The sequence below is a fragment of the Ursus americanus genome, chromosome 8 (genome assembly GCF_024610735.1).
Source record: "Ursus americanus isolate L20-20 chromosome 8, mUrsAme1.1.p, whole genome shotgun sequence".
NCBI lineage: Eukaryota > Metazoa > Chordata > Mammalia > Carnivora > Ursidae > Ursus > Ursus americanus.
Window position 1 is genome coordinate 53,364,225 of NC_142134.1, and position 248,891 is coordinate 53,613,115.

General features: G+C 45.7%; 1 protein-coding gene across 6 annotated transcripts; it reads right to left on the reverse strand.

Moving 5' to 3' along the window:
- Positions 1–17,514: 17,514 nt before the first annotated feature.
- Positions 17,515–240,965, reverse strand: TBC1D1 (TBC1 domain family member 1). Of its 6 annotated transcripts, XM_045816358.2 has the most exons (22): positions 240,320–240,964; positions 230,405–230,912; positions 133,718–134,236; positions 131,690–131,779; positions 128,335–128,439; positions 127,687–127,819; positions 122,064–122,155; positions 115,352–115,462; positions 108,763–108,891; positions 106,804–106,890; positions 103,382–103,662; positions 101,363–101,524; positions 100,437–100,556; positions 99,298–99,437; positions 63,416–63,601; positions 57,039–57,200; positions 50,821–50,979; positions 37,018–37,262; positions 36,331–36,490; positions 28,623–28,792; positions 21,704–21,877; positions 17,515–18,028 (listed from the first exon to the last, which is right to left on the reverse strand). In XM_045816358.2, the coding sequence occupies exons 2-22, from the start codon at positions 230,819–230,821 to the stop codon at positions 17,825–17,827; spliced, it is 3,846 nt and encodes a 1,281-aa protein (XP_045672314.2). In that variant the 5' UTR covers positions 230,822–230,912; positions 240,320–240,964; the 3' UTR covers positions 17,515–17,824. The 6 variants fall into 6 exon arrangements, with proteins under 6 accessions (XP_045672314.2, XP_045672315.2, XP_087720338.1 ...); XM_045816359.2 differs by lacking the exon at positions 115,352–115,462 and having other exon boundaries at positions 240,320–240,965; XM_087864212.1 differs by lacking the exon at positions 57,039–57,200 and having other exon boundaries at positions 240,320–240,965.
- Between the last annotated feature and the right edge of the window lie 7,926 nt (positions 240,966–248,891).

A 248,891-nucleotide genomic window follows, 5' to 3' on the forward strand; every position in this document is an offset into this window, starting at 1 on the left:
TTGAATCTTATCTTCTTTTTTTTTTTTTTTTAAAGATTTTATTTATTTATTTGACAGAGAGAGAGACAGCCAGCGAGAGAGCGAACACGAGCAGGGGGAGTAGGAGAGGAAGAAGCAGGCTCCCAGTGGAGGAGCCTCATGTGGTGCTCGATCCCAGGACTCTGGGATCACGCCCTGAGCCAAAGGCAGACGCTTAACGACTGAGCCACCCAGGTGCCCCTGAATCTTATCTTCTTACTCTTGTTCAATAGATGCTGGAATTGACCCTGTGAAAACAAACAAACAAACCAACAAACAAAAACCGGACTCTTCACTATAGAGAACCAACTGGTGGTTGCCGGAGGGGAGGCGGGTGAGGGGATGGATGAAATAGGTGAAGGGGATTAAAGAATACACTTCTCATAATGAGCCCTGAGTAAGGTATAGAATTGTTGAATTAATATTGTACACCTGAAACTAATATAACACTGTAAGCTAATTATACTTGAATAACAAAATAATCAAATCAATAATACGTTTTCATCCCAATTTGCCATGGCAGAGCTACTTCTGAAGTGATACAAATGATTCAATATTATTTAATGATGACATCATATTCACATTTACGCCCAAATTCCAATGACTCTGCGCGCCCCTTGCCAAACGGAAGGACCTGAGCTTCCCTTTGAAATCTTCCCGTTATTTCCAGGCACTTGGGAAGAGCTCTCCATTGGCTTTTCTGACAGTAAGTCATCATTGCTGGAGTCCACCAAACAGACCCTTAAAGAAACCTCCCACTGCTGACGGTGCCAAGACTGTCCCCCCAACTCTGTGTCACAGCTTGTCATATGGCGGCTGAGGCCTAGGCCCAAAGTCCCACAAAGTCTTTCATGAAGGTATTTCCTGTGGACGATGGTCCTCACCCATCTCCGTGGAGAAAACTCAAACCTGGTTCCTAGGAGGGTGGAGGACAAAGGCCATAACAGTCCTTCCTTGTCTTTATCCCTTTTCTGCCTGTGGGGCCCCCTGCACGCCCCAGGTCCGTCTCTCCCCCTTCAGTCACACAAGCCCCAGGCACACGCACAGACACCCAAAGAACTCCCTTCACTAACCACATCAAAGCCTCAGCCCGCGCCTGCCCAGATGCATGCACGCACGCACATTAATGCGTGTATGGAAAAGGAACCAAAAGGTCACCCGTCAAGGAGTTTTAGTAATGACAGTGATCTCCGGAGGGTGAGTGTTTGGGTGTTTCTCATTTTTGTCTGCTGACATACCCACTTGCTTTGCTTTCTTGTCATTGTTTTATCTTGTAATGCTTTTTTAAAATTACGTATTAATATACATTTTACATTTTATTATCTAATGCCTTCATTTTAAAAAATCACTTACGATATTAACATTTGGCCGATAACTGGAAACCCTCCAGTTTTTTCTTGGTCTTCCTATAAGTTGCTTTCGAGCCTTCAGGAACTGTTCTTTGAGCATTATCTGGCTCTGTCTCAACCTAATACGGAAGCTGGTGAGAGCATCCGGGAGCCCTCACCGTGTGCCAGGCTCCGTGCCCAGCGCTTTCCATGCATTGATCCAGGCCACCCTCCCAGGACCTCTGGGCGGGCCCTGGAGTCCCCATCGCACTGAGGAGGACACCGCCCTTGAGAGCCGGTACAAACTACAGGGCAGTACAGGATGGATGCGAGATGCACGGCGCAGAGACCCACATTCTCCAGGAGACACGAGGCCTAGAACCTCCCAGGCGTATCGGTTCAGGGTCCCAGTTTGGGGGCTTCCCTCTCCCTCTCTCAGGGAAACCTTCCTCTTACCCCCCATTCCTGCACCCTGGGAGAAACCGAGAAGGGCTGGGTCCTCCGTGGAACCTCGCCCAGCCGCACCCACAGGCTCTCGCAGAAAGTCAGCGCAACTGCGCCAGCCCACTTCAGAGCCCCGCGGCCCGACCCCGCCCGCCCCACCCAACCTCGCGTTAGAGCCCAAGCCCACAGGCCAGGGAACCCGCCGGCTGCCTTGGGATGGGCAGAGGAAAAACCCGCCGCGGCCTCCTCACTGGCGTTCGAAACAGGGAGAGGCTTCCAAGGGCAGAAATGAATTAAATAAGCCTTTTTCCCCTGCAGGGTGGAGTACCAGCTCCAGGTCTCCACCCAAGTCACACCCTAGCTGCGGCTATTTATAAGATCAAAATGCCAGCTGGAACCTGCCAGGGGGAAACTGAAAACAGAAGGCTGGAGCAAAGGCAGAGGCCCCACGAGCCCCCTCCGCCCTCTGCAGGGAGCAGAGCCCAGCGGAGCAGCTGGGGAAAGGCAGGGGGAGCCGGGGCCTCCGTGGACCCTCTCACCCCACCCAAGCGGCAGGGCCCCAGCCAGCAGGGGACTTGGAGTGTGGGCTGTTGGATGCTTTGCCTGCATTCCACAGCCTGGGGCACAGGGCTAGGTGTTGGGCAGAGACTCCGGGCTGTACCTGTCGGGTCAGGAGCCACCCGCAGAGCCCAGGAAAGCTGGCCTGGGCCGGCAGCCAGCGGCAGGGTGGGCCGGCAGGCCGCTGGGGTGGGGCCCAGGTCCCCGCAGAGGCTGGAGCTAGGTAGGGCATGGTGGGGGCTCAGAGGGCAGAAGCAGGGACGTGGGGGGCAAGGCCTGGGTTCTTCTTCTCTTACCTGGTGTAACCTCACGGCTGTTATTAACCTTGTTTGTGAAACGCAGGTGGTAATTAAACCAACTGCATAGGCTTTTGAGAACACTGCGCAGACAGTACGGGCTTAGGAGAGTTGCTCAGCACTGAAACAGCAGCTGTTCCTCTGGGACTTTTTGCCCAGGTGCAAAAATGCCTCTGTGCCGGCCACGGTCTGGACCAGAGACTTGCAGGGCAAACGCAGGTCTCTCTCATCCCGGAGGGCTGAAGGGCTTGGAGTCAGCTCACATCGCGGCGTCCCAGGTCCCTGGGCCACCGCACACAGAAAGGAGGCCTGAGCTCCGAGCCCTCTGACACACGCACCTGACAAAATCCAAGTGGTGCCCTGCGGTCCCAGCCCGACTGCTGTGCTGGGGAGCTAAAACGGCTTCCCCACCCAAAAAAGCCCTCCTCTCCTTCTCTGGTGAAATCTTCTCCTCCACTCTTCCCTTCAGGAACTTTCCTGACCCTGAGAGCCCACTGGAGCACCTTCCCGAGTTTCTAGAGGAGCCTCGCCCTGTGTAATGCAGACCATGCAGGTCATTTTCAGTTTCCTAGTAGCCACACGAATCAGAGTAAAAAGAAACAAACGGTGAAGTTAATTTGAATATATTTTATTTAACCCAATGTATCAAAAATAGTATCATTTCAAAATGTAATCAACAGAAATATTATTAACGAGACACTGCCGAGTATCCCAAATCTGCTGGGAATTTAAACTTCTAGAATCTCCATTCCCCCTAGCTACATTTCAAGTGCTCGGTCTGTGCAGGGGACTGGTGGCGCCTGGATTGGCCAGCATGGTCCTAGAGCATTGGCTGGATTTGCCACGGAACGGTCTGGGGGTGGTCTCCAGCCGAATCTTCCATGGTGTCGGGAGAGGAGCAGGTGCTACTGCTACTGTGGGGCTGGAGCTGGGGACAGGACGTCCAGACTCCAAGCATCACACTTCTCTTCTGTATTCTCTTCCCGGGGCCCCTGACGATGTGGGGGTTCGTGTCAGGGTATGGATGGGTCATGGGCACTATGAACAGAACATAAAAAGTCAATGGCCCCCCAGAGATTTGGAGGCCGCTGGGTCACTGAGACTTCTGCTATCAGAGGACACGGTTTCTACACGTCTCTCCAAGTTCACAGCTGGAGTGAGGGCTTTCAGTGGAGACCAGGCTATCACGGTTGGGTAATAAAGGGATCTGATGGCGGAAGAAGCTGAAAGAAAAGAGAATGAAGGGGGAGAATCCTCGAACCACCGGCTGTCAGAACATTGGCAGCCTTTTCACACAGCCTCGGAAACTGGAGAAGTTTCTTTGGTTTCCAAAGTGTCTGCAACATTGTTAGGTTTGTGGCCTTCGAAGGAAGTCTCGGTGTGTCTCTGCATAGGAGAAACAGTTTCCAAACACATCACATGAAAAATACTTTCTTTCGGGGCTCTGAGGGCCTGAGCTCACTGAGGGCTGATCCCACCAGTGAACATGGAGGGAGGCTTTCCCTGACTGGGAAGCTGCCGCCGCAACAGCCACACTCACCCCCACTGAACCACAGGATTATGATCCCTGCCTTGTGCAGAAAATGCTAGGACTTTTAGAAGACTCTGGAAGGGGCCAAGATGGGATTTTGTGGCTGGTGCCTGCTAGTCCTGAAGCCACAGAGGTGATGACCCACAGGCTCACACAGTTCCCTACCTGCCACAGGCCTTCCCAAACCTTGGGTTGGCCTGGCCTTCTGACGCATTTGCTCCTATCTCTTGACTGTCCGTCATGCAGACTGCCAAGCTAGTTACTGAGAGGATCTGGGGTCTGGGGAGTAAGAAAAATCACCACCTACGCTCCAAGGAAAGTTATGGGGGCAGTCTGAACCCAATGACCTCTTCTGGCCAACCTGGCTTCCGTGTAGCCCAGCCCTTACAGAGGCACGGTTACCCCAGAACTGAGCCAGTGGGCAAAGGCGGGGGGTGTTGCTCCCTTGATTTTGTCTGGGATACTCCTCTGCCCATCCAAAAAAAACCCCACATGGACACCTTGTCCCAGAAAATATAACTTCCCAGAGAAATTGCTACAGCAGACTCCCTTGAAAAATAATTTGCTTGCTTCTTATCACCATAAAATCTCAAAAATTAACATGCTGAGGAAACGGGGTTCTTCCGATAACTGGCCTCTTCTGATTAACAGGAAACTTCTTTTATTTTAACCAGTGATGCTGAAAATCTGTCTCATGGACCAGTGCCTGGTCTGTTTTTAATCACACAGGACTCTGCTGGGCTGCGGGGCACTGGGAATCCAGATGGCATGGGCCGTCGATGCGGAGCACATAAGCCACCGAGTCAAAGCTGGTTCCAGGCCTGCTGCTGGCGTTTTGTTTCTGTTTGGTTTTAACCAGACCCTTTCGATGAACTCATTTTGTTGCCGTGGGTCCCCTTTCCCTAAGCCCAAAGCATAAGAATTCCATCTGAGGGCTCGAGTGAACTGGACTCCGCTTGAGAAGGGGCTCTCGGTGGAGCGAGATGTCTGGCTCCCATCTAGTGCCTGACCATATTTTGACTATGGGATGACTTTAGCATTCACTTGGCAAGGGCACTTCCATTTGGCTCCTCATGAAGTCACAGAAATTCTAGTTATTTCTGTAGTTGTGCTATTGCCTGGTTTATTTATAAGAACCATCCATCGGGGCTGAGCTGTTCTGTGTCTGGAGGCGCTTATATTATCACAGTTATGAAATGTTTATTTTCTTAGATCAGCTTAAGCTGATACAGCACTTTTGAGCCATTAAGAATCTTGTAAATCAAGATAGTTTAGATAGGGGATGATTTTTCCGATGGGGGCTACATCAGCTGGATCAATGCCTTTCCCTTGATTGGGCTTTTACATTAAATGGGTGTGACTCTCACATGTTCCTTTGAGAAACAGTGTTGCCTAGTTAGGAAGATCTGCTGCCAGCCCACTTTGTTTCTTCTGGCTCACACCCCAGCTGGGAAGCGTAGCTTCCAGGACCTGGGGAGCTGAGGCCGCCCCAGCGAGGCAGAAGAACCCGTGATGAATATTTCAGGGCCACTATTTGCAAAAACATCGAGGACAAGAAGCCCAAAGGAAATATTCCAAATTAATGAGGGTTGCATGGGCTCGTGAATTTAAAACCGAAACACAAATCTATTTGAAGAGCAATCTGGCCGTGCCTAACAAACATGGAAGATTTCACTTGTGCAGCAAAGATTGGAGAGTCTCTTCTGGGCGAGGAGCCGTTCCAGAATTTAACAGTGAAGAAGACCGGCCTTGCCCTCGCAGACCTTGCTTTCCTGTGTCAGGGGCAAATGGAGATACGCAGCACGCTGTTGACAGTACTGAGTGACACGGGCAGGGGAAGGAGAGGGGACAGGGGAAGCAGAGGAAGGGGAGAAGGACCACAGGGGCGGATGGGGTGGGGTGGGGGCTCCCTGCTGGGGTGGTCGGGTCAGCCACTCTGAGGAGGAACATTCAAGCTGAGAGCAGAATGAAGTGAGCCCAAGCCAAGTGCCTGGGCGAGGAGCTTCCAAAGCAGAGGGAATAGCACACGCAGATGCCCGGGAGTGTGCTGGCAGCAGCGAGCCGGGCGTGTCTAAGGAACAGCAAGTGAGGGGGAGAGGTGGGAAGGGAGATGCGACGGAGCAGGGGTGGTGGGCAGATCGCCGCAGAGCGCCTTTCGGCAAACTGTCCTCAGCAGCCATCCTCTCTCCTTCCTTTTAGTAGTAAAATCCCCTGCTGTCTCTTTGGGGACCACGGTGCTAGAAATCACATCTTCCAGCCGCTGGTGCAGCTGGGTGTGGCTCCCCTGTCGGGTTCTTGCCAACCGCCATGAGTGGAAACGATTTCTGCTACTTCTGCTACTTCTTGGTTCGGTGCTCACAGGGTGGGCAGTGTTGGCTCTCGTCACTGCCTTCTGGTGCTACTCAAGAGCGGCGCCAGGGAGCCCACCTGGTCCACGAGGACAAGGGGAAGTCCCCTCTCCCCCGCCCAGGGAAGGTCCCAGGCAGAGGTTCGGGAAGCGTGGTCCTGGACCCGCAACATCAGCATCACCTGGAAACTTGTAGAAATGCAAATTGTGGGGCCCCACTCCAGACCTACTGAATTAGAAACTTCGGGGGTGGGGCCCAGCAATCTGTGTTCTAATAAACCTCCAGGGGATTCTGGTGCAGCCAGGTTTCAAAACCACTCTAGGATAAGAGCAGCGTTTCTCGGCACCAGCCGTGTTGGCTCCGGGTCCAGAACTCTTTTGGGGCGGCTGTTTTCAGCAGCGTCTCTGCCCTCTACCCACTGGAAGACAGGGGCACACACCCCGCCTGTCCCCCAGTTTTTTATAACCTAAAAGGCTTACACACACACACACACACACACACACACACAGATGTTTCCTGTGAGATGCATATCCATTTTTGGAAGAAGAGCTGATAAACTAGTGAGAGTGATTACCTTTGGGTTGTAGCACGTGGGTAGAGGGGGCTTTGGAGAACGCAGCTTTTACTTTGCATGTTTGTGCAGTGTGTTTTTACCACGTGTGTGTAACACAACAATCATGTGGGAAAATGTCTTAGAAAGACCCCATATTGGAAAAGTGGACACTAGGTCTCTAGTATAGTTCCAGGGTGGGAGGTTTTTCTACTTCACCACCAACTCGCAGACAACACCTGGGGGCCTGCAATTCAACTCAATTTGTTCATGTCTACCTGGAGACAGTGTCAGATCCCACAGGTGATGGGCTCAGACAAGACTGTCCCCCACCTGCTACATCCCACTTCAGATGCTAGTCACAAGTCCAGGTTGTCACCGTGCTTCTGACTAACCGGCTACAGATCAAAGTCCTCATGACCCCTTCCTTGGAGTCCGTTAATTTTGCTAGAGCCATTCACAGAACCCAGGAAACCAGTTTAAGTCTGCTTACTACTGGTTTATTATAAAAGGCTATATATAACCCAGGATCAGTGAGGTGGAGAGATGGATAAGGTAGGGGAGAAGGTGTGGCGTTCCCATGCTCTCTCTAGGCATGGACTCTTCCAGAATCTCCACATGTTCGTCAACCCAGGAGCTCTCTGAAGCCTGTCCTTTTGGTTTTTTTACAGAGGCTTCCTTTCATAGACATGACTGATGAAATCATTGGCCATTGGTGACTGATTCAACGTGGGGAGGAGGCTTCTTCCGTCCTAGGAGGCCAGGGGGTAGGACCTAAAGTTCTAGCCCTCTAATCATGTGGTTGGCTCCACGGGCAACCAGCCTCCAGTTCGATGCGCTTTCAAAAAGTCACCTCCTCAGCCTCACAAATGATACCTTTATTGCTCCCATCGCAGGGACTTACAATGGTTTTAGGAGCTCTGGGCCAGGAACCAGGATAAAAACCCATATGTGTGTTTCTTATTATAAATCACAATATCACATCTACTACAGGACTTAACACATGCTAATGTGTGTTTAATCTCCAAGAGGAGCAACATCCAAAATGGTGTGCCCCCAGAACATTCTGGGACGCTGCTTCCTGGAGCCCTCCAAGTCCAGGACACAGTGATAAGTGGCGAAGTCTGGCCACAGCCACAGAAAAATCTGTTCTGGGCATTTTGTTGGAATGAGACTTGTCCTCCCCCATTCAGTTGAGAAATGTGCCTTGAGATAGACGGTTCTTTCAGGCAACTTTTGACTGGCTCCAAACAATTCCCTCTCCAGAGAAAAGCACCACGGGTAGTCTGCGCCCCCAGGCCTGCACCTGCCCTTGTGGATGAGCTACCTGCAAGGTCCCCAGGAGCTGGAGGAGGGGAAGTTTCTGGGCTCCACTGCCCAGGGCGTATGTTCACCCTCTGCACCCCCATTCCCACATGGCCTGGATAGCGGTGTGTCGGCCAGTGTTCCCTGCAACAGGGCCAGCTGTCTGCTTTGCAGGGTCCCTCCCGCTTTTTTTTTTTTTTTTTTTTTTTTGCCTTCTTCTGTTTCCTCCAATGTGTTGAGGCAGATTTTTCTTGTCCCCCTCACCTGCCCCTTTCCAGAGAATGGGAAGGAATGAGGGAGGGGGGTTTAAAATTTAAATCCTGGTGATCATTCATTCTTAATCTTCTTTACTATTTATCCAAAAGCTCCTCAGGCACACCGCACACCTAGCGACCTACCGAAAATACTGGGAGTTAACCAAGCCCACCCTCCAACCCTTGCTACGCAACCACAACGGCCATCACTCCACCGCTGGATCAAATCCCGACTTGTCTTTCCCCATCAAGAGTTCCGCCTCCTCTACCGGGCTCATCACAGTGTCTGGCGTCCAGCGACTGCTGTTCTTTTAGTGATTATATCATCATATCCTACAGTCAACATTTCTCACTATTTAATAGTCTCCGGAATTAGATTTTTGATGAACAGATTTACACCGTGAATGAGGTCCAAAGAGGGAAGCCAGGGGCACAGCCCACAAAGTATGAAAGGTCTTCATAGCAACAGGAGAGTGAGAATGAAAAATCATTAATAAAAAGATAAAGATAAAAGGTCACCAATAAAAGAGACTCTCTCCATAGTGTTGTTGCTAACACAGGTGTCTCCCACTCGGTATTTGGCCTTCGGGATTTCTCACCCCGACCCCCGACCCCCCATCCCGCACAACACAAGTGGTTCTCAAACTTCAGCAGGCACCAGAATTCCCCAGGAGACTTTTAAAGAAGATTGCCAACTCCACCCTCTACAGTTTCTGAATCAGTAGATTGGAGTACAGCCAGCAAATTCACATTTTTAACAAGTTCTCAGATGACGCTGATGCTATTGGTCTGGGGATTATACCCTGGGACTCACTGTCTGACACATGAATTTGAGCCCAACATTTGAAAGTGCATTTTGCTCACATCAGGTCATGGGTCCGGCTTGTCAACATCAATCACAGTCTGTCACACCATTCATTTCATTTGCTCTGTGGTCTCCATGCATCTGAGGGGTGCACACCCTAGGTCCTTCTGCAGGTCACTGATACAAATGCAGAAGGGGCTGGCTGAGGACAAAGTCCAGGTCAGATGATTAAACCCCTAGCTTGTAGGCTCCCTTCAAGCCATATCATTATAGCAGGGGTTCTCAGTTTGGGCCAAACTTTAAAATCAGAGGGGAGCTGAAAAAAACAAAAACTCAGCAAAACACACGCCCAGGCCCCACCCCAGGGAGCCTGAGTTTATCAGCCCAGACTACCCACAGGCACCGGTACTTGAAAACAAAGATCTCTCTAGGTGATTCCAAAGCATTACTGGGTGAGAACTACCATCTCAAGGTCTTCCTGGTTTCATCTGTTGAATCAGCCCCACTGAACTGTCCTCTGTCCATTAACTTTAACTTATTTAAACTTTAATAAATTAAATAAGCTTTAACTTACTTAAATTATTGATCTATGTGATTATAAGCGTTGCTGATATCAAGGTATGTGTTCCTATAGCTGTCCATCTTTTTGGTCATCCCACTTTCAAAAACGTAAAATTATATTGGCCTAGTAGGACATGGTCTTAGGGAATCATACTAGTTTGAGAGATCATCTTTTACCTCTGATTACAATCTGCTGAGGAGTTTTGCCTGGGGCCAATGTCAAGCCCACAGAATTGGATAATTCTTCCTTTAGACCATCATAATGTAATGATAGCTAACATTTACTGCTTACTGTTGTCTCAGTGATGGTGCTCAGTGCTCTTTATAAATATTCAAATAATCCTACGGAACGGCTATTCCAATTTCTGTTTTACGGACAGGGAGCCATGGCTGGATCCAGCTGACCCCAGCGCCCATGCTCTTCCCCACTAGATGTTGCTTCTATTTATATCTGCCGGGCTCCATCTTGTTCCTCAAATGCTTTACGGCGACTTTCAAAGATATTAAAAATACGAGAAAGCATGAAATCACTGTAGTAAGTAAGACCAGCAAGGGTCAAAATGAGTCATGGGTCAGAACAAAATGCTTGCGCATTTGCTAACTGAAGAGTCACCGATTTGGCTTTGAGTGTTCTAGAAATGTCAGTGCGATGTTCAATTGCACCGCTGACACTGGATTAATTAAACACAAACATTGTTCAAGAGAAGTACCCGAGAAGCCCTGGGGCTTCTTCAGGAAGACACCTGAAGAAGATTCCAGCAATGTCTGCAAGAATATTCTCATGATCCACGCAGACAGGAGCCTCGCAGGTCTCAATGACCCATCGTTTACACCATCCACTTCCTCCCTTATTTAATTAAAAAAAATTGGGAATTTTGGCTAGCTTTATAACTCTTCAAAGATTTCTATATTCCCGTTTCCAGGACCTCTTCCACCATTCTCAGCTCATTCCAAGAGAATATTCACAGCAATTGAGCGATTCTTTGCTCACGTTTCCTCAGTACCCCAGAATGGGATGTGAGCGGTCGGGATTTACTTGCTGAGAGTTTCACAGTCTGTTGACTCAGTTTCCCTGTTGGACTCAGACCATGAAGTCACACCTCACCTAAGGAACATCTCCTCCCTGCTAGTTTCCCCCTCCTGATTGTCCCAGTATGGAATTGATAGGGCCGGGTGCACAGTCTGAGAGCTGCAGTGAGACCAGCACAGACCGAAACAACCACGTCACTCCCTGTCCACTGCCCATCACGATGTCATTTCACCTAATCATTCCTCCCTGTAGCTCGACGAAAAGTCGAGAACAGCAGATTCCATTGGGTCAGTTGAAATAGTCAGTGGATGAGACAAATATTTTATCATTTACAGGACTATACAGTAATAGGAGTTTTATCTTGAAAAATATTGGCCTTTCCTTGCCATCTGAAAAAGACATAGTGTTAAAAGTGCATTGGGATTTTTTTTTTAAGATTTTATTTATTTATTTGAGAGAGAGCACGAGCAGGGGGAGGGGCAGAGGGAGAGGAACAAGCAGACTCCCCACTCAGTGGGGCTCGATCCCAGGACCCTGGGATCAAGATCTGAGCTGAAGTGAGACACTTAACCAACTAAGCCACCTAGGCGCCCCTGCATTGGGAGTTTTATTTTATTTTTTTTAAAGATTTTATTTATTTGACAGAGATAGAGACAGCCAGCGAGAGAGGGAACACAAGCAGGGGGAGTGGGAGAGGAAGAAGCAGGCTCACAGCGGAGGAGCCTGATGTGGGGCTCGATCCCATAACGCCAGGATCACGCCCTGAGCCGAAGGCAGACGCTCAACCGCTGTGCCACCCAGGCGCCCCTGCATTGGGAGTTTTAAAGAGAGGTCTCTTGGTACAAGATTGAAGGTTAGCACAGAATTATGCATCATTTGGAAAGTACTCTTCCAACATCAAGCTGCCCAGAACACTCACCCAGCTCCTCCTCAGCGGCTCCCTTTTTTATCCTTGGACTCTCACCTTGAATACCAGCTCCTCAGCTGAACCTTCTCTGACCACTCTGCGCAGGGAGCCCCCACCCCGATTGCTTTGTTTGTTTCAATTATCTATCTCCCCAGCTAAACAAAAGCTCAATGATGGCAGACACTTACCTTGTAGTGCCAGGACCTCGATCAGGGATTGGTTCTGAAGAGGGGGCACCGCCACCATTTGATGGAAAGAGTGAAAGCAGGCAGGCAAGCAAGCGGGGTGTCAGAGGCTGCAGAGTTGGGGCCTGAGACGCGGGCCGGTCCGAGGCTTCATTATGGGAAGACAGCAGGTGATAGTGATCTTAGGAATGATCACAGAAGCAGCTGGAGGAAAGAGAAGGATCCTGAGTGAAAAAGTTCACTTTGTCCTTTTTAATAACCCAGCCATTTAGATGATTTGAGCATATGAAATTGGAGTAAAGTGACCTGCCATGTACCTCAAAAGGAGGAAAACGGTTCATGCCATGCTTGGTAGAAAGCACAGGAAGGCCTGAGGTGGGCAGAAATTTGATGTCATTAGACACCCCCCTCCCCTCCCACCTCAAGCAAGCTTGCCTCTACTTCCCTAATGTGCTCCTTCACCATCTGCAGATTCCTCAAGATGGGACCCAGGATGTCACCCTGCAGGCGGCTGACAGCCACAGCCAGAGTCTAACAGTAACCAGTCAGCTTTCCCTACAGTTGGAAGAAATGAGAAACGCAGAGTTTTAGAAAGAAGAAATGCCTAGAAGAGCAGGAAGAAGGTACTCCAAATTGATGGACATAGATCTGCATATGTAATAAGGCAAAAACCACGGCAGGACATGGCCCAAAGGCTGAGGAAAAGCAGTTGAATCCGACCGGGATTAACACTGTGACGATGATGGTCCCCCTCCCCTGTCAGAGAGTCCGGGCTATCTCCATGGTTCTGAGCGAAGGGCACTGCAGCAATAAAGAGCGGTGAATCACAGGGGCTATTTTTAACATGCGAGCCATCCAGTTCCTCTCGGCTCTCCTACAGGCCCTCTGGCCCCCGGGGACGGCCGCAGGGAACGGGGGAAGGGAGGGCAGGGAGACCGTGAGTCTACTGCAGGCACACGGGCAGGTGAGCGGGCAGACGCATCTTCCCACCCTAGAACCTACTCCACCCCTGCCCCTTACTGAGCAGAGGGCTCCAACGGGGGGAGCCCAAGACAAGACTGCAGAGAAGTCCTGTGGAAAGAGCTTTTCCGAAAAGGATGTTTGGAAGTGTTGCTGTGCTTAGGTCATCTCTTGGCCAAAAAACATGTAAACGTTGCTCAAACAGTCTTAGAGATGCTTTTATAACTTGCTCAAAACTTTCCAAATGAGGAGTTTGAGTGCTTTAAAGTCCTTGGTTAAAAAAAAAAACAAAACGTAAAACTGTAACATGTTTCGATTAGTTTGCATTAGTCAGCCATCAGAGAAGATGGAAATTTACTAGCTGGATTTCAACACACACCTGTGCATAATTGGGGAATAAAAGTGAATTAATGGCCAGCAGTGCCCTTCCCCTCTTTAGAATGTGGAAGCCATCTCTTTCCAGCATCAAAACCAACAAGCTAGGCTGAACTTGGGAACTGACATCTGAATTATTGTATCACAGTCTTAAAACTATATTTAAAATGATCAGGGGTTCATTGTTCTCCTTAGAAACACTGGAGGGGCTCCTGGATGGCTCAGTCGGTTAAGCATCTGACTTCAGCTCTGATCATGATCTCAGGGTCCTGGGATCCCACTGCATGTCGGGGCTCACACTCAGCGGGTGGGGAGGGGGTGTCTGCCCCTCCTCCCATCTCATGTGCACACTCTAGTACTCTTTCTCAAATAAATAAAATCTTAAAAAACAAAAAACAAAACACTGGAGATCAACATTTTAATCATTAATGTTTTTTTAAACTATTTCGTTTCAGCTTGTTTAGATTTTCTATTTTATGATAAAACTTACTCAAAGCGTTTTAATATGCATACAGTGGTGTCAAACTGCTAATAAGGGTTTACCACCAAAATGGTTATTCAGTTCAGAGATATAAAGGCACAGACTATGAAGCCTGGATACCACAAACATTCTTCCTCGTCTTCTGTTATCAGTGTCAAACTATCCAAAGAACAGCTGCTGTCGTTGCTCCAGAGTGCTTCCAGCTCCCTGATCATTCTCATCTTTTCCAAAGATGGCAGCAAAAAACTTGGCATAAGTGGGAAGTTTCGCTTCTATAAAACCAAAGGCAATTCTGTATTGTTTTAAAAACATTACAATGCAAGGGTTTTCAAAGTCTCAGGGTAAAAAAGAAATGAGTATCGGGAGCAAACACTGTGCCTAATTTAGGATTCCCTTGCCTCCACGTCCAGAGGTAGGAGTGAGCTGAAGAGCGCCCCCCTCCCTTGGCTTTAACTCAAGGTCTCTGAAGACCTTACATCTCCAGACAGGGTCCGATCTGGGCTCCTTATTAATACAGATCATCCTTGTGAAAATGAAGCAGACCTTCGTTGCTCTGAATCTTGCTTGAAGTCACCAGAAACGATTCCTACAAATCACTGGAATTAAAGGTGGGTGGTGTGGACTCTTGGGCAGTCGGGAGATTGGGGATCTCACTCCGATCCTGCAGCTAACCATTAGGTGGTCCTGAACCTCTCATCATCTCACTGTTCTCTTTCAAATGAGGTGAGAAGTGGTTTTCTAGTAGGAAGTAGGAGGTTCCCTCCGGCTTTCCCAGTCCAAGATTATTTTGAGCCCTTCCAAAACCTTAAAGTAGTATCCATGTAAAGACAATGTGGCCTGTAAATTATTTTTACCACATAGATCTTAATGTGCAGAACATTTGGTGACACTTGTGACAGAAGCGAGCAGGTGAAGGGGGCGGCGGTCCTGGAAGCCAGCAGACTCTGGTCTCCAATACTGCACCAGTGACTTTTAAAGTCAAAATCAATCTATGAATCTGAACGCTACAGATCACTAACCATAGATACTTGGATGGAGGATCTTTATAAAGCGCCCATATGTGCATGCTCTTGTTCAAATCAGACAGGTTCCAAAATCAATTACAGTAGTTGGTACTATGCCAACTTGGTTAAGCCAGCACTACCTTTCCCAGAGTCCCCTTCCCCGGTGGTTCTAAGTTAGACATGGCTCGAAGACATGCTTGTGTGAGATCTGGAAGGCAAAAGTGAAGCAAGGCCCATTTTTCTCTGAAGGTCATGGTAGTCCAAAGTGACAGAGGTGCCTGGCAGGCTCAGCTTTTCCTCCTCCTCCTCTGCTCCACCTCTTCTTCCCAAGCGTTGACCTTCGTGTTCACCTGGAGTGGCCCCTGGCCCACCACTGGACACTGGGCTACAGATGCACAGAGGTGGCCAGGATATGGCAGAACAGCTTCCCACGGAGCTCCCTGCCTGCCACCTTGCCCAGCCCCACTCTGGCCCCTGAGTATGTCCTGCTTCTCCGATGGACTGACTGGTGACTCCTCTTGACTCAAGTACCTTCCTCCGCACTCTCCTTTCTCCAGCTCCTTCCACAGCCCTGTTTGGTCCAATTCCTGTAACAATCCTGTATCCCACAGCGCTTGGAGCAACTCTTCTCCCCTGATTCACCAACCAAACACAAACACAAACAATGACACAGTTATGCCATCCATATGTAACTCCCAAGAGGGGCCCAGGACTGGGAGTTATTACATAGCACTGAGCTCTATTATACAGAACGCATACATAATACACATTTAAAAATATATGTATACGTAACTGTGTGCTTCCTGAGGGCTCATAACGTCCTAAGAGACCATAAATGGTATCAAAAGAAAGACAACCTTCAAGTGCACACATGTGTGCAGGTGCATACAGTTGGTGTTGGAGAAAAACAGAACATGACATTTACTTGGTTTAAGAAAGTGCGTCTGCAAATCCTCACACAGTAACGTGAATTGGCTCTCTGGATGTTTCTTTCCCTAAGTCCTACACAGGCTGAGCCTCTGTCTGACCTGTACCCACGGGCTTGTGCGACCTCCCCGAGCTGGCTGGCTCCTGCACCTGACGTGGCTGGTCTCATTAGTGGTACGACTCACCCCCTGCAGAGGTGCTGAGACGTGACTAGCACTCGGGTAACAATACCGGAAACACAAGGTGCCAATACCTCCAATGACTTCACTGCTGGTTGGGTAATATTCACACCTTGACCGATTGGTGTTCATGAGGCATTCCCGTATCTCGGCTGCAAAGCAAAAATCCAAAGTTTATAAGTAAAACAGACACCATAAAAGTGTGGGCACGGATTTATTGCTGTCTCGTTTCTTATTTAATGCAGAGTCCATGTTTTTTGAGTCTTGGTAATAAGATATCCAAAATTCAACATTATTAAACATTCAAACAGTAAAATAGGTGGAAAGAAGCCCTCAAATGTTAACTCCTCTATCTGGTGGAATAGCTCGGGATAGAGGCTACTGGGCTGCTCATCTTGATTTGGGAGGAGCACTCCTATCCCCTGACACAGGGCACAGGAGAGTCCCAAATGTCAGCCAACTGTGAGGCACCAGGGAGAGCGTGTATGACCCTTGGAAATGTCTGAGGAGACCTGGGACGACTTCCAGTATGAAAATCCTTCCTTTCACCTCAGGCTGAAAGAGATGCCTACTGCCGAGAGGGTCACAAGAAGGCCCTGTGGACCAGGGGGAACTACGATGACAAAGGCCAGAGTGACCCTGCTGTCAGAAAGGGCCTTCGGAGCTTCTCTCTCAGCCGACAGCGCATTCGGAGAGCGCTCGTGCAGAGGCCTCACCGGGGGACCCGATGAAGCCACACCGGCCGTGAGGGCTTTCACTTGTTGAAGGCCCAGGGTTCTCATCCTCCTGAGGGAGGGGTCACCGTGTTGAGTTATAGTCAAAGCACACTTCCCGGCTCTGAAAAACTGTGCTCAGCCGCCATCTATCTGATGGGCTTTTTTCAAAGTCCCAGCATCTCTGGCGCCCATGACGACCCTGAAGCGCCCGGCTACTTCTGCAGCGAACGCGGTTCCCGAGGGCGGACACTCAAAGGGACGCACAGCTGCCCTGCGTCCCACAAGAGCAAAAACAAATACCCGGCTCTAACAGGGCGATGAAAACCCACAAAGAAAGAAACACCTCAGAGTCTACAGATGCAGGTCGCTCATTAGCAACACTTGGTTTGAGCCTCAAAACTGGTGATTTACCCATAAAACATTTACCTACAATGACTTTGATTGATACTTAAGGACCAAGTAAAAAAAATGAAAACTATTTTTTTTTAAAGACAAACTTCAGTAAATACCCAAGAGAGGGCTAAATTCAAGATGTCCTAATGGTTGTCTGGGGCTTCCATAGCCAGAACGGACAGGGGCCAGCTGCATCGCCTGCTGGGGACCAGAGGGTGTGGTCCCACAAACCCACGGCAGAAGAGCGATGGAGCCACATCTGGGCCGGAGGACTCCTCTTGAGCCCTCCCGGCCCTTGCACTTCCACAGGACTAACTGTCCTTTGCAAGCACAGTGATGCTGAAAAAGGAAACAACAAGGAAACATGAAGGTGCATTTATTCACGTCCATGCCACCTAAACCTACTGGGTACAGTAACCAGGACTGAAAGGGGACGGATTGCAACCTAAGCAACAAAAACACTGGGACCTCCGTCCCCATGACTTGCACGTTCTAGTTCAGAACAGTCTGCATGCTGGAGCCAGCGGCCTCCCTGAGAAGCACGCGTCATGCCTCATTCTCTTCCTCCGGCATCGTCTGTCCCTCTCAGTTAAGGCCTGGACAGTGCTAGGACGGGGCACGGAGGGTCCCCTGGAGCCGTGCTCTGGCGAGGAGCTGTTTCCTGGGCTGTCAGTCGCCTGTGGGCCCAGGCCCCGTGAGGTCAGGCTCCGGCCCACCTGGCGCTGCCGTCGTCTGCCTCCGGAGCTCCTGCACCGTCTGCAGCAGGGCGGACCGCTCCAGCTCCCAGGCAAGGCTGGCCTGCTTCAGCTTGCTTTCACTGGTCAGAAGCTTCTCAACGGTGGCCTCCAGGCTCTGGATCCTACCATTTGCCACCTGGAGAATAAGAGAAGAGAATGTGAGCAGCCCAGTGAGAACACGGAAGGATGGGTGGGGGAAATGCACTCTACACTCCACTGTCCAGCCTTGGAGACACTTCTCAGCCCTGTTCTGGGGAAACAACCCTATGCGTTTGGATCAGTGCTTCCAGTCACACAGGAAGACTACATTTCCCAGGGTCCCTTGCAGGGAGGCTGGGCCATGCTGAGCCTCTGGCATCTTCTTTCCTGCTGCGGCTACTCTGAGATGGTTGGTGGCTTCACAGTGCAAAGGGAGCTGACCCCCGTCACCGACGACAGGGAAGACAGCTCTGATACGGGCAAGGAGGTGGAGCTTCAGGGACAAAGCCACTGCTGCTGGGCCACGGCACTAAGATGCGGAGCTTGATTTATTACTGCAGCACAGCCTGTCCTATTCGTACAATACACATGCTCATACGCACAGACCGATTTCAGACCAAAAGGCAAATGGTTCCCATGGGGAGGCCCCAGGAGTAGCCGCCCTCTACTCCAAAATCCTTTCTAGTTTCCCTACCATAAGCAGGTATCTCCACATGCGGAGCGCTCAGATGGCCCAGCATCTGTGCAGAGGTCCACGCGCACCGTCTCACTGACGGGTCACCCCCACCGCCACCGAGATAAGCGGTGTCCTCCGTCCGCCCAGTCTGCTTCCTCCGCACCTAGCACCCAACGTCAGGTACGAGAACTTCCAGGGGCTTCTCTCTAGCAACTGCCCCTCCCATTCTCATCTACCAGGGCTGGCTTCTCAGGCAACCAGTGGCTCTAGTGAGGCTGAGGGGTTTCCTGAGAAAACCACAGAAAGTCCAACCTTTAGAGGTTGCTGTCCCCAAGGCTTTCCTGGCCTGTTCCTCAGCTCACAGCGACATACGGCAGCACTCAGGTCACTGGGTCAGTGAGCTGCTGTTCCTTCTCGCTAATCCAGTCCAGCTCTGCACACGGTCCCGTTTAGTTGGGGTGGGGAAAATGGTACATGTATTTTTTTTCTCTCTCTCATTTTCAAAACAAGGGAAACAGGTTTTTGAACAAGACAACACTTGTGCCAGGCAGACACCTCACGACTCAAAGTCTAGCTCTGGCTGTGCGGCTGGAACACTCAAAATAGAAGGAAGAAAGGACTGAGCTTCCAAGTCTGTCTGCGTACCAGGCGGGGGGGGGGGGGGATGTCATGCTGAGTGCTCTGTGGTCCTCACACCCCTACCCATGGTCGAGGTCTGAGACAGGTCCACCGCCCCCCCCCCCGAAAGGGCTGCTCGTTCTCAAGGCCCACGGAATCCCCGTGCACCACCCAGCTTCGTGGTGAGCGGCTCTGCATGACTGTCACTCTCCTCAATGAGACCGAAGCGCTTTCATGGAAAAATGCACGTCTCATCCTGTACATGGGTCTGGCCTCCCCCCTCACCTAGTTCACGGGCACTTGATGACTCACAGTGGCTTATCACAAAAAAATGTATGTCCCTTATTATTTGGCACCATTTGGCAGGTGTACGCAATCATCTTGTATGTGCTGTTGGACAAAACAGGTGCAACGCTTTGCTCTCAGCTGCTAGGTAACATTAGGTGTTTAACAAGAAAATAAATGGGACCTTGGTCTGTCTGACAACGAACAGGAACAGAACAAAGCTAGAAAACAGGTCAATTTTGATACTTTGGGAAAAACCAAAGATCTGTGGTCAAAAACTATTATATTTAACACCTATCTTTGGACTCTGAAAACTGTCAAAAAAAAAAAAAAAGGAAAGGAGGTGTGAGTTTTACAGAACATATATAGTCTGGCTGCAAGACAGTGAACCCATGTGACTCACAGAGGGAAATGGGAAAACGATCTTTAAGCACCCACAAACTGACACAACGTAATCCTCATCCCAAGTCTTGGACAGCAGCAGTGTCTTCTGAATCTCAGTGGCCCCTGACACCCGGCAAGGCAAGGGCTCCAAACACTGGTGGGCATGCACAGCTGCAGTCTTGAATGGTCCCTCCACAAGAGCCCAGCCGCTGGGTGAAACAGAGACCATTCCAAGGAGGTCTGTCAGGACCAATTACCGCCTGGTGCCTTTCTTGAGGAATTTCGAGATCTGAGCAGCTTTTCACAGCTTTTCTTGTCACAAAAGGGGTAGAGCATCACAGAAGTACCATGAAATTACGTGCACCCTTTACCACTAAAAAATCACACGGGCATTAGCCCAATAAACGGGATCTTCTATTTCCGCACTGCCTATCTTCCTGAGCCAAATGTTCCAAATGCAAGTCCGAGCTTTGTCAGAAATGTTCCTATCAGGTTCTATTTCAGAGCCCTAATTTGTTTGGAAGTCACTTAAAATTACCACCTCCACAACCGACTGTTACAGAGCAGATAAGGCTCTTTTTCCCCGTGAGCCTCCCCTTCGGGGAGAGCCGAGACATCCTGGAGACACTGTACACAAGCATATTTTTAGTTAGGACATCTCAGTCGTAGGGGGAAAAAAGAAGCTAAATTTCAGAATGTGCCTGGTGGTTAGGACTGGGCAGGGAAAGCATTTTTCTTTGTTCCTCTACAGTAAATAGCCACTAGGTCTCCTGGGATAAATCCCTGCTGGGAGGAATGCATTTTGGACAAGGGCTGATTTATTAAGCTCTCAAATGCTGGCCTTTCTCATATCACTGCCAAGCTTGTGTCTGCAAAGTGGCAACTTTCTATGGAGAAAACTAAGAGGCTTAGGTCAGGATGGAAGGCTTATTCTAAGGACAGCCCAGGAACACCATAAAATACATACTTTGGGGACAAATATGTATTTGTCTTTGCAGCACCTCAAAAAATTTTTTAAATCCCCCCAAAACAATTCCTTAACATTAATAGCATTACCACCCACTCATAGCATTAAAAAAGCAGACTGTATCATTACCTTATTCTATGTGATGTGTAAAGGAGCTGTGCTAAGCAGTTAGGGACTGTGTGTCATACAGACAAGGGAATCAGGACAGGGCAGGTCAGCAGTCTGCCCAGCGTGACAGTGTAGGTGGAGACAACATGGGACCTGGCAAGAGCTGGGTTTCTGCACTACATCCCCAGGCTTACCCCATCTCACCCTTCCGTATGCATGGTCTGTTTGCCTTTCTACCCACATGTCCTCATCCACATTTATCCACGTTAAAATGGAAGCTTCTAGAGGGGAGAACTATGTCCCTCATTAACCAAACTTCTGTATTTGCAGTAAGGACTCACAAATCGTGACCATATGCTCTGGTTTATTTCGTTAGGTAGATCTCTGTGTTACTCCCCTCCCCTAACATCCCTCCATGGACCTAGCTGGTTTTGCTCACAGAAGCCCAAGCCTTTGATTCTCTGGTTATGACTCAAAGCACAATTGTGGGCATTCAGTGAATAGCCCCTCGGCATCCTGGACCCCAGTTCATCGCTGGGTCTCTCTCCTAAAAGGGTTAAGTGCAGAAACAGCCTCTCAGAAAGTTCCAGGACTGTCTGACCTCAGCAAAGGATAATCTTCTGCTCCTTAATAAAAAGGACCAATTCTCCTGGGATACCTTTGATCCCAACTATAAACAGACAGGGGGAGAGAGGTCCTGCGGTCATGGGAAAGCCCGCCTGCTGCTGCTTTGGTGCGCTAATGATCTACCACACGCTCAGGGCTCAGGACGCGGCTTTATAAATATGCGCTACCTGCAGTTGTTCAAGGAGGTCAAGGTTCTGTTTGCGCAAGCTGCTGTTGGTCTTCTCCAATTTGTCCATTCTTTGGTTGTCACTGAGAGGAGAGGAATCGATAAGTTCTTCTTGAAGCACGTGGTACTCGACTTCATAGGCTTGTAATTGTTTAGCGATATCCATCTCAAACACCTGTTATATACAGAAAAGTCATCAGGCGCTGAAAATGAGAAAAATCACACATACGCATGCACGACCATGTCAACAAGCATCCCTTCAGCACCTACTCTGGGCCTGGTACTGTCAGTGATAAGTAAGGACAACTCCCTGCATTGAAAAGGTAAACAATTCTACTTGGGAAGAGAGAACAAAAGAAGCATTGAGACATAAACCCAAGGTAACAAGAGGTATGAGTCTCTGATAACTCATTTTCCAAAAGCCCAAACCTTACTTTCTTTTTTTTTTTTTTAAGATTTTATTTATTTGACAGAGAGAGAGACAGCCAGCGAGAGAGGGAACACAAGCAGGGGGAGTGGGAGAGGAAGAAGCAGGCTCCGAGCGGAGGAGCCTGATGTGGGGCTCGATCCCATAACGCCGGGATCACGCCCAGAGCAGAAGGCAGATGCTTAACAACTGAACCACCCAGGTGCCCCCTAAACCTTACTTTTTAAACAGCTCTTCATAAAAACTTATTTTTAGTTCTTATTTCAGTACAGATTTCCTTTTTCTCTGAAAATTCTATTATGTTAGACACATCAGCCATGGGTCAAAGAGAGAGGAAAACAAAACAAAACAAAACAAAAGAATCATAGCCCCATTTGCCCAGTCACCGAGTCAAAGTTTAATTATAGTTCACTTGGGTTTTTAGAGTTACAAGAACAGCTAAGTAATGGAACTGTTTACTAAAAAACCCTCCTTTGCACATAAGATATGCAGAAATGAGCCAAAACCCAAATGCCTCCCACACAGATGAGTGAACATGAAACAATGCCTTCCTGCCCATAATAGTAACAGTGATCAAAAAACCACCCGTGTGAAAAACAGCCCCAAAGCGCGCAAGTGAGTTGTTCGTGTTTGTACTTTCTCTGAGTGAGCTGTATGGGAGCTGCGCTGAGGAGCGGCCGCAGCCTCTCTCCCCAGCTGTTTCCGTGGGATCGCCCCGCGGGCTGTGGCTCTGAGCACAGGAGTGAAGTCCCGGGGTGGCTCTGTGTGTGGGTCTGAGCATTCAAGCTGGCTCCATAGAAACAAGGCCAGCATCACAGAACACACATTTGGAGGACGAAGCTAGACCTAACAAGAGCACAAAGGAACTCTTCACTGCCTTTCCTTAAGAGAGAAATTCCAACGTAGTGAAAATCAATGAAAAACTCATCCCCCCCCCACAGGGCGCCCTATTAGCATTCAAACATGGATGAATCCTATCTTCCCTGAAATCGATATTCAAAAACCATGTTTACTTTCTCACCATTCCCAACAATCTTCTCTGCCTGGAGATTAATTTTTCAGCTTCCTGCTTTTCATTTTAATTCAATGGACAAGACCAATTAGGCACAAAAGTCATTCTATGCTGAAAAACTAACACACATTGTATTCATGGTGTGTGTGCGCCTGTAAAGTTTGCTGTATTGATAGGCAATTCTCTGTTGTCCCCCAGAGTGACAGTGAGGTCAGCAGGGATTACCATCTCTATACTACAGTCAAGAAAATGGACTCACCCCTCAAAGCGGGGCTCCCCTGGCGATGCCCTGAATGACAGTGAGCAGTTACTTGACTTCTCCCGGCCTTGGTTCCTGGCCCCTGACACGGGGGTGAGGGCACCCACCTCCAGCCTCGCTGTGGGAATTATGGGAGGCAAGTCATGGGAGCTGCCAGCACAGGCCTGGCAAGGTGAGCAGGTGCTCACTTAGCTAAGGAAGCTGCTTCGTGCGCTTGTCATGAAACCCTCACATTCAACCTTGTGCTGCAGCCCAGTTACAAAGGACGCCACGTCACGGAACCTCTGACTAGCTCAAACACAGCAAAACCCGCGAACATTAAAACCGAGACTGCCGTGGCACTGGTGCAGAATTATAAATACGAGGCACAGTAAATGCACACTTTTTTCTTCCATGAGATTTATTTTTAAATGAGCTACTAATCTAGAAAACCTGGGCACAAAACCTGTGGCCTTTAATACAGATTCATGACCTGCTGAGGTTAATGGCTCTCAGCTGGGCCCAAAGCTGTATACTCTTTCAGGACTCCATTAATTCCCAGGAACCATCCTGGGTCATAATCATCGCTGCTTAATTGCATCATTATCTCCTGGCTGCTGAAATATTGAGAGCCCTGGATTTTGCAGTTATGCCCTAGAATTGATCCCAAAGCATGGCAGTATGTGGCTGGTGGAGAAAGGAGAGCCCAGGTCCTCAAACAAGGCTTTTTCGAGTTGCTAGATATTCTTCTTGACCATAATTACAAATGGCTTCATTGTTCTACCTACTCGATGTGTTATAACCACATTAATCCATTCATCGAGTGCTGGATATCTAGTTACTTGTAAAGTTTCTGTAGTTATAAATGACAACTCTAAACACCCTTGTACATATGGCTTTTCCCATAATTTGGATTATTTCCTAAGGATACATTCCAAGAAACGGGATTACTGAGTCAAAGGGTATGAATATTCTACTGGTGTATGATACACATTGCCAAGTTGCCTCCCAAATGGAAATGATCAATGCACAACGCCATTAACAACGACACCCCAAGGTGCCAGCTACAGTCTATCCCTGGCACTGGGTACCGGCCTTAATAGGTTTCGTTTTGTTAATCTAGTAGGTAGAGCATTGTATGTTATTTAAATTATGCATGAAGCTCAATATTTTCCCAGATATTTGTTTACTAGACGGACCTCCTCTTTAGTGAATTGTCTGTTTATGTTCTTGGCTCCTTTGCTATTGGAGACCCAGAGAGCTCCTCTTTGCAGTCTGTGGACACTCTGTATAATGAAGCCATTAACCCTGACGTCTGCAGAACTGGCCGCTTACTTTCCACCTTCCCAGCCTCCAGGCCCTGGCCACCCCCCCTCGGTCTGCCCGCCTCAGTGGCATCGCAAGGGCCGGAGAGTGGAGCAGGGTGTCCGGGGATCGGCCAAGAGGGGCTACAATGCCTGTAGTGAATTTAAAAATAAGAAACCCAACTAAAAACTGGCCTGTTTTTTATTATCACCACATGCAAGCAATTCTAAACAATACCAGTGGTAAAATATTCCTCCTCACTGTACCCCACCCTTTCTGTACAGCACTGCTGGCCTTTGAAAAAAGTCCTTGTTTTCAGCAGTGCCAACTGCCCAAGCCACAGGGCTCCTCCCTGCGCAGAAGAGGCCGTCTCAAAACTGTGACTTTGAGGAGCGCCTTCTGAACAAAGGAACCTTGTTAAGATTCTGGTTTCTATCCTACAAGCTCAACTAGAACAGGGAATTGTCTAGTGTGTTCAATGAAGCTGCCCATGGCAGAGCTTTTCAAGTGTCCCAGTGTGTGTGAATCCCCTGGGGATCTCGTTAAAATGCAGATTCTGACTCAGCAGGTCTGGGGTGAGGCCCCAGATTCTGCATTTCTGACAAGCTCCTACAGGGTACAATGACAGGTGCGGGTTCGGGGCCACACTTTGAACGCCCAGAGGATGTTGAAAACAGGCTCTTTGCTCTGTCTCCCAAAGACCCCCTCCAACTCTGTTTTTCTTCCTTAGACTGAAATGAGCCGACAGAGGCAGACAGCTCTCACCGTGACAAGCATACAAACCTGACCTCCTTCTCTTCGTTTCTGTTTATTCCCAGGGTTTCCCCCTTCTTGGGTCAGAAGATTTTTATGGCTCATATTCAACTGACAGTTAAGCCAAACTGAGGAACTGCCACAGACACTGCAGAGACCCTTCTCCTCCTGCCCTGGACTCTGGCAACTCTGGACCCGCCCCGCTGCGGCCGCTCCTGGCCTGCCCATCCTGAGCCAAAGCCTCAGCGCCCTATCCCTAGCTACCCTCCCCCCCAATGCTGGATGCAGGCTCTGTCCCCACTGCTCGAGCTGAGGCCACCTACAGAAAAGGCATCGAATGAAATGGAGCTGTAACTATCACAGAGGACCATCCGGACTCTGCCCGTCTACATACAAGACAATATGCTCTGTCGGGTGCAGTGAATGTGTCTGTCACCCGCACCCTGTGGACCTCCAAGATTGGAACCTGGGGGCCCTCTCAGGCTGCCAAAGAGTCACACTGTACCTCAGGCCTCATCTCCGAGTGGAACTTGAAAACAGAGCACCCTCTAGGTGGGGAGGGGGCAGTGAGCCTGACAGATATCAGGTTCCAGATGGAAAGCATGGGAGGGCAAGAGGGCAGAGAGCTGGGCTCCCAATCTTTTGGTAGGATGAAAACCTGGGCTCCAAAATGTAGATTTTGCATTCCCTACACTGCTGCTCCCGAGCCACAACCACCCTTTCCTTCAAAGTTCAATGCAGAGGCATCTAGAATTTCTCTCAATTCTCACTCCCATGTCTGTGATCAGGAATCAGCAGAGTACGGCCAGTGGACGGAATCTGTTCCACTACATGTTTTTACAAAGTTTTATTGCAACATGACTTCATTCATGTACATATTATCTGGTTACCTTTGTGCTGCAAAGGCAGAGCGGAGTGACTACAACAGAGACCTTCTGGCCTCAAAGCCTGAACTATCTGGCCCACTGCAGAAAACGTGTGCTGACCCCTGTTCTTAGCTCATTCCTTGGGCCCAGTTGAACTCAACTCTCCCCATTCCCAGTCAGTAGCGCTCATTCCACCAGCCTGGCTCCCATATGCCCTTGCACGAGCACCATTGTGACTCTTACCACGCTTGTAATTACTGGATTCCATGTGCGTTTTCTGTACAGGATGGCCTCTGGTGTCAGAGACACATCACATTCTTGGCTTGGCCACTGCACACAGGGCGTTGGGCATGTTACTCTCTCCATGCCCAGTTTCCCCACCTATAAAGTGGGGATTGTCCTACACATCCCAGGATTGTTTAAGGAGTCAGTGGGATAAAGGATCCCAAGTTCAAGACAGTTGCCTGAAACAAATCAGGTCGCGTACGCACGCACGCACACACACACACACACACCCCACCCCTCTTCTCTCCCCATGCCATGTCTATTTCTATTCTTCCAACATTTAAAGAGAACCTGATACTCTGAATAAGTATTCTTTACAGAAAAGGGAAGAGAAAATGGGATTCTTTTCTCAGGCTCATGTCCAGGAGGTAAACTGAATGTCAGCTGCGACAGCCTGCTGCAGAGCCGGGGGCCAGGGCGAGGCACTCACCAGGCACAGACTTTAGGTAAAGGCTGTCTGTGTTTGCCCAGTGGCCATAAAGTAGGATTATATGCAGTGAGAGCTCTGAAAGGGAATCAGTGCACATAAATGCCAAAACTTAAGGAATCAAAAGGGCAGAGAATTCAGTATGAACATACAGGTAAAATACAGAAAAATCCCTGTAGTTAAACGATACCCAGAGGCATGTGGTGGTATTGAGAAGCTGCCACGTCACGTCAAGACAAGAGACGCGCCACCACTCCCCTCGGCAGCAGGGTGACCATGGGCCAGTGAGTGCCTCTTCGCACCCTCCGGGCTGCTCCTCGTGGGTTAAAACCACCTCTCCTCTCAGGAATGCGTCATGATGAGATGAGATCATGTGCATATGTAGATTCACACAGAGCCTGGCAGAAAGCAGGGCCTGAACAAGCCAAAGCTATTCACATTGAGAGAAACGTGCCAGGGAAGCAAAATACAGAGATGCATCAATTCACTAAAAATGAAAAGTGCAGAGTGGAAAAGCAGCGCCCTTCCGAAGCACAGGCGTAGGAAATGTGCGGAGATCCAGATTCACCCAGGCTCACACCGGCTCCCCTTCCCCAGGCCACACCTGCTTCCTTGTCCGTGCTCCACACTGAAGGAGGCACAGCGAATACAACCAGAAACACCACAGCTGGGTGCATTCCGCCGGAATCAGATTCCCCTTGGACTGTCAGAAGTCCTCAGAATAAGGATTTGTTTACAAAATAGCTTCGTTTCACTACTTGTTTTTACCTAACTGCTCTATGTTTTCATTGCATTGGGAGCAGGTGAGGTAAACTCTAGGCTTAGGAGGGGCCTGAGTGCTGGCCCCGATGGAGAAATCCCTTCCAGAACATTCTCAGTCATCCAGCCTCTGGACACTTGAGTGCTGATCCACCCTCTGCTAAATAGCTCAGTCCTTCAGAGTCAGCACACGTTACTAGAAGATTCTTCTTTATACAGAGGCAAAATCTGCTCCCACCCCTAAACCGGACCATTGAACAATTGATCTAGTTGTGATTCTGGCTCAATTCACCCCCACCCCTAACATTTGGGAGAAATGGTTCCACTGGCTACAGGAACCAGAGGAAGCCACAGATGTGGAACTGAATGCTATTTAAAAAAAACATTGTGGAAGGAACCTCTAGAATATATACTATCTATCCCGATTTTGCTATCAAAGGGTTATTTTTAGAAAATTCCAAATAATACCATGCAGCAGCAAAAAAAACCCCACAGCACTCCTACTGTTAAGAGCCTACACTGAATAGCACATGTGTTTCAGAAGAACAAACAACTAGGGGTGAAGCCTCTTAATTAGAAGCAACTACTGATAACCCGTGGTTATCACCCCTGACCACTGCCCCCTTGTGTGCACGTGGCACAGCCCCATCACATTCCAGACACACTCGCACTCGGACTCGCACTCGGTCACAGAACACATGTTCCGCCATGTGCTTCCTACCTGCTGGGCAACACACGAGATGCTGCTCACGATACCAAGTGGTAGGAGAGAGGTCCCAATCAAAAGAAAATTAAGCTCTCCAAATTCAGGATGGCGTAAGCCTTTGGAAGGTCGGACTGAGTCATACCTGACTGATGGTCTTTTCCATCTGCACCAAGCCCAGGTTGGGAAGGGTGTTTTTTATAAAGTCAACTATGGTTTCTAGGTTTTCATGTTGCAGAATCAAGGGCTTATGGCTTCCCAACAGACTTAATGCCACTTTAAATATGACCTCTGATCCCTGAAGAAAGATCATATCTGGGAAAACAGAGAAATGCAGAAAGTTAAACCAGGCCAGTTTCTGATGAAATAACATCGTGTTTTCTTGTCCACACATCAGAGCAGGATGGTGGGAAACATAAGACCAAATTGCAAACTTTATTTCCTTTTTAAGTGCCTGATATTTCAGATAAGGTTGTCAAGACAATATTGCAAATAATAAAAGAAATATAGATAAACGTACTAAGATTTTGTCACAGGTTCAGATAAATCTTTTTTGTTATTGTTCTAAAAATATATTAAACTCAAACATCCTTCAAAAGCTAGAAGAAAACTTTTTATTAAACTATTTTTCTAGAAATGCTCTGGGGTTTTAAAGGAATTACTAAAACACATTGTTATGAGTAAAACTGAAAGACTTAGATACAGAGTATCAGAAATTAAGATAGAGTAAAAAAAAAAAAATGCACTTCTTCCCCCTGTTTTGAAATAAGGAATTGAACTAAAAGATCTCTAAAATCTATACAATGTCTGCAGAGTTGCAAAAGTACATTACTAAATACTTTCCAGTATGCTGGATTTTAGCTTAACAATGGAGTAAAAACCATCTTCCTTCAGAGAAATTCAAAGAACTCTGTCAGAGTTATTTTCCAGTTCTTGCCATAGTTTTTTCTTAGAACAGTTGGCCAATGTTAGCAATCCCTACACTGACTGGACGTGGTGAGAGGGAGGGCAAATGGCCCGGGCAACAGGATGAGCAGCCGGCCTCGCCCTGACTCCCCCTTCCTCACAGAGCTGAAGCCACCTGAGAAAGAGTTAAACTGTCCTGGGGCCAAAGCACACTCCTAGCAACTAACTGTTGGATGACTAAATTCAGGAAAGTAACCTAACAACTGGAATTAAAAATACAAGAGAAAAATATAATGTTAAAGACGAGGGCATAAATCTAATCAGAGGCAACTGTCAACATGGTGGGTGAGGGCTGCAGGATAATGAGAGAGACAAAGACGTGTTCATCAAGTCCTGGAAGACAAAAACAGGTGAGAGGAAGAACCCCCCAGCATTGGGCTTCTCTGGGGGGTTTAGCAGGACGAGGCAGAAGGGCCTTTAAGAAACAGGAAAGGCTGGAAGCTGCTGACACAGGGAAGGGGCAGGGGAAGGGATCCGCGTCGGAGTGGTTTGTGGACAGTGAACAGGGCAGGGGCACCAGCCGGCTGGGTCAGGCCTCGGGGTGCCCTGTGACCTTCCCCAAGGCCTCAGCCACACCAGCAGATCCGGTGCCAGGGTGGGTGTCACCCGTCTCTGTCACAGAGCTCAGGGCCACACTGCTTGCACAAACATCACAACTGCTCACGGTTCGGACGACCCTGGGAAGCTGGAAAGGCCCCAGGAAGCTGGAGGAATGAGGGCAGCCTCCTTAGGTGTGGTTACAGAGGCTGGGAAGATAAATTAGAGAACTGGTCGTTATCTTTGAAATCTGAGCTTCTTAGGGGAAGTACTATGTGTATCAAGTCAGCCCTATGTAAGAATATTCTTGTGAAATGTATGCTTTATGAAATACATAGTCTAACCCAAGTAATTCATCACTACAGAAAATAAAGATCTCAAACAGCACCATAACTAAGATGTTTTTAAAAAGAAATATTTCCCAAAACAAATTTGAAGCTTCTGTGGTTTGGACAGCAAGGCTTCCTTTCAATAGGTCAACATTTACAGCTGAACAAATATTGATGGCATCTATCAGAATTAAGTACCAAGCATTCTGTGCAAGGGTCCTGGGGCAGGACTGCATGACTGGCCCAGCTGCCACAGCTCAGTGTCTTTAGTCTGAGAGACATGTAACTAGAAACTAGACAGAGTGCCGCATCTAAGCCAAGTAAGAGAAATAATTATCGGGAAGTTTTATGAGCACAATCAAACATGCAATCCATATCAGCAATCTCTTAAGGCAGACAACAGGTCTTCCATGTTTTATTCCATTAGGATTTTGGTGGTTTTGTTGTTATTGCTGTTGTTGTTTTAGAGAGGGGGCATGGGGAGGGAGAGAGAATCTTACTTAAGCAGGCTCCACACCCAGCATGGAGCCAGACATGGGCTCGATCTCACAACCCTGTGATCATGACCTGAGTTGAAATCAAGAGTCAAACACTTAATGGACTGAGCCACCCAGGCGCCCCAGGATCTTGGTTTTTATAACACATCTGCTTAGTGGAGTGCTCCCTAGCATTCTAAACTGACTTTTCTGGGCTGTTTGAAGGAAAAATAAAAAATGGGAGAGGTGGTGGGGTTTCTTTGTTTTGTTGTTACACTCTTTGAAAATATAGCCCTGGATATACTTGTCTTGTTGGGTCTGTCTGTATTTACTATAATACAAATGTTCTTTCCTAATGCTATTCCCAGCACCTTAAGAGCACTTACCTGTCTATCTGCTAAGTTTCTCTCATTAAGTCAGCAAGCATTCACTGAGCATCTAACATATGCCAGGCTTTGTACTAGGCACTGAGATCAAGCCCTGAACGAAAGCACAAAGAGCAAATTGCAGACACACCAAAAGCTGTTGGTTTGGTAGAGTTACACCAGGTGTTATGAGAACAAAAGGGATGAGAAAAGTCTAAGGAAAGGCGGCTGCTGAACCCAATCTTGAAGAATCAATAGAAATCTGCGAAGTCAGGAGTCAGGAAGGAAGGAAGGAGGAAAAGAAGGTGCAAATGCCCAGAGGTGTGAGAGCAGCACACCATGTCCGGGAGCTTGAAGAGCATGGTAAGGCAAGAGCTCCGGCTCTGTGGGGCATAGGGTGGGGCCAGATCACCAGGGGCTTTCTGTCCAGACATCAGCATTCTAACTACCCAGAACATGGGAGGGGTCACCCAAGGCTTTCTGTTCCCTTTTTTCTGAGTAGGTCAGGACATGGGTAAGGAGGTGATGTTAACGAGATCCAATGTGAGTCTGATCTTTGCCAAGGCTATTTAGCTTTAGACAGAGAAAAGCCGCCACTGAGGAGACCACCCTGAGTCCCACCCCGGGGGCCTGCTGCCAGCCGCAAGATGCTTGCCTAGCGCTGCTGGAGGCCCGCTGCTCCAGGTGCCCACCCTTCTGAAGACAAGCCGGCCGGCTGTCCACACGAGTCAGGCTGGGGAAGCTCAGCCCCAGAAGCTCGTCAGCCTGGGGAGGCCTCGAATAAGGAGCTCATTTGGGTGTACGATGAAGGAATGTGTCTGAAGAGTTAAAGGAAGGGTAGCCCCCGCAACCCTCCTGCCCACCAAGGTTTTGCTTGGAGGCAGGGACTACTAAATTTATCTGACTAGCCTTGGGGAGGCAGTATCTATAACCCTTAACAATTACTACCTTTTTCTCCTTCTGGAAATTTTAGAACTTAACTTTTAAGGAATACTAAAGAAAAACATTACCTATAAACCCACTCCTCCAACCCAATTATTTTCATTTTTGTCCATCTTCCAATCCTTATACATTTACATTCTGGAAATGAAAAAAAAAAAAAAAGCCTCTTTGGAAAAGTGAGTTCATCGCCTGCATGTAAAAATCAGCACATGAGAAAGCGAACTGCGGGCGCCTCCCCAGTGGCCCCAGGGAAGCCGTGCCCCCCACACTGCAGCCAACGTCCCTCCCCTCCTGCTTCAAGCCACCCAGATATAGGCAAAGGGCTTTATCAGGCAGGAAGTAAAGGGAAGCTGAAATTTGGCTGACTGGGCCACTTTTGCAAATTATTTGCTGAGAACAATGCAAATAACTACTTTCCTTTGAGGACGCTTCAGCAGCACTGTTGTTCTGTTATTGTGTTAACCTATGGGAACTCTGTTTGAAACACCCCATGACCTAAAGGTGCAGTTTTCGCAGGGCGGGGGGGGGGGGGGGCATCTACGCAAAGCCCAGGGCCAGTAAAGCAAACTTACCCTGCATCCTCTTTTCCAGCCACCTTTGTCATTGTCAAGGGCAAGCCCTCTCCTAAGTCTCCTGGGAGGCTGGGGTGCTCCAGGTGTGCGAGCCCCACCTTCCTACTGGGACCAGGTGGGAGGAACATGAAGGATGATGGCAGGTCTGCAGCAGGACTACGGCACAAACAGAGCTTGCACAAACTCACTTCCCTACTGCTGGTCACATTCCCCGGGGGAGCCTTTTTTCCTGGCCATTTAAACCATCCTGTTTTCCTAAGTCTATTTTAGTCCTAAAGCCTCTCTGAATCCTTCCCTGTATTACAGGTGGTTTCTGTGTTTTCTGCCAAACCCTTCCTTTCCACCCCCCACCTCCTACTGCATCGACTTGGCAGCACACCCTCCAGCAAACATCAGGAGCCTCAGACCACAGCTGCCTCCTCCATCGGGAGCAAGCCGGGTCCTATTTTTCAGATTCCACCCCCCCGCCCAAAGGTAGGTGTGATCTGAAGGTGAACACAGCAAGCACCTCTCCTGGGACCCCTCTCCACCCGGACTAGACACCTACAGGAGGAAGCTATTTCAACTCCATGACACCCAGGCAGAAGGGCTGACATTCAGGAAGTGGGATCACCACGGGAGGGGTAAGGCACGCACATCGCTGCTGGTGCTCCTCCGAGGAGCACGTACTTACTGCGAAGTGACCTGTTAATTAATATGAGCTATGCCGTCTGCAGGCTGAGAACCCCGCACGTAGGTATGAAACGGTGAACAGCTGACAAAGGTCCATTTGTGTTTGGGGTTTATTCAGGCCCACAGGCTTACAATGAAATGGGCTTCAGGCCAAAATAGACTACAGGGTATGAATGGCAGGTTTGGGGATTTAAAACTAAGCTATCCACCATCACGGAGCTAAACAAACACGGTTCAAGTCACCAATGCTAAATACAGAAGTGGTTTTTAAAAACCTGTCCATGGAACCTACTAATAAAACGGTTTGGTTTTAAGTACTGGTAGATGGAATAGATTGTCCAAAAACAATCAAAACCAAAACCAACAGTTTTTGCAAAATGACATCACACGCAGTGCCGCCCTGAGTTCCCACTTCCTGCCTACACTCTGAGGAGCCGTAGCCAGCCGGACTCGGACCATGCAGTATAGCAGGGCTCTGTGGGACCCAGGAGTCACACGCACGGGCATCTTTACTCATAATGCAGGAGAGCCTCCGAGACTCACACTGATTATGTAATAGAAATACCCTGCTCTTGGGGCGCCTGGGTGGCACAGCGGTTGGGCGTCTGCCTTCTGCTCGGGGCGTGGTCCCGGCATTGTGGGATCGAGCCCCACATCAGGCTCCTCCGCTATGAGCCTGCTTCTTCCTCTCCCACTCCCCCTGCTTGTGTTCCCTCTCTCGCTGGCTGTCTCTATCTCTGTCAAATAAATAAATAAAATCTTTAAAAAAAAAAAAAAAAGAAAAAGAAATACCCTGCTCTTGCCGGCTTTAGCTCTTCATTTATGAAGTCGTCAGAATGTGCTTAGAGCTGCGAATGTGCTCGAACAACAGGAGGGCTGTCATCTCCAAGGCAGACTTAGTTTGTTGTTCGTGCCTCTTACTTAATGCAAGGAGAGACTCTTTCCCAGACGTCTGCGGCCCTGGCGTCCCCAGAGCTACCTGCAGGGCAGCCCCTGAAGGCCAGGCAGTGATCCCTCAGTGCTGACCCTCCCGTTGGAGTCCCCTTTGCAGAATTTTTTCTCACAAGTGCTGTAATTCGATGCTTGAGCTGTTTCCAAACCATGAACACCAACCCCCGCTTCCCCTCCCACCTCTTTCGATCTTCACTCCTATTACACTGTTTTGAAAAATACAGTAAAAAGTCAGGAGAAAAAGTGGACTAATGATTTTCTTTTCAATTTCCAGAGTAAGAAAACTAGAAACACACACACATTTTTGGCAAGAAAAGACTTCAGCCTACAGCTAGAGATCTTATGATTTTGGTGACTCTTTTGTTAGTAAACTAAGACAATTTTCAGGTTTTTTTTTTTTTTTGAGGCTTTTATAATTATCTTCTTTTTACTTATTTTTATTTTTTTTGTTTAAAGATTTTATTTACTTATTTGAGAGACAGAGAGAGCACAGGCAGGGGGAGGGGCAGAGGAAGTGGGGGAAGTAGACTCCCCACTGAACAGGCTCCACCCCAGGACGCTGGGATCAGGACCTGAGCTCTGAAGGCAGACGCTTAACCAACTGAGCCACCCAGGTGCCCCAATTATCTTCTTTTTAAACTATGGTATAAAACCTTCATGAAATCTCTCACTAATGATTTATTTAACCAGGAGAGATTTTTTTGGTATCTCTTTTTTTCCAATTTTTTTTTTTTAAGGGACAAAAATTAAGGATCAGTTTGGGGAGGGAGTTATGCAAAAGGGGGTGGGGGTAGTGAATATTTTAAGAACACAGATTCTTCTAGTAAAGCCCAATGGGCCATTCTTTAGAAGTTGTTATGGGTAGGAGTAAGAATAAAAATATAGTACTCTGGGGGAAAGAGGTGCGAAGACCAAGTCGGTGCCCACCTACGTTAAAAAGCAAATTTCAGGATTTCTAGAATACAGATCTACAAAGCTGTCTTTCCCAAGCATGCCAAAGGAGTCCTCTCTCAATGGCTCTGGACACAACTCCCCTGCTTTGAGATGTTCTCTAATTCCAGAAGCAAATCTAAAAAAGTATGAGAAGATTAGACTTTTAAACTTTCAGGTGACTGAACATCAGTAACATTTTAAAAACACTTGATGGGTGATGATTACCAATTTTTTAATAACCTCCACAGTAAAAAAAAAAAATTTTTTTTAAAAACCTGAGTTGTCAAAATGATTCTTTCACTCTGAAGTAGGGAAAACCCACTGTGCAAGAACTGCCCGTGCTCACAGCGTCACTCGGCCCCTCGAGCGCAGCGCACGTGCTGAGCCCTGCCATCTCAAGGCCACTCTGAGACTCTGCATGTGAATACCCGCTTAACTCTGACAGAGACGATCTTCTCAAAAAGTAAATCAAGAAAGTAGGAGATGGTATGACATGTGAGCCACCTACGGTCACAGTGGGGCACCCACGTGGAAGGGGCTGAGGCGTCGGGGAAGATGAGGCTGGGGCCTGTGAGGGTGGACCAGTGAGTCATCAGCACGGGGGTGGAGGGGAGGGTCCTTCCAGAGTGAGCTGGCAGAGGAAACGAAGAGCCAAGGGCAGGGGAAGAAGAGAAACGGGAGGAGGAGATGTGAAGGGAACTGAGAAAGAACAGAAGCCTAGAAGTCGTCAGTTGAAGTTTTAAGGGGCCATCAATGCACAGAGTCTCAGGTCAGAGAGGTTGAGGAAGACGGTTCATGAGAGACACATGCCTGGAATACATGCACGGGCCCCTGGCCAAGTCGTTAAAGACGTCTGCTCTGGACAAGAGACAAGTGGGTCTAAACCCCACCAGATGACGGCGTCCAGGGAAGCCCACTGAGTACCAGACGCGAAGCCGGTCTTGAAGTTCGCAAAGCCCAATGCCAACTAGACTCTGAATGTCAAACAACACCCTGTTCTTGTCGAAGACATAGGTAGAAAAGTAAGGAGGCTCACCAGGGAACGAGAATACACGTTTCCCACCTGAGAGGAGAAAGCTGGTTCGGGCAAACAGAGGGACACACACTTACCAAAGACTCTGGCTACAAATCCCAGGGGGAACTGTGAGGCAAACACGGTGAGAAACCAGGGGGCGGCATAGAGGCTGGGGCCGATCTCGTGCTCCTCGAGGTGATTGTAGAGGTCTCTGTGGTAATCGTGAAGAAGCCTCGAGAGCTGGTACATCTGGATCTGTGGGGACAGACGGACACACACACATGCTATTTCATTAACTAAAAGCCATTTCATTAACTAAAAAATTTTGACCCATGTAACACTTCCCACAGATACTGTCAGGTTCTGTGTTCTCCCCAGTAGCTTTAATATAGGTGCACCTGCCTTCGAAGAGAGTGGAATTTTCAAGTTAATCTAGTATTGTAACACACGACTCTTTTGGGGCTTTTGGCCTTGATGATTCTTCTTGATCCAAAAAAGGCAGACAGGCCTGGGCTGAAGCCCCAAGTCGGCCACTTGCTAGCCAGGTAACCAGTTAAGGTGAGCCTTCCCATCTATAAACTGAGCTGATTAATAGTGTCTTCCTGAGGCGGTACGTGCAATATGAAACACTCGGCGTCATGCCCAGCCCAAAGTTAAGTGCTCAGCAAGGACAGCTACTCCAGCGTTAACTGATGGTGGGGAAGTTCCTTAGAGAGACCTGGAAAGGGATCATAAACATTTTTGGCATTTGTCTCTAGCAAATACATTGGAACGCTCTCTACCTGTAAAATAATCATGTCCGGCCGATACTGTTTCCGCAGTCCCATTTCAAACATCAGAAACTTGAGCATGTTAAATGCCTCTTCCTCACCCATGTGAAGCAGCAAAATGCCTGCTACAAAGCTGAGACCTTGGCAGTATCCTACTTCCTGGTCTAGAAGCGAGTAGGCCTTCAGAATGTTGTAAAGTGAGAGCTGCCCCGCTCCCAGCTGGGCAGAGAAGTACGGATGTGTTGGAAAGGTTCGCCCTGCAAAAACAACACACGTTAGATGTGACTAAAAACAGAAAGCCTATTGAACCAGAAGTCCGACGTGCTTCAGGTGCAGGAACAGATCTTTGGAAGCTGGATCATAAACCAGCTCTGTAAACAAGGGGCACGTGGCTGTTCTTAGAATAAGGCGGGCAATTAAAAAAATCAGCAATTATTGATGCTTTTTTGGTGGGGGTTCAGGTGAGAGAAATCAGGACTACCCTCCGTCCTGTAGGTATCTGGATTTCAAGCTCCAGCAAAAAGAAAACTGTTGATCCTCTAAACTTAAGCCTAACTCTCAAGAGGAGCAGACAGCTGTGGCTCTTCACGGGCAGGCAGCCCTGGCCTCATGGCCCTACGGACATTCGCCATCAGCTCTTCCCAGCCTGCTCAGGTTCTGCCTGCAAATGCTTCACACCACGTGTGTATTTCTGTACTTTTAAACCACAAGCAGGGCTTTCAAACAGCCTGAGAAGCAGCGGGTGTTTTCTTTTACACAAAACAGTTACCTTCCAGAAAGAAGTTTAAAAAAAAAATTAAAAACCCTCAACATCCTGATTATTTTCACAAAAAGCTGATGTTCAGATAAGGTTTAAGGACTTCTTTTGTCCAGGAGGCTTTTGTGGCTGATATCTGTCAAATCCCACCTCACCTCCCTCCTTCTGGAATGTGCCCAATGGGGAATTGTGTTTCCAGGGAGAAAAGTACTTGATTGAGAGGAGAACCGTCTAGAGCCACGCCGAGGGCTGAGCTTGGACCCAGGTGCGAATGAGGGCCTCATCTGGATCAGCAAAGGCAGAAGGTGCATCTAGGCTGCAAGGTAATTGTTCCCCGGAACTATTCTGCCTCAACAAAGGGAGGCTGATGCTTTTGCGTGTTCTTCCTCAGCCTCATGAGAAAGCACTTAATCCAGATCGGAGTGTCTGACCTTGATTTAAGAGGGCAGCAACAGTCTAACTACTTTCCTGATTTCTTCTCCTGCGTTCATTTCTTGCCTGCTCTACCTCTCCCCCCAACGAACTGTCCCCAAACGCACCCGGAACGTGTCACCCTCACTGCTAGAAAGCATCCAACAGCCCCCAGGGCTGAAAGAACCAAGTCTACACACCTTGCCTGCGAGCTCTGCACACTTCCTCGCCCACTCTCCCAGCTTCATCCCCTGCTCCAGGGCATAGCCTCAGAGGGGGGTAGGGGTGCGTGTGGGGCGGCAAGGGCCCTGTGAGTATGAGGAGGTACTTAGCCCCGGGCACTTTCCTAGTCTCCAACAGCATGTGCGACGCGACTGTAATGAAACATTTTCCAGCAGCCGCATTCAAAAAGCAACACGTAAAATTAATTTCAAGACCGTTTGTTTAACCCAACATATGCAAATGTTATTTCAACACCTAAGCAATACACAAATTACTGAGACATTCTGCATTCTTTCCTTTCATGCTAAGCCTCCGACACCCAGTGTCGTCCTCATACCGACGGCACCCCTCAGTTTGGAGCAGCCATGTTTCCAGCACTCAGGAAGCACACGGGACCGCTGTACTGACCGCACAGGTGTAGCTCTTTCCTCCGATTCTCCAAGGGGTGAGGGCAAATGTATACAGGAGGCTCTTCACGCCATCACCCCCTCCTGCTGCCAAGCAAACGGTGCCCTTCCCACCTCCGTGGATTTTGCACGTGGCCGTGGCCCTGCCCCAGCCCGGGACATAGCCCTCCCTCCGACTCCCTCTGGGTCTCCAACAGGTCTAGGTGGCGGAACACACAGGCCTCACGTGGCATGCAGCAACCCGGCAAGGATCTGGTCCCCTTTCAATCAGTCCCTGTTAGCACTTCTGCTTACTGGATACCCTCTCATATCAGATACTACGCCCACCCCCAGAAACAAGAGCTGGCACTCATTGGCCCTGTTTGTGGAGTGGGCATTTTTAAACTTATTTTTACTTTTATTATTATAGTTGACATACAACGTTATGCTAGTTTCAGGGGTACAACACATTGATTCGACAATTCTACACGTTACTCGGTACTCAGCAGGATGAGTGCAGTCACCATGTGACCTTATTACAGTACTACTGACCACATTCCCTATGCTCGACTTCTCATCTCTGTGACTTATTTTGTAACTGGACATTATATCTCTCTCTTCATTCCCTTCACCTATTTCGCCTCCCCCCTCCCCGCAACCACTAGTTTCTCAATGTTTGAGTCTATTTTTTTTGTTTTGTTTTTTAGATTCCACATGTAAGTAAAAGCACGTGGTATCTGTCTTATTTCACTTAAGCATAATACCCTCTAGGTCCATCCATGTTGCAAATGGCAAGATTTCATTCTTTTTTTTACAGCTGAATAATATTCCACTGCATATATACCACATCTTTACGCAGTCATCTATCGATGGGGGACATTCCTCATTTAACCCTTGCAAGGCTCCTAAGAGGAGGAGCCCAGCAGGCTGGGGAGGGACCAGTGCCACTTAGACTACTCAATAACTGTTAGATTTGGGGAAGGGCATTCACAGGCATCATGTCTTGTGTAATCACAATGGCTCTGTGCTTAGAAGGGTCTCATGCTGGGTTTAATGCTCTGCTGTCACAGTCTTGAAATTCTTAATAATTTTTGAACAAGGGATTCTGCATTTTCATTTTGCAACAGGCCCTACAAATTATATACCTTGTTTGAGGCAGGCAGCCCCCTAGTATCTTCCTGGGATTGCTACAGCCACGTTGCCCACAGCTTTGCCACGAAGCAATTAAGAGAAAGCAAACCTTAGGCCAAATTCCATCAAACATATGACCTTTATTAGCATGCTGATGTGAAAAAAGAACCGCATAAAAATTTCTCATGCTCTGTCCTCAGGCCTCCAACAAGCACCTCTTGGGAAAGGTTCAGCTGGAGGAGGGTACTGTGGCAGTCTGATGGCAGAGCCAGGCTACCAATGCTCCCACACCGATGTTCCACAGAGCACAGGGACACGGGCCCAGTGGGCACTGGCCTCATGTGTTGTTCCAGAGCCACTGGTGGCAAGGCCCAAACACTTTCTGATCAACGACAGATCTTGAATGTTATCCAAATTTTCACCAATAAAAAATTACATGTAGCATCTCTTATGCAAAGAACAAACCCTCAGTACATCAGCAACCCTGTTGCTGGAAGTCCCTGACTTCCAGAACTTCCACAAGCCAACCAAGCATTCTAGATGGGACAGGATTTATCTTACAAGACCATACCTCACACTGGTAATACTCCATGAAGCATTTTAGGCAGGTCCCCACACAAACAATAACATCACTCTCATTTTATTCACGAGAAAAATGTGCCAGGTGAAACATCAGCCCAGCTATGAAGTGGCAAACCCAGGATCTGAACACGGGTCCTGAACTCCAGAGACCGAGTTCTCATACTGCAGATGGCGAAGTGAAAGCTATGGGAATTGGGGAAACATAGCTATTACCACTCGCGGTGTCCCCAGCTCATAGCACGAGCTGTCGGGAGGGCCAACGTCCCGCATTCCTTTCTTCATGGAGAGTTCACGTCCTCCACCTCCTCAGCCAAACCGTCCCCTGGGGAGTCCCGGCTCCTCCCACTCGGTTCATGTTTCCTGCTTTACATCTCACCCAGCGCTTCCACACAATCCCTCGTACCTATATTTGTCCTAGCCGTGTGACCTTGGGGACTTGGCTAATCCCCCAAAACTCCCCATTTCTCCTTACTTGCTGGGGGCGGCTGTGAGGTTAAATGCAGGAGGCTATGCGTGCCTGGTGTGACGCCGCACACAGCCGGCCCTGAATGAGTAATGGCCACTGGGGTGGGGTGTTCCAAATGGCCACGAAGCCTGCTTTCTGAGAAACAGGGTTATTCGTGTAAAAGATCTTCTCAAGCAGCAGCACACAGCACACCTGCTCCGTGCCCCGAAGACTCTGCAGGCAAGATGTGGGCTTTTCAAAGTACTCATGTAAGCGCGGTAACAGCAACACCTGCCCTGTACTCAGAGCTCCCTGGGTGACAGGAACTGTGCCACGGGACCGAAAGACCAACCTTTTCTTTGCCCTTATGAAATTCACAGTCTGGTAGAACCAAAGACATAAATCCAGAAAATTCAAGTATTTACTGACCAAGGACTTGCACAGGGTGCTGGGTGCCAGAGGGACGTGGCCCTGCTTGCATGGGGCTTCACGAGAATGAGAGACAACTTCAAATGCCTGATGGTTCTAGTGGGTCTCTTCTACCAGGTGGTGGTAACAAGAACCGAGAGGGCAAGTATGGATATACAGTTACGGAGGTGAGCCCGAAAGCCGAGAGGCCTGGCCCAGACACAGCACAGGAATCCAGGAAGGCTGTCTGGAGGAAGTGACTCTCCAGCTGAACCAAGCAGGGGAAAGAGGCATGAAAAGAGTGAGGGGGAGCACACAGGCAGCAGGAACACCACGGGCTGGGCGCCAGACTGCTAATGGGCACGGCCCGCAGGTCTGGGGCTGGCCATCAGGAGAGAGGATGGGAGAGTTAAAAGCAAGGCCTATAAGTGAACGACTTGGATACCAGGCTTAGCGTGTGGGCCACGTAAAGGCCATGGGGTCAGCACAGGCCACTAAAGGGTCAGAGACATGTGCTTCCTCGCTAACGAAAACTCCAAGAGCCAGCATGCAAGATAGCCCAGGGCGGGCAGAGATCAGAAGAGGTCAGCTGGGCCATGAGCCAGGGAGCAGTCACAGGCCCTTAACTTGGAGAGCAATGCTGGGGCAGCAAACAGGGCTGGACTCCAGACTTACCCTCGGGCCAGGCTTAGACCGAGAGAAAGGCGTGCAGATGGTGGAGTTTCTAGCATGGGAAACAAGTCATCAAAATGAACTGATCGGGAAGAGCAGGCTGGGGGAGAGGGCAGAGCACCAGCAAATCCCTACCTGGGCCTATAAAGCTGGGGGATTTCATAAGTGTGACCAACTCCATAGAGTTCTGCAATCTCTCAACCAAAGCCCTTGAAGGAAACGCACATCACAATTCAGAATCTGTGAATTTTACAAAGGTGACACAGCACGTTGGTTGTACACTGCCTAACCCCTAGCAGGCTGAGGGTAGCAGCCCGGAATCACACTTACACGTCTGCAGAGACACACAGGAAAAGCCACACTGGGGACAACAGCCAAATCTGCTAAAGGCCTCATGGCAGTTCGAGTCAAATGTTGCCTCCAAAGAATTCAGGACTCACTACGTTCTGCCAAAAATGAGTTACAAGAAAACTTTTGTTTTTCATCTTTTGGGTTTTGGAATTGCAGACAGAGGATTATGGACCTGTATTAATTTCTATTACAACTTACAGATTAGGTGAGAGGATAAATCATAGAGTATTTTTAAGGGAAAGTACCCTTTCTGCTTCCGGATGCATAGCTTGAATCAGGCTTAGCAAGTCCTATTCAACTTTGCTCCTGGAGAACCCACTTTTATGAAAGTGAACGAGGGTAACTGCCTGGACAGAAGGGACTCCTGTGGTAAGCAGGAAGCTCAGGAGCATATCTGAGGAACAATGAGGTTTTATTTGAAGGCCTCGGACACTTAATATAAAGGAGAAAAAAGACACGATGGGTGTGGGGTGGGTACACTTCTTGGACCAGGATGGAACTCAGTTCTCTTATTTCACCCATGCCACCCGAGCAGGAGGCATTACGCTCCCCATTTTTAACAGCGGAGATAAAACCCACAATGTTTTTAGAATTTAGCCGAACATCTTACACACAGCATGGATACGAGCTCTGGTGAATGGAAAGAAAACCCTCCTAAGTGGATGTGTCCACGAGGCAGTGTGACCAAGTACAGGGGAGTAGCCCACGATCCCAACTGAGGCATTCGTATATAGCTCAGCATGGACCACCTAGCCTCTCTGAACCTCAGTCTCCTCTTCTTGACAAAGGGCAGAATTCATACTTTGTGGCAATGCCTGGCACAAGTGGGTAAGCAATTAATGGTGCTCCAGCACGGGCAACAGTCTTCAGATATGCCCCACAGAAAATATACAAAAACCCAGCTTCCAACCAAGACAGGGGAAAAAAAAAGGCACACATACAACAGTTCTGTAGCATAAATGCACAACAGTTTCTAGTTTAAGGACGAGGTGCAACTACTGCTTTACTGACCTAAGCCTGAACATTTCATGTTCTAACAGACCTCCAGAGGCAAAGGAAAGTTTTAGCCCAGCAACTGATTTCTGTGAAATTGGGAATTCATAAACATGGGGACCTGAAAGTGGATATGAATTCCAAATAATAGCAATACTAAACATCATCGCCATCTAGATTCACCAAAACACCTGTGAACCCAAACTTCCAGATCTTTAGTTATTACCCAAACCAATCCAGTCTTTCATGTCGCAGTGTCAGACGCTGTCACTGATTTTCTTTATCCAAGAAGCCTGTCCACACAGACCTGACCAAGCTGAAACAAATGTCCTGTGTGTTTCATGAGATTCCCAGTGCGACTTCCTGTCCCACAGAGTCTGGGACTCAGCAGAGCAAGACAGGCCCCCACACCCACTCCCAGGCTGGGGAACAGTCACAAGTCTCTGGTCTCCGGCTCCTGGCTAAAGGAGAAGGATGACTGCCCATCTGCCCTTGTAATGCAGTCCACATATTATTACACCAAATTCTATCGGGGCGGGGGGGGGGCACTGTTTTCCTACATTGCATTTTTCTAGGTCAATTGTTCTCCATGTATGGTTGGTCTTTCAGAGGCCCATGAGGTCCCCCCTCTGTTCTCCAACTGTGTATCTATCTATGCAAGGTTAGCTTTTTCTTCATATATTTCGAACAACATAAATGCAACAGACTGAATGTAGAAGCAAAAATAAGAAACCAGTTAATTCTATTAAGCTAGACATTAAAATGTAAAACAATGCCTCTCACTAAATTTTTTATTTTAGAAAATGCATTGTTCATAACAATATGTTTATATGTGTATGTTTATTATAGTTCTTTTAAAATACCACCACAGCTCACCCACACTCCTGAGTACACGCCCAGGAAAGGGAGGAGGCAGGCCTCATGAGCAGAAGGAGGACCAAGCAAATTAACAATGTTCCTGGACAGTCTGCATCTGCATCCACATAATCCAGTATCGAGAACTCTAACCCCATGTAGAAGGTACTAAGTTAGACTCGGAAGAAAAAAAGAAAAAACTCCTTTTATAAAGACCGCATCTCCGCATGTGAATGCCCAGAAGGGGACTGGAGTCTTGGGCAGTGCACACGCGAGAACACGTTTAGCCCCTTGTACCTCACTGCTCGCTCAAAGCACACTAGCTACGAGCAAAATGCTGTTTACCGTTCTTGTTCGAAGCCTGTGGAAAGATCCTCGAGTGAGAGTCTGACTCAGTGGGGCAGGCTGCAGAAGGAGGCACCCCGCCCACCCACCTGGGAGCAGCATCCTGGCGCCGGGAGACTGCAGCTTAGGAAAAGTACCTTGCTTCTGCCCACCTAGAAGGAAACTGGATAAAAACTGTGCAACCCTTCCTACAAATGCAGCAGGCTACGGGACCTGCCTCTTTGAACTCCGTTTTATCATTCACTACCAAGCAGGGAGATGCAGGCCCTTCAGATTTCTCTCTAGGGCGGAGTCTCCGTCACACACAGAAGGAGACTGCAAAGTGGTGAGAGTCAAACGTGAGCACAAAGAAACTCCTAATTTGTATTAAAAAGACCTGTAATGATTTTGCGTCTCATGTGTCTAAGGGGAGCCACACGCTGGAAAGACCTAGAAGGAGATCCACGATTCACACATATTTCTCAACAGCCTACAACTTCATTTCACACAATGCTCAACAGTCTAAGCATTCGTCCTTCTAAGGGATGTTTTTCGGGGATGAATCTTTCCTTCCCTGTCACTTTGCAGGTGAGGATGAACTTCCTTCCAGCAGTTCTCAAACACGAACCACACCTGGAATCACCGAGGGCCTGTGCACATGCCCGGCCCCCACCCAGAAACTCTCCTTCAACCGCACATCAGGGAGGTCGGCCTCAGGAATGCGTTTTTACAAGGTCTTGAAGGGATCCTGCAGTGACCCCTGCCTGGTCCCAGGAGAAACACCATTCAGCCTCCCCTCTCCAAGGCCCAGCTGACTTAATCTCGGGGGAGACCCCGGTCCCCGCAGCCCTGTTCACTTCGCTGCAGCTGCTCCAGGAGGCCCGCGACCTCTCGGGCGCACACACGGGGCCACCTGGAAAGCTGTTCACTCATTTGCTCTGCAGCAGCCCCCACAGCGGACAAACACGTTTCTGTCTCTTGCTTCTTTCACCAAGAGCCTGAGATTTCTGCATCTCCAGGGGACGGTGGCACAGCAGCACTCTGCCGTGACCCTTGGCCTCCCCATTGGCGACGAGGAGGAACCCTAACAACCCAGTGATCTCCAAGCCTCCTTCCTGATGAGACCTGTGATCCTAAGCTCTTCTTAAATTGCTGCATTTCGCTCTGAGGAGGATTTGAGAAGGGCTGGAGAAAAAATGTGCTTTGTAGAACTCCTCACAACTTTAATGAAGTAATTTGGTTATCAGTGGTTTCGTGTCTGTCTTCCCCACCAGAACGTGTATTTCTGAGGGGGGCAAGGAACATACCAGGTGCTCCAGAAGTTACCTGTGGCCTCACTCCTGGAGGAGATGGGGCGGAGCTGGGGTGGGGCATAGAAAGAGTGCTTCTACATGCAGATTATTTTTAGGAAACACCTGGCAGAGTCCAGTGAGCACAAGAACTGCATCCTCCCGTGTCTGGGCGCATCTCTGCTAAGTTTCACGATCAGTGGCCCCAAGTTGGTGGCTTGCGATTAGCCACGGTGGGAGTAATTCCACTGTGGAAGTCTGCAAATTCTATTTGAGGACTTCTTCTGAGGGGTGCGGGGCAGCTGGCTCTTTGCCAGCACACCACGAACTGGCGTGAAGGATACAGGGAGAGTTCAGACCCCCACGAGAAGAGACGAGGTCACCCCACTTTATCAAACCCACATTCCGTTTTATCACTCTGAGGTTAAAGAGCGATCGATACGCCATTTAGATGATCGATATGTTATGATGATGTGGTCTTGATAATACCACAACGACAGACCCTTTGGAATTATGCACGTAGCTGTTGGTGCAGGAATTTATTACACTTCAGTTGTGACTGTTCAACTCACCTCCATAACAGACGGGAGTTCTAGAACAAGATCGCCGCACGGCAATTTCTAGGTCTTTTCTGGTTTTTGCCATGAACGCTTTTTAGTTTCTCACATCGGACTTGAACCCAAAGATGACACAGAAGCTGGTGCTCGCTCTCAGCCCCCACCTGCTGCTCACGAACAACCCAACTACTACCCAAGGCACAGCCAAGCGAGGCGAACTACCAAAACGGCAGGGCGGAGGGAAGACCCTGTCTGCCCTGCTACAGTCTCCGTCAATACTTAGCCCACCCTTCATTCTGGAGGCTCCTCTCCTCATATTTATGGACTCTAAAACAGCAAGCAGAAAATTCTTCTTGGTAACAGTTGGATATAGCTCCTTTTCTTTAAGATACCAGCAGGTTTTATACCTTTGGTTACAATATGTTAAGTGGAAGCAAAAATCAATACGACAGCCCCCATGCTGGATGCCTCTGGATACAGGCTTTGCCTCTCACGGCAGCATGGGCATGGCTAACCCCGTTTAGGCGTCACCGACGCAGGGTCTCTAGAAGTCCATCAAAAAATACTACCTCTGGTCACCAAAGACTCACCAGACCTCTGCGGAGTATATAAACACGGTTACCACTTCACTGACCTATGAAACACAGATTAATAACACAAGTAATAGACGTGGGTGGGGGGGGCTGGGAGCAGTTCCCGCCTCTGCTCTTGGATTTCCTGGTGTTCCTACATTTCTGGACCTGTTCACATTTTGTTCTGGCTAAATCCCTCCTAACAGGGGAGAGGATGGAGAGCCTGAGGGGTGGAAGTACTGACTGCTGGAAGGCGTCCGGGCTGGGACACCAGGGAGAGGAGCCCTTGAAGTGCTAGGGGATAGAGGAAGGGAGCCCGAAGGGGGTCTCCAGCTGCTGCTTTTAGTCACTGGCAGCTTTTACTGTGGGAGTGGGAGGCACAGCCAGGAGGCAGGACGTCTGGTGGTCCATGCCGTCCACTCAGTACGGAGAAGCAGGGAAGAGAAAGGCTGCGAATACCTGTGGGCTGCACAAATGTCTGCGGGTAACACCAACTTAAAGGGTGGGGCAGGTTCCCGAACTGAGAGCTGAGAAGGATCTCCTAAGTACCCTCTGCTCAGCCCCGAGAGAAGCTATTTTCCCTTGGCTGGGTGTGGCTGACTCTGGAAGTGCACTGCCACCTAACTAGAGGCACGGAAAGCTGCGTTGGCATGAAGTAGGGAGATCCAAGAGAGAGAGAAGCTGTATGGTGTCCTGGAAGGGACATGATACAGAAACGAAGATGACCTAGGTTCCAGAACTCTCTGCCACTGAGTAGCTTGTAACTTGGGCAAAGCACACACCTGTCTGGGCTTCATTTGTCACCTCTACAGTGGAAATAACGTGTGTCCAATTTCATAGAGGGTTGTGTAAAGTTGAAATCGGACAAAGCTTAAGAGTAAGTTTTATCACTATAAAGCACTGCCTGACCACAAAGTCTGTTATTCTTACTCTTTGAAGGACAAAATCTTACAAAAAACTAATTACACTAACAGCTAATTTCAGAAAGTAAAGCAAGAGGCAGGAAAACAAACTCACGAAGACCCAAAATACAACCAACCAAGAGGCACTCTGTTCTTCCGGCCCAGGACACAGATGCCACTTCCTAAGAAAAACTGCAATACTGATTTTTTTTTGCTCAGCACGACACACCTTTACTGGGCCTCGAGTTAGCCACGGTGTAGACCAAACAACTCACTCGGCATATGCCACCCCCTGGTGAGAGGTGAGCAGGAAGTGCTGGCGAAGTTTGCAGGAACTCCTAAGTGAGGCCTCCCTGCACCCAACCGAGCAGAGCTCGCAGGCTGTGGACCCTGGACCCACTGCTGGGTGGTTTCCCCAGCTCAGGTCAGGAGAGAAGTCCAGCTCCAGTAGGGCCCCTGGATAAAACCTGGAGAAATGCACAGAGGTTACTTGGAAAATGTACTGTTGGAAACCGCTTCTTTTGGGCCTTGGGCGGGAATCAGAGGTCATCCAAAGTGGAGGCCGGGCCAGGACTGGGGAAGAAGTGAGCTGGAGAGGCGGCCAGTGCTGTCAGGGAGCGGTAGCTGCAGCTGGCCTCTGGGGAAGGGGGCAGAGGGGTGAGGGTGGGAGACAGGTGGGGATGAGCAGACATGGCTCTGCCTGTGAATGAGAAAAGGAAAAGTCTCGGCTCATACAGACCCAGTGCCAACCGGGGGACAGTCTGCAGTGGGCTCACAGTGGGGGAGGTCCCCCCACCCTGGGCCCTGGTGCTGACCTGTCCTTTTCTTCCCCCTCTGCAGAAAAGTGAGTATGTCTGAGCACCAGGAAGCAGAGGGCCGACAGTGCCCGGGGAAGGAGGAGAGGAATACTGAGGGAAAACTAAGAGAAGAGAACATTTGGATTGAGAGGGGAAAATGTGCTCCCCCCTCTACTCTTCCTCTCATCCCTGAAGGAGTGGGGGGCAGGTAGAGAAACTGGCTGTACCTCCCACCCTCTCCCACCTCCTACTCTCATTTTTCACTTCATTTCACGTGATAGGAGCATAATGTCATTTTTCTGTTACTCATCACATTAGCAAACACAGCTGCCAGTGCACAAAACTGCTTTTCTGGGGGTCAGTGGGCCAAATGGGCTCCAGCTCCATGCCTCACACTTTGTCCCCAAGGGGTAGTCAGGGCCTGTCAGCATCACCCTTCACCCAGCCAGCCGTCTCCATGGGAATGCACTGGGCTTCCGGGCTCAGAGGGCCTCAGGAAGGAGGGGCCTGCCTTCCAGAGGGCTAGGTCCTGCCCTTTAACCGTGTGTCCCTGCTCAACAGCTGTCCTCCTAGTGCCCCAGTTTGCTCTTCCTTAAGAGGATTCAGGACCGAGCCCCCAAGGCTGTTATGGGGGTCGTGTGAGAGTGGGGCGCTGGTGCGGTGCCCCCTGTTCAACAGCTGATTTCACCAGCATCTACTATGTGACGCGCTCTGTCCTCAGAGCTGGGGTTACACTGGGAAATCAGCCCCAGTCCAGCCCACAGGGGGCTGCGTCCAACAGCAGAGAAGGGCGACAAAAAGGCACTGCTGGGGAACTGAGGACAGCGGGGGGGCAAAGAGCACAGGCTCTGCAGTCATGCGGCTCGGCAGCACACCAGCTGGGTGATTTTGAGCAAGGTACTTAACCTCTCTGCGTTTCAATTTTCTCAACTCTCAACAGGGATGGAACAATACCTACCTGATCGTGTTGTGAAGTCTAAAGAAGGGAGTTTAAGTAACTTTACACGACATTCGGCCCCAGATAAAGTTATGTACTAGCTTTAACTAATAATGATATTCCTAATAATAAGGCATGTGGGAAGTATCATGGCAGGACAGCACAGGGTGGGACAGAAAGGCTTAGCAGAAACACCTAATCCAGTCTGAAGGTGGGAGAAGAGGCCTCAGGGTCAGGGGCAGTTTCCTGGAGAGGACATCTGAGCGTGGGCCTAAAGAAGAACTTGTATGAAGTTAACCCTTTTTAATGTGCTACGTGGCGAAAAAGGTAAGACTCCATGCCGTCTCATCCAGCCCACACCTCAAATTCCTGGGCAATATCCTCCCTCCCCCCGGCTGCTACGCTGCAGGAATCTCAGAGAGCCAGGCCACTACGGGGTCCCAAGCACACACAGCAACTCTGGGGAGCCCTTGGCGGAGGCATCCAGGATGGACGTTCCAGAAGCAGGACCATGTGCTCTAAAAGCCACAGGCCCAAGCTCCTGCCACCTGGGGCTGGCAGGGTTCCTGGGAGTCCTGCTGCCAGCGGCTGTGAGGGGCGGCAGACAGATGAGGTTGCACCCCAGCTCACCCCACTCACGGCCACTGACATGTCAGGGGCTCCTTCATACGCACTAGTGATGGCCTAATCCCATGAGTTCTTCACTGGGACAATGGCAGACACAGTCAACACACTGGTTCCATCTTAGTGCTGGTAACCCTCTCAAGAGACAAGGTTGCCACCCTGTTCCCAAAATAAAATGGCCCCAAACCCACCCACAACTGCTTTCTACAATTTTTCTAGTAAATCCTGTTTGTAATTAGTAAAGACCAGGGAGAGGCTCCTGTAATTAGGCCAAGCATCAGTTCTGACACTTAAGTTTTCCAGGATGTTCCTTCGGTTGACTATCAAACCCCCTATCGATATCAGAATTACTGAACTGAACCACGATCTCGACTGGAGCCTTCAAGCAGAGCAGGGTTAACAAGCCGCCCAGACAAGAGAGAGATTTTTATATACTCGAAGACATCTGTGATTACTCCAGGGCTTTTCCAATTCAAAGGCTCAGTGGTAAATTTTGATTGCTGAACCTAAAGGCAGATCACTAAATAACTCAGACAGTCTCTTCACAGTTTTCAAGTGAGCGAAGCTTCCATTTTCATGTCACACTGACTGCAGACTTACCGAGGTCTATAAGAATCGCATGCTGTTGGGAGGTGAGCCGTTTTAAGAGTTCTTTGTACGGCGTGTCCTTTGGCTGCTGTTTACTGGGAAACTGGTGCTGAAGACGGTATTGCTCCGCTAGGAATTTCCAGATTTCCCCCCGGAGATGACGTGGCACACCTTCGGGGGGAGGGGAGCAGACAGAAAATAGATTTTATGCTCAGAGTACGACCTAATCATCAAAATGTGTTCGGTTTCATTCCACTGACCCAACCTCGTGTTCCATGTGGATTAACAGCATTGAAATAGAAAGGAAACAACCAAAATTTTGTCCTATCTGCTCCTCTTCCTTCCTCCCTCCACAGCCCATCATTCCCCCACCTCCCCGGCCCCTCACTTTCCTTTCAGCTCTCAAAAACATACTATGTTCGGACTGGGCTAGACCCAGCAAGGGATGAACTGTGAATGACATGAGCCCCTATCTGGTGCCAATCAGTAACGTTCTAGGAAAAGACACCCAGGCACGTAAAATTACAATGCACGATGTCGTCTCATACAAGGGATGTGAGCCGAGTGAGGGGGTTCAGATGAAGGAGAGCAAGAGGTCATGGAATCCTTCCCTTGTGCCAAGATGTCAGAGCATGGGAGGGAAGAGAGAAGACGAGTCAGAGGAAGAAATCAGAAGTGTTTCCGTGCCTCGGGCACAGCGCGAACTTGTGGAGGGAGCAGGTGGCAGTCCGGCTGGAAGGGTTTTATTGAGGCGAGATTAAGGGTTAGCAACCTGCACTTTATTTGGCAGCTCTGGGGAGCTACGGAATGTTTTTGAGCTGGGGAGGGAGCAGCCTAATTGGGGAATGCTGCTTCAACACCGTGTGCCAGGTGGGCGGGGAAAGGGAGGAGAGGCTGGATACCGTCCACACGAATGTGCCCCGGGGAGCATTCAACGGGACCAGAAAACAAGAAAAGCTATCCGAGAGCCTCTACTCCATGTTTTAACTACAACTGATTTGAATACTCAACGTGAATAAAAATGTCATCTGAAACTATGAAAAGTTCTCTTAAAGCCAGTGATGCTATTTAAGGCAAACTTCAGTACCAAAAGTGACGGTTTTGATTCAAAACTTTTTGGTTCACCATTCTGCGGTTGTTACGAGGCCCAAATGTAGAAATGGGGAGAGAAGGGAGCCTGCCGAATAAGACACGGAACCTCTCTCGTCCCTCACAGCAGCTCTTGAGAGAAGAGGAAGCTCTGATTTCGGGACCGAGCTTTCCTTCCATTCAGGAAGACTGTGACTGCTTTGTACACTTTCCTGCTAGTCAGACCACCTGCCCAGGGAGACCGTTTTCCTGGCTTTCCACTGGCCACATCTGAGAGAAGTTTCAGCAGCAGGTGACATTTACCACGAGGTCACCAGGCGCTGCCACCATTCTAAGCACTTTGTCACGCCCCGAGACCTGCTGAGGGAGACAGGATGATGATCCTCACGGTAAAGACAAGGAGACTGAGGCCCACAAGAACAGATCCCTCACCCAAGGTCACCCAGCTGGTTCGGAGCAGAGCAGAGAAAAGGACTGCTGTTTCTCTCGTCATGCCTTCTCTGTCACAACAGTCAGACAAGCTGCTTCTCAGACGGGTACTGGAAAAATGTAAGTAGTGTTCCTGCCTGGCAGTTGGTAATAAAATCGTCATTTGTGGCTCTGAGCCAGAGAACAGTCAAGGTCATTTATTACCAGATCCACGAGGAACTATTTAGAACAATCACTCAGCCATCTCTTAGAAATACTCTAGGTGGGGTGGCTGGATGGCTCAGTCAGTCAGGCATCTGACTCTTGATTCTCAGCTCAGGTCTTGATCTCGGGGTCATGAGTTCAAGCCCTACACTGGGCTCCATGCTGGGCATGGAGCCTACTTAAAACAAAAACAAAAAACAACCACCAATAAATTAAATAAAGAAGTAAATAAATAAAGACTCTAGGTATGGTAAGTAATTTGATTTTTCCCTTACATATACCAGTTGTAAAAGAATAAAAAAGGTGAGCCTATGGGAGAAACACAGGGCCACACTTAACTGTGACCACACCCGCACTTTCTCTAAATGCCGGTCTCAGCATCCATCTCATGACCCTACGTAGTGGATTGAACGGCGGTCCCCATACACCTATGTCCACATCCTCACCCCCGGAACCAGTGAACATGATTTGGAAAAAGAATTTTTAGATTATAATGAAGGTCTTGAACTGAGATCATGATCCTGACTATGCAGGGGGGGCCCTCTATCCAAGGACATGGGTCTCTATAGGAGACACAGGGGAGCAGACAAGAGGAGCAGATGGTGTGACCAGGAGGCAGACACCACCGCGACGCAGCCCCAAGTCTAGGAATGCCGACAGCCTCCCCAAGCGGCCAAGGGCAGCCCTGCTGACATCTCTACTCTAGACCTCTGGCCTCCAGAGGCGGGCGAGGAAAAAGTTCTGCTGCTGTAGCCACCAATTTTGTGGTCATCTGTTATGGCAGCAACAGGAAACTGATACACCCTGATGTCTGCCTTTTTATATTATTCCATTTCTTCTCTCCTTGCTGCCCCTGCTCAGAGGAGTATCTTAGGGTGTGAGTACACTTGCACACGCACGAGCAAGCCCTTAACATTTCAAACGGTATTAGAAGTAAATGCGGCTTGAAAAACAGTCAACATGTTAAGTGATTTATAGTGGGGCTTTTCACAAAATATTTTTTTCAGACTGGGAAATTTTCCCATGGTATGAGATGACCAATTTCCTCTTATTACTAAATCATTCCCATTATCTTATCAAACCTTTATTTTTTGGAGGAAAAGATATTGCTTGTGTCATTGGACAGTACCGCATACTCTGGTATTTAAGAGAGCTTAAGTTTTGTGATTTAAAAACAAAGACTCATCGAAATTGGAGCCAGTGCCTTTGCTGAGAAGGACCTGGCACCCCCTTCCCTAGGCTCAGTTTGCCTCCACTCCTAACATTCTCTTAGCCTGGGCCTGCAGGCAGGATTCTGCATGGACAGAAGGCCACTCTCCCCCTAAAAGTAAATACCTTTCTATTTTGACTGACTTCAAAAGTAATTTGTGCTGGGGCGCCTGGGTGGCTCAGTCGTTAAGCGTCTGCCTTCGGCTCAGAGCATGATCCCAGTGTTCTGGGATCGAGCCCCACATCAGGCTCCTCTGCTGGGAGCCTGCTTCTTCCTCTCCCACTCCCCCTGCTTGTGTTCCCTCTCTCGCTGTCTCTCTCTCTCTGTCAAATAAATAAATAAAATCTTAAAAAAAAAAAAAGTAATTTGTGCTCACCATTTTTTTTAAAAAAGCCCTTCTAAAAATGCAAAAGGTATAAAGAAAGTGAAAAGCTGCTCATAACTAGAGTGAACATGTAATTCACCACCCAAAGCAGGAAGCTCTTGAAAGCAAAGGGAGGAAGGTATGAATTATTTCACTGGGGCAAGCTGTAAACCAGGCCTATGCTGGGTAAACCGGATGTGTGGTCATCCTGTCAATTACTCAGATATGTGCAAACGTGGCATGCACGGCTTCCTACGAATGTGCACACAGAAATATCCAACTGTATGTGAGACCACACGCTACTACTCGCAGACACCTTCTGCACCAGTAATTACAAATCTACTGCATCATCTTCAAGGACTGTGGCACAGGACGGTCACATGGCTGAGTTTTGGTTTCTGACTCTACAGTGCCACAATAAGCACTCTTCCTACTGCAGTGCATTTCTGACTGATTGATTTCTAGAGTAGGTTTCTAGATGTGGTATTGCTGGATCAAAGGTAAGGAGTGTCCGCACCTGGCGCACACTGCCAACTGCTCAGGCAGCCTTTTCGCAATGTCGTTCGTAAAAAGTACACTCTGGTTCATAAAGTTCTACCTTGCTATCTTTAGTGAAATCATTTAAACCCAAATTAAGCTTTGAATTATTTAAAACACGGAATTATTCTTCCTTCTTCCAAGTTGACACCTTAATTCTGCTGCTCTGGTCCAGTTTTAACTTGGGAAGCTTATAAATCCCTTTTTTCCATCATTTAGGGGGTCCTCAGATCATTAGGAGAAACGGCCTCATCACCCACATAGGACTGTCTTCTCTTTTAAAGTCTCTGTAGTAACTTGGCTTCTACCTAGAAGGCCAAAGGAGTGGTTCTGACTTAATCTCCTTTTTTATTCTGAGCTACCAGATGGACTGTGGGCATGTGTTTGAAGTCATTACATCTTACGTGGTGAAACCAACCAAATAACTGACTAAGCCCTTTGTGCAGTTAGAAATACAGAACTCCTGCCACAGCAGGCGACATGGCCATGTCAGATAACACAGGGAATTCCAGACTTGGCTCACCTCAGCATACAAACTATACAATCCCCTATCCCAAACTTCACCACACAGGTTCCAGATGCCCAGAGTGTTTCCATCAGTGCCCCCTAGTAAAAAGCATAATGAAAATCAATATACCCAGATGCCAGGCTTCTAAGAACTTCAAACATTTGGAATAGCTGTCACAGACCCATGTGATTTACCTTTTGTAGAAGAAAAGCCACCTAAAGACCTTCATGTAGTCAATAATGAAAAGGGAAAGAACAGACTCATTCCTTTCTCTGTTTTCTCCTTTTTCCAGACAGCAGTCTGGGGCCATTTGGTGCAGTGGTATGCCTCCAGCAACCACTATGGGCACAAAGAATGTGAGAACTGGAAGAGAGTTGTGAGACCTTCAGGATGGTCTATTCCTCTCATTCTAGCAGCCAGGAGGCCCACACCCGAAAAGGCAAGGACACTTGCTGAAGGTCACATCGGGAGCCGCTGGCCAATTTGGAGTCTGACTCTTCACCACCTGCCACACTTCTGGTCTCTGGGAAGAGCACTGCCGAGGCAGGTTCAACCACAGGTAGTACCGTGTGGTGGTGAGAACTCTAGCAGATGGGTGTGTGAGCAGTTCTATGGCCCTAGGCCCATCACAACTAAGTATTAAGTTTCCTTATCCATAGAAAGGGGAAAGTCATCAATTGGCAATAACCTCTTATTACTAAAACTGATGTTGTAAAATTCAGATAAAGGTTAAATAATGTCTGTAGTAGGCTACAGAAAACTGCTTTGCCCCACCGTCTTAGAGATGAATTACACTTGTGTAACTTCTTCCATTGAGATGCTAATAAAGTCAGAAGAAAACTGTAAGCTTCATACATATTTGCAAAGCTTTGTCTAAACTCCTAGTTATTCATGACTGCATTGACCAGAACATAGTAATCACGAGATTAGACTCTGAAAGCCTCCAATCTGGCCAGCAGATGCTAATACACATTTACTTGAAAGAAATAGTTGTTTTACTTGAATACTAACAATCATCAAAGTTAAGATGTAAAATGGAGCTACTCAAACTAGCTATGATAAAGGACCAGTTTTTGTTTTCTTTGAAAGTGTTCCACCACTGCTGATACTTTTATAAAATATGCTGAAAGTGAATTTATAGAAAAATGAAACAGGAAAAAAAAAGACTGACACACTGTAAGTCCACATTTTTTTTTCCTTTAAGGATTACACTTATCAAATTGCTGGAAAAGTTTCTGAATGCTTAGTCTCAAGTTCTGTACTTAGGCCAGTCGCGTGTGGACTGGCGCACAGTCTGCAGACCACACTGAACAACAGCAAATACCGCCCGTTCACCCGGGCCTCCCAGGATGGCAGGCACGGGCAGTGTGCTTCCAGGGATCAGCTTATTCACTGCTCGAAGCAATCACTGCCATCACCCACATCTTACACACGGAGAAAGTGGGGCTCAGGGAGGTTAAGCCATTTGCCTAAGATCACAAGGCGAATCAGTAGGGCTGGGATCTAAACCTGGGACTATCTTTCTTAAGTCTGTGCACAAAACTCTGTTGTCTCCTGGGAGTGCTCAGAGAGAAGCCATGCAATTAGTTTTCACTTTACCATTTAACTCAGAGTGTGTCATCATTACTCAGGTTGTAGGCAATCAAGCCCTGTTTTCCGACCTTCCTCCTATTATCTGGGCTTCTGAGCATTTTAATTAATCTAGAGGAATCCTAACAGTGATAAAACTTACATCAAGTAAGATATCTGGAAACAGATTAGGGAAAGACATGGTAACTAGGAGAGAAATGGCCACCGAAATCGGACTTGAACATTTATTTTATTCCATACTTCTCCCCAGTCACCAATGCGAGGTAAGGATGGCTGGACGGGATTCCCCTAAAGCTTACCTTGCCCAACAGCTGAATGCATTTTTTCCATGTCAAACTTAATTTTTGATCTTCCTGGAGTGCTAAGCATCTTTTCCCACACTGTGGTTACTTCTTTAAGACAAGGAGTGATTTCTTCATAATCGAGCTTTAGGCGCTTGTTCAGCAAATCACTTTCAGAGGCTAGAAGAGATCATTTAAGAACACACCTTAGAGAGAACACTATGGCTGCCTACTCACCTATCACTGCTGAGTCATTACAGCCAGCTTACCAGGTCCAAACTAAAGTCACTGTTCCTGCCCCACCCCATCTTCCTTACCTTGGAAAAAAGTAAATGCATGTAGGAGGTATCCTTGATTTCTCTTGCCTCTTCACCCCCAATGAGTCCTGTTGGCTCTACTACTAAAATATATCCCATACCTGTCCAGTTCTAGCGATCTCCACAGCTACCCTCTTACACCACAAATAGCTCAAGGACAGGAGTTATGTGTTACAATTCCTGGTGCCTGGCATGGTTAGAGACCAACGAAATGTATTCATCTGAACCAGGAGAGACTCTCCAAGGACAGTTCCTCCTTGTTTAGAGCCAAACCTCCTTAGGTAGCTTCTACTTAGTCATGTTTCTGTTTCCTGCAGCTCAACAGAAGAAATCTGCCCGTTTCATTGGACATTGCCCCAGATACACAAAGGTAGTTATTACTTCCCACCAAAATATCCAGCTTAAACTACATTAAGAATTGTACCTAAATTACCAAAATGGGGTCAGGGGAGGGGAGGGGAATCAGTAAAGGAAAAGTTTAACTTGACAATTCTCAGGATCGGATCGGACAACTTCACTCACATCTAAAACCACTATATCCTATTTCAACACAGTGGTAATGTTGTCAGCCCCCAAATCCATTCCACCTCACGTCTCAGGTCTTGACTACGAGTGTATAAGGACAGCAGGTAGGATGCGTAGCTAAATATAAGCCAATACCTAGGCCTCTGCAGAACTGATCGACTACTGTCTTTATGATATAACAACCAAATACGATATCCTATGTACTTAATACTTTGCAACATTTCATCCTAATGACTCTCCGAGGCAGGGCTCTGGGTGAGAAAACCGAGGCACAGAGGCTGAGTAGTTCCTCCAGGGTCCTGAGCAGGAGATGGAGGGGCCTGGGGCCCTTGCCCTTATCCAGTGCATCGCAGAGCCTGCTGTTATTAATTACACAGTTTTTCTGGGATGAGGCTTGTAACTATCAGAGGCCTTAAACGTCTGACAGAATCCAGTGGAGCTTTCTAGGCCTAGAGTTTTCCGAGTGAAAGATTTTCAATATGAATGTGATCTCTTTAACAGATACAGGGCCATTCAGATCTTTTTCTTCTCATTTCAATTTTGGCAAATTGCACCTTTCACGTAGTTTGTCCATTCCACCTAAGCTGTTAAGTTTCCTGGCACAAAGTCATTCTTAGTCCTGGAGACACTGGTAAGTCAATGCAAACATGTCACGAGTCTGTCCTCCCCCAACCCCCTGAAAATACGTGCACTCCCCCACCCCTGCCCGCACATTACTCAGAAGGAGAGAAGGCTGAGCAGGCTCACAGCCCAGGGCCACAGAAGTAGCAGGTGCTGGAGGCAGGATCTGAAGACCCCCAGCTTAACCACTACACTTCTGAACCCCAGTGCCTATTATTTTTAAGATGGGAATTATAGCTACCTTATTGAGTTGCTCTGATGAGGATTAAAAGGAGATCAAATATACTAAACATCTATAAAATGTCTACTAATCAGCAAGGCTCACAAATTATCAAAAATATAAAGGCAAATAAGGAAAAGCATAAAACACTGCTTTACAAATTAAGTGCTGATAACATGAAATAAAATATTTTCTTTTTCCGTGTTAGAAATTGAGCAAAGGCTAACTCCGTTAATCTGGTTAATGCCCCCCTAACAGTAAGACCTGATTCATCGGATGCATGGATTAAGTACTTAACGGACCCAATTACCACCTTCAAGTACAAAGGCATCAAAAGGTGGCTCTAGAATGGCTGCAGAGATCCCTCGTCTGGCCTCTCATTTCATGGACACAGACACCGAAGTTCAGAGCGAGTACAGGGCTTGCCCAGAGTAATTTACCAGCTGGTAGGTAGTCAGGTGACTCTGGGCCCCGTGCTGCCTCACCTGCGATTTTTCGTCTACCACTTTACTCTTTTCCTTCTTACTTGGAATAATACATTTTGTTAAGGTTCCACTAAACAACCCTTGTGACAAATTGGGTTCAGGACTAGCTTTGCTGGGGACAGCGATCGCAGGTAAACTGGGCTCTCAGTGCCAACGGCTGTCTCTCCGGCAGTGAGGTCTGCTATGAGCCTGTCTGGCTGCACCGAAGAGCCCAGTAAGCAACATGAGGAACCTGCTCTGAACTCAACAGAACAATCCTATCCAGCCAGAAGTTTAGCTGAAAAGGCTTAGTCCATGTATTTCACTGTTGGCCCAAGCACCATCCTGCTGTTTGAGTATCCCAACACTGCTGCCTCAGATCCGTAGCCTACAAAACGTCTTAGCAAGCAAGGCAGTTGGTGCATGCTTGTGACAAATGTCAAGACAAACGTCAAGGCCATCAGATACAAGACCAAACTGTTTAAATTATTAAATAAGGGTCTACAAACCCATGACTGGGCATTTCTGGGGCTAGGGCATCCAGGACTGCATGAGATCAAATGTAACTTTGCAAAAGAGTCCTCAAAATATATATTACCATTTACCATGGATATATGAGTGAACTTGGACTTTGGACTAACAATCTTCAGATCTGATTTATGCCCATTATACAGGGTGGGCTGTAGCTGCCCATCCCCAATTGTGCACCATTAGCAACTGCCTCCACAGATAAAATGTCCTTACAACTGCCACCATCTCTTAAAAACTTAGTAAGGAAAGGCTAAGAGGCTGGAAGCATCAATGATTAAATGACCTCCAAACCTGTAGAGATTTTAGAAAAATCACAGTCAATCTTTATTTACTTTATAGCCAACATACTGCACTTGCTCAACCACAAAAAAACCTTAAAAAAAAAAATAACTTCAGTTACAATTCAATTAAAATTCAAAATTTGATCCGTTATACCATTATGCAGATATAGTGTCTTTAATATCAACTTTAATATGAAGCATGAAATTCTGAATTATAGGAGTAAGTTCAACAAGCAATAGTGTGCTAACTCCAAACCATGGCTGTACTGAACCGCACCCTGTCCTGCATTAGGCTGCCTACATCTCCATTTATGATAGGGGGAAAATGGTCTTGCAGAGGGGCATGGCAGAGACTGCTGGCTTGGGAGACAGGCAATGCATTTTTTGACCAAGCGCCACGAAAAGTTAGCTGTTTAACTCTGGGGAAATCAGAATTCAGCTTCCAACTGAATTACAATGGAATGAAGTGGATTTAGATGATGTGGTTTGGTTCTTTCTCAGATGCAATCGTTCTGGAATAGTAACGGATACTTAATCCACATATTCGAAAGCCAGGAAAAAGGCTCAAGCGTAGAAGAACTCCTCATACATGTTCTTCTAATTTCTTCCCCAAACAGCAAGCAATTCAGCTTTAACACCTGATCAATTTCAACCACTCCCAGCTACAATTTAACTTTCTTTAAAAAGCAACTAAAAGTGGCATCTGGGTGGCACAGTCGGTTAAAGGTTCGACTCTTGGTTTCGGCTCAGTTTGTGATCTCAGGGTCATGAGACTAAGCCTCTCCTCTCCGCGCTCAATGCAGTTTGCTTGAGGTACTCTCTCCCTCTCCCCGCCCCTCCTGCTTGTGTGCGCTCTCCCTCTCTCTCTAAAAGAAATTAATAAATCGGGGTGCCTGGGCGGCTCAGTCAGTTAAGCATCTGCCTTTGGCTTAGGTCATGATCTCAGGGTCCTGGGATGGAGGGTCAGGCTCCCTGCTCAGCGGGAAGTCTGCTTCTCCCTCTCCCTACTTCCCCCAAGCACGCTCATGCTCTCTTTCTCTCTCAAATAAATAAAATAAAATCTTTAAAAAAATAAAAATGAAATAAATCTTTAAAAAAATAAAAAGCAACTAAAAAAAGAAAACCAATGCAATAGAATGACTGTCTCTCTAGTACACAGTACACTCTTGGTTCTTGTCAAATCTTGCCTCCGTTTTTATTTATTTATTCAAAGATTTATTTATTTAAAGATTTATTTATGTGAGACAGTGAGAGCATGAGTGTGGTGGGGGAGGGCAGAGGGAGAAGGAGGGTTCCAAGCAGACTCCACACCAAGTGTGGAGCCAGACGTGGGGCTCAATCCCACAAGCCTGAGATCAAAGACCTGAGCCAAAACCAAGAGTCAGATGCTCAACTGACTGAGAAACCCAGGTGCCCCTTGCTTCTGTATTGAATGAGAGAGTTGTGCCCCCAGCCCACCCCAACAAAGCTCACCAAATATTTTTTAGGCAATTCATGGTCAGGCTCTTACTGATGATTAAGTTTCTCAGCAATATAGGTACTATATGCACTGAAACCATTCTTTCTAAATTATATTAAAGAAGCTTATTATGCTTTCACCACAAAGATAAACATATGTTGAACTTTAAACAGCTAAGAAGAGAAATTAATTCAAACAGCAAGAATGAAAGACCATCCAGCACTGACCACTGCCAGATGAAATGAGGAAGCAGCAGAAAGGTGCTGACAAGGGCTAGTGAACTCAGTGCAACACCTGGCAAGGTGTTCCAGGTAACCTTACGAAACTCTTCCCGTTCATTCTTGTCTGTCTAGTCATCATTTACACAGCTTTACAAGAGCTTTGCTTTCGTGGCATACTGATCTTGTCGTGTCAATGGCAGTCACGATTCCTCCCAACATCCCAAGAAGCCAGCCAGCACCGTTCCCATTTTACAGCTACGCCCTGATTTTCCATGACTGGTATTTCCAAGAAGATTGGCCAGGATAAGTATTAGGATTTATGACCTACACAATGAACATAACTGCCTCTCCGCTTTTCAACAAAAATCCCAACCAACAGACACAAAAATATGAGTGCTGTGCTCCAGAGCGGTCATCAAGCTGATGGCACGCTCAGTGATATCATCACAGTCAAATCTCTTTTCGACATCTGCTTTTATTTATTTTTCAAAGATTTATTTGGACATCTGCTTTTAGAATGGCCTTCAAGAACACACAAAAAATGGCAGGGAAACAGAGCTGGAAGAAAACTTAGCATTCACTGTTGTAAAATCCCACTGCGGCACCCCTTCCATGGCACTCTCTGGGGATGACCTGTCTGCCTCAATACCGGGGACCGGGGGAGCCCATAATATCTGTATCCGTCAGTAGCCCATTCCAGCCACCAAGCTACTTTCATAGCAAAAGGTCTTATGTGTATCTGACTTCTTGTTTTTGGTCAAAGATGACATACTTTTTTGGACTATGAACCTTATTCATCAGATTTGGTGTCTTAATAACCTTCACCTCTATACAGATCTCAAGATAAAAGATGATTATCTGTAGTCAAGAAGTTCAATGAAACGTACTCTACTTGCACAACTGCTCTGGGCCGTGATGGCATGACCCTACTGCCTGCACGGCCTCCCTCTGAAAGAGTACGTCTGACTTCCTGATCAAAATGCCCATTATTTCCTATCCAGCCAACGCTCCATACTTCAAGACCCATGTTCTTTCCATTATATCGCCCTCTTAGCTTCTTAGCTACTATGAAAGTAATATTTTGGGGTTCAAGCAACAGTATAGAAACAGGAAATGAACAAAGTTCCCGTCTTATTTTGATACTGATATAACCCCTGGCAAGAACTTGGCTAGTCTGAGCCTCAGTTTCCTCTTCAGGCTAATACCTGCCTTCTGGAGTTGTCGGTAGCGTTAAATGAATCTGTCTATATAAAACTTTGGTATCAGTTCAGGTAGAACTCAGCTAATGCTAAAGCTCAGTCCTCCTCAGATCACCAGGAGCCCACTAAAAATGCACAAAGAGTGAGGCTACGAACTGAACTGATTTGTGTAGGATGAGTTCATACCTACCAGCCAAGCACAGACTGTGGCTGAGGGCAAAGTAGGGAGAGAGACAGAAAGCAAAACAAAAATACTCTTCGGAGGGTTGAAGCTTACATTTGAAGGTTGTCTCTTGGAAGTTCTAGATGTTATGTTAAAAATGACCATATAGGAATAATTTAATAGAGTTGCTGAGATGATCATGAATGTTCCAGAAAGTAAAAAGCTTTGACTCGGCTTTGAAAAAGTAAACATATTTCATGTATATAGATGTATGTACATATGCTAGAGTATCTTGTTTTTCTTTTTAAAGACGACATACTTATGTCCGATGTGACTCACTTCAGAGCCAAGATAAACTATCAGGCCTATTCATTCTAAAAAATGGCAAACCAACCTTGCAGCTTCTGATTTTCCTTCTCCATTCTGAGAAGCAGTATCTGTTGTAAAATAGCCTTTTGCCATAGCTCTCGAAGCTCGCGAGATGTCCTTTTCTTTTCCTCTGGGACGGGGCCGAAGGGTCCATCTTCACAAACTGGTTCTAAGGGAGATCGCGGTGGAAGCTCTCCCAGTTCTGAATAATCTGGGGACAGGAAAGGACATTTCAGAATAGTCATTCTTTTTCAATACAAATTAAAACATAGTGTCAAATCAGAAAATTTCTGTTCATTCAGATATTATGAAATGATATCACCAGACTGAAAATTCAAGTTTTAATATGCATTGAAATAAGTTAGGTCTGAGCTACAACCATCAAATTATACATCAAATAGGAAGCAAAAGTTGTAGGAGCTGAGGAAACGTTCAAAGATACCTACTTTTAAAGGTGTAATATTTCTATTTTCTTCTGAGTTGATGACTGTATTATTGGGAATAGCAAACAATCACAGAGTACTCACTCTGTACCAGATTGTTCTGACAGCTTTATGGACACTAGTTTATTTAACACTCAGCCACCCTAAGACGTAGCTACTGTAACCATTCCATTTTAAAAAAAAGCAAACTGAAGCACATTTGACACCTGTCAAATGTCACACAGCTAGGAAGCGTAGAACCAGGATGGGGGACCCAAGCAGGCCGGCTTCCATGTGCATTCTTAACCACCATGTTGTAAGGCTAGGTATTCTGGAAGAGGATTAACGTGTATTTAATAGCCAATAATAACAGTGACCATTAACGGGTCCTCTACCCAGTGCTGGGCACCATGCCAGGTGTTTTATATAGACAGACTCATTTAATCCTGATGACAACTTCAGAAGACAGGGATTGGCCTGAAGAGAAAACTAAGGCTCAGAGAAGCAAAGGAAGTTGCCCAGGGTCAGACAGTGAATAAGCAGGTGTGTTGGGATCCCAACCAATGTCTGTCTGACTTGGAAGTTCATGCTTTCTAATAGATATCCCTATAATTCAAATGTTTCCTATGTCATCAAGTTTCAAATTTCTATTTACTAGTTGAAATCTCTTTACATTTCATGAATTTGTACCTTTCTCAGCTGCAGACCCCATGTGGCTGGGACACAGTGCTGTTCTAACTCACAAATAAATACCTTATAGACATGCAGAAAGAACATCCCACCTACTTACTCTGAAACTAGCTATAAACAGCAAAAGTTCTTATGTGGAGTACTACTCAGCCGTCAGAAAGGATGAGCACCCACCATTTGCATCGACATGGGGATTGTGCTAAGTGAAATAAGTCAAGCGGAGAAAGACAATGTTATACGGTTTCACTCATATGTGGAACATAAGGAATAGCATGGAGGACCACAGGGGAAGGGAAGGAAAACTGAATGGGAAGAAATCAGAGAGGGAGACAAACCATGAGAGACTCTGGACTCCGGGAAACAAACTGAGGTTTACAGAAGGGAGGGAGATGGGAGGATGGGGTAACCGGGTGATGGGTATTAAGGAGGGTATGTGCTGTGATGAGCACTGGGTGTTATACACAACTAATGAATCGTTGAACACTACATCAAAAACTAATGATGTACTGTATGCTGGCTAACTGAACATAATAGTAAAAAAAAAAAAGTTGTTATACGAGTGGGCCCCATCTGAGGCAATGTATTCTTGGGAACTTCTCTCTAAACCGAACCTAAATAAAATCACAGTCCTAACATTCTGTGAAAAGCCCTTCACAGACAACCCAAATCTCACAACCACCCAGAACACAACATACAATCTCTTCCAGTGCACAGTTCCAACAAAATTCCACGTCGCAATTAATTTCCAGAACAGTTTCAGCACTGACTGCTCATTATCTAAAGGTGGGTTTGATTTCCTGCTATGAAATCTATGAAATCAAACACAAGCTACAAACACAAGCTATAAGTTTCATTTCCTAAAGTGACTTGTCCATCTTAACTCCTATTAAAGTTACTGGATTAAAAAAACTTGTGGTAAGTATTAAGAATGCTTTGTGATCTCTGTAAGCATTCAAATGCTTGTCATCACATTTCTATCTACAACTATTTCATTATGATCCTATTAAATGAGTGAATAAATTAAAATTCTTCATTTGGGGGTAGTTTATGCACATTATAGGAGGATGTTCATATGTAATGGTCAGTAAAAAAACAGGAATCACAAGTGTCTGTATTGTAGGATCTCAATCTTAAAATTATCATGAGAAGCAGGACCATTCAGTGACTAAAAGGTCAGGCTCCAGAGCCAGGCTGTCTGGGTTTTAATTAAGACTCTGCATTTTTTGATGTTGTGACCTTCAGCAAGTTGCTTAATCCCTTTATGCCTCAGTTTCCCAATCTGTCGAGCAGGAATAACAGCACCTCCCTCACAGAAGTGTTACAGGATTGGGGCACCTGGGTGGCTCAGTAGGTTAAGCATCGACTCCTAATTTCAGCTCAGGTCATGATCTCAGGGTCAAGAGATCTGTGCTCAGCGTGGAGTCCCCCTCCCCCTGCTTGCATGCATGCTCTCTCTCTCTCTCTAAATAAAATCTTTTTTTTTTTTAAAGAAGTGTTACAGGGATTAATACATAGCCTATAAACTACCTGAAACAGGGTCGAACACACAGCAAGAATACAGTGAATACTAGCTTTTTATTGTTTGCTATTTACATAGTCCTCAACAGCACAGAAAAAAAATACTGGAAGGAAACACATCAAAATTAAGCCACTTACAACTGCAAGCTCTAAAACGGCAAGACAGGCCACCCTGTCAGTGAGAGTTTACCCAGCACCTGGCACAGTCCCTTCCACCCGGCAGGTGCTGGGCAGATACTGCTAAAGAAAAGGGACAGATGGGTGCTAGCTTTGCATGTGCCTGCTGCTGTTCTTTCTATTTCCTAAATTCGTGACAATAAACATAATTTTTAGAACCAAATAAAGAAAAGTACTACAAATCTGTTCCAATTTAAATCGGAGATTGCAAAATATTCTGCAAAACACCCAGAAGACAAATGAATCCCCCCAAACTTGTGTACTTAGCATTAGTTGGTACTGAACACGAAATAGGTGAAGCTGACCCTTTTTTCAGAAGGCATTTTAGTTAGTATTCTTATTCAATCTTATCCTGCAACCTGGAGTCTTCCATCTGAGCTCTTCCCTTTTTTCTTTTACCATCATGGCTGCTGAAACTCTGCTGGACACTGTGGTGGTGATTCAAGTTCGGCTTCATCTCATGCCGAAGGATTTGGAAGGGTCTTGTTTCCCAAAAGTGATGGTGGGGAGACGGCCTCTCCATGGGGCAGGTGCCATGGGGCAGCCGCAAACAGCGCCCAGTGTGCTTTCACGGGCACACAGGAGACAGCCAGGAACCCGCCCTGGTGACAGAGCCCGAGGTGCAGTCTGGACATTCTTCCTCACCCTTAAACCCTGCTCATCAGTCAAGGACTCCTGTTCCCTAGCCTCCTGCATCCAACCTCACCCCTCCTCTTCACCACCACCCTTCTCCTCTGGAGCGTCTTGAAAATTCCTACTATTACTTTCAAATCCTGCAATGTAGTGAACAGAGCAGGGGTGACCCAGGCCAGGCTGATGGAACACATCTGGGAGCCGAGGCTGCTTGGTCCCCAGATCCATTACTCTTTGCTGGTCGGGTTGCTGACAAAAATCAGAGCATAAGGAAGTGCCAGTGTTTGCTGTTAGGTCTGCAAGGAGTACAGACATTGTTTGGTGACGATGACATACGTTGCTTCCCTAATGTTCTTGACTTCTGCCTACTTTTTATTATTCCTCACAGCTCAGTTTGTTAAGCATTTACTATGAGTCCTCAACACCAATAAGCTTGTCTGATTCTCATGACCACCTCATGAAACAGATGACCCTGTCATCCTCATTTTACAGCCAAAATAACTAAGGTGCAGTGAGGTTTTGTAACCTGGTCAAGGTCAGAGCCACCACGTGAAGTACAAAATGCTTACCCAGTGCTGCTCTAACTTCTAGATGTGCAAGCATCATGCGGGGATCTTGCTACAACCCAGATTTTGATTCAGTAGGTCTTTGGGGGAGCCTGGGAGTCTGCACTTCTAGCAAGCTCCCTGGTGAGGCTGCCACTGCTTGTCCTCAGAACACATTCTGGGGCTCTACGCTGCAGCTCTACTCTTCATTACGTCATGCAGCACTCTGTACTTGGTGTTGCGTCAGCCCACTTCCCTTCCCTGCCACCATCGAGCCCAGTCACTGTTGGGTGCCTGAATCCAGGCGTTCACACATGGCCAAAGCTTGTCCGGACCTCAGCCAGGGTGCCAAGGCCAAGTGCAGAACACAAAGAAGGATTACGCATACTAGCATTAATTTCACCTCTGAATTCATGTAATAAAAGCTAATCCACTGTAAAGGTCACCAAATAAACCTAACAGTTGACAGCAGGGTTTTCTCAACTTCTCAGCACTACTGACATTTTGGGCTTTGTCACAGGGGACCGTTCTGTGCATTTTAGAATGTTACTAGGCACGGGAGGACAGTAGCATCCGCCCACCCCAGTAGTGACCATCCAAAATGCACTGACATTGCTAAGTGTCCCCCAGGGAGAATGGGGGGGGAAAATCACCCCAGCAAGCACCCCACGCAGAATAAAAAATCCATCTCTTATTCCTCTCCTAAACCCTGGGAAGGGGTAAAAATATATCCCCTTCGCCCAGATTCATTGTAGGTGGTAACAATTACCAACGTTCCAGTTTATAATAATGATTTTTAAATATATCATTCTTTGTTCATACTAAGGGTAGCCTTGTTAGAAAGTAGTTTAGTAACTTACAAAACACAGATAGTTAAGCATCGGTTTTTTCTAAATCTGGCCTGGCTAAGTGGATCCTTTACATTTCTTATCAATGCAAAAAGACCCAGGTTTGGGATGAGGGCATAGCTTTCTACCAGTCCTCTTTTCATGGGCACGTGCTTGGGGTATAGTCTTGTGAGACGTGTACTCAACTTGCACGGGGCTGAGTGCAGTGGCAGGGTCAGGGTGAGGATAATATGAAGATGCTGGTCAGCTGTCCACTGAGAACCTTCTTCTAATAATAAATGCATGCATTATTTTAACTTGGATCATTCCTAAGCCATTTACACCAGTATTTATCGAGTCCCTTATATGTACCTGGGATGTGACGTGCTCGGTGGTCTAAGAGAGGCTCCTTTGATGCTTCTAACATTCTTCAGAACAACCCTGGGATCTGGCTTCCTTCCCTGACCTATACTCTTGCAGGGAGGCTGCTGCACAGAGACTGATGGGGAAGAGTATGGAGGAGCTCGGCCAGGGGCCCCTCCACCCCGAGACCAGCTTGGTGGTCCCTCTTTGTAAAGCTCTGTAAACACGTACACCTTTGGGGTTCCAGTCCCTCGGTGCAAAATATGAGAAATGATATTCACCTCTGACTGCCCCAACTGTGGAGTCCATGGGCACTGACAGACAGACAGACTTCTTCGGTCTGCAGGGCCATGAAACCAAAGGGCCGCAATAACACGTTAGCCTGGGATTAGATTTTACTATTCGGACATGCCCTATAATGACAAGGATGTAACACGCTTAAACTACAGAGCCTTTCAGAAACACTAGGTTTCAATGGGTTCTGAGAACTTTAAAACGAGCCACATGTCAGGGGTCCTGAGAGACAACTGCCTCCATGGAAATCCTTGCTGTGACATTCCCGACAGGGTCATAAATACGATCTAGGTTGGTACGTCGATAATTTAGCTGCCGAACTGTTCTCCCAAAACTGCGCTGCTACATTCTTCTCTCCCCGTCTCTGCACACAGGTGTGCGGGGAAGAGCATGACTCTGCCTCATCAGTATGAACTCGGCCGCGCTGTGACAGGGCCGAGCGAAAGCACAGCACACGCACACAGCCTCCCAGCTGTGCCGCGCTGACTGGGAAGCATGGAACCCGGGGCCCCTGGCTGGTCCCTGCACAAGATGCTGCTCTCAGGTTTGAACTGCAGTCCTCCTCCTTGTAGGGACACGACAGTAAGTCACACATGAAGTGCCTTGTAAGAAAGGGGAGCTCCAGGAGGAACAAGAAGAGATAGGCCCTTCTCCAACATTCTGGGTTTTTCTGTTATCCCACAGCAGAGCATTTTTATAACTCTCTCCATCTCAAAACGCCTGCTGTCCCGTGCCAAGAGAGAAAGAAATGTTTAAGATTCCAGTTATTCTGAAACCTCTGTTTTAGCCACATGAATAGATTTTGGAAATGAGAATTAAAACGGAACAATAAGCCTCTGGAGAAAAGTTAACAACAACAGGGATTAACGTCCGCAGCATCTGTTGTTATCAACAGCTGAAGACAATTTCTTAAAAAACCAGAGTGAAATAACTGTGTAGGCTCAAGAAAGGAACAGGTAGTCCTCAGTGAATGCTGTCCAACTGTTTACAGAGCGTGAACAACTTTACCTTTCCTGCGACAGAACATCGCTGTGGGAGAGCAGAGACTTGTGTCCCCGCAATGCCCCATGCCAGGGAAACAGCAGATACGCACTGAACAATCACCGAACAAAAGGGTTCATTTACCCAAGACTGCTCTACAGCCTACCATGTCTTCTTTGGAAAATACTACTACTACTACTACTACTACTACTACTACTACTACTACTACTACAAGAACTTCATCATTTTCTACAGTTGCATTATAGAATGGTCCAGCCACAGAGAAACAGGATTTGAAAAAAAAATATTTGGTAAAAAGAAATATCTTTTAAGTTTTTGCCACATGCCTGCCAGAAATCCAACTATGACTAGGACACAATCCCTCAAGTTTCAACAGGGTGACTGGGAGAAGTACATGGCTGCTAGGAAACACAAAGAAAGTGTTCTAGAAATTTAGCAAAGAAAATGAATCCCTCCTGTCTATCAGGTCAAAAGCATGAGCCCTGGGGTCACACGTCCGGGGTCAAATCCCAGCTCCACCACTAATCTACTCAAATGCAAACATGTGGTTTGACACCTTACACACGTTCCCTCATCTGCATAACAGGGTCTATCCTCTGTGGAGTAGTGTGTGTGGTTAAGTAGTAAATGTGTGGAAAACACAAGCCTGGCACATAGCGAGCAGTCAATAAAACGGCAACTATCTTTCTTCTTATCACCGTCATCAGGACCAGGTTTTTGGAAGTGGTGGTGGTTCTCGAAAGACAAGGGAAAGTCACACAGGTGGAAATGATGGGAGCCATTTCAGGTAAACAGGGCTACACAAACAAGGTATCCAGGTGACTATCAATTACTCATCCAATGACCCATTTCAGCTAATGAGCAGATCTATGTGTCTATGTGAAAACAAGACAAGAATGGTTGAGCCCAAGTTACGGAAAGCATTGAATGATTAATTTATGTATTAATGGGTAAGGAAATGGAATCACAAAAGATTTGAGGTTTTTACAGCTTTTAAGGAAAATGTATTCCATTTACGTGTTCTGCAGCACTGGAAAGAGACTACGGCTGTCAGGGAATGCACAGCTTAGTGCATCAGACAAATGAAGGGCTAGTATAAAACCATGTGAGAAAGTGCTGGGGTGGGCTAGCTATGAAGACAGAAGAGCGAGCCTAACTCTGCCTGAGATGGGGTGCAAGGGGAGGGGAGATAAGTGCTGAGGAGCTGGGCACACACATTTTATTAAGAAGCAGCAGCCAAGATATGCAGAAACAAGAAACAGAAGCAAGGGTCTCGCAGGTCTCTATCCCTACACCCTTCCAAATGAGCTATTTGGGGGCAGTCTCCAAGACTCTATGAAGAAGACTTGGAGTCACGGAAGCCAAAAGCCCCGAATCCACCTGCTCAGGGGTTGTGAGGACAGCTCCGAGGAGCAGCAGTGAAGGCAGCTTGGTGGTGGGAAGCCCAGGTGCAGACAGCCAGGCAGAGGGAGCAGGACTGAAGGCAAAGTGGACAGGGGGCACTCATGGGGCTCCAGTCAGCCCCCTGTGCCCCCAGCCGCCCCCTTGTGGGCTGAGCTCTGACAGCAGAGGCGTGCAGCTCCCAGAGCTTGGTCTCCTGGTGGTGGGGAGGTGGCGGCGATTAAAGCCTTACATAAAGCTTAAAAAGAACCAAGAAAATGCTGTAGATGAATTTTTATATTTAATGCAGAGATAAAATTATCCTTTGAAATAAATAGCATTTGTTTTTGCATCTGGAAGGGGAATGATACTGTATTTCCCAAGAGGGCTGAAGGTCAGGGCTCTTGTATCTTGGTTAAAGTCAATAAACACATGAAGAGGAACACATATTCAGACTGTTGGAATATAAAGCACTGAGCTCTGTCATAGTTGGCTCTCTCCTATACCACTTACGGAACACTGGATTTCAAACTATGGTCCTTGGGATTTTCTGGGACACCTCAGGGTGGAAAAGCACCAAGAGCAGCACAAAAGGCCCCTGGTCAGCACCAGCGGGGGGTGGGGGAGTGGGGTGTGTGTGTGTGTGTGTGTGTGCGCGCGCGCCAACTGCCCTAGACACCCCTTGCTCACTCTCCTTCCTTCTTCTGGACTGTGGGGGAAATGGTCAGCACTCACAGGAACTCAGGGACCCAGAGCTGAAAAGGGCACCAGAAGACGACTTAGCTCAACCTCCCTCTCTTCCCGGATGGGGAAACTGAGGCTCAGAGAGGTCCAAACTCACATTTTTTGGACCACTGACTATGTATGTGCCAGACCGTGTAGTTTACAAGTCCCCACTGATTTCATGCTCCCAACCACCCGATAAGCAAGGACTGTTTTTATCCCCCAACAGCACAGCCCAAGACACCAAACTAGTGCTCAGACTCCAGGCACTCAAGGTGACGGGAACGAATCAGTGCTGTCACTCACTACCCTGACTTCCATGCCTCAGTTCCCTCATCCGTTAATCCCAGACAATAACTGCCTCCACATCCCAGGGCTTTGCTGCAGAGACTAAATGAAAAATCCTTATGAATATGTAAAATCGTATGTGGTCAGGGATCTGTACTGAATTCCTACTATCATCAGTATCTACTTTATTCTAAACCTGGCAAAATCCTTCTGCTGCTTAGACTTCTCCACAATCAGACTAGGGCTGGGGAGAAAGAAGAAATCCAGTTTACCGAAGAACACAGAGGAAGAAAGATGCTTACTCTTCCCAGGGGCTCCCTACAAACAACAAGAGGCCCCTGGTCACTGCTTTAGCGTGTCCAGGACCCGTGGTCACAATGGGCATGGAAGAGCAGGAGAGGGACGGCTACCCTCACAATAGCGGGGATGCCCTTTTGGCCTTTGTCTGCCTGATGCCTTCCTCCTTCAAAGCTCAGCGCCAAGGTCACGCCCTCTGTAAAGACTCCTCTCGCCATTCCCTGCCCTGTCAGATTCTGCAGCACCCCCTTTATGCTGTCCCACCACCCTGACAAACCTCCACCGAGCATCCCCCTGGGGCCGAAAACCACAGACAGTCAAGACAAGAGGAGCTCAGAGAAGCAAAAGATCAAGCAGCCTGGAGCAACTTGGGGGAAAAATGAAGCAGAAGGGAAAGAAGTAAAAGATGGACAGTCTAGACAGGGGACAAGGACGGACATGCAGAGGAAGACACAAGCAAGGCCCTTGTGTGGCACTCAGTTCCGGCCCAAGGAACTCTTGGAACTCTTGAAGGTCTTCTTCAGTTTTATTCCTAAATTGTGCAAAAACTGTTGTAAAACTTTATATAAACTTTATACATCTATATGTGAATATACAGACACCAATACTTACATATACATAGAACGTTATATATAAAGCTTTACAAGAAAAATATTACAAAGAACATGTCAATCACCCTGGTGACCCATCATTTAATTTACCTCAAGAACAATGAAATGAAACCCCCTCTGTCCCCAAGAAGAGAGCAGAGGAGGCCACCATGACCAGTGGGTGTGAGACGCAGCAGAAGAAGAGGCCACAGAGGGCGGCCGAAGGGCAGGAGAGAAGAGCCTACTCTGAGCCTGGCAGGGGGGTGGGGGCAGGGTCGGTGCTGGAGAGTGGTCGGGGGCTGAGTCCCGAAGCATGACCAGGAAGGACGACTGCCAGAGAGGGAAGGTCACTCCATGTGAAGCACAGGAATGAAAACATGATGAATTTGGGAATTTCAAGGAGTTCCGCATCAGCCTGGGAAAGTGTGCATGCTGGGGTGGGGGAGTACACGCAGACGGTAAGAAATGAGTCAGCTTGGGGCACCTGGGTGGCTCAGTCATTAAGCGTCTGCCTTCGGCTCAGGGCATGATCCCAAGGTCCTGGGATCGAGCCCCGCATCGGGCTCCCTGTTCTGCTGGGAGTCTGCTTCTTCCTCTCCCACTTCCCCTGCTTTTATTCCCTCTCTCTCTGTCAAATAAATAAATAAATTCTTAAAAAAAGAACGAAAGACAGAAAGTCAGTCAGCTTGAACAGTGAAGGGCTTCCTGCGCTAGCAAGACCGCCATCCTGACACGAGCTCTAGAGAAGTGAAAAGTTCTGTTTCAGCGGAGTTACCCTGTTGCCCACACTCAGCCCTCTGATCTCGTCCGTATGGAGATTTTAAAGGTGTCAGACCGTCCTACGTTCATCATTACATCGGTAACTCTCCATGACAACAGCTACTGGTCAAGCCCACACTGCCTGGACTTCAATGTGGGCATGGAGGACAAGGTTTCCCTGACCGCCCCCCCCCCCCACAACAGCACAGAGGGTCACCACGCCCAGAACCCAGGCCGTGAGCTCTACCTCCGGGAGCAGTTCCGGCCGACCAGCATCCATACCATCTGCTTGCTTGGTGGGACTGTCTGTCTTGGCGCCCCCTTAGTCCTACTGGCTCGCAGACTCTGGGTGGGACAGGACCTGGGTTTGAACATCCGAAATCCTATGCCCACTGAAGTTCAAGAATCCCTGGCCTTTGGCAGTCACCATTTTTTCAGCCACTTACTTTAGGTTGTAGATTTACCTTAATTGGTGGTTTCACATTATCCAACACCACGAAATGGAGTTACCTTTTAAATAAATTATTTCAAATTAATTAAGGACTCCATCCATTATAGATAACCTGACCAATCAAAATTTAAAATACAACATATCTTGATTGTCAAACACCAGCCAAATCTCATTTTAATCTTTGTCAAAGGCAACTGTTTGAAATAAAATTAATACTATTTTCTCAAGAAATGCATTCATCCCTTACTTTCTTATCCCCCACTGCTGACCCAGATCAACTACCCACACTATTACACTGATAATAAATTTCCTTCCAGAAAACTTCCAGATACGAACATAAATAGTCAGAAACATAGACCAATGAGTCACCCAACAGAAACAGAAAAATATACTACTAAAAGCTAAGATCACGATTTCTCAATTCGTGATATTTGGCCATCTGCAGAAAAGCAGCTCATCTGTTTACAGCACGGCTTCCAGCACCTCCCCCACGTGAGCCCCCTGCGAGGAGGAGAGCCCCTGCCCCATACCCTGCAAGGAACGTATGCTCAGTCTCAGGGGGGCTTCCAGCATCTGTTCCTACTAGAAGCCTAGAGAGGAAAACATCTTCACCCTCAAATCCCCCCTGACCACAGCAAAGGGCACTGGGGGGTCCGAGTTAAACGTGGTACCAGTAAGGGGCTGCATCGTGGAAGGAGAGCTTTCAAACTATACCCCATGAAGCTGACGGCAAAGTCCACGCCAGGGCCAAGGGAGTGGTGGGGACACAGCTGCCTGAGCTCGGGCGGCTGTAAACATACCAGAGACCGAGGCGCTACAACAACAGTTATTTTTCACCGTTCTGGAGGCTGAAAGTTCAAGTTCAGAGTGCCGGCATGGTCAGGTTCCTGGGGAAGGCCCTTTTCCTGGCTTGCCTCCTTCTTGTTGTGCGCTCATGTGGCAGACAGAGAGAGTGCGCGCTCTGGTCTCCTTCTCCTCCTCTTACTTATAAGGCACTGATCCCATCGTGGAGGCTTGACCCACATGCATGGGCTCATCTAAACTGAGCTGCCTCCCAAGGCCCCACCTCTAAACACCAACACATTAAGTACTGGGGCTTCAACATGTGAATTTTCAGGGGACACACTCAATCCATAGCAGGAGCAAATATGGTTCGAAACTACCCCTTCTCTCCGTTTCGGCAGAGCAACTGGACTTCATGGGTTTTAGGGCCTCTAAAAACTTTCCTTTAAAAAGAGTTGTCAGTAGCTAAGAAAAAAGTTTGAGAGCACTGGTAACATGGTTTTATTATGACCAGAAGGAATACGATGATGTTTTGAGTCTTGATGGACTGGCAAAATTCAGAACTTTTATTTTTTTTACAGGGGGAGAAGAGACCTGGAGCTGCTTGAGCGAAGGTCCATGGTATTCCAGCTCAGAGCCACCCTTCCTTCCGAATCCACGGTACTCGCTATCGACGTCAATGTGGCAACTGACTTGTGCTGCCATGGGACACCTTACACATTTTATCTTGGGACATCTTTTATAAACCAGGTCCTGGGATAGGGCTTAGAAGTGGACTGTCATCTGGTCTACCTTTTATTCCACTTCCTCATCAGCCTGCTTCCTTGTCAGTGCAGGACAACCTGACTAACCCCCCACTGCAGGAAGTGGATTTCGAATGGTCCTTCCAACCCCGCCTGTTCCAGGGCACCACCCCGGCACTAAAACCAGGGCTCACACGATAAGCCCAACTTCCAGTGAAAACCACTCGAACGCCTGTAAGATGATGAAGAAAAAGAGAACAGGACAACTCTGTAACCTCAAGACATGAGACAAACAAAATCTGTCAATATAAAATCAGAGAAAATTCAGCTGACCCTTGAACAATGCAGGGGTTAGGGGCATGACCCCCAAGCAGATGAAAATCCACATAGAACTGACTCCCTCAAAATTCAATGACCAACAGCCTACTGTTGACCAGAAGCCTTACCAATAACATCAACAGTCGATTTAACATGTTTTGTTATTATATACTGTATTCTTTCGACAAAGGTAGAGAAAACAAAGTGTTAAGAAAATCTTAAGGAAGAAAAAATACATTTATAGTGCTGTACTGTATTTGTTGAAAAAAAAAATCTGTGGATCTGTACAGTCCAAACCCATATTGGTTATCAAGGGTCAACAGTACATTCAAGGCGAAAAACCATTCAAGTTTTGTGAAAGAACCGAAAGTCAAGATACAGTTTCTGCCACACAGACATTTATAATACGAACAGGTAGAGGTAGTGTATTTAATAAATAATATTTATTCAGTTTGGTGTGGAAAAGGATCATATGATCCTGACAAAGTTGTAAACCCCAAATCATTAATGTCATTACTATGGGGCAATGACGATCCCCCCTCCCATCCCCCAGAGGGTAGCCTTCCAAGTCAGAACCTTGAACTCCATTCTAGCTGCACCCAGCCCTTCTCCTTGGAATTTTGTCTCCCCTACCACACCTGCACACTCCTTTACCAGCATAAAGCCACTTTCAACCCAATTCTTCCTACAGTACTTTGCATACAGCTGTGCGCTCAGAATATTTATATGTTAAAGAACACAGTAAGGCGTTCTCATTGTGTCAGGGGTAGGGACTGTATCTTGTACGCAGATTTCGGACTTCATTAAACACTGTATCGGTGGAACCTGGTGATGTGAGATAACGACTGAGTTATGCATAGAAAGAACCACGCGGAGAGGCAGAGGAAAAACTGCTGTAGCCACAGAGGGAGGAATGTCTGAAAGACGGGCCCGAGGGGCAGCCCAGGAGTAGGAAGGAGGGGGCGGAGGCAGTGCGTGTGGAAGGAGAGAGAGCTCCGCAGCCCAGGCCTCGGCCGTGGGGGCCAGTCTTCCACGACTGGTAAAATGGGAAACAGTGGCACAGATGGTGATTTTCAAGAAGAGGAGCCCCATTTTCTCTTCTGGCCCAGGCGAGGGGTCTTAGGTGCGCTGACTGGCCCCTCCCCCAAGAAAAAAGTGTTCACTCTGTGCAGGGCAACTGGAAACACTGAAAAATATATTTAAAAAAAAAAAGAAGAAGAAGAAGAGGAAGAAGAAGAAAGTTACTATAATCCCACCTTCCAAAGATAAGTTCTTTTAATAATTTCCACATATTTTCCTCTGGTGTTTTTTTAGATCTTCACTGCACATAGAACCATACCTTCCATCTGGAGGGGTCTGAACAGAGTCCTGGGTTTTCATCCACACTGCACTGCCTCCCCAGGTCCGTGACCCCCTGGCCGAAAGCAGCACACTGGGACATGCATGTCAGAAGAACCTGAGGCAGGCCAAGCGGGAGCACGATGCAGTGGGATCAGGACCCCGGCCCTTTGGAAGGGGGCAGTGGCCTGGGCACACTTAGGACTCACCTCCACAGAGGAGTACTGGGAACTAGTCAACTAGAAATAATCTAAAATAGGGGGCTGTGAGGGGACCTTCTCAGGTCCCAGAGAAGAGCTGGGGAGGCCTTCGGCGGGAATTTGTGGGAACGGGGAGCCCCGTCATTATGTCAAATCTATGACCCTTTCCCCCTCCAAAAAAATCCAAGGCAGGAGGGAGGAAGGAAAGGTCTTAGTGGCACATGGGGGACCCACCCGGGCAGCTACGAAACCTCAATGGGGTTCTGCTGGCACGACAGTCCTGTGGTGAGGACTTGGGCTTGAGGGCTGACAAGGACAGATGCTGGAAGCCCCAGCTACAAACTCCACTGCCCTCCCCCTCCCCCCTCCTCTCACATCTGTGGCTAAAAACTCGAACCCCACCCATCCCATTACACAATGCTTATCTGGACATGATCTAAGGTCAGACTCCATGAGAGGAAGCCCATGACTTAAAAGTTAGGAAATACTTTTGGGCTTCACTGGGGAGAGGGGATGGGGAAGTCCACACTGTGAAACAAGAAGGTGACAACAGCGACCCCGGTTCTTCCCCCGATTCGACACAGCGCTCACTGGGCTATATCTGGAAATGTGACCTTTCCACCTGGAAAACCCCAGCCTCACTGCCTTCCTTATAAGGGCCCATATCCTGAAGGAAGCAAACCCGGACAGCAGCACTCTTTTTAGGTAACCACGCCCGCTGGGCAGCTGGGAAGCTTGGGTTTTAGCTGTGTGAAATTTCGGGCTTTGTCCTCAATGAGAAAATGGAAAACAACAGCGTGATCATCAAGGTGGCTTCCACCCCTTTAAAGTCAGCACCCTGATGTTCATTCAAAACCCCAACAGACCTCACACAATCGGGCTTACTAGAGAAAGTGGACAAGTCAAATTCGAATGTTCTTTGAAAACTCTGTTTGTAAGTAAGCAAATTCTTTAAACATTACCAGAGCTTACTTTGCCCAAAAAAATCTCGAGAAAGAAGTAACATTTCCTTTTGAAAGTCTCTACTGACCATAACGGAACATGGCGCCTCCAGGAACACCGGGCTTCCGTTTGCAGTTGCTCAGAAGGGAGAGATATTACATGAGCGCGAGTGACCAAACAAATTCAAGAAACTGGCTGCTCTGATGGAACCAAGTCGTCTGGTAAAGACTTAACACAGCTCCACTCCAAAGGACGGACACTTTTCTAAACATCCTGGCACAACACAGAAAACCACATACTGAGCACACAGCCCTAAAGCAGCACCTTAAATTTCAAGGAAGGTCATCATGGCAGGGGTTGACCTGCCAGAGCCTGGGGACCATGTGCTTAGCCGGCCAAGCCTCAGCTTACTGCACTGGTCAACCTCTGGACATCTGGAAAGCTGCACGTCGTCTGACCTTCTGCTGGGATGATTTTAAGAGGCACAACATCTATGACATTTCTTTGCCATGATTCTGGTCTTTTGTCTCTCCCCATCGAGGGAGTTTGAAGAGTGACCAGTCCCGTGTGTCTGTCAGCACTCTTGACCCACGCGTGGCTTTTCCACCTCTGAATCCAGAGCACACAGCGGCTTGGCGAGGCAGGGCCGTCACCACAGGTGTGCACCCGGCATGGCACAGAAGCAGGACCCACGGCTCCTCTGGCTCTGACTTCGAGCCCTGACATGCCCTGTGCCAACAGGCTGAAGGCATGGTACGAACCACCTGCACACTGTCCGGGAGGCTCGGAGAGGTTCCTTCTGGCAATGTGAGAATCCTCCAAACGCCGCAGAGTCTCTTGTGCCCCAAGAACATCCCTTTTCTTGTCCTAAAAGTCCAGTGATGATAAAAGGGACAGTGGTGGGGGGTGGAATTAAGGGATGGCTGCTATTTGTGGTGGAGACTGAGAAGGGAGATGGCTTTGGTGCCCTCCAAACCCTACAAGGAACAGACTGTCCACACTCTCACGTAGCGCCCATCTCTCGGGTGTGTCCTCACTGGCAATCCTAACATCACTAACTCCACGAGGTGGGTGCTGTTATCACACCCATGCGACAGTGGAGGACTCTGTGCCAAATGTCCTTGGTCAACAGCTCATACATGGAGGAGTCAGGACTTAAGCCCAGATCCAATCTGACTTAAAGATCCATAACTCCTTAACTCAACAATATCGAAAGAACAAAGAACTCAATTAAAGTACGCAAACAACTCGAAAAAAGACATTTCTCCAAAAATGATACACAAATGGCCAGCAAGAATATGAAAAGATGTTCAACACCAGTATTCATTAAAGGAATGCAAATCAAACAACAATGAGGTATCACCTTGTACCCATTAGGATGGCCATTTCAAAAGAACCCCAGGAGACAATTATCAGTGAGGATGTGGAGAAACCGGAACCTTTGTGCACTCTTGGTAGGAATGTAAAATGGTGCAGTTACTGTGGAAAACAGTATGGCGGCTCCCCTCCCCCCAAATTAAAAACAGAATCACCATGTGATCCAGCAATTCCACTTCTAGGTACATATGGAAAAGAACTGAAGGCAAGGTCGTGGGCCAAAATTTGCACACCCATGTTCACTGCATCATTATTCACAATAACCAAAAGGTAGAAACAACCTAAATATCCACTGACAGAGGAATAAACCAATGTACCACACACACACACACACACACACACACACACAGAATATTATTCAGCCTTATGCTAGATGAACCCTGAGGGTCCTATATTAAGTGAAATAAGCCCGTCACAAAAAGATAAATACTATACCGATTCTACTTACGGGAAGTAGCTGAGGTAGTCGAACTCACAGAAAACAGAAAGGAGAATGGCGGTTTGGCGGGGTTGAGGGAAGAGGGAACGAGGAGCTAGTGTTTAATGGGTATAGAATTCCAGTTCTGCAAGATTGAAAAGTTCTATAGAACCACTGCACAAAAATGTGGACTGACGTAGCCCTACTGAACTATACACTTAAAATGGTGAAGATGGTACATTTTGTGTGTTTCTTACCACAACTAAAAATTTCCAAACAGTTTTTTTGTAATTCATACTCTTGAGCAGGATGCTGCACACGGATTCTCCAGTGGATCAGGGCTCTCTGAAACTATGCAGGACCCTTTCCTCTCCAGTAGCCAGAAGCCATTTGCAAAAATACTCATCACAATGGGAGGTATCAACCAGCACCAAGTTTCACTTGGTTTCTCCTCAGGACAAAGAAAACAGAGGACCACGGCCTGGAAGGAGGCAACGGAAAAAGCTCAAAGGGCCCATTTTTAAAACTCAGGCAACTCAGAAAAGGCGGGTGTGCGAGGAAGGAGTCCTGATGTAAATGAAAATCTGAGAGTCCAGGATATCCTCCCAAAGGTCACTCCAATTCAAAACACGCAGTCAGAACATTCCCAAGCCCTGTCTCTCTGCCACACAAACACGTGTCTCTCCCTGGTCTGAGGTTTTCCAAGGCCGTGCACTTTTGCCTCCTTCAGGCCCAAGCTCTCATTTGTTATGCGGTACTGCCTCTCATGGAGGGAGACAGTTACTGCCAGCCCCATGTTACAAAGGAAGGGACTGAGGTCGGCTAGCAGGCCCAGAGTCCTAGAGGTGGGAGGCAGTGGGGGCACCCAGACCCACCCACCTGCACAGCCCCTATTCAGGCTGCCCTGCAGTCAGCCAATGCTGGGGACGCTGAGCCTGAACACTATTCCTAAATACGATGCAGATGAAGACCCCTGTGGGTCCTGTGGTCTTTGAGCCTTGGTCTTCTCATCTGTAAAATGAGGCATTAGATTAAGAATCGCTTTTCTATCTAACATGAAAAGCTCCAAATCATCTAAGTTGTCAATAATATCAAAAAGACTTTATTGAGCTCCACAGACTCAGGGTATCATAACAGGAGTATGAAAGAGAAGTCCTGAACAAACAAAAGAGCCTCTTACCCAGCCATCCAAGAGTCCGCTGTCTTGGACAAGAACCAATACAGACACACCTGCCTATGGAGACAGAACTATACCATTCCGAAAAGAATGAAGGAGCAATAGGGTGATTATGAAACCGCTTCTGACCCACAACAGGCAAAACAGTTATCAATCACAACCAAAGGAGCTCTGTGACACCCTGAGGGCGGGATGGCCAGGGACTGTGGCAGTGAACTGGAGTTTACATTAACACAGCAACCAGAAAAGGCAAAAGGCCAAAGCCCTCCCCTAAGAAGCATCTAGAGGGCGATGATCTGGGTCATTATACCACTAAAAATCGACACCACGTGTTGGGAAAACTGGACAGCCACATGCATAAAGGATGAAACTAGACTGCTATCTTATATCATGCACAAAAATTAACTCAAATGGATTAAAGACTTGAATATAAGACCTGAAACTGTTAAGATTCCAAATGAAAACGTAGGCAATAAGCTCCTTGATATCGATCTTACTGTTTTGGTGGCTCTGACTCCAAAGGCAAGGCAAACAAAAGCAAAAACAAACAAATGGGATTGCATCAAACTAAAAAGCTTCTGCGCAAAAGGAAACCATTATCAAAACGAAAAGGCAACCTACTGAATGGAAGAAGATATTGCAAATCACATATCCAACAAGGGGTTAATTTCCCAAACATACAAAGAACTCCTATAACTTAAAAACAACAAAAAACAAACCAATTTTTAAAACGGGCAGAGGATCTAAAGAGACGATTTTCCAAAGATGACATTATATGGCCATCGGGATACAAAGATGGTAGACATCCCTAACCCCCAGGGAAATGCAAATCAAAGCCACAATGAGCTATCCCCTCACGGCAGGTAGAAGGGTTATCAAGAAGACAAGAAACAACAAGGATTGGCAAGGACATGGAGAAAAGGGACCTGTGCACTGTCGGTGGGAATGCACAGTGGTGCAGCCCCTCTGGAAAACAGTATGGAGGTTCCTCAGAAAGTCAGGAAGAGAACTACCCTATGACCCAGCTGTTCCACTTCTGGGTACTCACGTGAAGAATACAAAAACAAGAATTTGAAAAGATATGTGCTCCTTCTGTTCACGTAGCAGTATCTACAAGAGCCAAGAAAAGGAAGCCACCTACGTGTCCACTGACAGATGAGTGGATAGAGAAGATGTGTATACGTACACGGCGGAATACCACCCACTCGGCCGTAAAAAAAAAAAAAAAAAAAGAAAGAAAGAAAGAAATCTTGCCATTTCTGACAACATGGATGAATCTTGAGGGTACTATGCTAAGTGAAATAAGTCAGAAGAAGAAAGACAAAAACAGTATGACTTTACTCTTGTGGGATCTAAAACAAAAAACCAACCAAAACCAAACTTACACATTCGTGGTGATCAGAAGGAAAGGAGGAGGGGATGGGCAAATGGGTAAAGGGGGTCAAATATATGGAAATGGACGATAACCTGACTTTTGGAAGTGATCACTTGGTAAAGAATACAGACGTCAAATTATAGTATCGCACACCTGAAACTTATATAATATTATAGACCCATTTCACCTCAATTTACAACATAATAAAATGAAATAAAAATAGACACCATGATATGTTTGCTTTTCTCATATCACTGATGTGACTTCTTCAGAAACAATAAAACAGTATATTATCAGGAACCTTAAAATGACTTCAACCACAGAGTTTAAACTTTAACAAGCTATGTTAATTTAGAAAGAGGACAGACATACTGATTCGGACTAGCCTAGCAATTACAATTCCCAAAAACAAAGTTTGTAGTTGTACCATCAGAGCAATCTGAGCAGAGGGAACGTGGTATCTTTGGAGCTACCAGATACAGAGAAAAAGGTTCTATGGCTTTCCAGTTTCTTAATGTAACTTTAAAAAATAAATAAATAAATGTCCAAACTATGCTCTGAAACTACAAACATATCATACTGCAATTTTATTTCTACTGAAACCAGAGAAATTTGGAATGTCCATGATCATTAGGCAGCCAAGCATTCTGGGACACCTGCGGTCTTTCCTGGGACGGCGAGCAGGTAGGGAGTGGCCCTCGTGGGGCAAAGGCATCTCAGGCAGGAAAGAGGACAGTGGTCAGCAGGCAACCAGAAAAACCCTTCAAACGAAGGGTTGTATCTCTAACTTTTAGGCTAGATTTCTGCAAATTAAGGCTGGCACTTTCTTAGCTCAAATTACTGGTTATGCTAGCTTGAAGAATTCCAAACAGAAGGGGCGGGAGGAGATCACCAAATGAGCATCGGTCATTCAAGTCCACAAGAGGGAGAACTTACTTTATGATCAGGTCCATTTCCAACAAATCTGAATGCTTGCTACTTATCGTGATTTGTGACAGGAATGTGCTTCCATTATAACTCTCTATGAGACTAAATATATTTTGAACATCTTTCTTAATTAAAAATTAATTTTTCCTACTCTCAAATGTCACTACATTATAAAATTGAAAAAGAAAAAAGGCGAAAACATCACCTATTATCACAACTTCCTAAACTTCTGTAGAATATCAGTATGTTTTCTTTGTATTTTTTCTTCATGTATAGGTCATTTGTTACACAGTATAATCTGCGTAGTTACAATAAAATACCCATATTTGGTTAATATTCCAAAACCATCTATCGTGTATCTAGCAGAAATGAAGCACCATCTATGATCCAAACCCCGTCCCAGGTCCAGAAGTGTAACAAGACCGTGTCTTTGTCCTCACGGAGCTTTAACTCGGTTTCAGAAATGCGTCCACAGTGCCTGGGTGGCACAGCCATTAAGTGTCTGCCTTCGGCTCAGGGCGTGATCCCGGCGTTCTGGGACAGAGCCCCACATCAGGCTCCGCCGCTGGGAGCCTGCTTCTTCCTCTCCCACTCCCCCTGCTTGTGTTCCCTCTCTCGCTGACTGTCTCTCTCTCTGTGTCAAATAAATAAATAAAATCTTAAAAAAAAGAAAAAAAGAAACACACCCATAGCGCTCGCAGTGGCCTGTCGAGGAGGCGTAAGTGGAAGCAGGCCCCAGGCAGGCTCACCCACATCATGGGTCTAAGCCCCGTGATGGCCCGCCGGTCCTTCTTCCTCCAGGGACACCCTGACCACCTCTGGCTGCTCAGCCATATGACAACTACCTACCTTGCTCAAGAATCTCAAATTCTTACTACTGGGTAAAGACATTAATCAAACTTCCTTCCCAGCAGCGGCATTTTTGATGGGAGGTCACCAGCTTCTTTCCAAGCACTTCTGATAATAAGAAATGTACATGCTTGCCACACACCATTTCACCTACTTCCAGATAACCCGTGACCGTGATAAAGCCAGTGAGCTCCAGTTACCGTTGCTATCATGGCTCTGCCTTGGTCGGTAAACACCATCATGAACAAGAACCCACCGATCTGCGGTAGCGGGACGCTGTGCCTTCGCCTCCCAGTGCAGGCCCTGCCCTGCTCCTCCCCACCGTCCGGACAGTAACTGGAGGGCCCCCGCCATGCTGGCACCACGCTCCTCCTGTCCCTCCTTGGAGGAGCTGCCGAGCGCTGGGCCAATCAGCTCCCAAACGTCTGGAGGGAAATACAGACTGGCAGTTAGGTTATCGGATGCCTCTGGAGTTAAGAGGTCACGCAGACTTGGCGGCTGGTGTGACTTACAGAGTGACTTGTCAGCTGGGAAAGCTGGTGTGTAGAATAAAGAGGAAACCAGAAGAGAAATTACGTGGCCCCAAAGAGAGGGAGCCAGAGAGACTTCCGTGGTTCCGGACAACTTCTAGTTTCCAGCTCTTGCCCTTATCTTGATTTTTAGAAGCCTCCTTCTGATTAAGCTTGCTTGAGTCATTTTCTGTTTCTTGCAACAGAACAATCCCTGACTGACGAAGTCTCATCTGTTTCCTGAGCGTTCCCTGAGCACCGCCTATATGCAGTGGGCATCTGAGGACAGCGGAGAGCTGAAAACAACTTCCTCTCTCAAGAAGCCAGAAACTGGTGGATAGGCAAGAATAGAACATAATCAGGGAAAGCAGGTTGGTGATAATCAGGTCTGGTTTAATGGAAAGAGAAGTGAATGCAGCCACGACAACCAAGAGTCCAGTCCCTTCTACCACTGATGGCCCGTATGACCTCAAGTAGGTCCCTTTCCCTCTCAGAGCCTCAGTTTCTTAAACTGCACAATGAGAAATTTGAAATTTGCAAGTCCTCATGGACTTTTGAGTCCTTGAAAGCAGTGGACCCAATACCTTTTACATATCCAGTGACAATATTTTTAGAAGTCATGTTGGTGGTAGAGTATCTGGAACCTCTGCCCGAAGTTCACCACCTCCGTTAGGAGACGGCACAACACGAGCACACCCTGAAGGCTGCACTTACAGTTCTGAGTGACGGGGTCAGGGTAAGGTGAGGCCTTACAGAGCCCATCACTGAGAGCAGACTGTGCAAGAGAACTGGGTGAGGGAAATGCTCTAGAGCTCGCCGTTGGGCACACAAGGTTTTGAGCACTTGACGTGGGGCTAGGGTGAGGAACTAAATTTTGTACTGCATTTAAGAGTCATTAGTTTACACTTAAGTTTAATTAGCCTTATGTGGCTAGTGGCAACTACGGGACAGCACAGACCTAGAGGTCGAGGTAGGTAACCCAAAGAGAAAGTACAGGGCTCTCCAGCAGGGACAAGCATCAGGGAAGGAGAGGCTGATTATGTCCTAGAGAAGAGAGGAAGAGACGGTGACACTGAGGGGTCTGGAAGGATCAGGAGAGTCTGTCAGGGCTGAAGTGTGGTGTGCTGGGTGCAGAGAGGACAAGAGAGCAAGAGGAGCTTTCTGGGCAAAGCAGACCATCCGTGCAAAAGCGTGGGTGAGCAGCAAAGCGCTGTGCGTGGACAGTGCTGCAGCTCCCTGCCCCCCCACCCCATTTCCATTCTCCCCTCCGTCCTTACAACCACGGATACTGAACAAGGTGGCAACAGGCTCAGCCAAAGATCACGGTCTCCCAGCCTCCCTTGTGGCTACAAGTGGCCCGTGAAATGGTTCCAGATAACGAGACCAAGTGGAGCTCTACTAGGGGTTTTGCAGCAGGATGGCTCTCTTGTTATAGAGGGGTCAGGGTCACCCTTTCCTCCTTATTGCTTCCCTCTTTGTCTTGAAAGTGCGAGGGAAGCAAAGGTGGGGCAGCCATCTCGTGACCAGGAGGCATTCAGGAGGGTGACACAGGAAAACAGAAAAGCCCCCAGATCACCCATCACATCAATGGAGCCACTGAACCAGCCTTGCTTTCACATCCCGCAAACTGTTGTTTTGTGAGAAAAATCAGTCCCTCCTCGGTTCTGCCAGAGCAGCAAGATTTCTAGTACGTTCCGTCAATCTCTAGAGGACATTACATCTGGCACCTAGAGGTGAGGGGCTAAAAAACGCGGAACGGGCAAGGCAGAGAAAATCGAAGAGTAGGAAGTGAGGAGGAATGGCAATCCAGTGACTGCTGTGTGCCAGTAAAACACCTGGTCTTACTGTCTGCAGCCTGCTCTGTTCAGGGGCTTACACCAGGTGTGACACACTGCAGCGTCAGGAGCCGTGAAAGAAACTTCCAGAATGTGGGTGCACAGACTTCTCTGGAGGGGGGAATGACGAACACGTTCTGCAAAGAGCAATAGGAAGAAAGAGCACTTTATAAGGCAGCTCTTCCGGCCTCTGACCTGTAAGTTCCACCATTTGAAGCCCCGCTGGGCTAAAAAAGCCACCGGCTTCTACAACGCACTCAGCCCAAGGCCAGTGCCAGGAAGAAAAACCTCCCCTTCGTAACTGTCAGGGGAAGGTGATGCTACCAAAAAACAATTCTCAAAACCAAACCCACTGAGGTAAGACTATAACCTCTCATCACCAGAACGGTCCTTAATCAAAAGTTCTCAAGTGAACACACCTGGACAGGAAGTGAACCACAATACCTCACCTTTCTGTGAAAAACATATTATTTATTCTCTCAAGTGTAAAATGCATAGTTTGGTACCACAAATTATTTTCAGAATTATATAAGGCCATAGTTACAGCACTTCCTTATCAATAAATGACGTTTAAAATCTTGTTAGTGTCCGTTCTGTAAATATTTTCATTCAGATGAAAGTGATAAAACAAATTTACTTGAAAAAAATCCATTTAGAAAGTAGTTTAATGCATCCCTTGGCTTTAACTCAGTGTTTTACAAAGTCGAGAGTTCATCACGTGTGCCAACAGCTGTAAGTCTGGGGCCGCTAGCTCACGTCCATGGGAAGGTGTGGCTTCACTACCTCCCGGAGACACACGTTCCTTCGTTTAAATAAGTGATATTAATAGAAACCACTCAACTAGGAAAATTCTAACTCTGTTTTTAAAAATTAGGATATAATAATGCTAAACTGGGTGCTATATTAGCAAAGGTTAGCACTGAATTCTGGAATCCTTCCAACACAAGAATTGTTCTTTCACCTATCGCAAACACAAATTTATGCAAATATTCCTAAAACTGAAGAGTTTATCACTGGGTTTAAGAGACTGGATTTAGTCGCACCTGGCTGGCTCGGTCTATGGAACATGTGACTCTTAATCTTGGCGTCATGAGTTCAAGACCCACACTGGGCCTAGAGCTTACTTACAAAAATAAAGTAAAATATAAAAAAGAGGGGCGCCTGGGTGGCACAGCAGTTAAGCGCCTGCCTTCGGCTCAGGGTGTGATCCCGGCGTTATGGGATCGAGCCCCACATCAGGCTCCTCCGCTATGAGCCTGCTTCTTCCTCTCCCGCTCCCCCTGCTTGTGTTCCCTCTCTCGCTGGCTGTCTCTATCTCTGTCAAATAAATAAATAAAATCTTAAAATATATATACATATATATACACATATATACGTATATATATATATATATATATACGTATATATATAAAAGAAAAAGACTGGCTTTAGAACAAACGTGGTTTGAATTGTGGCTGTGCAATCTAAGTGCTGTGGGAGCTGTGGCCACATTATCCAGCATTTCCAGCCTCACCTCTCAGATCGGGCAGTCCCACCTACGGCAGGAAGTCACTGCAAGAATTGCCATCCAGCTGCGTAAGAGTGCAAACACCAAATGCTTACTACACGACAAGGCTAATTACAACGGCTAGCATTACTATTTGATTACTTCTATTGCAAAGAAAATAGGACCTGTTGGCGGCTTCCTAATCTGCCACAGAATGCATTTCTAATTTTCAGTTTGTTCATTTTACTAACGACCACTGAGGGTTTTTTTGGTTGGAGTTTAAGTTAGAATACGATGTGCCTTTGCCTATCGGCCCCTGCAGCGTGAGAAACCCAGAGGGCCTCAAAGCGCAGTCCCCAAACCTGCAACATCAGCATCACCTGGGAAGCTGTAAGAAATGCAAGTTCTCAGGCTCCCCCAAGAATTCCATCTCCAGAACCAGAAACTGTAGAACTAAGGAACAGCAACATGTGTCTCCACGAATCCTCCAAGGGGTCTTAAGTATACCTGGTCGGACAACAGCTAAAGGAAATGCAATCTTGAGCCAATACCACTCACCGGTGGCCCTCTGATGGCTTCCCTGGGATTGGGAGAGCTATGTGGGCCCTGATAGGGGCTCCCCGCGCCCCTCGCCTTCCCAAGGGCTCCTGGGGGCAACACCAGAGTCCCCCCACCTGAAGCAGAAGGCAGGCACACAAGGCCAGCCAGCAGGGAAGCCTGGTACTGGGGACCAAACCTCGCCCACCCCCACTGGCCCTACAATCCTAACAGTCAGAATGTCATCTGTGGTTCTGATCCCAGAGGAGAATGTGTTCACGCCAGCTCACCTATAAAACCCTTTCTTAGCATACGTCCACACAAAAACACGTCCATGAATGTTCACAGCAGCACTCCTCCTAACAGCCAAAAGGTGGGGAGAACCCAAACGTCTGTCAACTGGCAGGCGGATAAATGAACGTGGCCTGTCCTTACGATGGCCTATGAATGGCCCACAAGAAGGAATGAAGCACTAACACACACAGCATGGTGAACCCTGATAATGTGCTCAGCGGAAAAGCCACAAAGGACCACAGAGTGTGTGATTCCATTTCCATGACAGAACAGAGTGTCCAGAGAGACACAAACAGATGAACGGCTGTCTCGGGTTTGAAGGAGGGGTGGGAGGCACGAGGTTTTTTTCGGCGGGGGGGCGGGGGGGGGGACAAAAATGTTTTAAAATTAGGTTGTGCTAATGATTACACAACTCTACGAATACAGGGATTAAAAACAGTGAACTGTCACCATTATTTTTTTTGAATTGTACACTTTAAATGTGTACACTGTATTAGTATATGAATTATATCTCAAAAAGGTCGTTTTTTAAACAAAACAAACGCTTCCTGAGAGCTAACTGAACCTGCCTGGCAGTGCTGTCCGGGTCACATGAGCAGGCTGTAGGGTAGAAGGGCACGGCTTTGATGAGGGAAGCAGGCACTGAAGGCCCGGTATATAAGAAGATCCTTGTTCTCAGGACCGTGTAAGCACAGGGTTGGGCTTACAGGACCATGAAAGTGAGCGCCTCTTCAAATTTTCCATGCAGGACGCCTGCCTGCCTCACCCCAGTCCTGCCCGGATTTTGAGGCTGCTTCACATTCAAATATATCTACAGATTTTAACCCCCTAAAAAGTATTTTCAAACCACTTACCATCCCCCTCGCTTAATAAACTTCCATGGCTCCCTGGCGCCTACAGATCAAGGTTCAAAGGAGCCAAATCAAGATCTCCTACTTGGGATTTTAAGCCTTCGGGCACACCTCCACAGGTTCCGGAGTTAGATTAGCCCTAAGCAGGAACTCCCTGCCAACGTGAGTGCTGTAAGCAGGGATTCACACCCAGGCCTTCGGATCCCAGGCCTCCAGTGCTCAAACCCTCGGCCCTCTGCTCCTGCAGCCTTCCTACCAAGCAGCAGAGGCTGAGATGGCTTCTTTGTATCATCAACAACCTTAGCCCCAGCCTTTGCACAAAGTGTTAAGGATGGAGTGTTTAAACGCAATGGTTACTTAGGAAAACCTCAATCAATGTTAACAATTGTTATCATGCACAAAATTAGCAAACTAAGGTAAAATCTTGCCACTCACTATGGTCTCCCAATGTCTGTAATGATGGGCCAAGAAGCACAATAAAGGGGGAAAAATCTAGTAGCTTCAAACTACAGAAATCTATGAAGAATCAGATTTCTGGCTTGTGATATTTAATCTTGAACCTGGTCTTTTTCACTACAAAAAAGCAAAGTTATATGGAGAGTAAATTAAGAACAATTCTAAAAAACCACGTGACTGGCAGTCAGAGACCATTTTTTTTTCTTTCTTATTTTACCCACGCCCTAGAACCCTGTAGAAAAAGAAAACATCTCAATTTCAGAAGGTAGCTCTCCATTCAAATAAGCTGGAAATGAGCAAGGAAGATACATATTGTAACAAAAACAAGACCAAAAACAAAATCACAGGGGAAAAAGGGATTTCTGAGATTGGAAAGAATGCAGGACCATCAAGACACAGGGAACAACACTGCCACCAAGTGGTGACTGTGCCTCAAGTCACCCTACGCCATCTAGACCAGCGCTCTCAAGCGGGATAGGAAACAGAATCCTCTGTGGGAAGGGGTGTGTGTGTGGGTGTGTGTGTGTTTTAAAGAATTCATGCCTAGGCCCCATCCCCACCCAACCGACTCGGGGAGGCAGAATGCAGAGGGGCAGGTGCAGCCTGTACTTAAAAATGCCCCAGGTGACTTTGGTGCACAGGGAAAGCTAAGAACCAGGGATCAAAGCAAAAGGTCATACAGATGTCACTGTGATGCTTATATTTTCAGGAAGTGTTACCTGTAGTCATTCTACTTATATGATCCATTAAAATTTCCTAATGGTATATAAATTCTTGAAACTTTGGCTATGTCCAACACAAATCATAGTTCTATCAGTTTTTACATTTTTCACAATATAATCATTATAAAGATTCAGATTATATTCCTTAGTCTTGCCATTAGTGTTTATATCTAATTCAACAGACTTAAGATTATCATAAAATAGACACAGCTATACTCACAACACAAAACCCATTGAACATTAGTTTCACTGGACTATTTGCTTATACAATGGGTTTCAAATCAATAAATCGTATCTCTATTAGGTGGGTTTTCCTTTTTTCTCTTTTAAACAAGACATATAAAGTCTGAACGCTTCTATTGTTGGTGAAATCTGTAAATACACAATGTAATCTGAAACACTTCAATGAAAGCTATCAGACTGACACTAAAATTGTTCCTTGGCACACAGATAAATAAAAGGATTTTTCCCCTTTCCAGAGGCACCTAAAAAATTATTTCTTTAACAACAAAGAATGATCTTTTGTATAATACACCACGAGGCAAAACTGTGGAGTGTTTCTACTACTTTCTGCATTCTGCAGGCCTGACAGTGAGATCAGAGCCCACTAAGAAAACAAACACTAGAACAGTCTCTGTGCCCTGGGGGCCACCCAAGAGACAAAGCTTCCCTGGAAAATAAGGGGGCAGGAAAGAGGCAGAGCACCACATGCTTGGTCTCATTTGGCACCTTATCAACTTTGTCTTATCGCTATCAGCACGTGTTTATCACTGCATTTTCTCCACCAAACTCTTTCCTTCTCTAGGAAGCACCAACCTTCTCAAAAAAGGTCACTGGCGACCTAGACTTATTGGCGGTCAGACACGTGGGTGACTCCTTGGGTTATCTGCAGGGGTGCGTAGCAGCAGAAAGAGGCACAGGAGCCCCATTCTTGGTCTAGAAGGTCTGGGCAGGATTTATCATGGTCGCTTGTTTTAAGCCCTTGCTACTCATATTGAACCAGCAACATCGGCATCACTGAGGAGTCTGTTAGAAAGGGAGACCCTCTGGACCCACCGCACCAGAACCTGCCTCTGTACAGGCTCCCCAGGGGACGCTAAGCACATGAACATTCGAGACCATGGCCACTCAGTGTGCAGATGCATTCCTGTGCTCATCTGCGGGAGGAGAGCACCTCCCCGGCTCTACCTTCAGTACAGGCCTGTGGTGGGATCAACAGCGGGAAGGCTCTACAAATGAGAAGGCTGCTATTCAGACGTCAGCACGGGCACCCTCTCAGAACAATGACGTCTGCGCCAGCCATGCCCGACACACGCAGCCCTGAGCACTCCCGATCCTTGGCAGACTGAATGGACCCCCAAGATATGACCTCAGTGGAGTTTATGGTTTACTCCATAGACCTTTCACATACTCCGCATCTCAAAAACTCCTCACCCCAAGAGCCCAGAACACAAAGCAGAGAGAATGCCTGTTCCTGGGGCTTCTGGGGCAGTAGCCATAAGTGGTCACCACAAACTTAAAGTGTCACTACAGACAGGTGCTTTAAATGTAAGCAACCAGGCAGCTTTCTGTATTCTATTTTGTGATCTACCTATGTTTGTTTTATTGCAAAGACATCTGCCTTGCCGAGTCTTCAAGTACCAACCGGTGATTCTCCTACGTACTCGTCTCCCGTCCATGCCCTGGCATACACCTGCCCTGCCCCTCTAAAGTTGGGAATGGGAACAATCCCTCCTAGGCTTTGCGAAAGTCAAGCAGGGATTCCTACAAGAAACCAACCAGTCTCTGTTGAATTAAAAAAATAAACAGTCTGGGATTTGGGAACATTTGTGCTGGTCCTACTAGACCTATGTGAGTAAATTTCTAAATAGAAATTAACTGCCTACCTCCTTCAGATGGGTCTCCAAAACATAAAATTCAGATTCCTGCAACTTAATTACTGCACAGAGATTTTGTACAAAGTCACACACCCCTGAGTAAACGACAAGGTGATTCTGCTGGAGACAACATCTGCCCAGTTCCATCTCACCTCTGTCCACACAGCCTTCACATTTTCCTCGTCTTGCACTATACTTAGAGTCACGCTCCTTACTCACTAACACCCTTCTCTCCAGGTCTGAGCCCAACTGTTAAAAAAAAAATTAGGACACCAGAGCTACAGGAAATCCTAATTCTCTTTCACGTATATCCTTAACACTAATGCAAACACCACGGTTTTTAAATTACTGGCAGTTTATTAGTACTTAACATAGTGGGATGGAATGGGTGGGACGGTACGAATATCTCTTTTCAGCTTGAAAAGAGGCCAAAAGGTTTCCTGTCTAACTTAAGTTTGCGCTGCCAGAAGAGAAATGCCAAACGGTGACACGTAGTCACTCCGAGCATCTGAAACACTTTAAAAGGCCCTATTCAGGGGGCACCTGGGTAGCGCAGTCGTTAGGCGTCTGCCTTCAGCTCAGGGCGTGATTCCGGCGTTCCGGGATCGAGTCACACATCGGGCTCCTCCGCTGGGAGCCTGCTTCTTCCTCTCCCACTCCCCCTGCTTGTGTTCCCTCTCTCACTGGCTGTCTCTATCTCTGTCAAATAAATAAATAAATAATCTTAAAAAAAAAAAAAAAAGGCCCTATTCAGGGTTCCCTGCAAGTACACTTTTCCGTCCCCCACGCCCAAGCCAGAGAGCGAGCTCCCTGAGGCCACCGGCCTCAGTCACCGGCTGCCCAAGGGTCCAGCCCCCAGAGCAAGGCAGGAACAGAGGCCAGGAGCCACCTCCAGAGGCACACACCCTGCCAGGGACAGTCTGGCCAAAACAGGGACCTTGGGGCTCTCGTGTGTCTGAGAATCTGGAGGTGTCCCAGCTGCGGGGGGACACACAGCTGCAGCGTGGGGCCAAGTGGTCCCAGAGCACAGCGGATGGCGGGGGCATCTCTATGCCCTTGAGATGGGGAGCAGACAGTGGCAGAGGCTGGAGATACCCGATTTGGGAGAAGAAAATTCACAGACCGATACTGAGAAATCTCTCTCCCTCCCCCGCACACTCCAGTCCCGATGTGGACACAGAGGGGGAGACGGCTGACCAAGGGCGAGTCCATACATTAAAATACTCGGAAACGGGGTGGGGGGGGTGTCTGGCTGACAGGGAGACCTGTGGACAGACAGTAAGCACCCAGGGAGGGTACCGGCAGGGAACATCCTGTGGGAAGGGGCTCCTGAAGAGGAAGCACCCCCAGGAGGTCAGGCCGCGATCTCTGGCAGCAGCCGGGCTCCTGCACGGTTCACAGCGCGAGCTTCGGGGCACAAGTCTGGGAGCTCCAGGCCTGCCTCTGTCGCCCACCGGCTCTGTGGTTTGGGGAAAGGGCTTTAAGCCATTCCAAGCCTCTGCTCCCTCATCTGTGAAATGGTGCCATAAAAATGCCAACCTTCCTAAGGCCAACTGGGAATTAAAGAATTCCTATAAAGCACCTGCCATAGATAGCGGCCTAAGTGATTATTATACCAGTACAGAGTCCCACATGCTTTTATTCTCTCTCTCTTATACAGAGTACCTACAATATAACCCAAAAACTCGTACAATATTTAATTCTAAATAAAGAGCATAAAGGACATGTTCCTGGAGAGGAGGAAGAGAAAAGGAGTTAAGAAATCACTAATGAGCATATACTAAGTGTGTATAAATCTGAGCAATTTACTTGCCTTCCTTTAGAAGTCATCGAGCCTGTAAGGACTAGAGAAACTGATGACAGAGATCACGAGTAAGTAAATGCTAACGCGTTACAAGGAGGTAAGTGCTGTGGGAAAAGTCAGGAGAAGGAGACGAGGAATGCCTGGTGGTAGGAGGGAGGATGCAATCTGAAAGAGAGTGGCCAAGAGGGGCCTCCTTGGAAAAGTGACTTCAAGAAATGATCTGAGGCAGATTAAGAGGTTAATCAGGAGGTTATGGGGAACAGCATTCCAGGCAGAGAGAACAGCCCATGTAAAGGCCTCGGGGCATGAGTGGCAGGACTGAGGGACCCAGCAGAAGCCTCCATCAGAGAAAACTGGTGGGCAATGCATCGTGATGTCACCCAGTGCTGCATGGGGGTCCGTTAGGACACCTTCCTGCAGGAGACAGGGAGAACCCATAGTAGCTCAATGACTGGGGCCCGAAGAATCCATGAGGGTTGTGGACTGGGCAGGCAGGAATAGTGTCTGGGTGGAGCTCTGCTGTGTTCAGTACTTAAAGGCAGAGGCGTGGCCCGTCGACTTCACGCTGCTCTCTACAAGGTACCATCAGTATCAAAACCATCCCAAAAGGACTGGCCAAACCGATGCTCTAGCACCTCCCAGGTGCAAGGTGCTTGGGGAAAGAGCTTTTTTTTAAAAAAAAAAAAAGAAAACCTTTTCGAGGGCACCTAGAAATCAGTCTGATTTTTAAATAGCAGCTAATGCCCCAAAGGACAAGCTATAGTAATAGCCAGGTGTGTGAGTTAATTACTTAAAGCAGAAAGCGATTAAGAAGGTGAGGCCACATGAAGAAAACAGTAAGCACCCACTGAGTGGGAGGGGGAGGTACACCAGAGGGCCAGGGACGGCAGGAGTGCCGTGTGGGTGCCGGGCCCGCAGCAGGGGACAGTGTATGCTCAGTGGACTGGAGGGGACTGGGCAGTGACCTGCAGGAGGGCGAAGGAATGGGGGCAGTTCAGCTGGGGAGGAGCTCTAGAGGAAGCCATGGTTTCCGTGACCTCCCGCCATCTGCAGAATGGGAAACACAAGTGTATTCTGTGTGGCTTCAGCGTCAGACCAGAAAGGCACCAAGGGATGGAATGAAAGGGAACAGGATTTGGTTCAATCTAAGAATTCACTGGAAAATTCAGAACTGTTCTCAGACGGGACAGGCTGCTTCCCACAGTCACGCCCAGCCCGCGCACCGGGAGTTTTGAACCCATTATCATTGCACATGTAAATACATTACATATATCACCACGCCTCAGTGTCTACGCACCCGTGAGGTACGGGCACTGCAATACTGGGGCACTATTTTTAAACCCTGAAACCCCACTTCTGGTGTTCTGTCGTTTCAGCCACAAATCACAGCTCGGCTCCCTGTCCTGGGCCTCCCTCCAGTCCCCTCCCCTTCCCCGCCTGCCCCACCGGCTAACAGGGCACCACCAGGACCTGGGAGGAAGAGCCCTCTGCACTGCGCAGGGGAAGGGGAAGAGGGGGCACGGCCATCCGGCTCCCATCCCAAAGGCAGTGAGAGAAATCCAAGGCCCTGCCACTGAGCACCGCAGCTCCCGTTAGGGGCTCCAGGCAGCAGGAAGGCGCCCCCGTGTGGAGGGGCCGAGGCAGGAGCAGCAGAGGGACCTTCCTGCAACACGGGAGGTCACTTCACACTGGAAACCTCGGCCTCACGGATTTGTTTCTAATCTATGAATTCTGGAAGCTTTTACACAAAATGGCAGTAGAAATACCGTGCTTCTTTATCTCAATCAGTGTGGCACTAGCCGTAAGGATCCCCTCTATCACAGGGGTGAAGTTTCGGCAGCTTGCTCTCGTGCACGGCTCCTAGGGGAAAGCTGGGATTTAAATGCAGCCGCTCTGGCTCCAGCCGTGGGAAGAGGTCCCTGAACGAGCTCTAAATTCCTTCTCTAAGTTCACCTTCATGGCCACCCCAGACCCTCCGACAGCGAGGAGGCCAGCTCTGTGCTTCCCATCAATATGCGGGCGAGGGGCCCCCGGGGGCCCCACAGCTGGGCTGTCAGTACTCCTGAGTACCGTTTCCAGTGGGGGGATGAGAAATACCAAGCATTCTGTTCTTGGTCCCAAGAGACCATGCAGCCCAGGCTTCAGGCTACGGCGGGGGAGGGGGGGGGTTGGGGGATCTGCTCCTGCTCTGGCCTCTGGAGGAAGGATCCATCATCCCGTCTCATCCACTGCGAACTGTCACCCCACAGTGGTGCCGAGCCCAGGATTCACCAAGGAACCCTGTTGACTGCAAACACCATAAACAAAACTGCAGCTTGGGGTTCAATATCCGCTTCTTACAGTACTTCCAGACTAAACCAACTAAAAACAGAAGCCTCCAAAAAGAGAGGGCGGACACACATCACAGCCCCGGTGCTTCTACCCGCTGGGCCATGTTCTCTTGTGCTGCCCACAGTACATTCTATTTGCCCATTTTATCTTGGGGTTCTCCAGAGAGCAAACATTTGCCAGCACAGACCAACCTTCTGACTCCAGTCCCTCAGACACCGACTGGGAGACACCAGTGTCCATCCAGGCACTCACCACACTTCCCCACTCAGGCAGAGAGCAGCCCTGGCATGGGCCCTGTGGAGCTCACTGCAGCTCCTCAGCCGTCAGAGCTCCCACACGGGGTACAGCCTCCCAGCCTGTGCACTTTACAAGCCTGGTGTTTTCCCCGGCCACCAGCCCAGCAGACCCCTTTGGCTTAGCAATTTAGGAAGGAAGGAACTGGGTCACACAACCTGGCTGTTGGTCATTAACAGACAATCTACAAAATGAAAATGAAATCTTTAAACTTTCTAAATTGGCACACACTGAAATAACTCAATTTAATGACTTAAAAAAAAAAAAAGATCTCACTGCATTTATAAACCCAGTCTTTGTAGTGTTCCTTTACTTGCTCCTTCCTGCTGGGAACAAGTCTAGGAAGCTTAACACCACTGCTCCGACCTCAACGATGGTTAACAAAAATAACTGTATTGCTTTACATTTGATATGTCTCAGGTTTCCAAAGTACTTTCGCATTCATAATTTAATGTAATTTCATGAGATAAGAAGAGCCAACATTCACTATAACCATTTTACGACTCAAGGTAAGTGAAGTTATGTGATTTATATTGCAAACAAGGCTCTTGTTTAATTTGGCAGAGAAGGCATTTTTTAAAATTAAATATTAAGGAGCATTCTGGGGGAGGTAGGGGAAAGGAGAGGGAGAAAGAGAGAGAGGCAGGAAAGGGGGGCAGAGGGTGAGGAGCGCGAGGAGGGCGGCGTAGGGGGCCTCCCCCACCCAGGGCAAACTCTCGGGGCAGCCTGCGCTGCTGCTTATTAACACACACGAAGTAGGACGGGGGACAAGAATGAATCCGCGCGACATGCAACCTGAGGGACTCAAGGAATCGTTGAGAGGTCTGCTGGGTTGCTTTGGTTTTTCTTCAGAAAAAAAGTGTTTTCCGATTAAAGAGCATTAGGGAAAAGAAATAGCTGCTGCTGAAAATTTAGGCTATCAGTGGGCAGAGACAAATCTTAAGCTTAGGACTGCATTTAAACTCGTTTTTTACATTGTGACTCCACACAGGGAGGCCCGAAGACAGACCTGAGTGTACTCTGTATCTGGGAGACACAAGCAGGCTGCAAGGGCACAAGACAGTCTTCCTGCGACACCACACCAAGGGACAGCAACTGCCGAGGCAGGGGACGTGACGAGTGTAACCAGAGCGCTGGGACCGGGAGCACCCCCGCAAGCAGGCTGTGCTGAGGCAGCGTGCAAACCTACACTCAGGTCGCAGGGGAGGGAAGGAGCCCCCGCACGTTCCCACACGCACGCTGGGTGGGTGGTCGCAACCGCTCGGCAGAGGTGCTCTTTTCCACACGAGCTGCTACAAGCTGCTGAGTGCTCTTACACGTGTCCCTGGAGTTTGAGAATCTCTTTGGAAACAGCGATAGGCATGGTCATTTGAGCGTCTTCCCTAGGGAGCTTTAAAATCAGGGGATGAACTGACTTGAAATTTCATTTCATGTTCTCCTTCACCTCACGCACTGTTGTTACTCACACCAGAATCTCACGGGTTCACTTCCGGGGCGTACGGTACCTTCGTATCTGCTGGGGGCGTCGCACGCTTTCTGTGGGGTTGCCACTCGGAGGAATATCTGCTGCCTCCACGAGTGTCTCCGTGTCTTCACAGGGGTCCTGCTGGCATCGCCAAGGTGGTTAGCTTTGGAGTCGAAGTCCCTGAAAGCACAAAATGACTGACTGATGACTGGTGGGGAGATATAATCAGGCATTTTAGCTTGCCTGTTTGTTTTTAAACGAAACACGACGTTATAAGTTATCTTTGCATAAGAGAACATAATTAGATAATCATGAAAGGTGAATCAAGCCCGCACTGGGCCAACACTCCTAAGGGACTGTTTTCTTATAGGATGCTTTTCATGAAAAGCACAAGATTACATGCCCTTAATTTATTTCCACTGTAAAAGACATTAAGAAATACGCTCCACAGATCACTAGCTTCCAATTGGGCCTTCCTTGGCACCACTTCAGAAAAGAGAAACTGTCTAAAGGGGGCACTGGCACTGGGGCCACCAGCTCCCCTTGTCCATGTGTGGGCATAGTTTCTCAGCATAGGTCTGCATCTCCACAGATGGCCACAAAAACGAAAAAGTTAGATTACACAGAAGCATCAAGGCAATAATCACACAGCCACTTGCTGATGACAACTATTTTAACATCTGTACCTTTTTAACTACAAAACAAAGTATATTTATCAACATATATCATAAGTATCGCCTAATCGGTGATTTTTCTTCCTATTTGCAGGACAACACGGGGAAGCCCTTGTAATTTACACCCGCATACACACCCGGAACTAAGGAATCACCTTGACTTACGGGTCAGACATCCTGACTCATTTACCACAGCCATATGGTCACTTTTCAGAAACACTGCTATCTTTTAGAGAACCGGTTAAGACTTTCTTGAATCTTCTGAAAACAACACATTAATAAACTACTCCTAGTCAAAACTGAGAACAGGAGGACTCTTTTTTTAAGTGACATTCAGTAGGAAAGTATAAGAAAGAAGTTAAAATCAATTTAGCTAAAATGACTTTTTGAGTGTCAAAAAAATAGCTGAAAAATCCATATATATATATATATATATATATATATATATATATCTCAATAATTCAACACTTCTACTCAGGCTTGATATATCTAAATTAAACCCTACCTTTTCGTGTTCATAAAGTCAGAGGTGTTATTTTCATCTACAGGAGCCAGAAATTTTAGAAAATTTGGCACAGAGGAAGAAGAATGAAGTTTTTTCCGCAGGGCATTACGGTAGGAGATGCTGAGAGTTTGGTCGAGAAGAGAGTTTAGGATAAAGAAATACAAACACAAAAAGTATAAAATATAAGCTTTAAAATAAACACTTTAGTTCTCATGCTAAGAAAATTAAACCAGTAAGAAATGAAAAAGTTTACAAATGAGATTTAACTTCTGCATTCAGTCAATAAAATTCTATTTTAAATGAATGGAGTCAGTGAATTAATTCAAAAACATCAGTCCGTTCAGTTACGCAACATAAGAAGCTCTAGACATCTGCTGCATAACACCGTGCCCGTAGTTAGCAGCAGTGTGCTGTGCACTTTGGAAGTGGGTTAAGGGTACAGATCTCATGTTGAGCATTCTCACCAGAATAAAATAAAAATATAACAAAAAATCAGTCCATCTTCCAAAATGACTTTTCCTTTCAAACTGGAAAAAAATAATTTTCCTAAGTTCAGCAGGACATTTCTGATTTGGCACAAACCACAGTGTATATGATCAAACACAGTTCTTGTTAAACTGTGTGTGTGTGTGTGTGTGTGTGCACGCGCATGTGCGGACACCGGGCAGAGGTGAAAATACGTATGTACGAAATCCCAGAAGAAGAACTAGCAATAGTAATTAGTCGATAGTAAAATTAATAGTAAATCAAGTCAGTTCAGATGATAGACTGAAAATAGTAAAACCAAAACCAGACAAGAACTCGAACACACGACACACACACACAAGCGGTGGCCCTGGGTCCTCTCCCGCCATGCAGCACATCCTCTCTGTGCAAACTTCCCGGGAAGACAAACGACACTGAACTTGCCGCATGAGTGTGCTCACCTCTTCGGCACAGCATTCCCACTTTGTTCTCCACTTGAGCTATGTTTTAGGTACTTAAAAAAATTTGGCGAGGAGGCGGAGGGGTTAAGACGAGGTGGAGGAGCAGCAGCTGCAGACTGACCTGAGCGACTTTGAGACTCGCCCACAGGTGGATGATTCCCACTAAATAGCAATTAGAGAGAAGGCAGGGCAATTAGCAGGGAGAGGGGGGATGCCGAGGGGGAAGCCGAGGGGGGGTGCTCGGAGGAAACAGGCAAGAACAGGCTAGACGAGGCTGCCGCGGTCCGCTTATTTAAACACCCACTGCCACAGAGTCAGAGGACTGCTCTTCTCTTGTCTTCTGCAGCCACTGTCTCATTGCCAAAGGTCGTTTTCAGTTAAAAAAAAAAAAAAAAAAAGAGTACTGTGAAAAGTCATTCTTGACCATTTCTCACATACGTACGCCCCAATAGTGCTTCTTCCTCCCCTCCCTTTTCAGAAACAGCAATTTTTTTTATTTAAACCAAAAGCAAAAAAAAAGCAAAACAAAATCCATAGTTTTTAAGCTACATTTCTCTTTAAAATGAACAATAGCCTGCCTTGAATTCAAGGTCGCATTTCTTGTGCATCAATGAGGAAAGAATTCATAAGGGAGCAGAAAGCAAAACAGGTATGCTGGGAGGGAGGGAGGGAGGCGGGCACCTCTCCATCTCCCCCCCCCCCCCCTGTCCAGCAAGATCCATTAGGAAGTTGCATTCTCGGTGAGAAGGAAATGTACCGTTAGGATATCCCCTTTCCTACCACCTCTGCTCGCGTGAAACTGCAGGCCTAGCAAGAGAACTGGGAATCTCTAGCCAGGAATGCGTCCGTGACCACTGAACACGCCAGAAATACGGCTGCGGACACGGGGGCGAAGCGAAAGAGAAGCAGCAGGTATACAGGGTTTTAAGAACACGGCAAAACCTCCAAAAACCCTTAGACTGTTGTCTCTAAGATGGCAGACATTAAATACTAGCTTCTGGTGTGCGCCCTGCTTTGGGATCATAGTTCTGCAGCCAAATTCTTGAAAACCCTCGTAATTATTTTCAATGGCTGACTGGAAACAAAGCGGAGAGGCTCTGCTACATCCGTCAAATAGTTTCATTTCTTCACTCAGAACACGCCACACCCCTCCGTGCAGACTCTGCGTTATGCGTGCGTGACCCCCCGGCGCACGTCAGTCCAAGGGAGGCAGCAACTCCACAGGTGCGGCCCTTATTCGTATTTACAAAGTGAGGGATTTTAAAAGATTTTTAAAGTTATTTGTAAGGATAACTCTGTGACCGCTTCGGGTCAAATTAATTGCCAAGGGACCCCAGAAGGACCGAGAAGTCCCGCTCCTCGGCAGCTGACCCATCTCCTTCCTTACCCAGGAGATTCCATGCGAGCCAAATTACCAAAATGAGTAAACCCGCTTAGCACACTCGAGAATTCTCACGCTGAAGCAAATTTTAGGAACATCCACTCCAATGTTGTTACACGGAGAAGCTAAGCAGACCCGGCCGGGTCACAGCCAGTGCAGGACAGAGCCCGGACCCGAACCCCAGAGGCATCCCCGCCGCCGCTCACGCTCCGCTCGGGACTGACCCTGCGCCTCCGTCCCCCCAGAGAAAAGACTCCGGGTTTGCAGATGAGGACTCACCGGCTCGCCCCTCCGCCACCTGTCCTCAAAGCCGGCAGCTAAGTTCCAGGACTCCTGCCTCTCACACCTCGTGAGCAGCGACTGCTGTCCACGTACAGGGCCATTTCTGCTCCGTCTCACCTGCTTCCTCCTGATACTCGTACTTGCCGCTCCAGCAAGTAACAATCCTCTACGTCTACAGGGTTCCCGCAGGAGGAACAGAACACGCCTTCAAGTGTTAGCTTTTTAAGCCCACAGCACAACCTGACTCAAGTTTCTCTTCCACCCAATAAGCATACCTGGACTGCACATACCTGGTTAATAACAGATAATGCCCCAGCTATTTATACAACAAATTCACATTTTTAAACAAATCTTACTTTCGGTCATGAGGCGTCTCTGTGCTCACTGAGTGGTACCTCATAAGTTTCCTCTGGGAGACCCCCGGAGAGCCCTGAGCCGGTTCCGGGGGCTCTTGGCACTCCACAGGGAAATGACTCAGGGTGTTGGCGCGCCTTCGGAAGCTCTGCCGGGGTGACAGTGGGGCAGGCTCTTCTGCGGGATGGCTCTCCGATTCACTGGACAGGTCATCCGAGGAGCCGAGGAGCCTGAAGGAGCTCTCGGAGGCGGGCAAGGCCTCTTTGTCACACACAGATGGCTCCTGGAGGCAGAGGGACAGCGGGTCAGGCACATCACAGGGAATCTCCTCCCAGCGGCAGGAAAACATTTTGATACACAAACATATCTGATTATAATGCCATCTAGAGGCCACCAAACATATAAGGAAACGAAGGCCCAGTAAGTGCCTGCTTCTCAGAGACCAAGTGCTAGGCTGCTGGACAGGCGGGGAAACCGGCCCAAATCCCAGTGGAAGGACATAGCTGTTGTGAACGAAGCTGTAAACAGCCCCTTCTCCCTGCAAAAGGCTCTGCTGTGCTTTTAAGCAGCCCGCAGTCTCACAGAACCTGTCTGCGCGGTTTACACAAATCAAGACGGTCTCTCTGCCAATTGCGTTCATGCACGTTCTACCCACATTCTTAAGGCTCTCTGGTTTTGATCTAATGTTGAAATTAAACTTGGTGATCCTGAGGTTAAAAACTACATCCTCTATTATTCTTAGAATATGAAGAATCTCTCTTCAGGAACTTACTGCCAGAACCCAGGGCCAATCATTTCTTTCTGTCCCCCAATTTTCTCATCTGTAAAAGGGTAGAGAGAAAATTTATCTCACTGGGTTTCAAGAATTAGGCAAGGTAATCCAAGTGAAAGTGTGAAACGTTATACAAAATAAGTTACTGTATCAGGCACTCGATGAAGCTACTGAGTGGGTAGCTCCCAGAATTTGTTGGGAATCATGACAATACTCTAATACCATAGTCTTCTGAGATGCATACTTTTTCAAAAAAATGAACTACTATGCTTAGCACTGCGCCCAGGACATGGCTGGTGGCCAATATATTCTTCTCCAATCAAAGAACATAACGGGGGGGAGGTCCATTCACTTGCCCCGATGAAACCACTAGAAGGGATAAATAAATCAACATGGAAAGAGTAAAACGAAATGAATGCATCTAATGATGGACTGAAGAATCTAAATTCTGTTTATTTGATATATGGTTGAGTGCCTTTCAGATAACAGGCATTAAGGATTTTAATTTTTAGAAATATATGTTAATGAGGAGAGATATTATATACATTTAGTTTTATAAGAATTAGATAGGAAAAACTTAATTTCCAATGTTCTACAAAATATTAACTACCTTGAAACATAGCTGAAATTTTTCATTCTTCAAGACTCTGTAGTTCCAAAGATTCTTTTAAGGATTTAAAATTTTGTCTAAGACAATACATCACATCAACAATCTCCATTATGCAAACCTGTTCACCTCAACTCTTATTAACTTCCTTCCAAATTACATGAGGGAGCTAATCCTTCACTTAATCTCACACCCAAAAGAGCCACTCAGATATTCCTCAACAATTAGATGACCAACTTACTGGTAGAGATCCAGTAACATAGCTTATTTTTACAACAGTTTCTCAATCTCAGGATAAAAAAAGATGTAAAGAAATACACCTAAAGATACCCCCCCACACACAATACGAGCAGGTGACTTCTGAAAGTTGCATTTCTCTTAAGATTACCCTAGAAATTCAAGCTACGTGTATATTCCTCGATCTGCGCTTTGGAGGATAATACAAACCAAGCGGTAAGACTTTCAGGAAAAGTCACTTGAGTGACATGAACCCCTTCACAGTACATTTATTTGCAGTGATCTGGAAAGCCTCCTGCCTGCGAACTTCCACAGGTGCAGTGCAGATCCTGCACAATTTAACTCAAAAGCACCACTGCCCCCATTCCCACTCTTTCTCTGGTTTCACTGATCTGAAATCACTTCCCTTCCCCTTGCTCCTGGGACGGCTAAGTTCCCACCATCTCCTGGTCTAACTCTCAGGGCTCCTTCGATACTCTGATGCTGGTGTTACTTGAGGATGTGTCACCTACCAGGTAAGCTCCTAAGGGCAGGGGCTTTGTCCCATCATCTGTACGTTGCAGATAAACCGTACTGTTTCCAAACTTGAAGTAAACTGTGGGGCAGAACCAGTATGTGTGCATGGAGGTCAGATGATGCTCCGTAACACTGGATTTTAACTCAGAAAAGCATATTCAGAGGACTGGTGTCTAGAGCCTCGCTCCCCAGAGAGAGTTCACGAACCCGGGGCATCAACACCACCCTGGAGCTTGTCAGAAATGTGGCATCTCAGGCCCCACCCCAGGCCTACTGAACCAGAATGTGTATTTTTGCGAGAACCCCATTAACGCTACACCTGAGAACTTGAGCAGCACCCTTCCGAGGCAATGTTTCTCAGGCAGTAGACTGCAGGTGGTAGTATCAATTCCGTTGGTCTACCAGGAACATTTTTTAAAAAGAACCAAAAAGGTTGTTTACAGTAAGTACTATTTTGTGTGATTTTAATTCTGGACACGAGTGTACACGTATGTCTGTGAACCGTGTCACAGGTTTAATTGGGTTTCTTACTGTTGGCTACGGTCTAAAAGCTCGGAAAGCCACATGCCCAGGAGGAAACTCAGAAGAACATGAGAACTGTGTGGTCAGGAGCTGGCCTCCACAGAGCTTCCGTCTCTCATGCGTCTGAAGGAGCTCTGGTAGCAGAAGGAAAGCGGGCCTCCCTAACGCAAACCCCAAATTCATTTTCTGGTGGTTAAAAAAAGTTGAAGCTGCTTAAATGTCTAGAAAGCAAGGAACTAAGACAAGGACATGGACACAGGTCTGTTACCGAAGAGAACTGGCTCATTATCACAAAGCTATGCTTCAGGACAGACCCAAGGGGTGAAGCTTAGTTGTTTAATTTATAAGAACAGTAATATTTATAATCGTAGAGCCAGCCAAAGGGTAAAAGTATGTTCAGGAATTCAAGCAGCAAACTTCACAGAATTCACAAACCCACTTTTGAGGTTTTCCCAATTTCAATTATTTTTAATATTGGGCAAGAAGGCCATTGGTTGCTTTGTGATAAATTCCCTCTCAGTGGCCTAAAGCTGTGATCTTGCTTCTTTGCTTATGGAATGGCCATCTGCTTTGTTTGTCGTGTGAATCTTTTAAGTTACAGAATTGCAAGACCGGCCACCCCCTGCACCAAGTCTCAGGCACCAAACTTTTCATGACGCTTTAAAGATATGGGGCTTCCTCGGATCCTTCTGCAGCCTCTGCAGGTAGCAGATGCACAGGACCCATTTGCTGACCTCTTCAGGGTGTCACAGAAAGGGAAATGTGCTTACTTTGCTCGTGTTACTTAAAGTGCTAGACATGGAGCTGTCCAGATCCAGACTGGCGGAGTGTTCCTGGAGGCCTCTGGCTTTACTACCCTACATAAAGAAAAGCAGTCGAATTAGGATCCCTTAGCCTTGTGCAAAGGCATCAGCTAGAAGCAGCCTGATCTATTTAAACAATCTTAAGAAAAATGCATCTACTGAGAAAAGCTGCTGAGCACATAGGTGTATTTAGATAATCAACATTTCTGGCTTTGTTCTTTTTTTTTGTTTTTTGTTTTAAATAGCACAGCAACCTAAATGTTCCTGAACACCTTGTGGCTGAGTCATTTGGCAGGGATGACGGGCAGGAAGAAGAGACAATCTGTCTATGAAGAAAGGCAAGCGCTAAAGCAACCACGCTCAACACCTCTCTCCCGAGTCCCAAGCTGTCACACCCCGCCAGCCAAAGGACACTCGGACAACATTCTATCCATCAGGAGCTCTCAAAGGTGGCCAACGGGTTTTGTAAATGGACTGTTTTTAATTAAATTAAAAATTTTAAATTCTGAGACACATCTTCAAACAAAATAAAATTTAACCAGAACAAAATTAAGCATGGTTCAAATGGAGTGTATCATGAAATTTAAAAAATACATAAAAACAAACAAACCAAAAAAAAAAACACTGTAAGATACTTCAAGCTCCAAAAAGATGTGAAACTTTGAAAGAAAATCAAACTCTGATTTCTTAGGAGTGCCATCAAAGATTATCTACACCCGTTGGGGTGGGGCGCACACAGCACAGAATTTCTTAAGGCGCTGCCAGCCTGTGTCTATGTTCACTTCGCTCTTTCTGTAGAGCTGCAGTCTGCAAACCTGTCTGTAAAGGGCCAGATACTAAATCTCTTAGGCTTTGGGGGCCCTATTGTCTATGGCAACTACTCAGCTCTGCACAAAAGCAAACTAAGAATATAGGTAAATGAATGGACATGGCTGTGTTAGAATATAGGTAAATGAATGGACATGGCTGTGTTTCTTTTTTTTTTTTTTAAAGATTTTATTTATTTATTTGACAGAGACAGAGACAGCCAGTGAGAGAGGGAACACAAGCAGGGGGAGTGGGAGAGGAAGAAGCAGGCTCCCAGTGGAGGAGCCTGACGTGGAGCTCGATCCCGTAACGCCGGGATCATGCCCTGACATGGCTGTGTTTCTAAAACTTTATTTACAAAAACAGGAGGTGGGTGGCATTTGAGCCAAGAGCCATAGTTCACGGACTGGCTACAGAGAGTTCTAGACACATACCAGCCGCGGCTGACGGTAAATGGGTTTTTGTGCCTGGTGGCACTTAGGGAGGATGGGACCCACGCTTTACTATATCTAATCTGGGCTCTGCACAGAGACCGGCCAATGAATGACAGCCTTTGGGAAACAAAAAATACCATGCTGCCTAAAAGAATTCCTTTTAACCTAAACCAAGTTAAAAACTGAGGTGCAGGGGCGCCTGGGTGGCTCAGTCGTTAAGCGTCTGCCTTCGGCTCAGGGCGTGATCCCGGTGTTCTGGGATCAAGCCCCACATCAGGCTCCGCCGCTGGGAGCCTGCTTCTTCCTCTCCCACTCCCCCTGCTTGTGTTCCCTCTCTCGCTGGCTGTCTCTCTCTCTCTGTCAAATAAATAAAATCTTTAAAAAAAACAAAAACAAAACACTGAAGTGTAGGTAACATTGCTCAAAGACTGAGAAGACATTAAAACGGTTTTTACCCTTCTGTACTTTATAACAAACACTGATGGCACAAAAGCAAAGAAGAGGGCGCCTGGCTGGCTCGGTCGCAAGAGCACGCACTCTTGCTCTCAGGTTCAGGACTGTGAGCCCCACGCTGAGTACAGAGATTACTTAAACTTTTTTTTTTTTTTTTTAAGGCAAAGAAATGAATCTTATGTTCTCTTAAAAGGTGATTTTAACTTAGGGTAGGAGAAATTATGCTACTTACCCGGGATAAAATACTTTCTAAAGACTCTGTTAAAGATCTCTTTGCTTTGTTTTTCAGCATATCCAGCCTAAATCGAGTGGCACTCGATGGCAGCTCACTTCCGATGTTCTCTGCTGCCATCTGTGAGGTCTAAAAAGTGAAACAATGAAAAGTTCAGGAAGTCACTTACAGCTTCCTTGCTTGCTTCTGAAAGGAATGCTCAATCTCTAGGATGCATCTTTCAGACCCCAGGCCATTATCCTGACCCTGTGACTTCCTCTCCTCTGCTCCTCCAAGGCAGGGCTGCAAGTCCAGGAAAGAGTTTGCCCAAAGCGTGGCAACCACTCCAGACAAAACGAGGAAACATTCTTGGAAACCACTCCGCTAACAAAGCTCGAGAGCTTGGGCTCTGTGGTCAGGATCAGGGATGTGTCACTAACCGGCCTCGAACAAGTTACTTCCTTTCTCCTTGCCTTAGTTCCTTCCTCCGTCAGCTCAGACCCACCTCAGGATCTAATCCTAACACCGGGTTGTGAGATGAAAACAGGTAAACCACGGAAAGTGCTGCGCAGAGCTGCTGGTACCGAGGTGGACGATGTTAGCTTTGCCAAGCAGAGAATAACTTACCTTTGGGGGAACTTCAGAGGTTGAAACAAGTAAGTTAATCAATAGAAGAACGCACTCCATAACCCTAAATTAATCCCTTCGTCGCCTTCTGTGGAGCTCCGTCTTCTCCACTTCTTCCTCTCCCCCACCCAAGGCTTCCGTCACCCCTTCCCTCCACAACCACGCTTGCCCCCCTCACTGACCACAACACGAAGCTGCCAACATAATGGTGTTTGGACGCCAACCACGAAATGAGGTTTAATGCTACTTATTAACAAAGAGATAGGTTTAAAAAAAAAAAAACTAAAAAAAAAATGCTCTAGATTAAATTGCTTCTTACTTCTATGGATTCTTGACAGACTGCTTCCTAGTAGACAATGATTTTTTTTTTCTTTTAGAAAAACACAAACAAGCACATCCTCCAATACTCTAAACTCAGACCATTCTTTGTTGTCACACATTTCAAGCATACAGAAACGCGCACAGACCAACACAACACACGCATCTGCACCCCCACCGCCCAGCTCTGGCCAAGAGAACAATCACGTGTTGAGAACAGTGAGAACAGTGAGGAGTGTGGGCTCTGGAACCCATGCCCGGATGAGAGGCTTCTCTGCGGCTCCCCAGCTCTGTGGCCTCGGACAGGTCTTTACTGCTGCCCCTCAGTTCCTCCACCCGCAGACTGAGGACACACAGTGCTCTCCTCACAGAGCACTTATGAGCTTCAGAGGAAGCACTGAGAACGTACTTGACGCTCAGTAGATGTTGGTGATCGTGACTCTTAGCTACTGTTTCCCACGTTTAATGGAAAACATTATAGACCTCTGTGATGCCTCCTAGAACCACTCTCCATTTCCCAGCTGCACAAATTACCCCGCTCCTGAATTACGTATTCGCCAACTCATACGGTGTACCTTCATACACACATATGTATCTGTAAAACATACATGATGGTTTACATGTAGTTGAAACTTTAAATGACCGGATCATCCTGTACACACCCTCCCATAACTATCTTTGGTCTTTCAGTCTAGGTTTTGAGATGTATCTATGTTGACAAAAATCCAGAAGTTCTAGAACTGACTGACTCACTTTAATCAGAGTGCAGTAGCTCACTGTGTGACAACATCGTTTGTTCATTCATGTTCCTGTGCTTAAACATGGACTCCTTTGTGCTTTTACAAAGGAGACTGTGCTAATCTCTCCAGAACACAGCTCCTTGGCACACATGTGAAGGTTTTTGCAAGGTAAATCATTAGAAATGTCCTTGCTGGGTCACTAGGTCTGTCTTCACGTGTACTGGATACTGTCAAATTTCTCTCCCCTGAATGGTACTAATTCATAGTCCCAGTAGCTGTACATGAGAGCTCACCTTTACATGGTACGGTCAGATTTTTCCACTTCTGCCAATTTGATGGGTATAGACGGTCTCTTAATTTGTCTTCCCCTGATTCCTAGGTGATTATGCATTTTTCATTTTATTTAGTTATTTGCTGGTCAAAGATACCAAGTCTTCTTCGAAATGATGAAATCCTAATTCATCAATGAATGTCATACATTTTTCAAAGCGTAAAAGAGAAAGAAAAGGTTCTGATACTACCTACCTTTGGCTTCAAGCAGTCATCAGAGTTTTACGTATGTGAGAATCAGAATGTGCGTTAAGAGAATGACAAGCAGCTTCGAAATTCCTTCGAGGGAGACTGTCATTTATCTCTGTGTTTTCATAGACTATACTGAGCATGCTCTCTTGCTGAAGAATGAGTGAATGAGCAATGATCACCAGGCAGGCCCATGGGGAACAGGCACCCGAAGCAACAGACTCACGCAACAGATGCTAAGTGCCCGCTGCACATCACGCAGCACGGGCAGGTGCCTTTCTCACTGCCACTGGTCCTGCGCAATCATTTACCAAACGTCCAGACTTGCGACAGACTCCAGAGCAAAGGGAAGGATCCTCACGGGGCCCTCAGGGGCCTGCCCTTGACTCGCTGCCAGTTCTCCCACAAAGTTAAGAAGTCATGGGCTGGCTTTCAAACCCCACAATAGTTTCCATGAAGTAGAAGCATTTTGAATGATTTGTTTTGATATACTAAGAAAACATTGGCCAGAAGACCAGTAGCACACAGCAGAAAGTACATACAAGAAAAACTGTACTTTCCCTTTTCTGAAACCAGGCCATAAGAATGTCTGAACACTGAGTTCAATGCTTCCTCCGCTCTCCTCTCCCACCTACCATGATGTTTTTCCAGGTCTATCACCACAATTCGAATATAATTTGAAAATAATTCATGTTTAGAAAATATATTCCTTGTTTACTTTAAAATAAGCATCTAGAAGTTTCTCCTTTGAAGAGGATGCTGGTTCTTCGATAAGTTTCCAATCTGCACCACCGTCACCACACTGCCCAGCCCATGACGGACGGGTGAACTCTGTGCACAAGTCTGGAGCCAAGTTTTAAATTCTGCGGCTACACCGAAGTTCTTCCACTAGCAGCCTTATTCGTAACAACCAGCACCTGCCGAGTAGCCGAGGTGTCCACCAGAAGGATGATGGAGAAAAACCGTGGGGCTGGCCCATGGGAATAAAAAGGAACAAACGACTCATACACGCAACCACATGGATGAGTATGTAAGCATTAGGCTAAGTGCAGGAGGCCAGAGCTGAGAGAGCACAGACTGTCTCATTCCATCTGCAGAAGTTCTAGAACAGGCAAAATCAATCTAGGGCATAAATAGTCAAAACCGTGGTTGCCTGGGGGAGGGGTAGTGCGGACCAGCAAAGAGGTAGGGGGGTCCATTCCGGTGTGAAAGGGGGTGCTCTCTATCTTGATGGGGGCTTGGGCCACCTAAATGTATGAAGTCCTCAAAACTCAATGAGTAGTACATTCAAGATCTGTGCAACTTACAGGATGTAAATCTCCAAAGACAACCGTGAACACATACTGAACCACAGCTAACTATGTGCACGCTAAAGTGTGCAAGAATAAAGGGTGCTGCTATCAGAAACTTACTTTACAAGTCATCAAAAAAAAGGTGAAATAAGAGATGGACGGATATAAGGGAAAGCAAATATTGCAAAATGCTACAAATGATACAATCTGGATGGTGGGTATACGAATGCTCACTGTGTTTCTTCCAACTTTCCTACATGTTTGAAAATTTCAAAATAAAATGTCACTATATGCTGGCTAACTGAACATAATAAAAATAAATAAATAAAATTTTTAAAAATAATAAATAAAATGTCAGAAAAAACTTCTCTACTGGAAAATGGACGCAGGCAAATTGGTGAGTAGTTATATAACATTCGATTTTGTTAGGTAAGCTCCTAAAAAGCATAATGATTAAGATAGTGCCCTTGGACCTGGGACACACTGGCTGCCATTCCCTAACATGCTGCTTGACCTCTTCCCCACATCCCCATCTCCGACAACGGTATTACAAAAACTGGAATCACACATGCAAAAAATTCGAACTCTGTCTGGCACGTGGCAAACATTCACTAAGTGGCAGTTGATTGAATATTTTTAATTTTTTGCACCAGCTCTGTCCACACAAGTAGAAACTATATGTCCACTGACTAAAATGTGACACCTCTAACTTTATTACTTTACAGGTGTTTGCCCAAAGCGATTCTTCCTTTTCCATAAGGGCAAACGTCCTTCAGTTTGTTTTCTGTTTTATAAAAATGGTTCTTCTGACAGCTATCCAACACCACCATTTCAGTCTGAAAAGCACATATAGCATTCACTGTCAAAGCCATGGTTCTACTCCTCTCTAGGTCAAGTCGTAACCCATATTCAAAGGCTATGGGAATTTTTAGGTGCAATAAGAATGTAATGAGATCCATGTAGTTAAACTATTTGGTAGCAGAAAATGAGAGCAGGAATCTACTGGTGAATCTCAAAGCTTCACCTGATCCATCTAAAAGCAGCTGCTGCTCTGAAAAGCCCAATCCTCAGAGCCCGAGCGGGTGTCCGGACTACGGGAGACCCAACCACAACCGGGGATGGGAGCAACTTCTTTACAGGCACAGACGTGAGCCTGCTGGGTAACAAAATGTTTAGAAACCTCTAGAGAAAGCACTGACAGCTCTGCTTTGTGATGCTTGCATACTGTGACATTAAATCCTCTCATGTTTTCAAACGGAAAAAAAATTAAATGTATTTCTCCACCGGACTAAACTATGCCCAAATCATAAAGATACTTCTCTGTTCCCTAAATACCAGTTTGTACTTAGGTCAAAACTTTCCATCCACCATAAATGTTTCCTTCCCTTCTAGCAGTTATAAATTATTTCAAAATTATCAATTTCCTGTTGGGACAAGTTAGGGAAGAAAAGTACTACAGGGAAAAACTATTAATGGCACAAAGGGGAAAAAAAAGAAAAGGAATGGAAACAAGAAAAGTCGTAGGTTGAAAAGAAGCAGAGACTTCACTGTCAGCGTAGGCTGGGTGGCCCACCCGACTGAGCTGGAGGAGCTCAGAACTCCCACGCTGTGGGGGGCGTGTGAACAGACAGAGGCCAGACACACAGACGGTGCGCCGGTCTTAGGGTCCCTGCTAAGGGATGCTATGGTTGGCCAAGGAGATGAAAAACAATGTCAGACACTGCACGTAAGCGCTGTGAGGTCAGGAAAGGTACCTGACTGCCAGAGTCAACTGAAGGTAGAAATCTGGGGAGAGGAAAACCACATCACGGTTAGGCAACCAGAAAAGCAGAGGTGTTTCCGGGGAGGGGGCACACCACTGAGCATTAAAGCCCCTGTAGAAAGTGAGTTAGGCATTTTATAAAAAGGCAATATACTGGGGTGCCTGGTGGTTCGGTCGGTTAAGCGCCCAATTCTTGGTCTTGGCCCAGGTCATGATCTCACAGTTGTGAAATCAAGCCCCATGTCGGTCTCTGAGCTGGGCGTGGAGCCTACTTAAGATTCTCTCTCTCCCTCTGCCCCTTCCCCACCTTCTCACTCTCTCTCTCTCTCTCCAAAAAAAAAAAAAAAAAAGAAGATGACGACGACTGGGGTGCCTGGTGGCTCAGTGGGTTAAGCATCTGCCTTCGGCTCAGGTCATGATTCTAGGGTCCTGGGATCGAGTCCTGTGTCAGGCTCCTTGCTCAGCGGGGAGCCTGTTTCTCCCTCTGCCCTTCCCCCCCACTCATGCTCTGTCTCAAATAATAAAAAATAAATAAAATCTTAAAAAAAAAGACTATATACTTTTGGAAAATTAAGGATTTTTTTAACATCTTTCAGTGATATTTCTCTAGATTTTCTGGCTCACTAGGAACTTAAATACAAAATGCACACTCGAAGCTCTACTGTTTGTCATGAATTGACTTATGCAGAGTCTAAAGGACATAAGAACATGATCCATGACACCACGTGCACAGAATCCCAGACTCAGAGCTCTTCAGAGAAAAGACCTGAAGGTAGCCCCAGCTTTGGACACAGCACCCCGAGACAGAAAAGCTGAACAATGCTTGTGCCCAGAAGAGGAAGGCAAGCTGATTCCGGACCTCTACCACACAAAACGGAATTAATGCCAGTTGGGTATATGGACAGCACCTACGCCAGGCTCTCTAGCACTGCACCTGATCTGTAAGGTAGCTCTCCTACATTCACATAGTACTGATATTCCAAAGAACCTCCAGGCACCTTCTAGAATTCTGAAGGCAGTAATGCAAGGTTATTCCCATTTTCCCGGGGGGAGAGGGGAGGTGACAGAGATGGGCTCCCTGCAGGTCAAGTAGCTTGTTGTGGCAGGATCTACTCTTAAACTTCATTCTTGAAGCTCTAGCCCCGCCCCCTGCTCCACCCCCACCACAATGCAGACGGCAACTTCTCTCACCACCTCCAAGCACAGTCTAAATATTTCCAAGTTTCCCCACATGTGCAACAAGTAAAAGTAAAACAGGGATAAAAAGAGTTTCAGAACTTGAGAAAATCCTCAAGATTCTGTTTTACACAACATCCTGGTAAAATTAAAAGAAGAGGAAAAACATGCCATACCTGCTTTAAGTCCCCAATATGGATGTGACCTTTTTGTTTCTCTTCATATAAACATCTCAGGAAAGAAATAATCAATTCATTCTCTCGCTGTTCACTTCTTGGTCTCGATTTCTTTAAAAAAATATATATATATATTACGTTTATTTTTAATTGTCACCAAAACTGCTAAACCATGCCTTTGAAGATGCTGTAACAGCTTCCATCCACCCATTATAATGGGTGCTTTTACCCAATCATCTCACTAGGGGGCACCAATGATCCTAGCTAGACATGGAGACCATTCTTTAAAAGGGACAATGGAGCCAGGGAGCCAGATTTAGGTTTTGACCTCTGATGTCCTTATACCTAAAATAAATATTTCACATCAGATAGAGGCACAGACAAAATATTTAATAAATAAGTTGTCTTGAAAACAAGAAAAGAATAAAATCTGTGTAAACATCCAGAGGTCAAGAGCCATAATGGCTACATGTTTATAAACCTTTATGGCTAGGGAACCGGAAAGGAAAATAGCAACTGGATCCAGGGTCACGGTGCCACACATCCAATGCGCTGTTCAGCATGAAGCACTTTCTGCAAGCCCCGCAAGGCATAAACTCGCATGCAATATTTCATGGCACTGACTCACTTTTTTTTTTTTCCTTTCTTTTTTAAGGAAATTCTCCCTACCTCTTTGATTTTTCAGAGAGATAGTGGCAAAGCACACTGGACTAGAAATCAGGATATGTAGGTTCTGGGTGCTGCCTATAAGTGTGACCAAAGGCAAATCATGTAATCTTAGCTTCCTCATCTGTTCAAGGGAAGATTATGCACAAAATAAACTCCAAGGTCCCAAATTCTTTGGATCTGAAACATCACTCATTTTTAGAAGACCATGTAATTTAATGTATTATTTTCTCTGAAAATGAAGGAAAAAAGTTATTCTGAAGACCTACAAAGCTTCTAGTCTATAAACCTTGAAAATATGGGGGGTTTTTTGAAGATTTTATTTGAGACAGTGAGGAAGAGAGAGAGTGAACGCAGGGGGAGGAGCAGACAGAGAGAGAGAAGCAGGCTCCCTGCTGAGCAAGGGACCCTGTGCAGACCGATCCCAGGACCCTGGGATCATGACCTGAGCCTGGGATCATAACCTGAGCCAAAGGCAGACACTTAACCAACTGAGCCACCCAGGCGCCCTGAAAATACGTGTTTTTCATAATGATGATTATCCATTTTCCTGCTCTCCCCCCCAATTCCAAACTTCCAGCCTGCCCTTCAAAACAAAGTCAGGGTGTAAATAAATGAATCAACTATACACGCATCTAGTCTGGATCAATGCCACTCTTGGCAACTCCTCTCTGAGCTAACCTAGAAACAATGATTTTATCTTTCTAAAACCCAGGTTTTAGAAGCAAAGGTACACTAACCCAGAACTTCTGATATTTCTGCTCTTTAAAAAAGATGATTTAAAATGATAAGTTGTTCCTATAACTCAAGGAAAAGATACAAAATGATTAGAAGAGGTTGTTTTCACTGAGGACTTCCTGTTCTTTATATTTCAGATTTAAGGATTGAATATCTTAGAACAGATGCTCTCAATCTCGATTCCAAGCTGCAAACCTTGATGTTATGAAGTTTTACATGTTTTATGTAACAAGTACATTTTTCCAAAGAAAGTTCCCAACAGATCTTCAAGAAAGGAAAGGGATAGTCACGTACCACAGCCCCAACTTTATACTGAGTATCCCAAGGAGGTGATGGATAGATACACTGTGAGTCTAGATGCCCAGGAGGCAAGAGGGACTCTAATTCATTGCTGGTGGGACTGCACAATGACCCAGCCACTGTGGGAGCCAGTTTGACAGCTGCTTATAAAACCAGCCATGCTCTTACCACGTGATCCAGCAAATCACACTGCTTCGTATTTACCCAAAGGAGTTGAAAATTTACGTCCATACTAAAACCAACATACAAATGTTTCTAGCAGCTTTATTTACAACTGCCAAAACTTATGAGCAACCCAGATGTCCTTCAACAGTGAATAAACAAATTGTGACACATCCATAAAATGGAATATTAGGGGCACCTGGGTGGCTCAGTCCATTAAGCATCTATCTGCCTTGGGCTCAGGTCATGATCCCGGGGTCCCAGGATGGAGCCCATGTCAGGCTCCCTGCTCAGCAGGGAGGGAGTCTGCTTCTCCCTCTCCCTTTGCTCCTCCCCCTGCTCTGTCTCTCAAATGAATAAATAAAATCTTTTAAAAAATGGAATATTACTCAGCACTAAAATAAATAGAACTATGCAGCCATGAAAAGACACACAGAACTTTAAATGCATGTTGTTAAGCAAAGCCAATCCACTGCACACTATATAATTATAACTGTATGACATTCTGGAAAAAGCAAAACTAGGGAGACAGTAAAAGATAAGCGGGGGCCTGGGGCTTGGAAAAGGGGGGAGGAATGAACTGACAGAGCAGAGAGGATTTTTAGGGTAGTGAAAAACAATTCTGTATAATCCTGTAATGGTGGATACATGCCATTATACATTTGTTAGAACCCAGAGAATATACAACATGAAAAGTTAACCCTAATGTCAGCTACGGACATCAGTCATTAATAATGTGTCAATATGAGCTAACCAATAGTAACACATGTACCACACTAAGACAAGATGTTAGTAGGGAAAACTGGCCTGAGGGTAAGGTGGGATGTGAGAGGTTACATGGGGCCTCTGTATTTTCTACCCACTTTTTCTATCAAAATGAAACTGCTGTAAAAAAATAAAGTCATCTTCTTTTTTTTTTTTTTAAAGTCGAGGAAAGAGGAACAGACAGAAATTAGGGGAGGCCTCTGAACAGACACCCAAGAGTTGGAACCATTCCTTCCTTCCATATCTTTAATTAAATATTTAGGGCTGCTCTCACAAGAAAATGTGTATTTTTGGAGAAAGTATGCAATTGCTTATTTCAAAGTCTTAAAAAAGGCTAAAAATGCAGTAATAAGAGGAGACATTTTCTTTTCCTCAAAATATACAAGAAAGAAGTTGTTCAGATGGGCGGAAAATGAGACAAATGCGCCCCAGGTACCATCACAGTCACTGGAAACTGAAGCCAAGGACCAGGGGCTACAGCACGGAGGTCAATAAACATCACAAAGGAAAGTCACTAAGGTTAGAAATCCATGTCCACTGTGTCCTACAAGGTCAAAAAATAAATCCTTCCTTCCTTAAGATATCTGAAACATGACTAGAGGCTACTCTTCTACTGAGTTCAAATGATTAGCAAGGTGTCCCACCAGCCTCCACAGTCGCAAACCATTCCTTTCTACAGGTGATTTAATTTCGAAAACTTTCATTAGTCAGAGAGACAAGTCTAGGGAAAATGATGGGGAATCCAGTTGGATAGCATCACCTTGCAGTTAAAAATTAACTTGCTTGTAAAAAAATCAATCTGCAGTGTCAGAATGTGGGTCCCTGGGGGCAATGCTGAGGTGGGGGGCGGGGGGGGGGGGTGGAGTCTGAAAAGCTGGAAATGCTCTAGTTCTTAGTCTTCGAGCTGGTTGGCCGCACAGGAGTATTCATCTTACAAAAATTCACTGAAATACACACACTACTGATTGTGTGTTCTCCTGTTATATTCCATGTAAACAAATACAAAACAATTGATTGCCTGTTAAAAGTAACAAAGTCAATTCTGTCACGTGCCTTGACCTTATTTCTAGGAGGTCTATGAATTGGATGTAAGAGTGACTGAAAACTGAATTTCCCACGCTGACTGACGAATACTGAAGGATACTACTTAAAACGGCAATGCTCACTGGGACACTACTTTCTGACATCTTTTTACAAAGTTATAATCAAATCTTATAGGAATTAATTTTAAAGCCATGGAAAATCCAACTAAGTTGCTATTCTTCACCAAGTGGGGGTTGGAGGGGAAGCTCCTCTATTAACCTTTAAAACTTGTGAAAAATCATGTTCTTTAATCCATTATTGACCCCTACTGAGTATGAATCGACTTGATTTACACACTCAGTATTAATTCAGCCATTCCCTGAAATACACTCATTCAGAAGAACAGAGTTGGACTTTGAGGCACTTTCTTCCCTAGCCCTACGTGGGCCAGAAAGCACTGCAGGGGACCGGCCACCGGACCTGGCCGACTCAGCCAGCAGCAGAGTGGCTCTCGAAAAGACCCCGTGGGCCGCCTGCACACCTGCACAGGGAGACACGCTTGAAGATAATGCATTTCATGCGGGCATCAATTAAACAGTGGCTCTGAAGTGTCACGAGTCCCCTGACAAAAGGGTTAAGAGGCCCCCAGGCTCATCGGGCACCAAGTTCTCTCGGCGCGCTCAAAGTCAGCACACACGCGGCAGTGACAACCTCCTGCAACACAGACATGGCCATTACAGATACCTGTTCTTCGTGCCCTGTGTGGTCTGCCCTTTTTTGTCTGCATTAAGCATTTATTAACAAAAACACTGATTATGAATGCTTTAACTAAGTAATCATGTACTATTAATTTCAATCCAATTACTATTTGTCTTATGAAGATCTGCCCTTGGAGAGTTCTTCAGAAATAAATTATCCTCCAGGAAAACCGTACAAAGGAACGTATTAACCTTTCTGTTTACATAAGGGCTCCTAACACTGCAAAGCCACCTTGTTCTTTATGATCTTTTTGAAAGGTATGATTTTCAAACACATTAGCAGGTGCTGCTACCGAGAAAGAAACTTGGTATATAAAATGTTTTATAAGAACCAAGAATGGTCATTGAAAATAATTCAATGAAACCCTCAAGCCATCAGAAGAAGAGATCCAGGGGGCGCCTGGGTGGCACAGCGGTTAAGCATCTGCCTTCGGCTCAGGGCGTGATCCTGGCGTTGTGGGATCGAGCCCCACATCAGGCTCCTCCGCTGTGGGCCTGCTTCTTCCTCTCCCACTCCCCCTGCTTGTGTTCCCTCTCTCGCTGGCTGTCTCTATCTCTGTCGAATAAATAAATAAAATCTTTAAAAAAAAAAAAAAAAAAAAGAAGTAGAAGAAGAGATCCATGTCAAATTTTATCATTTAAGGAAGAGCGAGCTGCACTTATGATGATGAAGGACAAAGTAAGAGCTGGCTTTTCACAACCAGTGTCCCCTCCCTTTGGTCTTTAAGCAAATCAAGTTGCAGAGCCTTCTAGAACAAGGCACAGGGGCCCCAAGATATTAACTACATGCATTTAAAAAAACAAAAACAAAAAACCTGTGTCATCACTTTTCTCTAAAGTCTCTTTTCCATAATGTACTGGATGTCTAAAAACTTACGTGAGTCAAAGAGAACCTCAGAATCACTTCCATTAGGAATTTCTCACTGCTGAAGAACACTTTATTAACTATGCTGAGTCATCGCACTGTTTTGGGATGGCTACACAGTGCTGTCTAAATAAAAAATAAAATGCACATTAGAGGAGGAATGTGCATCTCCTAAGCTTGCTGCAAAGATGTTCCCCAGAGTGGCTTGATAACATTCGACCAACAAGCCGACATCACGGCATCACGGGAAAAGGCCCCCGGCCTCCACTGTAAATCCATTAACAGTCAGAAGCAAACTGTCCGTCCATTTACGAATTCTAAGTCCAAATCACACTAAGTTATTCTGAGTACTGTGTACTTGGAACTCGAAAGATCCTTTAAGAAAAAACAAAGTAGCCTGTCTCAAGTCAATTCAGAAGAAAACAAGAACATTTAAAGGCAAATGGAAATTGTGGAAATTGCATTCTAGGCTACTTATGAAATTGAAAAACCTTCCCATGCCTTCCTTCTCTGCACATGCATCCATCCTGCTAGAAAACAGCTTATAGGCCCTGTGTGTCCAGTCCCGCACCCGGTGAGCAGGCAGAGGGAACTCGCCATCCAGAGCTGCCGGCCTTCTTGATCTGGTTAATGACTCCTCCGCAGGACCCCTGCCACTCCCCTCCCCACAAAAAAAGATATTTATTCTTTGTTCTGATGTGCTTTCCTCCCTTCAAAAGTGCCAGGAAACCATAGAAAATGCCCCTCGGCTAAAGCGGACATGAAATCTGGGATGAGCTCATTAAAGATTCGTAATGAACCCAGCACAGGCATGCCAGCACACGCAGCGTGGTTTCCCCGAGCTACGCGGCATCTACATGCAAGGACAAGAGTGAGTTTCCAGAAAACCGACGAGCCTGGCTTTGACTTTGTATTTTGTTTTTATATTTAGGTTTGATAGACGGTTCTAAGTAGATAACATCATCTCCATTCATGTCCAACACAGAGGGAGAAGGCAGGAAGAATTAATGACCAAGTTCACGTACGACATGCTGTCTCTGCCCACTCCCACACCTTGGGGCTGGAACCCCGTGCAGAAGGGGCTGGCAGAAGCTTCCTGTGGAGCAGAGGAATGCCCGGGGACCGAAGTCCACGTCTTCCGTCTCCTGCGCTGAGGGCGATTTCCACTCTGCAATTTCCTTTCCCTCATTCTAAAACAGTTTTTAAGGCAGGACTTTCCTGGGTTAGTCACATTCACCGTGAAAACCAAGACCTAGTGGGAATCTGCTGTCTGACCTGGCCCCTGCCCGGGGCTGGGGATCTGAAGCCAAGAGGAACTCGGGGCCGCTGCCTCCGAGCTGTGACAGCTCTGCCTGGCTATCTTTCATACACACCATCTCACAGATGAGCTGCTTACCTCTGCTTTTGGTCTAGCGATTAGAAACTAGTACCTTACCTGAACCTCCTCAAAAATAGTTGCTTGCTCCTGATTAGTTAATGTCGTCAGGTGTTTCTGGAGTTCTAGTTTGGTTTTGGAAGAATTCATTCCTATTAAGAAAAAAAGAGAGAGACATGAAAACACTCAATGGAGAAGTTACAAGGCAGAGTAAAACTTCCCGACTCACGCTTTTTACATCCTTACCCACCTACTCCAGGCTTCTGAAGTTTGACGGACATCCTACCAGTAGTAACGTTCATGATGGCAATGACGACAGCTAACATTTTTTGGTTGAGCCCTCATGTGCCAGGCACGGTCTTAAACATTAGGCCTGCCTCATTTAATACTGAGAACAATCAATGAAGACGATCCAATTATCCCCATTTTACAGCTAAGGAAGCTGAGACCCAGAAAGCTGACATGATCTCCAAAGTCCACCATGCTGGACCCCACCTCAGGTCAGTGCAGTTCCGAATTTTTCTTTTCTCCACCACTCCATGTTAGAACACCTCACACAATCAGAACACTGTCCTCAGAAAACAGATTCTCATGAGTATTTATATATAAACTTGACAACTCAGGGAAAAACAACTATTGCTCCATTTGAAACATGTTTCTCTTCCACAGTGGGTTCCTTCACATCAAACTGATTCGTGTGGCTAACAACCTTTGCTTATCACCACTTGCTTATTAACAGTCTTAAGCCCATCTAATTACCATTCCAGAGGATTGTGAGGAAAAGTTATAAAGTCACAATCTTAGTGCCAATGAGAAGCTGATACTTCGGAAAGTTGTGTCTCCACACAAATATGGCTTAGATCCTGTTTTGCCTTTTCTTGGTGCCAAAGATAAATGTTACCCATGCTGAGAAGATTAGAATGAAAGGCTCTGCTGACCGAACTACCGTGGGAAATCTGCCGCCGAGTACTTTCATTCCAAGCGCAGCCCTCGCCTCACCTACCTGCTGCGGCTCCCTTCCCTCCTCCCGAGGCTGAGGGGGCTGAGGGGGCTGAGGGGGCCGGGGGGACTGGGGGGGCCGAGGGGCCCGAGGGGGCCGAGGGGGCCGGGCAGGTGCTTGGCCGAGGCTCTGCCCCGAAGAGCACTGTGAATGCATCTACACGGCTAAGGGTGGCCAGGAGGGGACACCTCTGAAGTCTGGAACCAGAACCTAGAAATCAAGCCTCTGTTTTTACAGAGGTGTTTGCTGAGGTCTAAAGAAGCCGGGTGACTTGTCAAAAGTCAGGAGGCCGACCCGCAGCCAAGCCTGCCCCAGAGCCACTGCCTGCCCTCCGCCTCCCCACTGCGGCTGGACTCCACCCTGCTCCCCACTCTGCTGGAAGCTCTTAGCCCTGCTCAAACTGCAGAAGCTGTCTCAACAGCTTCTGGGATGTCCTTCCTCCCGGCAGCACCCCCCCTTCGTTTTTGCCAAGAAAATCCTATAAAAATAAAAGCCAATACTTGCTCAGTGATTGCTATGCCACTACACTCAATGCTACGTGCATCATCTCAATCCTCAGAACAAGCCCTGAGGTGGGCACCATTTTTAGTAATTCCAATGTATAAATGAAGAAACTGAGGCACAGGCTGAGTCCAGTATTTTGTCCCAGGTCATCAGCTAAGTAAGGGACAGAGTTAGACTCTGAACCAGGTCCGTTTCCCTCCACAGACAGCTCTTGAACTCTCCACTGCCTCCCTCTGCCCAGAGAGTCAAGTCGCCGGACCCACAGGGGGCTTCAGAACTAAAGTGAATGCAGAGGTGGGTAAAAGTGCAGAGAAGACAGATGGGTTTTGTCTGAACGCAATTCAGGTACTCTTCCAGCAAGCTGGCAGGTCACACAAGCCAGGGAAACAGAGGAGGATGGTTTTCACTGCACGAACTACTTAAATGTTGACTCAAAATAGTGTTTAAATTTATGAGTAAAATGAACAGTCACCATTAACCAAAAAGCCTCTCCGCAGGTCTCTGACACAATGTCACAAGCATTCTATTTTGGACATACGTATATTGTTTGACAAGACACTCACATGTGGAGAAAACCCCCGAGCTCTAAGAAAAGTTCGACCGAATATACAACAGACTAACAGACTAATCACACAAGAGATTAATCACAAACTTCTAACAATCAGGCCACAGTACAGATGATTCTGCATTTCTGCATATCCAGCGGCTATGAAGAGATTCTTGGACAAGTTCTATCCTTGCCCTCAGGAGGCCTCAGCTCAGGAGGTCTCTCCTGCCCCACCTCAAACAGGAGGTGAGGTTTCCCACACCCAGGCCCCTGTGTCTGGCCCTGCACTCCACGTTTACAGCGAACCTTCCACGTGGCTTCTCGACACCGTCAGCCACCGCTGGCTGGTTTCTGCGGCAACAAGGTGGCACCTCCCCCCCCCCATATGATGCCAGAAGGCTTTACAGGACGGAAAAGGGACGCAAGGAACAACAGAGAAAAAGGTAACCAGAGTCAAGGGCATTCCAAAACTATAATCCCTCCAGGCCGGTTGTTAGTGAGGCCACCTCCACACTGTTGGTACAGAAAAGGCTCTTATCAAGGGAGCTCTGAGGAACGGCTTTGCTCTGCCAGAGGCAAATTTACTTAGACAGCAAAAGGAAAACTCAGTTCAACGTTTTTTCCTTTTTAGTGAACATATAATTCATTCTAGTAATTCCCAAAATGCTCTGCTCAACGTTAAAATAAGCAAAATGAGAAATAAAGCACTGCTAGGGGTTGCTCAGAGTTCAAATTCAGACCCGAGCAAAGCTGCACGTCTTACATGTGGGGAGTGGCATGTCCCACATGATCGGTGGGGAGAGCGTATGTATTCTTTTATAAATCCTGGGGCATATCCCAACTATATCAGTTGATTAAGAAAACAGTCTTTAAGTCTTTCTTTCTGTGGTCATGTCATTGGTCCTCCCCCCAGTGTATGGAGTTCCTGGCCAGAGCCTGACTTCCTCTTAGAACTACGCTTATGGGAACATACAATGAGCTGTCATAAACCGCTTCATTCTACTTATTAGGAATGCATGACAGCAAAGAGCAAGGGCCTCAAAGTGTTCATAAAACTAGCATCTCCCCAACAAAGGACACGTTTCCCCTACTAAGGATGCCTGTAACACTGTGCTCTCTATACTTAAGAAATGCTTCCCATCAGGCAGGCAAAACACCAGCCTTCTAATTGTGCTATCAAGAATGTTTCTACATTAGCAGAGCTTTCTGTTTTGCTTGGGTCTTATCAGGTAAAAAGATGAATTAAATAATAATTCCAAAATACAGCAGCAAAATCCCTACCCCGACTGAACTTTTCAGCTCTCACTTTCTAAAAGCTAAGCCAGACCACAGAAAGATTTATCAAGTAGAACTCTGGAATCCTTCCAGTCCCTGCAGATCACGGTCTGCTTTATCTTCAAGGCCAACTTTGTTGTTGGCTTCTTAATAAGCTCTTAAGGGACATTTCTGTCATCTTTTCCCTTATCTTGACAACCACTAAGGGAGGGGTTAGTGATCCTTTCAGATGAGATCTCTAGGTAAAGCTCAACTTTTCTCCTTTCCAGCTATATTTTGTATAATGTCAGCAAATAGTAACAACTAAGGAAGCACAGCTGAAAATATTAATTATTTTGATTCATTTTAAAGAGCACTATAATGCCAGCAAATGAACCTTTGAAACTTAAGGTGGTAACTGTCAATTTAGCTCATTTAGAAAGGGAAATCAGATACCACTCACACCCATTAGGATGGTTATCATTAAAAAAAAATAAAATAAAAATGAAGAAGAAGAGAGAAAGTAACATGTGTTGGCCAGGATGTGGAGTAATAGGAACCCTCGTGCACTACCAATGGGAACGTAAAATGGTGTAGCCACTGTGGAAAACACGATGGCAGTCCCTCAAAACATCTGACACATAATCACCATATGATCCAGCAATCGCACTTCTAGGTGTATTCCCCAAAGAGCCGAAAGCAGGAGCATGAAGAGATACTGGACACCAACTTTACAGCAACATTATTTGAAGCAGCCAAAAGGCGGAGACGATTCAAACGTCTATGGACGGATGACTAGGAAATGTGGAACAGACACACAAGGGGATACCAGTCAGCCTTAAACAGAGCGAAATTCGTGCCACAACATGAACGAACCAAGGAGATGTTACGCTAAATAAGCCAGTCACAAAAGGACAAAAACTGCATGATTCCACTTAGAGGAGGCACCCGGAGCCCATCACACTCACGGAGACAGAAGCAGAACGGTGGCCACCAGGGGCCGGGGTGAGGGGACTGGGGAGTTACGGTTTAAGGACTTTCAGTCTGCAAAGATCAAAAAGCTCCAGAGACGGGTGGCGGTGATGGCCTCAACACAACGTGAATGTACTTCACATCAATGAACTGTACACTTTAAAAAGGTTAGAGTGGTCAATTTTATAGGATACGTACTTTCACCACAACTATGAAAAAAGGGAAATGAAATCTAAATAGTATAGAGTTTTTCATTACCCAAGTAGAACTTATTAGAAGTATCGTAGGGACATGGGAAATGATCAAATCTGGTTTGGGTGGGGTTTTTTTGGGTTTTGTTTTGGTACAAAAACATGGGTTGTTTAAATCCTATGACTCCCCTCAGAATCACACACACAGTTTTAGAAATCCTCCTATAAACAGAAGAAAATGAAAAACCAAAGAGAGGGGAACGAACTCCTTCCAAGCTGGTTTCCCTCAAAGGATCACAGTAGCGGGTTCACACTGGTTCTGTTCCCTGCGCCCCCTGCGCCCCCTGCAGGCCCAGAAATGGAACATCTCTCTTCCCACCTGAGGAAGATTCCCCCCCCCCCCCGCCCCCGCCCTTTCCATTCTAACCCACCGGGCCCCTGTGGCTCTGGATTTGCTCAAACCTCCCCAACTGTGCAAGCTGGGACAGCTGGCTTGTCCCCCCACACAGCCTTGTCCTGGGGGGCGGCTTTGCAAGCAGGTAACAGGGAAGGCTTTCCCACACGGGCAGACTCTTGGACTCGCACACTAAACTAGTCTTCACAAGTCCTCGATGTACTTATCCCTAAAATGTACAAATCAACAATCCTCTGTCCTCCCACAGCACCTAGCACAGTGCCTGACACATCTTAAGTCCTCGATAAATATTAGCTGCAAATGATAACATTTACCACAGTTTCTCCCTACATCACATTTCTAGAAACTAGAGTCAACTCTCAGTCCCTTTTACACTTTCCCTCTGACTCAGCTGCAATTCGTCTTCTGCCCCCTTCACTCCGTGAACACGGTTCTGGCGGGGGTTACCGATGACCTTGGAACTGAAACACGTGGTGGAGATTCTGCAGCTCTCACCTTACCAGATCTCTTCACAGCAGCCAACAGGGCTGACCGGACGGTGGCTAGATATGCAGTTTCTATCTCTCTCCTCCACGACCCTTAGAGGGGCGATGGAAGTTTATCTTCAAACCTGAGCCCCTAGCACAGTAGCTCGGCAACATACAGAAGACACCAGCCGCGTGCTGAAAGTTCACCTGTGATCCCTGTAACTAACACGGGCCTCTGTTAGGCAGAACCCCGCAAGGAACGCAGATCGCCTGAGGTTGTCCTGGGCCCTTTAAGTCCCGCGGTGTTAAGCCTGGAGGGGGGCCCCTACTCACCCTCTATCCGCTCACAGAGCTTGTGCAGGCCCTGCAGGGGGCAGCCCTCGCACAGCTGGGCGGGGGCTTTAGCCGTGTGCTGGACCGCTGCCACGGTGAACGCCTGCTTCAGGGTCATCATGATCTCATCGACCTGCTCGGAGAGAAGACACCAGGTAGCCAGGAAAATGCCCATTTCAGACGAGTGGGGCTGAGACTTCAGGACTCTGCAAAGACTTTTAAGATTTTGGGGGGAACCATTAATCACGGACTGACAGACAATGATCATCGTAATAACTGCAAGGATTCCAGTCTGAGAAACACTACGTATGCTCAAAGCTCGTAGAGGAGAGGAGGTACAAAACAGAAACAATTCTACTCTCGTGAGAAAGCCACCTCCTCAGGATCACACGTCCGCAATGACATATTTTACTGCAAGGCCGGAGGGCCGACAGGAGCAGGTTCCTCAACAACAGGACAATGGAGGACACATCCCCACAGAAGTCTTGCAGGTGGACTAGCTAGTTATTATACAGTTGTGGCGGATAATTGAAGCCAAATAACGACATGTCGAAGAAGCTCTATGGTTTGTGAAGGAAAGAAAAATCAGTGCGGTTGACACTGCACGTGAGCACGTCTTCCAGGTGAGAGCTGCTCAGTGGCACTTACCAGAGCTTCACTGGCGCACTGAAACACGTAACAGACGAAGTGAAAGCCTCCACCCCCTGAAGACTCCCGGCAGATGAACCCGAAGTGGTCCACGTGTCTGATACCCTGTGGAAAGCGGGCAAGAGAGGGAGGAGCGTTGAGCGGCGTCTGAAAGAGTCACAAGTGCCAGAAGGCAAGAGGACCGATGCGCACGGTCTTCTAGAGCACTCTAAAATCATTTCCCAGATTGTTCTGAAGTACAGTCGATACCCAATGTTACAGGAGTTTCAGGTGTACAACATGGTGAGTGTAGCTCCCACCTACCACCACACGACGCTATTACAATACCGCAGACTGTATTCCCTGCGCTGTGACCTTCAACCCTGTGACTTACGCATTCCATGCCCGGAAGCCTGCACACTCCCACCCCTCGCCCCTCTGGCAACTGCCAGTTTGTCCTCTATTTGGGTTTGTTTCTGCTTTTTTTTTCATTTGCTTTTCAGATTCCACATGTAAGTGAAATCATGTGGTATCTGTCTTTCTTGAATTTATTTCACTTAGCATGATGTCCTCTAGGTCCACCCATGTTGTCACAAATGGCAAGATCTCCCTCCTTATTATGGCTGAATAATATTCCTTTGAGTATCTATACACACCACATCCTCCTCCGCCATGCATTTATGGACACTTGGATTACTTCCGTAACTTAGCTATTGTAAATAACACTGCAATAAAAACAGGGATGCATATATCTTTTTGAATTAGTGTTTTTGTTTTCTTTGGGTAAATAACCAGTAGTGGAATTACTGGATCATATGGTAGTTCTATTTTTAATATTTTAAGGAACCTCCATGCTGTTCTCCACGGTGGCTGCTCCAGTTTGCATTCCCACCAGCAGTGTACCAAGAGTTCCGTTATCTCCACATCCTTGCCAGGGATAGCTCACTGTGATTTTGATTTGTATTTCCCTGATGATAAGTGAAGTTGAGCCATCTTTCCATGTCTCTTGGCCATCTGTATGACTTCTTTGGAAAAATGTCTATTCAGGTCCTCTGCCCATTTTTTAATTAGATTATTTGGCTCTTTTGGTGTTGAGTTGTGTAAGTTCTTTCCATATTTTGGATATTAACCCCTCGTGGGATATATCATTTGCAAATGTCTTTTCTCATTCAGTAAGCTGCTTTTTCATTTTGTTGTTGGTTTCCTTCTCTGTGCAAAAGCTTTTTATTTTGTTTTAATCCCAATAGTTTATTTTGGCTGTGTTTCTCTTGCTTGAGGAGGTATCTGGAAAATTCTGTGATAGCCAATGTCAAAGAGGTTACTGCCTGTGTTTTCTTCAAGGAGTTTAATGGTTTCACGTTTCACACATTTAGGTCTTTAATCCATTTTGAGTTTGTATCTGTGTACGGTGTAAGCAAGTGGTCCAATGTTATTCTTTTGCATGTAGCTGTCCAGTTTTTCCAGCGCCACTGTTGAAGAGACGGTCTTTTCCCCACTGTGTACTCCTGACTCCTTTGCATAGATTAATTGACCATATAATTGTGGCTTTATTTCTGGGCTTTCTATTCTGTTTCGCTGATCTATGTGTCTATTTTTGTGCCAGCACCATACTGTTTTGATGACTACAGCTTTGTAGCATATGTTGAAATCTGGGATTGTGATACCTCCACTTTTGTTGTTCTCAAGATTGCTTTGGCTATCTGGGGTCTTTTGTGATTCCACACAATTTTCTCAGGTACTTTAAATATCTACAAATATCTCTCAAATACGAAGATTAACATCATTCTACTAAAATATTATTCTGATTACCCCCATAATACAAGAATTGAAAACCAGAGTTTTTAATGTTCATTTTAGTACTAAAAGGAAGTACAGAAAAGGGGACACAGAAAAATGAGAACTTTGCCAAGATACTAAAGAATAAAAAATTATTTTGAAAATCAAAAGAAGACAAAAGATTATTGAGGAAACACAACTTTACATACACATGCACACACGCATACAAAGGTTCAAAAAAAAAAAAGATTTAAAACATATTTGTACTCTCCTACAAGAACAGACAGGTAAGTTCTGAAGTACACTGGTCTGAAGAATGAGTCAAGAATCATACAAAGAACAGAGAAGCTTTTACATGTACGATATGAAGGCCAAGGCTGTACACCATAGTTTCCTAAGAGCTCTTCTGAATAAATATGTAAACTTGTTTTGGAAGTATCAACTAAGAGGCACCCTGATGCAGATAAGACATAGCCCATAAATATTAATATGTGAGTGTCTCCAGAAAGCACCAACATGCAGAGATACAAGTGCCGATAACTTGAAATTCAGGTCATCATGTACACGTGTAAGCTGCATGCTTCAGGAAATAATAAAACTGTTACATGAAAAAGCAAACCTTAAACATTAACATTTCTATAGAAAAAACAAATCGACATTAAATTCTGTGGATCATCTCACTTTCAGGTTGAACATTTTCCAATAAACGGGCAATCGCTGACATACCCTGGCATCTCGATCCATGTTCTCCCTGAGCAAGGTAAGCACATGCTAGACGTTCGTTCTCCGGGGAATAGGATTTAGAAAAATTAATTTTGTTAATGGTTCCCTATTCAACTATAAAAGGAACATTCTTTATTTTCACATTTTGGGAAAACATTCTTTATTTCACATTTCAAAGGGATTTTTTAAGTAGATCATGTTATAAATCAGCAACGAGATTTTCATTACATCTTATTAATTATGAGAAAATGGAAGCGAGGAAGTAAGAACTCAGGGTTTTAAAATACAGCCAAACAATAACTTTAAGTGATCTCTTATTTGCTAGGAAGACCCTGAGTACAACTGACATACTCACTATAACTGATTCTCCAAAATCTATGAAACACACCTTGGGAGATTATCAAGAAAGAACTCAAGTAGGCACTGTATTCTGAGGAAAACATCCCTAAAGAGATTCACTATTTTAAGGAAGAATAATGACTCGTACCCAAAAAGAAGTTAAGAATTTTTATAAAGTAGAAATGAGCATCAATTTAAAAATACTTGTATGTATGCATATCTACATAAGACATGTATGCAGACCCACACATATACAACTGGAATTTGTGACTACAGAACATTACCACTAATAACTGAAAAAAGAAAAGTACATCTATTTTCTCCAGATTATTGTTGCTAACAGTGAACTTTTCAATTTCAAAATTATATGTATATTTTGCCTTAATATAGCAAATCAAAGGAGAAATGCCAAGATCACAAATCAAGTATACCTAGAAGGCACACATCTTGTGACCTTTAAGCACTTCTGCTGAATGACAGATAGAAGAATTCATTAAAAATGCAAATGCAAATGAGCCAATAACCCAGCTCCATTTACCTGAGAGCAAAAGGATATCTCCTTAAAATTTTTCTCCAATGCTATTTTTTTGGTGTCAGGACTGATGAGGTAAACTTCAGATTGGCCAATCTTAAAAGACAAAAAAAAGAAACTAGTTTTTCATGGAAGTTGAATTCAATGTTATTATACAAACATTCTCATTCTGTGACCTATGAAAATACAGACTAAGAGGGGAAAGCTCCTGTAAGATTCTGACTATTTTGCTGTGGAGAATCACCTCCAGAGGTGTCGGCTGACCCTACAGATCTCGGGTAGCCCAGGACACCTGCTAGTACGTTCACCCACATAAGACAGCGGTCTTCTTTGAGATCAAAGACCCAAATATCCAAAAGTTAGCAACGAAACCGCAGAGGCCACATCTCCCCTTTATAAGGAAGTGAGGTTTCTATAAAAGTAAAGCTTCCAGAAAACGAAAGCTCCTCTTTTGAAACTTCCAAAACACTTTCTATTAACTGTTTTACTGAAAAGTCTTTTAAAATTATTGTTAAAATAACCTACCATTTGTTGAGTAGATAACTATGTGTTAGGCATTTAAATACTACTTACTTGACTTCTTAAAGTTAGAGCATTAGTATAGTTAACACTGCCTTACCACCTTGTGTCAGCGTGATCAACTCCATTCTAGGGGAGGACCCTGTTGCAACAGCTCATCCCTCCCTCAGGGCCTCTCACTTGCTGCTCCCTGAACCCAGGTTACTCCAGCTGGAAGAATATCTAGTTGGCCACACTGAACCTCTGCTCAGTGAAAATCACTTCCTCCAAGAAGCCTTCCTGGAATCCCCAGATGTTCTCACAGCATCTTCTACTTCTCCTTTGTGGCACTGACCAGAACTGTAATGAGACAATTACTCGAACACTCAGGTGTCAGTCCCCCTTACTGGAACCTAAATTCGGCGTGGGCAGAGGCCATGGCTGCCTTGTTCACTGCTGTTACTGCAAGCATGTTGCAAGGGACCCTGCATACAGTAGTCACACATTAAAAACTTGAACATACATGTGCTGAGCAGCTTTCACAATGACACGAAAAAGTTTTTCTTTTTAAAGTATACATCACAGACTAAAGCACAGGCCTGAGTGCCGACATAGCACTCTTTCCAATACACGACAAAGAGAGGAAGAAAAGTCTTATTAACCCATTGACACATCATCTTCATCTTAAACCTGCTTATATCCAGCATCGCCTTAACCTAAGTAGCAGCTTCCTTACCCATCGGCCATCTCTCTGCCTTGAGTTAGGCACAAGAACATTACACCTCCAGTAATTTAGCTCTTCTAGAATACCAGTCACGACATTCTAGAAGGGGGCCAAAAACCAATCAGTTCCCTAGATCATCAGAGGCCAGCTCACAGCTGGGAAGGCCCCGGGGACTCCCAAGGAGGACAAGCCCATCCAGAGGAGCCCAGAGCAGCACAGAACCCAGGAACCCCAAATGCCAAGGACAGATTCCCTGTCCATTCCTTTCCTGGCACTTGGCTATCAGTTTACCAAACCTCTTCGAGAAAAACAGGTGGCTAAACTACTATTTCAGTTTGGGTACAAATTTCAAATATCATCTTATCCCCAAATCCAATTATCCTGATTAACAAAGGATAAATGTTTTATAAATTAATAGAAACAGTAAAGACAGAATATTTTCCAACTAAAAGATTTTGTTGGAATATATATCATTGAAATTAATATACATTTTAAAAATCCTTTTGGGGGCCTCTTACATATGTGCCCTGTTCCTTCCATTGAAAAGGTCTCTTTCAACTAAGGGGGGAGGGATGGGTAGAGATAAAAACAAACAAGGATAGAAGATGGACTCTCTCTAGGTTTCCAACGATGATTTTAAAGGCCTAGGACTAAAGTAAGGATTTTATCCTAAGAAAAGGATTATTCACTATAAAAATACATGGATTCACTCATAAATCCCAAACAATTTGCTATGAATCCTTTCCTCAATAAAGCAGACTGAACACGTTATCTCACACTGAGGATGAGCCCAGGGCTTGATGATATTTTACCGTGAACAGCATAGTTCGATTTTCCTCAATATCTGTCGGCTGCACAATATTGTGTCCACTAATGAGGTGGTTCTCAATGTCGTTTTCCTCAAAGGAGCTGAAAAAACTACTACTTCGCAGGCTTCCATCTTGAAATTCCTTCTTAAAGGCCAAAGAGCGCAGCCCCGGCTGGGAGAAGGATTTGCGCATGGGCCTCCGGCCCTGCTCCCCGTTCCCCACCGGCTGCAGCACAGATCGGAACTTATCCGAGAAGGAAAGGCCTCCCGCGGGATTTGGGGTTTCAGAATTCTGGGAGACCAAGTCGAATTCGGCTTTCCTGCTGCAACTGACGTGATTGAACTTCTCAATGCACTCGTCGATCAGGGCCGGAGGAGCCTTCTTGTGGGCCACGGTCACCCGGCCACAGAAGAGCACCTCAAACTTCTTGGCAAACGTGTCATCAAACTCAGACGGGCAGTGGAGCTCCTCCTGGCGGGCAATCTTCCCAGCCTGGCGAATGGAGCTGATGATCTCCGGCACCTGCCAAGAAAGGGAGTGTTACTTGGAACCCGCAGTAGCCAGTGCTCCCACGAGGCACACACACGGCACGAATATACGAGCAGCCTACACTCTGCTCTCCCCGACCTCCCCCCTGCGTGTGCCAGGTCCTGAAGTAGGAGCCCACGGGGAATCTGAGACCGCAAACGCCTTCCCACGAGAGGGAAATGCACAACTTGCACACACAGGAGAAGGGGAACGGTATTTATTAAGCACCTCTGACGTGCCAGGGACTACGCTAGAGGATTCGCATGGCCACAACACTCCACAAGGTTAAGTGACTAGCCCACGGACACACAGCCCAATGTGGCGAGCCTCGGAGTCAAACCCGGGTTAGTCCCACGGCAAAGCCAGGTCCTCTCCGCAGCTGCTGTCACCTCCCTAAGAGGTCTGTCTCCAATGTGGCTCACCAAAACATGATGCAAGTTTTCTAGATGTCATGGCAGTGTATCTTGGAGAGTCTTCCACAATAAATGGGTGGGATGAGGATGACAAGTGATGACTGAAATTATCTATAAAACATTTCTTCAAATCACATCCTTATTTTTTCCTTCAAGGATAACTGGCATTTTATTAGTCAGTTCTCTATTTCCTAACAGTTGACCGGTATTGACTACAGAGCTAGGAGGCTTTAACGAAGGAGTGAGCAACCAAGACAGTGTCATTATCAGGGCAACAAACTGCGCTTCTTCCCACACAGACTCCAGAGCCTTTGGGTTCCACGCAGAGCCATGATCAAGAGAATGAACAAAAGGGTCTCGTGTGCTGTTATCGTCCCTACTGCTACACGTCTCATCAGGAGCTTCTGACGAGAGCCTTCGAGGCAGCAGCAGACGTGAAGATGCATCTGCGACCGCAGGAAGGATCTGTGAGGTCACTCAGGTGAGCTACAGCCACGATACCAAAACACAGGCATGAATTCAATCTTCCTAAGGAAGGCCCTGGTTTTCGTTATGACCTAACACCCAAAGCAATTTTTTTCCTTTTTTTCTATGTAAGAAAATTCAATTTAAGGCCCGATACCCAGAGGCTCGAAGTCTTCTAACAACATTATAGAGGAAAGAACAACAACAAAAAACCCGTTAACAATTCAGGTCGAAGATCAACATATACAGTAAAGGGACATGGTTGTAGATTTAAAACATATGCTTCTATGCTGTAAGACCCAATGACTCAAAAGATTTTTCTCTCTCTGATTGCACATCAAGCGCGTCTTAAAGTTGGTACCTCTGCTGTAAAGATTATGATACATCCTTCCAAGGTATCTGATCATGCAAAGAGTTCAAATATATTTAGGTATACGCTATAGTTTAAAAATTGATTACTGAAGCATAGGAGCTAAATAATACTAAATAAACCAAAATTTCAACATCTGTCAAGCATGAATTTGCACTACTTGCTTGTGCAATAGCACACTCTCCCACTGCCAGACAACACATCCCACGGAAGCCTGAAAATGGTTAATAGAAAAGATGACAGGACAGAGAGGAGAGGGAGGGAGGGAGGAAGCCCAGGTTCCACTCACACCTTTGCCAACAAGTCACTATAGGACATTGACAAGAACTGCCTCCATTTCTTAAAAAAAAAAAAAAAAAAAAAAAAACTTGCAAGATTTTTCAGGTAAAAGGTATTTCTGAGAAGTAAAGAATTTTCAAAGAAAAATAACTAATTCATGCAAGTAAAGAACCTCACCACTTTCCTGACCAATTCTATGAAATTGTTTTTTCAGGAGTCACATGAATCTTCCCCATGGTGAAACTTACTCTCTGAACAGAAGTCTTACACAGGCTACTGAGGCTTGTTAAAGTAAGGGTCATTTCTATATGCTGGGTCTTCCACTGCATCTGAGGTAATGGCGTCTTTCATTACGTAACCAAAGTGCAGAGAAAATGTGTGAGTCGTGTGAATTTATGGTGACTCAATAGTAAACAGCACAGAGAGAAGACACAAAGTAGAATCTGATTGTTCCCCCACTTCTCAAGGTCAGGAGAGGCTGAACAGCAAATCACAACCTTGGTCAGGGTTGAGGCTGTGGAAGTTTTTCGAACGGCCAGCCTTTCCTACACACTAATCACAACCTGTAGGAGACGGGCGTCAAAGGCCAGCGCCCCCACTCCTTGCTCTGGTGAACTGTAACATGGGCATAAAGGAGACAGCGGGGGTTAAAAAGAACCACTGGGATCCTGACAAGAATATAACCATCTCACAATAGTTGACAGCATATTGCCAAACGTATTTTCAGCCATAAATTGTCAACGGTTAAAAATCCAATGTTTTAAAATTATCATAAGTAAAACAGGAGACTTTTTCAATAAAAAACGGACTCCACCTGTGTGTACATTTGTAAATCTGCACTGAGAGTTTAGTTCCCTTTACCAGAACAGACCTGGAGAAATGAAGGCATAATATCCACTTGTGAGGAAATCCTGAATTCTCCATGCTTTTAACTCTGTCCTGGACTCACCTACGGTGTTACTTGTCGCACAAGGGGACAGAGTCATTTACTTCATTGTATTTCCAAACTTTTCTCTAGGTATCACTAGATGCCAGGAGGTAGGGATCCAGAAACAGGGGATGGAAGCAAGGCGGCCCTGCCCAAGCGGGGAGCGGGGCCTCAAGAGATGCTTAGTTAGAACGTTTACAGTACTGAGATGGGGTCTGGGGGAGCCTGGAAGAAGACGGGAGTCAAGAGAAAGGCTGAATAAAAGCTTCTGGAAGACAGAATACACAAGATTTGGCGGCTATCTAGATGGGGGAGTCGAGGGCATGGAAGCCAGCACGTGGCTTGCAGAGTCGGCCTCAAGCTGTGTGAGCAGGGGACACGGAAGGAGCAGCTTTGTGGAGATGACGTGAGGAGTTTGGCTTTTGCACATGTTGAGTCAGACCAGGAGGACCTGAAAGTAAAACATCCAGCAGGCAGCTGGGCAGCTGGGCCTGGAGTCCAAGACAGGAGATGTCGACTGCGACGTCAGCAGCTCACGCACAAGAGTGGCTGCCCCCTGGGAACAGAAGAAGGCGAAGTAAAAGAAGAAGGCAGGCATGGGAGCACAGGCCACACCAATGTTTCAGACGTAAAGAAACTGAGGAATGGAAGGTGGAGGAGGAGGAACCAGAGCGTCAAGGATGACGTCAGAACGTCAACCAAGGGAGAGGGGCCACTGAGAACCAGCAGCTGCTGGAGTTGGCAGCTCAGAGAGATATGTAAAAATAAAGAAGGGGGAAATGTCAATAGTAACCCCTAAAATAAGCAAACTGAACTGAAAAGTGTCTCAAGGTAAAACTGCAGTCTCTGAGAACATAAACTTCAAATTACAATATTTACTGCAAATACACTGACCCCATTAGGGCAAATACACTGAGACCACTGGAGTTTATTTCCACTGATACGATCTGGGAACTTTTAACAAAATCTTTTTTTAGTATAGTCACAGCAGTAATATCTACGTCATTTCTGATCCCAGATAAGCAGATAGAGTAAATCAAAGCTAACTACAGCAAAAACAAGAACCTGAAAAGCATTATACTAGCATAAATTCAATAAGGGTTTGAGATTTTTTTTTTCCTTTTACATTGGGAATCACAACAACATGTTAATTAAAATGAATCACCAATAATAAAAAAAAAAAGGCCCAGTTCTGACATAAAATTTATTAAACTGCTCTTCTGTCAACCTATTTGAGTTTATACTAAAGCTCCTTTTTAAAGTAAATCTGCACTATTTCACAACCAAAACAACCCTCTTTTGAATTCACATACTAAAAAAGCACGGTATCACAGTACATATGCGTGTTGTTTCTGCAGCAAGCTTAAGTGAATATTGTTTCTATAAGTCACCAGAAAATGATACTTAGTGTAAGAGAACTAGAAACATTTATTTCTGTAAATAAAGTCCTTATTTAAACATTTGGGTCAACTTTTTTGGTAAGGATTTAGGGATTTTAAAGGATTATAAACACACTGCAAGTGTAATTTTACACACAAGGACTGAGGAAAGAGCTTCTAAAACAGTATTTAGAATGAAAAGTCATTTTACTTTACATTTATACTTTTGTTTTGCTGCCAACTGGTAACAAATAAATATTAAATGAGTCTGAAGAAGCCTGGAGTTGTATATAAAACTTTAGCATTTTTTCCTGTTATTTAACAGTAAAACATCACCAAACTGCAAAAATAAGGCAGACCACGCTGTGCTTTGTCCCTTGGATGAAATGTTCTCTCACAGCAAAAAGTAAAAACAAGCACTTCTAAGAGAAAACTATTCTGCATAATTATTTTCCAGAAGGAACAGACTTGTGTTTCATTTTTGTTGGTAAGGAGTGGTTTTTACATCCGTTGGTCAGAAACAAGGTAAATATAGGGGAAGAAAATGAAATTAAATCAAGTATTTCCTCTATCTTACGTGTCTTAAATTTTATACAAGACACTTAAGGCAATATCTTCTTACAAGTGCTCACAACTTAAATTATTTAAAGAGAGTAAAACAGGAGTCTGACCCCATCCAGATACAACACACGTGGGCTCCCGTGTTGTCCAAGAGCACAGCTTGTGGAGACTAGATTCAACACAGAGACGTGAATACACCTCATACGGTGAGTAAGATGGGATTCTTCTGACCTGAGAGGCTCGCGGTCTAGGAAATAAGAGACACTCTAAATATGCGATTTCCAGTATAATGTGGCAGATGCTAGACCACAAACAGCACTAAAGCGACTGAATGTGTGGAGAAGGTGGGTCCTGAGTAGAGGCCTCTTAGCTGCCTGTTGGTCACGGATCCCCAGGGTAAACTAATGCCTCAACTCCTGCTTTACGCTTACCATTAGCCCCATGGTCAGACTCACGGGTGAGGTCTTCCCGAAAGAGAGACCAGACGCGCTCATTCGCTGACTGAGGCAGCATCGGCACCTAGGAAATGCTAATGACCGCGGGCCCTTACACGGGGCCACCCACCTCATTCATCCTCTTCCTTCTATCCTGTGGGTCTTGATCTTCACTCTTATGTAAAACTTAAGTAGTATTCAGCTTCCCTAGCTCTGAAATGGCAAATGGGACACACTCTTAGCTTTCAGATCCCATGAAAAGAGTCTCTGCAACACAAAACCCAGCATCCGACTCCAAAACAATCATTTGAAAGGTTCACTACAACCTTTTGTCAAAACCAACATGTTTCTACAAATGTTTAAAACAATGAGACAAGAATTCAACCTCAGTGTTTTAACAGCTGCAGGAGCTAACAAACGTGGGTGGGAGACGGTAAGCAAGGAAGAGAGAGAAGGGAATCTGGGAGACTGTAAAATTATTTTGTGACTTCTCTAAAACAATGTTTAAAAGTCAAAACATTTTGATTGGTTAGCATAGATATTGACAGATCATGGAATAAATCACTGCATGTTCAGCCTGCGAACCTAGGTCCTCAAAGTCCAACCCTCTTCAGTGAATGCACTAGCCCTCCACTCAAGCAGGGAGACCTGCCCCACCCCAGCCTCGACGAAGCAGCCTGTTTGCAGGTGGGGCCCTGGCATCTGCAGTGTCCACGAGCGCTAGGCAGTGCGGACAGGCAGCATCTCTGATATATCTATCATTCATCTGTTCTTTCTCGTGTCCTAAGGTAAGGAACGCTCCCTCCTCACCCTGTCCCCACAGCATTATACCCAAACCCTACTGGATGACTAGGGCCTTGGCAAGCTGTGTGTTTTAGCAGCACTGACACGGCCCAGCTGCACAGATCCTCACCATGCTTGTGGCGGAGATGAACAAACTAGCCAAGACCAAAAGAAAAAACTGTCACACAGATATGTGACAGGCTGTTTATACTATTTAAGGGCAAATTTGGTTTGCAAATAAATTCACCGCATCTCTGAAGTCTCAGCTCATTAAATACATAGGTGTGAATGCCCTATAAGAAATACTACTGTACGGGGGGCTCCTGGGTGGCTCAGTCGTTAAGCACCTGCCTTCGGCTCAGGGCGTGATCCCAGAGTCCTGGGATCAAGCCCTGCATCAGGCTCCCTGCTCTGCTGGGAGCCTGCTTCTTCCTCTCCCACTCCCCCTGCTTGTGTTCTCTCTATCACTGGCTGTCTCTCTCTCTGTTAAATAAATAAATAAAATCTTAAAAAAAATGTTACTGTATAATTCTGATCAAAGTTTACTTCAAAATCTCTCAGGGGCGCCTGGGTGGCGCAGTTGTTAAGCGTCTGCCTTCGGCTCAGGGCGTGATCCCAGAATTCTGGGATCGAGCCCCACGTCAGGCTCTTCCACTGGAAGCCTGCTTCTTCCTCTCCCACTCCCCCTGCGTGTGTTCCCTCTCTCGCTGGCTGTCTCTCTCTCTGTCAAATAAATAAATAAAATCTTTAAAAAAAAAAAAAAGAGACAAAATAATCTCTCAAAGATTAAGAAATGCTCACAAATATAATGAACTCTCAGTTAATCATGGCAAGCCCCCATATTAGTTTTGCATGTTACATAATCTTTGTAAAGGGACACTGGGGTTCCTTTCCTACAAGGCAGAGGGAACTATAAACATGTAAACGTACTAGGAAAAAACATTAAACAAAGCGCTGGTTCCTTCTCCAGGACACACACCACAATCAGTTTTTATAAATGACGCCCTTTTGAAATTTTGCCACTGAGAGATCATTAATAAAGAAATATTTGGTCATATAGTATGTATTTGTTCATAAAACAGCAAAATCAGCCAAAACACTGGGCACCAATACAGTTTTGCTTCTACCTAAAATCATCCAGGGCCAAATACATTAAACTTATGAAAACTGATTTTCAAGCTAACAAGTGCCCATATGTTATCTTTTCATGTCCAAATCACTCATCTTAGATGAAACACTTACAGGAGATCTGGACTTTCTATCGGGCAACAGACACGAGTCTTTTCACCTGTTCTCATTTATGCCTCAAAACAAAAGTCTTTGAGAAACGCAGAGCAGTTAAAAGCTAAATTAAGCCCCTAGTGCAGGCGCCAGGGCCCTAACCCAGGGCATCCCGGACAGACACGTGTCCCGGCTCACCAACAGACGCATGCAAGGACGGTTACAGCATTTCTAACAGCCAAAGCCAGAGACAAAACACTGCCCAGCAACAGAACTGACAAGTATGTGTGATATTCATATAATCAAAAACATGCAGGAGGAGAATAAGCGAACTATGCTATGTGCAACAACATGGGCAAATACTCATCGTGTTGAGTAGAAACAACACGTAGAACAGAATCACATGGTAGAATTCCACTTTTGCAAAATTTCAAAAACAGGCAACACTGAACTATGATGACAAAAGATAGGATAGCTATTATCTCTGGAGGAGAAGTGACTGGGAGTGGGCCTGTGGGGCTTCTGGACTGTTCCATTTCTTCATCTGGGCACTGGCTGTATGAGATTATTCAAACTTTGAAGTCACTGAGTATATGATTTATGTATAATTCTGTTTGAATAACATCAATGAAAACTTTATGAAAAAAATAACATTTTCACAAGCATGACAGAATCTGATTGAGAAAAGGGTAAAAAAAAAAACTAGCCCAAAGTTACCCAGGTAATAAGCTCAAGATTCAGGACAGCACCTTCCTGATGCCAAGACACATCGCTTTCCAGCACACCAAGACTTCATTCTCAATTCAAAAAGACTTCCCAGTTCCTGGGAGGGTCCGCGTGTTTTCTGGCTTTGGTTCGGGAGTTTCTTGTTTTGGTCTTACATGGAATCCAGGGCCCCCTCCCCTAATAATGAGTAGTGCCTCACCCCACCCTCATTCCAGTGGTTCAATGGCACAGACAGGTCCAGCCCCAGCTAACAAGTGGACTGGCAACCCCAGACCAAACCAACCAGCATATTCTATTACCCCACCCACAGTAGAATTAGTTCAGTGTTGGTCACATAACCCAGTCCAGACCAGGACTGGCAGGCCTATGTGTTCTAAGGAATTGGTGGAAAAAAGAAACTTGCTGTGGCTTTAGACCAGTGGTTCTCCAACCCGGGGCAATTCTACCCATCACCATCCCCCCGCCCAGGGGACATCTGGCAATGTCTGGAGATATTTTGGGTTGTCACAACTGGAGGGTAAAAGCTGCAACTGGCATCTAGTCAGCAGAGGCCAGGGATGCTGCCACACACCCTACAATGCATAGGAGAGCCCCCCACAATTAAGAATTATCTTGCCCAAAATGTAGTATTGCCCAGGTTGAGAAATCCTGCTTTTGGACTTAAAATTCTGAGGACATAAGCCTGGAATTTCTGGTGCTATCACAAATAAAGCCATGCTAGGTAGTTCCAGAGGAGGTGAAACAAAGACAGGGAAGAAGAAAATGGAAGGAAGAGGGTGAGAATGATGGTTCTGATGTTCGAGGACCTGGATCCAGCCATGCCTGAAGCCAATCAACTGGGATTCTTGTGCTAATAAATTTTCGACTATGCCATTTTACACTGGGTGTCTATCAGCTGCAACTAAGAGTCCTGTTCACTGTATAAAACATTTTACGTCAAATTCTATGGTGAATACAAGGATGAATCACACATAGATCCTGTTCTTCAGGTAACCTACAATCTAGACAAAGGGGATAAAGAAATAGACAAATGACTCAACAAAGCAGAATGCCAACACTACAGGAGTAGAAGTGCTAAGAAAGGGTAAGAAGATAGAGAGACGCAAAATCTCAGTATGGAGTACATTTCAAATAAATTATCAAGAGCAAATAGGAAGATTCAAATATTTACCAAACTCTACCCTTACAATAAAATGAGCCACCAAAGACCCTCAGGGAGTCCAACTGACTCAATTGTTTTCCCTATAAAAAGGGGGAACATATAAAATTTTAGATCACATCAAAAAATGTTCAGAAAGAGCCAAAGTAGATTTCACGTTTGAATGACTTGTTTACACATTATTCCCAAGCCTCTCTGCTCCCTGCCACATTAAATGAGAAAGGGCTGTAATCACATACAATACACGAAAGAACTAAGGAATAGGACCAAAAAAACGTGGGAATTTACAAAGTATCCACACACTGCCGTAAACACAGGTCTGAAGGAGCCACTCAAAGATGACTCTGCTCATCTCCAAAGCTTAACTTTCTTCTCCTTGTAGAGTCCACGCTACAGCTGGAGTGGAGCCAGTCCTCAGTGACTGGGGCCCCTGGGATAGCACATGGCCCTGCCCCTGCTTCCGGGCTCCACGGCCCTCCTTTGCTGACCTGTGAGCAGAATCCACCTCAATGGAAAACACAGCAAAGGAATTTTCCAGTGTCCACCAGATCTTCAAGGGTAGGACCTAGGTACAGGCTTTCCTCCCCCAAAGAAACCAAACGGATCAAGGAGAGCTTCCCTCCGCCAGGTGCAGGGTTCAGAGCCAACAGTAACGAGGCAACCCCGAGGCTGTACCCGTGCTCAGAACCTCAGCAACTGGGCACCGGGCTCGAACAGCACCGCCCACGCAGCACATCAACACACCCGTCCCTAAGCCACACGGTCTAGTCTTTGTAATCAAATCAGAAACTTCTCAGCATGACGTGCAACACGTGAGGCTCACAGACAGCATCTTACACTCGGACTTTGTGTACTTAAAACACACTGAATGGAATCAGTTTATCAGAATGGAGGCCAAATACTGAAAAATGTAGGCTTTGCTCTCGAATTCTTCCCCTCCCTGTCCGCTTGTTTTAACAGGAAAATAAAGCTATGTTTTCCCCTCTGGGATGCCTTCCTCTTACATACGTGCACTCTGCACCCCAGTCCCTGGGACCTCGGCTCCCAGTCAGCACCAGCCACCGTGCCTCTGGGCCAACTGGGCGGACGTCTCCAGGTTGAGCCGAGAGATCAATATGTTGCAGGCAGGTTCCTACAGAGAAGGGACAGAGAGGAGGAACACCTTGCCCCCACCTCTTCCTCCCTTCCAGGGGCTGAGGTCAGGACCCTCAGCTGGGCCCCATCAAGGCTCTGGCCAGGCTGTGGTATCTCACCTTGCTGTGAAAGGGCCAACCTCAAGGACCATGTAAAACCGCCTCCTTCTTAAACAAAGCAGCAGGATGCATTCTTTAGTCCTCTTTATTTCTAGTAAGTTTAATACACATCCACGTAAAAGAAAAATACAGAAGCATACAAAGTTGCCCATATAATCCCAAACCCAGAAAGAGCCACAGTGAACAGTTTGGTTTTTCTGACATGTGGTTCTTTGCCTATGCCAAATGCTAATTTCCTTTACCCAAAAAAAAAAAAAAAAAAAAAAAAAAAGCGTGTGTGGGGAATCAGCGTTCTGCAACTAACTTTTATCAGCATGGGCATACTGCAGGGACCGGTCATCCCCTAGAGACGCATCTCACTCCTTCCTGATAACCACAGCATCGATTCATTCACTGAAACACTGTACACACAGGAATACCCCCCCCAAAAAATTGAACCTACTCAGGATCCAGTTCCAATGAACCTGATGCCAGCTGTTATGAACGCTGCCCAATACGCCATTCTGGCAAACGTGTGATGAGCATCCCATTCTTTGCATAAACCACCTGGACCCCAGGGCGCCTGGATGGCTCGGTCAGTTAAGCATCCGACTCTTGGTTTCGGTTCAGGTCGTGATCTCAGGGTCCTGGGATGGAGCCCTGTGCTCAGCATGGAGTCTCCTTGAGATTCCCCCTCTCCTCCTTTTGCCTCTCTCGCGTGTGCTTTCTCTCTCTAAAAAAAATAAAATCTTAAAAAAAAAAAAAGAAAAAAACTGCCGGGACCCCTATTTGTTGTTTTCGAGTAGTATGGTGTGTGTGCACATTTTATGGGAGGGAGGTGAGTAGGGGGGAAGTGGAAACTATGAGAATGAAGCCAGTGTTGCCTGCTGGACGGGAGAGGAGCATCCCACGGCAGGGAACGGGCCTCTAGGAGCAGACACTGAAACAGAATCGGCCCTAAGAAGACAGAAGGGAACCCTCTCCGCTGCAGGTCACAACTCTGAGGAGAAAGTCAGCCCCGGCTCCTACGCAGCAGCAGCTGTGAGTCTCCGACAGACCGATCCTTGGGGCAGTTGTGTAACCGGAAATGCTGACAGAGGCTCCAGCCTCTGCAACTTCACGTGCACATCTGGGCAGGTCACCCACTTCCTAGAACCTCAGTCTCCTCTTCTATCAAAGTGGGGCTTGCAGGATAAAAACTAAACAATTAACGTGAAAGTTGTTAGTATAAAGCCTTGCACGTATTCACTCCCAATGACTGCGAGCTGTTCCCTTCATGTTTACAAAGTCGGAAAAGATCGACTCCCTAGGAAAGTGACAGTACCCGAGGAGCCCAAGCCACATGAAGCAGCCCTGGGGTCTGAGGCCCCAGCTGGACAGCAAGAGAAGCCCAGTACCACTGACCCACCAGACACCTGAGCAAAGATGCCATGTTGGAAAGGAATCATCTAGACCTCGCTACCCCACAGGAAGCCAGGCAGACAAACTGCCCAGCGGAGCCCTTCCCAAATTCCTTACCCACAAAACCACCTACATAATAAATGGTTGTATTAAGCCATTAAAAAAAATTTTTTTTTTTACCTTAAGTAACAGTGCCCAAAGGCAACGGGCTTGCTATTATTCCAACGGTCTTTCAGTGCAGAACAGACAAAAATTTATTCCATACCAGCCAGCAAACAGATAATGCCAGTCACATCAAGAATCTGACCATCTTCCCAAACATCCAGTAGCAGAAGAACTCTCCCCTACCTCACCCCAACCCAACCTTCCAGCAATCCCAGATATGTAAAATCAGGAATGCTCTGATTAAAATGGAGCTGGAGAAGCAGAACATTCCTTTCCCCTCCTTCAGCCAGCCCTGAGGTATCACAATGACCCACAGAAACAGAGTGTGGAAACCACTGCCTAAAAAATACACAGGTCTGTGGGTGGCAAGCAGTTTTTCTAGCCCGCAGAACAGCTCCACCGACCTCAGAGCATAAGGCACCTGGATGCCTGAATGTCTGCTCTCAGAGAGAATTACTGTCTATTTTGTTCACTGATGTAGCCCCAAGTGCCCATCACAGTGCCTGGCACACAGCAAGTACTCAATAAATTTGCTCAATGTATGATGGCAATTCAAAATAAAAATTTAGTGGGGCACCTGAGTGGCTCAGTCGGCTGAGCGTCTGACTCTTGGTTTCAGCCGAGGTCATGATCTCAGGGTCTTGAGATTGAGCCCCTTGTCGGGCTCCACACTCAGTAAGGAATCTGCTTGAGATTCTCTCTCCCTTTCCATCACCCTGTGCCTCCCACCCCGTGTGTGCACGCACTCTCTCTCTCTCAAATAAAAAAAAAATCTTAAAAAAGAAAAAAATGTAGTGACTTTAAGGTTTTTCAGTGATGACAAATATCTCAAGGAGATCTTAGAAGGGAACCACAATAAATCTGTAGTATCTCCAACACAGTGTATGAGTGTATGCGAACAACAAGTATTTGCCGAAGAACAAATGCTGTAAAAATAGTAAACCAGAAACAGTGGGACTAAGTCCTTCTGGATTATAAGACTTTTCTAGACAGCTGAAGGCTGACCCCTTTAAACACTTAAGCTATTTTTATTTTCACCATTTTTAGATGGGAATCATTTAGCATATCTTATTTAAAGACTACAGAGAATGAAGTTTAACCCTTCCTATTTTGCAGCACGCATGTATTACGATGACCAGCAGAGCTACTGAGGTTGTGTTGAACTGGGTACCCCTGTGGGTTGGAGCAACAGGCAAGACTATATGGGATTAGTGGGCATCTCGGGTGAGAGCCGGGATCTCAGCTTTTTGTTACATATCCCACATTCCCACCAATCTTCCCTAAGCAAATGTTGGCATGCTCTTCTCCCAAATGCATCCCAGGGACCAAAGCAGAGGTTTCTAAACTTGTGTCTCAGACAAGCATAGTGACAGCATAGTGAAGCCTATAGACACTTCTCAGAATGAAGTTTTTAAATGTACAAAATAGAATACAAGAGAATACAAAAGCACTTAATGATACTAAAAGGGAATTATCCAAATAATTATGATATAGCATGTGCTTATTACCATATTTGACACGATCTAGAGGCAAGTCAAATAAATGCTGTAATTCACAGTAATGATGCGCATCCACAGTATTTTTTAGAAATGTGTGACTGTAGGGTCGTCTAGGTGGCTCCGTCAGTTAAGAATCAGATTCTTGGTTTTGGCTCAGGTCATGATCTCAGGGTCTTGAGATCGAGCCCCACATCGGGCTCCTCACTCAACGGGGAGTCTGCTTGAGGATTCTCTCCCTCTGCCCCTCCCCCCACTTGTGTATGCACAACCACATGCACTCTCTTTCTCAAACGAAGAAAAAATTTTAAACATTTTATTTGAGAGAGAGAAAGAGAGAAAGCACATGTACACTCACAAGTGGGGGGAGGGGGAGAGGGAGGAGTAGACTCCCGGCTGAGCAGGGGGCCCCAACTCGGGGCTTGATCCCAGGACCCTGGGATCATAACCTGAGCTGAAGGCAGACACTTAACTGACTGAGTCACCCAGGTGCCCCTAAACAAAGAAATTTTTTAAAAAATGTATAACTACTGTAACGCAATATGAAAATAACTGATTTTATTGATGTTACTGTCACAGAAGCTGCTAATGCTACTGGATTTGATGACCGAATTCATAATTGAAGGAAATGTTAAATTTTAGCTACAAGTCAGTAAAAATAAAGATGCAATTTTTTCCCCTAGTTCATGGACCACCCCATTCCCCAGCCCAGATCCCATGGACTAAAGGAAGCGCAGAGGGAAACAGGTACATACAACTAACTCAAAGATAACACCACCACCACCACCACCAGGCATGTCTCCCGGGGCCAGAGTGCGTATTTACTGTATATATGAATAATGCAACAAAGCCATCACACCATGCCAATGCAAACGCAAATCCAACTGAAAGTGGGAAAGCTGCACCAGAAGCTGTAGCCATCAAAATCTACAAAGAGAAATTAAAATGGAATGAAGCCATCAATATGGAGAGTAAATTCCAACTGAGTAAAACCCAAGTGTCCATTAGTTAGAGTTATGGAATTAATTTCTACATAATGCAAATTCTTCATCAATATAAAAACATTACAACTCTTTTCAAATGTTACCAAGACTCAAATTTAAGTCTGATGTGATTTACTGCCCAGCTAGTCCTTGAATCTGACAATTTAGTCTAATAAACAAACAGATGGAAGATTATTTTCTACTGTAAACTTCATATTATCCCTGCCAATGGGAGAAGAGGAAAAATGTGACAAAATAAATACCTTTGAATCCTCATTTCAGGAAATTTATTTGGCTTGCGGCTCACATTTGACAACAGAGGAGCCTTTATTCTAGAATGTCCCTCCACCAACTCTCCACTACCACCTGCCCATTCTTCCAGATCCAGCTCAAACATCTCCTCTGCTCCATTCCCCAGGTTCCCGTGGAACCTGGCCCTCTGCTGTCACATAGGTCAACACACTGAGTTTATCTCCCACACCACACTTTGGGTAAAGGTAGAATAGTGTTTAATTCATTGTGTGGGCCACGCAGACCTTGTCAGAGCATTTACTTAACACACAACTTGAATGTGGGAGGAAAATAAATGGCAGTTTTCGATTTCTTCACCTTAACGTTCAAAGTGGATATTGTAATATTAATTAAACTCAATTTAAACATATTTACTTGAAATACATCAAAGTGCTATAGGTAAACTCTAAATAGCAATGAAAGGAACAATGAAAGGGCTTTATTTTCTAACCTCACCTAAAATCAGGTAGAGAAATCAGGTCCAGCCCCCATATTTCATATAACCCTGTGCACACTATCAGGAGGAAAAGCCAAACTTCGGACACCTTCACTTGTATCAAGTTCATACAGCATCTCAGGAACTAACACCACTTCCTGGCACTAACTGTGTCAGACACTGTGCTTCACACAGATTATCTCACTGAATCCTCCCATCAAGCCTCTGAGAAAGGCATTTCCACTTTACAGACATGCAGACTCTCCTGGGTCGGGGTCTGCGCCGGGCACCAGGGCTGTACGCAAACGTCACCACCAGGAGTGGGGCTGAGACGGGACACTATTTAGGAAACAAGGCGAGGGAGGCCCTGGGAGTGACAGCAGCCTCGCTCGGCAGGTGAACAGTGCAGAAGCACCCACTGCTGGGGAGCAGGCAGTGGGGAGGAGAGGCCCGGCACCCAGTCTGTCCAGGCCTGCCTACAAGCCCCGGGTGGGACAGGTGGGGGTGGGCCCATGTGCCTCCCAGCGGACCACAGGGCCTTACAGAGGAGAGGAGCTAGAGGGGGCCACAGTAAGTGGGGAGGACGATGGGCCGGAGGATGCTGAGGGGGTCCTCATGCCCAGACTGCATCATGAGTGATGAAGGAGCTGGCAGGGAGAAACACAGGCCTCCTCCCCAGCCTCCTCCGCTCGGGGCAGTGGCGGCACGCACACGCAGAGAAGGGGGAAATCAACTACAACCAGAAGGTAACACGTCAGCAAGAACACGAAACCAAGCGGATGGGAGAGCCAACAGGTTAGCAGATCTACCCACCCATGGGGACAAAAAACCTCCAGAAACCTGAGCACAGATTACAATCTAGGATTACAATCTAGCAAGTTCTCGCCCTCCTCAAGGCTGCTTCCTTGTCCAGCCAGCACTGGAAACGGTGAGGACCGAGAAGCGGGTGTGCCGTGGCCCCACCGGCTGAGCCCCCAGTCCCCTGGGCATTCTGGCCACAAGTTCCAACAGACTGAAAAAAAGGCAGCGTGTGTTCAAGAGCGGCTCTTTCTTCTACTTATTTTCAGCCAAAGACATACAATGTGAAAAGATCTGGAGGGGCTGCCCGTCGTAGTCTCTGGGTAGCAGGAATGCGGTGGTTTGTTATCTTTGCTTATCAGTAGGTTATTTTTCTATAATTTTCCATGTAATGCTTTTGTAATCTTAAAGATTATTCTTCATTTTTTAAAAAGTGCATTTTTCTTAAACTTTAAGAAATTTTAGCGATTACGTTCTACTGTTATTAGACGAGGCCTCCCAGGGACAAAACTACTTGGAGTGGAGAGGGAAAAAAAAATTGTCATTGTAAATATATGATGATAAATTATTTCAATAGTACCAGTGAAATGGCATACACTTCTAAGTGGCCCCAAATGCTTCACTACATAACATACAAAAGCCTTTAAGTCATGAAATACAATCTGAAAAATAAACATAAACATCTATAGAAACTAAAAACTTTAGATGACAGTCTAACAGCAATATTCAAGACTGTCCTTTTATATGCCTAGGTAATTACTCAAGACAAAAATTTTAGCTTAAATCAAAATTGTGATAATAGCAAGAACTGGTCTATTGTATGAAGCTGACAGTTCAAACTTGAGTTTAGATAACCATTAACCTTATTAACCAGACAAATATTCTCGCTACTTCCTAGGAACTGCAATGAATGTAATTCAAATTATGACATTTGTGGACACAGTATGGAATCCCCTGACAACAGCGTGTTGTCACAAAATCATTTCTAGCATAGGCTACCCCCCTCACATTTGCGGTGCCTTTTTCAAGGCACCATTCCAATCATTCAAAGCCAAAACCCTGTCCTTCCCCCTCGCATACTACAAGCCGTGTGTGGTAGCCTCTGGGAAACCAGGTGTGGGCTGATCTCAGGCTCTGCCTTGGTGCCATATGCCACCTGCTCCGGCACACGCAGCAGCCCCGGTCACGGCCCTGTCACCGCCCTGTCACAGTATCAGTGAGGTCCCCGGCAATTGCCAAGCAAATGTCTGAAATTTAAACTTACTAATGCATGACTGCCAGACTCAATCACAATCTGGGATGTCATAAATAAATCAATTACGTACCGTTTTTAAACACACCACACTAGCTTTTAGAACACGGACTGCATTCTTGAATAAAACCTATTACATATGTTCAGGAATCCTGAACTTCACTCAGATCAGTAGTAGAAATAGGTCTTTTCTCGCATATCAATTTACCTTGAAATAAACTCTCCTCACCAAGCAGCCATTCCTTTTCTGTAATCTTGATCAACAGGCAAATCAGAACTTTGGTTAGTAAAGGATATTAGTTAGAACCAGTCTAATCTGTTTTCCACTTAACATATTTTAACTTTGTGTAATACCAACTGTAACAATAACAATACTATTTGCTGCTCCTTGGCTTTCTCAGAAGTTATAAATGTGAGATAACTTCAATATGTGTTTGTAAAACAGACTGTATCCTAGCACAAACCACAAAAGTAGACTAAGTGGCTAATTCTTTCTGCTTTCAGAGATGAAGGAAATCAATAAAAGAAACACACAAGACAAAAATGAAAGAGTATAAAATTGCACACAGAAGTAACCCAAGCCTGCATTCATAACCAGTGCCCAGCCCTCAGCTAACATTTCTCTTCCTCCCTGACCCACCCCACCTTCCTAGTGTGTGCGAAAGAAAATCTGATCCAACCAAACCTCCATGGCCAGTTTCCCTAAAGCGGTTGACTCATTTCATACTGAAGGGAATAGGCTGTAGTACTCTCAAAACCACTTCCAGTTCCAAAATTCCACTATTCTATAAAAATAAATTAGAATATAGAATGAAAACAAGAAAAACAAAAAATCCCAACATCAGGAACATATGTTAAGACTGTGATATATGTAAATTGCAAAAACAAAAAACCAACCAACCAACCAACCAGAAACCCCAGCAGGGTAAGTAAGTACCCATGGGGCAGACCCAGCTTGCCAAAAGTTCATGTGAAAAAGATTTAAGGATTTTAGTTGACCATAAGCTCAGGATAAGCCAGCAGAACGGCCTGGATACCAAAAGAATGAAAAGGAACAAAAAGCCTATGGCATTAGGAGAAATGTCATCCTTCCATTAAGGGGTTGGGGTCACAGCCTCACCAACCTTCCCACTGACTGGGCCACATAAAGTTCCATTTTCAGTTTTAGTAGACTTTAAAAGCAGCAGCAGTAAGAGTCACAAGGTGCTTGCAATTCCATGAATGGAGAACAGGGCTTTCAGTGTCGGAAGGGGATGCCCGGAAGCCTTTGCAAATCAGTCTCAGGGAGGAGGCATTAGGGCTCTTGCTCACAAATTGGAAGGCAAGGTGGTGAAACATAAAGGGAGAAAGATTTCTGCTGCAAATATAAACATCTTTCAATTAGAGCTATGTGCGATGTTATGGATTTCCTGAGGAATGCTGAGCATCCCTCCAGAAGATTCGAGCACTGGACAGAGGGAGCAAGTCCTCACTGCTCAGAGTGAGACTTCCAATTCCCAGGCTTAGGGCTTCATTTAAAGACGGGCACCTGCTTCCACCACTTTCGAGGGCTTGCCGAGCAGTCAGTCAGTGGTTCCCACCAAGCAGGAGTCTGAAAGCACAGTTCCTTCTCTGGCTCAGGCTCCCCTACGTGTCAGGGGTGGGGGGCTGACTTCATCTTCACAAGACAAGATATTTTACAATCAGGAACATTCCTAGAGAGCCAACACCGAAACCAAGGCTGACAAGAGATAAAGACTGCTGCTCCAGCCAAGAGCTGCTGCAAGCAATGTATTCAAAGCTGGGTTGTTTTTCCCATGCCAAGGGAATGGCTAATGTGTGTCAAGAAGTTTCAGTGCCTTGCTGTAACTGAACTCTGATCTACTCCAGATTAATTCTACAATCAGGGAACAAGAATTCCACCTACCAAGTGGGAATTGTAGTCTCTGAAGCCTGATATTTTCTTTTCTTTAAGATTTTAGTTTTATTTATTTGAGAGAGAGTGAGCAAGAGAGCACCAGTGGTGGGGGCAGGGGGGACAGGCAGAGGGGGAGGGAGAAGCAGACTCGCTGCCAAGCAGGGAGCCCAACTCAGGGCTGGATCCCAGGACCCCGGGATCATGACCTGAGCCGAAGTCAGACACTTAACTGACTGAGCCACTCAGGCGTCCTATGAGTCCGGACATTTTCAAAAGTGAGACTTCATCTTCACTTACAAGAGGGAAAGAATAAAGATAAGCCCTAAAGGAAGGAATGGGGTCATGAAATTTTATGAACGTAATTAGCTCCTTTAGAAGTATTTAATAAAACACACCTCCATTTCTCAGACATCCTGGGGATGACCCGTTATGGTCCTCTGCTTTCCTCTCTACTCTCTCTCTCTCCCAGGATCTCACGCACGCACTGCCCCAAGACCGACAAAGATAATTTCTTGGGGGCACCTGGGTGGCTCAGTCAGTTGAGTATCTGCCTCTTGACTTCAGCTCAGGTCATGATCCCAGGGTTGTGGGACTGAGCCCCGCATCAGGTTCTGCGCTTAGCGGGGAGTCTGCCTGAGAGTCTCACTCTCCCTCTGCCCCCACCCCCACTCACATTCATTCACTCTCTCAATAAATGAAATCTTTTTAATCTACATCTCTAGCTCTGAATTGTTCCCTCAACTTAACTCAAATTTCCAATCACCTCTAAGACTCCCCAGACTTCAGGCACCATGACCTTAAAGCATCCAAATCAAGCTCATCTCTTTGCCCTAAAACAGGCCCCACTCTCGTTTCCCCAAATGCCTTCCAGGTAACTAGTTTCGACACCTGCGAAGTGTCTCCCCTTCTCTCTCCTCCCTCTACCTGCCATCAGCCATCACGGTGTGTGTTCTACCACTCGGAGCCCCAAACCTCAAGCGGTGGTCTAAGCCTGTATGCACCCCAGCCAGACCACAGCAAGCCCGCCGATGCTCGGCTCTGCCCGGCCTCTCCCAGGATAGAGATCCATGCACCCCACTCTCCACGGATGGCCCTGATGCCCTCAGCCTACAGCTCACAAACCTTCCAGGGCTTCTCTAATCTCTACCAAAAACCAACACTGCAGGCCAGCCCTTCAGAACACTCCGCGGCGGGCTGCGATCCTCTCCTCCTGTGAGTTCACCGAGCAGGGACAGGGGCGGGGCAGTTCATGCAACTCCACTCAAAACTATCTTGGGCTTCTGCTCATTTGGATTTCTACCTCACGCCTTGGCTTATGCAGCTTCTTCCATCCTAATGTTCTTTCTCATCCCCTGGACGGGACCCTCGAACCACTCACTCAATCTAGTCATTTTTTTTAAAGATTTTATTTGAGAGTGAGAGAGAGAGAGCGTGCACGCGCGAGAAGGGGGGAGAGGCAGAGAGAGAGAGAGGGAGCAGCAGACTCCCCGCTGAGCAGGGAGCCTGATGTGGGGCTCCATCCCAGGACCCTGGGATCACGACCTGAGCCGAAGACAGATGCTTCACCGACGGAGCCACCCAGGCGCCCTCAACCTATTCATTTTGTCAGGAAACAGAGCCTCAGAGGGCTGGACAACTGGCATCTGGTCAGTCAGGCTGCACAGAACTGGCCCTCCCCATTCAGGACTCTTTTTCTAGACCGCAGCAGGTCCCCACGATTTGCTTTTAACTAGGAGGAAATAAAGTCTTCAGTTTGAAATTTCCTTATTAAACTAAAGCCCCTAGGTCCATTAAATTAAAACAAACACACACCAAAGAAAACCTCCCCAAAACAAAAACAACAGAGCACCAGCCAGTGCCCAGATTTCTAGTCTCTCTGACTCACGAGCCTTATCAGATTTGCACTTTCAAGTTTAAGAGCAGGCACTGTGTGAGTACGAAGACTCCGGTGCCCATCGAGGGGTCTGCATAAAGGGCGTGAGGGTAGAATTACCCTCTCTGCCACACAGAAGAGCCAAGTGGGCTCCACTGCCTGTTTATTCAATCAGGATCAGAGCAAAAAACTGTTAGATCGAAAAAGCCCCCCCAAATCTTCAGAGAGGCACTGCAGGACACCGTAGACCTTCTTAACACCCACATCCAAACCACATTACTGGCTCCCAAACCGAAAGCAATGTTTTTGAGAAAGACGGTGTTTAAGTTAGAAGTGCACCATCCGATCAGCCCTGACCCTCCCTGCTGATGAGATACAACGAGATCGTCAGGTGGGATTCACTGCATGTGGGAAATGATCGCCTCTGTGTATCAAATGCCGCTCAGAGGTTTCCTCTCCCTCGGCCAGCTTTACTGCAGGCCCGCGGTGTTAGCACCTTCGGACACCGGTCTTCATCACAAGGGCACGAACTGCGCCTTTCTCCTCTTGGTATCTGTGTCCCAAGTGCCTGGCACAGAGAAGATGCACAATTAATGTATCGTGACCAATGCTGCACTTGAAGAAGCTGAATTTCTTGGCCAAGATGTCTGGAGTACCACAAAAATACCCTAGATGGTGTGGCAACTGCAAAACAGTAAGACAGAAGTGGGTGCTCCGGCGGTCCGGCACCTTGAACTCTTTCCCCAGGGGGAACATCCGGAAATCACAGTCTCAGCTGGTTTAGACACTACAGAATTGACAAAAGCAAACTTTGGTATGATATTCTTTCAGCTAACCAATATTAGGTGGTACAGACTCAAAGAGCTGTGTTTACTGAAACTCCAGTGTTCTATAAATTCCTATGTTTTACCTTCACATATTTCCAAGTAACGGAAGAGAATCCCTTCAATTCACCCACAAACTCAGTAATATGTCTATCTGTGGAACTACAAGAGAGTTGTGACCACAGTAAAAGTATCAGCAATATTTCACACTCATACAATTAATTAATAATCAGTACACAAAGGGCCACAAAGTCATTATTCATAAGCAGGCTTCTGGTTTGTGTTTCCGAAGTCAAACTTTACAATTATATCTCTACTATTCTAACTTAAGAAACCTACACATACAGGAAAAAAACCTGACACAATAGTGACCATCACACAGACCTATGTAAATCTCTCTAAGCAAATATTGTCTCGCAGACCTTAGAGTTTATTTTCACCCAATGACTGGTTTCCTCTAGGTCCACCCTGTAAGAAAGAACTTCCGCAAAATACCATTTGGCCAATTCTCTGCCTTCGGCAGGCCTACAATTATGAACTCGGCTAAACAAATAAACTTCCTTCCTATTTTTAAAGTTTTCCAAAACTGGAGAATCTACATCTTTGGTTGGCACACTATTTCCTGGGCTTACAGCCCTGCCAGTGAAGAAATTCTCCACAGTATTTTGAGAGATGAAAAGGACTTCGGAAATGGCCAGGCAGCTGCTCCCCACCCCTATCTTAGGGAAGGGGAAAACAAGGCGAAGTTGTGACCTCGGACAAGGTCACAAGGGGGAAGAGGGGCGGCTGGTGGCAGAAGCCGGTGTAATTCTCTCTGCCCCATTTTCCCCTTATCTGATCTAAATTACCTGAGGCCTGACGAAAGCATTTTGCTCTTGTTCCATACTACTGAACCAGGGCTTATGCTTAATTCATGCAGAATGTGATAAAACAACAAAGAATCTACATATCATAGCAAGTACAAGGTGACACGAAGAACTCCAGGCTAAGAAGAATCAGAACACCTTAATCTCAGCTCTGACTTCGGGAAGGCCACCTCACCTCTGGAGGGCTCAATTTTTCATCTTTGAAAACAGGGAACAGAACGGAGCAACCACAGATGTCGTCTTCACCCCTAACTTAAATGAGGAGGATGGTGATGTCTCCCCCCTATTAAGCACTTCATCGGAGCTGGCACTGTTCTCAGCACATTACATGGGTCAATCCTCCACCGCCTGGAGGACAGCCACCATCCCCAGTTTGTGGATGAACACATCATCCTTGCAGAGAAGGGACTTGTCTGTGGTCACACCTCCACTGGTGACACGTGGAGAAGGGATGTGTCCCAGGCCCACGGCTCCAGGGGCCCTCTCTTCCTTATCAGAGGTGGACAATCTAAGATGACTGGCCCGACTTGCAGTAATAGAGTCCAAATTGAGAACAATTATAGCAATCATTCAACACAATGTTCTCGTTTTACAGATCAAGGACGGAGGCCCAGGGAAGTAGAACTTCAGTCAGGAAATTTAATGGCTACACCCACCCGGCTTCCTAGACAAGCTTATCCTAAAAAGTGCTTTAATGGCTCACATCACTTCCATGATCTCACGTGACACCCAAACATGACTATCTGATGGCAGCAGGGCAATGATCCTCACCCCCACGGCAACTAGCCTTGGTTAAACAGCAAACTCAAGGCTAACCAGGGCCTCCAACCCAAGCCTGTAACTTCCAGTCTTGTGTACTATCCCAGGCTTGAAAAAATGTCCACTGCGATAGAAGTCTCTGGAGAGCCTATTCAAAATAGTCTCTAAACACAAAGAGAATTTCCCAGAGAGGCTAAACACATGCTTCCATGGTACTCTAAGAAAAATATCAGATAATACATGATAATACACAAAGGCCCACAACTCAAGTCAGTAAGAAAATTAAAAATCAGGCTATGGTCATCTCATCCATCATTTAATGATGGACCATCATTTATTTGCCCCTAGTCCCTGACCATCAATCTTCAATCTTCCTACCATTTTCCTCTTATTTCCTGTTCTCTTTCCTCCCTAACCAAGAACACCATGAAATTCAGGCTTTTTAAAAATAGTAGTTCCACTTCTGGTGTAACTTCACTCTTATACACCTATTTTTAAAAGCAAGTTAGGTGGACATTTTATGCCTCTCACCTAAGGAAGAAGGAAAATGCAAATTCTTGGTGGGACAAAATATTTTAAGTTCTGACCACCCTTGCTTCATATCTTGAACATGTGTTGTAATCCCTTTATTACAGAGATCGCACAGGTACAACAGATAAAATGTGAATTTACAGCCAGACAATTCAAGCTTTAACCTTAATAGCTCTGACAAATGACCTAACCTCTCTGAACTTCAGTTTCTTTATAGTATTTTCCCAAAGAAACGGGAGGAGGGAACAACACCCCCAGCCCGTAATGACTGGGAAGCTGACTACTCCCCACACAACGGCTGGCACACAGTAAGTGCTCAAAAACACAATCGAGCTCTTCCTTTCCACGGCTGCATTAACACTAATGTAGTTTTCTCTCCTGTTAAATCCACTTTGCAAATGATGTTTCTCTGAACAAACTCAATCTCCCCTATTACAGGAGAAGAGACACATTATACACACCTACCCCATCTCCCACAGGACGCCCTCCAGGAAATACAGCGCTAAGTGAATCAGCAGGTCACTAGAGCCCAGCACCAGGGGGCTGTGTCACCACACCGGACATGGGTAACTTCCACTCTCTTCAAATACTTGGGCCCTGGTTTCTTCCTACTCACAGCTCACACCACTGGTCAGGCCTCCCAGGCCGTTGAGCATTTACGACAGAGGATCCCTACCCACCCCAGTCCACTGCTCAACTTCAGGCTTCCTTTGTCTGTTTCCCTGCAGGCACCTGGACCTCCTCTGAAATACACATGTAAACAGTTGGGTGATTAAATAAAGTATTCTGAAATACAATATGTTAATAGACATGCATACTTTTGATTTTAGCAAAATAAAGAAAAAAGTGCAAACAAAGTGGCAGGGCCGCATCCACAAGGTGTGCAAAAGCCAGGGGTCCAAGACGCTGGGTTTAAGTTCTGCCACAATGAGCTGCGTGATCTTGTTCAAACTAAGTTGCTTCCCTGCTCTGGGATTCGGTTTTCTCATGGAGAAGAGAGAAAATGGAACTACATTCTGGCTGCAACAGAAGGACCACCTCCCCGGTCTCCATTACAGAGAGGCGGCGCAAGCCCTAGGGCACGCCGGGCTGAAGGGAAAGGGCCACTCTTAACTCTGAATCTCCCTGTATCAGGGTCATTTGTTTAAAGTGACTGCTTTCCCCAAGGTTAAAAATCGTTGGTCTCAAAACAAGACAACAGTGTTGGGAAAGCAACCCTGTAGGATTCCAAAACATGCTGGAAAACTACCACAGGTATAACCTACCAATTCTTTTTCATCCACCACACAGGAGTGACTCAATCACCTTTCCTTAAAGACTTAGCTCAGGAGGCACCTGGGTAGCTCAGTGGGCTAAGCAGCCAACTCACGGTTTCGGCTTGGGTCAAGATCTCGGGGTCCTGGGATTGAGCCCTGTGTGGGGCTCTGCGCTCAGTGGGGAGTCTGCTTGGGGATTCTCTCTCTCCCTCTGCCCCTCCCCCCCAATAAATAAATCTTAAAAAAAAAAAAAAAGACTTAGCTCAGATCTCATATCCTCAAAAAAATCTCCCTGAATCCCCAGCTGAATGATTCCCTGTGCACACATCTGTATGATTTCGCTAAATCACCTTCACAGGTGTACCTCTCCCTGTTAAATTGCAAGCTGCTCAAAGGCTGGGCCCCTGTCCTGCTCATCTCTGGATCCTCGTGCCTACACCACACTTGCACAAAACACGCTGACAAACTACGAGCTCAACCATCTTCAAAGAGTTTACCCTTGCAGATGATCTTCACAATTTCCTATGCAGATTTTGACATTACTCAATTTTAAAACAGGATCTTTAAAAAGATGAATAGGGAATACGTTTTTTAGATGAGAAAGGCTAGAGGTTAACTTAGCCAAGCTCAACTGAAGTAAATGAACAAGGCCTAGCAGTCTAATCCCATTATAACATGACAGATATAGAAATAATTTGCAAAAGAAGTACCAAAGTACATAAAAACTAAGGAAATTCTTTTCCATCATGTCTTTTTTTTAAATCTAACAAAATGATGCAAATGGCTGTTTCATGCTCCCAATAGCAAAATCAGAGGTAACAGAAATAATGAAAAAATTAAAGATACTTAAGTATAGATACAAACATAACCATTTAAATGTTTGTTTTTCTACAACTTTATTATATATTTAATAAATACCACCGTATATTATAAAATAACATTCAAAAGGACAAATTTATTATTTCTACTGCTTAAAAGTTAACAATCAAAAGGAAGGGGGCGGGGCACCTGGGTGGCTCAGTCGTTAACTGTCTGCCTTCCGCTCAGGGCATGATCCCGGAGTTCTGGGATCGAGCCCCACATCGGACTCCTCTGCTGGGAGCCTGCTTCTTCCTCTCCTACTCCCCCTGCTTGTGTTGCCTGTCTCGCTGGCTGTCTCTCTGACAAATAAATAAATGAAATCTTAAAAAAAAAAAAAAAAAAATTCCTCCTTAAAAAAAAAAAAAAAGGAAGGGGGGCCTCCACATTATGTCATCAGGGAAACACAAATTAAAGAAAAATAAGATACCATTACACACCCATTAAAAGGGCCACAATCTGAAACACTGACAACACCAAATGCTAACGAAGATACGGAGCAACAGGAACTTTCATTCATTGCTGGTGGAAATGCAAAAATGGCACACCCACTTTGGAAGACAGTTTGGCAGCTCCTTACAAAACTAAACATATTCTTACCATATAATCCAGCAATCATTCTTCTTGATGTCACCAGCCTTACTGAAGGGAGCTGAAAACTTACATCCACACAAAAACCTGCACAAAAATGTTTACAGCTTTATTCAGAACTGCCAAAACTTGGAAGCAACTGAGACGCCCTTCTAGACAATGGTACATCTAGGCAATGGAATGTTGCTCAGAACTATAATGAGCAATCAAGCCATGAAAAGATACAGAAGAAACGTAAATGTACATTACTAAGTGAAAGAAGCCAATCTGAAAAGGATATGTGATTCCAGCTATAGGACATTGTAGAAAAGGCAAAACCATAAAGAACAGTGACTGACGGGTTGGGGAGGAAGGACAAGATGAACAGGCAGAGCACAGGGGATTTCTAGGACAGTGAAACTATTCTGTATGGTAGTAAAAATACATGCCGTTATACTTTTGATGCACAGAATGTACACCACCAGGAATGAGCTGTAGCATAAACTTGGGACTTTCCGAGATCATGTGTCAATGTGGGTGCAGCAACTGTAACAAATGCTTGGAGATACTGATAACAGGGAAGACTGTGCATGTGTGGGAACAGAGGGTATATGAGAACTCTCTGTACCTTCTGCTCAGTTGTGCTCTGAACCTAAAATTGCTCTTAAAAATTAAGTCTATTTAAAAAAAAGAAAAGACAGGAGGGCAATTTGAGTCAATTTGTCAATAATAATCTGATTTCTAGACAATATCCTAATGGTATTTGGGGTAAAGTTAAAGACACTGAAAAAGAAAAAAGACCTAAGTATTTTTTAAATTTGATAAACTGAATAGTTAATACATAAAATGTTGACATTTTTTAAAAGATACAAGAGCATGCAGTGCAAATTTTTCCTTCCACTTCTACTCCCCAGACACTCCATTTCAAGGTTAATTTTTTTTTTTAGGTTTTATTTCATGGGTCACTATTTCCACTATCCTCCTCCCAGATATAAGTGACTAATCTGAAATCATGGCATTTGCTTCAAAAACTGTAAGCAACTCCTATGTCTAATGGTGGGTACAACAGAAAATACAAAGAACCTTGCTACAAAGTGTGGTCCCCAGACCATCAGCGTCAGCATTACCTGGGAGCCTGTTAGAAATGCAGGATCTTGGGTTCCATCCAGACCTACTAGAACAGAACTCTATTTTAACAAGATGCCCAAGTGATTTGTATGCACCAGTACACAGGACCACGCCACCCCTGTTTTCATAGAGTTTATGGGCCAGTAGAGGAGAGAAAAGAATCAAACAACTCCAACACGCGGCATCATACAGAACGGACCGCACAGCATCATACAGAATGGACCACGCAGCATCATACAGAACGGACCGCGCGGCATCATACAGGATGGACCGCACGGCTACAGGAGTTTGGAAAAAGATCAGCTTTGGTCCGCGGCGGGGGGGGGGGGGGGGGGCGCAGGGCACTGACCCAACATCAAATGTCAGCCCCTCTGAAGGGGTCTGTATGTCATGTGCATTCTGGCAGCTGCTCACCTGTCCAGTCTCCTCCTCTCTGCTCCCTACTACAGATTCTCCCGCCAGCCTGACCAGCAGCCTGGGACTGAGGTCTCTCCAGCATGCCTCCAGGCCTGTGTACGTGCAACTCCAGCCACCTGGGACACCCTGACCTTCCCTGCGAATCCTCAGCCTCCTTCAGACTGGAGCAAGAGCCACTCCTACTCCCCCAGGCTGGCAGGCTCTCCTCCACACGAGAAAATGCCTCAGGGGCTATTTTCCACCCCAGTTAGTATATTCATCCAAGGAATGAATGAATAATCAGAGATGCTTCAGGGAGGGGGTGAAGGAGGAGAAGGGCTTAGATAGAAACAGACCAAGGCAGAGACCTTATATAAGTTAAGATCAGTTTGGGGGGGCGACTGGGTGGCACAGCGTTTAAGCGTCTGCCTTCGGCTCAGGGCGTGATCCCGGCATTCCGGGATTGAGCCCCACATTGGGCTCCTCCGCCGGGAGCCTGCTTCTTCCTCTCCCACTCCCCCTGCTTGTGTTCCCTCTCTCGCTGGCTGTCTCTATCTCTGTCGAATAAATAAATAAAATCTTTATAAAAAAAAAAAGGTCAGTTTAGGGAATTTGTTTAGGGGAAAAAACTAATTTGCTTTTTAGTCATTATGAGATCTGCTCTGAGCTCACCATGTGTTGTGGATGAGGCAGGGTTTCTATTCCTGCTTCTCTCCCGTCTCTTTTCATAAAACCAACCTGTGCCCCTGGTGTTGTTACTCTAAGCAACTGGAGTTCCCAAAGAGAGGCTGCTGCCACCAGCAGACAAACAGGTCCCACAGGAGCCAGGCCGAAATCCTGGTCTGGGCTATGCCAGCTTTGCTTAGCAGAGGCAGCAAATTTTTCAAAGTCAAAGAGTGGTTTGACTAGGACAAGGAGTTCTCCCCTCTTTATTAAACTCAAACATCCACTAATTAAACATAATCTAAGTCTACCGAAAAAATACTTTTATATTTTTAAATAATCCATCACATTGAGCTAGGACACACCAACACAGCACTGACCTGACACAAGCAGGCGGAGGCAGCGCCGCCTGAGCCCCAGCTGTAACCAGAGACGCACGCCTTCCAGGAAGGCTGCTGGGCACCTGTCCCCCGCAAGCCCGGCTGGCCAGAGGCACGCAAGGTGGGCTGCTCTGGTCTGCAGGAAACCACAAACCAGACTGGCATAGGGACACAACTGGGCCTGAAAGCCTTGCTGACAGGCAGCTAAACCAAGGGCAAGTTGTATTCAACACAGACGCGATTAGTGTCCCCGTCATTTGCACCAGTCTCAGACAAACAGGATAGCAAAGCCACCGGGTCACGTCATTTCAGAAGATAAAGAACAATTATGTCTCCATAGGTGTCCCCTCCTTACTACCTAAGTCTAAGCTACCACTACCACTCCCTGCTACAGCCCAAGTAGGCTTCCGCCCAACGTATCCATCAGCCCACAGCGCTCCTCAGGTTCACACCCTCTGAACGGCTTCCTGCTGCACTTAAGCAAATCCAAACCCTGAATCCTGTGCCTGCAGAGCCCTTAAGGGCCTGGCCCAGATTGCCCCTCCCCAACTCAGGGTCCACAACTTGGCCCCAGCTCTCCGGATTCCAGTCACACCTACCTTCTTCCCACTGCTTTAACATGCCCACCTGGAGCCCCCTCCAGGCCCTGGTCCCTGCTGTTCCCTCCGCCCAGCAGCACCCTCACCCCCACCGCCACCCCCAGAGGAACTGCCACCTCCTTGCCACCCCAGTCCCTGGCCGCTCCCTACCAAAGCTCCTTGCTTACTTTTCTCCCTAGCACCTACCACCACCTGCAACTACCTTGCTTATCTATTTGCTTGGTTCTGTCCAGTCTCCCCCGCCCAGCATCCGAGCTCCAGGAAGAAAGGGACCTGGTGGGCCTTGGTCACGGCTAAATCTTCAACTCCTCAAACAGAACCTGGCATATACTAGGTGCCCAGTAAATATCTGCATTGAACACATTTCTTAAATAACTTGTTGAATGAATAATTGCTATAAACCTATGTTTTCAGCAAGGCCAAAGTATGAAAAACCTGGTTTCACATAAAATATTAGTGACTGTTGTACAAAAGGATTCCTTACCCAATGCATTTTTAAATATTTGGCTTACAAAGCTTCAGTGTACACGCTTTTTTTTTATTTTCTATTTTTTTAAAGATTTGACTTGTAAGTAATCTCTACACCCAACATGGGGCTCAAAATCACAACCCTGAGATCCAGAGTCACATGCTCTATCCACTAGGTCCCCAGTGTGCACACTTTTTAAAGGATAGCCTAGGGACGCCTGGGTGGCTCAGCTGGTTAAGCATCTGCCTTCGGCTCAAGTCATGATCCTAGGGGTCTTGGGATCGAGTTCTGCATGGGGCTCCTTGATCAGTGGGAAGCCTGCTTCTCCCCCTGCCTGCCGCTCCCTCTGCTTGCGGGCTCTCTCTCTGACAAATAAATAAACAGAATCTTAAAAACAAATAAATAAAAGATAAGAGCCTATTGTGCAAACTGAACTAACTCCTTCAGGGCATGAACGGTACCTGGTAACATAGAAGGTACCCAATAACATCTGGTGAATACATGAGCACTAGAAAAGAATACAAGGCATAAACTGAAGGCTTCAGAGGGGAGGGGGGTGGAGGAATGGGATAGGCTGGTGATGGGTAGTAAGGAGGGCACGTATTGCATGGTGCACTGGATGTTATACGCAACTAATGAATCATCGAACTTTACATCAAAAATAAATAAATAAATAAATAAATAGAAAAAAAAGAAAATACAAGGCATAAACTATATGAAACTGCACTTGAATTTGAGAACACACCAATTGTGGATATATTTAGGTTCATTTTCCATTTCACCTGACTGAATAACATATATATTTAAAATCTACTACTTTGAGATACTAGCAATAATCTTAGCCAGTATCTTTACAGGCAGGTGCGAATCCAAATAAATTCAGAAAGTTATCTGGCAGCTCTGCAGCAGTCTTCACTAACTGATGCATGGGAGACACAGAAGTAATCAACAGAAATACTCCAAACTGCCAGGTGGCTAGGGACATCTGTGCGTTTAGTATAAAAATCACGATGCTTGAGAAATCTGTTTTTATTTGTAAACTATGTAAAAACTCACGTGCCCCAATGAAAGACTAATCAAGAAATCACACCTGTATAAAACCTGCCCCATTTGTAATACAACGCACACCTGCCCTACTGTTCCAGGGCCATGTCCAACTTAAAAGAAAGAGCATCTTAATTTTTCTCTTTTTTTAATATAAATTTCTTTGTTTGGGCTCTATTCCTATACCATGAAATTGCTCACTCTACATATTCAATACTCATAAAATATCAATGCAGCACCTGAGAAAAACAAATTCCTATTCAGGTATCCATCTGCACCAAGCCATGTCCACACCCCTTTCTCTCTCCCTACCAGGTGCTGGACCACAGTTTGCAAAGGTCAAAATAGAACAGCAATTAGATGTGCAAGTGTTTGTGGGAGGTATGTGCTCATATTTATTTATGTGTTCTCAAATGGTCGTTCTAACGTCAAATATAAATGTACTTGGGGATTGTGCACATTGTGTATCTTACTTGGATCTCCTGTTTCTGCCTTTAAAATATTCCCTGGTTTATAATGCCTGCTGTGTTGATGCCTTATCTTTTATCAGTAAACCAAATCAGGTTCCGTAGAAAGTCACTTATCGTCTATAACCACCCGAAATGAACTTTCAAATAATTTCATATTCTAAAAACTCACAGAACATATGTCTATAAAAATCAATTTCAGAATGCAATTTATAATGGCACACCACCTAGCAGAAATGAAATATAAAATAACTACGCTTTCTGCTGACAACTGATAAACGTGCTCCAAAAACATTTCATAGTTTTGTTGTTCTGTAGTTTAAATAACTTTGGAATAACATGATTCAGAATTGAGATGAAGTTATCAACATAAGTTCATTTAAGTAACTTTTTCAGAAGTATTGCCAGTTAGAGAAAGCTAACAATCTTTGTAAAAGTCCTTACTGTTTTGTTTTTTGGTTGTTTTGTTTTTTAATAAAGCTTTGGTCTGGTGTTTTCACTGTTATCTCCTAGGCCAACGTGAACAGAAGTCCACCTCACTCCTATAGTGAAAAACATCTTTATTAAATATGTTTTGGAAAAGTAAATAAAACCACAAAACAGTAGGAGCAATAAGTTCTTTGCGTTGCTATGTTTTTTTAGACTTCTTATTGATTTTGGAGTAAAAAAAAAATAGTAAGTCTGGGTTTTTTGGTTTCTCCCTTCGGCCTTATGGTATAAAGTATAACAGTATACAAGCAGACTCAAATCCTCAACCCAAAATAAAATATAATCAGACATACTGAATTACTTTTTAAACTACCTAACATCATTTTTTAAATTCAGCATTATTTATAAAAGCTAATTAGCTATCACTTCAAAGCAGAAAATCTGGACATTATCATTTTATTTTTTCAATACAAAACTACAACGACTCAAAACTTTTTCATTTACCACCAGCTGTGTTTCAGGAAGTGAAAATTCTGGTGAGGATAAGATAGAATACAGTGCCTAATAATCTGGTTTCTGTGTCTCCATTCTATTAGCACTTAAATGATAGGCAAAGCCTTATCTGGCTCAGGAACAGGTTATTTATTATAAAACCAGCACTCTAACAGCACTGCATAACTAGAAAATATAACCACCACCTAATTATTATTTGTAAAGGGCCATATAATGGCTAACGGGTTCTCCCAATAAGAGTTAATTACTCAACCTGCCACACGCCAGGAGTTAAGTGTAAGTCCGTGGAGCGTGAGAATGGTGCCCTGTTGTTCTGCCGGTACTTCGGGAAGTGTAAAAATAATTCCACGTTCTCAAGCTGGTGGGAACTCTAGAAATCTACTCCAATCCCTTCGTTTTAGCAGGAGTGAAATTGGCAGGGGTTTGTAATGCTCAGTTATTCTAAAAGCGCTAATGTTCTGAAAATAAAACTTCACGGAAACAGAATGTACATTCAACTCACACCACCGAACCTTTGAAATCAGGGCGTTCAAAACAAAGGACAGATAGTCTCGGTGTGCACGAAGTCCAGCCTTCTGGCATCCGCTGCGCCCTATCCCAGGCAACCAGGCACAAACCTGTGTCAAGGAGGATGCCACACAAGGTCCCGCCACGGCGGAAACACCCCGCGGAGAATCCGCGGCGCGTGGTGGGCTGCGGGGGGAGAGAAGCAGCCGGCCGCCAGGTGCGAACACCTGGGTCCGGGCGTCGCGCCTCACTCTCCCCACCCGTGAAATGGGCGTGCCGCCACCTGGCCCGTTCGGCTGACTAATGAATGAGAACCGCCCGGGAAACGGCTCCAGCGGCGCCCGCCACTCTCCGGCCGCTGTCCCCAGGCAGCGGGACGTCCCCCCGCCGCGGGCAGTCCCGGCCCCGTCAGACCTCCCGCCCCCCCCCACCCCCGAGCCGCCGGCGCTCCCCGCGCTCCAGACCCCCTCACGGCCCGACGGTTACAAATGTGCCCGGAACCGCGCCCGCTGGGACGCCGGCTCCCAGCGCCATCCGCCACCGTAACGGGCGCCGGCCCGACGCTGCCCCGACGCCGCCTACCTTGGCCACCCAGCTGAACAATGGTGACATCGCGGGCCGGGCGGCGGCTCCTCGCCCGTCGCTCCCGCTCACTCCCGCCGCCGGCCCGTGAGGCGGCGGGTAGCCGGGGGCGGGCTCGGGGCGCGGCGGGGCGCGGGCATGGCTCCCCCGGCGGCGGCGACGGCGACGGCTGCGGCGGCGGGCTCCTCCCCGCTCGTCACTGCCCGGAGAGGTCGCGCCCGCAGGACCGCCCGGCCGGCCGAGAAAGGGAAGTGGGTGGGGAGAGCGCGGGGAAGGGGTGGGGAGGGAAGGGGAGGGGAGGGAGCGCCGCCGACCCCGCCCCCACCCCGCCCACCCCCACGCTGGGCTCGGGGCGGGAAGTTGGGACGCGCGGGGGTCGCTCTCCCCCGGGGTGCCCCAGGCTGCGCAGCGGCCGGAGGAGGAGTCGAACAACTTTCAGAAAACTAGGAATTCCTCTCTCTCAGGTTTGGTAAAAGCCCCAGAGTTGAGCTAACACAAGGCCCGCCCAACTTCACCGGGGTTACCCCCCCACCCCCACAGCGTTTCTTTCTAAAAGCTCTGAGATTGCTGGTAACAAAAGGACTAGTGTTTCCCCAGCCCCTAATACCTTTGTATAATCAAAGGTGGTTTTCTGAGAGTCAGAAAACTGAGCTATTGAGGGGGGTGGGGGGAGGAAGAGAAGCTCCAGCTCCTGCCCGCCCGCAGCTTTCAGCCGCGCGAGAAATTCTGATTTCACCAGTTTTCTTCTCTCCCAAGGCAAGATGATAAAACAGTGTAGTCAGTTTATAGCCACAAAGGTTAAGGTAGGTTTCTAACTCAAGGCACCCTAGAGTTCCAAGTTGGAAAAAAAAAGTGTCCAAAGGTCTGATAGCCAAAGCGTAAATACATGCGTCATGTTGAGCCACTCACTGAGTTCATCAGGCCAAATAGCAACCCCAGCGCAAGAATTCTGCTGCTTCTTCCTTTTGTGATGTTGTGCGTTATTTTCAGATAGGCCAACAGAACTTCGTAATGATCTCCAAATATCTGACATCTGCGTTAGGTGAGGATATCCTCTATTGGTGCAGAACAAATTACCCCAAAACTGAGAAGCTTAAAACACAAGTGTCTGTGGGTCAGAAATCCAGGAGCATCTTAGCTGGCCACTCTGGCCCAAGGTCTCTCTTGAGGCTGGGTTCGAGCTGTTAGCTGGGGCTGCAGCCATCTCAAAACTGGACTGGGACTGAAGAATCCACTTCCAAGCTCACAGTTTGTTCCTTGCAGGCTGTTGGACTCAGGACTTCGGTTTCTTGCTGCTTCATGTGGTCCTCTCCATAGGACTGCTCATAAAAAGGCCATTTGCACCCGCCAGCACAAATGATCCAAGAAAGAGCTTATGTCCAAGAAGGAAATCAGTCATTTCATAAACTGATCCCAGAACTGACAGCCCAAAACTTCTGCTGTATTCTATTCATTAAAATGCGAGGAAATAAATTCAGTCCACGCACAAGGCAAGGGGGATTACATAGGAGCATAACTGCCAAGAGGACAGGATGGGGGTGGTGACGGAGATGTCATCTTTTTGTTTCTCCCTCCAGGTAGGGTGCGTGGGGAAAGCCAAGAGTTCTAACAGAGCTTACCTGGGTAACTGAAAAGGGCCTTAGGAGCACCTTAAGGGGCATCTTTGTGCTTTTAAGCAGTGATACTCCCTAAAGAAATTAAGAGCTGGGGGTGCCTGGGTAGAGCATCCAACTCGTGATCTAGGGGCTGTGCGCTTGAGCTCCACATTGTGGGCAGAGTTTACTTCTAAGAAAGAAAAAAAAAACTTAAAAAAAGAAATTAAGAGCTAAAGAAGAGGAGGACATATGCAGCCATTTAACCAAATCCTTCCCTGTTAGCAAATCACTTCCCCAACTAAGTAGAAAAGATAAAGGCTGACAACTCCATTACACTGGGAGCCCTTCTGTCCCTCACAACCTTGCTACTCAAAGAACCGGCAGCCTGGGCACTATCTGGCAATTTGTTAGAAGTGCAGAATCAGGCCCTGGCCTAACCCAGACCTACAGAGTCAGAACTTTCATTTTACTGTGAGTCCAGACGGCTAGTGTGTACATTCAAGTTTGAGATGCACTAGTATTATGAGAGTCATTGACCTGGGGCTTAAATTGAGCTTCTGGCCAACAGACCCTTGAGAGAACAGCTGAAACTGTCCTGTGTCCTGGGGATGATGTGCACTAGCTCAGCTAGAGGGAGACCAGAAGGTTCCGAGGCAACAACATAGTTTGATGGCAGTGCAAGGGCAGCTGAGGACAAGCAGGACCAGCTGAACCCAAGACAAACATCGCCATACTCCTTCGCTCCAATCCCCAGGCGGAGCTCTACGAGAATGCCCAGAACTTAGAAGCAACTCTGGGGTGAGGATGAAGGGAACGCAAAATTGGTGAAAGAACTCCTGAATTATTCTCGACCGAGATAAATTTTCTGCCAGTTGGGCAGGAGATGGGGAGGCAAAAAAGAAATTAGATTAAATTTAGGAGAATAAAAATCACACTTCTTGCACACACACACACACACACACACACACACACACACAAAGAATCAAAGATCAAATCCTGGATCTCACAGTCACAATGGGAAAGTGTGCTGGCAGGTGAAATAGGGACATCAAGTCTTCATTGTTTCAACCTGGATCCAGTTCTCCATACACACACATCGGGGTGGAGGCTCGACAGAACCCAGTTTGGACTTGCCCAAAGCTTACATATCCTTTAGACACACAGAGGTCTCCCTCTGACCCAGATCTCTCTGCCTAATCCAGGACTGGGCAGAATCACTCATTTCATGCAACCATAAGGCCTTTCCACTGAATAGACTTGACAGGCAGTAACATGTGGAGCTCTAACACCAAATAGTTTAAGAAATATAGAAGGGTCTTATTCTAATTCACTGCCAACATGTACCTTGCAAGTCACAATGCAGGAAGAAATTCTGTTATAATTTGGAATTTCATTAAAAGGAAACTGTTAACATCAGACAATCTACTGATTCCACATTCAAATAAAACAATTTTCGTTAAAACACCACACTCCCTCCCATCTGAAAAAAGTATCCTTCCCCCAAGAAACTGTATATTTCCCTGGGGAAGGACTGTACATAGACCAGGGATTGGTTATTTTTAACAGCTTCCTAGTGATTCTCTTTCAGTTGGAATTGCAAACCCCTACAGACAGAACAGTCATTGCTCCAAGCTGCCGATGGTTCCCAGGCCTGGTCATCTATCGGAGTTACTAGTGGTGCCAGGGGGTAGGTGGGGAAGGAAGGTCTGACCCTCTTGGGGCAGGGTCGAATTCTCAGGGACCTTAAAAGGCAGGCAGGTCACATAAATGCTTGATGAGAGCCAGGCGTGAGACAATAAGAACTGAACAAGCTGTGGCATCTTTGAGAAGGGACACCCAATTATTACAGCTCCACTCAACCAAGCAAAATGTGTCAGCCACATGAATTTAGCCAGAGGTCAATACTGGTGTTGACCTAGTCTAGCTTTACTTAAAGTTTGGAAGAGTGGGTGTAACAGGTGAGGCTCGCTATCAGCCAAGATTGAGAGGCACTTCCACAGTTCTAGATCCCTTCTTTAAAAAAAAAAAAAAAAAAAGGTATGAGGGGTGTCTGGATGGCTCAGAAGAGCATGTGACTCTTGATCTCAGGGTCATGAGTTCAAGCCCCATATTGGGTGTAGAGATGATTTGAATGAATGAATGAATGAATGAATGAAAAGAAAAAATAAGATATGGTTGCTCTGTGAAGAGCCATAGGCTATCCAAATAGGATTGCTGAGATCTAAATGAACAGGATCTAGAGAATACCCAAGACTGCTGTCTTTCCAAGTAGCTTTAAAAGGATGATTTCATCTGTTTTCCTGAGACATTAAGGGAGGACTTGGAGAGAGATGGGGGAACCCAGGAACTGGAAGAGTTGCTCCCCTCCTAAGCCTGACCGGAACGGCTCCCCCCACCCCCACCCCCACCCCCGGAAACCACCAACGCTGCTGCCCGGTTCTCCTGCCATGTTCCTCCTTTGAGGAGGAGCAAGAAGCAAGGACAGCGAGAATTCCAGAGGAGCTGCACCTCCTGGGCTGCGCTCCACCAGCTCAGATGTGGAGGCAAAGAGAGGGAAGCATGCAAAAGCGTGACCTCACTCTGCCAACCTGTTCTTCCCCCAAGACCAGCTAAAAATAGGGCCACTGTAATATTACAAGGAAACTCGACGCGGTTTCAAGTGAATCAGAACCACTGGGCAACCAGGATCCTGACACCAGTGACAATATGGGTTTTTTTTCCCCACCATCAAGCAATTCTCTGACACCAGCTGGGTGTCCCACAGTTCACTCAATTCTGACACTACTGACCTGGAGAGAGTGTCAGATCCCACAGGTGAAGAGCTCAGTCCCACAACACTGCGCCCCCCCCCCCCCACTTCCCATGGCAATCACAAGGCCAAGTTTTCACCGGGGCTTCTGACCCACCAGCTGCAGTTTCTCCCAACCCCCTCCTTGGGTTTGATTAACACACTAGAGTGGCTCACAGAACTCAGAGAGACGCTTTACTTCCTCGATGACTGGTTTATTAGAAAAGGCTATAGGTCAGGAACAGCCATTTGAGAGAGATGCGTAGGGTGAGGTGTGGAGAAAGTGCGTGCAACTTACACACACGCTGCGAGTGCCACTGTCCTGGCATCTCCCAAGTGTTCACCAACCCGGAAGCTCTCCAAGCCCCGTCATGTGGATTTTTAATGGAGGCTTCATTACCTCAACTTGATCGATTAAATCCTTGGCCCCTAGTAACTGAATTCAAACTTCAGTGCCTCTCTCTGGTCAGTGGGGGAGGACTGAAGGTTTCCTACCCCCTAATCACGTGGTTGGTTCCCTGGCAACCAAGCTCCTTTCTTAGGTGACCAAGAGGCCTTCCAAAAGTCACTTCATTAACATAACAAAAGAACACCTTCATTATTCTCTTCACAGGAAATTCCAAGGGTTTTAGGAGCTCTGTGCCGGGAAAGGGGACAAAGATCAAATATATATTTCTTATTATAAATCACAATATCACAGCAACTAATCAGGGATTTATTCAGATCAAGGATGTTCATCAGCACCTATTGTGTGAAGCAACACGTGTCTTGGCAAGGAACAGTAATGTGATAAGACCTGAATCTTGACCTCAAGGGGAACAGAGGATGGTAGCCAGTAGGACTGGGAAGGAAAAGAGTGAATAATGCCACGGGAAAGGCCCAGGTGAAGCTCCACAGAGTTCCCAGAAAAAAAACGGAAGATAACTTACGGCTGCAAAGCAAGATCCAGCTTCTTGGCCAGAAGGTTACAGGCCCCTTTTATTTTCTTTTTCAAGTAATCTCTACACCTGTGAGGGGTTCGAACACACAACTGGGAGATCAAGAATCTCATGCCCTACAGACTGAGCCAGCCAGGTGCCCCAAGACTTTAGAACTTCTACAGATGGTGATAAGGCTTTCCAGGAGGACGGATCAGCTCGACAAACGCAATAAAAAAATGGATGCTTATCTTTGGAAATCAAGCCCTACGAAGACAGATAGGACAGAAATCAGAGCTCACATTCCAAAAAGAGAATTTTAGTAAATTTTAGTTTGAATGTGTGCAATTATCCCTCTCTGGCATAAAACTTTGTTTCTGAAAAAAATATTTGCTGAGGATACTATCAAGTCCAAAAAAAATCATGTAACAAAAACCCTCTGTATGAACTAAAAACATATGCCATGCAAAACCTTGCACATGAATGTTCACAGTAGTATTATTCATAACAGCTACAAAGTAGAAACAACCCAAGTGTCCATCAGCTGATGAATGGATCAGCAAAACGTAGTGTACCACAGCACAGAGTATTATTTTGTCATAAAAAGTAATGAAGTACTGATACATGCTCCAGTGTAAATGGGCCTTGAAAACATTATGCTAAGTGAAAGAAGCCAGACACAAAAGATTATACATTGTATGATTCCACTTTTATACCCAGAATAGGCAGCTCTATAGAGACAGAAAGTAGATTCATGGTTTCCAGGGATGGGAAGGAGGGAAAAATGGAGACTGACTGCTAATGAGAATAGGGTTTCTGTTTTGGGGTGATGAAAATATTTTGGAATTTTTACTGTGCTAAATATACGAAAAATATACTAAAAACCGAAATTTCATGGTATGTGAATGATGACTCAATTTTTAAAATCCCTCTAGATGACAATGATTTAATGACTTTAGGAAAGTTAATTCCATGAGGCTTTAAAATAATGGAACCCACACTTTAGAGGGCTAGTTATAGGGTTTTTTTTTAAGTAATCTCTACACCCAACTGCTGGCAGTGAATTGGGACAGTTAGGTAGTCGGGGCCAGGGTCCCCAACAAGAAAATATGGAGTCAGGACAGTTAAAATAAAACAGCACTAACATCCTGTTTTGCAGCTTAGCCAGGACGGCCCTAGCATTCTGCTTTGCAGCCTTTGCAGAAATGACTTCTGCAAAACATCCTAAAATAAGACAATTAACCACAACACATTTGTCAATATCACGGGCAAGGGGCAGTTAAGACATAAGCCCCCAGATGTCAGCCAAAAACGAGACCTTCGGTATGTTGACATTAACCCAATAGGTAGACAGGTAGGTGACCAAAGCCCTGATTGGCACTACTCAGCACACCCCGATTGCTTGAGATAGTTCCGCAAAAGAGCTCATAAAAAGCCCTACACTTAGAAACTCCAGGGGCAACCCTCTTGGCCCCCCTCCCTCTCTGGGAGCTTTCTACTATCACTCAATAAACTCTGCTTTGCTGCCCACCACTCTTCATCTGGTCCACCTCCTCATTCTTTGAAGCAGCGTGACCAAGAACTGCGGGCACTAAAGGCAGAGAATTCCTGCAACACAACGTGGGGGCTTGAACTCATAACCCCGGGATTAAGAGTCATATGCTCTACAGAATGAGTTTTCGGATTGAATGAAATGCATATGAAGCATCTCAGCCTGAATCCTTGCATGGAGCAGGTGTCTAAGAAATGTTAGCCGCAGGAGTAGAAGTAGTAGTAGTAGGACTAGCAGTGATTGCTATTGGCTGGTGATGGGTATTTATGGTGATTTTACGTGTCTACCTGAATAGGCTAAGGGATACTCAGGTGGCTGGTACCTATTATTTCTGGGTATATCTGTGAGGGTGTCTCCAGAAGAGATTAGCGTTTAAATCAGTAGACTGCCTAAAGAAGATAGCCCTCCCCAATGTTGGGTTGGTATCATCCAATAGTTGAGGGCCTCCATAGAACAAAAAGGCTGAAGAAGGGCAAATTTGTGCTCTCTGTTGGAGCTGAGACATTCATCGTCTACCCATGGGCAGCAGCGCTCCTGTTCTTGGGCCTCCTGATTCAGACAAGGACTTACACTATCAGCCCCCAAATTCACAGGCCTTCAGGCTTGAACTGAGTTACATCACTGGCTTTCCTGGTCCTCAGGCTTGCAGGCGGCAGGTCATGGGACTTTTCAGCCTCCAAAACCATATGACCCAATTCCTATAATAAATCTCCTCTTACATATATCTGTATCTTATTGGTTCTGTTTCTCTGGAGAACTCTGACTAACACAGCATATGTTATAAATGCAAAAATAAAAGAGAAATGATGGGCTGGAGGTCTTAAGATCGTGACTGGGTTTATAGACAGGACGAACAGGTGAGGTCAAAGAGGAGATTGTGTGTCAGCCAAAACTAATTCCAGGACGGGTGGGCCTCCCTGACTCTCAATATTTTCCTCTCCCTTTTTATGAGTTGCTAAGTCTAGCAGCATGACTGTGCTCCATTTGTTACTTTAACTCTGTAAGGCACACCACGAATTGTCCAAGTCTCTCTGGTAAATTCCCATCACTCTAGCCAGGCAGAGACTTGGAAAGCGTGAGGCTGCCCTTCAGCTTCAGGCACCTCAGAAATTCTTCCCTCAGCAATGAATCCTGCCCATGCCCACTACCACTCCCCTGTTCCTCTCCCCACACATCCCAGCCCTCCTTACCTGTCTACCTCTCTCACTTTCTCTCAAGCACATACAAGCAATCACATTTTAAGTCATGGTAAATTCAAAATGGAGTCTTCGGGTGGCAAGACCAAGTACTTGAAGGCCAGCTTCAGAACACGCGCTGCTGCATAAATTGGTGAGTGAGTGAAAGAAAATTCACTGGGGAAGTGGAAGGATAGATTTGGTAAAGACTTATTTGGAAGTAGACAATAAATTCAGGTTATTAGCTAAGGAACATTCTACTTTGATGCATCCATATCAACGTTTAAATGAAGGTCTCTAATTTTGTTTGGATTTCGGGCATCAGGTTGTCGTTTCTTGTTAGCCAGAATAACAGCACGCAGATTTAATAAGACATTTTTAATGGCTCCAGGCACCTTCAGTACATTTACCACAAAGCCTTGCAAAATTAAAAGCTGGCTGAAGCCCAACTAGAAATACTAAGACTTTGCAGTGTAAAAGAAGTGAGCCATTGAATTGCTAACTCTAGAAGGAACCAGCCAGTGACAAACCCCCTCAAGAATACAGCTCGCATCAATTGCAGGATGCCTTTTTTCTCTCTGCACTCAGCAGTCTTTTTGAAACAGAAGCTTAGAGGCGCCTGGGTGGCTCAGTTGGTTAAGTGTCCAACTGTGGGTCTCAGCTCAAGGCTTTGATCTTAGGGTTGTGAGTTCAAGCCCTGCTCTGGGTGTAGAGCCTACTTAGAAAGAGAAAAGGAAAGAAACAGAGCATTTTACTTTATGACAGATTTATCTCTTCATTAAAAATAACAATGAATTCATTAAAATGCTTATAACATTTCTAAGCCAGATAAATGAATATATTTGCTATTTTAATATCTGTTCCCATCTCAGTATTTTGGCTTAAGATGTATGGTAATTGTGTTCACTTTTTAGCTGGTAAGACATTCCAAAAATAGAAACAATGTTTTTCTATTTTTAGCTCAGTCTATAAAGTTTAAGCAAATAATCGTCTTTCCAAAAACTGTACACACATGTTTCAAATTCATGGAAAAACCCAGTGGCAATGAGCTCATAAGATTTTTGACATCCTCACCCTGTGTTATAACTAAACATAGATGCTCAGCTTTAAGCTCAGACATTTTTATTATAATTTATAATGGAAACATTAAAAATACCACTTTGCCTAGCACTAACTTTACCAAAAAAAATAACTTTTTTTCTAAACTGAAAGTTAGGTTTCTCCTAAAAAATGAGACTGAAAAATATTAATCCCTATCTCCTGACCAAATCTATTAGTGAATAAAAATTGGACCCAAACTCCCCTTTCTCCCTTCTTTCATAGATTACAATTTCCTTTTAAAAAAAAAAAAAGTGGCTAGTTTCCCTCTTATTAGGGTGATTTCCCACTTCTAAAACAATTTCTATTTGTTCACTATCATCTAGTTCTTTAAAATCATCAAGTTTCAATCCAGCAATTGTGCTCCTTGATATTTACCCAGGGCAGCTGAAAACTTACGTCCCCACAAAAACCTGCACACAGATGTTTGTAGCAGCTTTATTTAATTACCAAAGCCTGGAAGATGTCCTTCAGTAGGTGACTGGATAAATAAACTGGGGTACATACAGATAATACAATGTTATTTGGCGTAGAAAGAAATGAGCTATTAAGCCATGGAAAGCCATGGAGGAACCGTAAATGTGTATTACTAAATGAGAGAAGCCAATCTGAAAAGTCTGCCTACTGTATGATTCCAACTATATGACATTCCGGAAAAGGTAAAACTATGGAGACATTCAAAGATCAGTGGTTGCCAAGGGGTTGGGGATGGGAAGAGAGGGATGAATAAGGAGAGCACAGAGGATTTTTAGGGCAGTGAAAATTATCTTGTATGATGTTACAATGATGGATACAAGTCATTACACATTCGTCCAAACCCATTAAATGTCCAACACCAAGAGTCCTAATGTAAAGTACAGACTTTGGGTGATCATGTTGATGTAGGTTCACCAATTGTAATAAATGTATCAACTCAGGGGCGCCTGGGTGGCACAGCGGTTAAGCGTCTGCCTTCGGCTCAGGGCGTGATCCCGGCGTTCTGGGATCGAGCCCCACATCAGGCTCCTCTGCTATGAGCCTGCTTCTTCCTCTCCTGCTCCCCCTGCTTGTGTTCCCTCTCTCGCTGGCTGTCTCTATCTCTGTCAAATAAATAAATAAAATCTTTAAAAAAAAAAAATAAAATAAATGTATCAACTCAGATGGGAGATGCTGATAATGGGAGAGGCTATTTATTTGTGGAGGCTGGGTGTAGGGGAAATCTCTATACTTTCGGCTCACTTTCTGCTGCGAACCTAAAATTGTTCTAAAAAGATTAAGTCTTAAAAAAAAATCGAGTTTTAAACACAATGGAAACTCTCTCTGAATGTTCTCGCTCTTTTCAAAGCCTAAATTTGTATGTGTCAGTATTTTTGTATCACAATATTTTTGGAACCGCGCAGCAAGCACCTAAAAAGCAGAACAGTGACTCTTCCATGTTGGTTACCCATGCCTGGTAGCCACGGGTAACCTCTGCACAGAGCCACGTACCCTTGCACAGTCACGCAAACAATTCACATCTGTTTCCGCGCTATAGCTTGAGATCCCTCCAAAATGTCCAGCAAGCCATGTACATTTGCATTTCACCAAGAGGAGGGTGCCTGGTTATGCTCAGTGCGACTGGCAGGTGCACAGAGCAAACACGCTTTCCAGAAGCTAAGACACCAGTGCCCCGTTCCTGCGTAAATACCCCTCCAGAAACTTTAAGACAGAAGGTCCCTCTGGGTTCACAGCTTAGCAAAGTAACGCACAGATTAGAAAACAAACCATCATCTGCCTTCTAGTCTCTGTGCACAGCTAGAGGAGGGACATAACTGAAAACCATTTCTGCTGGTTTGGACAGGAGATCTAAGGGATGAGAAGGTATAAGAAGGAAACGGCTTCTGGGTTCCCTTTGTGTTGGTTTCTCCTTTGATTTCCCAAATGCTTACAACTAGGGAGGTCTGAGACTCGGCTCTCCTCACCTGGAATTTTTCAGACATGACAGAGGTTATGCTCTGGATGAAGTGAAGATAAATCAGCTTTCAGAGGAGACGAGAAGTCATCTAAACTGGTCGGACTGATTTGCACACAGCCCTTTGGAGTCTTCCTCTCTGTGGAGGCAGCACGTCTCCGGAGGCAGCCTGGGAGGGGCTGGGGGAGGGGCATTCAGGTGAGCCAGCTTCTACCTACACCTGACTGGCTCTGTGATCTCAGCAAGCAAATGCTACATCTCCCATTTCCACCTTATACATTTCAGAGGCTAGACTCAAGATCTCCAAGGTCCCTTCCAAGCTTCCTTCAGGAATGCTATGAAATAGGTGCTCCATTAAACGCCCATGATGTGTTCATGCCTGGCAGCCTTAGCTCAGGGTCCAGGCAGAACTAAACATACCTGCTCACCCATCTCCAGGTCCTAATGTCACGAGGATGCCAAAGCTCTTGGAACTTTTCAAGAGACCCAGAGTTGGTTCCTTACCTCAGGGGAGAAGTCTGGAAGAATGAACGCCTACAACTCAATGGTAGGGGTCACCTGCCTCCTGTCTGAGGTACCCCTTCTCCATGATCAAGGGTCAAGAAGAAAGGAAATACTATCTACTGAACATTTATTGCATGTCAGGTATTTTCATACATTATCTCATGAATCCTTGCAACAACCCCAAAATCTTATGGGCCCAACTCCCGTCCTTCAAAGCTATGGGGTCAGGACTTCTGTCCCAGTGTGTCCAGAAGGTGGTACTTCTGCCCATGTGGGTCTGGAGGGCAGAGAATCAAGCCCAAGAGGATTTTTCTCAAACCTTAAGATCTGATGGGAGTTTTGTCTTGTAGTTTGGACCTTTTCTCTTTTTCTTTTCTTTTTTTTTTTTTTTTTTTTTGAATGGGAACGTTTATCCTCTGCCTGTCTCACCATTGTGTTTTGGAAGCACATAATTTGTTTGGTTTCACAGGTTCACAGCTTAGAGAGGAATTTGTCTCAGTGTGTCTCAGGATGAATCATATCTCCAGTCTCACCCACATCTGATCTAGATGATATTTAGATGAGACTTTGGACTTCAGACTTTTGAGTTGATGTTGGAACAAGTGAAGACATTGGGGGTTTGGGAATGGAATGAATGTGTTTTGCACATGAGAAAGACATGGGGGGGCAGGGACAAAATGCTATAGACTTCATGTCTGTATCCTCTGAAAATTCATGTTGAAACTGAATCCTCCCTGTGATGGTATTTGGAGGTGGGGCCTTTGGGAAGGGATTAGGTCATGAGCCTGGAGCCATCATGAATGGGATTAGTATCCTTACAAAAGAGACCCCACAGAGCTCCTTGCCCCTTCCACCATGTGAGGACACAGGGAGAAGACAGTGTTCTATGAGCCAGGAAGTGGTCCTCATCAGACGCTGAATCTGCCAGCACCTTGCTCTTGAACTTCGCAGTCTCCAGAGCTGTGAGAAATGAATTTCTGGTGTTTAGAAGCCACTCAGTCTGTCATGTTTCTGTTACAGTAACCTGAAAGAACTAAGGTAAGTAAAAATAATCGTAATAGAACATGACGTGTATTGGGTGCATACTGTCTACAAGACACTGCTAAAACCAGCGAACCTTTAGAAAGTGCCCATTATGGCCAGGCATTGTTCTGAGCTTTAACAATGTGCAGGCAGGGATCAGAGTTACCCTATTTTGGATCGGGAAATTGCAGGGGCAGAACCAGGATTCAGGCCCAAGCAGTCTGTCAACTTAACCACTTACAACACAGTCCTTAATTATCTCAAAACTCTATTGCAAGATATTAGTTATTCTATCTGGCAGATGAAGACACCGAGGGTCAGAAAGGGTCAAACTACCTGGCCCAAGGCCACGCCTGGGTAGAGCTGAGGGTCTCTCCACAATGGTGGGAAAGCAAATGGTCCCAAGTGCTATTAATACAGGGCTTTGCGCTCTAAGATTTCAGGGATCTCATGATCCCTGATGCATGTTTGGTCAAGAGAGGTTCTGAAGAGACCCACCAGCTTCCAGCCAACAGCTGGCTTTGTCAGGGAAGAAGTTCTACCCGTTTTGTGGGGCTGGAGGCTGAGCCAATGCCAGCTAGGCTACATGGAGGTGGGCTTGACATGGGAGCTGATTCTATTGAGTAACTAAATGAAGGAGAGAGGAAGAAAAGAGAAAGGAAGCACGTTCTCTCTGGGTCCGAGGAAGCAGGGCCCTCAAGGCTACAGCTGGCCGGGGCAAGGAAGAAGGAAATGGGCCTACAGCAGGTTCTCTACTGAGGCCATCCCAGGGCCTAGCATGCCCACCCAGCCTGAACCTGATGTGACCAGGGACAAAGCAGGGGCTTGGCTCCTGGTGTGGGGGAAGTGGCAGCAGTGATCTTCCTTGTGAAGAGCTGGCTTGGCTGATGGACTAAAGGACCCTGACCTTCCTTCCTAAAGGAAATGAGCTGGATGGGGTATGTCCCCTGCCAAAGCTTAATGACAACCTGATTCTTGAGTGAGATGAGTCAGTGGGTCTAAGTCAAGGTTTCCTCACAAGAAGCCCATCATCCTGCTCTTCCTCTCCACTGTGACATGGTGGTGCAAGGGCTACCGGCTGGCCGAGTCAAATATGGCGCACACAGCCTCTTTGGGGCAAGACAAGTTGCTATATAGTTTCAATTCATAGTTGATATACAGTACATAGAGTTGGTGATGTCAAGTATCCTACTCTGGCCCACTGTGTGCACAGCAGGGAATGTAAACCACTGAAGCATGCCTTAATTCATTGTCACTTAATATATATCTACTGCACACCAGTGAACACCAGTCCCTGGAAACGCTTCAGTGAACACGCCACCTACCCCCAGAGGAACGTCTTAGGGTCCAGCGGGCCCAAGCAGCAAGTAAACAGGAAACTGACGGCTGGGTGAGAAGTGTTGCAAGAAGGGAAAGAGCGGGTAGTAAGAAAGCATACAGAGAGGGCCTTGAACCCAACACTGAGATCTATAAACCCATCTGGCGGGGGTGAGGCTTAAGGATCAACACAAAGGCCGAGCAGAAATTAGCCACAAAATGGCAAAAAGGGAGTGAGATTATCCCTAAGCAACAAAACAGCAGATTCTGATATTGGACTTTTTATTACATACAACATTCTTGTTTTCTAAGGTTTTTAAAAAATATACAATATTTCAAAAAGATCAAATAGAATATGATGATAGACGCTCATGTAGCTACTACCCAGTTTTAACAGTTTTAAATATTTTACCCGTGTGTGTAGATATATATATATATGTATGTATATGTATTTTTTTAAAGAAGTAAAATGTTGCTTATGGAGTTCTCCCTTCATCCCCAGAAGTCCCCACCATCCTGTGCTGGGTCTATCACTCCCTCTTTGTTTTTATATATTATCCCCATAAATATTAATCCACGAGCAACATACACTCACATTTTGTGCTTTTCCATTTTTTCTTACATGGTATCACAGTGTATACTATATTTTTGGCAATTGCTTTTTTATACTCAACATGGTGTATTTTAACTGCTGAATAAAATTCAATTGTAATAAATTGTATGACTATTCCATAATTTAATTATCTATTCCATTTTTGATGGACATATAGAATTTTTCCTTTTTTTTTTTTAACCACAGCAACAACAGCCTCTTACTTTCTCTTTGTGCTTGTGTCCACAATATACACCTAGACGTGGAACTGCTGGATTACAGGCATGCGTATCTTCAGTGCTACGGCACATGGCCACCATATTCCTCTGTAGAATCACTGTGCCAATTTATACTCCCACCCATGTGCATGTGTTCCTGCTTCTTCACATCCTTGCCAGTCCTGATGTTATCAAGCTCTTAAATTTCAAAAATCTAATGAGTACAATATCATTTTCTTGCTTTAATCTACCCTTGCCTGGTTGCTAGTGAGTTGACCATCTTTTCATATGTCTAACAGCTATTTCGGTTTCCTCCTCTGTAAATTGCCTGTTCACATTGTCAGCCCATTTTTCTACTGGGTTGTCTATTTTTTAACTGATTTATAAAATTTCATTATATATTTTATTTACTTATTTGCTTTAAGTAAGCTCTCTGCCCAACATGGAGCTTGAACTCACAACCCTGAGATCAAGGGTCACATGTACTACCTACTGAGCCAGCCAGGTGCCCCTGGTTTATACGTTCTTCGGTTTCCTCTCTCCTGCCCTCAGGGATATGTGAAGAGATATGTGAAATGAAGCGTTCATGTTCATTTAGTGTAGGAGATACCTCTACTAAATGGTTAATTACTGGGGCGCCTGGGTGGCTCAGTCGTTAAGCATCTGCCTTTGGCTCAGGGCGTGATCCCGGCATTCCGGGATCGAGCCCCACATCGGGCTCCTCCGCTGGAAGCCTGCTTCTTCCTCTCCCACTCCCCCTGCTTGTGTTCCCTCTCTCGCTGGCTGTCTCTTTCTCTGTCAAATAAATAAATAAAATCTTAAAATAAATAAATAAATAAATAAATAAATAAATAAATAGTTAATTACTGTCCTGGAAATGTTAAAGCCCTGTGGTGACCACAGGCACACTAAACCAAAGACCAGCTTACCATTGGACTTAGGGTGATTGGTTAAATATTTTCTTTTTTGTCCAATTTTTTTGTTTAATTCATTTGATTTGTTTTGGCTTAGAATTTGACTTTTTATCATTGCTTAGAACAATCCTAAAAAAATCTGTAAGGACATAACCACAAATTATCATAATTATTAACACCTTTGTAACTAAATCCATAAGCTATTAGACTAGAAAGTTATCATCTAGCTAAACCTCTTTATTTACAAGTGGTGAACCTGGAGTCTGAGAGGTTAAGTTATTCATTTATGTGTTCATTCAATAGATATTTATTGAGCTTCTACTCTAACAGATATCATTTAGGTGCTTATTATGTACCAGACATTAAGCTAAGAATTTCATATAAATTTAAGAATAAGACATTTAAACATTAGACACTAAAACAAAAATTAGACACATCTGATGTCTCTAACAACAGCTTCAAGAGATAAAATCTGAGAAGTTAAACAGCTTGTTCAAGGTTTATAAGTAGAGGAAAGCAGGATTAAGACACAAAGATGCAAAAAAATTTTTTTTCAAAAAAAAAAGAGAGAGAGAGAAATGCAAAGATTCTGACTCCAGCAATAGGATACATCAGTGATGCTTGGCCTGAGTTCAAAATGCAGAGATATGAACCTTACAGAAGAACAAGGCCCTAGCATTCACACAATTGTATGTTCTTTCACAGGTGAGATCCAGTTCTTCCACTGAAGAGGGCAATGGACGGGCATAAGGAGCTTATGCCCACACCTAATAGAAACTCATCATGGACCTGTGTGGTCAATGATCCAAGACAAAGAGTACTGATATAGACAACCCACCATAGGGTCAGCTCCAGGGACAGAGAAAGGACTTGGACATCATGGTGAACAACAGTCACGGTCCCTGTCCCTCATGGGGCTCACGGTCTGGAGGAGGAGACAGGCATTAAGCAAGTAAGGAAACCAGTGCAACACATAATTACAGAGTGTACTCAATGCTATGAAGGAACAAGGTATTGTGAGAGAGAAGGACTTGTGGGCAAGACACTTACTTTAGAATGTGTAGTCATAAAGCCCCCAATTAATGCTAAAACTGAGATCTGAATGAGGTAGCCATGTCACAGGTCAGGAGAAAAGCATGTGCAAAGGCTCTGTGAATGGAAGGGAAAAAATATCTCTGTGAATGCAACAGGGAGAGTGAGGTAGAAAGTGGCTCACGATAAAACTGGAGGTAGAAACAAAGGACAGCTTACCCGGGGCCCTGAGGCTGTGTTAAGAGTTGAACTCTGTCCTCAATGTAATTGGGGCGACATTGGTGGGTTTAAGGAAAGGAATCACATGGCTCAATCCTTTACTCTGGTCACTCTGATGGAGAATGGACTACTGGGGGGCAGGATGGGAACAAGGGACTAGTTCTCCAGTTTAGGAGTGATGGTGGCTTGACTTAGGCTGGAACTCGCAGTGAAAATTAGGTAGAAGCTGATGGATTAAAGATATATTTTGGAAACAGAACCAACAGGGCTTGCAATAGAATGCAAGGTATGGTATAAGTGAGACAGAAGAATCAAGAATGACTTTAAGATTTTAAAAAATATATGAATAAAGAACTGTCTAGAATTGTTTCTCAAATGTTTCATGATTTGTCTTGAATTTTGAAACTTAACAAACCCTCTCCAGTGAGAAGTGTGAGGGGGAGAGAAGGTCACATGATCATGACTCTTCTCTAAGGAACTGTAAGGCAGCCTGGGACTAAGACTTTGAATCTTTTCTGGAAGTCCCTTAGAGCATCCTTCGACTGGGAAGGAATCTGGAATCCTTGACCTCTGATCTCTGGCTCCCTCAGATGGTTCTTAAATAGGCAGATCCAGTTGGCTTTTTATGGAATAAGACATTCGGAGACATGACTGCCACCCACTTTCGGTAGCAGCAGCAAACTACTAACATGTATGATAAGTACCAACTCTTGACCTAGAAAACTCACTAAATCCTGGAATTCAGCCGCTGCAGAGCAACTCCTAGATTGACATGAGACATCTGTAGCTCCACCAAAGCTTTGTACAGAATCTAAGACATGGGCATAAGCTGCATGAAGCTGTAAGATGTTAGTTCTAAGCTGCAAAATGAGAGTTCATGAATATTATTTAAGCTTTCAGCCATTTTTTTTAGAGGTGGGGCAGAGGGAGAGGGAGAATCTTTTTTTTTTTTTTTTTTATTTGACAGAGACAGCCAGTGAGAGAGGGAACACAACAGGGGGAGTGGGAGAGGAAGAAGCAGGCTCATAGCGGAAGAGCCCGATGTGGGACTCGATCCCTGAACGCCAGGATCACGCCCTGAGCCGAAGGCAGACGCTTTAACGACTGTACCACCCAGGTGCCCCGGAGAGGGAGAATCTTAAGCAGGCTCCATGCTCAGTGCGGAGCCCGATGCAGGGCTCCAACTTACGACCCTGAGCTCATGACCCAAGCTGAAATCAAGTCGGATGCTTAACCAACTGAGCCACCCAGGCGCCCCTAACCATTCAGACATTTTAAGAAATCAATGTCAGTCCACGCTGAAAATGTGTTTCCTATTTTTTCAGCATATTCCACTTAAACTCTCAATCTTCTCTGGATTATCGCCTTTCGCTTCCAGGACCTCCTCAAGGCTTTCATCTGGTTCCTGCTTGACTGGGGAGAAGACGTGGGAAGCTCTTGACCTGACCCTGGCCTCTGCTCCTTTATCCTTTGCTATTTCCTGTCTCCTGTTTTCTCTGCGGGAGCAGCTCTTGTTCACATATTTCAAAAATTGGAAGCCTTAGCATAGAAGGAGTGAGGAACCAGGGGACAGCGGAGGAAGGACAAGAAGGAACACAACCCACTTTACATGTAAATAGAATGTTAACTATCATAGAAATCATTGCTGTAATCACAAACTTACATGCCTAGAGTGTGATTTTTCAGGCATTTTGAAATGCTCGAAAACCACTTAGCTTAAGGGCAAAGCAACCCAAAAAGAAACGGCGGCTGCCTCCATAGCATTTCCTAATTTATAACGTACTTTTGCAGACATGATTTCACTTCCCACTAACCTTTAGTAAATCCAAGTCCTCCACTTGTGACTAAAGCAGCTCCCCAAAGTTACCCCAAAGCAACTGCAAGACGCCAAACAGACCTCTCCCTGACTTATCTTTTTTACCAGCTCTGGTCCGTTGGTAGGAGAAATACAGCAGGCCGTGGTGAGTCGAGCCGCCAGGATCTGTCTGGGTTCCGCGGTCCTGCCCGGAGCAATGTGAGCATGACTGATGTTGGCGCAGGCACAGGATACAGTGTTGGAACAACTGCAGACATTCACCAACCCTACTCCGACCTAGTCCAGCATCTCGATGCACACCAGTAAAGGGCCACTTCTGTTTCTAAATTGAAGGCAGGCTTACTGAGAGTCCTTTCAGTTCAAAGATAAATATTCTTGCTCTCCAATTCATTCCAGGACTCTTTTTTTTTTTTTTTAAAGATTTTATTTATCTGACACACAGAGAGAGATTGAGCACAAGCAGGGGGAGCAGCAGGCAGAAGATGAGAGAGAAGCAGGCTCCCTGCCCAGCAGGGAGCCCTACATGGGTCTCAATCCCAGGACCCTGGGATCATGACCCGAGTCAAAGGCAGACGCTTAATCACCTGAGCCGCCCAGGCGCCCCCATTCCAGGACTCTTTAACCCATGGCTAAGTGTGTGTCTGCACTTGAGTTCGTATGCAGAAAAGAAAAATCTGTTCTTTGCAAAAGGCCCACCTCAATTACAAAAGGACACTCAAAAGTATTATCAGGTTATCTCATCAAAAAAAAAAAAAAAGTATTATCAGAACTCCTACTCCTAACCTGAGACAGCTAGCCAGTAAGTGATGGAGCCAGGATTCGGAGCTGGTGTATCAAGGGATTAATTTAACTGCTACAAGGAGCCTCTGAACTCAGTTACCATCAGGGGTCAGGCAGACAATATAAATGTGTGAAATGCTGGGTGGAAGACACTAGAGGGTAGGAAGACAGGTGAAACAGACTCTGCATGCCAATCTGCAGGCATTCAAGGAATTGCTTTTCTCAAAAAAAAAAATATCTGTAGGCACCTGTCGGCAACCTTGCCCCATTATACCATTAGCGGAAACTATTGCTAATTGCCATCTTTCAGGGGCGCCTGGGTGGCACAGTCGTTAAGCGTCTGCCTTCGGCTCAGGGCGTGATCTCAGCGTTATGGGATCGAGCCCCACATCAGGCTCCTCCGCTGTGAGCCTGCTTCTTCCTCTCCCACTCTCCCTGCTTGTGTTCCCTCTCTCACTGGCTGTCTCTATCTCTGTCAAATAAATAAAAAATCTTTAAAAAAATTGCCATCTTTCAAAGCGTTTTGACACATTCATCTTTTAAATAAATAGTCTTAAAATGGTGCTCTGAATCTGGGCAGAAATAAAGTAAAAGATGTAGTTTAAGTGTCCTAAAGAAGGAATAAATCAAGACTAGTGGGGTGTAGAGGTGTGAAAGCAAATCCAATCCAGGAAAGCTTTCAGGAGGAGGTGGCATTTGAGCTGAGAAAGATGGAATGCTTCTTGTAGATTATGGAAGAGAAGAACCTCTCTAGATAAAAGAAATAGCAATGAGCAAAAAAGAAGAAAGCTTGGCTATTCCAAGAGAATAAACAGGGCACCTGGTTGGCTCAATCAGTGGAGCATGTGACTCTTAATCTCAGGATTGTAGGTTCAAGCCCCATGTTGGGTGTAGAGATAACTTAAAATATTTAAAAAATTAGTTAAATAAAACAAAATCTTTTTAAAAAGAAGAAGAAACAGCCTCATTTTGTTGGAGAATAGGGTACAAAATCGTGGAGTTAGAGAGAAAAGTATGGAAAACCATCATGGTCAAGGCCCTTGACTGCAAAGCTAAGGAGTCTGGCATTTATGGCTCGGGCTTGGAAGGTAGACAGGTCAGGGAATGGGTTTTCTAGGAGATAAATCTGCTATGTTGATCTTACAGACTTTTTTCTCTTAAGTAAGCTCTATGCCCAACATGAGCCTTGAACTCATGACCCCAAGATCAAGAGTCACATGCTCTACTGACTGAGCCCGCCAGGCGCCCCATGATCTTACAGACTCTTTCTTAAGCATACATTTTTCCTAGGTAACTTCAATCTGAAAAATATGTCATTATTCTTAGCATATGTTTTTTAAAAGTAAACTTGGTCACCATAAATGTATATGAGAAAAGGGGCACAAAACTAGCAAATCCAGCAAATGTGGCCATCTGTTTCCACAGCTCTGAGTACAGATCAGCAAAAATAGCATTTTTAAAACCACAGAACTATAGCTGAAATCATTTCCAGTGTAGGATTCCACAAATGAATACTTATAATTTTTTTAATCTAGCATCTTCAATAAAACATATCATCTACAGGACATCGTGAAAAACTATCATCTGTTGCATTATAAATGCAAGGAGTGAAAAAGGAGGGGAGGGAGAGAGGAAGGAAAAGAAAGGGTATGTAGCTTGTCAGAAATGTAAATCAAATGTCAGAAGTGACCTTTTTAAAAGTAATGACGAAGGAAAAGAAAAATATCAAACAATCTGTTCTGAACTTTTACGAAAAAGCCGTAAAGGGTAAAAAAAAAAAAAAAAACCTGAAATTTGGAGTCGGAGAGGCTATGTTGGAATCTCAACTCTCTTTTCTTTTACTCTATATTCTTGTGATGAGCTAAATGTCCTCATCTCTAAAAGAATAATATTATTTATTTCTTTAATGGTTATGAGGGATAAAATCATTGCATGGTATCATGTATCACGTATATTCGTGTCTTTCCTTCCTGTGGCAAGGAGGGGATGTGGCTGCCACCTTGAGCTTGTGAGCAGTTATTTTACAAATCCATCCGTTGCTTATGTTCTCCCAACACATGGAGGGAGTCTAAATGCTGACCCAGTCAGCAGGAGGCTTCATGCAAGGAGAGGGGGGCAGTGGCACCGAGAACCCCAGAGACCAGATAATAATCATCATATTCCACCGCGGCGGCATGAATCAAGTGACTGCTCGGGGGGGGGTATTACTGTACTCCCCCCTTTCCTTTAGATTCATATTAAAATTAGTGGACACCCTTGAGCATGCCATATGAGGTCTAGCAGGGAAGATACAGAATGGAGGTCCAGGGAAAAGCCATCCGGAGATTTTAAATGTATTAAGGCAAAGCACAATGACGATAATCTACTGGAAATTCATTCTTTTGTCCACTAATATTTACTGAGCACCTGTCTGGGGCCAGGTACTAGGTAGACTATGGGGACAGGTCTGTTAACAAAATGAACAAAAATCCCTGCCCTCATGGAACTGACGTCCTAGTGGAGAAAGAGAGAGACAACACACAAAATCAAAATGTTAATGCGGTAGTACGCTCGAAGTTCGTGAGAGGCAGACTGCCGATCACAATCTACATACACAAGTGGAAAAGCGGCAGGTGTATACTTGAGGTAAAGTATGGTTAACCGTGGTTATTCTTGGAGCACAAGCCACTCGTGACAAATGAAGGGCAGGGATTTTTGTGGAAAAGAGTAAAATGGAAGCCGCACAAGGAAGACATAAGAATAGCATGATTCTGAGAGAGGAAAAGAGAGACATGTACATGTATAGGAATCTCTAAATATGTCTGCACTACCTTAGGAAAGAAATTCGGAGAGGCATGTTTCAGAAGCAAGATGGAGAAAGCGATTCCTTTCTTACTTGTTACAGTCTCTCTCTCTCTTTTTTAAGGCTTGTATTTGTTTATTTGGGAGAGAGAGAGAGAAAGAGTGAGAGCACAAGCTGGGGGGAGGGTCAGACGCAGACCCCCCACTGAGCAGGGAGCCCACATGCCGGGTCACCAGGTAGAGACTCCTGTCTCAAAGCACGTGTCTCAAAGCAGCCTTCCAAATGCATCCTCTTCCCTCCAGTCCGCCTGCCACTGTCCCGGGTCAATCTCGTCATCTCTGCCCTGGACGACTGCACACCTCTCCTTACCGGTCCCAGCCTGTCCTCCACAGGGCTAGGTTTACTTCTCAAAACACAGACTGGATTCTATCACTACCTTGAATCTTTCATGACAACTGGGTCAAGTCCAGTCTCTGCACTGCTCCCCAGACTCTTCCGCGTCTAGCCTCACCTACCTGAGGTAGATAACGATTCCTGACTACGAACGATTCCCCCGCTCCTCTTTACTAACAGAACCCTAATTTTGTGCAATTAATGAACAGAGACCCCTGATCTCATGCTTTCATCCCAAGGATGCTCATGAGTTGGCACATAGTATGCAATCCTTTGTTTTGAATTATTATTTTTTTTTACTAAATGAATGAATGGTATAAATTAGTCATGTTTATATTGTTCCTCTTCCCAAGTGATTAGTCTACAAATCATCATGTGACCCAGCTTGGCTAACAGAGATATTAGAAGAAGCAAGCCTCATCCTTCCTGCTTGGGACTCACTTGTGCAAGGAGCTACAGCAGCCATCTTGGAACCATGAGGTCACAACCCAAAAAGTCAAAACCAACATGCTAAGGATGAGAGAATATCATGAGATGACAGCCTGGATTACAGGTGATATAGATCCAGCCACTCTGGAACTTCTTACTTCCAAATCCTTATTAGTGAGACATCAAAATATCTTTATTGTCTAAATGGGACTTAGTTAATGTATCTATGAATTATTTGAAAATCTCATTAAAGTGAAAATTCTGATTCAGTCGGTGTGAGGTGGGGCCTGAGAACCCATGAGGTGGTGTTGCGGTCTGAACAGCCACATTCTGAGAAAGGAGGATATGAGCCGCTATAAACTGAGCATTCTATTACTCTGCTGCTTTTAGCTGAAATCATCCTTATTGTCCGCTGTCCTTCCCTACAGAGCAAACTGACCACGCTAACATCCAAACTTCTTTAAGATTTTGTTTATTTATTTGTCAGAGAGCAAGAGCACAAGCAGGGGGAGCGGCAGGCAGAGGGAGAAGCAGGCTCCCCACTGAGCAGGGAGCCCAATGCGGAACTCGATCCCAGGACCCTGGGACCATGACCCTAGCCGAAGGCAGACGTTTAACCGACTGAGCCACACAGGTGTCCCACCATCCAAACTTCTCAATGTACACAGTTTCCCAGACTTGGCTCATGCTCTCCCCTCCCTCGAAGGAGCTTCTGTACATTTTACCAGGATTCTCTACACATCAGCCTCGGTTACTTTTCTCAGTCGTTTTAACTTATTTGCACTTACTTGCAATCATGTTTCTCTACAGCCTTTTATCCAAGTCATTATTAAGCAATGAAAGGGACAGGTTTAACAGATAAAATGATTTGGAAAGATCTCACACTTAACAGCAAAGTGGTAGATTTTGTATATCATATTACATAACCTGTATGTTCTGCTTCAGTACCGTGGGAATTTAAAACTACGTAAGCAGTGTTCTATTGCCAGTAATGACAGGCACGTGCCACTCCTCGATTAAGCCTTAATTGCACATCGCATTCTGATGCTTTTTTAAAAAGTCTGATATTAATATGTACCCGCTTAAAAAACATACTCCGAAGCATTCTTCGTGATCACTCCCAGATTAAAAGCACTATCCCTCTCTTATCTAAGGAATTCCTACCTGCCTCTCTTTCATTAATTAACATGTTTTTCATACCACACTATATTCCCAAGTATCCTTTTTAATATTATTCCAAAATTTAGCATTCATACTTTTCATCCTAACTTTGCCAGAAAAGGCATCAAATCACCTGATTTGAATGCAGAATGTGCCTGAGTGCCAGGGTGGGAGAGACATGGGCAAGTGTGTGGGTAACAGTCCCTAGGGCTGTCAGAGACCTCACACCAATCAGCACACGGTGATGACTGCACATCCTCAGTCGAATGAGTGGATTTGCCTTGATTTCCCCTGTAAATTAGCACAGCTTTTCTGCAGCCCAGTCAACTCAAAGCCATCACATTATCTGTGCACACAACAAGGGCGGGAGAAATGACGGAAAAACCAGGCCTCAGAGATGGAGGTCTTCATTCACATTCTTGCAATGACTGCCCAAGATCATCGGCCCAATCACGAGGACTTTAAATCATACACTGCAAAAGTTAAAAATCTAAAAACGATTCTGAGCCATCCTCCCCTGATTGAGTGAAGACCACAACCAAATCTCAAAGAACAGTGTGAAGACGCAGGATAAACTGTCTGGAGATCGCTGGTGTGAACGGGAGGCCCTTGGGCTCTGCGGTCTCCACCTTGCTGACACCAGTAGCTCAGGGCTGCTTTCTAGGTAGGTCCTCCCCACCTTCACCTTCATCTCCTTGCAAGGTCGCCCAGAGTAATTGGGTTTTATTACAATCAAGGGAAAGGCTTATTCATAGCCTGCGGACTCGTAGGTATTAATCTGTAGATTGGTTGTGCACTCACAGAGCAGGGGCCATGGGAAAAACCCACGTCCATTATCAACTGAACTTCAGGGTAATTTTCCAAAACTTAAACCTTTTAATGACTTCTTCCTCGGGGCAAAGACTGTGACCCCTTTCTAGATCATGTGTTTTATTTATTCTCCTGGACAAATACTATCTGTTTACTGAACAGATACTCTGATAAAAATTCTTCTGCTTTGTGTTGTTTAAACATGAAGGACAACAGATTTTCAAATAAGCAAGGTCCAAATGGGGTTAAAAATGCATACTATCGGTCAGCCATCTATATTCCTCACTTACAATAAATAACAAAATTCCATCAATTCAATATAAAGTTTTCCTGCATAGAGACCATCAAGGCACTTTTCCATGAGTCAAAAAAAGAAAACTTCACCAACTCTGCAAAAGTTGTTATGCTTTATAATACCTAAATGCACGGTATCAGGCCCTCTGCACAAAGATTAACATAAAATCTTCTTAACAATACTTTGTGGTAGGTTCTGTGATGATACCCACTTTACAGATGAAGGAACTGAGGCCCAAAGGGATGACGTCATTCACCCAGGGCCATTTAGAAGTAGAACAGCAGCTCAGACTGACTCCAGAGCCCGTGACCTCTTCACATGGTTAGCCTGCCCTAAGATTATATTGAATAGCACTGTCCTGGCTTCTCAATTCAGTTCCCCCCAAAACAGGCCCTGAGAAAAGAAATTGCGCGCAGGGCACATGTCTGGATAGAAATCCCCAGAAGTGCAAGTGACAACACAGGAAACAAAGAAAAGCCCCTAAGCGTGTGGTCACGAAGGGGATACCTCTCGGGGCCACTGGGGGTTCAACTGCACTGGGGAACTGGAGGAATCCCGGAGAAGAGGGGTGAGCACACTGCAGCCAGCAGGTCAAAGCCCACCCACCGCCTCCTCCTGTAAAGAAAGTTTAACTGGCACCTAGCCCAGCTCATTCCCCTCGCAGGGTCTGCGGCTGCTCTCCTGCTGAAAGGGCAGAGCTGAATAGCAGCAACAGAGACCATGTGGCCTGGCAGGTTGAAAACATTTACTAGCTAGCCCTTAAGAGAAGAAGTTTGCTGACCTCAGATGTAGAACATGCCGGAGAAGGGAGGGAAGCTGAGTGTTTATTTACCTATTAGTTCCGGGTTGCCCTGGGGTCATTAGATCCCCAGCACTGCCAAGCTGCCCTCAAGCAAACTGAGCTCACCCCTGGGGCTTCTGAGAAAGCCTGGGGCTGAGAAGCAGAGAGACGTGCTGGCTAAAATGAGAAGCCACCGCCAGGCAGCAACAGCACAGGCTGCGTCCCACCTCTCTGGGCCTCAAAGCCTCTTCTATCACAAAAATAATAATCATATTTAGCACAGAGATTAGTGTAAAATTATGCTGGAATTACATTGTATATTGGAAAATACACTCAAAAAATTAAAAAGAGCTCAATAAACGTTATCAGTTATTTTGCAAATAATTTTCCTCAACATTAGTACTAGGAAACACTATCATCATCACCTATAGCCTCGGTCTAAATTCTTTACCACAAGGGCACGTATGTCAAGAGTCCGCGCATAGACTGTTAAGGTGGGGTAAACCAGAAGCCTGCAAATAAACAGAGAGGCTTCTGCCTACAACTGATACCCGTCTCTCCCTTTACCACTTAAAATCATCATCAGTTGCTTAAACAAAACTGATTTCTCGAGAATGGCAACATTATTCATAGTCACCAAAAAGTGGAAGCAAGCCAAATGTCCATCAACTGCTGACCAGATGAACAAAATGTGGTCCATCGGGACATAGGAATGTTATTCAGCCACGAAAAGGAGTGAGATACTGATACACCCTACAACACGGATGAACTTTAAAGCCGTTATACTAAGTGAAAGACGCCAGATACAAAAGGCCACCTGTTGTATGATTCCATTGATGTGAAATATCTATAGGGACAGGACGTAGATGAGAGCGCTGGGGAGATTGAGTGGGGTGAAGGGGAAGATGGAGAGTGACAGCTCATAGGTACAGCGTGTCTTTTGGGGAGTGCCAAAATTGTTATAAAATTCACTTGTGATGATTGCACAACCCTGTGAATATACCAAAACCACTGGATTGCATACTTGACATGACAAAGTTTATGGGATGTGAATCCAAAACTGAATGAGAAGAGGCAGGCTCCTGTACTCAATAAAGAATGTGCCCACAAAATGTCCCCAGTGGACGCTTGTCTCCTGCTCGTCCGTCGCCCTTCATTCCCCCTTGCTGTCTCCCAGGCAGGTTGCCTCCTACAGTCTTTTTTCTGGGCCCACTCCTTCTTCTAGCTCTGTCTTCACACTGTGGGGTTCAGGTCTTGGAGTGTGACTGCATTCTGGCTATGCCACCAGTTGGCTGTGTGACCTCGGGCAAGTTACTTAACCTCTCTAGGCTTTAGTTTCCTCATCTATAAAACAGACAATAATAGTGCCTACCTTGTATTGTTGTTACTAGTATTATTAACGGACACTTACTGAGCACTTACTGTCTCATAAGCCCTATTCTTTTCTTTGGAGGTTTTTTGTTTAACATTTATTTACAATAAATGCTACATAAATTTAAAGTCTACGATTTGAGGTGTTTTAACAGATGAACGTATCTGTGAAACCAAAACAGCTTACCAAACATTCCTATCGCCCCCAAAAGTCCATGTGCCCCCTTGCCATCTATCCCTTCCTCCACCCCATGCACCACCAAATACTGATCTCTTTTCTCTGTTAAAGATTAGCTGGCATTTTCTAGAGTTTTATATAAATGGAATTAGAACGATTCTGACATTTTCCACATCACTCGGTGCATCTTTTTTACTGGTGAGTAGCATTCTACTTGCCACCTGTTGATGGACATCTGGCTTGTTTTCAGTTTCTGGGCTGTTTTCCATTTGGGGCTATGACGGATAAAGCTGCTAGGAGCCCTGGTGAACGAGACTTGTGTGGACATGTGTTTTCATTTCCATGTAGAACCCTGTGGCTGTACCAACAGTTCGTAAAACTCAGGAGAGCACCTGGCTCATGGCCCACAGACTGAAAAGGAAAGCAGAATCAGCATGGCCACCAATTGCCCTCCCCAACACCCTTTCCAGGCACCGCTGCCCCCCCCCCCCCCCCCGCTGCCACCACCACAGCTCCCAGTTCTCGTCACTGCGGCCACCACTGTGCAACTTCCTTTTCCTGCCGCTGATGCCTTGAATTCTTTTCCCTGGGCAGCTGCTGACCCTTCAATGCCCTGGTCATGGTCTAGCCTCTCTCTGGAGACACAACAGAGCTGTTCACTTCCTGCTCAGACAAAACAAGGGTGGTATTTTAACAGATGCTTACGATACTGAGTTTTCCAACATGTCTTGTCTACTGAGGATTGTTTGTATAACAAACAAGCCACCAAGGCAAGGGCAAATGTAACCCCAATGAAAACATCAGAGTTCATTGTTGTCACCTCTTTTTAAATGTTCCCACTTGAACTAGTACCTTTTTTTTTAAAGAGCCAATATTTCTTTGTAAAATATGATGGCTTTCCGTCATATGGACCACTACTTTGTTATAATTACTTGTATTGTGATATACATTTTTAAAGATTTATTTATTTATTTGAGAGAGAGAAGAGAGAGCCCTCGTGTGCACACACATGGGCACGCGTGAGTGGGGGGAGGGGTAGAGGGAAAGGGAGAGAGAATCCCAAGCAGACTCCCCGCTGAGCACAGAGCCCAATGAGGGGCTCGATTTCATGACCCTGAGATCATGACCTGACCCGAAATCAAGAATCAGACACTTAACTGAGCCACCCAGGTGCCCCTTGTAAAATGAGATTTTTAAATGAAGACCCTTCTCTGTTATCAAAATGTCCACAAAATGTCCATAAAAAGCCGACTTTTATTTTGGCTGAGTTTCCTAACTGGAATTATCTCAATTAATCCACATATAAAAATTTCAACCCGTATCTGCTTATTAAATTCTATCAAAAAGTGACCTGAAATTTATCCTGAGTGTAAAACAGAACTACAATGGCAGTTCTGGTACTAATACAGCATGAATTTCAGACATAAAGGTTTTGTACAGGAATCCTGATGTCTCATCTAAATCTTACCTTATCTGCTCCCTTCCATGTAGAAATATTTGATACAGAAGCAGCACGAGGCACGATTCACAGACTACATAAGCAGCAGCTTTCCTCGACGGAATCCTGGTCACGTGACCACAGCAACGCAGGCTGGAATGAAGGGCTAGACTTGCTTCCAGGTTCTTGAAAGGTTACAACTGGATACTTACGTTGGGGCTAATCTCGCCCCATCTGGGTCAGCCACGTAACAATCCAAGACACATCTATCCAACCTCACTTAAGTATAGGATTCAGCTTACAACTTGAACGGATGGTGGGTCACGTATCTTAAGAATACTGATCTTTAATGGCTAGTTCTGCTTTGTTAAAATTCAACTTGCTTCTTTGAGCAGCCGTCTGTTCTTTGTGGGAAATGGTCTTCAACAAAAGCGTCTTCTGTACGCACTGTCCAGCGACATGGGGCACCTGAGCGCGGCTTCCCGGACCCTACAGAACAGCCAGCCGCCAGCCCAGCAAGGGAAATTCACAGCTGCACACCCAGGATGACTTCCCTGGAGCTTGGTCGAGGATGGGTTCATTCTAGAACTTTATTTCTTTAAAATCCAAGCAAAGCATTATTTCAGATAATTTTTGTTTTTTTAAGAAGAAAAGAACTCTCCACAGGAGACATCCTGAATGGGAAGTTGTCTCCTTGGCAACGCAAATCAACTAAGGCAGAGCGAGTACCTTCCCTCCAACAGAACTCAAATTGTGCTCACCCATCAAAATGACAGATGCCATCACCAGGCTTGAGATTCCAAGCAACCACTTGATTCCCAAGTAAGAAATACCAGATAATAAGCCCTATATGTAACTTATGAACACCTGGTAATAGCTGTGAAGTCCAGCCCTGTGTGGTTTAAGAAGCAATTCTTATCCAAGAGGTTTCTTGAAGAAGTGTGTAAGAACATATTCCCAGCTGATAATCAGGGTTATTTCTTGTGGTGAAATGGGGATTGGGAAGTAGGGAGTAAACATAACGTTTTATACTTTACAAACTTCTGAACTGATTGTAATTTTAAGAGTATTTATGATGAAATAATTTAGTTTTTTAAGATTTTATTTTATTTTATTTGACAGAGAAAGAGAGCGAGAGAGCAGGTATACAAGCAGGGGGAGCAGCAGAGGGAGAGGGAGAAGTAGGCTCCCTGCTGAGCAGGGAGCCAGACACAGGGCTCCATCCCAGGACCCTGGGATCATGACCTGAGCCAAGAGCAGACACTCAACCGACTGAGCCACTCAGACACCCCTATGATAAAATAATTTAAATGAGAAAATACTTTTCTTGGTTCTCCATTTTTCTGCCCGGTCCTCCCTCAGTGGACACTTAGAGCTTTTGGGGGGCTGACCTGCACTGAATGTCTTACTTACTTACTTACTGAATCTCGAACAGGTGGCGGCATGGCCCCCTCTGCTGACAGGGGACAAATATGTACTCTCTTCCTCTTTCTGGCAGCTACTGAACAGGGAGCCAACATTGGTTCAGTCAGGTGTTCCTGTCGGGGGCTTTGAATCTTGAAGGAGTCAAGTCAGGTCACGGGGTCAGTGAGACCGGACTCACAGGAGGGCAGTGCGTAGGAGCCCCGTGTCACTGCAGCTAATGACCAGTGGTGGCAGGGCCAGGGACAGCAGTGTCTGGCAGCAGTGGTACCAGGGGTGGTTCCTTTGCAGGGTATTTCTGTGACGTCACCTTGGCTGTGGTTCCCCTGCTCCCCTCCTCTTGGTTGCTGTTCAATTCAAGGCTTGATTCTCTGGTCTTTATGTTGATTCTGTGAATGACCCTGTATCTTTCTAGTAAATCCTTTTTCTGCTTCCATCAGCCAGGATTGGTTCTGGAAGCCTGACCCACAATTTGTTCATTCATTCATTCATTCATTCACTTGTTCAGTAAAGTGATTCTTAACTGGCTAATATGGTTAAACACCGCTCTAGGCACAGAGATTTTGCGTGAACAAAACAAAAATTCATTCCCTTGGGAAGCTTATATTCCAGTGGATCTCACTTCTTTCCGACCCTGCCTTCCTTTAACCTTTCTCCGGAGGTCTGTTTCACTTTGATACTATCCCTCTAGCCCTCAGCCAGCTAGCCTTCCTCAGCTCACTTTGACGTGAAGGAAGCCAGGACCTTTTCATGTCTTTCTGGCCTTGTTCTTGAGTTCAGGACACACCCTACACTTCGATACCATGACTGGTCATTCACTGTCGTGCCATAAACACTTACTAGCCCCTGGACTACTCAACTCTGCTAGGAGCTGGAGATGTAATGCTGAACTAGTCACTGCCCTCAAAGGGTTCGCCATGTAGCAGCAAAGACAGACAAGAGACTTTTAAGTAAGCGGTATGCAGGTGATCTGTGCCAAAGGAAAGGAAGGGTGGCGACCCAGAGAGACGTAATAGGAACATCTTACCCAGTTTAGGAAGGAGTCAGAGAAGGCTTCCTGGGGGAAAGTGATGTGTAAGGTGGGATCTGAGGATGAGCTACCGTTAGCCAGCTGGAGGATACAGAGCATAACAGTCAGCAGGAAGAATGCACGCAGTATTCTAGAAGTAAGAGAGAGCATGGCACATTGGAGAAAATGGAAGGGGATCACTATGGCGGGGTCATGAGATGTAAGCAGGCACGAGGGGTGGAATAATGGCTTAGGGGAGGGGCGCCTGGGTGGCGCAGCGGTTGAGCGTCTGCCTTCGGCTCAGGGCGTGATCCTGGCGTTATAGGATCGAGCCCCACATCAGGGGAGCCTGCTTCTTCCTCTCCCGCTCCCCCTGCTTGTGTTCCCTCTCTCGCTGACTGTCTTTCTCTGTCAAATAAATAAATAAAATCTTAAAAAAAAATGGCTTAGGAGAGACTGCAGAGGCAGATCAAGAATCTTAGTAGCGTTCCACACCCTTCTTCTCAATCAGAAGCCATACAAGAGCTAAGACAGAGGTGGCCACAGAAGGCTGTGTCATCAGATCGGCAACTCAGAAAGATCCCTTGGATGCTGGGTGGAATGAATGGAGAGGGGAAACACAGAGGCCTTGAGATTGTTTCAGAGCTCACCAAAGTAGTCCAGAATAGAAAGACTATATCCTGAACTAGTAGGTAGGAGAGATGAAAAGAAGGAGAAGTATTGGAGAGACACTTACTGGTTACAACCAAGAAGACTTTCTGGTTGGGCTGGATACAGGGTGGATAAGGAGGGTGAGAAGCAGAGACAACACCCAGGTGTCTGATTTGGGTAGCCAGGTGGACAGTGAGTCTTTAATCAAAAAGAAATGAAATGCTAGGTATGCCTACTGGCTCAGTCGGTTAAGCACCCAACTCTTTTTTTTTTAAGATTTTATTTATTTATTTGACAGAGAGAGAGGCAGAGAGAGAGGGAACACAAGCAGGGGGAGTGGGAGAGGAAGAAGCAGGCTTCCCGCTAAGCACCGAGCCCGATGTGGGGCTCCATCCCAGAATGCCAGGATCATGACCTGAGCCAAAGGCAGGTGCTTAACAACTGAGCCACCCAGGCATCCCAAAGCATCCAACTCTTGGTTTCAGCTCAGGTGATGATCTCAGGGTCATGGGATCTAGTCCTACGTCAGGTTCTGTGCTCAGCAGGGAGTCTGCTTGAGATTCTCTCCCTCTCCCTTTACCCCTCCTCCCTCTTTCTCTAATAAATAAATCTTTTTAAAAAATGAAATGCTAAAGAGGAAATGACTTCAGTTTGGTCATGTTCAATTTAAAGTGACCGAGGACAACTATTTGATCCCAGCTGTATATGTGGGTCTGGCTTTCAATGCAGAGACGCAAGGTAAAGGACGGGGTCTAGGATCATACGGACAGTCACTGAGATCACAGGAATAGCTGAGATGACCTGCAGTTAGTACAGTCATGGGCTGGACTATATTACTATTATAAAGCCCCTCCCTGGGGAAAAGGAGATTTTACCACCTTGTTGATGTCATGTTTGGTCATGTTACTTGTTTTGACCAATGACATGCAAATGGAAAGGGTGTGTGTCACCTCCCTTACGTGCACAAGCTCTGTGGCCAGCTCAAGGTTCTCCATGGTCTCTTTTCCATCTGCTATGACAAGCAGCAACATTTCAGACAGAGGCCACTCAGTGAACCTGGGTCTCAGAATAAAGATTATAAGCAACCAAGCAATAATGATAAATACTTATTGTTGTAAATCACTGAGATTTGGAGATCATGGGTTATTACAGCAAAACCAAGCCTACTCTAACTGATACAGGTGGGAAGAGAAGCACGTCTGTGACAGAGCCCTGAGGAAAAGCAACGTTTAAGGGTCAGTAGATAAAGCAGAGGGGACAAAGAAAGAGCACTCCTGCCCCAGCCTCTGACTTGTAGAAACTTCTGCAAATTAGCAGACTCCTCTCTGATGGCCAACTCGGGTTTCCACCCTCACAAAAGCAGACCCCTCTTCTTTTTCCTGCTCACTCTGCTCCTTTGCCTTTTGTCAGAAGCCATTTGCATTCATTGTCAAGCCTACGGACACCCACTCAGCACAAGGAGCCTCTGGGGACAGATGACAGTAGAAGCAACATGTCTTCATCCCCTCCCTCCAAATCTGTCCCTGCCTTGGTCTGGTCTGTGACTTCCTCTCTTCACTCCCTCCAGTTTTTGACCAATTTCTTGGATTTCTTTCTGGCCAACCTTATCATTGGTCTTGGACCCATCCTTTGTCCAGGGTTGTCTGGGTCGCCTGATGCGTACCAGCCCCTGGCACAGCCTCCGGGACAGCCTGCACCCATGGTACCCATGTCCACTCTGACTCATCCCGAGCTTCTGGTCTTGGCTCCCAGATACGTTTCCAGACAAACAGTTGTCTGGCCAGTAGACCTTTCCAGATTCCAGTCAGTCTGGCTCCTCTTCCCTTCATACTCACATGTCACCTCCCCCCTCCCCTGCCAGCCTCAGAATTCAGACCATGACACGCTGGATGCCTATGGCCAAAGCTTCTCATCCGCCAGCTTTCTCCCAGTTGACCAGAGGGTCACTGCTCACCTGGTACAAACTGACATGGGTAAGTGTCCTCATTGGCTCTGATCACGTGCAACACAGGTGGCTTCTGCTCACCTTCAGCCCCGGACAAGTCTATTCAACAGGCTGTCTGGCTCCCTGACCTTCCAGGCTCCTTGACATGTTTTTTTCCTTCCACTTAAAAGCCTTCCCCCTGCCCCCAAATTAATAAAACTACGCCACTTCCTTGGTGCAAACCCAGTCCCCAAACCAGAGACATCCAGCCTGTACAACGCTTAGGATCAGCACGGAGGTCAAGATGATGAGGCACAGGATGCCTGGGTGGCTCAGTGGGTTAAGTGTCTGCCTTTGGTTCAGGTCATGGTCCCAGGGTCCTAGGATCGAACCCCGTATTGGGTTCCTTGCTCAGCAGGGAGCCTGCTTCTCCCTCTGCCTGCCCCTCCCCCCCACTTCTGCTCTCTCTCTCTCTCTCTCTGACAAATAAATAAAAATCTTAAAAAAAAAGATGATGAAGCACACCTAGGTTTTCTTAAGTTCACTTCACTGCCCAATGAAACACAGCCAGTACCAGGAGGGGTGTAGGTTTTTGCTTGATTCTAGAGTTTTTATTTTCTACTACATTGCTATTTGTGTGTATGCAGTTGAAGGTGTCAACATTTTTTAATCTTTGGTTAGACAGTAGATAATATATGTTGTAATATATGTTTTTTTTAAATGTAAGCTCTATGTCCAACATGGGGCTTGAACTCACGACCCCGAGATCAAGTGTCGCACACTCTACCCACTGAGCCAGCCAGGTGTCCCTACTATACTGTGTTTTAACTGCCTGGTATCACACCTCGTACAGTACAATATTCCAAAGGAAGTTTAAAGACTCTGAAATTTATTAAGCTTTAAGTGTATTAAAGAAACTCAACTAAAATTTTATTTTATGTGAAAATCATTTAGAAATTGCTCTGTGAGGGCAGGAAGCCAGGAGCCCTGGGTCCCTGTCCCACCTTTGACATTGCCTAGAAGCGCCTACCTTCTCTGATTCAGACTTTTTTATCTGCAGAATGAAGGAATTTGACTTACTGCCCCAATCAGGGCCATTCCTGCTCTAAAATGCCACAATTCAGAAGACATTAAGTGTCACATCAAATCCCTCTTAAAATAAGAGCTTTATGCTTAAAGTTGATTAATGCTTGCTCCTAACGGTTACTAGTATTTGCACTTTTGATGTTCTGGTGCCTTTTTCCATCCCGAAAAGCTTTGTAAAACCATTTTCCCCAAGTATCAATGAAAACAGTAAAAGTTGGTTTCATATGACCTCCAATCTAATGAATACTTTAAAACATAACCATCATGCAGCATCAGTGGTAATTCTTGTTTTCCCACATCAATTAAAAGCTCAGAAATGAAAAATACATTGCATATTCTGTGTTGAGTGGGCTCTACAACGCACCATGCAAAGGATCCGTTCTAGAGAACTGACAGAAGCTATTTCTGTAAAGGGCAAACTAAAGATGCCCCGTCTTGACACATCCTTTAGAAATGACTCGGAGTTGGGTTTCAGAGATCCCACCAAAGATTCAGACTGTTTATTCAGGCAGAAGCCCATGAATGCAATCTTTAGCTGCCACTGGGGGGAAAAAAACAATGACAGATGAGTTTAAAGTTTTCTCAGATGATTCCAAATTTGTTAGTCGAAACCCCACCGACCGAAGCTGAGGAGGGGAAGAAATGGAACAGAGACAGAGCTTTTAGATGTAATTCATTTTGTCACAATGTATTTCTCAGTCCTGCTCAGTGACCATCATTAGGACAAAGGAAATTCGATGTGAGGCACAAGGAAGAGTAAAAATTCTTTTACGCTATAGGATGAGTTCGCAGAACATCTGGTGTGAGTTTGAACAGAAAGGAATGAGGGGAATGGAAAAGGTTAGGGGTAAGGGGAGAACAGTGCTTCCTTTCCATAAATTTTTGTGACAATAAGTACCTATCACAGAGAATGGCATGAAGGAGTTTTGCGAGAAATAATAATGACCTGGGAGCCTGGGTGGCTCAGTGGGTTTGGCGACCAACTCTTGGTCTTGGTTCAGGTCTTGAACTCATGGACTGTGAGATTGAGCCCAAGTCAGGCTCCGTGCTGGGTGTGGAGCCTGCTTAAGGTTCTGTCTCTCCCTCTGCTCTCCACAAATAAATAAATCTCTTTCTCAAGTAAATAAGTAAATCTTAAAAAAAAAGAAGAAATAATAATGACCATGATTATTCTTATACAAACGCAGGATCAGAAAGTTTCCTAATGCATTCTTTCTCCATATGACAGGTAAAGTACCCAACGCAGAATCCAATACCATTTTCTCTACCTTTGTTGAAGTGAGTTTTTATCTTGTGAATGTACCTTAATGCTTCACCTTTCCATCACTTGTGGTTTTAAATAATTATTTATTATTTTCATATCTGACGAGACTCCTCAAGGAAAACAAAGTAACACACGTACAGAAAAGTACATAAAGCAGCCTCTCAAATTATATTAAAACAGACCCATATAGAACTACCAACCAAGTCAAGAAATGAATGAGAACTAGCACATGATCCAGCAGTTTTACCTCCGGGAATATATCTGAAGTAAATGAAAACCTTATGTCGAAGACGTATTTACACCTCCGTGTTCACAGCAGCATTAGTCACAACAGCAAAGACATGGAAACAACCTAAGTGTCCATCGGGGGATGAGTGCATGAGTGGTATATACATACAATGGAATACTATTCAGCTAAAAAAAAAAGAGTAAATTCTGCCATTTGTGATAATATGGGTGGACCCTGAAGGCATCCTGTCAAAAGAAATAAGCCAGCCAGAGAAAGACAAATATTATAAGATCTCATTTATATGTGGAATCTAAAAACAAAACCAACAACAAAACAAATTCACAGAAAAAGAGATCAGATTTGTGGTTACCAGAGGTGAGAGAGTGTGTGGGGGGAGAGGATTGGAGGAAGGTGGTCAAAAGGTACAAAGTTCCAGCTACAGGATAAATACTATATATCATATAATATACAACATGAGGACTCCGGCTAGCGCTGTTGTTCGGCATATATGTAAGTTAAAAGTATAAATCCTAATAGTTCCCGTCACAAGGAGAAACATCTTGTTTTTTCTTTTTCTTTTTCCGTATCTCTATGAGCTGATAGATATTAACTAAACTTATCACAGTTATCATTTCACAACATCTGTAAGTCAAATCATTATCCCATACACCTTGAACTTACACAGTGCTGTTTGCCAATTACACCTCAATAAAACTGGAAAAGAAAAAGAAATGAATGAGTATCATCTGCCCAAAGACCCCCATGTGCCCCTTCACGATCCCGGCTCCTTCCTTCCCTGGAAAGGGGCTGACTCCCAACTTCCAAACATACACCCCTAAACAATGGGTCTGTTCTTTTTTTTTACCCATTTGAAATGTTTACAAATGGAATCACACAATGTGTATCTTCCTCTATCCAGCTTCCTTTGATCAGCGTTATGGTTTTTAAATTAATTCACGTTTTTGCACATAACTGTAATTTATTCATTTTTGTTGCTGTTTAGAAATCCATCGTATTCCACAATTTTTCCCTTCTCCTGGTGATGGGTGTTTGGACTGTTCCAATTTTTAGTTATTACAAACTATGCTGCTATAAACTTTCCGTTCCTGTTGCCCAGCATTAGGGTGCACAAATTCACAGGTATTCTCTTAGGACTGAAACTGCTGGGTTATGGGGTACGCAATACAGTCACCTTTTGCAGATAATACCAAACTGTTGTCCAAACTGGTGGCCATCTGCATTTTTCATTTTCTCACTCCTCTTCCTGTTTTGTGTTTGTCCATCCACCCCCATCCCCACTTTTTTCCCCATCTTCACTTTTCTCTCTAAGAGACTTTATTACATACTCCAAAAAGGTCAGTTAATACCATTTAGTTGAATACAACAGACCCATTGACATATTTCATGTTAGGGAGGATGACTGAAGACATTTCTTCCCAAATTCCTATGTGAGTCAGGAACCTATTCAGACATCAAAGTTAATGTAAGCCTAGTTAAACCTTCATTTATACCTTAGCCAAAGATGTTTATCTTCTGCACACTATGAAAAAGCAACCTTCCCTTTTCATGTTGACTGCCAGAAAGCTTGGAGCCAAATTTACCCATCCGCAGCAGGTAAATAGGTCAGTGCTTCTAGAGGTGGCCCACATGTCTACAACGCAGGGGCCAGAGTTCATGGGGCAAAGCCAAAGAACCTGCATTTTTAACAAGTATCCAACTGTGAGGCCAATGCAAGCTGAATTTGGAAACCACTGGTATAACATAATGTTACATAGTATCCCATTTTAACCTTTTCTTTCTGACACAATAGTATGTCCTTATTGTGTTTCTCTCCTCTGTCACCCAACTTTTGATCCATAGAATATTGTTGTACTTCGTGTATACTGGTAAGTCACCTATGATCATTTCTGATTCAAGACCTGAATTGATAGACCAATAGATAAATGCTAGACTAGATATACAGAAAGAAAAAAAATGCTCTGGTATCCCTCCACTATAGATATCACTAGTCACGTATGAAACTATAAAAAAAAAAAAATAGACAAAGAAGACACAAATTACTATATGTGGTTTTACACTGAGCCATTTACAGTTTCATCACGACAGAGGCTAAAGCACCAATAGATAAAGGGAGGCCACAATGAGCTCAGACAAGCAGTCCAGAAGAACATTCTTTGTTTCCTGCCCACATTTCCTAAGCCCAGCCTGCACACCTTTCAGGAAGAGCTCGCAGCACTTCAAGTAACTCTGCTCACGGCTCCTATGAACTTGAATTTCCAGCAGTTACCTGGTAAGACCAACTACTGCGGTATAAAAAGCGGCCACCACACACGTCTCAGTTATCATGACATCCGTATCTGTGATAGAGAAGCTTAGATTCAGGTTGGAGTTCTTAGAGTTTAGCTCAGATTCGAGCCACCCACTGAGGAGCGCACAGCATTCCTGACCCCAGCGGCCAGCTGTCATTCTTCTGCCAAAAAGAGCCTGGAAACAAAAAATTGGCACAGGTCGCTGTTGATGGTGCACAGACAAGCTGCAAAATCAAGATCTAAATTTTCTAAAGTGTACCCACTGCACGGGCTGCCTGCTCATTGCACGGAGACAGAGAGAAGGGAGAATCCAAACAGAGTGTGCTGGAGGCAAAACAGAACCGAGGGTCTGGCCACAAGGATTAAGACAAAGTAACAGAAACAGCGATTCAACAACCAGAAGTTAAAACAAAACAAAAACAAAAACAAAAAACCCAAAAAACCAATCCGAGGTAAAAGAAACATTCCGATTCTCTTTTATGACCCTTACCTTGATTCTGATAACTCTGTATTCCAGCCAAGGGGGAAACCTCCTGGGGTGATTCAATTACCAGGAGTTTGCAAAATAAAACTGAATATCACTCTGTTTTAAAACATTTAAACATTTGGTATTTATCATGGTGGGAATCACAATGAGCTTGGCCAGTGCATTCAAAAAATAATACTACATTATAAATATGCATATCTAAATTTTCTCTGACTTCCGAAAGATAAGTCCCACGGGATTTTTTTCATAAAATAGCTAACACTTAGATAGTAGTGGCTCCAACTCCGTGCCGGGCCCAGTTCTAGCACCTGACACATCTCAACTCATTTAATCCTTGCAACCCCAGACAATGGTACTATTATTCTCCTAGTTTTATAGACAAGGGAACTAAGAGAAATTCAGTAACTTTCCCAGGTCTTTAAGCTAACAAGTGGTCCTAGTGCAGCTTTTATCCCACTTGCCATATATCAATCCTTAATATTGGGAGAAGGGACAATAATGACCTGAATTTCAAACCACCAATATTTTTGAGGGTGCATTAAGCAGATAAAAACATACGGATTTGGGTCTAAGCAGCTCAGCTTCGCAATGTATCACGTATTTCCACAGAATTACATTTCATTTGCAAAATGGCACGATGATTGTTTCTAACATAAAAAATTCATCCACCACACCTAAGATAACGTACGTGCTGGGTTTGCTTTTACAGAAACATCACCGCGGTGAAGCAAAAACGAGGGATGCCTAGTAGAGCTGGGACCATGAATTTGGGCTCTCCAGACCAAAGAAAATATGAGTTAAGTAGCAATAGATGTAAGAGAGAATCTTCAGAAGTAGCTTAAGGGAGGGAAAGAGAGGCACATGGATGGCTCAGTGGCTTAAGCATCTGAATCTTGATTTCAGCTCAGCTCATAATCTCAGGGTCGTGAGACAGAGCCCTGCATCGGGCTTCACGCTGGGCATGGAGCCTGCTTAAGATTTTCTCTCTTTCTCTCGTTCTGCCTCTCCCCACACTGCCTCCCCCTTTAAAAAAAAAAAAGAGAGAGAGAGAGAGAGGGAGAGAGGGAAACACTTGGGAACAAGTAGCCCTGGTAAATTTAAGAACAGAGACCCAAAGAAGAAACAGAATTTGTTTTAGCAGAAGGAGAAGGAACTAGCTTCAAATGAAAAAAAGAATTAGAATGAGGAGAGTTTCATTCTTTTTTTTTTAGATTTTTGTTTATTTATTTGATAGAGAGCACAGCAGGGGGAGCTGCAGGCAGAGGGAGAGGGAGAAGCAGACTCCCTGCTGAGCAGGGAGCTGGATGGAGGGCTTGATCCCAGGACCCTGGGGTCATGACCCGAGATGAAGGCAGACGCCCAACTGACTGAGCCACCCAGGTGCCCTAGAAATGAGGAGAGTTTTAGATGGAATCAGAGTTCTGGAAGATCTAGCTGATATGCTCCTGACTATATCAGGAGTCTGTGTTAATTTGAATAGCTACTAATAATTACAAAGGGATAATTCAAGCACCTGTAGACAAAACTACTTCACGTAAATTCAGCCGAGACTTAGAGGACTTTGTTGAAAGTACTGGTCTCTAAAAACCAGAGCTAGCTGCTGGTGGCAGTGGCCCAGGAAAAGGTAGGATTGATGTCCAGGTCCAGGTAGCTTTCTAGGGGAACTAGACTTGGACAGAGCTCAATAAACGTGTGTTGAATTGAGGACCACGTCAGCAGGTTCATCTAGAATTGGGGCTGCATCACCTAGATCTAGAATATATACAGCCTCCATGTCCCCAGAGAGAGAGGCAAGCCTCAAACAGGCAGAGCCAGGACCATCATATAAAGCTGTATGTGATGCCTCATTTCCAATAGCCAAGCTATGGAAACAACCCAAGTGCCCATCAACAGATGAATGGATAAAGATGATGTACTGTATATACACAATGGAATTATTACTCCACCACAAAAAGAGTGGGATCTTGCCATGTGCAACAACATGGATGGAGCTAGAGAAGGGTAATGCTAAGTGAAATAAGTCAGGCAGAAAAAGACAAATGCCATATGATTCCACTCATATGTGGAATTTCAGAAATAAGACAAATGAACAAAGAAAAAAAAGAGATAAACAAAAGAAACCAGACACTTAAATACAGAGAACAAACTGGTGGTTGCCAGAGCTGGAGGGGGGGGGGGAGATGGGGGAAACAGATAAAGGGGATTAAGAGGACACTTACGTAATGAGCTCTGAGGAATGTACAGAATTGAGGAAACATATTGTACATCTGAAACTAATAGAACACTGTATGTTAATTATGTTTCAATTAAAAAAAAAAAAAAAGGCAGAGCCAGGACCATTCCATGGAGTTTTATGTGTTGCTCACTGAACCAGAGTGCCTGGCCAAGGAAGCCGGTGAAGAGTGAACTCAGCACTGCTCCTCTGGCCGAGCTGCACAGCAGGAGCGCCTCCTCTCTGAGGAAGGAAAGGGAGACATTTTCTAATGCGGACAAAGGTGCCATAGGACTCAGCAGCCCTGGAGAGCAATGCTAAAGCATTAAGGAGCCACAGCAACCCGACCAAAGGGATGGGAGGCAGAGAGTATCCTACAGGGGGCACAAAGGGAAGGAATCTATGTCCTGGAGTCTATTCTGTCACCCCCCATTTGCATTCTCTCTGCCTCTCGCATTCGCGTTTAGATATTGTTTACTGCTAGAATTCCCCATCTCCTCTAGAAAGGTCTCCCTGTATGTTTTCCTCATGTAGTACCTTTCTTCCAAAGCACACACATGCCTTTGAAATAGTTTAAAGTTAATGCAGACAGATTATAGAGCATTTCCTTCTAATGATGATGGATAATCATAAAGCCACCTTAGGGCACCATCTGGCAAATTCTGTAGGATGAATGTCCTCCAAACAGAAAGACATAAATCTTCAGTAACTGAATTGAGTAATTTAAACATATTAGAGACAGGTGGTGGGACTTTTAGGGCCAATTTCTTCCTTTTGTTTTACAGAGTAAATTGATACCAAAATACTTTGATCTTTCCTAATAGAGGATGATATATCATTTTATTAATTTATTTTAAATGTTCATTAAAAACAATTATCTCTGAATAGCATAATTTAAAGGTGGTTTCTGTTTTCTTTGCTATATGTTTCTTTTTTCCCCCTAAATTGTCTGCAATAGTTATGTATTATTTTTTTTAATCACAAGAAATACATAAATTTGTTTTTAGCTTCTTTCTTTGTTCCCTCCACCTACACACAGAATTGGGTTCATAAAAGAAAGCAGCTGCACGTGTTCTGAAAGAGGCTGGCCGAACTGGTCGCTGGCTGGGCAAGAATAAAGCCCAGCAGTGCAAATGGAGAGGACAAGACAGCCTTAGGAAAGTCGGGCCAGCCACCCCACACTCCGGACTATAGGCAGTGAAGTTATTGCCCTTCCTCTCAATTCACTACGGAGCACCCTAGACATGATGAACAAAGGACTCTGTACTCCAGCTTCCAGCCCAGTGCCTGGCACACAGGATAGCACATGTGTTTCTCAGAGGGCCTCTGATAACATTTTGTAGTAGCCACAGCATTCTGATGAAAGGCTGGCCTCTGATGTCCAACCCACGCAGGCTGTTTATGGAAAAGAATGTGTTGGGCATGTTAATTTCCCCCAGTCTCAGTTTCCTCAACTGTAAAGTAATAATAATAATACCACCTCATAGAGTTCTTGCAAAACTTAAATAAAATAATGAGCATATTAAAATACACAGCACAGTGCCTGGCACATGGCAAGTATAGGGTTGATCCAGCAATTTCACTTCTCAGTATATTCCCAAAGAATGGAAAGCAGGGACTCACATACTTTGTGTCAACGTTCACAGCAGCATTATTCACAATAGTCAAAGATAGAAACAACCTAAATGTTCATCAAGAGATGGATAAACAAAATGTGGGCTATAGATTCAACGGAATGTTATTCGGCCTTAAAAAGGAAAGAAATTCTGATACATGCTACAACATGAACTTTAAAACTATTCTAAGCGAAATAAACCAAACACAAAAGGACAAATATTACAGAATCCCACTTATAGAAGAGACCTAGAATCGGCACATTCAGGGAGACAGTAAGTACAATAGACATTACCAGGGTCTGGGGAGTTATTTTTAATGAGTACAGAGTTTCTGTTTGGGATGATGAAAAAGTTCTGGAAATGCCTAGTGGCGACAGTCATACAACATGGTGGATGTACTCAATGCCACTGGACTGTAATAATGGTTAAAATGATAAATTTTAGGTTATGTATCTTTTAGCACAATAAAAAAGAAGTGCTGAATTAATGTTAGAATTTTTTTCTGTCCTTATTAACAATAGCAATAACTAGTTCATACAAAGCACAGGCCGCTCATAAACTTATAAGCTCTGACTCATAGCCGATGATGAGAAACTATTCCATGAGGCGGCTTGGGGAGGGGAAACAGGGCAGGAGCCAGCAAGGTGCAGCATACTTGAAAACCCCAGAGTAAGAGGATCGGTCTGAAGCAAATCCCAGAGAATGCAATGATCAAACCCAGTAAGTCAAGTCAAGACAAGGGGCAAATGAACTAAAAAAAAAAAAAAAAAAAAAAGGGAGACTTATTAGTTAAAGCTCTTGGGGTTGCCAACTGCCACCCAAAGGGATTAGGCATCCATGGGGACTTTACTGGCTTGTGCACCTGAAAGTGCAGGAAGAGCTCCAGCCCCAGGCAGGCTGGCTCCCAGGGTGGAGATGATGTCATGGGGGCCCAGCTACCCCATCCATCACTGCGCTGCCTCCATGCTGGCTTCATTCACACAGGCTTTTTCCAGGCAGTGGCCACGTGGTCCCCAGCAGCCTCAGCAGAGAGCCTGTCTTTCCAAGACTGAATCTGATTTGCTCAGCTTGGACCACGCACTCACCCCTGAACCAATCATTGAAGCCAAGGTAACAGAATATGCTAATCAGCCATGGGTCATTCCCAGGCACCAAATGGAGCTGCGATTGATAGATTAAGTAACAATAGATGCTGCCCAGGCAAAAAGAACAAATGTCCGACGGTGGGGGACATGAGCGGGAACAAAGTGAGGGAGGCTTAGGTAATTAACACAGTTGAGGCTGGAGGGTCTGTGGTCTGGTTTCCTTGCCCACCGGCAAATAGCATATGGGTGAGTCAGGATGGTTTGAATGTACAGGATCTTAGCTGGCCATGGGCCAAGGCTCCTTCTGCGTTCTAACGCGGTTGCCTGAACCTTGCCGATGTCCCTACCCTGTAATTAGAATCATGCAGTGAAAATCAGGATTGGCTTCCAGTGCTAGGAACCCTCAAAGAGTGATGAGATTTGACATAAGACACTAAGTTTCTCTGAACCTCAGTTTCCTAATTAGCCAAAGGGGGGTTGAATTACAAGGCATCTAGGAGCTCATGCGTCTGAGCCTCCATCCTAAATAACTGTAGATTAGGGGTTTTTAAAAAGATTTATTTTTGTATTTGAGAGACAGACAGAGTGTGTGCATGCAGGGGAGAGTGGCAGGGGAAGAGGCAGAGGGAGAGAGAGTCTTAAGCAGACTCCACGCTCAGTGCAGAGCCTGACGCAGGGCTTGATCCCATGACCCTGAGATCACAACCTGAGCCAAAACCAAGAGTCAAACGCTTAACTGACTGTGCCCCCCACTGCCCCTGCACATTAGTTTTAATATCAACTCGAAGGGTGGGTGAACATATGAAATACAATGATGTATATGAAAGCATTTTGTAAATTGCAGGGCCATGCAAATTAATTATGGCCATTATTTTTACAGTCGAAAGGTGGGGGGTGGTAAAAAACAAAAACAAAAGGGCCTTGAGTAGAGATAAAAATAGGAAAAGGAAGAAAAACTAGGTCAATCAGAGTGAAAATTTTATATATGTGTATGTGTATATATGTGTGTACACATATTTTTTCGTCTGGATTGGGTTTGAAGTCACAACAGCATCTCAATGTCTTTGATGTCCATCCACTCTTCAACGACCTCTGGCATTCACTTCCTACTACTACCCCACTGAAGCAAAGATGCCCACGCAGGGACCTCCCACAGGGCCACGTCTAGGGAATATCTGTCAGCTGTTATCTATACAAACTTCTTTCCTGCTCTTGACATTGCTGTCCTTGTCCTCATTCTTGAAAATCCCTATTGTCTTGGCTCTCAGGACACTGCTGTCTCACGTGTCTCCTCCTATCTCTATATTCACTTTTGGACTCCCCTTCCCCTGCCCGCCTCCTAAAATACTCGCGTTCCCAGGTGTTCCTTTCTCCACGGCTGTTGTCAACCGCTCTCATAGTTTTGACTATCAAGCATAGGCTCCATTAATGTATCTCCAGCCCTCACCACTCACCAGAGCTTCAGCCCATGGGATGTCCCTCCAACAGCCAATACCCCGCAAGCCCCAGATGGAAGTCATCAGCTCCTTTTCCCTCAGGTCTGCCCCCTTATCCTTCCTATTCCCCATTTCAGCCAGCCCACTAAGGCCAGAAACCTACTCACTCATCCTCCATCCTCTTTTTGGCCACCCCCACCTCCCACTTTCCATGGCTCCATGCCTTGCATCTTCCCCTGGTTCTCATTCCTCTTTAAAGATTTAGCTTACATGTCATCTTCTCCAAGACAGCTTCCCAGAGCCCCCAGGTGGAGGACAGCTCATCTAGTGTTGGGTACAACTGACCCCCATGACCTCTTACCAGATTATATTGAAGTATCTGTCTGTGACTGTCCTCCAAACTTCCACCCGGCCTTCACGGCCCCTGGACTCTGAGTCCCTCCAGGGCCTGGGCAGTTTGCTGGGCTGTACCCCTCAGGCCTAGCACAGTGTCTGGTACATAGTACATGTTCCGTGAATGTTTACTGAATGAAAACAATCCTCACCAGCTGTAGTGGCGCTAAATAAGAACATTCTGCTTGTAATGAAAGTAATTGTTAACCTTTAAGAGTCAGTACAGATAATTGAATGTAATTACTCAGCACTGACACAGTCAAAAGAAGGGGAAGTTCACATACCTAAATTATGAAACAGATGACATAGCAGATTCTGAATTTACATTATTTATTTCCAGAAATACACACATGCATTTTTTTTAACCAGTGATCGCATTGTGAGTCTTAAATAGGAGTAGATGTTCTTTTCCAGTATAGTTAACTGCATAGAAACTGTCTGCTGTCTGATCAAATTAAAATCAGTGACCTTAAAATTCTTTGGTCTATTTCTTCTTTTGAACCTTTTATTTCCAAGATGCACATTTCTCATTTTAAAAAAAGGTATGTGTGTAGTGGGGTAAGTCTTCAAGCCTCCAGATAGGAATCATTTCGTTCACGTCTTTTCTCCCCTTTTGGTATTTTCTTCAAGTAAAATATCAACTAAAACCTTAAAGGAAAAGTTATTCAACAATTATGTTGAATTACATTAATAATCCTTTTTAAAAATGTTATATATATATAAGAATGTAATAAGAAATTTTAAAATAGCATATATCGTATACTTACAAAAATAAAAGCATCCTTTATAATTAGTTGACAGATAAAGTGTACATTTGTATATCTGGGTTTTGGATACTGATCAAAAACTGTAGGCTAGCCTTACAAAGAAAATGCCAGAAGTTCTCCATGACGACATTGGTTTAGTCACTATTTAAAACATGAAAGCCAAGAACGAAAAATATAAAATCTTAGTGTAATTTTCTTTGCTTCATAAAGCACACATGGTATATACAGCTTTATCTTCTCCTCGTTGTCAAAATCAGTGGTAGTGACCTCAGTTACTATGAGCAGTCCTGAGAAAATCCACAATATTGTGGAAGGAGAAAGGCAAGAACAGATTTTTGAAGTCCAAGCGTTATAAATCAACCTTTGAAAATGGAAATTGCACGGATATGACATTTAGTCACTTGCATGTGCAACTTGTCTCCAGTTGTTTTTCAAAGCTCCGAATCTCATCAAGGCATGCCATCGTAATTAAAATGTAATCTCTGGTTTGAAATGTAACATCATGGAAGTAGCACGGGGCATCTATGGGCTCCAAGCCACGCCTGCTGCTAAGGGGATCATCAAAATATTTTTAGTCTATTTTTTTTTGAGGGAGGCAGCGTCGTTTCTGTTAATCTCTATGAATTAACTCTTTCTGCTTAGAAGCAGACACAAAGCTACACGAGATCTTCAGGAAGAAACTATCATGAAGAGAGAAAAATAGGGAACATCGAAATGACTGTTCCTAAGGGCTGGCTACAATATGGTGCATCTACATAGAGACCAGATAAGCAGCAGGGGTCATCCTGTCATTTGAGAGATAAAAAAATTGGATCAAAATCTCTTCTCCCAGGGAAAGAGAAGGCCAGCATCTATCCCAAACTCTCCAGGGGTTCTCAAAAGTCCAGGGCTCCTCCTAGTCCCCTGTTTCCAGACCCTAGCGACCACTGGCTCTCTTTCCTGTCCTGCCTCCTACCACTATTTATTTGTTTGTTTGTTTGAGAGAGCACGAGCAAGCACAGCAGGCCCCCCCCCCAGGGAGAGAGAGAGGAGGAATCCTCAAGCAGACTCCCTGCTGAGTGTGGAGCCTGGTGAAGGGACTCGATCCCAACACCCTGAGATTATGACCTGAGCCAAAGGCAGACGCTTAACCAACTGAGCCACCCAGGCGTTCCTGCCTCCTCTCACTCTTATTACTCATCCCTTCCCTGCTCATTGTGTGCAGACAGATTACATAGCCTCTTTTCTTTGATTTCTCCAACAGCACTCACACGACCTCTTCTGTGTTATAGGCTAGAACAGCTACCAGGGGATATCGGCGAGCAGAGGCCATGGCGAGAGAGGAGGGAGATATTTTACTGCAACATAATACACCACTGCAGCTAACTAAATACTAATATCTGACCTCCTGTTCTTAGAAGACCTTGGCCATACCCCCAACTCTGCTAATGAGAATAGGAATTTCAATTTGGCCCCCACTTCCCATACTCAATGTGGAGGCCTGACTTTCTCCAAACTCTTTATGTTTCTTTCCTTGTCTTGTCTATTTTTTATTTCATGTTTTCATTGTTCTTGTGTCTCTTTTTCTCCAGCATTATCGAGATATAATTGACATTTAACACTGTGTGAGTGTAAGGTGTACAAGGTATTGATTTGATACACATACGTGTTGCGAAATGATTACCACCGTAGCTAAGCATAGCGTCCCACTAGCTAACACCTCCATCTCGCCAGATAATTATCATTTCTTTCTGGGGGTGAGAACATTTAAGTTCTACTCTGTTAGAAACTTTCAAGTACATAATATGGTATTATTAACTAGAATCACCATTTTGAACGTTAGATCCCTAGAACTTATTTTTCTTATAACTGGAAGTTTAGGGGTGTCTGGGGTGGCGGTGGCGGTTAAGCGTCTGATTCTTGATTACAGCTCAGGTCATAATCTCGGGGTTGTGAGATCGAGTCCTGCACTGGGCTCTGCGCTGGGCATGGAGCCTGCTTAAAATTCTCTCTCTTTCTCTCTCCTGCTCGCCACCACTCTAAATAAATAAATAAATAAATAAATAAATAAATAAATAAATAAATAAAATTTAAAAATAACTAGAATTTTATATTCTTTGACCAACATCTCCCCATTTCCTCCACCTCCAGCCCCTGGTAACCACCATTCTACTCCGTTTCTATGATTTCAGCTTTTTTACATTCTCTATGTAAGTGAGAGCATACAGTATTTGTCTTTCTCTGTCTGACTTATTTCACTTAACATCATGTGCTCAAGGTCCATCCATGTTGTCACCAACAGCAGAATTTCCTCCTTCGCACAGCTGCATAGTATTCCATTGTGTATCTACCACCACTTCTTTATCCATTTACCCATCGATGGAGACCTAAGTTGCTTCCACGCCTTGGCTATTGTGAATAATATTGCAATGAACGTGGAAGTGCAGGCATCTCTTTGACATCCGGTTTTTATTTCCTTTGTATATACACCCAGAAGTGGAATAGCTGGATCATATGGTAATTCTATTTTTTGTTTGGTTGTGAACCTCCATACTGTTTTCCACAGTGGCTGCACCAGCGTACATTCCCACCAAGAGTGCCCAAGGGTCCCCTTTTCTCCACATCCTCACCAACACTTGCTATCTCTTATCTTTTTGATGGGAGCCATTCTATCAGGTGTAGAGGTGACAGCATGGTTCTGATCTAGATTCCCCTGATTATTAGTGATGTTGAGTACTTTCTCATGGTCCAGTCAGCCATCTGTATGACTTCTTTGGAAAAATGTTTATTCAGTTCCTCTGCCCATTTTTTAATCCAGTTGGTTTTTTTGCTGTTGAGTTGTATGAGTTCATTCTATATTCTAGATATTCACCCCTTATCAGATATGTGATTTGCAAATACCTCCTCCCACTCCATAGGATTTCATTTTGTTGTGCAGATGCTGTGCAGAAGTTTTTTATTTTTTCTCCCACCCCCACCCTGTGCAGAAGCTTTTTAGTTTGATGTGGTCCCGGTGGCTTATTTTTGCTTTTGTTGCTCCCAAATCTTGTTTGTTTCTTATGCTAAGCAGATTAGACATCTCTGAGTCACTTGCAGCCCATCCTGGCTACATTCTCTTTTCATAATGAAAATGGCTCATCCAAGCTAAACAAAGATGGTGCTATCACCCAAGAGCAGTTCTGCCACAGTTACGAACCCAGCCCCCCCTTTCTCCCTGCTGCATACAACTGTGCAGTCACCCGAAAGACGTACCCTACTACCACGACAAGTATCTAAGACGTAGCCATATTCACTACGATATCTTTCTGTTTATTCCTATTCCATACAATAGAGAGGCCACAGAGTTTAAAAAGAAATGGTAGAAATAAACATATGAATTCATTCCATACAGAAACATTTGTTTATATAATAAAAGAATAATATCTACAAGAATATACACCAATTTGTTAATGTGGGTTTCTCTCTAGGAGGCAGGATTAAGAGGGAATTTTAAATGATAACACCTGTGTACTAATTTTTTTTTACATCCAACATGACTGCCTCTATAATCAGAAAAGCTATTTATTTTGGAAAAGAAGATGGATGCAAAAAAAAAAAAAGGGGGCTCAAATTCCTGCTAAAAGGATTTAACTTACACACAAGAGTTTCTCAATAGTAGACTGCTCAATATTCATGAAATCTCTCCCACAAGAGTCCCCAGTAAATGACAAAAAAAATTTTGAGTTCTTAAAAAGCAAGGAAGAGAACTGTATGGATTTCAAAGAGCTCAGAGCCAATGAATGTCATGTTATGAATAAAGACCAAGAGGGAAGAAGCTCAGAAGGGATGGGAAGAGACGGATGGTATCTAAGAACAAAATCCTGATTGAACAAGAGAAATCTGTCCTGATGAGGAAGGAAGGGCAAAACAGGAAGGTAAATGCATATGGCTGCACTGGGCCTTCCAGATGAGACTGGGTTAAAAAAAATCAAAAACAGAAAGGAGAAGCACATCTCCAAGAATGACCACAAAAAGGTAACATTTACCCATTCATTCATTCATGAAGTCCATGCTATGTGCCGGGCACTGTCCTGGGTGCCTAGGTCTGGCAATGAACAAGAAACCAAGGGCCCTGTTCTCTTGGAATTTAGGCAGGTGTGATGATGATAAACAAGGAAGCATAACAACAAACAAGATAATTTCAGATACTAGTAAGTATTATGAAGACATTAAAATCAGATGAAGTAATAATAACTGGTGTGGAGGTACTTTTAACAGGGTGGCCAGAGGATAAGGTTTAAAGCAACTCCAAAATGGCCAGGCAAGTGGCAGTCTTCCAGGCAGAGACAACAACAAATGCGAAGTCCCAGTGTAAAGAATGAGACTGTCGTGTTTTAGGAATCTTAACACCAGGGTGGCTGGGGTCCAGACAGCGCTAGAAGTGTGCGGGGAACAGGGTCCACATGGTAGGCCCCAGCAAGGATCCAGGATTTCAGTTTATATACAGGGGAAAGTTACAAGAGAGGTTTTAGGCAGGGGGTTGTCATGAATTTATAGGTTTTCTAAAAAGGCTTCCAGGTTCTCTCTGGATGATTTGCTGGTGGGGAGAAGAAGCAAGAATGGAAACAGGGAGAACAATTAGGAAGTACTTCACCAGTCCAGATGAGAGAAGACAGAGCCTTGGGCTCAGGGTGGGGAGTAAATTCAAAGGTTCTTTTTTAACCAGGTTGAGTTTGAGATGCCTAAGTAACAGCCAAGTAGACAAGTCCAGTTGGCTCCTGGATAGACAGGTCAGGAACTCATCAGCAAGTTGGTTTTGTTTTTTTTTTTAATTATATTATGTTAGTCACCATACAGTACATCCTTAGTTTTTGATGTAGTGTTCCATGACTCATTGTCTGCATGTAACACCCAGTGCTCCATGCAATATGTGCCCTCCTTAATACCCGTCACCGGCCTAGCCCAATCCCTCACCCCCCCTCCCCTCTGAAACCCTCAGTCTGTTTGAGTTTGAAGGAATAGATTAACTTTGGGGAGTCACCATCAAACAGGTGGTATTTAGCACTATGAGACTGGGTGAGTTCATCTGGAAAGAGGGTCTAGAAGAGAAATGTAGAAGACTGGGTCTTGGGGGACATAAAATTGAGAAGAGGAAGAGCAAACAAAGGGGTCTTGGTGGAAACCACCACTGAAGTAAAAGAGAAAATAGGAGGGTATGGTTCTTCAAAAGCCAAAAGCGAGTGTTTCAAGATAGAAGAAACACTGTCTTGCCAACTACGCCAAAAGCTACTGAGAAATAGGATCAGAGGAGCAGAGAAGGGATCTCAGATCTCACAAGATGGAGGTGACTGGTGACATGATATGAGTCTTTTTAGTGGAATGATAGAGACAGAAGGCCAGTCGGTAGGCCGAGGAGAAAACGGGTGAGTGAAAGTGAAGACAGCCACCAGGACAACTCTTAAAAAATAGAGCAATAATTGGGTTCGTAACTAGAGGGAGCTCAGAATGGGATATGGGGTCAGTGGAGGATTTGTTTTTAAGATGGGAGATGCCAGGATAAATAGTTTTAGAAAACCAAGCAGAACCAGATCAGGCATTTTACTTCTATGTTATTTTTTACATTATTCCTTAGGAACCAAGCAGGTCAGCATCAACGGGACAGCAAATCAGAATATGACCGGCTTTCTCTTCCACTAGAGACCAACAAAGAGTTAAATTCAATGATTAATTTATCCAGAGGGGAAGGAGATCAAAGGCATCAACTTGGTTCCATGAGAACAAGCTATTTCATATCATGCTTATGGATCAAGACACCATCTATCCATCCATCTATCTATTGTCTACACCCAATGTGGGGCTTGAACTCACCACCTTGAGATCAAGAGTTGCATGCTCTGTCAACTGAGCAGCCAGGCATCCTGGATCAAGACATTTCTTGAGCTTTCACACTCACTACTACAGTAGCCTCCCGGCTGGTCTGCCTCCTCTGTCTCTCATTCCTCTACTCCATCCTCCACTCCAAAATCTAAAAACAAGTCCAGTTATTCACTTGCCCTGATCGATGCCTCTAAATAGCAACCTTCTTAAGAATATCTAATCCCTTAGTAAGGCCCCATAAAATCTCTCCCCAGCCTTCCTCCCAGTCTCATCTCAGACCATGCAGTTTGCAAAACTCTCATCCCAGCAGCCCCAGCCACAGTGGGCACCTCCGCATTCTCTTGTCCTGCTATGGCTTGGCATACCCTCTATCCTCTACCTAGAATGTCCATTCAATCTGCACCCAACCGAGAAAACTCCTAGTGGGTCTTTAATACCCATTCAAATGTCCCATGGAAAATAAATTTACTTAGGGTCCTTCCAGAAGGTACAGCTATGACACACAGCTAGACTTTCCAGGGAACAACTTCGCTTTAATGTAAAATCGATTTAGGAGCGAGTCAGTTGTCTGAAACAAAAGGGGAACATTGTCAGGTGATACATTTCTTGTAAGTGGGAAGTGTAGAAACAGGAGGAAGACGACTTGCCAGGTGAAATCTCCTTGGGACAAAATCCGCCCACATCCATTGTTCAATACAACCCCTTTAATAATTAGCTGCCTGTCATTGCTAAGAAGGGCCAAAGATCTGTTTCTCTACAAATTTCTACTGTTCCTACTTTGCCCTCCAGAGCAATTCATGGTGTGTCTATTTCTTTTTGTATGTACATGGCAGCTTTTCAAATAACTGTAGGCACTTACACTAGACCTCCTCCCTTTCTCCCAAATTTTCTCTTCTATAACTTACAGATGTTGCTAACTCCTGGCAGTACAGCATTCAGAACATAAAAACATCATTATACCTCTTGAGGGGGCAATCTTATCTTATTTGATTTTGTACCAGAGCACCCAGCCAAGTACATGACATACTGGTAAGGTTCCAACACAATTAATGTTGAATCTGCAACATTTCAAATACCTACATCACTCAACCACAAGAATCATGGCTTCTGACACACTGCCCAGAACTAAAGCAACTAAGAAAGTGTTTCTGCAGGACCGGCTGTCATGAAGTCAGATTTGAAGGGCTCAGTCAGACACAAGAGTCCAACATCAGTGACCGCACCGCTCAAGGCCACCTCTTCTCTTGCGTCCTGCATCGGCTCCTCCCCCAAGCCCCACCTGCCAACCAGCTTCTTCTGAGGCTCTCAGAGCCAGGCCAGCTCTGCACTTGGTCTGCTCTGGTTGTTAGTTCAGGCTCACAGGCAACCATTAGTGGGGCAGATGCCCAAGCATCCAAAGGGAGGAAATGTACTTAAAAAAAAAAAAAAAAGTGGGGGGGGGCGCCTGAGTGGCTCCGTTGGTTAAGCATCTGACTTCAGCTCAGGTCATGAGCTCAGGGTCCTGGGAATGAGCCCAGTGCTGCAGGGATCCCGGCTCAGCGGGGAGTCTGCTTCTCCCTCTCCTTCTGCCCCTCCCCCCACTTGTGCTCCCTCTCTCTCACTCAAATAAATAAAGTCTAAAAAAGAGAGAGAGAGAGAAAGTGGAAAGAAGAGATTTACCTCTTTCAGTATATCCCAAACTAGAGGCTCACAGGGTTCTTGTCCATCTCAATACATATCTAGAGTTAAAAATAGGATATGGTTTTGAATGTGATCTTTTCGGAAGAACTTTGAGCAAAATTCTATCATTAACAAACAGAAGGCAGCAAAGAGAAGGGGGAAGCCTGGAGTCACTCTGTGATGAATGTTCAGATTATTTCTGGAAATACTTCCTGGGTAGCTAGCCTAGTCCAGCGTTAACTAGTAGAGAGAGTACAAACTACATACGTAATTTTAAATTTTCTAGTAGGCTTATCAAAGAAAGTAAAATAAACAGGTGAAATTAATTCTAGTGTTATATTCTATTTAACTCAATATATGTAAAATACTATCATTTCAACATGTAACCAACATAGAAAATTATTGAGATATTTTAAGTTCTTTTTTTTTTTTTTCAAATGAAGTCTTTGCAATCTACTGTGTTTTGACACTCAGAGCCCATTTCAGCTCCAACTCGCCACATTGCAAGAGCCCAACAGTCACATCGGGCTACTGACTGCTGCACCGGGCAGTGAAGGTCTAGCTATAAATAAACCCTTTCAAGATACAAGTCAACTTTAGGTTCAAGATACTTGTAAACTCTATTCTTAGGAACAGATTTATATCAAAAAATAATTACAAACTCCCAGCATTTGGTGAAAAACACAAAGCTATGTAAAGTGGTATATACTGAAAAACAAGGACTTTCTAAAAATTAAGCATCTCTCACAAGGTGGATGCTTCTGAAGCCCTCAGACTCATTTTTCAAAGTCAAAAATAAATTATGTAATCAATCCCGTGTCACGAACCCAAACCCTCCAACAAATACTTCGGAGTTCACGCAGTCCGGGACATTCTTTTTATAGATGAAAAAGAATCCCTGCCAACCTTTGCGCCCAGCCACCGACTTCTGTCTAGCGTGACAGACGGTCAAGTGTTGATTAGCTGACACGGATACACTGTTCCAGGCAACCACGCACTGAGTCATAGCTGCCGAGTGGGACCCCAAATGAAACCTTACATAATAAACCAGAGAGGATCAAAGATGCCCGGCAGGAAGGGAACATAGATCAAAAGTCCTCCAAAATCTGCACAACAAAACCTTCTCAGAACCATCCCCCGGGGAACAAAAAGAGACTAACATCTGAAATCTAGAAATTATGAAAACCAAATGCAGAAGGGCAACAGGGAAGAACATCTGAAAAGTAATCCTATATTCCTCGGAATCCTCACGCTCAGGAACAAAACGCTCCAGCTCAGTGTTACAATTTCCATCTTCGCTCTAGCAAAGAAAGAAAGTAAGGAGCCGGCAAATACAACAGCCACGCGAGAGACGCCATGGGAGCCAGACTCGACGGAAAACCCTGAAATAAGCTGTACGTAGTTTAAGAGACTAACGTAAAATCCCATGCAGATGGGGAATTAGGAAGACAAATCAGGAATGGGAAAAATGCAACCAAAACAAAGCTGCAATCAAAAATCAGATTCCAAAAAAATGTTAAATTAAATCATAAAACTCAGCCAAAGCAGACGCTGGCTTTCTAGATAGGGATTTGAAGTCTTAGTCCTGCTAATCACAGGAAACCAAATGAAGACCACCTCTTCATTGAATATGTACCATAACCTAATCTAGAGAGCCTGGGTGAGGGAGCTCTAAAAGCCGGGTATGAGAAAGCCAACGTCCTCACAGGGCAGCATGCAAGAATATACTGGTTCTTCACTGGAAATTTTAAAGGCAAATATTTATTGCTCTGAAGTTGTCTACAAATAGTTAAGTACTCCTAAACTTCGTGGTAAGGGAGCCCACCGGGCTCAGTTTCAGGTATGTGTCACATTCAAGAAATGCAGTTTAGATGCCAAAAAATGGAAAAGGAAACCCATTCCTTCAAAGGACACTGACAGCCTCTCGAATACATCTTCCTCAGCAACGTTTAATGAAGTCCTCGTCTATATGCAGACTTCTTTCTAGAAGTCTACTTCTATAAGTTCATGCAGTTACTCTACCCCTGACCCCAGGCTCCTTTCCCACACTTGCCCCCCTCCTCCCCATCCCGAAGGTTTTAGCACTTTATTATGGAGATGAACTTAACCTCTCTCCCAGTAAGAAATGACCCTTCCTCTTTGGAAGAGTGAAGAATAAGGCTTGCAAGATGGACATTAAGGAGGGCACGTGAGGTAATGAGCCCTGGGTATTATATAAGACTGATGAATCACTGACCTCCACCTCTGAAACCACTAATACATGATATGCTAATTAATTGAATTTAAATTTAAAAAAAGAAATTTAAAAAAAAGGAAAAAAAAAGAGAAAGTTGTGTTATGTGACTTATAAGCTTTGCTAGTCTGCTAGCATACTTGTATATGACATTTTTTACTTGTCGCCTCTCAGTTTTTTCTATGAAGAGAAGTTATTACTTTGGTGAAAAATTATAATTAATATGGATGAGTGAAATTATGCCAGGAACAATAATGACAAATATAGCTATTTTTTTTAAGAAAGGAGTTTAAAATTTTTACTGTAAATCATCGTATTTGTCTAAGTATTATATTGATGCTTTTTCTCTGTTAAAATGTTACATTTGTCTTAGAGTCTTAACAAAGGATAGTAAAAAGTCATTATCTTCTATATAGTGTGTCCATTATCAGAGGTTTTAACGTGTCAGCATAATTGGTTGTTTTTTCTGTTGACTTTATCATCTCTTCAGCTGTGAAAGAAAACTTTTCCTTACTTGTGAATGTGCTGTTTCCTTACAATCATGTTGTCCTCTGGGTTTATCTTAAACTATTTTATTGTCCCTTTGGTTACATAGGCAACAGAATATTGTTTTTCTGTCAGTCACAATTAGTATTCATCCAGTTACAAATCTGTGAATACTCCTGATTTTTTACTTCAAGTTTCAACCCTAAATTCAGAAAATATAAAATACAATTTCACAATACTAAAAAAAAAAAAAAAAACGATTCTAGCAAATACAAGCTTCTCTGATGGAGGAGGGGAAGCCCATGAGCACCCTCACATTAATGACATCTGTCCCATCACGATTATGAAACACCCACGCTGTGCCCAGACTGGACACAGCATCCAGAAGATTAGAATCTGGAGAGAGTCAAGGTCTCCGGCCATACCTCCCTGAACGCACCCGATCTCATCCGGAGAGAGTCAAACACAGGGTTTGAAGAGCTGGGGCATATTTCAAGTAGAAAAGGTAGATCAGTTAAAAAACAGTGGGCACTTAGTAAAACTGCTCTCGTGTACCCAATCTCTGACTTACCCTGGGTCCCGCACCCACTGTCCCCTCCCTTCACCCGCACACCAACCTACACTTCTCCCCCTTTCAAAATCCATTCTTTCTTCCTATTGACACAAAACAGCAACAGACAATGTCAGAAGCCCCAGCGCTAACACCACCTGCGACTCAGTGATGGAAAGTCCCTTTCAAGGAAGCAGAGTTTTTCCCTCCATAAATAAAAAAAAGATAGAAATAGAAATATTCTTACGAACGATCACAGTAAAACTCAAGTGAGTGACAAATCTGATGTTCTTCTTTTTTTTTTTAAAGATTTTATTTATTTATTCGACAGAGAGAGACAGCCGGCGAGAGAGGGAACACAAGCAGGGGGAGTAGGAGAGGAAGAAGCAGGCTCATAGCGGAGGAGCCTGATGTGGGGCTCGATCCCATAACGCTGGGATCACGCCCTGAGCCGAAGGCAGATGCTCAACCGCTGTGCCACCCAGGCGCCCCAAATCTGATGTTCTTCTGAGTACAGATTTTCATAGAGACGAAGATGAAGAACTGGAGAAAGAAAGAAGTAGACCCAGTTTTCAAGGGCCGAGTCTGGGCAGAACTCCTGATTTCTTTGTGATGGGATGGGGGAAAGACCTAGTCAGGGTCACTCATGCAACCATCTGTTTTCCAGAACGGATGTCTTCACTTCCTACCACGGACCCAAACTCAAAACTACACTTCAACCCAGAACCTTATCCCACCGTGTTCATATGTGTTCGGAGGGGTGTTCTTGAATGTTATGAGAAAAATGTAATCTATGGCCCAATAAATTTGGGGATTTCATGGACTAGTGTACAACCCAAGAGTGAACTAGAAAAGACAGCTTCTCTAAAACCGTGGTTCTAAGAGCGTGGACTCTATAATTCAGTGAACCAATATCTTCCGAATAATCAATGCGCGATGTTACACAGTTGGACGTGCTTAAAAGATTCCTTAAAACTTTGCACGACGCACCAATGGATTCTAATAAACAAAGTGCACGAGTGCTTTGATGTGGTTTCAGATTTCATATTGCAACAAACCTTTGAGCAACTACCGCTTGTCAAGTTTTGGTATAGTATTAAAAAAATAGCCACAATTTTCTAAAAAGGCTATAAAATGTTTCTCCATTTTCCTACCACATATCTGTGTGAGGGCAAGTTTTCTTCCTATCCTCAACCAAAACAACATATCATGACAGAATGAATGGAGAAGCAGTGGAGAATCTGGTATTTGTATTAATCCAGACAATAAAAGATGTGGAAAAAAAAAACAAGAAGTAAAACTATGTCACTCTTATCATGAGATATTTTTGGAAAATATATAGTTATTTTTCACAAAAATATTCTTTATGCTAACATATAAGGGGTGTATTACTTCTGTTTTTTAACAAATTAAGAAATTAGTACCTTCATAATTTCTGTTTTAATTCCTAGTACAGTAATTATTAATAATTATAACCCACATTCATGCTCTTTGGGATCCTCAATAATTTTTAAGACTGAAAAGGGGGTCCTCCTGTCAAAAAGTTGGAGATGCTGCCCTAATGCTTTTGGTGGTGGAAGCCTTTCCCTGTGGAACACCTTGAATGTATTCTATGGAACACACAATGGGAAACAGTCTCATCTTGTGCTCTAAAAATTATTCCTTTATAGGCCTCTTCTCCCTAGACATTCTTCAGCAAGTTAATTTATATGCTCTCGAAGGGTTTCCTCTCACACAGCAGTTTTGTGCTTCTAGCCGTGGAAGTAAATACATACATCTCTTCTGGCAAAGCACAGCTGAAAGTGACCTCACCTACTTAGGAGAGGCCTTAATCTAGAGAATGATTTCATTGAGCAAATGTTTCAAATAATCACGAGGAATGATAACATAGGTTAACGTGCTCCATCAGCAGTAATCCTCTACCACGAGATACGGTGCCGATGTCCCAAGAACGTAAAAGCTATCACGCCGGAGAATCGGGGCCCGTTCGGTTTACCATTCAGTTTGCAACAAAACCGAATCACTGACTGAGGTACCCCTGCTACAAATTACCCCTCTCTACAAGGAGCAGGACGACAGCAATGTATTACTCCGAATACCGGCAATTTGTGTTTGGAAAAACCGTACACAAGCCAAAAATAACTCAAGACCTAATTCATATTTCTACCATGGCTTTTCAGAACGCAGAGTAAGGCCAGTTGTCTACTTTCACCACGACCGGGAGCTCCAGTTACTGAATTTCGTTATAAATCTCTTCTTCCTGTCAGGCATCTGAATGACTGGCCAGGAGCCTGTTCTCAGATGGCTGTAAAAAATTTTGGGAAAGAATCAAAAGTGGAAAGTGCTGGACAACTATTCCACGCAAAGGCTCTCCCCAAGGCAAGTCGGCCCTTATATAGAGCAGGCCTGGAGTACAGGCTGTCCGGTCCTTTCATTTACCTTCTGGAATTTGCCCAAATTACAGGAACCATTAAGTTTATTTATGCAGTTTTTAAAGCATCTAGTTTATAGGACCAGGATCTTGGAAGCTGAAGACACGCATCTTGGCCTCCTTTTTCCTGGTACCTTAGACCTGAAGTGAAATTAGCATATAATCTGCTTCCAGTAAAACTTTCTTTAAGGAAGACTTTTTATGGCCCTAAGTGCTTACTAAGGTGCTGTTCTAGCTCCCTTGGTCCCCCTGGCAACATTATGACATAGACACGATAATTATCCCCATTTTACAGATGAGACAATAGGTTCAGAGCTGCCCGAAGCCACCCGGTTTTGTAAGTGGCAGACTTTGACTGGAATTCGGTCCCTTAGAACCTCTGTACTGGGATGCTGTCCTGTCTATTTGAGATGCGTGGATGATAACATTAACTGATTTATGAATAAGGAGATATTCAATTCTGTGGGTAAAATAGTGGTTGTAAGCTTCAAATTAGCCTTTATTGAAGAAAACCTTCCTTACAGCCAGGGTGTTAGGCTCCGTTCTCTGTCTTCCAGCCATGACCTGGACGCGGACCACGTGATAGTTACCTGTTGTTGCTTCTGCCTTCCTTCTGGCTTGTACTAATATGCTCTTGCTAGGCACCTGGAGCAGCATTCACTGAATGAATGAGTCAAAGAACCGCTTTTGCTTAAAAATGAGTCTCTAAGAATCTACTGAGTCACCAAGAACATGAATTTCCAAATGAAGCTCTTGCACCCTGGAGGGTATGCAAAACAAACAAACAAATAAAAAACCAAAAAAACCCCAGTGGGGTACAAGGAGAAAACCATTAGCATTTCTGTTTCTATTTACTGACTTTTACCACACGATTGTGCTGTCCTCCTCATTCAGTGTGCGTGGCAGACAGCCACAGAGGGATGCTTAGGCCTGGCAGGGGCCTTCCTCGGCTGGCTCACAGGGTTAGTCAGCAGTGGGGCCCTCACCTGTTTGCTTTCCCGAGGCTATATCAAAGTGCAGTTCATATGGGCCCAACTGAGAACATGGCCATAGGGATTATATTTTCAATTTTATCTAAACCGAGCTTCACAAAATGGACAAGTGACTTTAAATGAGTCCTGCAGAACCACAAAACATGGTAACCACAATGCAAGCACCAACACCCAGGAAAGTCATAAAACTGATGATACTTTCACCATTTCTCATATGATACTCTTCTTAGCCACATCATGAGATATAACGAGTTAATCAGATCTGACATAAAGTTGGCATCCACACACACAAAACCTGCAAGTATCAAAACTTGGATTCATATCCACTATTCTTATCAACAGTCTTTGCCTAAGTGAGCATGATACCTTGGCTAATTGGCTAGGCCAATTGGCTAATAGTATTAGCCAATTTGAAATTGGCTAATAGTATTCGTGTATAGCTTCTAAATACATATATATTTTTCAAGCAGGGTGAAAGGTGTGGAGCTCACTGATGTAGGCAGGACTCTGCTACCCAAACTGCAATCTGCAAAGAAGCAGCTTCAGCATCGCCCCCGCAGCTCGTTAGAAATGCACAATGGAGGGGCGCCTGGGTGGCGCAGTCCTTAAGTGTCTGCCTTCGGCTCAGGGCGTGATCCCAGCGTTCTGGGATCGAGTCCCACATCAGGCTCCTCCGCTAGGGGCCTGCTTCTTCCTCTCCCACTCCCCCTGCTTGTGTTCCCTCTCTCTGTCAAATAAATAAATAAAATCTTTAAAAAAAAATGCACAATGGAATATTACTCAGCCATCAGAAAGAACGATCACCCAACATTTGCATCAGCGTGGCCGGGACTGGAGGAGCTTATGCTAAGTGAAAGACAATTATCATATGGTTTCACTCATTTGTGGAACATGAGGACTAGCAGGGAGATCATTAGAAGAAGGAAGGGAAAAATGAAGGGGGGTAAACACAGGGGAAAATGAACCACGAGAGACTATGGACTCCGGGAAACAAACTGAGGGTTTCAGAGGGGAGGGGGTGGGGGGATGGGCTAGCCCAGTGATGGGTATTAAGGAGGGAATGTATTGCATGGATCACTGGGCGTTATATGCAAACAATGAAGCATGGAACACTACACCAAAAACTAATGATGTACTGTATGGTCACTAACATATCATAATTAAAAATAAAAAGAAAAAAGAAATGCAGTCTTAGGGTCCATCCCAGACCTCCCAGACCCAAATCTGTACTTTAACAAGCTCTCCAGGTGATTCAGGTGCACATTCCTGTTTGAGAAGCACTGCCTTAGAACACACACCTGAAATGATCTGAACCCTCACAGTTCAGCTCTTATTTATAAGTTGAGGCAGATTTCTCTGTTGAATTTTTCAACTCATAAACTTATAATTCCTAATAGCTGTTATCAAGTGTCCTTTAAAACTATATTTTAAAAAAACTACGCCCATAGACCAAAAACCCAGTGAAATAATCTATGTACGACCGCAGCATCATCTTATCCATCCCAGTATCCATCCGTAAAGTCAAGGTCCTGCCCCCCACGCCGTGAAAGCCATCCCGATACACCGCCATCGTTTTCGTCCCCACTTCCACTTACTTTTGTTTGATCGTCGGCTTTGAACACATAGCAGATACTCTGCTGACTGGCTGCACTGTCCTTGATCAGACAAGCGAAGTAACTTGGATCGTGACTGTTGTGAATCAGTTTGTGAACATGCTGGGGCTTACACTCGAAGATGCTGGAACAGATCAGTGGATCCCACTGTTGACTTTTCCCTGGCTCAGGTTCACATCTCAATCCGGAGGGGGAAACACAAAGCCGGACTTGCCTGGCACCGGGCTCCTTTTTGGAGGCCTGCCCGTTGAGCCGTCGCACCTCCGCCACGACCCAGGGCAGCATCGGCATGGTGGTCAGGGCGTGCACTCGCAGCGAGCCCGCCAGCTGCAGGCTGAAGTCCACGGAGGCCTCGTTAGGAAACGGATGCTTCCTCGCTGTGAATGTTATTGGTTCCATCTTGGGAAAGGTCTGGAAACTCAGCAAAACGTTGCCACTGTTTCCTATTTGAGAACGAGCAATCTATCTTACGTGCTTCTGAGGCAGAATCCTGGGGGAGAAAAACAAAGGCATTAGAATTTAATGAAATCACAGCAACACCTACTTTCGAAGAGTTATTATTTCAGAACTTAAAAGCCTGAAACCCAAACATGGGAAGAAACGGATCTTAGTTCAAACAAGGTGCTTGGCCTAGAAAGAGCCTCTTCAAACTGCTTCATGTAAAACTCGAGAATGCCGTAACTGTCACTCGCACTACAGGTTCCAAAGATCCCACTGGGAAATTCCTGTTAAACGTTTATAAGCCTCGCAGAGCCAGCAAAAGCAAGCAGGACATTAAACACTATTGTCCCGCTCAGATACCTTTAAACCCTGTTCTATTAACGTATGTTTCAAGGAATTTTTTTTTAAGTTATCTCTACGCCCACTGTGGGGCTCGAATTCATGACCCCCAAGATCAAGAGTTGCGTGCTCTATGGACTGAGCCAGCCAGGGGTCCCTCAAAGAATTTTTTTCAGATCATCAAATTCAGTAGTGGTGATTCTCCCCCCAAAAAGTAATTTTGAGAGAAAAAAACAGCAGCTATCTACCCATTATCATAGGCCACTGGACCAGTTTTCAACAACTGACCTTTTCGATTGTGATACTACTTAAGTTTTAAAAGCCTCTCCCTGACATAGTCCAGAGGTGCTGAACATGAATTCAAATTTCATTAACATGTAATTGGTGCCGGTTTTGCTCCAAATATCACCATAAATCTTGTTTCATTTAATTCCTGTATTATAAGCCATCATGCCCACACTTCGCTCTCCTCATCAGTAGAAGATGCTGTTTCCAGTAGACCCACACTCTCTCACCTGCCTTCCCCCCTCTATGGGTGATTTTCAACAACCACATCTGATGTATCCTAACGCCTTCCTGTTCCACTGGGGACAAAACCCTTCTGTGCAGAGCTGAGCCGTCTACTGGATCTCAAGCCTCGTCCTTCCCCATCTGCTCGCTGGATCTTCCTTCTCTCATGTACCCCCCGAGCACCTACACACTGCATCTGTCTGATTCACCATTGTGTCCCCAGTGCCTGGCCGTGTCTGACTCACAATAGAGGCTCGATAACATGGTAAACAAATAAATGAAGTCTCTCCCATCTGAAAAAAAAAAAAGAAAAAAACCCGACATTTTCCCTTGACCTCACCCTCCTGAGCCACAACTCTTCCTTCCCCACGTCTACACTTACTGGTTCACTTCCTACTGCCCACTGACAATCCTGATTGTGACCAGACGCACTGCCTATGTGTTGAACTTGCTCCCGCTAAGGTCATCCACACCTTTGGCTGTGAAACCCAAACGGGGCTTCTTACTCCTTAACTGCTCTGTCCTTTCTGATGAATTTCTCAGTGGTGCACTCCTTCCTGCTTGAAACCCTTCTGCTTCTCCTCTTACCTCCTTGCTTGCTTCTTTCAGGTTCTTTGGTGGCTTTTCCTCCCTGTTAAATTCCATCCCTTGTCCTCATTCCACTTGCTTTCTTTGGACAGTCTCACCTAGTGGCTTGGGTGTCCACAACCACATTCGAGCATTTCTGCTGCTGCTAGCATGTGCACTCTGGGCCCACCGCGAGTGTGATCTCATTCCATTTCATCTCCAACCCTAGCCTCGGTTATAGACGACTCGTATTGCCATCGTTGGGACCTAGGTCACTGAGGCCTGGAGAGCTTGTCACAGGTGGGTGTGGGAGAGTCTGCTCCTGATTCTCGATCCATCCTCTTGAGTGCTGCCCAAGAATGGCAGCTACCACATAGACCCTGATGATTCCCACGTGCACGTCTCCCATTGGACCTCCTTGCTGAGATCCAGATCAGGGCAGACCTGGATATTTCTATCTGGGTAGCCTAGAGGTATCTCAGCCTCGATTTAGTCATTTTTTAAAGATTTATTTATTTATTTTAGAGAGAGAGCTTGCGTGTCCACCTGCAAGCGGGGGCAGGGACTCAGGGAAAGGGAGAGGAGCAGACTCCCCGCTGAGCCCGGAGCCCCACACAGGGCTTGATCCCACAACCCTGAGATCATGACCTGAGCCAAAATCAAGAGTCGGATGTTTAACCCACTGAGCCACCCCGGTGCCCTTCAATTTAGTTATTTTTAAACTAACTCATCTCATCTCCCCGCTTCCCATAACTTCTCTTGTTGCCCATAAACTGTATCTCTATAAATGGCATCACTATTTTATTGGCCAAGCCAAAGGCCAAGGAGTCACTGCTACAGACTGAATGTTGAATTCCTAATCCCCAATGTGATAGTATTTGGAGGTCACGACTTTGGGAGGTGATGTCATGAGACTGAAGCCCTTATGAATGGGATTAGTGCCCCCATAAAGAGACCCGGGGTGCTCTCTTGCCCTTTTCCACCGTGTGAGGAAATAAGAGACAAGACGGCTGTGTATGAACTGGGAATATATTCAATATTCAAATTCTAAACATTTTCTGAAAATGAACTGAAGTCGATTCCTTTAATTACATTTTTCTATATGCTACAGATGCATAAATGATAAGAGTGAATTTTTATAAGAGGATTTGAACACAGTTCAGAACTAGTTTTCAATTTTAAATGTTCAAAAGTTCAGAAATAAACCCACACTTTCGAGCTCCAGCATAGTTCATGGAAACGTCGTCCCTGTCTCTTCTCCTTTAAAGTACAACCTCTCTTGATGATGAAAACAGACTTGAAGTTCATATAACCCCATAAATAATGGTCTCTCTCTCTCTCTTCTCTTTTCTCTCTTTCACCTGGTGAGAGTGGCATTAAACGTCTGGCTCAACTTCCACTCCTGTAACTGAATCTGTTTCAAGTTCTAACCGTTGACAGCCGCTAATCCCAAGACATGTTTAAAGAAGTACTAGAAATATTACAAAGGGGAGACCTGAGATCTACCAATTAGTGTAGATGAGGCAATTATTAATATGGTGGCAACACTATGCAGGATTATTTTCAGTTCTCTTGTAAGGCAATATGTACATAGTGCAAAAAAAATTTACACAATTTAGAATTTCAAACATTTAGTAAATAAATAGTCATTATATTAGTTCTGCCATGTCATTGACAAAACTACTGAAATACCTAGAGTTTTCATTTTTGAACCAGTCGTGGCACATTCTTGGTTTCTCTGTAAAAAGTAGATTGGTCCGTAACACTGTTTGTAAACTATCAAATAGTAAGTTCTACTCCAGGGGGTGTCTGGCTGGCTCAGTCAGAAGAGCATGTGACCCTTGCTCTCAGGGTCATGAGTTCGGGCCCCACGCTGAGTGTACAGATTACTTAAATAAGTAAAAATTAAAAAAAAATAAATTTTACCCCAAAGATAGCAGTAATTATTTATCAGCGATTCTGTGGTTATAAGATTCATGGTAACTTAGACTAGGTGAGTAACCGTTGTACTACTTTTCAATAACAAGTTCTGCGAAATAGATGATCTATTCAAATAAAACTAATACACCATTAGATTATTTTTAAGCCATCTCAGTCCACAGCATTGGCATGCAACCTCTGACCATCCGTCCCAGGTAGAATTACCGATTCTAAGAGGGCTCTCGTGCCTCCTACCCTCAGTAAGAGATACTGCGATGATCTGTTCTTCCAGCGAACGTCTAGCTGTGTTCTTATTGGTAGATTCGTCTGCGTACAAGCTCTGTCCCTCACAGAGACCATCTGTACGCTACACAGTTCCTACCTACCGCTGTCCATAAACATGGTAGTCATCCCAACACAAAGATACTTTTATTAGAACAGTTGCAATCATCCGTTAGTGAGTCCTTCTGTATCAAATATCCCTGAAGGCATGCACTTCGAATTATAAAATCTGAAAGCCAGAAATGTCCTCCTAAGCTCTTTAGAAATTTCCCTTATATTTGAGGGACACCAGTCTGGTTCAGTGGGTTAAGGGTCTGCCTTCGGCTCAGGTCATGATCCCCGAGTCCTGGGATCCAGCCCCAAGTCAGGCTCCCTGCTCAGTGGGGACCCTGCTTCTCCCTCTCTCTCTACCGCTCCCCCTGCTTGTGCTCGCTCTCTCTCAAATAAGGAAATAAAATCTTTTAAAAAAAAGATTTCCCTTATATTTGAAATGAGGAGACGTGGTTCTGGAGAATTAAGTGGTTTGTCCAAGTTGGGTGACAGAATTAGGACAATCCGATCCCTGACTGCCATCCAAGGCAGCAGAGAACCTCAGTTTCCTGATGAAAACACTTTCAAGGGTACAGCTGAGAAAGCGAGTCACTTAACTTCTTCAAATCTCAAGTTTATTCTTATAAGAGACTAAAACAAGATCATCCTCAAGTTGTCTTCTGTCTCTAAAATCGGGTAATCTGGTTTTCATAATGTATAATACCAAATGTCCCCAACATTGTGTGGGGATAGAAAGCTGCTTGCATCTTCCTGTCAAGAATACAAATGTGGGGGAGGTACAAGAAGAAAGAACGGGGTTTATTGATTAGGAAGCGAGAGAAGAGATGGCAGGGGTTAGCAAGCCGCTATTAGGAACCCCCTCTCTTCTCGGCCCCCCTCCATGCCGTCCCAGCAAATCACGGGGGAATAGGAGGGGGACTTTCCAGAAGCTAGCAATAAATACCACAGGCACTGCAGATTCAGCTGTCACCTTCTCCGAGTGCTGGTGGGAGGGGAGGAGGGAATAAAAGAGGGGATAATGGGAGAGGTGTTGGGACTCCTGGGTGGCGCCTGGGTGGCTCAGCCGGTTAAGTGTCTGCCTTCAGCTCAGGTCATGATCCCAGCACCATGGGATCGAGACCCGCATCAGTCTCCCTGATGAGCAAGGAGCCTTTTCTCCCTCTGCTTGCCGCTTCCCCTGCATGTGCCCCGCCCCCAGACAAATAAATAAATAACATTAAATAAAAAAAAAAAAAAAAAGGGAGAGGTGCTGAAGCTTCTAGCTCCAAGCCAGGTTAGGAACCAGCCAAGACTGATTAGCTGTCGCCCCCCCGCCCAGGGATGGGCAGGGAGTCTCCAGATAGCTATTCACTTCCACTTACAAATCATTGGTTTAGTTTTTCTGCTCTTTACCCCAGATGGAGTGGGCATGCTGCTGAACAGGATTATTCTGCCACCTGAATCCTCTAGTCTCACGCAGTAAGACCATTGGGGCGTGGCTACACTATTTGTCCCAGAATCTCACCCAATCAGAGCAGTGTGCTGCTCCCTGGGGATTGCCCACAGGCTCCAGAGATCTTTGGGGCAGTAGGTTATTTCACACGGAGCCGTCATGCGAGGCTCCTGGAGTCCGGGATCTAACCTCTTCGTCATCAAGGATGCTCCAGGCCCAGTATGCACCTCTCTAATTTGACACATAAAATAATGACGTTTGGAATGACTTCCTGCCTACATAAATCAGACCCAATGTAAGCCTAGTCCTTTAGGATACTGTGGCCACTTCTTGTATTCTCTTCTACTTTACGGCACAGGATAAAGGGGCCGGGGCCCTTGCTGGCCCTCAGCCGTGTATATCCCTCCCTCCAGCATGGCTGCTTTGTTATTCTCCTGAAAGTAATAATAATGACTGTTAACACATAGATAATAGCATTTACTGTGTGACTGTTAACTGAGCTCTCACAACAACCCTGGACAATAGACTATTATTATCATATCTAAATAAGGACTCTAATGGATTTTTACCATTATCAGCTCCACCTTTCAGATAAGTGATGAGAGAGAAGGTGCTGGCACAGAGAAGTAAGGTCACTTGCCCAACGTCATCCTAGCAGCAGATGGCAGAACCACGTCTTAAACCCAGGGCCTTCCACTCCAGACTTCGCGCTTGCTCTTAAACCACTTTGCTAGAGGAATACTTACTGACCAACTACCTCTTCTTGGACATTACAGATATGATCTTCTGTATTCTTACAACTCTGAGATGTCTGTCTTATCATCCCCATTTCCCTAAAGGTTCTCTGACTAATGGTGTAGGCAGGATTTGTCTTATGCCCAAATTTCTATTCTCTGTGATACACTCTAGAAGGGAATAAATCTAAAATATCCTTCTAGTGAATTAGCTGGGTTGTTTTTCTATCTAAATTTTGCTTGGTCTCATTAATCCAACTCTAATGTCAAAATTATACTTAAGAAGTATCAAATAAGGGGCGCCTGGGTGGCACAGCGGTTAAGTGTCTGCCTTCGGCTCAGGGCGTGATCCCGGCGTTATGGGATCAAGCCCCACATCAGGCTCTTCCGCTATGAGCCTGCTTCTTCCTCTCCCACTCCTCCTGCTTGTGTTCCCTCTCTCGCTGGCTGTCTCTATCTCTGTCGGATAAATAAATAAAATCTTTAAAAACAAAAAAGAAGTATCAAATAAACAAAAGAATGGCAATGAGTAATATTTACTGAGAGCTCACTCTGTATCAGGCACTGTTCTAAGACCTTTACGTGTATCAATTCATTAAGTTTGACAAAAAACTTGTAAGTACTCACCTACTTTGGAAACTTAGGTTTACTGATCATAATTAACGTGTTGTTAAATATGTACTCTCTCTTTTTAAGAGGAAAACACTGCTGCGTGTCACAAAGGACATAGGCATACTCAAAATTCAATGCCTTTGTTGGCAATAAAACATTTTTCCTACATTTTGCACAGCTTTACTGAAACCCAAGTGTCAAGATTATTCATACGGCCCAAATATAACGAATCCTTTTCTAAACATTCGAAAACCTGAAAAGGGACACATTGCCCTTAAATCTAAGAGCCCATCAAATGGAAATCGCAGCTAGAAAATGTCAAAAAATGTGAGAATGGAAACCTTCATGTCTTTTGTGAAGAACCTGGTTAAAAATCTTTTTCTTGGGAAGTGGGGTTGGAAAGGAAGAAATAAGATAAAAGTCAGCTAAGGCAATTTGTAAGGTAGCAGTTCTACCCTGAAACCTCCATCCTCTGCCATCACCAGGGGGCTTGGAACCCAACATTGCCTGTCTGCTGAGTGCCATCAGTCACTTTACCGCACGGACTCTGATCCTCCAAGTTTTAATGACCAGGAAAAGAAGAGGGCTGGAAAACATATCACATATCGACACTCTTGTGGCCATTATACTTAAGAAACACAGCCCAGCAGACCGGGAAAAGGGCAAAGCAAACTACGGCAGCGCATAAGCAGACTTAGGTCATCTGGGGAACGTAAGGAGGGGAGGCTGGGGAACTTCAGAGGAATGCCATGAAGAGTGGAAAAGGGGCCTGAGGGAGTTACCATTTTGACAAGATAAAATTAAAAGCCTTTTCAAAGACAGAAACCTCTCAAGCAGGCATCCCTACTCTGGGCATCATAATGGTCGAACCTGCTGGTGTGAATGGGGAACAGGTAAGTGCCACTCCCTGCTGCTCACCGGGGGTCTGTCCCAGAAGATGCCAGAAGATCTGGCAGAGAGGAGCTGCTCACCCACATCTGGTTCTGCCCAGGAGTCTATTTGATTGTGATGCAGCCTCTCTGGCCGAGGCTGCCTTCTGTGGAAATGGAGGGCAAAGACTGTCAACAGCTGGATAATGAGGAAGAAGAGGCAAGCTGCATTTCCTCAGTCACTCACTTCCTCCCCGTACCTTCTGGTACTTCCTACGACAATCAATGTCATGTGGGGGAGGCGTCATCCCAATACAGATACAACAGCACTCAACCAGAAATGCTATCATAGTGAGAAGGGAAATCCCCAGACCTCTCAGTGGGAAAGACAGCGGTAGACTATGGCAGGGAGTCCCGTTTGCAAAACTAATTTGATGTTAATATTTTATAACTACCCCAATGAATCTTCCCCCTACTTGACTAGTTTGCAAATGGCTGGACAAATCAACATAAAGACATTTATTTTCATTATCACCTGATAATTTTGTTTACTGCTTGGAATCCCACTTAGTCCCTTTTACATCTCCTTGCACTCAGTTAATAGTCTCAGAGCATTCCTCTAGTGTTCACTTCAGAAAGTATCCCCTAAACATTTCACACTACACCCTGTAATTCACAGCTGTGTCCACTGTCCAGTAGCTCATATTATGTCAAGGGTTACTTTCAGATAAATCTAAGGAGAAAGCCCTTTTTATGGTCTGATTTCTCTATAACTTGGTAGAAAAAAAAGAAACAGGGAGATTGAAGACCTTGATAAGCATTCCATTTCAAACAGTTCTGGAAACACCTGTTTACAAAAGCAGTCGATCCTTTTTTATACAAACTTTTTCATGCAATGTTCTTAGTCCTTTAGACAGCCTTCAGGATTCTCGGGAAGGAGCTGATCCTGAGGAACACTGCCTCCCCAAGCAAGAGAAGCCATCTCAACTCTAGCTGCTTCAGGGATCCCTAACCCAAGAGAGTCCTAGAACATGAAGTGTTCAGAAACACGGGAGAGTCATTTAGCAAGGCGGATCCCCAGCCTCTTGCAACAACTCCCCGTTCACTCTTCCACCCCAGCCCCTCCAACGCAGAACAGGCTCCCAACACACACCAAAACCCAGAGCTGGCTATGCTCCAACTCTTATCAGTCCCATCAAATCTAGGCAAAGAATGAATTTCTGCTTTCCAAAAGAAGGGGTTTCGATCAAGGCCTCTGTAGTTCTGCTTAAGTACAGTGTGTAAAGTTTTGAAGTTTGGGCTTGCAGAGATAGCTGGATTTCTTGGGTGTGACCCATTTAAACCAGGTCATTTAAAAATGCTCTTTCAAAGTCTGATTATATTAATAAATGAAATCATCCAACCATCCAAAAGGAAGAGTGAGAGATCTATACCTATTCATTAATGTAAGGCACTCTGAAAATTAAACCGTTTGGTGGGAGGAACAATCATCACTTTCAATTTCTTTTCCTTTTTAAGCAACTTTCAGAGAATGATCTATTTTAAATAAAATAACAGGTAAAGCCATCTCTAGGTGGATTTCAAAGAAAACAGTATCTTAAAAACAACAACAGCGTGTGGCGAGGTTCGAGGGGGGTCTCAATCACAGAACGATCAGGAAGCAGCTAGAAACAATCAAGCAGGGTTTCAAAATGACTGGGACAGGATGTGCCCATAGAAAGAAATGTTGTGCGCCCTAGCGAAGCTGCCGAAGTTACTACTGCGAAGTACCGTGAACTTTTAAAGGATAGCAAGGGGTCACTCTGACCACCCTCCCCCTCAGTCCGGTGGCCCTACAAACACAACAGCCCCCAGAGATAATTGGCGGGAGGGGGTAGATGCCGAGCGAGCAGGAGTGAACAGGGGGGCTGGAGGAGCTCCTGGGCGGTCATGAACTTGAAGGTTTCACTTTCGTTCAAGTAGGGGGGCAACGAGGTGGCAATGAACCCCCCCGCGGAAGCCCCCGGCGCGGCGAGCACAGCAGGAACGCCCTTGGGCTGCCGGATCCCAGCTTCGCGGGCCCGGGAGCACAGGGGCGTGCTTGGTGCCGGGGGGCCGCCGGGATGCCGCGGGAGGCGTGGAAGCCCCAGAAAGCACCTACCTGTACCTCGGCGCGCTCAGAGCCCGGGCCCGGGCCGGCGCGCGCAGGTGCTCGGGGGCGGCGTGGGGACCGCCTGGGCGGGCGGGGCGCCCATTGCGCCGGGCCGGCTGCGCGCTTAGGCGGCGGGGGGCCGGGAGGGATCCCCTCCGCTCGGCTCCCGCCTCTTCCTCACCCAGCTGGGGACACGGCGGGTCCCGCGGCGGCGGCAGCAACAGGCACGGTAGCGCGGCGGCGGCGGCGGCGGCGAAGGAGGAGGTGTCTGCGCGCGGCTCGCGTTTCCTCCTCCCCGGCTGGGCGAGCGCGGGGGAGGCGAGGGGAGGGCAGAAGCCGGGATCTCCCAACTCGGTCCCCAGAGACCTAAGAGGGGGACGCGCTGCTCCCTCCCTCCCCTCTGCGCCTTGTGACTCTGCCCAAGCGGCACGGCCGGGACAGGCGAGTCACATGCGGGTAACAGCTGCTGCAGTGCGGGTCCGCCGCGGCCTCCCTCCTCTCCCTGCCTCTCCCCTGCCGGACGGCCCATCCTCAGGGTTCAGACCGGGCGGTGGGAGGAGGGGGAGGCGGGGTCCGGGCGCCTCCCCAGCCAGCCCAGGAGCAGGGTCCTGGCCAGCCGTCCGCCCGGGCTCCGAGGACTGGGGCCCCGCGCGTGACGAAGGCCCTCGCGGCGGGATGTGCGGTCGCACGCCCTGTCCTCGGCAGCCTATTTATAGCAGGTGGCGCTGCCCGCCGCTCTCGTCCAGCGGCGCTCTCAGCAGGTGGCACTGCCCGCCCTCTCTTCGCTCCCCCGCGTAGTGGCGCCTCGTCCGCACCCTCGCTTTCACCCCGCGAAACGAACAAAGTGAAAACCGCACGCAACGCGGGAAGGCGACCTCGCCACCTGGCCCTCCCCCGCATGGCCCCTTCGTCCTGTCCCAGGGCTGGACACAATGGCAAGGAGGGAACTGAGGCAGGGCCATTCTATGGGGCGCTGGCAGGCCAGGCAGGAACCAGGGGCTCGAACAGCGAAGGCTGAAGCGTCGCCCCCCCAGCCCCCCCAAACCCCAGTCAGCCCCATTGCTGAACCGCGCGGGTGACGCAGCCGCTGGACCCGGCGCCTCTTCCTTCCCGCGGGTCCGGCGCGCGCACGCATGCACACGCACACACACTCACACACTCACGCTCACCCCGCGCACACACCCCCCTCGCCTCACCTCTCCTCCCCTCGCGGCGCCTGCCCTAGAGTGGGGTTCGGGGCGGTTCCCAGCGGCCTTGGGGTGTGAAAAGAGCCCCGGGAGACGGAAGCCTGCGGCGCGAGCGGGCTCGGGGCTGGGGGGGGGGCGGTGCAGGAAACCCGCCGACCTGCCACAGTCCAGCCCAGCAGGTAGCCTCGGGCAGTTTCACTCCCGGGGAGCGAGGGGGGCTCTGAGGCAATTAGGGCACGGAGCACCAACTTCAGAGACGAGGGAGCGGGGAAGGGAGAGCAGGGAGGAGAGGGAGTGGGACGCGGGGGGGGGGGCGCTAGCTGCAGAGGGAGGCGGCGGTGGAGGAGCCAGGCGGCCTCTTGCAGCATTTTTTTTGCTCAGTGGAGCTGGAAGCTGACTTTAGGGAAGTGGCTGAGAGTTTGGGCCGCAGAGTTGGACTTAAACTCAAATCCCAACTCCACCACAGGGTTGGCTTAGGCAAGCTGCTGGACCTCTATTCTCCTCCATTCTCTTACCTGTAAAATGGGACGGTACGTGCTTTGGGGCCCACTGTGAGGAAAAGATGGAAAGTGCTCGTAAAGGGCTTAGCACGCTGGCGGGAAGGCAGACCTCAGCTACCGGCAGCAGCTATCCTAACCGTGGCTCGGGAGGCACATAGAAATCCAAGGTTCTCCCCTCGCCCCCAGTCCAAACGGTGTGCTCTTAAAAGTTGATTGAAGTTCTTTGAAGCCTTTTGATCAGAACGCCCCTATGGGATTCCTTGATCCCATTCCTCAGGATGTTCCCATCCAGGGAAGGTGTATTTCCGTGGGACACAAAAGCTTTATCCACAGTTTGATTAAAAATGCTCATAAAAGTGGTAGCTGTTCAGGCGCCTGGGTGGCTCAGCCGGTTGAGTGCCTGACTTTGGCTCAGGTCATGATCCCGGAGTTCCCAGATGGGGCTTTCTGTTCAGCTGGCAGTCTGCTTCTTCCTCTGCTTCGCACCCTGCTCACGCTCTTTCTCAAGTAGATAAATACAGTTTTTTTAAAAAGTGGCAGCTGTTGGGGCCAGTGGTAGGTACTTGACGTATATTGTCTCTAATCTTAACAAAAATTCTGCTGTAGAGAGATTATTAAATCCTATTTGATTAATGAGGAAAATAAGAGGCTAATGGCTCTTCAAGGCCACAAGCTAGTAGGTGCTGGGACCTCCCAAGATCCCAAGCAGCTTGTCACACACTTTGTCTCGGGCCACTGTGTACCTCTCTTGTAGCACTCAGCTCATTCTTTGTTATGCCATAGTTACTTGTGTACTTAGCCTGGAATTTTTTTTATAAGAGAGGTGAAGAGTATATGCAGACATAAATACTCAAACGGTTAGAACATTTATTGGGTTATGGAAATTGTTCTTCATTAGGTTATAAGACCAGGTAAACCATTTAAGCCATATTGTTGTCTCTTGGATCACACCATATCTCACACCTTATCTCCAATTCCCCCGTTACAGTTCCTTTTCCCTCTGCGGCAGCCTTCTGAACACACCTACCTCCAGACAGCTAGGATGTCAAGACAGGTATACTGTCATCCATTTCACTGACACCCCCAAACTGCCTTTCACACATATCCTGCTAGATGATGGTTGAAGCTATGACCTAAAACCCCTGCCTGCCAGCCACTGCCCCTGAGAGGTAGGGTCAGGCCAAGGCTGGGCACTGCATGCAGAACATCCTGGCTCAAACCCCCTCCCACCTGCCACTCCACTCCCTTTTCTCTTCCTCACTCACCTCCTTCACTCCTACTCCATCCACACGCCCAGTTCCAGAGTGCAGGAAAGATGGGGTGCTCATCAGGCACCAAGGTAGAAAGTGAAAGGGGTGGGGAGCAGAGGTGGGCCTAGACCTGGAGTCTCTCATATTATTATGGTGTGGAGGGGGAAACCTTCCTTCTCCCCACCCCACTGCTAAAATCCATCAAGTTGCCGCTCAGAGTTACAACCCAGTGGGAAATGACCTTCGCCCTGACCCCACCCTGCGTTAGAGAAGGGCCATGGCCTTGTGAGAATCGGTGATTTCTGCATCACCTTTCCAATTTCCAGGGCTAGTTGGTGCCCTTGGAATGATAATAAGGGATTTCATAATACTCTTCTCTTCCTGGATACAGAACTTCCCTTATAAGATGTGATACAGACTTTCAAACCTTTTTGCCGTAAAGCATTGCTCAGAGAGTAAGGGGTAGCCTGCTATCAATCTCTTTTGCGCTCATTCCTAGCAGATCTGGAAGACAGGGTTGAGGGGACTTTGGAACCGACGGTGATACCTGGGATAGTGAGCTGAAGACTGGCAAACAGGGCGGGGACATCCATGTTGTCCCCATGTAGAGTGGACAGGTAAGAGCTCACTACCCAGCTAGCATCTGCCAAGTGCCATTGCTCTCGGAGGAAAGTAGCTCCTTGCCCTTATTGGGCAGGGATAGCACTGTGCCTGAGGCAGAGCCAATAGGGCCTTGTGATGGCCACACAGAGCTCCCTGGCAGCTCAGGAAGGTATTCTGTCCACAGTTCTTGAAGTTCCGGTAATAACACCGAGTAGGGGGTGGGGCTAAACACTGCTGTGACTCTGCATCAGACCCTTGATGCTCCTGACTGTTGTGACCCAGGGACACAAGGACCACAGAGCTCTTCCCCACATGGGACATTTACTGACCTTTTGGCTCAGTGAGTGAAAACCCCAGATGGGCAGGCATCCACAGTCATGGCAGCCACCACCTCCTTGTGTGGACAAACCCTGCACCTCCAGCTCCAGAAATCCTGCCATGAGTTATTCTTAGGGGGGCTTCCCTTATAGATTCTTTCCTAGTTTTGTCCTTTCCAGCATGTTTAATTGTTCATTGCCAAAGGTCAGGAACATTCATATCAACTTTAAGATGGCCATGGAGCTCTAGAAAACTGTGAGCCATTGATGCCATCAAGTCAACTGCGAAGCCCAGGGACTGGAAGAAAAAACAGAAGCCACTTTACGTTTAATAGGCCAAGGGAACCACATATAAATCTAGGGTGGAAAGTCTTTGGTTAATGTAGAAAAGAGACCTTTTATAAAATTACTCATTATTATTAAATCTATTAGTTGTTTAAATGTTCGTAGTAGTTTAGAACCCAAACTCTTATTGCTACGATAAGTTTTCACATAATTTCCAAATATGCATAATGTAAGCGTTTTAAACAAGTGGGCCTATTTCCAAAATTGGCATCAGTAAAGGCAAGAAATTAAGATCACACAGGATAGAGCCCTAGGACAGTAAGGTGGTGGGCATCCTGGGGATGCTTGCTCCCACTGATTGGGGGTGATCGTCTGGAGCCCGAGGTGGAGAAGGGTTCTGAGGCAAGCCCAAGCTCAGTGGGAGAGGGGCCAAGATGGAGAAGCAGCATGGAAAGCGTGGGAAAAGGCAGCACTGCAGAAGCAGGAGCAATGCTGGGCGATTCCCCAATCCCACCAACCAGAGGTATGACCATTAGCATGTAAACAGCACGAGCTTTAAGGAATATTCCTCATTGGAGCACCTGGGTGGCCGGGGTGGTTAAGTGTCAACTCTTGGTTTTGGCTCAGGTCCTGATCTCAGGGTTCTGAGATCAAGCCCCACGTCAGGCCCCACACTCAGCGGGGAGTTGGCTTGGGGCTCTCTCTCTCATCCTGCCCCTGCCCCCCCCCCCGCCCACCATGCACTCACGTGCACTCTCTTAACAAGTGAACAAATCTAAAAAAAAAAGAAAGAAATATTCCTCATTGACAAGGAAATAGATTAAAGTCAAATGAGAGAATACATTATATTGTTTAGCCTACAATACTAGAGCCTTGCAATTGCTTTCTGAAAGGCACAAGAATGACAAAATACAATACAGTAAAAAAATAAAGTGAGCAGATAACCAATATGGATCTTGGGATTTCAGCAATTTAAATAAACAAAAACGGCATTGCATGGGAGACTCATGCTTACCATGGATGAGACATAAATCCATGTGCAGCGAGAACAAGCGAACTGTAGAGAGCAAGCTTCTCTCAAGTGTCTAGTTTCCTTTTATGGACAAAGCAGATAAAGCTCCGGGCACTGGTTCCATTTCCCTTTTCAGCTTCCTCTCCTGTTTGTTAAATCATTGCTCTCTCTACACAAGCAGTGGTTCCATGCAGCCCTCTGACAGTATCCAGCCTTCACTTGGGGTTCCCACTGCCCACCTGAGCTGGTTTTGTGGGTTTGGACATCAAGCACCAAGCTAAGCAACTGTTAGATAGCACATCAGCTTTAGTTATGGCATCTGAATGTGTCTAAAGTCAGTGAGATTTTCTTTATATAAATTGTAAGAGTTCTGGATCTCGGGGATTTCACCCAGACCCAAATGGGCAAAATGACCAAGCTTCCAACACTGCAAGATTCCCACTTCATTTAATCCCAAATGCTATTATGCCATTGCTGGTACGTAAGGTGGAATCTCACCTAGAAAAGTGCAGTTGCCGGCTAACTGGTCTCCCTGCTTTTGTCCTCACCACCCTGCAGCCTGGGTTTAATACAGCAGCCAAGGGAATGCGCTGACATATTAGTTGGGCCATATTGCTGCTCTACTTAGAACCCTTCCATGGCTTCCCAGATATCCCAGAGTAAAAGTCAGTCATTATCATGGTTTGTAAAGCCCGATGGGACCTTTCCTCTTCCCCACCCCCACACCACTACATCTGTACTTCATTGTCTGCTACCAGCCCTCGGTCACTGTACACACTCACTGACCTTGCTCTTCCTTATACCTGCCAGGCATACCCTTGCCCCAGGGCCTTTGACTCTATTCTCTCTGCCAGGTGTGCAATTTTGTCAGATAGCCACATTAGCTCTACTTAATGTACCTTCTTAAGTCATTGTTTTAAATATTATCTTCTCCATGAGGCCTTCTCTCGCCAAATTTTTGAAAATGGAAACCACTGCTACCCCCCCAATACATACACTTCTTATCCCCCTTTCCTGATCTCTATTTCTCCATAGCATTTATTGCTCTCTAATATATTACTTTATATCTTTTTGTTGTTACTTGTGTATCTTGTCCTGGCTCCCCCTAACCACCAAACCCCATGAGGGCAGAGAATTGTTAAGGCTTTGCTCGCTGCCACCTGCCGAATCTCCAATATATGCAATAGAACCTAGCATGTAGTGGACATTCAATAAATAGGTGTCGCATGAATGAATGAATATAATTTGTAACATATGACATTTGTGAGTTCATTGATTGTCTATATAGTACTTCCCTTAGATCAGAAACATTCGAGGTGTCCCTCTATTTACCCCTTTGTGCTCTCATCCAGTTTCTCAACTGTCCTAAGAGTTCAGTCCTCCCCTTCAGGTGAGCTGAATGCTTGTTTTACCATCAACATAGGATCTGATTTCCAGACATACTATAAAAAGGTGGTAAAAATCATGGAACAACGGAGAATTCATCCACACTCAATATTTGTCTCAAGTTTGGCTAAGAAAAATACCATTTTGGAGAACTGTCTGAAAGATATATAGTCCACTTGGCCCTCTAGAATCTGGATCCCCTAAAATCAGTTTCTGTATCAGGTCAACCCAAGTGAAGAGCAGTTTGCCTGGACTTATCTAAAAAAATTATTTTTATTGAATTGCGTTTTGACATTATCCCATTTGCCCATATCAAGGGAATACATTTTGTAAAAATGCCCTATTCAGTCTGAGGATATTGTTTAATACCTATCACAATGTCCTTTTAAAGGAGAATCCAGGAAAAACAATTCTTTTCGGGGTCTACAAGGAATAACTTTTCTTGAGAAACTGGATCCATCTTCCTCCTTGCACTAACTAATGGGCTCGTGGGTGGGATTTAGGATCCGTCGCTTGACGAGTGTCGAGGTCATTCTGTATAGGAAGTCATGGGTTCACAGATGCCCTTTCTAAGCCTTTGCCAGCTTGTGTGTTTTCATCCATCCAACACAAAATATGAGTAGCAATGTACGCTCTCACAAAACTGAATTAGAGCGCCTTGTATTCTGAAATCACATTATTCCTACTTTGTAGGTATTAACAAAAGAGTCTTTCTTTTATGAAATGGTGGTGAGAGTGGTAGGAGCCTTTGTCAGCTTGTTTTATTTTTGTTTGTGAATGCCTTTACCTGGCAAAAAGAATATGCTGGCACACTTCTGTCATTTCCTACTGTTTTGGAAAATTTTACTGGTTCAGAAAATCCAAAGTCTAAGAAACACTGTTTTTCTCCCTTACTCCTAGCTTCATTTGGCCTCACCTATTTTCTCTTCCTTTAGTCCTATTTTCTTATTCACTTGTTTTTAAGTTTTTTGTTGCCTTGTATGCATTTAAGATGCCTTCAAGGGGCACTTGGCTGGCTCAGTCCTTACACCCTCAGCCCCACCTTGCATGTAGAGATTACTTTAAAAATAAATAAAAATCGCAAAGGTTTGGGGCGCCTGGATGTCTCAGTTGGTTAAGTGTCTGCCCTCAGCTCAGGTCATGATCCCAGGGTCCTGGGATTGAGTCCCTGCATCCCACTCCCTGCTCAGTGGGGAGCCTGCTTCTCCCTCTCCCTCTATCCCTCCTCCCACCCCCACCCCACTCCCGCTCAGGCTCTCTCTCACTCTCTCAAATAAATAAAGTCTTTTAAAAATATCCCAAGGTAGTATTCACCCAGGACTTTCTTTTTTGGGAGGTTTTTTAAAAATATTTTTTATTATATTATGTTAGTCACCATACGGTACATCCCTGGTTTTTGATGTAAAGTTCGATGATTCATTAGTTGCGTATAACACCCAGTGCACCAAGTTTTCTTAAACTTTTCCCCAAAACAGAACAGAGAACACTTCCAAGCTTATTTTATGAGGCCAGCATCGCCCTCATACCAAAAAAAGACATATGAATGGTAAACAGGTACACAAAAAGATGTTAAACATCACTAATCATCAAAATACAAAGAAAAATCATAATGAGAAATCACCTCACAACTATTCAGATGGCTACTATAGAAATTACAAGGGATAACACACGTTATCTAGGCTGTGGAGAAAAGAGAATCCTTGTGCAGTGGGTGGGACTCTAACTTGGTAAAGGCACTATAGAAAACACTAAAAAGTTAAAAAAAAAAAAAGGACTCTGAACTATAGAGAACAAACTCAAGGTCACAAGAGGGGAATTGGGTGGGGGATGGGTTAAATCGGTGATGGGGATTAAGGAGTGCACCTGTTGTGTGTATAGAAGTGTGTACAGAAGTGTTCAATCACTAAATTCTACACCTGAAACTAATATTACACTGTATGTTAACTAACTGGAATTTAAATAAAAACTTTAAAAAAAGAGAAAAAAAAAATCCCAAGGGTTTTATGAATGTAAAAAAAAAAAAAAAAAGACACCTTTAATC

Excerpts from the sequence above, each read along its gene's own strand:
- TBC1D1 (XM_045816358.2), bottom strand. The coding sequence starts at position 230,821 with ATGGAACCAATAACATTCACAGCGAGGAAGCATCCGTTTCCTAACGAG. Across the intron at positions 134,237-230,404 it reads AAGCCGACGATCAAACAAAA|GTGCCGGAGATCATCAGCTC; the intron begins GTAAGTGGAAGT and ends CTTTCTTGGCAG. Across the intron at positions 18,029-21,703 it reads ACCTCCTTGAACAACTGCAG|GTGGCAAATGGTAGGATCCA; the intron begins GTAGCGCATATT and ends CTTATTCTCCAG.